The sequence below is a fragment of the Canis lupus genome, chromosome 16, assembly GCF_003254725.2.
Source record: "Canis lupus dingo isolate Sandy chromosome 16, ASM325472v2, whole genome shotgun sequence".
NCBI classification, from domain to species: domain Eukaryota; kingdom Metazoa; phylum Chordata; class Mammalia; order Carnivora; family Canidae; genus Canis; species Canis lupus.
The window spans coordinates 32038808-32327165 of NC_064258.1; the positions used below are offsets into that span (position 1 = coordinate 32038808).

Genomic DNA, 288358 nt, shown 5'->3' on the forward strand with positions numbered 1-288358 from the left:
ACCTCCCTCCCTGCCTTTGCACAGGCTGGCACTTCTTTCTGGGATCACCACCCCCCCTTTTCTTCTCTCTCTACTCAAGCTTAAGAGACATATCAAATATCACGTCCTTTGTTGGACCACCCCAGCTCTCCCACACCATCATCTCCAGCTTCTTCAGTCCTGTCAGAGTACAGAATACAATGCCCTTCCCACACTGTCTTATCTCTCTGCTTATTCCCTCCAGTAAGCCAGGAACTTCATGAGTGCACAGCACAGTGTCTTGGTCAATTTTGAATCCTTAGTGCCAACCCACTGTCTATCTTACAAGAGGTACTCTCAAGCATTTCACTAGATAAAAGTCAGAGCAGGTGCTATTAAGCTGTGAGGTTCCTGGTAGCGGTGATGAAATGGAAAGGCCAAATTATGCCTAGCATGGTTCATTATTCCATACAGACTCCTGAGGGGACAAATGCTCTTTTTATCTTCATCTTTCCCTCATATGCCAAACCAACAAAAGGGCACATGTGAAGAAGAGATGGCAGTCGGTGAGTAAATCAAAATAAGGAAATAATGAACTGGCAGCATTTAACTCAGCAAGCATTCCCTGAGGATCCGCCCTGCCAGGTGTACTAGGGCCCGGGGTTATATGGTCCCTATCTTCAAACACCTCACGATCCATCGCAAGACTCAGGCAAATAAGCCACATGAGATGGTATAGGGGTGGAGTGGGCAATAGAGACATGTGTACAGATGTTTAAAGGCAGTGAAGGGGCGCCTGGGTGGCTCAGTTGGTTGAGCAACTGACTCTTGATTTCAGCTCAGGTCATGATCTCGGGGTCGTGGAATCGAGCCCCCAGTCAGACTCTGCACTCAGTGGGGAGTCTGCTGGAGATTCACTCTCTCCCTCTGCCTCTGCCCCTCCTCTCTCAAATAAATAAAGAAATCTTTTTTTCTAAAAAGGCGATGAAGGTACCACTCCACACCAATTAAGATGGCTCTTAAAAAAAAAAACAACTGTGGGTGACAAATTAGAACTCTTGTGCATTGCCAGCGGGAATGTGAATGGTGTAGCCACTATGGAAAGCAGTTTGATGACCCCTCAAAAAGCTCAATAATGGGGGACTGGGGTGGCTCATTTGGTTAAGCCTCCAATTCTTTTTTTTTTTTAATTTTTATTTATTTATGATAGTCACACAGAGAGAGAGAGAGAGGCAGAGACATAGGCAGAGGGAGAAGCAGGCTCCATGCACCGGGAGCCTGACGTGGGATTCGATCCCGGGTCTCCAAGATCGCGCCCTGGGCCAAAGGCAGGCGCCAAACCGCTGCGCCACCCAGGGATCCCTAAGCCTCCAATTCTTGATTTTTGACTCAAGTCATGATCTCAGAGTCATGAGATCAAACCCTGTGTAATGGCTTTCTTTGCTCAGTGTCGATTCTGCTGGAGATTCTCTCTCTCCCTCTCCCTCTGCCCCTCCCCACCCCTGCTCACACTTTCTAAAATAAATAAATAAATAAATAAGTTCAACATAGATTTATCACATTGAAAGTAAGGGCTCAAAAAAATACTGTACACTAATGCTCATAGCAGCATTATTGATAACAGTTAAGAGATAGGAAACAAGTCTCCGTCAAAAAAATGAATGGATAAACACATGCACAATCTCACACACTGGAATATTATTCAGCCTTAAAAAGGAAGGAAATTCTGATACATGCTACAACATAACTGAACTATGACGTAATGCTAAGCAAAACAAGCCAGACACAAAAGGACGAATACTATATGAATCTACTTATATGATGTACCCAGGATAGATAAATTCATAAAGACAGAAAGAATAATGGGGACAACCGGGGACTAAAGGCAGCAGGTGGGGAGTGGAGGAGAGGCGTTTAGTATTTACTAGATGCAGAGGCACTGTATGAGATGATGAAAAAGTTCTAAAGAGAGATGGTAGTGATAGTTGCACAACGTTGTGAATGAATGTACCTAATGCTGCTGAACTTACTTAAAAATAGTTAAGATGGTCAAGTTTATATCATATACATTTTACCACAATAAAAAAAGAAAAAAGCAATGAAGGAAAATGTTCATTCTGTATAAGAATGGGATTTAGGGGGCAGCCCAGGTGGTTCAGTGGTTTAGCGCCACCTTTGGCCCAGGGCATGATCCTGGAGACCGGGGATCAAGTCCCATGTCGGGCTCCCTGCATGGATGCTGCTTCTCCCTCTGCCTGTGTCTCTGCCTCTCTCTGTGTGTTTGTCTCATGAATAAATAAATAAAATCTTTTTTAAAAAATGGGATTTAGGAAGGCCCTGATAACAACAGTTATTGAGAAGTCACGATGTGTGAACCAGGCTCTGAAGGGTGAATAGGAGTTCATTGACCAGGAGTCAGAAGTCTGATTTTAAGGGCTAGAGCTATCACTTACTTTATGTGGTTTCCTTTCATCGTCTGTAAAGGTGAGAAAAGACCTACTGTATGCCTGTGGTGAGGATCTCATGAGAGAACATGTGTGAAACAGTCTACGCAAGGATTCTCTGCTATAAAGCCACTGATCGCAAAGGACAGGAAGTATAATCGTGGCAGGCAGGACCTTGACGTGTACATGATATCAGGATCGGCCCGCTGAGGCTGATTCCTAAAGTCTAAATGCCATAAGCACTCCCTGTCCATGCAGGATGAAGTTCAGAATGATATAAAGACAGACAAGAACCAAAGGTTAAAGAGCAAGGCTTTGAAAGTATGTTATTTTAATGCATGAATGTTACCCAGCCATTAAAATTGAGAAACAAGAAGAGAGAAAGAAGAAATGTGAGAAAACATTTAGAATTCTGCTCCTTCACCTAATGTATGATAAACGGCATACATCTGATTTATAACAGGATAAATAGATCCCAGAACAAGAGCTGGAAGTCAATATGCAAACGTGAAAATGGTACTCGGTAGAGATCAGGGGCTATGGGTCACATATGCCTGGTCTTTTAATTTTGTTTTATTGTTTGGGGAGGGAGACCAATAAGAATAAGAGAAAAATTATCATACTCCCTTTTTAAATGTTTATCACCTGGTTTCTTTGCAGGCTACGCGCCACCAGTCCTTGTCCCCACCAACTTTCAAGAGGCTCGGCCGCAAGGGAGGCGGGTGGCTGTGCCTTTAAGCCCTGGGGGCCTAGAGGGTAGCATTTGCTTCCAGCAATGACAGAAGCTTGCAGAGAACAACTGGAAGATGCTCCAAGGCCCCTTCAGGGTAAAGAGCGGCCTCCTTCTATAGATTTGTGACTCCAGGGCTCCAGAGGACACTGAGGGCACAGCAAGAGCCATCAAATGGTGTTTGGCCTTGGGCTCTGATTCAAAGGCCACGGCTTCCCAGGCTCTCACACTTCCCATTCTGAAAGAAAAGGCACCGACTCCAGATGCTTGCGGCCCTGCTTTGCACTTGCTCAGATGAGGCTGAATCAGCGCAAGGGCATCATTTCTCCGAGCAGGATTGCCTGGCGGCCTCTCCCGTCAGAAACGGCCCATAAACTACTTCGGCGGCTCAGCTCATAACTAGATCAAGCAGAGAAAGTAGGAATGGCAGGTTGATTTGATGCCCTTGCACTATCTCTCCAGTCTATCAACCTGCAGAACCAACAAGTATTAGCACCCCTGACATACATCAGAAGCCGTAGCCTATAAACAGGAGAAAGGGACTCCCAGAGACATCTCAATTTCGCTCTGCAGGTAGAAGGCCACTCTCAGAGAGAGAGGAAAATTGACCCTGTAGCTCCATGGACTGCTGCTCCCTTTAGCTGAAGTGTAAGATTCTTCCAGAATCCTGGCCTCAGCTCCCAAGGTCCTACATACAGGTTGCTGATGCACACGGGTGCCTGGCTAAGCAGGAGAGGGGACCTGACCTCCAGCACATGGCCCACTCACCCAGTCACGTCCCTAGCACGGGGACAGCTGGCTCGAAGAAGCACGCCTTCTCTCCCAGAACAAGGCACACCTTCTCTCAGAGCAGTTTGTCAGGTGGGTTCTGTTTGGTTTTGCTTTTTTTTTTTCCAATTCACAGAAAGCAGCGAATGTGCTAGCAGCGGTCCTACCTGAGCAAAAAAGGGAAAACCATCCTGCATGAGGTCTATGTGTCCTGTCTCTGAAAAGCACAGAAATCTGCCTAAAAACTATACATCAACTGTCCAGTTAGAAAAGCCTAGCATTTCCTTTTATTCTCTTATGAAATTTCTTTAGATGCCAACAAACTACCCCAGGCTTCACCTAGCCAGATTTTCCTTTTCCATCCGACAGTCGATAATGCTTCTATTTGCAAGACATTCAGGAGTTTGTCACAGTTTCCACTGCATTTGACTCCTGACAAATGCCAGCCCCTACTTTCTTCTCTCTGACCCTCTGACTCCGATCCTTCTTCATTGGCCACCCTCTCTCAAAGCTTCATCCCTGCCCTGCCTAGCACCTTCCTCCATCCCTAGTGATCCTTTGAGAATAATGTCATGGATTTTAAGCAGGCTCTCTGTCTGAATTCAAAATTTTAGGACCATGTTATAGAGCCCTGCAACTATATGGTAATTCAGGAATGCACCTAACGCGATTAGTTACATAGAAATAAAAATCCAGTTTCTGGAAGAAGCCGTAGCCTTCATTGATGCAGTTTTTTAAGAGAGAAAATGAAGGAACCAGGACTAGAAATGTTAAGTGACTTACTCAAAATCACACACGTGCTTGTGACAAAAATAGGAAGAGAGTAGAGCCCATGCAATCTGCCCCTCCTCAAGACTTGCATTTATTCATCTACCGAAGAGCAAGCAAGCTTCTGTAGAGAGAAAGTGTCTCTGATATTCTCAAGAGAGGCAATACCCAACAGATGGTGATAATGAAGGTGTTGTGCTTTCATGCATGGCTGGTAGCATAGGGCCCTCAGGGGGCCTCTGCTGGGAAACACAGCAAGGTAGGAGGCATTGAAGGTGGATATAAGAGTTCACTGGCTAGGTTCAAATGCCTCCTCGGCCATTCTCCAGCTTTGTGACATGGAGTACGCGCTTCAGTTTCCTGATCTGTAAAATGGGAACCAAGATTAAATGAGACAACCTATGGAAGAAATGTTTAACATGGAACCGGCATATAATTAGAAGAGGTCCTTCTGCCTTCAATGAATAACCTCCCAAGACCTATCTACTTTATAAACATGCCATGCCCAGGTGGGTCATGCTAATGTGAGAGTCTAGGATTCCGTCTGATTTTCATGACCCCTGGTGTCACGTAGCACATTCACAATCCTCCTAGAGGAAAACATGCACCCAGCACAGTCAGTAAATACAAAAACTGCTTAGTCAAGTTCATTTTAAAACCACATGGTAATTCCCTAGTAATTCTGGGTTAATTGCATATTAATTACCATCTTGTTATAGCATCAATGAGCCATACATTTGATGTGGAAACCTGCAGCAGACATCAAAGGCTAAAATGGACTTTCTCTGCGGCAGGAAATGATCCCTGATCACTCCGTATCACCAAGGCTTTTCAGAAAAACTTTCTAGGTTCCTGCTTCTTTAAAAAGCTCAGTAATAATCCAAAGTACCCTCCAAACTTAAGTTTCCTCAAGCATGGGTATGTAAAGAGCTCCCAGTAACATCTGCCACCGGTGACTGACTTCTCCCCCTAGATCCACTGGATCAAAGTCTTCTGAGAGGGCAAGCCCCAACCTACTGACCTCTTCTGGGGTGATGGTTTAATTGGCTACAAGTGTCTTAGGATGTTCGTAAGGTCCTTGCCTCCACCTCCTTGCTGGGCCTTTAGAAGCTGACTTCACCACGTTTCCTGCATTGAAATATGATCCCCCAAATAAGTCACATGAGCCCAGCTGAATTTCTTGGTAGAGGAATTATGTATAACAAGACGGTTGGCAAGGTTATATCACTCCATGAAAGCTGTAATTTCCCTGCAATTGATTTCCTAAAGATAACTCACTGTTTGCGTGCAGTGAAAGCTAATTTAACAAGAAAGATGAGTCTCTTCAGAACACCTTGATTGGCAATTGTGATAAATTCCTATAATTACTATTGACTCGGAGGCGGATTCTCATTTGTTAAGATGTTGCTGTAACGACAGGCCGGTGATGGTTTTAGAGGAAATTGGGACACCACACACTGCTCCCATCTTCCCAAAAGAAACTTGAGGGATCAACATAGTTGCAGATGTTTCAGAAAGCCCATGAAGACCCTACTGACTCTCAGAGAGACCTCTACATCCTCCTTGGTGTGTCCATGTGGACTAAATATTCCCAGAGTAACCATCACTCAGAGATCCAGGGAGTCAGGCTCATCCTCCTCGCAAAAAAACAAAGTTGGGTCTGGATCAATAGTTGCAGAGTAGAAGCAACAAAATCTCAGTATTCATGTTAAAAATTGAATAACACTAGGAAATTGGTTAAATCAATTAGTATAAATCCAAATGATAAAATATTATACAGCCATTAATATGACTTTATGGAGAGTCAAAGACACAGGGAAATGACTGCAGGATGTTTTTTAGTATAAGAGGTAGGAAGCAAAATTCTATGTACAGTTGGGGTTCAGGTGTGTAAGCAATACACACTAAAAAAATAAGAAGGAATGTGTCCTAGAATGTTGACAGTGACAGGTACTAGATCTCTAGGTAGTGGGATAAACAAACCAATAATGAAAGAATAAAAAGAAAGAAATTCTAATTTTTTTTTCTGAAATTCTACTTTTCAAAAAGTCCACACCTGGGGCACCTGGGTAGCTCAGTTAGTTAAATGACTGACTCTTAATTTCGGCTCAGGTCGTGATCTCAGGGTTGTGAGATCAAGCCGTGCATCAGGCTCTGCACTCAGGGAGGAGTCCGCTTGAGATCCTCTCTTCTCCTCCCTCTGCCCCACCTCACATGCTCTCTTTCTCTCTCCGTCTCTCTCTCTCTCTCTCATAAAGAAATAAATCTTTAAAAAACCAAATTAAAAAATTAAAACACTATACCTATGATAAAGGGTTATCCGTGATACTGATTTGGGTTGGCTTACTTACAGGAGTCAAATTATAGGTATATCTAGTTCCCAAGTAAAAAACAGTTCTTTACTATTTGGGAATATTGTCCAGGGCCGTCTCAACTATCACCAATCAGTCCATCAGCACCATAAATTTGTTCTTTGTGTTTCTACATGACACATACAAAAACTAAACAAGAACTACTTGCCTTCTAGGATTTTACAAGCTAGGATAGTCTATTCTGACATAAAGCATAGATCTTCTATATAATTTGCCATGTAAATATAAGGCACTACCAGTATTGATCATCATTTTATATTAATCATCAATATTCCTGAGTTCTCTCTTGTCATTAACTCATTCAATCCATTTAATTATTCCAGGAGACACAAAGGATTATTATCCTCACAAAGGTAATGAAATGATGGCTCAAAGATATGGAGTAATTTGCATGAGGTCACAAAGCAAAATAATCATTTAAATCCAAGTCTTCTGTCTCAAACGCTAAGACTCTTCCTACCATACCACATTTATGGTAAAATTTTACAAATGAGGAATATTTAATAAATTAGAAACTGTTTACTAAATATCCATACTACTCAAAGCAATCTATAGATTCAATACAATCCCTATCAAAATCCCAATAGGGCACTTTTTTTCAGAACTAGAACCATTCTAAAATTCATAAGAAATCTCAAGGGACTCTGAATAGTCAAAATAATCTTCAAAAAGAAGAACTAAATTGCAGGCCTCACACTTCCTGATTTCAAAACATATTGTAAGGCTACAATCATTAAAATGAAATGGTACGGGGATGCCTGGGTAGCTCAGTCGATTGAGCGTCTGACTCTTGATTTCAGCTCAGGTTGTGATCTCAAGGATCCTGGGATCAAGCCCCACATCAGGCTCCCTACTCAGCGGGAATCCTGCTTGTCTATCTCTCCTTCTGCCTCTCCCTATGTTCTCTCTCTCTCTCTCTTAAATAAATATATAAATCTTTTAAAAAGAGAGAGAGAGATGAAATGGTACAGGCATAAAGACAGACATATATACCAGTGGAATAGAACAAAGAGCCCAGAAACACATCTTTGCATATATGGCAAAATGATTTTCAACAAGGATGCCAAAACTACACAATGGGGAAAGGACAGTCTCTTCAATAAATAGGGCTCAGAAGACTGGACATACCATGCAAATGAATGAAGTTGGACTCTTCACTTACGCTATACACAAAAAATTAATTCAAAAAAGACTGAAGATATAAACATAAGACCTAAAATTATAAAACAAAAAGAAAACATTGGGGGGAAGCTTCTAGACACTTGGACATGACACCAAAAGCACAGGCCACGAAAACTAAAAGAGACAAATGGGACCACATCAAACCTAAAAACTTCTGCACACCAAAGGAAACAATCGACAGAGTAAAAAGGCAACTTATAAAATGAAAAATATATATATTTGCAAATCACATATCTAATGGGATTAGTATCTAGACTATCTAAGGAACTTTCACAACTCAACTACTAAAAACCAACTAACCCAATTTAAAACTGAACAGAGGGCTTACATAGACAGTTCTCCAGAGAAGATCTAAGAATGGTCAACACACATATGAAAAGATGTTTAACATCACTAATCATAAGAGAAATACAAACCAAAACCATAATGAGAGGGGCACCTGGGGGGCTCAGTCGGTTAAGGGTCCGACTCGATTTTGGCACCTCAGAGTCATGAGATTGAGCTCGACATCAACCCAGCATGTGTGAGCCTGCTTAAGATTCTCTCTGTCCCTTTCCCAATCTCTCTACCATCCCACTCTCTCTTAAAAATATATATATTTTTTAAAACAATGAGATATCACTTTACACCCATTAGGATGATTACTATCAAAAGAACACAAAATAACAAGTGTTGACAAGGATGCAGAAAAATTGGAAAACTATATTTTTGGTAGGAATGTAAAATGGCACAGTCATTCTGGGAAATAACATGGAAGCTCCTCAAAAAATTAAAATTAGGGATCCCTGGGTGGCGCAGCGGTTTAGCACCGGCCTTTGGCCCGGGGCGCAATCCTGGAGACCCGGGATCGAATCCCACATCGGGTTCCCGGTGCATGGAGCCTGCTTCTCCCTCTGCCTATGTCTCTGCCTCTCTCTCTCTGTGTGTGTGTCTGACTATCATAAGTAAATAAAAATTTAAAAAAAATTAAAATTAAATTAGCATATGATCCAGCAATCCCACTCCTGGGTATATATCCAAACAAATTCAAAGTAGGATTTCAAAGGGATATCTACACACCCATGTTCATCTCAGCATTATTCACAATGAGCAAGAGGTAGAAGCAACCCAAATTAACAGATGAATAAAGAAAACATAGTATATACACATGATAGAATATTACATAGCCTTTAAAAAGAAAGGAGTCCTGTTGCATGCTACAATATGAATGAACTTCCAGGACATCGTGCTAAGCAAAATAAGCCAGCAGCAGTAGTACAAATACTGTATGATTGCATTCACACGAAGAATCTAACGTAGTCAGAATCATAGAAAGTAGAAAAATGGTTGCCTAAGCCTGACGCAGAGCAAAGGAGTAGAATTACTGTGTAATGAGTAAAGAGTTTCAGTGTCCCAGGGTGAAAGAGTTATAGAGATTTGTTGCACCATGATGAGTACATTTAACTCTACTGGATGTACACTTAAAAATGGTTACAATGGGTAAATTTTATGTGGTTTCTGCCACAGTAAAAAAATGTTTGCATATCATTAACTCTCTTAATCAAGAGCTTTTGGCATTTCAAATGGATTTTTTTTTAATTCATCGTTAGAAACATTAAAAAATACAAGCAAATGCTACTTTGTTTCCTGGTCCAACAAATATGATTTCAATTTGTTAAGAGCCTCAAATAAAATTTTAATTAACTACAAACTGGATTCACTGCATAATGACAAAATATGATTTTTTTGTTGTTGCTCTTGGACAAGTTTCTTTCTTAATTTTTAACCGTGGTACAAAGAGTGACACAAAATTGACCATCTTTTCCATTTTGGGTGTACAGTTTTTTTTATTTTTATTTTTTTTTAAGATTTTATTTATTCATGAGAAACACAGAGAGGAGAGAGAGATGCAGAGACACAGGCAGAGGGAGAAGCAGGCTCCATGCAGGGAGCCCGACGTGGGACTTGATCCCCGGTCTCCAGGATCAGGCCCTGGGCTGAAGGCGGCGCTAAACCGCTGAGCCACCTGGGCTGCCCTTGAGTGTAGAGTTTAATGGTGGTAATACAGTCACATTGGTGAACCACAAATCTCCAGAAATTTTTCATCTTAGAAAACTAAAAAAAAAAAAAAAAAAAAAAATTCTGTATCCACTAAACAACTCCCCATTTCTTCCCTTCCTTAGCCCCTGGCAACCACCATTCTACCTTCCACTTCTATGAATTTGATGGCTCTAGACACCTCCTGGAAGTGGCATCAGACAACATTTGTATAAATGACACAGTACATTTTTTTTAATATGTGAAAGCCTGCCTTGCATCAACTTTTGAGGACCTCACACAGTCAGCATTCTGAGGAATACCAAACCAAAACCCCATTCAGAAACCAAAAAATAACCAAGATTATCATTTCCTGAAAACTTTCCAGAGGTTAATCTCTCTGCCTCAGTTTCCGCATCTATACAATAGAGATAATAATAGCATCTTCCCCAGAGCATCCTGTTAAGAATGAGATGTATTAATAAACAGGAGGGATTTGGAGCAGTGGCTGGCATAGAGTAAGCCCTCAATGAATATTAAATATCACTATGTTCATCTATCCTGTCAGTATTGGGGAATACACCATAATTAAGATGCAAAGGCTACTCTCAAGGAGCTCACAGTCTAAGAATTTATATGTTTTGCAGAAACTCAGAGCATGGTAGAAATTTTGTCAATTATGATCATTTAATAAGGCATTATTCACTAGAGAGACTCAGGAAAATAACATAGACGCAAGAATAACTTCTCTAGCTGCAAACCAAGAGCACAGGACCTCAGCCAACACAATGAATATTTCCAGACCATAATCTCGCCAAGATGTAGCCACTAATATTATTTTGTAAATACAATTAAAAGCAGTAGATCTATTTTCACTGCGGGCAAGAATTAAATTCTTACCTCTGGCTTTGAATTAACCATGCAGTAACTTAAAACACTGCTCTCTTCTTTGTCTGCTCTAGAGACATGTGGAAAATGGAAAATGATTGTAATAGCAATAAGAGTAGTCTTTCTCTTCTTAATGAAATTCTAAAGAGCTACAGTCTCCTGTAATGCAAACAAGCGTTTCTGCCTTGGCAGATTCATCACCCAGACTCGGCCAAGCGTGGCCGGGAGGGGAGCGTGGCCCGCAATGATGCCACCTGCTGGCTACGCGGGAAATTGCTTCCCTCCCAGAGAACGAATGTGAAAATGCACCTGGTGACACAGGTGAGCTGCTGGGTTTGGGTCAACAGCTCTTACTCCGGGAGCCCAGCACATGACCGAAATAGGTTGCTCCTCTGCCATCTAACTCACCTGGCTCTTTTGCTAACCGACCCCTTGCTTAAGTTATTTAGCTTACTGACCCCAGGAGGTTGAGCGCCTGCCTTCAGCCCAGGGCCTGATCCTGGAGTCCCAAGATCGAGTCCTGCTTCAGGCTCCATGCACGAGGCCTGCTTCTCCCTCTGCTTGTGTCTCTGCCTCTCTCTGGCAGAGACAAAGAACAAAATCATTTATTTATTCATGAGAGGCGCTCAACCGCTGAGCCACCTAGGCGTCCCTAAATAAATAAAATCTTAAAAAATAAATAAAAAACTTGCCCCATTATACAGCAATTTGGCTTTCTGGTTTCTTGCTTTCACTCAAAATGGATTACTTAACATGGAAACACTGTAGCATCAGAATTTTTAATGATGAGCCCCGAGTCTCAGGACAGCCTGTGTGCGAGAGAGCTCGTGGTAACAAGTCTATGGCAGATCTCTGTTTCTTCTGGGAACATAAATAAGTACCTATCACATAGGTCTTCTCAAGTTCTGTATATGTACGTACCTAGCCATATTGACTAGGAGACTTTTTTTTTTTTACGTATTTATTTGAAAGAGAGGGAGTGGGGGGAAGGGCCGAGGGCGCCAGAAGGAGAGAACCTCAAGCACACTCCATCCTGAGTACAGTGCCCCACAGGGGGCGGGATATCACAACCTGAGCCAAAATCAAGAATCAGACACTTAATGGACTGAGCCACCCAGGTGCCCCTAGGAGAGTTTTTTTAAAAAAATATGTAGACATAAAAAATATTCAGCTGAATGTAGACCTGTCCAGATTCTCTATTGTACCTGAAATGTACACGCACGGACCTGAGTACAATTAAGGGAAAGAAAGGTGGAGCAGATTTCAGAAAATTTATGACATAACCAAAGTTGATCTTCAGCACTCTGTTTCTCTTTTGGAGATGTATTTTCCCTTTTCTCCTGCTTTCCATACCCACAAACTTTTGATGAGCATTAGTTGTCCAAATCATCCTTTGAGATCCTCAGTGAAGCTCATTAGGAAAAACCTGGACCTCTCAGGCTCAGGACCTTTCCTGATTCCTCCTCCACCATCACCCCATCAAAACATTCTATTCATTTCTATTCCTGAACGATCTGCTGATTTCTGCCAAATCACCAAAACCAAGAGTCGAGTTATTGTGGGTAATTATTTAATATATGAACTACCCTCCAATGTTTGCTCACTTAATTAAAGCCATGAATAACTGGCAGGACAGAGCCAGTAGGGGAGGGTAGGTAGATGGATCAGACAAGTGAAACTTTCAATGACAAGGCTTTAAGTCATAGAATATAGATAGCAGCCAGCTGCTCTAACTACGTCTATGAAATCCCAAACACACATAGATACACACATCTCTTTATGCCATATATGCATACACACCCCCACCTCCACACCTGCGAAAACTCCGAGGAAAGAAAGTGCCATCTACCTGTAAACACAAGCATCTTAAGTGTCTCTAGACACCATTCGCACAAGAGAAGAGAAGCAATACCTGCCCCAGAGTTCACACGTTCTTTCCATGACACCATAGCCACCTTACACCCACACAGTGACTCAGGTAGCAGAATGGGAAGACTTTAGGGAAAACATGAATCATCCGTGGCATGCAACATCAGGTGACTGCCTTCATCATCTTGGGTTAATGTTCCATAGCTTTTTCGCTGAAGTTCTACACTGAAAGCAGGAGGTTGTCCCTAGATCTCAACATGCCCCTTTTAAAAGACTTATCCCACCTGGTGGAAGCATGGAAGCAACCCCTATAAGAAAAGAAATCCAAACTGTAATGGAAAACTGTGTGGCAAGACCCTGTGCCAGGTGATTTTTCTTACACTTCTGGCAGAAGTCGATTACAAGGTATCTCTTATGAAAATTATATTATAGCATATAATTCTGGAATTTGCTTTCCTAAACTCAGAGACTGATATTATTGGCATATCAGTGTTCAATATTTTCCCCTCGTAAGTAACCATTCACTCACCAACTTGGAATAGGTAAGAATAGGATTCCTATAAGGTTGGTTATACAGTTAAAATAAAATCGTGTGCTCTGAGCTTTAACCAGGGAGTCTCCCAGAAGTAAGGATCACTCTGCATACAGAAGTACCTCTGACAACAACAGCATGAACAAGGAAAATGGAAAATCCAAGGTGCGGATCTAGGCAATAATCTGTAACATTATTTACTCGCTATTCACATTCTCTGGTTTTGCTGCTGAGTTCAATGGGAGCAGGAGAATCAATTTCAATATGTATATTGCATTTATTATAATCTGCATTTCATGTGGGGAAGCAGAGAGAAGAGAACGAGATTCTTAACTTCAAAACACTTAGGCTTGGTATGGTAATTCATTTCCCCAGTTCCCACCAGGCTAAAATGTGCAATTCCAGATTCATACTTCCAGTCATGGTAAAGGTTGACTCATAGCACCCACCAGAGAAATCACAGCCCTCTGATAACATTTCTCCTTCAGGGGTGCCCTATATTTTTAAATTCAGTCTTGACAAGAAATGTCATTGAAGCCAAAGGCTACAAAACCTAATTAACAGCATAATGAGAGCCCTTGAAGAGAATTGGAAGATTGAATAGGAGCTTTGGGAAGACAAAGTATCCAACCAGATATTCCATCTTGTTGGATTTGAGGAAAAGCAGAGCAAACATTCACATACAACATAGAAAACGTAAGTCATCTGTAGATTTCATCTGTATCTTGTAGGCATAACATTGAGTTCCGTCTAAGGACATCTACTAAGAATGGCAAAGAACTTCCACGTAACACTGAAAACTTTAACAGTCCCAAGGATCCTTGACTCATACTTCTGATCCTATAAATATTTGTTACAGGAAACTACATTTGTTAAAATGTTTGCTCTAGTAAACTGTTGGATCACTAAGGTTGTGAACTGGTTTTGTCACGGAGGGCTTATTTTTTAACCACCTACCTTAGGACACTGCACTCATTTCTATGACTTCACTGTCTTATTACTTCATTTGCAAATAAGCGAATCAGCATGCCTTGTTCCTCAAACAGCACTGCCTTCTTTATTTTTTTAGACATTTTCCCTTGTAGCCCTTCTTGAGCAAATCTATGTATTCTAAAAGTTTCACCTCTCAAATGGAATTTAAATTATTTCTATTTTTTTCATTTTTTATATTTATTATTGTTTTCATCATGGCCTATATTACTGCCTTGGTATATTTTCCTCTAGTCATTAAACTAATGAAAAGATATCACTCATCCAAAAAGACTGAGTAAATCAAAAAGTACTTGTTGAGCACTGAGAATACCCTGTCTGAACCTTTGTAATGATAAAAATAAATATGTTTAATTTTTGACTTCTGTGCCAAGAGTTAATCTAATCATACCCTTCAACTCCTGGCACACTATCATAATTATCTACAAAAGGATCCCCTTTTTAGTTTATATTTACTTTTATTACATCCCCCACATAGCAAACATTCTAAAGTATCTATCTGAATGAAATCTAGCAAAAAATAGATTGTTGTTCTATGTACGTGTATTTACAAAGATGGTATGTGTTCTAAGTCTTACTGCATCTGTTCCTTTCTTCACTCAGCACCTGGTTTTAAATTCTATCTATCCATGCCTGGGTGGCTCAGTGGTTGAGCATCTGCCTTTGGCTGAGGTCGTGATCCTAGGGTTCTGGGATCGAGTCTCACATCGGGTTCCCCTCAGCCTGCTTCTCCCTCTGCCTGTGTTTCTGCCTCTCTATCTGTGTCCCTTATGAATAAATTTTTAAAAATCTTTAAAAATTAATTAAGTTCTATCCATGTTGATTTACATATATCAACACTGTATAATACTTGGTTTCAACACTATATAATACTTGGTTTAAAGACCAAGAAAAACTTTAAAGTGAGGGGTTAGGACTTGTCCATAGTGATGTGTTTAGACTCCCCCCAAATCTAAGTCTGGGAAAACACTGCCCCAGACTGGTGCATGGGGAGGTGAAGGGGCGGGCATAGTTATGTGGTGGGTTAGAATTCACCCTTTCTCTGCTGAACCGCTTCTAGATAGGTGTGTCTCATCTGGGAAGATTAGTAAGTTAGGCCTCTAACTGATTTCAAAGTGGTGAGTAAGGCTGTAGATGACAACGAAGCCATAAAACTGGCCTAAGCAGAAGGGGCATTTGATTACTCATCTCGCTGGAAACTGCCAGGGTGAAGAAGGCTGGAGGTCGTGTCCTCAGGAATAAGCTTCTCTCCATCTCTCAGCTTCCTTGGCAGGTTTCATGTGGTAATTTCTGGCAACTGCAAGGTAAGATCTATTCAAACTGAAGTTCAGCAGGAAGGGAAAAAAAGCTCTTTTTTACAGTTCCTGCATAAAGCCTAGGACTATGATTGGTTCAGAGTGAGATTACCAAATCACAGTGGCACAGAAATGAAGTCTGCCAGTTGGCCAAATGTTGGTCATATGTACTTATTGACTAGCCACTAGACTAGGGAATTGGTGGGGATCATCTAGCTTTGGCTACATAATTCACTCCTGATCTAGGAGGGGATCCCACCCAAACCATGTGTCCTCAGAATAGAAGAGGGTTGTATTCCCAAGAATAAAGGGGGAAATGTGGGATAATACTGCATTTTAAAAAAAAAGAAAGAGGAATGTATTCAAGACCACCAAACCAATTACTTCACAAAAACTGAATAGTGGGTAGAGGATGAAATTTCTCCTAAGTAGAATAATGTCATTCAAAGCCACAGTTAGACAATCACCATGAGGTCTCTGGGCTTAATGCTTTATTCTAACACTCCAATAATTATCATAATGATAATCAGCATTTTAGTAATTACCATAATGATATGGAATAGATTATTTTGTGATACATTTTCTCATTTTATGTATATTAGTCTTGACAACTCATTTTTACTTTAAACTTTTTCATAACTACTTTTTGGTCCCTCACAAAGGCTGACAGTCATATTCCTCTTTTCCTTAACATATTAATTTTTTGGCTCAATAATTAGAAAGAAAATACATGAATCACTTCTAACACTATAAACAACAGTATATTTTGGGTCTTAAAAGCCTAACTATGAAAGTAAGACTATATGTCTGAGGAGGATACATAACAATGTTTTGGGATGAGAAGAACATTTAAACAAAACCTTTTCATTACATCAAAAAGAGGATTTATTTTCAATAAAACATACCACAGGCAAAGTTTACAGACAGAGGAAGGATTGAGAGAAGATATTTGCAATGTCAAAAACTGACAAGGGAATATTTTCCAGAATATACAAAGAACTTCTGCGATTCAACAAGAAAATACCATAAACACTGATGAAAGAGATAGGCAAAGCACACGGAAGGGGTGTTCACAGTTCACAGGAGAAGGCAAATAAGAGATGTTAACAGAGACATGCAATTTAGAAAAGTAATGTACCCCTCCATCATTGCTGAACAAGTGAAAACTTGAAAGCAGTTTTCAAACCTTGGTGGTCAGGTGGGATATGAGTACAAGCACATCCTGCCAGTGAAGGTACAGACGAACATCACTACTCAAAAGAGCAACCAGGAAGTACCTAATAAGTCACACATTTACCCTGTGATCTAGCAAGTCTGTTTGGGGGTATGTATACCCAAATAAAATTTCAAGTCCATCAGGGGATATGGGTGAGGATGTTTGTGCACTGTTGTTTGGGGAGGTGGTATACCTCTTCCCAGTCTCCTCTCCCTTTTTGAAAATGGTGAAAAAGCCATTGCCAAAAAGAACATTAAATAAAAAGGAATCAGAAAAGGGCAAAGAAAGGGAAGTCAAAGGGAGAAATTTAGCTCTACTAGCAAAGGCTTCATTAGGCTCTCAACAAAGAGCAGCTCAATTTCTTTCTTATTGACATTAATGAGTTTGATGTGAGTCCAACATAAAAGCCAGGCAAATCTGCTTGCTCTTACTGGGGTCCTAGTATCTCTGCAGCTGCTTGCAAATTGCTTAATTCCACAAAAGGTCATCTTTCTTGATTGGTTTTCATTCCTTTCTATGTCCAACCAATCAAGCGCAGGCCAAGCAGATGGCTCTGTGCCGGTCTTGATGGGCCAGGTCAGCAGCTGCAGCCTCACCCCAGAATTTGCCCACCCTCCCCATCATGGACATCCTTCTTCTAGCAACAGCTCCTTAACTAGCAACCACAGGGGCCCAATGGATATTTCCTGAATGGAAAAAGGTTACTGAATAAACTCTGTGCATAACCCGGTGGTAGAGGCTGGGAATGAAACAAAGAAATGTGACTCAAAGAATAAAATGAAAACAGCTTACACAATTTTACAAAACAACAAACAAGGTCAGTAGCAGGGCTGGGGTTCAAACTCCCATTTTTATATCCAGAGTCCTTTATGCCAGGAACATGATGTCTGTCAGGGATGGAAAGAGGACAAGAAAAGAGGAATCTAGTGAAGAAAGACAGCCTGGGGAGGAACAATTAAACATAGGATGACCTGTTGGTTTTCTTCCATGTGGCAAGCATCACACCACAACGACCACGTTATATTTGAGCTTACTCAATCCTTACAATCAGAAAGGTAGCCATTACTAACTCTGCATTCATTGGTAAGATTGCAAACTTCAAAGAAGCAAACAGTTGTCTGAAGGTTGTCTGAGCTAGAATTAAAACATAGTCCCATCCAATTTCAAAACCCAAATGCCTTGGGGCACCTGGGTGGCTCAGTTGATTAAACATCTGCCTTCAGCTCAGATCATGATCTTGGGGTCCCAGGATCAAGCCCCAAGTCAGGCTCCTTGCTCAGTGGGGAGTCTGCTTCTCTCTCCCTCTGCCCCTCTCCCCTGCTTGTGCTCACTCTCTCTCTCTCTCTTCCCTTTCTCAAATAAACAGATAAAATCTTTAAAACAACAAAAAATCCATATGCCTTCAATGCCAAGCTAGACCATCCCTTCCCACTCAAGTACACCTATGTGTTATATACGTTGCATGATAAAGGCCTGACATTGTGCCCATTCGCTACTACATTTTTTAAATTTTAGACATGTTGCTGTCAATATGACTTAATCATGGAGAAACAGAGATTTATTTAGCATCTACTTTATTCTGAACATGCATTCAGTAATTCAACAAACATTTATTAAGAACCAGGCAGTCTGTGATGTCTTAGAGAAGCTAAGACAAGTAAGACCTGGTCCATTCCCTCAGGAGCTTGGAGATCACTGGGGAAAAACAGATAGAAAAATCAGTAATTACAAAAATCATGTGCTTACTACCCTTCGGTTTTCTTAACCTCTTAAGCCTCTGCTTTATATCCTAGCATATTGATAGAATAATAGTGTCCACCAAATCAAGTTGTTGTGAGGATACAATGAGAAATCTGCATTCAGTACTTTACGAAGTGATATATGGTAGGGAGACCAGTAAACGTTACGGTTAATATCAACAGCACCTTAAAAGGTGGAAATTATGAACTAAAGGAAGTAAGAATGAAGAAAGATGAATCTACTGAAGCTGAAGACAGATGGTATGTGAAGAATAAGAAAGAGGAATTAAAGATGATTCCAGATCTCTGGGTTTGGCAGTCAGGGCTGGGGAAGAATGGTGACTGTAGAGGTCGCTAATAGGCTGCATATTATCTGTTCTCCCCATCTTGTGTGGTAAGAGAACTTCAGCTTTATTCAGGGTGACAACAAATACCATTAACATTCATGGATCCCAGTCTCCCATACAGCCTTAGCTGACCTTCCTTATTTCTTCCTGCTGCCTAGACTCCCACACAATGGCAGGACTTGCTGCTGGCAGCTGACTTGGACCATGAGGTGACCCTGAAGACAGAGAACATGTTGTTCTGCAATATTGGGGTAGAAAGATAGAAGTCGCCCAGATGGGTGATAGCTAAGAAGCTATCGAACCACCCTTGATTGGCCTAGCTGTGCATTTTTTTCTCATGAGATCCCAATGTCTATTTTAATGCACTGTTATTTGGGGTTTTTTATTTTTTGATCCTAATCTAATACAGGGTGGACGCTAATATAGGGGGAATAGTGATGTTGTTCCCCAAGAGACACTATAAGAGGAGACACTTTGGTCTGGTAAAGGTGAAAGATGACTTCAGTTTAAGACAAGGCCTTTTTAAAGTGTCTATGGCAGCAAATAGAAGCCAAATGTTCATTGAGCACTCATAGCCAAAGAGCTCTAGATAAAGACTTTGAATGGGAGTGAGGATATGCCACCCTAAAATATGCCACTTAGGCATCAGATGTATTTTGAGCTGAAGGCAGCTGAAAATCTACAGACACAGGGAGAGTTCTCTGGCCCCTCTTATCTGTCTGAAGGCAGGGCATACATTTCCCTTGTGAAGTGTCCCTCTCTCCCATACCACGATAAAGGAGAACTACTCATCACTGGAGATGGAGAGAACTTTGTACAAATGAACCTTCCTACAATTATCCTTATCTTCCAATAGCTACTCGCACCCCCACCTCAGCCTTTGCATCTCCTAGCCAATTCCCCTTGATTTATCATCCCCAGAAGCCTAAACCCCCTCTCCTTTGTTAAAAATGGTACATAAGCCCCCAAGTCTAACTAACTGTGTTTGAGTTTCATTTTCCATGAACCCCCATGCAAAAAAAAATCAATTTTTTACATGTGGCATTTCTATATCTAATAATAGTACATTGAAATATAGAACACCATTGCTAACATAAATGAGTTAAGCCTTAGCAGCTCCAGTTGGTAATACGTTCTAAGGTTAATTAATGAATATACATTTAGTTTGCCACAAGACATGAGACAATCAGCCTTTTTCTGACAAATTCTAACTACATCAAGTTAATTAAACTTATAATTAGCTGGAATTCAGCTTTAAGTCCAGGGCATCACACATTTGCCACCTCCAAGAAAATGATATTTTCACTGCGATTGGTTTCAAGATTTCGTTTTTTTAATAAAGAAAAAAATCAGCTGAAGATTTTTAAATTTCTAATTCCTGTTTTAATTTCGAATTCTGGCCACTTGAAGACTGTAGATACACAGTCTAGTCAAATAATATTAATGGCATCATACAAATATTTGGTTAAATTTGGAAGAGCAAATTTATTATACATGAGCATCTACTCCCGTCCATGGCAGATATGACTAACTGATCTTGGCTCTATTTCTCACTTATCCAGGACACAGTATATCAACTAATTTGCTCCAAATGGTTACTCTCAATAAAATAGAGCTCATTTAGGAAAGGAAGCTTACTGATTATTGAGGCCCTAGAAGAACCACAAGAAGGATGAAAAGGAAAATACTTGTAAAAGAACTGGGAGAAAAAGAACAGGGAGAATAATAGCAATTTTAAAGGAAAAATGGAAAGAGAATCACCTCATTAACATAATTTAAGTTGGCCAATAGGGCTGATAGTCTCGTATCTTCAAGTAAATCCTATCATTAGATACTCATTCTTTTCAAAGCAATTCCTCTTACTCAACAGGGAAGGACATAAAAATATCAAAAACACAACATCAGGGGATCCCTGGGTGGCTCAGCGGTTTAGCACCTGCCTTTGGCCCAGGGCGCGATCCTGGAGTCCTGGGATCGAGTCCCACATCAGGCTCCTGGCATGGAGCCTGCTTCTCCCTCTGCCTGTGTCTCTGCCTATGTCTATATAAATAAATAAAATATTAAAAAAAAACATATACCAGTCATTAACAATTTTATCATTTATTTTTTTATTTTATTGAGGTATAAATGACATACATTATATTCAGTGCAACAGAATTCAATATTTGTCTATATTCACAGAGGCTAATGGTGTCTCAACAAAGAGAACAGAACAGACTCTGACCTCTCAGTTACCCACTGGCAGCCCAAAGCCTGGCATCTTGTACCATAAACACACCGTCAAGATAATGTTTGATCCCCTCAGCTGATCCCCTGCTGAGCCTGTCACAATAAACTGGGGAATCTGGGCCTCAGCTGAACCAGGGGACAAAAAGCCGAAGCATTTAAACAATGCGATGCCAATTTTCCTTTCCTGTACATTTGTTTATTTAAAAAATAGTGTAGGAAATGAATAAAATGGTACCTAAAAAGTAAATTTAAAAAAAAAGTGTATATTGTAAAGTGACACCTACATAAGTCTAATTAACATCTGTCACCATACATATAGAATTTCTTCTCTTGTGATAAGAACTTTAAAAGTCCACAGTCTTAGTGACTTTCAAATATGCAATATAGGATTATTACAGTCATTGTGCTATATATTAAATCCTAGTTATATAAAATTATGATTTATTTTGTAACAGGAAGTTTGCACCTCAGGACTCCCTTCACCCATTTTGCTCACCCCCCATCCCTGCCTCTGGCAACCACTAATCTGTTCTTTTTATCTATGAGCTCGGGATTTTGTTTTGTTTTAGATTCCATATACAGGTGAGAGAATACTACTTTTGTCTTGGTCTGTCTGGCTTCACTTAGCATCATATCAGGGTCCATCCATGTTGTCACAACTAGCAAGATTGCATTCTTTTCTATGGCTGAATACTATTCCATTGTGTGGTGTGGGTGGGTGGGTGCGTGTGCATGTGTGTGTGCATGAGTTCTTGCCACATTCTCTTTATTGATCCACTGATGGACCCTTAGGCCGTTTCCATATCCATATCTTGACTATTATAAATAATGCTATAATGAACATGATGGTGCAAAGATCTTTTGAAGTTAGTGTTTTCATTTTCTTCAGATAAATACCCAGAAGTGGAATTGCTGGATCGTAAGGTAGTTCTATTTTTAATTTTTTGAGGCACCTTCACAGTTTTCCACAGTGACTGTACCAGTTTACATTCCCACCAACAGTGCAGGATTCCCTTTCCTCCACAATTTTCTTCTCTAACACTTGTTAATTGTCTTTTTTTATAGCAGCTATTCTAGTAGGTGTGAGGTGATATCTCATTATGGTGAAGTGATAATTTCAATATTTTTCTTTCTTGTATGTCATCCCTTAATATTTCCCTATCAATGGCCCAGGCCCCCCCATTAATAAAAATAATGTGCCTTTTCTCCTGTTTATCTGTCTTTTGTTAGTTAAATCCGCAGACTCCTTGACCCTAAACCCAGGAGTGCAAGGAAACTCATTTCCTCCCTAACTTCTTTCATCATAATGCAGAAGTCATGAAAAAACAATGAGGAATCAGGGAAAGGTCATAAAGTAAGAAAAAAATAGAACTCTGGAGAATTCAGTATTTCCATGACAGCAAAGGAAGAGAAGCCACTAAAGTGATATGAGGAATGACAGAGAAAGGACAAGAAAATGTGGAGAGTGGGCTCATGTAATTCAGGGGAGGTAAGGGTTACGGTGAGCGGCATCGGACACTACAGAGGTCTCCAGTTAGATGCAACTGAAAAGCATCCCTAGGATTTAACAAAATACAACTGGAAACATCATCCTAATTGTTTCGACAGCGATGGGAAAGCTGAAAACAATCTGCAGGCAGACGAATGAAGGGAAGATGAGGAAGGGGTATTATTGCTCCCTACTGCCATTGTAACAAATTACCACGAATTTACTGACTTGAACCAACATAAGCTTATCCTCCCATAGCTTGTACGTCAAAAGCCAAGAAGGCAGCTGCAGGTCTCAGGAGACTAAATCAAAGTGTGGGCTGGCTGGGCTCTTATCTGGAGGCTCCAGAGGGGAAAGTTACTCTTTCAGGTTGTTGGCAGAATTTGGTTCATGTGGTTGTTGCACTGAGTTTCCCACTTCCTTGGGGGCTGCCAGCCAGGGACTGGCCCCAGCTTCTAGGGGCTGCCTACATTCCGTGGCTCCATCTTTAAAGCCAAGAATAGCTGGTTAAATCTTGGTCACACTTTGAATCTCCCTGACCTCTCCTCCTGGTTCATCCCTCCTATCTTTTCTGCTCATAACAGCTCCAGTGATCACAGCTGGTCCACTGAGATAATCGAGGTTAATCCCTCTACGTTAAATTCAGCTGATTGGTAAGCTAATTCTATCTGCAAAGCCCCTTCACAGAAGTATCTAGACTGGTGTCTGATTAAGAAGCCAAGGGATAGGAATCTTGGGGTAAATATCGTGAGAATGTTGGCTACCACAAGTGTTAACAATGAGTATATCCACTCTTTCCAGAATTGGCCTACATATATTCAGGAGGCAGACTGGTGTCAAGGAGAAGTTTTTTGGGCTTGGTATAAAATAAGACTAGCACATGCATATCCAGAAGATAAAGAAAATAAGAACATTTTGAAAATAAAGGAGAAAAAAGTGAAAAATTGAACCACCTCTGAGGAGGTAGACAGATTTGGGACCCAAGTCACAGGTGGAAGCAATGAGGCTTCTGTTGAATGTTACAGGTGGAAAGAAGGGAAGGGTAGGAAATGTGTAAGTGTCAAGAAGTGGCTGTAGTAGCAAGTCATTAAGGTAGTTCTGTTAACCCTTATTATCTACTCTAAAGCAGCTCTCAAAGTACTGTACCTGGACCAACAGCATCAACATCACCAGAGAACTTATGAGAAAAATAAATCCTAAGATCCTACCCCACACCTACTTAATCAAAAACTCATGGAGTGGGAACCAGAAATCTGTGTTTCACAAGCCCTCCAGGTGATCAAGATACAGCTCCAGTTTGAGAACCACTCTAACAGTCAAAGACCAGATCTTGCCTGAGACTGAGAAGGAAGGGGCACCGTAGAACTTGTAAAGAGAATGTAAAGGTTGGAAAGAGCTGTGGCAAGAAAAAGAGAGAAGACTGAGAACATATGGAGACCACTATCCTGCCAAACTCCTGGTACCAAATTCCAGTCCTGGGTGTAAAGACAGAGTGGGAGATCCAATAGGCTTTTGACCAAAAAAAAAAAAAAAAAAAAAAAAGAAAGGAAAGAAAAAGAAAAAGAAATAAAAATAAAATAGGGTAATATAACCACTTGCAATAGGAAATTACTGGCAATATATAGGAACAACGGAAGTAATTGATGAATAGAGAGGCATGCTGGCCAGAGGAAAGAGCACTGCTCTTAGAGTCAACATTATATGGATTTGTGCCCTAGCTCAGCCACAGAGAGCCTGGGGAATTGAAGAAATTGACTAATCTCCCTGAGCCTGTTTCCTCAGCATGGGGACAGAAATACAGCAGAGGTGTGGAAATCTCACCCGTGTTAAATATAGCACCCGGAAATTCTTAGCACAGAACCTGGCACGCAGATGAGAGTGGTTATTGTTCATTGGGGTATCTGTCAGATTCTGTCATATTAATAGATGAATGCCCTATCATGTTCTTCAATCCTATTACCTTGCTTGGTTTCCTCCAGCTGGGCTGGACTCCACATGCCTTCTCATTTCAAGACCTAAATCAATGGAGCAGCTCTGCAGATAGGCTAGATGCTCATGACAGAGAGCAGGGTGCAAAAATGTGATCACAGGAACAGCAGTGGCCTTGAAAGCTTCTGTCTGGCATGGTGTGTGTTAGAACCATCCACACTCCACTGGCCAACTCAGGTCAGAAGGCCAAGACCAAAGCCAGTCAAGTGGGCCTGTGAACTCTGCTCAGGGAAACATGGCAGGGGTGAGAAAGAATAAATAATTGGAACAAATATATTATCATAATGACTCTGAGTAATAGAAATTGGGTGAGGCTGGACTGTTGGGGATAAAGCTCTAAGGCAAAAGCCAAGGGGGTGCTCAGAAGGCAACCCAACTCTCACCATGATGGGAAAGGCTTTTTCACATTCTGAAAACTCAATGACTTTTGCAACATGCATGGTTGTCATCTCTGACCACACAGTCAGTGTAGGAGTTTGCTAGGGCTCCTGTAACACGGTGCCACAACTGGGTAGCTTAGACAGCAACATAGTCTCGACAAGCGTGGAGACTAGAAATCCTGTCAGCAGAGTTAGTTCCTTCTCAGGGCGGAGGGAAGGAGTTTTTCTAGATCTTGCTCCTTGGCTTGTAGACGGCCATCTTTTTTATTATTATTATTATTATTATTATTATTATTATTAAGGGACCACCCTTCTCCACAATGACTACTTCTTAACTAAAAACAACTGCAACAACCCCATTTCCAAAAAAAAGGTTATATCCTGAGCTTCTGGGGTTGGGCTTCAATAGAAGAATTTGGAGGAACATAATTCGACCTATAAGAGGTAACATTCAAACCTTTAAGAGACCTGCCTTGTTTCTAAGTGACAGCAAGAAACTGGATTGTGGCTCTCCTAGTCCATGGCTTTTTTTCTTTTTCTTTTTATTTTTTTAAGTCTTCGTGCCCAACATGGAACTCACAACCCTGAGATCAAGCCCTGAGCTGAGATCGATAGACACTCAACCGGCTGAGCCACCCAGGCACCTCCACCACCACCACCACCACCACCGCCCCCTGTCTTTCTTGCTGAGAGAGGAACACCAAGTAGTGAGTTTTAACCACTCACAACAGAGAGCCACGAACTGGCTCCCTTTAGCACATTAAACCGGGTATGGACGTCCTCACCCACAGTCAGACCAGGGCACACCGCATGGGTGGAAGAGACAACTTGTGTAGAGACACACATATCCCTGGGGACTCTTGGCCGAGTCAAACTGCTTGCCTATGCTGCATACTCCGTGTGCACCCAAGCTCCTTCACACTGGGACCAAACAGACTCGGTGCTGCCTGTTTGGGATGACCCAGCACCCGGCGGGCCAGCTGTCCTGCAGAGGCCGGTGGCACTCATGCGGGTTGCCGCCAGCAGGGAAGGCCCTTGCTTCCAGGCACCTCCCATGATCTCACCAGCACGGTGTCTCCCTCCGGCCTTTCTTCCTCTCACAGGAGCCACACTCTACCTGGCACTGCGAAGAGCAAGGCCTCTTCTTCCTCCTCCCCGCCTCTCTCATCGAGTCTCTCATCCCTAGAGAGCTTACTCCTTTCAATAGGCAGACGCTGCTAGGTGTCCTTTCCTAAATTAGCATTGTTCACTTAGGTAGGATTTACTGTCTCCCTACCTCTGTCTCTGTTTCTCTCCCACCCTTTTGATTCTTCTTTTTTCTTTAATATTTTATTTATTTATTCATGAGAGACAGAGAGAGAGAGAGAGGCAGAGACAGGCAGAGGGAGAAGCAGGCCCCCCCACAGGGAGCCAGAGGGGGGGGGAACTCGATCCCTGAATTCCAGGATCACACCCTGAGGGGAAAGCAGAGCTTCAACCACTGAGCCATCTAGGCGTCCCCCACCCTTTTCTTTTTCGTTTTCTTTGAAAGCTCTTGCCCTGCTCCCATGCGCACCCCCCCACCGCCCTCCTCCTTACCTGCACCCCGGTTCACCCACCCCTTAACTGATAAAGGATGAGCTCGGCAGCTCCGAAAAGGAGGGGGCGGCTGCTGCCGCACCTGCTCCTCTGCTCGCATCCAAGGTCACCAGCTGGTAGCGACGGACACCCCGGTGACATTCCCAGCCCGGGCTCCAGGCCGAGCTGCAGTACACACACCTCCCCCAGTCCCTTTCTCTTTCCTCGCAAGGCCCCGGGCAGTCCCTGGGACGGACAAGGTCAGGCTGGGTCAGCGCAGAAGTGGTTAACTAGGGAATGACCACAGGCTTTGGGTGGGTTGTTTTTTTTTTAAGATTTTATTTATTTATTTATTCATGAGAGACTCAGAAAGAGAGGCAGACACAGGCAGAGGGAGAAGCGGGCTCCCTGTGGGGGAGCCCAATGTAGGACTCGATCCCAGGATCACAACCTGAGCCAAAGGCAGGTGCTCAACCACTGAGCCACCCAGGGGTCCCAACCACAGGTTCTATTCAAGTTCCGGACAGCAGAACTAAGCTCCCAGCCCAGTGATGTTCCTCAGGACCCACAGCCTAGTGCAATATTAAGATAGCACCTCTAACCAAACCTCAGAAAGTTCCTCCCACAGAGCCTGAAGAGCATATTAAAATTTAATAGGGGGCTGGGGGAAGGGCTGGGGAGGGGACGCTACGACGACAGGCCCACCTGCATTTCTCGCCCTCCTCTGAATCCTCCTCCAGGTGACCCTGAGTCAAGCCATCAAGGTTCCTCTGTCAGGGGTATCTATCCCCTGACATATCTGGAAGGTCAGTGTTGTCTTCAGTACTCCCCCCACACCTTCTCTGCTCAAAATCATCTTAGGAGCAGAGACAACACGCCTAAACTCCAGGCAGACGTGAACTGCCCCCTAGACCCATCTGTGTCGGAGTCCTGTGGAATCACAGCACCAGGTGTCCCAGACTAAACTGCCTCCGATCCCCCACAGCCATCACACCAGCTTCCACCTGCCCAGCTACAAGCTCCCGCTCCTGCTCCCCCACACCTCACACTCACACCCAGTGGACCCCCCTCATAAACGCTGTGTACTGGGTCCCTTCTCCACCCACCACCTTTACCAGGCTCTCCTCATTGCCCATTAAATAGGATCATGAGGCAGTGGACAGGACATTTGAACTAGGGAGACCTGTGCTCAGAGCTGAATCCTTCTGCTAATCTGCCCAGTGGATCAGAGCAAGGTAATGAACTTGTTAGCCTTAGTGTCCTCACATTTAAAATAGGATCTAATAATGCCTTTGCAAGAGGGTGGGAGGATGTAATGAGGCCATCTATGTAAAGAAATGTTTATCAATCTACTTGACTTCTGAATTCTGTTCCAGTGCCCTTGACATTATACTCTAAATGAATAGTATCCCTGGGGGGGTGGGGAATAGCCACTCTGTGGCCTTGCCCCTTAAACAATAAAATGGAATCTCAAACTTTATAAAGGCATTTCACCATTTTACTTAATCTTCGATATTTAAGTGATTTTATGTACAAAGAATATTATTTTAGCTCTGTATCTCTTGAAAGATTATATAACAAAGTTTATTTAAAAACAGTCATTGGGATGCCTGGGTGGCTCAGCAGTTTAGCACCTGCCTTCGGCTCAGGGTGTGATCCTGGAGTCCCGGCATCGAGTCCCACATCGGGCTCCCTGCATGGAGGCTGCTTCTCTCTCTGCCTGTGTTTCTGCCTCTCTCTGTGTGTGTCTCTCATGAATAAATAAGTAAAATCTTAAAAAATAAAATAAATTTAAAAAAAAAAACAGTCATTATAGGGGCACCTGGGTGGCTCAGTTGGTGAAGGATCTGCCATTGGCTCGGGTCATGATCTCAGGGTCCTGGGACTGAGCCTTGAATCAGGCTCCCTGCACAACAGAGAATCTGCTTCTCCCTTTCCCCCTGCTTATGCTCTATCAAATAAATAAATCTTTAATAAAAACAGTCTTAATAGTATATATTCATTTATTCAATAAATATGAATTGAGGTTGTAATGTGTGCCAAGTATTATTCTAATTCATAAGGGTGCATCTGAACTTATTTCACCAGTGATGTGTTTATTTTAAATTACACATAAAAAATATTTTTCTTGGGGTACCTGAGTGGTTCAGTGGTTAAGTAAGTGTCTGCCTTTGGCTCAGGTCATGATCCCAAGGTCCTGGGATCAACTCCCGCATCAGGCTCCCTGCAGGAAACCTGCTTCTCCCTCTGTTTATGTCTCTGCCTCTCTCGTGGTGTCTCTCATCAATAAATAAATAAAATCCTTAAAATATATTTTTTTCTTGACTAATTCCAAATTGATACCATATCACATGATTTGAAGACTGAATTTATATCAAAATTTGTATTCAAATCAACCTTATGTTAAGCCATCAAAATTAGGCAAAACTGCCTTCACCGCCTCTAAAATGCTGCATTTGTTTTGCATTAAAATATGAAGGGGTTTAATATTTGTACATTTTATTTCTAATTGACAAGATGTGAGAAGGTGTGATATTTGCAAGTACTTTGCAAATAACACATTTTGGGTATGGATAGCATTTACTCCCATTTAATGAAGAGGAAAACTAGGATATAAGCACCACTATATTTTCTCCTCCTAACCTATATTTTAGTCCAAAGACACTCAACATGTCACTAAAACATTTGATCAGCAAAAGATAACTCAAACTGATGACAAAGATCTACTTGAAGGAAAAAAAGACAAAAAGATCTACTTAAAGGGAATTGGCAGAAATGTTTTCAGTTCCCACTCCTAACTTGCTATATTTTAAAATCCAACTTCCTAACAGTTCCCTTCTCCAACCAATGCCATGCGATGGGAATAAATAATCACTGACAGAGTAAAAATCACAAGTACATAAAGCTCGCCAGAGTAGCTACTGCTATTCAGCTGAGGGTAACCCATCGGCCACGTGGGGGAATCACAAGGCATCTTTAAAACACATCTAGAAGATCTCATGCTGTTTCGTTTCTAAGATAGACATAAATACTATTGTGTGTACTTGTTCAGAGACCTTGGAGTCTACTACTGCTGTCTGTAGTGATGTGGCGACTCTGCAACACTTCTGCAAACCACATACCTGGGAGCATTTCACAGGTGGTAGCTCTCACTGTGGCCTAGGAAATCACCCTTTCCATCCATTCTAAAAATCTGTGATACTAATTCTCCTGCTTAAAACCTTTTATTAGCTCCCCAGAGGTTTGGGGATGAACTCCAAGTCCCTTTGCAGAAAACATAGGTCACCAGACACGACCAAGTGTCGCCTTTCCATCCATTCTTTTTGTAGACCCCATTCTATCCTGCACATCTCTACTTTTGGGGGTAGAGAGTCCCAGTCTCTGCTGGGAAGTGTTCCCTCTGAAGTTCGAAGTTCACTTTTACCAGGAACCTCCCTTGACCCCAATAGGCTGTCTTTCCTCCTCCATCCCTCTCCTCTGCCCCCATGAGCGCTTCCTGTTCCAAAATCATCCACAACACCACTAGAGGGAACCTGGGTGGCTCGGTCAGTGAAACGTCTGCCTTTGGCTCAGGTCAAGATCCCAGGGTCCTGGGTGGACCTCTCCCTCCCCCTGCTCATTTTTTCTATGTCTCTCTCAAATAAATAGTTAAAAAAAAAAAACCTAGAATTCTTGCCTTAACATTTAAGGTAACGGAGAGCTCCTGAAAGATGCCTCTCTTCTCACCTGGATTATGGAGCTAAGGCTGGAACAGCCAACACCAGAATCTCGAAGGCTAAGAATCACAGAGATTGTTCTTGCTACCTGCCAGCAGTGGGGGGGTCCAGCTGGGGTTCCACCCCTCATCTTCTGGGGTCTAAGTCAGAGGAACAGTCTCCATCTGGGTTGTACTTACCTCTTGGCAGAAGGAGAGGAGCCGGAGAGCTGGAGAAATATTCTGATGGTTGCTGAAGAGTCTAATGGGAATTGGCAGTAGACACAGCCCTTTTCAATCATACTGGCCAAATCAAACCATATGGCTACGCCTCATACAGGTGAGGTGGGGAAGTACACTTCTCCCAAGGCAGGCACAGTAAATCTCACAATAGGTAGAGCTGTATACTCCTCTTACGGGGACAGAGAAAATAACCCAGAACAATAATGCGATCTGCTACAGGCCAATAGCTTTCCTCCTCCATCTCCACTAGTACAAATGAAATCCGTGTATGGTTGTGCTGTGCTGGGGAGGCCTGAGTAAGCAGTAGCTCCAGATTTCCCATCTTCTTCTGCTGGGCCCCCAAGAACTTAGATCTTGTTTCTCCAGTCCCTCTCCAAAACTGGTTTTATTTTACAGGATCCTCTTCCCTACTTCTCCCAATGCTTAATGTGCAAAAGAATTCACTTTCCCTTCTTGCTCCTTCTTAACAGTTCATACCAAAATGACACACAAGCCCTTCTCCCATTCTTGTTAAGCATTCTTGAAAGCAAACAGAGCAGTGACAAATGACCAGCTGTGGGAAACCAGTGGGGTTCACTGTTTCCAGAGGTCCCCAGTCATAAACTGACTGCTTTCTCAGAAGACAGGCAGAAGCATCAAATACTATCTGAAGATGGACTTCCCTACCCTCTTCAATCTCTCACTCTCCCTATCCCCAACCCAAAGGCCTAAAACAAAAAAAGCAGTTGGATTGGGTGAGAAGCCAATAAAATACAAGCAGCAGGTTTCCCTAAGCCACTGTAAAAAATTACCACAAATTTGGTAGCTTCAGAGCATAGTTAAATACCTATTCTTTCATGGTGTTAGAGGCCACAGCCTGAAATCATTAGTAGGAGGCCCAAATCAAAGCATCAGCAGGGCCACACTCCTTCTAGAAGCTCTAGGGGACATTCGTTGCTTGCCCCTCCCAGCTTCTAGAGACCCCTAGCATTCTTGGACTTGAGGCCACAGCATTCCAGTCTCTGCCTCCGTGGTCACGTTGCCTCATCTCCTTCTGCCTGGTTCAACTCTCCCTCTGGCTCCCTCTTAAGATGCATATAATGGCATGTTGGGCCCAGCCAGATAATCCAGGATAAATCTCCCCATGTTGAGATCCTTAACTTAATCACATCTGCAAAGATCCTTTTTCCATCTAAGGTAACGTTCACAGGTTCCAGAGATTAGATATGAAATCTTTGGGGGGAGACCATCTTCCACCTACCACCAGGGCCCTCGGATATGTAGGTTCTTCCCCATACCTGGGAGAGTGGGTTGCCAGGGCTGGCTTGGCACCTGGTACTTGCTGGGCCAGAAGCTTGAAGGGAAACTGAGAAGGGTCACTGCCAATGAGGGTTCGTGAGCCAAAAGGAGATTTTCTGAACAATCAACCATCGAAAGAAGAACAAGATGGCCCATCTCCAGCATGTTCTTACATGGGGAAAACCTGAAATCATTAAATCTAAAACTTGTGTCTATCTATCTGTGCACAAAATAGAATTATGAAGAGAAAAAAAAAAAAGATCAGCCATGAAGAACTCCCTGGGACCACCTATACTAGAGGAAACTCTGAATTCATTTTCCATCCATACTGTAGAAAATATAGCATCATTCTTGCCACATAAAGGGGTGATTCATGGAGCAAGAGCCAAAACCTGTGAAAACATTTCCAGTCTGTTGTTTAAATTCATAAACATATTATCTAGATTTTGGATCTGTGAGTCGTTTCAGTTACAACTTTGTGACAAGCTGGGCTTGGTCGGGATTCTTGTTCTCAGGATGGCCCATAACACATGGGCTCCCAGTTATCCCACCAAACCCTAGCTGAGAGGCAGCTGTGAAGGCATTCAGCTGCTGGAAACTTAAGTTTCTTTTTTTTTTTTTTTTTAAGATTGTATTTATTTACTCATGAGAGACACAGAGGGAGAGGCAGAGACACAGGCAGAGGAAGAAGTAGGCTCCCTTCAGGGAACCCAATGGGAGACTTAACCCCAGGACCCTGGGATGACAGCCTGAGCCAAAGGCAGACGCTCAATCACTAGCCACCCAGGCGTCCTGAAAGTTAAGTTTCAAATCCTTGAGTTGATCAAGAGAGATCAGGTGCTGGTCGGGTGTGAGTTGATCAAGCTGAAGCCCTCTCTAAAGCCCATGGCCCTTCACAGGGGGTCAGAAAGTGTGGACAGCAGAGGGAAGAGGGCTCAGAAGGGGAGCTTCTATGAGCTCTCTGACACTCTGCTCAATGCAAGCAGCCTACCTGTGAAAAATGACAAATATCCAGAATATTTCCCTGAGGGCTGGAAGCTGGTTAGACCAACACTGGGTGCTTTGGATCAGAAAATGAAGGGAAGTTGAGAGAGAACCTTATGAAGGAAAGAGACAAGCAGAGTCTCTCCAGCTGCCTCCATCGTCAGGAATCCTGCTACATCTGCACGATGTTTCAAAAGCACAAAGCCATCAGCCAAGAGCTGTGTGAATACTGCCTGAAAGGAGCTACACAGATTCACGCCTGATTGCTAAGTGGAGAACATATGATCATGAGAACATGAGTTGCCTGCGGTGTATTCAGGGTCTGGGATGCCAACCCCAGAAGCAATTGCCCGTCCTGCGTTTGCCAAAGGGGGCAGGAGGCAGGCAGGATGGTGGGGCATGTGCTTTGTGGCTGGGGGGGCTGAGCTGTTCTCCTCAATGTCCCTGTGGCTGGATTCCTGCTCTGCCCTGGATTGTGAGTTTGATCGTGGCCAGGGCCACGCAAAGGCTCCACCCTCCTGAAAGAGATCTGTGGTGAGGACACCAGATCTGTCATGGGTGCTCTGTGTCCTGAGCCCAATGTGATCCTCTCCCTCCCCTTTTCCTGGGTTTCTCCCAACACACACACCTGGCCCTTCCCAGCAGAAGCAGTGGGCCTCTGCTGCCTCTGAGCCAGATCTAGAATTTCAAAACATTTGGAACCTTGATCTCCATCCCACCTAAAAGACAAACGGACACTCTCTCCATATACTCGAGAGACTCCTTACTGTCCGCAAACCCAAAGTCCTAAACATAAAAAATGAAAAAATAAATGAATAAACAGTCACCAGAAAGCTAACACTGACTCCTCCCACCTTAGCATCCTGACTATGCATGAGGACTAATCATGGGACTTTGAGCAACTGTCAAGCAGCCTGTGCTTTCAGATTCTTTCCACTAGGTGGCATAAGCTGAGCCTTTGAAAAAAATAAAAATCAAAGATTTTGCATAAGTGACTATTTCCTTCCAAGTACAAATAGGAATTTTGCTTTCTAGGAATGGGAGGCTAAGCTCAGGAAAAAGAAAATTGAATTCAGATCCAAGATTATGGAAGACTTTTTTTTTTTCCCAGACTTCTGCCTTCTGCTTTCTCTCTGGAACTATCACTGATGAATGAGAACAGAGATTTCCCCCTGACCTTTCTGCTTAATAAGTGGTTAAGCTTTTCAGTGATGAGTCACCTGTGTTCCTCAAGTGCGGGTAGAGGGAACTACTGTCTTTTACCAATAAAGGTTACCTGCTTTTCATGAGCCCCAAATATTCATGCTTAAAAACAGTCTTGCCCAAAACCTTGACTTACACCTTATCATGTAAAAATAGCATAAAGATTGCCTTGTAGGGGTGGCTTGGTGGATCAGTAGGTTAAGTATCTGCCTCTGGCTCAGATCATGATCTCAGGGTCCTGGGTTGTAGCCCCACATCAGGCTCCCTGCTCAGCGGGGAGTCTGCTTCTCCCTCTCCCTCTCCCCTCCCCACCACTCATGCTTGCTTGCTGTCTCTCAAAAATAATATCTTTTTTTTTTTAAGATTTTTATGTATTTATTCACGAGAGACAGAGAGAGGCAGATACACATGCAGAGGGAAAATCAGGCACCATGCAGGGGGCCCGATGTGGGACTCGATCCCAGGACTCCAGGATCTTGCCCTGGGCCGAAGGCAGGCGCTAAACTGCTGAGCCACCCAGGGATCCCCTAAAATCTTTAAAAAGAAAAAAATAATTGCTTCATAGTATAAGATGCTTAACAACCTACAAAGTAAGAAGGCACCCTGGAGTCAAAAGCCCTGAATTTCCTTGGTACACCTGGCTGGCTCAGTTGGTAGAGCATAGACTCTTGATCTCAGGGTCATGAGTTTGGGACCCACACTGGGTGCAGAGGCTACTCAAAAAAAGTAAATTAAAAAGTAAATAAAGGTAAAGCTTTAATCTATATATTTTTTAAAAGTCCTGAATTTCCATGCTGGCTCCAACTTTTTAAACTGTGAAACTGGTCAAGTCACAATGCTAAGATTCTCAGTTTCAATGTCCAGAAAATGGTGATAATTGTTTGAAAACTAAGTGATCAAATGTGTATGAAATCTTAAGGCCTGAAATGCCCAATATCACTAGTCATTAGGAAAATACAAATCAAAATCACAATAAGGTACTACTTGATAACCCACCAGGATAGCTATTATCAAAAAAATAATAAATGTTGATGAGGATATGGAGAAATTGGAACCTTTGTGCATGGCTGGTAGGAACCTAAAATCATGCAGCTGCTGTGTAAAACACTCTGGCAGTTCCTCAAAAGCTAAACATAGAATTCTCATGTGATCCAGTATTCCGCGCCTAGGTATGTACTCAAAGGCATTGAAAGCAGGAATTCAAACGGATGTTTGTACACTAATGTTCATAACAGCATTATTCACAATAGCCAAACAGCAGAAACAACCCTAGAGCCCACCAACAGATGAATGGATAAACAAAATGTGGTGCATCCACACAATGAAATAGTATTCAGCCATTAAGAGAAATGAAGTCCTGACACATTACACCATAAATGAACCTTGAAAACATTATGCTCCATAAAATAAACCAGACATAAAAGGACAAATACCATATTATTCCATTGCATGAGGTGCAGAGAATGGGCAAATTCATAGAGACAGAGTAGATTAGAAATTACCATGAGCTGGGAGATGGGGAGGTTGAAGGTCATTGCTTTAATGATTACAGAGTTTCTGTTTGGGGTAACAAACAAGATTTGGAAATAGATCCTGGTGGAGGTTGCACACCATGGTGAATATAATTAATACCACCGAGTTTTACACTTTAAAAAATTAGTTAAAATGGTAAATTTTTTAATGTATATTTTGCCAAAATAAGGAAACACAAAATAATAATAATAGGTGGATTTAGAGCAATTTAGTTATTCAAAATCAAGAAAGATTTGGGGATGGCATTTTTCTAAGTGACTATATTTGGTGATTAAATTTCCTCTTACACACACACACACTCACATGCACACACATACACACACACACAGTCCGAAGGCCTGGCACATAACTCATTCAAATCACATTTGTATTCAGCTTGTGTGTGTCGAGTTTGTTCTGGCCCGTTTCATCCTCCCGGCAATCCTGCGAGGCACCCAAGAACCACAGCCAAAAAACCTGCTGTCCCTACACAGTATTATTCCAGAACCCCTTCTAGGTATAGACTCTTTCTTAGTCTTAAGGCAGAGAGGACAAGAGCAGAACATGACACAGTGAAGGCAAAGACATAATATTCAGTGAGTGCTTTGTATACCAGGTGTTTTACATGGGTTCTTCATCTTGAAGCCCAGATTGTACCTCTGCATTTTCCCAGATCTCTCCTTCGGAATCACATTCTCTATATCTGACATTTTCAAGCCTTGCTAAGACATTTCCACAATCTGCTCTAATATAACAGTTATATCTGGGTGTGTCACATTTAGCATATCACGAAAGTTTGTATTGATTTGCCTGTTTTCTCCCCTAAGTTGAGAGGTCCATAAGAATAGGGACTGTTTGTATACTCAGAACCACACTCAGAACCTGGCACAGGACAATTGTTATATATGATAGGCACTCAGCAAACATCGGTTCAATGGCTATGATAGGTATTATTTCCCGATATTTTAGAGATGAGGAACCCGGGGCTAAGGAGGTTTGGAAATGCGTCCAAAGACATGGAGCCGGCAAGCAAAGCACCTAGACTTGAGCCCTGGTCCTTGCAGCCTGTACCAGAAGCAAATCCCTCCACCAAAGTACGTGAGAATTTGAATTAATCAAGGACTATTCAGAATGCTCCACTGGAATCCTCAGTTCTTTTTTTATTTGACCATAATGGTCCATCAAAACTCCCCCTCTCTACCCTTCAAAAATTCTTACAACTCGGGGATCCCTGGGTGGCTCAGGGGTTTGACCTCTGCCTTTGGCCTGGGGCGTGATCCTGGAGTCACAGGATCGAGTCCCTCGTCAGGCTCCCTGCATGGAGCCTGCTTCTCCCTCTACCTGTGTCTCTGCCGCTCTCTCTCTCTCTCTCTCTCTCTCTGTGTGTGTGTGTGTGTCTCATGAATAAATAAATAAAATCTTTTTAAAAATTTCTTACAACTCATATTTACAAACATAAATCAAAGGCAGGAGTTGCATTGATGAGGCAGAGAGGGCAAGGGGCAGGCAAGGGAAGTAGAAAAAAAATAAACGGCATCTCCTTTTCCTGTGGTTTTTTTTTTCCTCTTTCAATTGAATATGTTTTGAGGGCCCTGATGTCAAATAACAAGGCTGACAAATTTGCTGAAAACCTTCCCTTTTAGCTGATATAGAAGAGCCAATACAATGGACTGGTTGGGTTGCCCATCTACTTACTCTATGCCTGAAGCTCTTTAGGAGCTTTGGGGTCCCTGTAGAAGCCACAGTTCCATTTCAGGATAAGGGCATTTTCATAAGAACTGGATGACTTGTCATGAACTGGATGACAGTAGTGCCTGCCAGAAAGCAGCCTTGTTTCAGTGTAAGGAGCCCAAGGTAATCCCAGCTGTGCCCATTATGCTATCTATTGCTGTGTAACAACTACTCCCGCAATGAAAGCTTAAAGGAGTGAACTTTTATTATCTCTGTGGGTCAGGAATTCAAGTGACTTAGCCGGATGGCTCTGGCACAGGGTATCTCAAGAGGTTGCAGTCAGGAAGTTGGCTGGCACCAGAGGATCCACTCCTCAGATGGCTCCCTCCCCTGAGCTCTTTGCTGTCCTTTGGCAGAGGCCTCAGATGCTTGTCATTTGAGTATCTCCATAGGGTTGCTGGAATAGCCTATGATTCTGACACCAATCCCAATATGTGGGTTCTTTCCCCATGCAAGCAATTCTCCAAGACCAGTTGAGTGTCCCACAATTCAGTTCAGTTTTGACACTACCTATATGCAGATTGTGTCCGATCTCACAGGTTAAGGACTCAGTCTCACTAGACTGTCCCACTTCAGACATAGTCAGAAGTGCAGGCAGTCACCTCTGTTTCTGACTGACCAGCTAGCTATAAATCAGAGGTTCCCAAAACCCCATCCTGAGGTTTCAATGAATTTGCTAGAACAGCTCGCAGAACTCAGGAAACTGTTCACTCTCTAGATTCCTGGTTTATTACAAAGGCTATTAAAGGATGCAAACCAACAGCCAGATGAAGAGATTCAAGACAAGGTATGTGGGAAGATATGCGTGATTTCTGAGCATGGCACTCTCTTTGCATCTCTGTGTGGTCAACAACCTGGAGGCTCTCCAATCCCCATACTTATGTATTTACATGTTTTTATGGAGAATTCATTACACAGGTATGATTGATTACATCATTGGCCATTGGTGACTGACCTCATCTCCAGCCCCTGCCTCCTCTCTAAAGGTCAAAGGGGGTGGGACTTAAACTTCCACCTCCCAATTACATGATTGGCTCCCCCCACAACTAATCCCCATCCTTAAGTGACCTAGAGGTTTTCCAAATGAGACCTCTTTCACATAACAAGACACCTTTTTATTACTCTCATCATGTGAGAAATCACAAAGGTTTTAGGCATTCTGCGCCTAAACATAAGGACAAAGACCAAATATGCATTTCTTATTATAAAGCACAATATCACCCTCACATGGCAGCTGGTTTCTCCAAAGCAAGTTATCCAAGAGAGCACAAGAAGGAAGCTGCAGTGCCTTTTATGACTAGTCTCCCAAGTCACATGCCATCACTTCCACAACATTCGATTCATTAAAAATCAGTAAGTACAATGCACACTCAAGGGGAGGAGAATTGGGCACCACTTTTTAAAAGAAGAAATATTGGGGCACCTGGCTGGCTCTGTCAGTGGAGCATGTGGCTCTTGATCTTGGGGTCATGAGTTCAAGTCCCATGTGGGGTGCAAAAATTAATTCAAAATTTTAAAAATATATTTAAGAATAAAAATAAATAAAAGGAGAAATACCAAAACAAGTAATGGATATATTTTATGACACCACCTCTGTCAACTTAAGAGAGCATTCATTTAAAAACACAAACCTCTGGGGTGCCTGGGTGGCTCAGTCAGTTAAGTGTCCGCCTTTGGCTCAGGTCATGGTCCCAGGGTCCTGGGATCAAGCCCCACATTGGGCTCCCTCCTCAGTGGGGAGTCTGTGTCTCCTGCTACTCCTCTCCCCTGCTCCTGTGCTCTTTCTCTCTCTCTCACCCTCTCTCTCTCAAATAAATAAAATCTTAAAAACAGAAACAAGCAAAACAACAACAACACAAACCTCTTCCTCCCACTCAGGAGATCTTACCTCTCCCAATTAAGTGACCCAAGCTGTCCCAGGTCCTGAGACATTCTCACATATCAGGAATTAATGATTTTCTTGATTCTAACACCCATTTATGAATGGTGTGAGCCCTTGCTCAGTCTAAAGTGTCAGTCGTTCACTATTGAGTACAATATTTACCAAACACTCTCTATTTCCCAAGTACTGAGCAGCTAGAGGTGAATGCAAAGACAAAAGACAGTGTCCCTGGTTCAAATGGCTCCAAGTTGAACTCAGATGAGAAGTAAGTAACCACTTGTCACAAGGCGATGGTAAAGTATTATGACAAAACGATGGTTCTGGGGCTCTAAGAACACACAAAGGAGATAACTACACTGGACTAGAGAGTGAGGAGAGGAAAAGAAACGCCTGCCAGATAAGATAATCTTAGAGATGAGTTTTAAATGATGAGTCACTATAGCCATGTTAAAAAGAAGGGGCGGGGAGGGAAAACTCACCAAGAGATCCTTGACTTGCATGATGAGGCAATGACAATGAGAAAGAACACAGACTGAATATTTTAGAGTGCATGGTTCCTTAGGGCTGGTATACGATCGGATTGAGTGGGAAGTAAGAAATGAGTTCAACAGGCTGCCAAGCTGAGCTTGGATTTTTCTCTGAAGCCAGCTGGGAGCCATGGAACTACTTTAATCAGTGTGGGCAAAAATGAAACATGCACTTAAAAAGGTCCCTACTCAGGGCACCTAGGTGGCTCAGTCGGTTAAGGTCTGCCTTTCACTCAAGTCATGATCTCAGGGTCCTGGGATAGAGTCCCATGTGGGGCTCCCTGCTCAGGAGGGCATCTTCTTCTCTCTCTGCCCCTCCCCTTGCTCCTACTCTCTCACATGGGTGCATTCTCTCTCTCTCTCTCTCTCTCAAATAAGTAAATAAAATATTTTTAAAAAATAAGTAAAATAAAAAGGTCCCTACTCAGCAATTTAGAAATATATTTGAAGTAAATTCAAAATGGAGAGTAGAAGGCCAGTCTGGAGGCTGATAGTGTAGTCGAAGAAAGAGATGAGCAGGACCAACCCAAGGACACAATGACAGTGGGGCAGAGGGGTGACCTCAAAGATGAAGGATAGAGAACGGACGTATTTGGTGACCTGTTGAATAAGGTGAGCACAGGGAAGGAACCAAGGGAGCCTGAGTTTAGGTCTTAGGATTATGCCCTGGACGAAGGGGATCCACTTTGCTAATAAAACAGGAAATAGAGGACTAGAGAGAAGAATGAAATCAATGCAGCTTAGAGAACATTGGGTTTGAGTACTTATAGGATAAAGCCCTTCCATTAGTTTGGGCTTACTGGGCGGAGAGTAGTTTGAGTTAATAGAAAACTAAATTATAGTTAGTTCTCAGAGCAGCCAAGTAGAGCAAGCAACTCTTGATCTCACAGTGGTGAGTTCCAGTCCCATGTTGGGTGTGGAGCCTACTTGAAAAAAAAATGAAAAAAAGAAAACTAAGGTATTGACTTTTATATGAAAAATTATAATTGTGTTGTGTTTTGCTTTATTTTTTTATTAATTTGCCTTTTTGGGGATGCCTGGGTGGCTCAGTGGTTGAACATCTGCCTTTGGCTCAGGTTATGATCCTGGGATCGGGTCCCACATTGGGCGCCTTGCAGGGAACCTGCTTCTCCTTCTGTCTGTGTCTCTGCCTCTTTCTGTGTCTCTCATGAAGAAAGAAATTTTTTTAAAAAATTTTTAATTTGCCTTTTTTTAAATAATCTCCACCCCCAAAGAGCACTCCAAATCACAACCTTGAGCTCAAGAGTCACATGTTCTACCGACTGAGCCAGCCTAGTTCTCCTTGCTGTGTCTTGTCTTGATCTTACCTATCTCCTATTTGACCTGCCTTATTGAATCTTTTTTTGTGAACATGTAAGAATTCTATCATTGTGGATTTAAATGGTTATTTCCAAATGCTCAAAGGTACTGAGAAATTTCATTTGCTGCACATTTTTTAATGTCCCTTTCTAATTGGTTACACTGTGATATATTCACACGGTGAAGTACTGTGTAGCCATTTAAAATGGTTTGTATTTAAAAATATTTAATGAATGGTGAAATCATTGAAAGTTCTCCTAAGTGAAAGAGGGCAGGTTACAAAATAGTACATACAATCTGATTCTAATTTTCATAAGAATATGTGTGCATCTATATACATAGGGAAAAAATGGAAGGCAAAACAGCAAAATATCATTCTGCCTATCTGAGTGTTGAGAATTTGAAATGATTTTTTTATTTTCTTGTTGTGCCTTTATGCATTTGCCAAAATCAAAACAATGAATATTTAATGTCCCGGGGTTTAAAAATTCATATTGTTTCCAAATGCTTTGCCTTATAAATTTATTCCACACCCACAGTGGCAAATCTTAAAACTGAAAATAAATTCCACAAATCAGCAGAAGTTATCTCTGGATCGTGCGGCCAACAGCAATAGATTTTCCTTATACATTTTTGCACTTTTCCCCCATAATGGAAAGGTTTATAATTAGAAATAGGTTTCTAGGAGGAAATACATTTCTTTCCTTCCTCTGGCCCATAAAAGTTCACTATCAGGAAAGAACCTGATGTTACTCATTTGCACCTCAGTGAGAAGCTTCCCCTTAGGTTCTCTAATTAGAAGGATGTCTGCCTTCTACCAGGGCAGGGGTCCAGTGGCTCAGCCCACCTACTGCTCCACCGGCCTTTCACAAGGAGTTACGGCCTCATAGGAGATCCCTTCTTCATGCTTTCTCCTGCTCCCCTCAGGGACTGAGAGCCCTGTGTCCACAATTTCCTCCTTAGGTCATATTTCTGTCCTAGTTTTGCTCTTCGGTGTTCAGTGTAAGATTCCATGGCTAGGAAAGCACATTGACTGCATGGAGCTACTTATAAGAAAAACCAGAGCAACCTCCAGTGGCTGAAGAGGTGAATTCCTCCTAGAACTCTTTTCTTTTTTTCTTTTTTTTAAAGATTTATTTATTCAGGAGAGACACAGAGAGAGAGAGAGAGGCAGAGACACAGGCAGAGGGAGAAGCGGGCTCCCTGTGGGGGGCCTGATGAGGGACTCCATCCCAGGACTCCAGGATCAGGACCTGAGCCAAAGGCAGATGCCCAACCACTGAGCCACCCAGGCATCCCTCTTTTTTCTGACTCTTGGCCACAAGCCCCTTCTTTTTGCTTTTTTTCTTTTTTCTTCCAGTTCACTCACTCCTTTACAGCAAGGCCTGGATTTTCTGAGGCAACGCAGTTACAAATGTCTTGTGCCCTGATCCCCTGATGGACCCTCATGCTTTTGTCAGCTCGAGCATGCTGATTCTTGGTTCAGGAAATGTGGTCACCAGAGATGACCTCCCTGGGAGCCTCGCAAGGGCCACAGGCCGCATAGAGATGAGAATTCCCCATCCCTCTACAGGTGAGGAGGTGAGGCTCCAGGAGATGAAGTGGTTTGCCACAGGCAGTGAAAATGGCCCCGAGCCAATACACAAGCCCTGCGTTCCTTTATTTACTCCTGCTTTCCTGTGCTCTGCAATTCCCTTACTAGACACAGAACCTTTCATTCCATCTTTGGAAAGAAGTCCTAGATGCCAGCTGAACTTGAAGGAAATGACTCATTGTGAACAGCTGAGTTTCCTAGATAGCTAAGGGCTTTCTTCCCTATCACCCATTTCCACTCCTTCCTCCTCTCTATCCCCCTTCCTCTCCTCTGTTTCCCTCGATTACTTTTAAACTCTTTGGAATAGTCATATATCTGGCTACCTCTAAATGTGAGCTAGAGCCTCCACCCTATCCACAGGGCTACAGCCACGGCCCAAGTTCCCTAGCAGAGCACACGGCATGAGTCATAGCAAGCTGGTTGGTAGGAAGGGGAGAAAAATTGGATCTACATTTTTCTAGAGCACAAGGGAGGCACCAAGCTTTCAGTATTGCCTTCAAATCCAGCACAATATATTGCAAAGTTTCTTGCCTTGGAAATAAAAGAGCTGAATGTGTGACAACACAAGAATATCATGATAAATCTAATTATAGGGGCACCTGTGTAGGTCAGTGATTGAGTGTCTGCCTTTGGCTCAGGGTATGATCCTGGGGTCCTGGGATCAAGTCCCACCTCAGGCTACCTGCAGGGAGCCTGCTTCTCCCTCTGCCTGTGTCTGTGCCTCTCTCTCTGTGCCTCTCATGAATAAATAAATAATTTTTAAAAATAAAATAAAATAAACCTAATTATAGCTAATATATATTTAGTGCTTACCACGTGCCAACACTGTGCTAATTGCTTTGCATATATGCATTCTTTGATCAATATCAAGGCACTCAGTCATGGTGCAGTGGTGTGAAACAGCAACGTTTGAGAGACTATTGAAGAATGGGGACATTTGCCTCTAAACTTTTTAATTCTTGGATTTGTTTTCCTTTTTCTGAGTCTCCCATTGCTATTAGGTTGCTAAATATTATTGTTCTGGATTTCTGATTTGCTTTCTTCAATCTCCTACAAATTTAGAAGGATAAGCCAATCATGCTGGAATTCTATCCAGTAAAAGGTAAGTATGGTTGATAAGGGCACATAAGTTAAATATAGTAACAATAATGCATGTGTGGTACCCAGATAGAAATATACTTAATATATCTGTTTCATTCATTTTAGGTGCCAGAACCTTTATTTTAACTTTTTATGCTGAAATAATTTCCAACTTACAGAAAAGTTACAAGAACAGTGCAAGGAACTTCCATATACTTTTCACCAACCTTTCACTGACTCTGGCTGGAAGGATCTCAGTGAGTTCACGGGGTACAATTTCTCAGGATCACTAGTAAAGAATGTCGTCATTCTAAGTATTGCTTAGTCTGTCATACATTTAATCTCCTAATTTTTCTTCCTGCCTTAAGTGATTAAGATTTAGCTAAATTAATTTTGCTACCTATTTTGAACCTGAAATCAGAAGTATGGAAAGCCCTAGAGGTATTAAAGCCATTGACCTGATGACCTACAGAAGTTAAACTATTTCAGACTGAAGAAAATTAATCCTGGCTTGTAGCTACACTATTTATTTATTCATTACAAGTATTTATTGCTAGGAACATTTTGTAATGGATATAACACTGTCAGAAGGCCTTTCTATCTACTCTTGTCCTCTAATATGGAAGCACATCTGACTTCATCAAGGATGGAGGGTATTCTGATAAAGCAAAAAATAGAGAGAAATTAAAAGTTTTCTTAAATATTTCTTTCTGCAGCCAAATTATTCATCACTGAAGTTTTTGTTTTGTTTTGTTTTTAGTGATCTTATTTTCTAATGCCTGGAATCTATGTTGCTAAAATGAATTTTAAAAGACTGACGGGGCGGGGGAAGGTGCCTGCGTGGCTCAGTAATTGACCATCTGCCTTTGGCTCAGGGGGAGATCCTGGGGTCCTGGGATGGAGTCTCACATTGGGCTCCCTGTGGGGAGCCTGCTTCTCTCTCTGCCTATGTCTCTGCCCCTCTCTGTGTGTCTCTCATGAATAAATAAATAAAATCTATTTAAAAAAAAGAAGAAGACTGAAAGGTAAGGACTGTGTATTTCAATGGTACAGACTTTCACTGCATAAGCTAATGCTGAATTAAACACCAAGCTGATTTGAGTTAAATGTTGAATATACATTAAATACCAGGAGAGTTCGACCACTGGTTAGAAAAATGTCAAGATGATCTTCCTCATGGTTTCTCTAAACCATACTCCCCTTCATGCAACCCAAAACCCACATACTTCTTAAATTTGTATTTATTTAGTCACTCATTCATTCAACATTTGTATGGTAGGGTATCTTTCCTCTTAAGACAAAAACAAAAACAGTGCTGCCACCATAAATGATGATTTGAGCACATCCTGAAATCTTATCACTCCTACTCAGCTCAAACATATAAATCCGTTTAATGTAAAATTATACCTGAAAAGTATATGGCCATTTCTAAAGTGTTATAATATGAAGTAGACATACCACCTAGGAAGTGTCCTTGTCAAAAACATTTAAGACCAAAAAACAAATAGGGATGCCTGGGTGGCTCAGCAGTTGAGCGTCTGCCTTTGACTCAGGGTGTGGTTTCTGGTTCCAAGATCAAGTCCTGCATCAGGCTCCTTGCGAGAAGCCTGCTTCTCCTTCTGTTTATGTCTCTGCCTCTCTCTGTGTTTTCCATAAATAAATAAATAAAATCTTAAAAAAATAAAAGACTGAAAACAAACATTCAAGACTAATCACAGATTTATTTATTTATTTATTTATTTATTTATTTATTTATTTATTTTAGTAATCTCTACACCCCACATAAAGCTCTAATAATGACTGGAAGTTCAAGAGTCACACGCTCTACAGAATGAGGTAGCCAGATGCCCAAGACTGATCACAGCTTTTGACATAACTCTAAGTTACAAAAAGTACAGGGGTAAAAGAAAAATTTAAATAATACTATGAAGAAATAGTCAAACAAGTTCAGTACATGGGATATTTTTTAAGACAATGGCCTGGTATGTCTAATAATAAGCCAGTGTAATGGAGGGGAAATGTGGTAGAGGGATTATATTCTAAGTTCAAAAGTCATAACAACCATACATAATTCATGATAGTTGGTTAAGCCATAGTTGAAAAAAATGAGCTATACAAATTTCTCCTTAATTGGAAAAAATTGAGCTTACATATTAAAGTATGTTGAAAAATTATTGTCAATTCACTTAGGTTTCACAATGGCACTGTGGGTATATATGAGAATATGCTTATTTTTTTTAAGATTTTATTTATTCATGAGAGACACACTGAGAGAGAGGCAGAGACACAGGCAGAGAGAGAAGCAGGCTCCATGCAGGAAGCCCAATGTGGAACTAGATGCTGGGACTCCAGGATCACACCCTGAGCCGAAGGCAGACGCTCAAACACTGAGCCACCCAGGCACCAGAGATTGTCATTATTTTTAAGAGGTACTGCTAAAGTATTTGGGGTGTAAGCATGCTGGAGTTCACAAATTAATTTATATTTATATTTATAAAACAACAGAAAATTATGTGTGTATGCATAATATATATATAAGCAGGGAATTAGAAATAAATCACATACATATTTACATAAACATATGTTTGCATGTACACAAACAGAGAGAAAAAGCAAATGTGACAAAACGTTAACAACTGTTAAATCTAAATGGTGGATAGTATTCATTCCACTATATTTTTAAATTCTCTTTAAGATTGAAATTTTGTATCATAACATGTTGATGAGAAAAACACATAGCAAAAGGAAAGATAACCTCTACACACCAGCAATGGGAAGAGTGGTAAGAGGGGGCTGAAGCCACGGGTCCCATAGTGGGGCAAACACCAGGCAGAGACCACACGGGCTGAGTGTTCAATGTCTGAGCAGAAACAAGAGTTGTCCCCACACGTCCACCAGCTGCTGCACAGAAATAGTGGACAGTCAGGAGCTGGGAGGAATAATCATCCAACAAAAAGAGCAAGAAATCTGATGCTTGTGGAGATTGAAACAAACATCCTCAGAACTTTGGAGGTTGAACTGAATGTTCTCAGAAGCTTGGTATATGATTGGGATCCCTCAAATAGCAGTGAAGATCCAGACTAATCACACCCCCAATACTAATGGCCCATCAGTATCCCCAAGCTCAGACTGGAAAATGAACACAAGGGAGAACAATGAGAACCAAAATTGTCTTTTTTTTAAGATTTATTTATTTATTTATTCATAAGAGACAGAGAGAGAGAGGCAGAGACATAGGCAAATGGAGAAGCAGGTTCCCTGTTTTCCAATTCTGGAAATTGATCCTAGGACCCCAGGATCACCAGCTGAGCCAAAGGCAGATGCCCAACCACTGAGCCACCAGGAGTCCCAAGAATCAAAACTGTCTACACCCACATAGTTCGGTGTCTTCATTAACACAACTTTGGTATTCCCTTGTATTCATTAGCATAATTTTGCTAACCCAAGTGACTCTTATCTAAGAAAGAAAAAATTGCAAATAAATAGTTCACTGTAGGAACTTATCAAAAGACCCAGCAATTCAAGAAAGCATCAACAGACAGTTTATATGCCAAGACGCTTTGAATGCCTTGTCCCAAAACCTTCACCTTGCTGTTTCCACAAGTCCTAAACTCTTTTATTTAAGATTTCATTTATTTATTTATTTGAGAGAGAGAGAGAGAGAGCATGAGAAAGTGAGCACGGGGTGGGGAGGGGCAGAGGGAGAAGCAGATTCCCCACTGAGCAGGGAGCCGATAGGGGACTCGATCCCAGGACCCTGAGGTCATGATCTGAGCTGAAGGCAGACAGGTAACTGACTGAGCCACCCAGTCGCCCCATGAAAATTCTAAACTCTTATTATCATGATAATTGCCCAATTCTAATCAAGTCCCTGATTGAAAGACCTGCCTTAAACCAGAGTTCAAAATCTCAGTAAATCAGGACTTGTAGAGAAGCTATCTGTGAAGTTGGCATTCTCTCTCCCTCTAATAAGCAGTAAATACAGTTTTGTGTTACCAAGAGGTTACTTGGGTACTATTTGGGAAGCCAGCATTCTATAGGGACAAAGAGAAAATTCCATAGCCAACAAAGGAAAAAGGCAGCATACAATAAAGTAATGGCAAGGACACTGAAAAAAAAAAACAAAAAAAAAAAGACTTCTCATCAGCAAAAATAAACGCTGGAAGACAATGAAGTAATATCTTTGATGTGCTGAGGAAACATAATTGGAACTGAAATTTCTAAAGTCAGGCAAAATATCATTTACAAGTCAAGGCAAATTAGAAAAATTTTTTTGACACTCAAGCACTTAGAAATTACTACTAATAGATCCGTACAAAAAGAAATACTAAATTAGAAAAAAATGAACCTAGAAGGGATGAAAAGGATAAAGAAGCAAGAGTATGCAAAAGAATTGTTAAAATATGCTGGTAAGTCTAAATAAATACTGAATGTGAAAAAAATTACAATATCAATCATTTTGTGTGTTTTCAAAAACCAGCTGGCATTCCCAGTTAAAGACAGCATATTAAAAGCAAGCATTTGATTCTGCTTCTTCCTGAAACCCCACAAAAATTACAGTCAAAGGATTTTTTTTTTCAAACATAAAACCCACCAGAATGAAAAGAACAGGAAATATTTCAGTAGCAACAAAATGTTGGGTGCTGAGAAGCAGAAGGCATGTCAGTTGGGGAATACTGGTGATCAATCTGATTTCACCACAGAGCGCCCAAAAGGCCAGGCAACTGGCAACACCAGCTCTCCCTAGGGTTAAGTCTGAAGATGGACTAAACCCACACACTTCCCTGGAAGTCTGTTTAAGAGAAACTCCACAGATGTCCTCTCACTGCAGTCAAGCAACTGCTCCTTCTCTATCCTAGCGTGAGACTGGAGGCTTATTCTCTGAAGAGATAAAACACAGGGTCTCTGGACTGGGGGACTATCAGGCATAGTTGAGCATGCTGGTATCCTACTAAAAACAGGAGGGAAAAAGAAAAAAAAGAAAAAAATTAAAAAAAAAAAAACAAAAAAACAGGAGGATGCCCAGAAAACCGGGCTTCCAGAGGCGAAAGGAATTCCTTGTATGAGAATAAGAGCAATCCCAGGGTAACAGCTCAACTCTAGAGTAGAGAGCAACCTGTCTGGAATGGGACAAGTCAGAAAGTTCCAGGAAAGACTTATGGGGGGGTGGGGGGAGGGAAACAGAGGCAGGGAATGACACTGAGAAAGTAATTGATATGCTTGCCAAGAGGAGATTCAGGCAACTGGGGTAAAGTATGGGGCTGAATTAGTGAGACATTCCTGAAAATTAAGCATACAAATAACTATTAATTGGAAGGAAAATAGTTACACAAGAGGGGTACCTGGGTGGCTCCATGGTTGAGCATCTGCCTTTGGCTCAGGGTGTGATCCTGGGGTCCTGGGATCGAGTCCCACATCGGGCTCCCTGCATGGAGCCTGCTTCTCCCTCTGCCTGTGCCTCTGCCTCTCTCTGCGTGTCTCTCATGAATAAATAAATAAAATCCTTTAAAAAAAATAAATATAAACATTTAAAAAACAAAGTACAAAGTTTATGCAAGAAAGGAAAAGTAATAGCAAACAAACAACATGGTTCAACTGTGAATCACAGTTCTATGGTTTTAACATCTTAAACATTGACTACTTATAAACAAAATTACGACATAGCTGTTTAAAAAATATATAGAAAGGGGAAGTTTACACATACCTTGTGGGGGATGGAATAAAGAGAAAAGAAAAAAAAATCTCAGTGTTCATCTCAAGAAATCAATAGGTAATGCCTAAAACTGAAAACTCAAAAAAAAAAAAAAACCCAGCAATATAAATATATTACTGAGAAATAAAATGAAAGAAATACCCAGTGTTTTTCAATACGTTTGCTTCCAGAAAGCAGGGAGCGGGAAAAGATCACGGAGAAGGAGGAAGACAGGGCTCTAGGCAGAAGGGTGCTACTGTTTTGCAAGTATTGCACAAAGTATCGATCTTTATGCATGTTACAGGACTGATGACCATAAAAACTAAGAAATTTTTCTAAAGCTGGATTCAAAATACTGGATAGTAATAACAAAGAATATGGGAGAAAAAGTATTTCCAAAGGAAATTGAAATAAAAATCCTCTTGCAGAGGGTAAAAGGACCAATTAAATGTAGGCTTTGTTTAAATAAAGTTGACAGAGCTCAGTAAAGAGAATTCAAAACACTAGACAAACCCAACCCAAGAAAGGAAAAAAGAAAAAAGAGAAGCCTCGATAAATTAAAAAAAAAACCCACAAAGTAAGATGGCAGAAATTACTTTAAATAGATCAGTCATCACAATAAACTTAAAAAGAGAATCACTATTAAAATACAGGTTGTAAAAAAAAATAAATATAAAATAAAATAAAATAAATAAAATAAAATAAATAAATAAAATAAAATAAAATAAATAAATAAAATAAAATAAATAAAATACAGATTGTGGGGACGCCAGGGTGGCTCAGTCAGTTTAGTGGCCAACTCTTGATTTCAGCTCAGGTCATGATCTTAGGTTGGTGAGATGGATCTTGCCTTGGCTTGGAGCTCAGTGGGGAGTCTACTTGAGATTGTAACCCTCTCCCTCTGCCCTTCCCCCTACCTGAGTTTTCTCTCTCTCTCTCTCTCCCTCTCTCTCAAATAAGTAAATAAATCTTTTTTAAAAAAATAAACCAGGGGATCCTGGGTGGCTTGGTGGTTTGGCGCCTGCCTTTGGCCCAGGGCGTGATCCTGGAGTCCCAGGATTGAATCCCATATCAGGCTCCCTGCATGGAGTCTGCTTCTCCCTCTGCCTGTGTCTGCCTCTCTCTCTCTGTCTCTCATAAATAAATAAATAAAATCTTTAAAAAAATAAAAATAAAATACAGATTGATTTTTTAAACCTAGTTATAAACAGTTTATAAGAGGTACACTTAAAATAAAAAATATATATACATGTATTATTCCAGACAGAGATTGTGTTTAAAAAGTCTTAGAGAGACAACCTATCAACTAAAAAAAAAAAGTTATAAATGATTTTTTTAAAGCTGTGAATTTTATGTAACTAATAACATAATTCGGTACTATCCCAAGCAAAAATGGACAGAATTAGGCAAAGGAATTAACATGCCCATAAACCTGGGAGATTTTAATCCATCTCTCAAAAGTTAGTAAATCAAGATAAAAAAATAAGGACTTAGAAAATCCTTTAGAAAACCTTACATAGGAGGAAAATAAAGATAGAAACTTGCATTCCAAAATAGAGATTAAATATCCTGTTCAAGCATGTGCAGGACATTTGCTAAAATTGGCCACATAGAAAGCCACTAAGGAAATCTCAACCAATTTCATAGAACTGACATTTAAAATTAATTCATAAGAATCCAGAAATGGGCCCTCAACTCTATGGTCAACTAATATTTGACAAAGCAGAAAAGACTATCCACTGGAAAAAAGGACAATCTCTTCAATAAATGGTTCTGGGAAAATTGGACAGCCATGTACAGAAGAATGGAACTAGACCCTTCTCTTACACCAGACACAGAGATAAACTCAAAATGGATGAAAGATCTAAATGTGAGACAAGATTCCATCAAAATCCTAGAGGAGAACACAGGCAACACCCTTTTTTAATAATAATAAATTTATTTTTTATTGGTGTTCAATTTGCCAACATACAGAATAGCACCCAGTGCTCATCCTGTCAAGTGCCCCCCTCAGTGCCTGTCACCCATTCACCCCCACCCCCCGCCCTCCTCCCCTTCCACCACCCCTAGTTCATTTCCTAGAGTTAGCAGTCTTTACGTTCTGTCTCCCTTTCTGATATTTCCCACACATTTCTTCTCCCTTCCCTTATATTCCCTTTCACTATTATTTATATTCCCCAAATGAATGAGACCATATAATGTTGTCCTTCTCTGATTGACTGATTTCACTCAGCATAATACCCTCCATTCCATCCATGTCAAAGAAAATGGTGGGTATTTGTGGTTTCTAATGGCTGAGGAATATTCCATTGTATACATAGACCACATCTTCTTTATCCATTCATCTTTCGATGGACACCGAGGCTCCTTCCACAGTTTGGCTATCGTGGCCATTGCTGCTATAAACATCGGGGTGCAGGTGTCCCTGCGTTTCATTGCATCTGAATCTTTGGGGTAAATTCCCAACAGTGCAATTGCTGGGTCGTAGGGCAGGTCTATTTTTAACTCTTTGAGGAACCTCCACACAGTTTTCCAGAGTGGCTGCACCAGTTCACATTCCCACCAACAGTGTAAAAGGGTTCCCTTTTCTCCGCATCCTCTCCAACATTTGTTGTTTCCTGCCTTGTTAATGTTCCCCATTCTCACTGGTGTGAGGTGGTATCTCATTGTGGTTTTGATTTGTATTTCCCTGATGGCCAGTGATGCGGAGCATTTTCTCATGTGCTTGTTGGCCATGTGTATGTCTTCCTCTGTGAGATTTCTCTTCATGTCTTTTGTCCATTTCATGATTGGATTGTTTGTTTCTTTGGTGTTGAGTTTAATAAGCTCTTTATAGATCTTGGAAACTAGCCCTTTATCTGATAGGTCATTTGCAAATATCTTCTCCCATTCTGTAGGTTGTCTTTTAGTTTTGTTGACTGTATCCTTTGCTGTGCAAAAGCTTCTTATCTTGATGAAGTCCCAGTAGTTCATTTTTGCTTTTGTTTCTTTTGCCTTCGTGGATGCATCTTGCAAGAAGTTACTGTGGCCGAGTTCAAAAAGGGTGTTGCCTGTGTTCTCCTCTAGGATTTTGATGGAATCTTGTCTCACATTTAGATCTTTCATCCATTTTGAGTTTATCTTTGTGTATGGTGAAAGAGAGTGGCCTAGTTTCATTCTTCTGCATGTGGATGTCCAATTTTCCCAGCACCATTTATTGAAGAGACTGTCTTTCTTCCAATGAATAGTCTTTCCTCCTTTATCGAATATTAGTTGACCATAAAGTTCAGGGTCCACTTCTGGGTTCTCTATTCTGTTCCATTGATCTATGCGTCTGTTTTTGTGCCAGTACCACACTGTCTTGATGACCACAGCTTTGTAGTACAACCTGAAATGTGGCATTGTGATGCCCCCAGATATGGTTTTCTGTTTTAAAATTCCCCTGGCTATTCGGGGTCTTTTCTGATTCCACACAAAACTTAAAATAATTTGTTCTAACTCTCTGAAGAAAGTCCATGGTATTTTGATAGGGATTGCATTAAACGTGTATATTGTCCTGGGTAACATTGACATTTTCACAATATTAATTCTGCCAATCCATGAGCATGGAATATTTTTCCATCTCTTTGTTCCTCAATTTCTTTCAGAAGTGTTCTATAGTTTTTAGGGTATAGATCCTTTACCTCTTTGGTTAGGTTTATTCCTAGGTATCTTATGCTTTTGGGTGCAATTGTAAATGGGTTGACTCCTTAATTTCTCTTTCTTCAGTCTCATTGTTAGTGTATAGAAATGCCACTGACTTCTGGGCATTGATTTTTGTATCCTGCCACACTGCCAAATTGCTGTATGAGTTCTAGCAATCTTGGGGTGGAGTCTTTTGCGTTTTCTATGTAGAGTATCATGTCATCGGCGAAGAGGGAGAGTTTGACTTCTTCTTTGCCAATTTGAATGCCTTTAATGTCTTTTTGGGCAACACCCTTTTTGAACTTGGCCACAGCAACTTCTTGCAAGATACATCTATGAAGGCAAGGGAAACAAAAGCAAAAATGAACTATTGGGAATTCATCAGGATAAAAAGCTTCTTCACAGCAAAAGAAACAGTCAACAAAACTAAAAGACAACCTACAGGATGGGAGAAGATATTTGCAAATGACCCATCAGTTAAAGGGCTAGTATTCAAGATCTATAAAGTACTTATTAAACTCAACAGCAAAGAAACAAACAATCCAATTATGAAATGGGCAAGAGACATGAACAGAAATTTCACCAAAGAAGACATAGACATGGCCCACAAGCACATGAGGAAATGCTCCACATCCCTGGCCATCCGGGAAATACAAATCAAAACCACAACGAGATACCACCTCACACCAGTGAGAATGGTGAAAATGAGCAAGACAGGAAACCACAAATGTTGGAGAGGATGTGGAGAAAGGGGATCCCTCTTGCACTGTTGGTGGGAATGTGACCTGGTGCAGCCACTCTGGAAAACTGTGTGGAGGTTCCTCAAAGAGTTAAAAATAGAACTGCCCTATGATCCAGCAATTGTACTGCTGGGGATTTACCCCAAAGATGCAGATGCAGTGAAACAGCAGGACACCTGCACCCCAAAGTTTATAGCAGCAAAGTCCACAGTAGCCAAACTGTAGAAGGAGGCTCGGTATCCATGGAAAGATGAATGGTTAAAGAAGCTGTGGTCTATGTATACAATGGAATATTCCTCAGCCATTAGAAATGACAAATACCCATCAATTGCTTCGACGTGGATGGAACTGGAGGGTATTATGCTGAGTGAAGTAAGTCAGTCGGAGAAGGACAAACATTATATGGTCTCATTCATTTGGGGAATATAAAAAATGGTGAAAGGGAATCAAGGGGAAAGGAGAGAAAATGAGTGGGAAATATCAGAGAAGGTGATGGAACATGAGAGACTCCTAACTCTGGGAAACAAACAAGGGGTGGTGGAAAGGGAGGTGGGCAGGGGGATGGGGTGACTGGGTGACAGGCACTGAGGGGGGCACTTGATGGGATGAGCACTGGGTGTTATGCTATATATATGTTGGCAAATTGAACTCCAATAAAAAATAATTTAAAAATAAAATGAATTCATATACACTAGAAAAATTGGGAAATGTAGATATTTTAAAGCACAAGGTAAAAATTTTCTGTCATCCCACTCTAGCTAGAGCTGCCCTCTTTAAAAATTCGGCATAGTTCCCTTTCAGTCTTTTTCAAAATGTGTATTTATACCCACTTTTCTTTTTCTTTCCTTTTTTTTAAAGAGGGATTTGCTGCATATTCCTTTTGTATTTTGTTTTATTTGCACGTAGCGTCCTGGCTTATTTCTGCTATAAGGACACTAGCCTCTGTAGAGTTTATTTTCATTCCAAAGGCAGGCTAATGGAAGGAATATCGGCTCGTTGCGATAATGTGTGGCTCTTAGAAGAAAGTGAATATTCCGAGCGGTACAAAGTGTTCATCCTTAGGTAAACCAGAAGGAACGTGGCTACAGAATGCATTGCAGGAGAGATGAAGAGCAAGGCATGAGAGTTCAGCAAAAGCCGGATTGTCCCTCGACCCACCAATTCAGAGGCTCCTCCACCCCCAATTCACAACTAGCAAGAGCCCGCGGAGGGAAGGGCCCACCAGTCCCACCTGCCGACCTGGGGGAGAGGAGGTGCTACCGAGGGCCCGAGGAGGAAGCCCTGGGACAGGCCCTGGGGGATGGGGATTTGGGGGAATAAATCACAATCAGCACGGGGCATCCCGAAGGACCGGGAGGCTTCCGCTCCGCCTCCCCTCACCACAGGCCCATCGCTAAATAGTCACCACGGTCTGTCTTCTGCTCCTGGACCCTTGAGGGGGAAATGCTGTTTGAACCCGCGGCAGAGGTGGGGGAGGACGAGCCCGGGGCTGCTGCTCGTGCCTGTCTGCGGGGGGAGCCGGGCACCGCGGCCCCCGCTCCGGCCCAGCTCCTCCCGCCTCCCGCCGCCCGCGCACCCTGGACCCTGCCACCGGCGAGCCACACCCCCAGGGGACAAGGACTCAAGGTCTGGGAATGCCTGCCGTCCTGGAATTTCTGCCCAAAGCCTGCCACACAGTAGGACTTGGTGCATTTTAACTATTGCTGTTCTTTATCTTCAGGTATGCCTACTTGGCACAGGCTTTGGTTTAAAAGAGTCCTGGTTTAAATCCATGCCCAAATCCCACTTATTAGCTACTTGGCTGCTGCAGAGTGGATTTACCACCACTCTACACCTGTTCCCTCAACTGTAAGATGGAATTAATACCTACCTTATGGGATTAAATTAGCTAATGTATGTAAAGCATTTAGCATAGTGCCCAGCCTGTGGTTAATGGTAGGGGTTAGGCTTACCATTTAACACATGGTTGTTGGTGTTTCTTGGGGTTTTTCTCCCCATTCTACTTCTTCTCCCTCTCTCTCTTATTTAAATATTTTGTGGGGAGAGAGGCATTTCTTTTGATACCACCTGGAAATCTATTCCTATTTTTTAGTAACCTCATTTTTTCAAGTCTTAGTTCATCCCAGTATAGTGAGTGTATCCATTCATGCCTTCTAGTATGGAGAGCAGAGATGTAAAGAAGTACAGAAAGAAGTGAAGTTAGGGATGTCTGGATGGCCAGCTGTTGAGCATCTGCCTTCAGCTCAGGGCATGATCCTAGGGTCCTGAGATTGAGTCCCACGGGGAGTCTGCTTCTCCCTCTACCTGTATCTCTGCCTCTCTCTCTCTCTCTCTCTCTCTCTCTATCTCTCATGAATAAATAAATAAATAATCTTTTAAAAAAAGAAATATAGCTCATGGTTCCTTTGATAGATATCTGTATCAACACAAATGAGGAAGAGACAATAGAAAGTAGATCGAGAAAGGTTTTATAAAGGAAGTGACTCTTCAGCTTCATCTTGCAATACAAACATCTGGAATCAGAGAGCCCTGTGTTTGGACCTGTGCTCTGCCATTGACTAGCTGTGGATAAATTAACTTATCTGGCCAAGCATCAGTCTCCTCATGGACTCAGTGAGGATAATAACACCCACCTAAAAGTTGCGTGGGATTAAATGAGTTGATAAATGTGAAAGCCCAAGGAATTGACAGTTAATAAATTATTAATACATGCTGCTTCTACTAGCTTCCAACCCTCTCCTGTCCTACCTTCTGCATTTCTTTCTCTCTATGAACCATTTCCTCTATCCTCCCTCCACCTCTCATCCTTAGTTTAGTTTGGTGTCACCTGGAAACATAATAAACCTCTTAGCCACAAAGAAAAATATAAAGCCACCTGAGTTGTGGTTTGTTCCTGGTAATAATGGTCCTCGTAAAGATAGTGATCCATGGACAACGTCTGTGATTACCCATAAACATCTGCCCGTGTCACCCATAGCATGCTTTAAAGCATATTTTTTCCAGATTTTTGAGAAAATGAAATGCAGGGTTGAAATGGAAGTCTTCCCAAAGATTAAGATCAAGCTCACCTGCAACATCTTCTTCTCACCCTACCAACCCTAAGGATCCTATTACTTAAAATGAGGTTAGTCTAATAATACGTGCTCTTTCACGATTTGACTTGTGGCCATTTTTTACTGACTTTTCTTGGAATGACAAATTTCAAATTTCAAATTTCCCCAGCCAGTCCTTTGTTTTCAGTGATGAGGATTTCATTTCTTCAAGTAAACCACCATGCCAAGAAGGCATGGAAAGGAATTGAGTTTGCTTCTCTGGAGAGGAAAAGGCTAGGAGGGAAATTACCCCTTGCCGGCAGCCTGTGATGGAAACTCCTCTTTAGCACAGAACTGACCTGAAGATTATGTCACTTTGGCCAGTAAGTACTTTCTTTAACCAGAGATCAAAGCCTCGCCTACTGCCCCTGCTGGGACCCTAGTCAATCCTGATTTCAGCTACGGTTGCTAAGGTCTTCTCATCTGAAACCAGGTCCAGCCTGACCTTGTCAACTTCCTGCCTCCCTGCCGCAGACAGCTCTCCTAGAGTCCACATCTGCCTGGTTTTCAACAGCATCATCTGATGAGGTTCATTCCCCAGGCCACGTTCCCCATCACAGGATGGACTAGAGACTGGGGACAGTAGTGCCACCCTTGCCTTGGGAGTGTTGACCATCCCGGAACTGACAAGGCGTGGAAAAGCAGGTAAACCTCAACATCACTAAAAGGCAACACAAGTGAAGAGGTAGGGACACGCGTTACGCATTCCTGCCAGAGTCAGGGGGGAAAGGTGCTCGCGAGGAGCCAAGCTGGTGCAACTGGCTTCTCTGTGGTGTGGGGTCACTGGTTTGTTTTTTGTTTTTTTAAGATTTTACTTACTCATTCATGAGACACACACACAGAGAGAGAGAGAGAGAGAGGCAGAGGCACAGGAGGAGGGAGAAGCAGGCTCCACGCAGGGAGCCCGACGTGGGACTCGATCCCGGGTCTCCAGGGTCAGGCCCGGGCCGAAGGCGGCGCTAAACCGCTGGGCCGCCCGGGCTGCCCGGGTCACTGGTTCGTAGCACTTAAGGACATGAACTTGGGGTCAAACTGCCAGGGCCTGGAACTGCGCGCCGCCCCTAACGAGCGAGCGGCCCGGGCAAATGACTTCTCCTTCGTCCCCGGGCCTCGGTCTCCTCCTGTCCTGCTACCTGTGTCGCAGACCTGCGGTGACGATGAACCGAGTTAAGCGAAGTGGAACACGTGGTGCTCCGCAAACCCTAATACGGGTGTGGCCCAGGGTCACTGAACGCGGAGTTCCTGGTCGTAAGAAGGGGCAGGCGGGTCGGCGCGGCCCGGGCACCTCCGGGCACCTCCGGGCACCTCCGGGCACCTCCCCGGCGCAGGACGCCCGGCCGTGGCGCGGCTCCGAGCTCAGCCGCCCGCCGGGCGTGCACGCGGGGCGGGGCGGGGCGGGGCGGGGCCGAGAACCGCCGCGCGCCGACCCCCGCCCCCCGCCCCGGCCGCCTGGGCCCGCTGCGCGCCGCGCCTCGCTGCCCCCGACACGCACACGCGCGGCCGTGAACCCCGCTTCGACGTGCGTGTCGTGGCTTAAAAATAGCGGCTAATCCGTCAGCCGGTGTCGCGGCGGCGGGCGGGGGCGGCGGCGGCGGCGGCGGCGGCGGGAGGAGAGTCATGGCCGCGGGGCCCGCGGCGCCTGCGATCGGCCTCCGGGACTGAGCCCCCGGCCGCGGCCGCGCCGAGGTACGGGGGCTGCGGGGGGCGCGGGGCGCTGGGGCCCGAGGCGCGCCGCCCCGGGGCGGGGGAGGGGCGGGGGAGGGGGAGGCCCCGGGGAGGGGGCCCCGCGGGGGGGGGGCGGGGCGCGGAGCTGAGCTCCCGGGGCTCCCCCGCACCCCCGCACCCCCCGCACCCTCAGCGCCGGCCGCGGCCACAGCCACGAACCTGTTACAGCCGCCCCGGGCGGGCCGGGGGGGAGGGGAGGGGAGGGGAGGGGAGGGGAGGGCGGCCCGGACGGCGAGGGGGGGGGGCGGCGTTGGGGAGCCCGACCGCGGCGGGTGGGACTGCAGGGGTGTACCCCGGGGACGGAGGGGGGCTGGCTCCTCCAGCCCCGGGGGACAGAGTCTCACCGAGCTCCTTCCCACACCTGGGTTCCTCCCCGCTCCCTTTCTACCGCTTGGCATCACACCGGCAGCAGAACCTATTTCGAGAAACCACTGTTGGGGAATAAAGTGATGATGGTGTCTTTAGGCCCCGAGGAACACAAGGCAGATGATGATGATGGTGGTGGCGGCGGCGATGGTGGCCATGGAGGCTGTAGTGCTCTGTGTCCGTGCCCCTCCTGCCCCAGCCTTTGCCAAGATCTCCCCGAACACCCTACGATCCAGGCTCCCCTTAGCAGGCCTGATCCTAACGCCCCTGCTCCCTGAGGCCTGTACAAGCACGGTCTCCCCTGGTCTGGGGAAAGGAGAGCCCGGACCCTGGCTCACAGCAGGGATGGGTGGCAGAGTGTGTGCAGGTCAAAGATGGCCTCTGGCTACTGGACTTTTGGTTGAGGCGCCTGGGGCAGAAGACCAGGAAGGGAGTGGAAGGGGAATCCTTGGGACCAGCCCATCCTGGTCGTGGGAGGGGGAGAGGGAAGGAGAGAGGGACTCTTGCCTGAAGGACCCAGGACAAGTCTCACAGGCTGGCACCTCCCAGCTGTGCAGCTCTGCCCAGGCTCCCACTATCAGAAGGGCCAGCTGTCCCCGGAGAGTCGGAGGCACACCCGCTACCCTCACCGCCAACCCCATGCCCTGCATAGGCTCACGGGACTCCAACAGTAAGACAGACGGCAATTTCAGCCTCTGAGCCTGACAGGACCCCTCATCCTTTCCTTTCCTTGGACCCCAGCCTCCGCCTCTCCCCCACACACCCAGACACATTAGTCCAGCCCTGCTTGACTCAGAAATCCTCACATTGGAGATGAGGTTTGATCAATAATTTCTGTGTGCTGATGAAAGGAGAGTGGTTTGGCTGTTGTGCATATAGATTGGCACCTTCTTCCTCTAGTGTGTGCATCCGGCAAGTATTTTTCAAAAACTTACGCTTCATCTTTATTGCTATTCCCCACTCACCTCAGCCCACAACATGCACTTCCCATAGTGGGCTCAACTCTAAGGCAGTGGTGGGGCAGGAATGGGTTAAAGCAGCCCATGTCTCTGTCGCTGAGGAGACAGGCTTGGCATATGTCATGGCCCCAGCTGCTGTCTTCTTGCTAATTCTCCCTGGATGGATCCAGAGCCACCCCCCATTCCCATCCCAGCTCCCTGGGCTCTCTGCCTGTAGCCCCAGACAGATGAGACCCAGATTCAGGCTGGCAAGAGTTCCCGCAATGGGCACTGCCACCCAAATATCAAATGTGTGTGTGTGTGTGTGTTGGGAGTGGGGGTGGAGTGGTGGAGCAGAAAGCCAGCAGCTGGGCAGCTCCTTCTCCCGTAAACAAGGACATGTGACTCCCACCTCCTTGCCTGGCTGAGCCAAAGAGCAGAGAGGAGCTGCTGCAGCTTGAAGGAAAGAGTAATTGTGGAGTCGCCCCCTGCTAGGGCCAGACTTAACCTTCCCTCCCTTGAGAAGCTTCTCCCCAGGGCCCAGCCCAGTTGGCAAGAAGGGAAGCAGCTGCTCAGGACCCACTCAGGTGTGTCTCCCTTCCATTCCTCCTCCAGCAACAGCTACCTGGAGACTAAGCCATCATCAGCGCAGCCACCCCTGCAGCTGGCACGGTTTCCAGCACCTCTACGATGTGCCCTGGTAACTGGCTCTGGGCCTCCATGACTTTTATGGCCCGCTTCTCCCGGAGCAGTTCAAGGTCTCCTGTTCGCACTAGAGGGGCCCTGGAAGAGATACCAGCTGTTCAACATCCCTTCCTCAATGTCTTTGAGTTGGAGAGGCTCCTCTACACAGGCAAGACAGCCTGTAACCATGCCGATGAGGTCTGGCCAGGCCTCTACCTCGGAGACCAGTATGTACCTGGCAGCGTGTGCGTCATGGCTGCGTGTGTGTGTGTGTGTGTGTGTGTGTATGTGTGTGTGTGTACACATGCAAGATGAAAGGAGAAGGGTGGCAGGCAGGCACTGAGTCGTGTTGTTGAATCCAGGTTGAGGATGGAGGGGCAGGGGTGCTTGGGCAGCGAGTGGAGGCTGCAGAGTTTGAGGGAGTTCGGGCGAGTTTGGGCAAGATTATCAATATACCCAACTCTGGACAGGAAGTCTCTGTTCAGGTAATAATGTCACTCACTTAGCAAAATTAATTATCGAGTGCCAGTGCCATGTGGCAGACATAATAGATGATGTCTCTGACCTTCCATCTCTTGTGCTGTGATGCTGAAAAAAGGCAGCCACTGGGAGCCAGGAAGTGGGTAGTAAGCCGAAAGGTTGACCAGGCAAAGCCACAGTGCGTGCAGAGGTTCTGCAGGATGGGGGCCATGGAGAGAAGAGCATCCAGAGAGGAGTTCTCTCACCTCTCTCTCTCTCAAGGGCTTTACAGTCTACAAGGAGTTTTTATTTTAGCTCTTAATCTTTACAACAGCCTTGTGAGGTAGGCCCCACTACCCCCAGGTTACAGATGGCAAAACTGAAGCGTGGAGAAGTTGTGACTGGCCCAAGGTCACACAGGTCATAAGTAGCAGGGCCAGGACTTGGAGGTTGAAGCTCAGGGCTCCTCGTACTTGAGGAGCTTGCACTGGACGGGGCGTTGGCCCCAAGGCAAGGCCAGGCTGCCTGAGAGGCGTCCGCGCCTAGGCCGATGGGCATGGGCCAGAGGAACACCTGAAGGTGACATCATGAAACAGGGTCAGTGTGAGCATGGGATGAACTGGGAGAATTGCCTCCTTCTGCAAAGCACAGGTCCGGTCAGTCCTTCCCACAGACCCAGTAAAATCCCGCTGCCTGGGAGGACTCTCAGTAGTTTATTATGGCTGTCGTCCACCCACCCCATTAGTCTTCTCTTCCTCAACCAGAACGTCCCCAGCACCCTCCACCCTCACTCACGGATGAGACTCCAGGTTGTTGCCCACCTTGGTTTCCCCTCTGGGTTGTCAGTAAGTGGAGGCATGGAGGCAATGACGCTAGCTAGGCGGCAGACGGGGTGGAGACCTGGGCCTCTGGCCCCAGAGCTTAGCTCCCCCACCCTCCCTCTGACCTCTCCTCGATGCAGGGACATAGCCAACAACCGCCGTGAGCTCCGCCGCCTGGGCATCACCCACGTCCTCAATGCCTCACACAGCAGGTGGCGGGGTACGCCCGAGGTCTACCAGGGGCTGGGCATCCGCTACCTGGGGGTCGAGGCCCACGACTCGCCAGCCTTTGACATGAGCATCCACTTCCAGACAGCTGCCGATTTCATCCACCGGGCGCTGAGCCAGCCAGGAGGTAGGAGGGGACAGCTAGGGGAAGAAGGTAGGGGGACAGGGATGACCGACATCGGGTTAGGGAAAAACCCGGGTGTTCAAGTATGGAGAGATTTGAATGACATGACACATGACAGGATGCTCAGGATATGAGAGTAAGGAAAGAAAAATACCCGCAACTATTTGTAAAAGGCAGTGCATGCATGAGAAGGAAAGGAAGTAATCCAAAGCGCTAACGGAACGGCAATGCTAAGGCACCTGGGAACTGTCATCGGACCCCCTCTCTGTGCTAGACTCAGTTTTACCTGAGTGACGAGTGTCGACCTGGACAGTGTCAACCCTTTGCAGGCTTCCGGACGCTGAGCCACTGCATGTTGTCCATCCTCTCCTGTCTAGGCCACCCGGGGTTCTGCATACTGCCCACCCCTAGGGGCACCCCAGCCTGTCTCCAGGCACACCTGCTCACGTGTCTTCCTCCTCACCTGGCCCCGTAGCCCTCTCCCTAGCTGCCTCCAACCCACAAAGCGTCCCACTGCTGCCTCACGTGTCTGTCCCCCCAGGGAAGATCCTGGTGCACTGCGCCGTGGGAGTGAGCCGATCCGCCACACTGGTCCTGGCCTACCTCATGCTCTACCACCACCTCACCCTCGTGGAGGCCATCAAGAAAGTCAAGGACCACCGAGGCATCATCCCCAACCGGGGCTTCCTGAGGCAGCTCCTGGCCCTGGACCGCAGGCTGCGGCAGGGTCTGGAGGCCTGAGGGCGGAGGAAGGCGCTCAGGCCAGGTGCACCTGTCCCTGGCTCCCGGCTGCAGAGAGGAGGCCCAGGGATCCCATCCTCTCCTGTGGGCAGGGGAGCAAGAGGGCTGCGGCTCCCACCGCTGTTGCTGTTGGTCGGGAGGGGATGGGGAGTGAGGTTGGGCGGTGTGCTGGGCACCCAGGGAGGAGCTGACCGGGAAAGGAAGCTGCCAAGCTGTAGGTAGATTCAGACACCCTGGGCTCCAGCCAGGCTGCTCCCGTGACCCAGAGCCCCCTCCCCCGCCCATTGTGCCCAAGTGTTCCCCTCGCTCACTTATCAAAACAAAAACGCCATCTCTGTCCTGTGCCTGTGCGGAGAGTCAGGGATGCTGCAAGCACGAACGTGATGGTGGAGATATGTGTGTCGATGGTGGCGGAGAGACAGACGGTAAAGAGAGAGTGTGAAAAGCTGTGAAACCAGAGGGAGACACTCACCCAGACTTGTTACTCCAAGCGCAGGAAGAGGAGGTGTGGGAGGATTGGCGCTGTGCCCGCGGGCGCTGGTCGCGGCCAGAAGCTGCAGAGGTGCAGGCCTGGGAGTCTAGATGCTCGCTGGCTTCCTGGCTGCAGGTGTCTTGGGGGGAAATAAAGATGCTGGACAAGACAAGATCCTGGTGAAGTCGTTGACAGCTTGTAGGGCCTTCCCCACCTGCCTCCTGGAAACCCCCGGCTTTCTGGGGGCTTTTCAGCAACAGTTCCTGACTCCCTCCTAGTGGTCCTAAACCCCCAGTAGTTGTCAGGGGGCCGGCGCTGCTTTCTCTCAAGTTCACTTTCACTCCTGGCCACAAGCGCAGTCTTGGTGTGTTATTTCCCGCTGTGTCCACGCGGGGGAAGCAGAGGACCAGAGACACCAGGCATGCAGCCGCTTCGTGGAGCTGCTGGGAAGGCACAGCCTCCATCTGCCAAGCTTAAAATAGATCTCTGTTCCCAAGCTCAGGTGTGGAAGAAAGACAGCTTTATTTTCAAGAAATTTGCCAACTTCTATGTCAAGTCCCCATCATGATGGGCTAGCCGAATATTAATCTTAAATCAACCCCAGCCCTAAATCCTATATTCAGGGGTCTGGACTTTGCCTGGTACCCAGAAGTTGGAGGAGAAAGAAAGAGAGGTGATGTAATTGCTTCCTCTTGTAATCTTTCCAGGTTTGCCTCATGAGAATGTAATGCAGTCTCCTTAGTCAACTTAGTGAAAATTTAGACTCACTAACCAGAGAGAACCATCTTGGTTTTTCTGTTATCCCAGCTGGGAAGTGCCAGCCACCACATCCCTCCTTTAAAAAAAAAAAAAAGAAAGAAAGAAAGAAAGAAAAGAAAAAGAAAAAGACATGTTCCTAGAATGGAAAATCTGCATGACTAGGAGTAGGGGACAGAAGAGAATGTGGAAACTACAGGGAAAAGAAGTCATTTAATATACCTAAAGAGTGTATCTTACCCCAAAGTATAGAAACTCAGAATCTCAAAGCTGGAAGGTGCCTTCCTAGATGATCCATTTCCACCCTCCAACAAGGCATAAATAAATCAGCTTTTTAAAATACCTTTGATGCTGTTCATCAAGCACCTCCTTGGACACCGTTGATGGTAAGGAACCAGTACATAACTTCCATACTATTTTACCAGCTCTGAATATGAGAAAGCTCTAATACCACGCATGCATCATGCAGTCTGGTTACAGTAGTAGCGACATGAGGCCAAAAGATGCGCCAGCCTGGGCTCCCTGGCTATTAGGGCCTTCGGGTAAGTCACTTGGCAAACCCTTCTCCACCTGTCAGGTGCGATAGTCCTGTCTGCTTCCCCAGTGTTACACTGGGCATTTAATCAGATATGCAAGTATGAGGCTCAGAGCACAGGCAGTATTTAGTAAGTGTTCTTTCTCTTGCTCCATGCCTCCCCTGGTTTGAAGCCAGCTTCTCCTGGCTCTCTGTGTCCTCTTACTTTCCGCCTAGCAGCTCTGCTTGTCTCCAAGAGTCTGAGTTTGTCATGTTTCAAGTTTCCCCCTCAGCCTTGCCAATAGAGGCGTCTCTTTCTGTTTGTGGCAACCAGCACTAGTCTCGGTGCTTCAAGCTAGACCGGCAAAATCTAGTACCCAGGACCTTAAGTTTCTATTACCATTGAGGGTCAAATTTATCTAAGGGGTAGAATGAGGCCGTCATTAGAAATGTGGATTCTAATTAAAATGCATCAATTCCCTATCAGAACCATGGGCAGGAGGATTTAAGAATAAGATCAAATAACCCAGAAGTAACTCAGGCTTTAGACAAACAGACCCTAAGCATGATCTGACCAGTACAGAGTACCCCGTGGACCTGGCACCACCTTTGTTCCAGTCCAGTACATATATCTGTCACTATTGATGTAACCTGCAGCATCTTCTAACTTCTAGTTGAGAAGTAAAGCGACTAAAGTATATTTGGCCAAAGATTATCTTCACAGAGCAGGTGAGTGTGAGCCCCACGTTGGGTGGAGATATTGCTTAAATAAATTAAAATACAGCTGTATGAATGCAGGCTGAATGTGCCTCAAGTAAATCCCCTAAAACTGTTTCAAGCTGAGTCACTTGAGAATTTATTTCTAACTTCTAGTCAGGAAGTATAGCGACTAAAGTATATTTGGTCAAAGATTATCCTCTCAGAGCAGGTTACATATTTGTACTATTTAACAAAGCCATGTGATGGCTGTGCTGAGGCAGTCTTTTGCCTCTATAGATATTAAGATATCAACCCATTTAATCCTCATGAAAACCCTGTGAAAGTTGTCATTGGCATCTCTTGACAGGGAAGCTGAGGCGAAAGAACTTTCCCCAGGACACAGAGGTGGCCAGTGGAAGGATTCAGACCCGGTGCTCTGGCTTCAGAGCCTGAGTAGAATCACCCTGCTGCTATGCCTTTCGTCCCTAACTCCACCATTTCACATTATAAGTGTGCCTGTGTGTGTGTGTGTGTGTGTGTTCCAGGGAGAGATGAGGGGGTGCCTCACAACCTGGTCATTACACAGATAGAATCAGTGCTGTCCTCCCAAGGGGCTGGGGGTGACAGCTGTCACAGGCTGGTCTTCCTCCCATCTGCCAAAACCAATGTTCAAAGTCCAGTCTCTCTCTTCCTCTTCTTGGGGGCAGTTGACCGCTTGAACCTAAGCAAAGGACAGGAATAAATGAGCTCTTGTCAGATGCAGCCTGTGCTTTCAGCCGGCTGGGCCCGGCCCCTCGGGGGCTGTGGCCCACGTCAGTCTTGTCATTCTGTCCTGCTCCTGCCCCTGCCGCCTCCAGCCCTGGCCTGGGTGATGTTGACTCAAACCTTTGTGGCAAGACGGGGAGCTTTTGCTGCCTCTGGGGAGAGGGAGGAATGTTTGTCCGGTCCTCACCCTGTAACTAATCCCAGCTGAGAAGCTCCACAGGGAGAGGCGCTAAGGGAGAACGGCCGCTTCTGAGCCACAAGGCAGCAGATGGAAGGAACCAGAGAGGCAGCTGGGCTTTAACATTGGCTGGAGAGGGCCAGGCCTGGCTGTACAGAACGGCCCTGCTGGAATAATGGCTTGGAGAGAGGACAGCTTACGGGGACAGTGAGACTGGTTATAAAGAAAGCTAGGGGTACCTGGGTGGCTCCATGGTTGAGCATCTGCCTTTGGCTCAAGGTATGATCCTGGGGTCCTGGGATCGAGTCCCACATCAGGCTCCATGCATGGAGCCTGCTTCTCCCTCTGCCTGTGTCTCTGCCTCTCTCTGTGTGTCTCTCATGAATAAATAAATAAAATCTTGAAAGAAAGAAAGAAAGAAAGAAAGAAAGAAAGAAAGAAAGAAAGAAAGAAAGAAAGAAAAGAAAAAAAGAAAAAAGAAAAGAAGAGAAAGAAAGAAAATATTATCCCAAACTCCTAGTTACCAGAGGGGAGGGAGGTGGCGGGATGAGTGAAATAGGTGAAGGAGACTAAGAATGCACTTGTCCTGATGTATAGAATCGTTGGATCACTCTATTGTACACCTGCAACTAATATAACACTGTATGTGGAATTGACATTTAAAAAAATAATAAAGAAAACAAGAAAGAAACAGAAAAGAAAGTTCCTGTTTATCTTAGCTTTCTCTCCCCTGAGCTTTTTTCTTTTTGAAGAAGGAGCCAATGATCCAAAAGTTTAGGGAAGAGTCCTGTTCATACCCTAATCCCTGGCGCCTGGGAAAATGTTATGTCATGTAGCAAAAGGGATTTTGCAGAGGTGATGAAACTACAACTTTGTAGGGTGCCTGGCTGGCTCTATTGGCGGAGCATGCAACTCTTGATCTTGGGCTCAGGAGTTTGAGCCCCACGTCGGGTGGAGGCATTGCTTAGATAAATTTAAAAAAAACAAAACAAAACCCATTTTAAAGTTTGTACTTGCATGGGGAAATAACACTGGATTCTCTGGTGGGCCCAATTACATGAACCCTGAAAAGCAGAGAAACTTTTCCCACTATGATGAGAGATTTGATGTGAGGGCTGAGCCCCCATGGTTGGCTTAGAAGACAGGGAAGGGGGCCATGAACGAGGAAAGCAATGCCGGTGGCTTCTAGAAGCAGGGAAGAAGCAAGAAAATGAATTATCCCCTCTTCCTCCAGCCCTGCTGACAGGGCTTGATTTTGGCCCCGTGAGGCCCGTGTCAGACTTCTGATCTACAACCTGTAAGATAAATAAATTCACAGTGTTTAAGCCATTCAGTTTGTGTTGATTTGTTACGACTGCAATGGGAAACGAGTACAAGCCCCTGGACGCTCCGTAAAGACCTTTCCCTGTGTACATCTAGCCACTGGTTTAGAATGCTGAGACTAATCTCCAACAGGGTTGTTTTTGTTTTTTGGGTTTTTTTTGTTTTTTGTTTTTCACTGGGAGCTGGTGACACGCTGCAGAGGGAGAAAGACTCACTCGGGAAGGGCTGTCGTCGAGGGCCAGCAAAGCAGAGGGTGTTCCGTGTTGTACGCAGCGTGTCAATGCCTGGGAAATGTTCCACAAAATTTTAATTTCTAGTTTCTCTTACAAAGTTGAAAGGGACAGTGAGGCTACGTCTCCACATGACAGTGGAGATGAGGTACCGCCTGCTGTCCAGCCCATCATTACCCGTCACCGTGTAGGTTCTTACACGGGGCCTGCTTCACTCCGTAAGATCATCTGCCAACAGCCCCTGTGGTAAAACCAACCCCACGGTGGCCTAACATCTCACCCAGAAATATAAGATGTTCCTTATCCTAAGAAGCCCAGAGGGGTCCACGTGCCTCATTTTTTCCCCAACCCCCACCTCAACCCCAGCCGTTCTTGGAATGTTCTGTTCGTGGGCAGTGGTCACTGGCCTTGGACATGGCCTGCGATTGTTCCCTTGATTTGGCGGATGCTTAAGCCCCTCTGCCCGATTCTCGTTTAGCATCAAGAGGAGGTGGCGAGCACAGCCAGTCTCTCAGGAAGGAATTTTGGAAGCCCGTGGAAACAAGTGGAGAGTGACCTCAGCAAGCAGGGAGAGGCTTTCCCTGAAGCAGTTGGTATTTTGGAGAATAGTGAGATTAATTTGGGGAGGGTCCAATCAGAGGGGAGAGGGCTCTCCCTGCTGGTCTCGGGAACTGGATCAGGGCTGGGCAAGTCCACACCCACCACTTATAACCTTGACAGAACCTGGGCTCCCAGTCGAGGCCATGGCAGCCCAGAAGAGGACAAGGCCAGAGGGGTAGTAGAAATATTAACCCGGGAGGAAGACAGAGTCCGCTTCAACAATCTCCACATCCCCACCTGTGGGACCAAACACAAGGCTACGCTGTCCTGGCAACTTAGAACACTCCTTCCTAGCTCTGAGGCACGTTGGCCCCTGGCCCTGGGATGGGAGGACCCGCGTTTGCATTAGGAGAAAGGAGAGAGATGTCATAAAGTCAGGAAAGGAGTCAAAGAAGTGAGGAGAGGCCAGATGCCCAGAGCAAAGGCTCTTTTAGTGTCCTCTGCCAACAAATGCAGGTACAGCTAACTCCCAGCTGCCAAGCAAGACAAGGCTGTGATCCAGCCCAGCTCAGGACACACAGGTGAATGATCACAACCTCAAAAATACCAGAACTGGAAGGAATCCAGGAGCACTTCTCACTCGGTGATTTTCTGACTGTGCCTCACACAGTCCTCGGATTTCAAATAGCTTTTCACAGGGCCACCCATGTGGCGCAATTAAGTACAGGGAGAGACACCCCTTGGTGATTCAAACAGAGCGGATCTGTTTTTATTTCTTTTATGCATGCAGCTTTTGTTTTAAAATATTGTTTCATAGAAAGATTCTGCTGGGGCACCTGGGTGGCTCAGTCTGTTAGGTGTGGCCTGAGTCTGACCTTTGGCTTAAATAACGATCCAAGGGTCTTGGGATGAAGCCTCATGTGCTCAGGCTCCCTGCTTGGTGGGGAGTCTGCTTCTCCCTCTCCCCTGTTTGTGCTCCCTCCCTCTCCAATAAATAAATAAAATCTGTAAGCATAATAAAATAAAAAGATTCTGCTCAAAAAAACAAAAAGTTTTGGAATCTACCAATCTTGTCTGATTCTTCGCCTCTTAAATGAGAAGGAGAGGAAACTAACAGGAAGTTTCAGGGAAGGGACCAACACCAGGACTGGGGGGGGGCGAGGGCGGGGAACGCTCATCATCCACTAGATTCCATTCCATTCTACACTTCTTCCTGTTACTAATAGAACCACCCTGAGCTTCAACAGGACTCATGACCATCCACCTGGAGACTCCATTTCCCAGCCTCCTTTGCAGGTAGGTAGAACCATGAGACTAAGTTCTCACCAATGGAACAAGAGTAATGTTCTATTTTTTACACAGAAGATACTGTCCCCCCCCCCCCCCAACTCTTTCATACGCTCCCTTGGGGTTGAAACATAAATATGTAACTAGAAAGCCAGCTTCTGATATCAGGATGAAAAGGAACACATCTCAGGATGAAGCCAAGTAGCAAGAGAGAAGAACCCGGGTCTCCAGATGACTTTGGGAAGCAGTGCTTCCTCCATGCCTTCCACCTCCTTTTCTTGGAATATTTACAAGACAGAAATAAACTAGATTTTTTTTGAGCCTCTGCATTTTTATGTCTCTTTGGTACAATAGCTGTATTATTTAACTATTGCTAAACAGCACATTACCCCAAAACTCAGTGGCTTAAAACAACAAAAATTTATTGTCTCATAGTTTCTGTGGGTCAGGAATTCGATGTGAATTAACTGTGTGGTTTTTTGTCTCAGGATTTCTCGTGTGGTTGCAGCCAGGGTGTTGGCAGGCGCTGCAGTCATCTGAGGTTTGACCAAAGCAAAAGTATCTCCTTCCAGCTCATTCACATGGCTGTTAACAGAGACCTCCAGAGACCTCCCTGCTAACAGAGACCTTCCTCACCACATGGCTTTTCCGTAGCTGTGTGCCTCTGAAGGAAACTGCTGTGCATTTTTATGACCCAGTGTCCAAGGTCAAGAATTATCACCTCTGCTTCATTCTACTTGTTAGAAGGTCCACAAGCCCAGTGCAATCTCCAGGGAATAGGAACCAGGCTCCACCTCTTCAGGAGAGGAGTCTCAATTTGTAGACATGTTTTCAAAACCACCCCAGTAATCCAGCCCACATCCTAATTAATACACTAGATATACTGGCCCTTTGGTCTAGTGCTGCTTCTGAGCCATGATACTTCATGATGCAGTTTGACGATAATACGAATGAACATTCACTGGGGGCTTTTATTTTATTTTATTTTTTTTTTTTTTGCTTGCCTGTCACATGCCAAGCATCTATCACATAGTATTCCTCATATGATCCTCTGTGGTAGATTCTACAACTTGCCCTAATTCTCCAGGTAAGGACATGGACATTTAGCAGTCAATACCAGGCCAGGTTCCAGAGCCTTCACTCTTAACCATTGTACCAGTGTTGAGGAAAGGGCATGTTTGGTGGAGAGAGACGTGAATTTGGTTGGAAATCTGTTATTAACATTTAAGAGTTCTGTGATTTTTCCTAAGACTTAACCTTCTTGGGCTTCCATTTTGTCCCATAGGCAAGTAGGAAACAATCGTATGTGGAGGTGAAGAATACAGGAAAATACAAGAAGCAATGGGCACAGAACTTGGCATCTAGTGGGTGGTCAGTCAGAGGTGTCACTCTTCTCCCAACTACTTTATTATCTCATCTCCACTCATGCAGGAGATGGTTCAGTTGTGGCCTAGAGCACTGGCTTCATTCCAGAAATCCAGAGACACAGCAGGATTATGTATAATTCCTGGGAAAAACAGGACCCTAAACTCACTAGCTTCTGTTTCCTTCCAGCCTCCTTTGATACTTAAGAACATCAGAGGGGATGGCTCATGTGGTTAAGTGTCTGACTCTTGATTTTGGCTTAGGTAGTGATCTCAGGGTCTTGAGATCGAGCCCCATGACAGGCTCCACGCTGAGAATTTCTGCTTGAGATTTTCTCTCTTCCTCTCCTTCTGCCCCTCCCCAAATCTAATAAAAAGAGAGAGAGAGAGAATCAAGGAATGTTTACAAGATACTTAAGAATGAAACCCTGGCATCATCCCAGAATGGACCCAGCCTATGGAGAGAGAAAAGAAGATTTGCCTCTTCAGTCATACCAATGGATTTTTCTCCTATTGGATTTCCCATCTGAGTCAGAAGCTGAGGGATGAGGTGAGGAAATTGCTGCTTCACTTTCCTGGGGAACCAAGGAAATTATGAATACATTTCATCAAGAGTCGTATCAATCTCTGAAGAGCATCCTGGTACTGAGACATCTAGCGTATCTAGACAGAGGAAGGCCAGCTCTTTTAAGAACAGAATGAGTGAAGGACCTCATTTGCCCAAACAATGAACATCTCTCAACTCCTTCAAAGAATCACATGATCCTCCATGCAAACTTCTCTTAAGAAATAAAACATTTTGGAAAAATGTTGTGACAATTTAATTTTGACGTATGGTATATTTAGTTGGGCTTAATTATCAGGTTTTTTTAAAGGATTTTATTTTTATTTATTTATTTGAGAGAGAGCTGGGGGAGGGGTAGAGGAAGAGGCAGAGAATGCCAAGCAGACTTCTCACTGAGCTTGGAGCCCAATGTGGGGTTTGATCTCCCCCCTTCTCATGATCCTTAACCTGAGCCAAAATCACGAGTCAGACACCCAACTGACTGAGCCACCCAGGTGCCCTTTCACAATCACTTTCTAATTATCACCATGGTTAGCATTCTCTTCCATATCTTAGGGCTGGACTTGGAGGATCATAGGAGACTTGGGCAGTCCAGTGGCTCAGCAGGTTAGCGCCGCCTTCAGCCCAGGGCATGATCCTGGAGACCCAGGATTGACTCCCACGTCGGGCTCCCTACAGGGAGCCCACTCCTCCCTCTGCCTGTGTCTTAGCCTCTCTCTCTCTCTCTCTCTCTCCCTCTCTCTCTCTCTCTCTCTCTCTGTGTGTGTGTGTGTGTCTCATGAATAAATAAATAAAATCTAAAAAAAAAAAAAAAAGAAGAAGAAGAAGACAGACTTACCGATGGTAAAATGGGATCATCAATTCTCCTGGTCCCATGCTCCTCCACAGATTTACCTGTCTCTCCAGAAAGTGGTTCTCTAGTGCTTGCAAGGGCCTTAAAATGAGGAGGGCCCTGGGGTGTCTAAGAGAATGTTAGGGTAGGGTTGTACTAATGAAGAGAACCCCTGACTCCTTAGAAGTTTTCCTGGAGTCTTGGTATTACCTTTCCCTCTTTCTATGGAAGATTTAGAAACACAATTCTACTTCAGATTTCTCAAGTAACTTTGAATATATAATCCATCATCTTTATGGTTCTGTCTTCCTGACTCACAAGAGGCTGGGGCTCTGAATTATCATCTGGATGAGGGAGCGGGGGTAAGTTACCTAAATTGTATTGACGCAATGTGGGAAATCAGCTTGTCTTTGGTAAGATCTTTGGTCTAGGAAATGCTGAGAGACCCTACCAATCTTTTCAAGGATACACAAGACCAAAGCCCTTGGGCCTGCGTCTCCTCCAATCTAAGCCATCATCTGAGGCCCACCACTGTGCCTCTGAATGGCCAGGAAGGATGAGGCTGAGGGACTGAGAAGGGAGGATTGGGCTTGCCAAATTACAGTCCTTTAAAGTGCCTGAGGAGAGCTTACAGATGTTTAAAATATCAGGCTTAGGAAATAAATTGTTATAGAACATTCTGTCTGATGACCGAATTCATGGTCCTTGTAGGTGTGACTGGAGATGTTCACTCTCCTGATTGACCAGCTCTATTCCCATGAGAACTCCTGCTGTTCCTACCCTCAAGGTATCTTCCCACCTTGGGGCTCTCTTTAGTTTAAGGAAGATGGAAGAGAGGAAGGATTTCTCACTTCTGTCAATTTTTCCTTCAAAGTTGGAAATTTTGTGCCCTTAGAGGCACCTAGCGCCCAGCAGGAACTTAATGCAATCAGGCTCACCTACCAACACCTTTCCCTTGAGTCAATGTATAGAAAGCATTATTGCATAATAATTATACCCATGTTTAAATCCTCAACACTGGGATCCCTGGGTGGCGCAGTGGTTTGGCGCCTGCCTTTGGCCCAGGGCGCGATCCTGGAGACCTGGGATCGAATCCCACATCGGGCTCCCGGTGCATGGAGCCTGCTTCTCCCTCTGCCTATGTCTCTGCCTCTGTGTGTGTGTGTGACTATCATAAATAAATAAAAATTAAAAAAAAATAAATCCTCAACACTGTTTCTAGAACGCGGTTTAAGAAATGTATGGTAATTTATACACATGCACACACATACATCTATTCTTAAAAAATTAGTTATTGAACCAGACACTTAGAACCACAAAAGCGGCTCGTGTCCTTAAAAAATTTCTTCTAAGGAAGGCTCATGAAAGGTTCAAACTTAGGAAATCATGGAATTATCCTTATAATCTCACGATATACTACAAAGTACACGAAGTGTTGAAAGAGATGCAGAGATGGGGATGATGACAATGGTGAGCCACAGAAGAAGTGTATTGTGAGCTGAATCTTGCCAAGTTGTGTCAGTTACAGAAAGGAAAGGCACTTAAACATAAGTCATACTGTGTACAAAATCACAGTCAAGAAAGAATATCTATCCTGTGTTCAAGGGATGTCAACAACAAAAGCTTTGGAGCTAACCAGGAATATGTGAGGAAGAAGAGTGTATCTGGCACTAGGAAAACAGGCAAAGGCCACACTGAAACAGTCTGCTATAATTTGACTTTATCCAGTAAATAACAGGGACCAATAAAGCGAGATAAGTAAGCGATCAGATTTATGTTTCAGTAATGTAAAATGCTGGCCCAGCAGAGAGGCTGGATTTTGAGTAAGATCAGAGCATTCTTTCTCTTAGCATAATTGCAAGGGAATTTGGCAGCGGAGGGGTGGGGGAAGGTGGAGACAAGGCATTCTGGGGCCCACCCTTTAACTACTGAATCAGAATCTCTGAGCTGGAGGCCTGGGAGTCTGCATATGTAACATCTCTAATAGAAGTGATTCACGTGGGCTCTAAGTCTGAGGCCTACACTAGGGTCAGGCCGGTTGGTTAGGAAGCTTTTGCGATTGCCCAATAAGAGGTGTAATGAGCCGGATCTGTCCATGATTCAGATCCTCAAGGCCAGCTCATAGAGAAAAGCAATTGTTTTAAGACAATTATGTAATTAAGTGCTAAACTAGTCGTTGCCTACCGCGACGTGATCTGAGCCAAGTTATTTAATACCTTACGCACCATGCTTTTAAATAACAAAGCGCTCATATGCATAATCGTGTTTGAGTGTCACAAATTCCCAAGAGTTAGGGAAAGTGTTTACCACTTTCAATTAACAGATTAAGCTTAACTGGAAGATGAGATTGAGTCATTTTTATCTGTTTGCTTCCTTGTTTACTGTCTGTCTCCTCAGGCACTGAAAATCGCAGGACAGTAGAACCCCGCTGACTCCCACGACCTTGATGGGTCTCTGGTGCCACAGCGCTCGGTACAAAAATAGGCGCACGGCCAATACACTCTGAGTAAATGAGAGACAAAAAAGACAAGACGAGACGGACGAGCGATGCAACATCAGATAAAAGGAAAGTGTTTTGGACGGGGGGTTAGATTCAGCCTTTCTCCCCACTGCCACTTATTTCAACACCTCTGTGGTGCTGGTGGCCGAAGCCACTGCCCTTGGGGTATTATTGCCAATGTCGACTTCTGGGTTTGTTTCTGCTGCTCAGGAGGGCGGCGCCCTGCGAAGTCTACCTTAAACTTAACCTTCGGGCCTTGGTTCCTTGTTTGTTCCACGGGGCTCTGACCAGAACATGAAAGGAGCTCCTTCCAGATCTCTCGCCGTCTTCACCCTCCTGCTCCAGCTCCCCCTTTTCGCAGCGAGCAAAGGGACGTGCGAGGCGCCTCCCGGGACCGAGTCCTGGCGCACGGAGCAGGGACCTAACCTAACTCCTCCCGCACCGGCCTCTCCGAGAGCTGCGGGAAGGCTCAGCAGTGCCCGCCCCGGAGGCGGGAAACAGCGTGGCTCTCACCGTGCGGTGCCCCAGGCCCTCGGCGGGGCTCAGGTTCGCGAGGGCCGGGAGGCCGAGCGGGAGGCGCGGGGCGCAGGGATGCTCTCCCCGGGGCGGGGCGGGGCGGGGCGGGGCGGGGGCCGCGCCGAATCCCCGGGGCCCGCAGGGAGGCTCCCATTGGCCGGAGGGCGGGTGACGGGCGCGGGGCGGGGCGTCCCGGGGGCGGGGGGGCGGGGAGGGCGCGGGAGGGGGCGTGCGCGGCCCGTGTCAGCTTCGGAGTCCCGGCGGCTCACCTTGGCGCCGAGGGTCGCGAGCCCGGCTTCCCGCCGACGCTCCTCCCTGCCCTGCCCTGCGGGCCGGCCCCTGCCCTGCAGCGCCCCGCGCGCCCCAGCCGGGGGCCCCGCAGCCGTTCCTCCGTGCTGCGCCGAGCCGGGGCACTTTGATCTGTTTGCTCCCGTCCCCCCCCTTTGTTGCTCTAAGACCACCCCAGCCCGGACCCCACCCCGGCGGGCGCCGGACTTCTCCGCGGACTGCAGCGGACCCGACCGCCGGGGCGCCCCGCCGCCCGCCTTCGTCCCGGGGGAAGCCAGCGAGAGCTCATTGATGCACCCATTCCAGTGGTGTAACGGTGAGTCCCGGGCGCGAGGGCGGGCGCGCCGGGCTGCGGAGCCGAGGGGGCGCCGGGACGCTTCTCGCGCGTCCCGTCTCCCGAGAAACTTAGCTCGGGAGGAAGAGCGGGAGCCGCGTGTGGTCCGCAGCCCGGCGCGCCCGGCCGGCTCAGCTGCGGGCCCCGGTGGGCCTGGGGACGGGCGGGGGGCGGGCGAGCCGCGGGGTTCGCGGCCTTTGTGTGGCGGCCCCGCTCCCCTGCCCCCTTCCCTTGCCTTTGTGCGCTCAAACTCTGGTCTTTGTTGTGGTTGTCGGAGGAGAATTACATCGGCGCTCGGGCTGGGATCTCCTAGAGGGAGCTCAAGTTCCCGGCCTGGAACTTTGCAGCCTATTTTAAATATGTGTACGGCGCGGCGTGCGGGCCGGGCGCGGGGGCGGCCTCCTCGGCTCTTTGTTGGCCTCTCCCCGGCTGCCGGGGGCCTGGTGCGTGCGGGGGCGCCCGGGCAGGGAGCGCGGCTCTACGGGCCGGGTAGAGCCCGGCGGACGTCTCGGCGCCCGCGCACCCCCGGGTGCAGGGCTCCCCGGTCCCAAGGCCGGACCCACCGTCCCAGCCCCGGGCTCCGGCGGGGGCCGCACCTCCGGACGCGGCGACCCCTCCGCCCCGCCCCCTGCGGCCTCCTGGCCTGGAGTGATGCTAAATGCATCTCACCTGAGGCTTCTTTGGCGTTTCAGGTGATACAGGTTGGGCGTGGGTCTGACTCCACCCAAGCCACTCGAAAGGAGGGCCTTTCGGAGCCGGTCAGTGGAAAGGCACTGGTTGGTCTGGGGTACTGAAACCTTCCGGGGCTTCGGCGTCCTGACCCCGTTGTTCCGAGCCTTGGAGTTTCTGGAGAAGTGGGGCGGAGGGTGTGCAGCTGGCCTTATCCTTATCTGAGTATGGTAGGCTGGCTAGTTACGAAAAGAAAGAAAGAAAGAAGAAAAAAAAAAAAGTCTTCTTGAGAGCAGACCCCTGCCAGATCTTGGATTAATTATTTCAAGCGGCTTTTGTTTTAAGGCAGGGTTGGGAGAGCATGTGTATGAGCGTCCCCCATCCCCCTCTTCCCCTTGCTGGTAGGATCTAATTTCCTGAAAATGAACCAAGCTGTGCGTGATAGGCGGGCATGGAGGGACAGGGGGGCGGAGGATGGGGGGTGAGGAAGGACCGTGCATCCCAGCATCTGGGAAAGATTCCCGTTGGCTGGGAAGGGGAAGCCTTTCCCAGACCCACTGGTCTTTCTCGGCCAGCCTTTCACTTGACGTCATTCCAGCCCCCAGCCTTCGCACCACCAAGATGAGACATTCAGATGTCAAGACTTTCATAGGTCAGCTGAGACAATGGAACAGAGGCTTCAGAAGAACCCAGGTGGCGGGCCCTTTTTTCTGGCACTCCTATTTCATATGGGGTTTGTAGACCAGCAGAGGACTTGCTTTTTCTTGTCACTTCTTAAAGTGACTGATAGATCCTGTTCTTTGACTCCATTGAGGAAGCAGTCCCTTCCCCCATCCCTTTGTGTGTGTGTGTGTGTATGTGTGTGCATGAGGGGAAATATCTGGAGTCTCTCTTTCCAGAGGTTGGTATTCTTCCTGCCCTTACAAGTTTTGGAGGAAAAATGGCTTCTACTACAGCTTTTGGCCAATATGTATCTTTACCATTTATTGTTAATTATAAGAAAATGTATCCTCTCCTCTTGTCTGTGAAGCTCTTCTCACCTACATCCCTTTATCACATAATGTCCCAAGCTCACTGACTCAATCCTGGAACCCCAGGGCAAGTCTCTGCCAGAAGAGGTAAGATGATCAAGGTAAATGGATCAGAGGACCACTGAGGCCAGCATGCCCACAGAGTGCAAATACATCTCTACAGTGGCCACCGCCCTGCAGTTTCCTAGGACCGGAAACCAATGAGGTTTTCTGGGACCCTAAAGATAACCAGGATCCAGCTCATAAATGTGCATGGGGAGCCCAGGCAGATTGGCGTTAGACCCTCTTACGGCATCAAATGTTGCTGAGGTAGGGAGCCTCGAAGCAAGGGCTTCCTGTTGCACATAGCAAGGTTAGGAACTAATTATTTAATCTTCAACAAAGTCTTTCAGGACAAGAACTACTTCTGGTTTTTTGTTTTCTCACAATGTCTACGTCAGTAGCATAAATCAGGCCCTCAATAATACTTGTGGGTTGACTGGTCATTCATTAGCTGAGGGCAGTTTCTGGGCAATTTTCCCAAATATCACTCTCCTTACTTTGAAGTGGGAGTTTTTGCCAAGGGTACCAGGTTGTCTTGAAACTCAGGAGTTATTTATCTGTTAACTAGTTAATTGAAAAGAAGCCAAACACAAGACGGGGCACTGGAGAATATACACAAGTCCAAGTCTGCTGTCCTCAGACTTATGAGCATTTGAGCTTGTTAGGACTATCTGATTTCAGGATTCTAGTCCCATCTCTACTGCCATTCCTCCCTTTGTACGGTGAAAGGCTTTGTGTTGTCTTTGTCCCTACAGAGTAAAATCATCCAGTCGTTTTTTTGCTTTTTTTTATATTCAGTGTCATGGTACTTGTCATATAGTCCATATTTGAGTTAAAATAAGTTGATGCTTGGAAGAGTTGGGCAATGTAAGACAGTTACTGAGTGTGCAAGAGTCAGAACATGTGGTACAGGCTGTGAGCACTGTAAAATTCAGGGAAGAGAGGGTCACTGGGGTGTCATGAGGACCAGGATTGGTGAACTTCTAGAAGGGAAGAGGGAGTTTCAGGCAGGGAAAAGTTGCATGAACAAAGGTATGGAGGCAGGTGAAGGACAGGTTGGACAAGAAATAGTGAGACTGGTCCATGTTGGGTGATGCTGGAAGACAGTGAAGATGCAGGGTGTGTGTGTTTAGGAGGACCTGAAGCTCCTCATGAGCTTGGGGAAATATGTGATGGACTAAATTAGAGGGACCAGATATCTGAGGTGTTTAGGATAGAGACTTGGAATAGAGTTAGGCCCAACACCTGAAAGAGGTTTGAAGGGATGCTCAGGATATGGTCACCAGATTGATCTAGGGGATGACAAGGCATGACATGTAGGATGTCAAAATTGACTTCCAGTCCTTTAAACCAGTCTTCTGCTGCTGAGTTGTGATAGCACTGGAAATTATAAGCTAGAGTTCTGGAGTATATTTATGGGTTCTGGCTTCTAACCAAGATGTCAGGCCAGTGTTTAAAACCCATGTTGAAGACTTGAGCACAGAGGTCTTTGGATAGGAGCCTTCTTAGCTGCTTGATGTTAGCTTATTTAATGATCCTTTTCTCCCCCTGTTGAAGGATAAGTTAAATTGGTAGCATGAGAAAGTGCTTGGGGTATAGCAGGTTTATGGCAGATCCTAGTTTTCTTGTCTCCACGCTTGCTGATATCCAAGAATTTTATTATGCTTGTCTTTGGATCACTATAATATTTTGTCCTGGTTGCAGGAGAGAACATTCTACCCGGCTTATTGTTTATGTTCCATATATATATATTTTTTTCTTACTTTAAACATTACAGGAAATTTACTAATTCTCAAAAATGAGTACTCCCAAAATAGAGGGGCTCCAGGATAGGTTAATCCAGCCATAACTAACATAATGTTTTCTCCTCTTTCCCTGTCCCCTCTGCCACCCTCAGCCATTGGCTTTATGTTGAACTGCTTTGTGGTCTGGCTGTAACGTGGCTGTCACCATTCCAGTTGTCTCAGAAAGTTGGGAATCTTCCCTCATCCAGCAGAACTTCTTTGTTTGGCCAGAGCCCTGTTACCTACCTACCTCCACACCCAAGCCCTACCAAGGGGAAGGTGACTAGGATGATTAGTAGGCTAATCGGGATTTACCGGAGTCACGGGAAAAGGGGAAGCGTCTAGGGGCAAGCGTCTAGGGGCGGGTCAGTGCTTCCCACGCCCGGGCATGCCTAGGAATCTGCCAAGGACCTTGTTAAAAAATGTAGATTCGGATTCATTTTGTTCAGGGTGGGCCTGAGATTTTGCATTTGTAACAACCTTCCCGGGGATGCCAGTGCCACTTTGGAGCCACACATTGAGGCTTTGAGTAGACAAGGGAAAAGTGGCCAAAGCAAACTGCACCCCCCACCACCACTTTCTGGAACACTGGCCCAGGCTTGGGGGGAACAGTTTCTATTCTGGTCCTAGTGCAGCTTGTCTCCTGGACCAGGTGGCTTTGTGACAAATGACCTTTGCACAACCACACCTTGCAATTTACAAAGCTGCTTTCTTTTTCCAACTTTGGTCCTCTGTTTTCCCCTTGTTTTTAAATAACAAAGGGAGGCTTAGATAGGTAACTCCTTAAAGGTTACATCTCTAGGGAGAGGCAGGGTTGCCACCCAAATACCCATTTTCTCACCTAAGGCCTTCATTTTGCTGCTGCTCTCTATGAGCTTCTGGCTGATGGGATCAAGTCTTCCCTTGGCCGAATCGTTGATCCCCCTGGGTGGGGGATGCAGTGTTAAGTACTAGGTGTAGTATCCCATTTCATGGGTGACTTATTTACCCAAGATCACACGGCTGGTCAGTGTTAGAGCTAGGATATAGAGTTAAGCCCCTGCATCAAAGAGGTGTGGGAGCCCAGAGCCTGCCATTTCTCTCTGCATCCTGGCTGACCACTGAGTACATCAGCCACAGTGTAAACTTCCAACTATAACGTTTTTCCTCTCCCTTTCTTTGCAGGGTGTTTCTGTGGCCTGGGACTGGTTAGTACCAACAAGTCCTGCTCAATGCCACCCATCAGTTTCCAGGACCTTCCCCTCAACATCTACATGGTCATCTTCGGCACGGGCATCTTTGTCTTCATGCTCAGCCTCATCTTCTGCTGCTATTTTATCAGGTGGGTGGCACAGTGGGTGACCCGGGGCAGGCAGTCAGGGAGAAGGAAGCCAGGTGTGGGGTGAGCCAAGTGAGACTCCCTCGGCAGAGTCACTGGCTTCCCACTGGGGCCCCTGCTTTGAGGACATAGCTTAGCCTGCCCTTCACTGGGCCCCTGAGGCCTGCTGTTTCTATTTTCATCCGCCTAGCAAATTGTCCCAGAGCATATAAGGTCACCATTGGTTGAGCTGCATCACACCTCTGGCCAGTTATTCAAAAGGTGGTCTAGGATTACTGTCTGACCAAGTCCTATCGTGAGTCGTCCGTTCAGTGTCTCCACTCCCCCGCTCACAACCTCTGGGTAGCAGGGATAGGTGGGCATCAGTTACACCAGTGGCATGTTCCCCTGCCCTCCTGGGAAATCCTGTTGTCAGCCCTCCAGATGCTAATATTAGCAAGCTGATGTCTGGAGAGCCGGTTGTTTATTCCGCCTTGTAAGCTCTTTTGATAGTGGCGGTGGGGGTGGGGGACACCAAAAAAACCCTAAAACATCACTTGTTACTGCGTAGAGAGATCCAGGGAAGGACCTGAGCATGGCAGGGCTAGCCAGGCTCCAGGATGAGCTGTTTCTTCACCTCCTGTTGAAAGACGTGGGAACTGGTGGCTGGTTTTCTACCAAAAATTTGGGGCATGACTGGTATTTTGAGTGGAAATTAGTGTTTCTGACCAGGGCCTGCTCTTGGTATTAATAGTTCCTCATTGTAGGGGACCAGTCCTGCAGACTGGAGAGCATTGAGCACCCCTGAGTAGGGCACCCTAGGGATTCTTAGGGCCATTTCGATAACAACTCCCTCCCGTCCCCTCCCCTCCGCCACACACTTGACCAAATGCTGGCATAGCTGTCAGCTGGAGTCTCATCATTAATCATTTAAATTAGGATGAAGGAACTGAAGGTGTTCTGGCTCCCTGCTGAGATATCTTGGTGGGTCTGAGTGCTTCACCTGGAAGGAGGCTAGGGGGAGGAGACACTCCTCCAGATTCCTGAGGCTAGAAGAACTTCCTCCAAAAAAGGGGAAGTGCCTTGGGTGCCCCTGTCAGCTACTTTGGGCCTCTTCTTTCTCAGAATTTTAGAAAGTGCCTGGGACTAGAGTTTTCACTTAAAAGTTTATGCAGAGAAGATTGTTGTTTATTTTTCCCTCTTGTACAGCTGAGCCTAAAATTTGCATAGATAGGAGTCTGGGGCAATTTTTCTAGTAGCTCTCCATCCCCCAGTTCCCTTTCCCCAACCCTATATTTTCTTCCTCAAATTTTCTTTCTTCTTGACCACCCCCACCCCCATATCCCCCCCACCAAGCAATTCAGGCAGTTCCCCAGAGACTGAAGATGGAGACATACCAAATACCAAAGGTTTCTGTCTGCTTCTGGGGGAGGAGTCTGCAGAAGCAGCTTCATGTCTGGTCTGTGCACCCAAGCTGCAAAGGGGTTGAGTAAAGAAAAATCTGGAAAAAAGCACTCTGCAGGATGTGGGTGACTGGGGTTCATTCCCTAATTCTGCCACTAATAGGTGTGACCCTGGGTTTTAGCTGCTGTTTACCAAGTGCCTTCTGTGTGCCACATTGTGGTTGGTGTTTTATGAACCACCCCCACTTCCCCGCCCCGGCCTCCAGCACATGTATTGTCCACGTAGTAAGTGAGGAAATTCATGCTCAAGCAGTTAAGGGTTTGCCCAAGGTCTTATGTCGAGGAAGAGCCAGAGGTGTGCTAGTCTGGTGGTCATTAGCTAGAGCCCTTCAGATTCCATACATTTGCCTTCTCTTGATTCTCACTCCTTGAACGGGGGGTGGAGGAACAGCTAGGACACTCGCTCACCACCCCCCTGCAGCCCAAGATCAGGGTTCCACAGAAAGACAGGCTGGGGAGCTAGGTAGGGTGGATTTATTTTTGTCTGGCTGGAGGCAAAGAACAGAGCAGTAACCACATGATCCCCAAAGCTTTCCTGACTGCGGGGCCACTTGGTGCCACCTGTCCCTTATGCAGTAATCGGCCCCTTCCGTCACCCCACCTTCTGTTCTGCAGCCTGCCCAAAACCAGTTAACCCTGGAGCTTCATGGTTCCAGAGGCTCGCTGGTGTGCGGCAGCCTGTGGGTGTCTATATATAGAAAGATACACAAGCGCAGAAGCCACTTCCTCTCCCTGCTTCTCAGTTTCCTCCAGGGCCAAAATAGGCCCATGACCCCCTGCTCTCCACCTGGCGAGCTCATTGGCCAACACCAGCCTCCCCTCTCCGGCTCGCCCTCACTCATTCTTCCCCGTTCCCCAAGAGCTGACCTCTGGCCCTACACAGGATGGAGGGGCCGGAGAGGTACAAACAGGCAGGAAAGGAACAATTATTTTCAGGACCTGGTTGCATTGTTTGCGCCAAAAGGGAAAAGAAGCAAGGGAGAGCCCACTGGCAGTGGCTAGAAATGGTCTCATTGAAATCAGAGTATTTTTAGTAGCTTTGCTCACCCGACAGCTGAGATGGCCACCTGTCCAAAGTTGCTGGCACCACATCCTCTGCCGGGATGGCCCAGGGTATTGGTTTGCCTTTTGCTTTATTTCCCTTGCAAACTCTTTGGGCCCCATTTTATCACAATGTATACCTTCCTGTTCCAGAAATCTACACTGTAGGGTGGAAGGGGTGGTTGTAAGCCTTTCACTGTGCTGCTGGTACAGGGAGGGCTACAGCCCGGCTTCTGGAGGGTGTTCAGCTCCGACCATTAGGTAGGTGGAGCCAGGCAGACAAAGGGGATGAGGGTGGGCAAGGGGGCATTCCGCACATCCTATGATACAACAAGCAGAAAGGCACAGCACAGACCACTAGCTTAGAGCCACATTGCAGGTGAGGCTGTCGAGACCCCAAAAAATGTGTGACCTCCCCTCCTTCTCTGGGTTAAAAAAGCAGGCCCCTTACCACTTCCTCCTTTGCTCTCATACACGGCTGCCAACAACAGCAGCAGTTCTCCCTCAGAAGGCGGCTGTGAGCACTTTGATCATGAGAACACTTTCTTCCTTCCCCAGCTTAATTCTGTGTCAGCCAGGTAACAGTTCATGTAAGCTTTGGATGCATTCTTGCCTGCCCCTCTGGTTTGGAGGCGGGGACAGAAAGGCATGCATGTGAAAGGCTTTTGTGCACTATGAGTTCCCTGTAAAGCTGAGGTCTGGACAGTGGGAGTGCCTGTTAGGCCTTGGTTCAACCCTCCAATGACCGGAAACTCTCCAGTGGATGTGCTGCCCTCGGCCTTCGCGCCACGGTGAGGGAGTCCACCTGGACTGGAATGCCCTTTTTTTTTTCTTAAGATTTTATTTTTAAGTAATCTCTGCACCCATCTTGGGGCTCAAACTCACAACCCTGAGATCAAGAGTCACATTTTCCACTGACTGAGCCAACCAGGCACCTGGGGACTGGAGGGTTTTTTTTTTTTTTTTTTTTTTTTAAGATTTTGTTTATTTTTAGAGAAAAAGAAAGAGTGGAGGGGGAGGAAGGAGGAAAGAATCCCAAGCAGACTCTGCACTGAGCAGAGAGCCCAACAAGGGGGTTCGATGTCACCACCCTAAGATGACCTGATCCGAAACCAAGAGTCGGGCACTCCACTGACAGAGCCACCCAGGTGCCCCTAGACTGGAAATCTTAAGAAGTTCTGGTTACACAGCCTTGCCAGGCCCCAGACTTCTATTAAGAACAATGGAGGTGGCTGGCAGCCAGATCCGGATCCGCTCCCTGATTGTGCTCTGGGGCACGGCTCTGCTCTGGCCTGAGTTCTACACCTTCCCCAGCTCTGGTAGCAAGTCAGCTTGTCCACAGTGTCCATGGTGCGAGCATCTTCTCTCCTTTTGGTTGAGGCTTATGATTTGAGACTCTCTTCTTCTAACTCAGATCAGCAATCATCTTCTGCAAAAGGACAGACATTTGGGGCTTTGCAAGTCACGCAATTGCTATCTTGATTACCCACTCTATTGTACAAAAGCAGCCGTACACAATTTGGAAACTATGAGCCTCGCTGTGCTCTAATAAAATTTTGTGGACACTGAAATAGGAGTTTCATATATTTTTCACATGACGTGAAATATTCTTTTGATGTCTACTTTTTCACCACTTCAGCATACAAATCAGTTTTAGCACACAATCCCTATAAAACCAGTGATCAGCTGGCTTTGGCCATAGTGTGCCACACCTGTTGTAACTTGGTGGGCTTCTGATGTTTTCTTCCAATAACCCAGGTCTTTGGTAGGAGTGACTGGTGGAGAGGGAGCCCCATCTGGCTCCCAAGTATAGGAGGACACAGAACTACCTGCTTAATTTGGAAGATTTCTCTCACTGCAAATAAAACAGCAATGATGATGATAATGCATAATCATGGCCTTGCCATTAGTTGTGGCCCTGCTGATGAATGTTTCCCAAGTGGTCTGGTATCATTCTTAGGACTGTATGCACCTAATAGGGGAAACAGGCTGCCACCGTATGCGTTAAAGAGCTCAGGCTCTAAAATCTTTGATTTTGGTAGACTTTGATTCAAATCTGCCTCTGCTGCCAACTAGCTGTGAGGTTTGGGCAAGTTACTTAACTTCTTTGGACTTCGTTTCCTTCCTCAGTAAAAAGGAAAGTTTCTCTCAAAGTCTGTGCATATGCTATTTTTTTTAAAGGAGATTTATTTATTCATGAGAGACACAGAGAGGCAGAGACCTAGGCAGAGGGAGAAGTAGGCTCCCTGTGGGGAGCACTGTGTGGGACTCAATCCCAGGACCCCAGGATCATGCCCTGCCCTGAGCTGGAGGCAGACACCCAACCCCTGAGCCACCCAGGCGCCCCTGTGCATATGTTAGTGCAGGGATGGACACATAGCAAGTCCTCCATAACTACTGTGTCATTGCCATTAACAGCGCCCTGTGTTTTGGCTATGGAGAGTTAGGTTGTGTGCAGGCCACCAGCTTGAAACCGAAAGGAAGTAAACCAAAGGAGGGATCATCTGTGTTCGCCCAGTGTTGTGAAGGGGAAAGTGCGCTTTTGTTCTGCAGGAGGAAGAGCCCCCAGGGGCAACAGGCTTATTTATCCTGCCCCCCCCCCCCCCCCCCGGCTTAATGGCAATATCCATTTTTTTAAGTATATCTATCTTCGGGACACCTGGGTGGCTCAGTGGATGAGCGCCTGCCTTCAGCCCAGGGTGTGATCCTGGAGTCCTGGGATTGAGTCCCACGTCGAACTCCCTGCATGGAGCCTGCTTCTTTCTTTGCCTGGGTCTCTGCCTCTCTCTCTCTCTCTCTCTCTCTCTCTCTCTCTCTCTCTCTCTCTCTCATAAATCCTTAAAAAAAAAAAAAGAAAGAATATCTACCTTCTTCTGTATGGTCAGTAAGCAGATTGTTGATCCATAGAGTCAGGGAGCTCCAAGGCACTGATGTCCTGGGAAATAGCAGGGAGGATGAATGAACAATTCTGATTCCGGAATTCCTCAGTCTGTGGGACCTGATGGTGAGTTCTGAGGCTGTTGGGCCTGAGAAAGAGTCTGAGTCCTTAATCTGCTCTGGGTGACCTGCGTAGGTCCAGGCCATCCTCCGTGGCATCTATGGGATAAGAGAGCCCTGTGGTCAGCAGCCTCCCCAGCCCCAGAAGAATGGCCCACGCAGCCCGCCTGCCTCTCTTACTCTGAATGGCTCCGTTTGTACCAAGGCGTAGTAACCTCTTCTCTCCCCTTTCTCTCATTCTCCCCCAGCAAACTCCGGAACCAGGCACAGAGTGAACGATACGGCTATAAGGAGGTAAGGTGCTGTCCCTTTCCCTAAGACGTCCTCTCCTGCCACTTGCCCTGCTAGAGGGAGGGCAGGCTGCAAGCAAGCTGAAGCAGTCCTGGCCTGGCACCCGCTTGGCCTCACCTCTGGCTTCCTGTGAGGCTAAGGCTCTGTACTATTCTCACCTCTTGCTTGTCGAGGGCTGTGTCCGAAGCCCTTTCCCTTCATCAGAGGGAGAGGAAGACACTCCTGTGCAGGGCTGGGGACTCCCTTCCTTGGTGGCTAGCACCCGGCCCCTGTGGTTGGCCCCTTCTGACACCATGCCTCTCTTTCTTCCCAGGTGGTACTTAAAGGAGATGCCAAGAAACTGCAATTATATGGGGTAAGCGTACTAGGACAGCATGCAGGAGGGCCCCACTGGCAAGGCAAAACAGCCTGTCCTCCAGCTCTCAGCCTGGGCCTTTTGGGAATGTTAGGCACCGTCTTCCTATCTCCTTAGGTCAGATAAATGTGACTTGTTCCAGTAGCTAATCAGTATGGAATTCATGATGTCTGCAACAGGCGCAGGCTGGAAACAGATCACAAAAGGGTTGGTGTAAGTGGTGACCTGGCCCTAGGAGGGCTGCCATGCATAATGTTTAAGGGGAGGAAGGACACACCACCCATGCCATAGACATGCCACAGAGTCCAGCTGCCCTTCCTTTTACCCACAGGCACGCACTCTGTCCTAGCAGACTGCGTCTGACAGGTGTATCCATCCCTGTGGTTTTCCCTGTCTCCCCTTCAGTCCTCTCCCCAGCTGATATAGCAAGTCCTTGGGTCTCCTCACACAGATGCTTCAGAAGACCATTTCCTCTTCCTTTCCTACTTGCGCCCATGAGATCAATCATTTTCTTTCTGAAGGCTTCTGCCCATAACCACAGACACTTGAACACAGGGTGTTTGTGGTTGTCTGGGAGCTGGGAGGATCTGCAGGTATTGCTAGACACAAGATGGCCTAGGAATGCCTCCTTTAACCATTTTTTAAATTTAATTATTTTTTAAAAGATTTTATTTGTGTGTCTGTCATCAATAAATAGAGGCACAGACATAGGCAGAGAGAGAGAAGCAGGCTCCTACCCACGGAGCCCAGTGTGGGACTCGATCCCAGGACCCCAGGATCACACCCTGAGCCAAAGGCAGATGGTCAACAATTGAGCCACCCAGGCATCCCCCTACCCTTTTTAAAAATTTTTTTATTTTTTATTTTTTTTAAGATTTGATTTATTTACTCATGAGAGAGCAAGAGAGAGAGACAGAGAGAAGCAGGCTCCATGCAGGGAGCCTGATAATGGGACTCGATCCTGGGTCTCCAGGATCAGGCCCTGGGCTGAAGGCGGCACTAAACCCCTGAGCCACCTGGCCTGCCTACCCTTTTCTTTTAAATAAATATTTTATCATTTGAGAGGGAGAGAGAGAGCATGAGTGGAGGGGAGAGGCAGAAGGACAAGCTGACTTTCCACTGAGTGGGGATCCCGCCTGACTCTGGGCTCAGAGCTCAATCCCAGGACCCTGAGATCATGACCCGGAGCTAAAGGGAGATGCTTAACCTACCCAGCCACCCACGTGCCCCTCATCCCTCCTTGTGATGCCTGCTCTTATATCTCAGCAAATTCCAGTGTTCCCTGAGCCCTCCTTGAGAGGAAGAGTTCAGCTCTGAGGGGGTTAATGTATAATGACATAAAGCCAGATTTTATTAAAGACTATTAACCAAACACCATACCCCATCCCTATCTCTAGTTATTGATACATGCCTCCTTGCCAAATACACTAGGCAAGAAAGGATTAAAAAATATTCTAGGGGCACCTCGGTGGCCCAGTGGTTGAGTGTCTGCCTTTGGCTCAGGTTGTGTTCCCGGGGTCCTGGGATTGAGTCCTGCATCGCGCTCCCCGCAGGGAGCCTGCTTCTCTGACTAGATGTCTGCCTCTCTCTGTGTCTCTCATGAATAAATAAAATGTTTTTTAAAAAGCAGTTCTTCTAGGATAGTACTGGTCAATGGAAATTTCTGTTATGATAGAAATGTTATATATCTGCACGTATGGGAGCTGCTATATCCACGTTGCAGCTACTGAGGCCTTGAAATCTAACAAGTGCAAATGAGGAACTCAACTTTTAATTTCACCTTCTTTTGATCAGTGGAAACATCATGTGTGGTTAATGGTTACCCTCTGACTCAAATTTCAGTGGCTGATGCGGAAACCAGGCTTAGCCTAGCTTAGTTTTCTTGGGAGGGGATGAGCTGATGGTGATGATGATGGTTCTTCCCCAGTCTCCTCTCATGCTGCCCCTTTCTTCCCACAGCAGACCTGTGCAGTCTGTCTGGAAGACTTCAAGGGGAAGGATGAGCTAGGTGTGCTCCCATGCCAACATGCCTTTCACCGGAAGTAAGTGTCCAATGTGGGGAGTTTCCAGGGATGCCTTTTGAAAGAAATAAGCAGGGAGCATCTCCTAGAACCTGTAATCCTTACCCCCTCCCATCTACCCCTTGCCAGTGATGCGCCACATCCTGTCTGGACACAGGCAAGCCAGAGGGATTAGACAGGGGCAAGGACAGATGTTCTTGTTCTGAGAAGCAGCTGGGCCCTATGAGAGGCCAATGGAACAGGCTGGGTGTCTTCTTAAGGCAAAAACAGGTCATCTTCTGCCCACAGGTGTCTGGTGAAGTGGCTGGAAGTACGCTGTGTCTGCCCTATGTGTAACAAACCCATTGCTGGGCCCTCAGAGGCCACACAGAGCATCGGGATCCTATTGGATGAGCTGGTGTGAGTGCTGCCTCTGCACCAAGGCCTGGAGAAGACCTCTTGCTTCATGGGTGCCTGGTCCTTCTGCACAGCTACAGAGAACTAAACTGTTGGGTAGTGGTTGACGTGCTTACCTGAAGGGGCAGTAATGCAGGGCTGGTCTCCCACCATCAGGGTAAGGCCAGAGTTGTCCCACCTTTCTGCCTCCTGAAGCCTTCTTTCCTGCTACTCAGAACTAATGGTGTCACCCATCAAAAAAACACTGTATCCTGGTACTGGCCTGTCTACCTGCCTGTCCCTGCTGGGGAAGCCAATCTGCTCTTCTCTGACTGAGAACCTGGAGTTACCCCTGGAGGATTCCCCTTAGGAGGACAGGCTGCCCTGACCTAGAAGAAGGGACAAGATGGGCCATGTCCCACCTGTAACCTCCCTCCCCTCTTCACTCCTTGTATAGGAAGGTGGGAAGGGGAGGTAGGAAGGTTGGTCTGTCAAGGAACCATCAAGGAACCAAGTGCCTCCAGTGGAAGGGAGGGAAGGCTCTATAGGAAGTCAGGAAGAGCAGGGACATGGGAAAAGGAAAGTCAATGTTTACATGGGGCCTTTGTGACTGCAGGGTCATGGAGGGCACGTGCTTTCCACTCCCTGCTGGAGTCTGAGGTGCTATCCGTTCACTCTCTTCCTCAGTTAATCTCCAAGCTTCCTATTCCGTCTTGGAGTTTGAGTGCCCACCCCCTAGAGGAAGGGCTTGTTCTATATTCAGATGAATTCCTAGAGGCTTTTTTCTAAAGGAGCAAGGGGCCTGGGGTTAGGGGTGTCTGAAGGTTAGGGCAGCAACAGGTACCTTCTTCCCCTTTGTAAATAGTATTTTTATACTTTCTCCTCACCATCTCAGGCTTTATATGTGGGAGCCCCTGAATGGAGGGAGGGGGGGTGTCCTCGCCCCCACCTGGAGCAGGTGAGGGTGGGGCAAAGGTATGTATTTAAAGAAAATTAAATTTAATAACAAGTTTCTCTAACTTTTTGCTTGTGGTTGTGGCCTATGTCTCTGGGGCACTTTTCTGCCATCAGAGGAAAGAGTTCTCTTACTGCTGCTTCTCACTTCCCCATGCGCAGAGCATCCTAAATCTTGAAAAGAAAAATTGCTATCAGGTTATTATGTGTATGACCTAGGACTAACAGCAGTGTACTTTTTAAAGATTTTATTTATTTATGAGAGACACACAGAGAGGCAGAGACACAGGCAGACAGAGAAGCAGCCTCCCTACAGGGAGGGAGCCCGATGCGGGACTCGATTCCAGACCCCAGGATCGCGCCCTGAGCTGAAGGCAGATGCTCAACCGCTGAGCCACCCAGGCGTCCCAAGTCTTCCATTCCAACTCAAAGTCACCCCGCTGGGGCCCTTACCATTCTCACTAGGGCTTTTTATGCCTGCCTGATTTTGCCATGCCCACCCATCCCCGACCAACAGCCTGTGGCTTCCAGTCTACCACCCTCTGCTTCCTGGGTGTCAGAATAACATGGATGCCCTTGACCGTATCACTCAGTACAGGTGAATCTTTTTCTGTCAAAGCCATAGGCACAGATTCAGAGCAACGGATGGGATCAAACTGGAGACAAGAAGGTCAAATGATTAGTCATCTGGGCTGATACCTAACCAATGCCATTCATGGGAAGAAAATCAGGCTGCTTACCATGCCCCAGACCATAGACCATCAACAGCACTGGATTCCTATTGGTTCTACTTTTTAAAAAATCACGCCTATTCAATTCTTCCTTTAATAAATTACATACTCTGTAAACGGAGGTATGGGAGGGAATATGGCCAGTGTCACCTTTATGCTTTGAAGTGGCTTTATGCTTTATTCATGAGAGACACCCACAGAGAGAGAAAGAGAGGCAGGCTCCACGCAGAGAGCCCATTGTGGGACTCGATTCCAGGACTGTAGGATCACGTGAAGTGGCTTCTGCTTCTGTCCCTATATGACAGTCTTAACAACAAACCAGGGAATGCTCTGCAGAAGGGGAAACTTCTAGCACCAGGAGTACAAGAAAGACATCTTTGGTGTCTCCTACTGCTCTTCAGTCTTCATCGCTCTCCACTGCTGCTATACCTCAGCATATTTTTCTTATCTTCTCTCCTCTTTTGTTCCTTTTTTTCTCCCTCTTTTTTCTTCATCTTAGCCTATTCTCAGATACTACTGAGAGCACCAAAGCCACTGCAGAACCCTCCTGGATGGGCCATGATTGTCACGAGTGGTTCAAAAGATACACCAATCACTAAGAGTTTTTACCCAGATGATGGTGTGAGCTCCCCTGGGGGCCAGCTCTGGATTTCTAAATATTTTAATATTTGTAGCTGCTCATTAGGTCTCAAGAAGGTGGCTGAAATCCTCCAAGACAGGAAGGGAATCCATGATGGCTTTAAAGGCATGATGCAATATGAAAGGGGCCAATAAATCTAAACCCAGCAGAAAGGAAAACCAGGTTTGCTTCAGTTGAGAAAAGCTGATTTGGAAGCAATTGGATGTCAAGTTGGGCATAAGTCAAGAAAAATCCAGACAAATTCAGGGTGCAATAGTGTGACTATACCCAGCCAGGGATTCATCCTCTCTGCCTCCTTCAGTATTCTTCAGTATTGTCCAAATCTCTGCGGCATAATTTTATTCAGATTTTTTACATCTGCAGGAAAAGCTCTGAAAAGCCCTGTGATGAAGGAACTGGAGTATTATAAGTCTGGATGGATAAAGACAAAGGGGCAAGCAATTTAGTGGTGGTTCTCAATATTACTTTGTAAGCATGAACCTTCGTCACAAACTCAGTCACTCCAGAAATAGTTTTCTTGCCTTTGACCCTGAGCCACCAACTTTCTCATCTTCTGTGCACACTGTCTGCCTTATTCTCCAAATTATTCATGAGACTTCGAGTCTTCCACAGATGACTCCTTTCCCTCCATCCTCTGTACACACTATGAAACAACTGATCTATTCTCTGGACCCCAGAGACCCCACATTCATCATCCCTGGTGCCCAGTCTGCAGTATGGGAAGCTTGCTGAGGTCTTAAGTGTCCAGCTCATCCAAGATCCCACACAGCTTCTTCCACAGACACCCTGTTGGGCCGCTATCTGGGAGCTAAGGTGACCATCTGCATTAACCTTGGGATCCACTACCACTTTCCTTTTCAGGTTGAAGAATTAGGTATTCCATAATGAACATCTTGTTGTATTTGTAATGTATTTTTCAAAGCATTTAAAAGCAAACTTCAGATTCTAGCACACTTCTTATATTAAATTTTACAGTTAGCTTCTCTGTTTGCAAGTGAACTGAGAATGACCAGAAATCTGCCTTGAATGTGAAGACATGTACTTGCTGATAGATTTTGAAGGGAAGCTCTGACATCAGGGTGGTTTTAGAAATTACTCAGATATGAAATCATTTAATATTTAAAATGAGGTGAGTAAAGCATTTTTTTTTTTTTATTGCTTCTGGTAACTTAACCTTGCTCAATTTTATGCTGGTGTCAAGGAAAAAAGGAGGGGGAAAGAGAAATGCATGGAGAGTGTAGGACATCCTCTTTACTGCACATATTAACATTTCTTGCACAATTACCCATGGAATATTCTCATTTTGGACTTTTTCCACACCCTAAATTTAGCAAGCTAGAATTATCTTTTAAATACCACTTTAAGCAACCTTTTTGAAAAGAAGAATGCCAAACGGGGAAATCTGCATTTCTTTGTGGTTAGAACGAAATGGCCTCAGTTTAATTATTCTGCAAAGCAGTAGATTACTCCTTTATTATATGCTGAAGATACAGTAAAGACAGTAATGTAGCAAATTCATTACAGGTCTGAAGATTAGAAATTTATCCATTCAGATTGAGAAACAGGCAATACATTTACAGACATCTCTGCTTTGCATTTTCTGGTAACAGCACATTGAATTGAATCATTACTTTAAATATGTCAGGCAGGTTTCATGATTTAAGGGAATTCTATGTTTGAGTCCTTTTAGGTCTAAAAAGTCTTTAAAATGAGGTCTAAGGACTTTTTCATTTCTTAATTTCTGCACTTTGAAAAACTAAAATCTTCATATAAAATCGTTTTTTCGGGCAGCCCCGGTGGTGTAGCGGTTTGGCGCCGCCTGCGGCCTGGGGTGTGATCCTGGAGACCTGGGATTGAGTCCAGCATCGGGCTCCTGCATGGAGCCTGCTTCTCCCTCTGCCTCTCTCTTTCTCTCTCTGTCTCTATGAATAAATAAATAAAATCTTAAAAAAAATAATAAAATAAAATAAAATCGGTTTTTCTTAAAGTGAGACATACCTTTAGAACACAACAGAATTTCCCTAAGCCTGGTTTACAAAGAAATGCATGAAGCTAGCACAAATGTAGAGAGAGAAGTTTTGAATGAAAAAAGTTTCAAATGAATGGTTTTTGTTCATAATTATTAGTTCTACACTGTAGAGAGGGCTCAGTATTTGAGAAGAGGTTTACCGTGAGGAACTGTGGCTTTTTAGATCAGGGGTCCCTTCCTTGCTGCTCCTTCTTTTGAGGCTAATTTGTGCAATGGAATAAACTAAAAATGTGTTTTAAACCCAGCTGTCTCCACTTAGCTGGGAGACCTGGCCATATTCCTTAAGCTAGGTCTCCCCTTTCTCCTCTATAAAATGGAGCTAATGGTAACTGCCTCCAGAGTGTGGTTAAGAAAAGGACATAAGGGGCACCTGGATGGCTATGGCTCAGTGGTGGAGCATCTGCCTTTGGCTCAGGGTGTGATCCCCGGGTCCTGGGATCCGGTCCCCGCCCCCCGCAGCGGGCTCCCCAAAGGGAGCCTGCTTCTCCCTCTGCCTATGTGTCTGCCTCTCTCTGTGTCTCTCATGAATAAATAACTTTAAAAAGCTTGAAAGAGAGGGACAAAGATCAAGAGTCAAATGTTCCTTAACAATCAAATAAGAGATGTATCAAAGTGGCTGCTGATTCTGGCAATGAGGGAGCTAAGTGTGGCCCGAAAGGAGTTTTGCTGGAGTGGGGGGAGGGGTTGCCTGTGTTGAAAAGTGAATGAGGGGCAGCCCCGGTGGCTCAGCGGTTTAGCGCCGCCTTCAGCCCAGGGCGTGATTCTGGGGACCCCGGATCGAGTCCCACGTCAGGTTCCCTGTATGGAGCCTGCTTCTCCCTCTGCCTGTGTCTCTGCATCTATCTGTGTGTGTCTCTCATGAATAAATAAATAAAATCTTTAAAGAAAAAAAAAGTGAATGAGAAGAAAGAAGCCATTTCTAAAAAAACTGAAAACAGACAAAAAATGAATCTAGCAGATCAATTGGTCATAGAGCCATAAACAAAAGAAGTAAACCTTTCAGGTGGCTTGACACATAGCATTTGATTATAACTATTCACCAGTATAGCCTAAAGATGAAAAAGAACGGCAAAGAAAACTACAATCATGTTCAATAATCTTTAGTGATAACACTTCTACTTTGATACCTTTATGTGTACAATTGGGACAAAGTAAAAAAGTAATTGTTAATATTGTGAGAAAAGATTTTTCAGGGAAAGAAGTGTCTCATACTTTAAAAGTATAAGCCTGATAACTTCACTTGGAAATATCAATATAAATTCATGATTTATTTTCTTTTTCTAAAGAACACATATTTCCTAGATGTGACTGCTGAGCCTGGAAACCTAAAAAACAAAAACAAAAAACAAAAAACCTCAGGAGGAATGGCATCCCACTGTTCGGATTATAGCCTTTAAATAGCATTTCCCCTTAGAAGGAGCCAGGCTCCTGAATGGTTGATTCAATCTTGCCATTCTAGAAAGCAAGGAAGAAATCCAAGACTACTGGTCATGTCAGAAAGACACAGGAGCCAAAATGAAAAGACTCTCATTGGACTTGAAAATGTGTGTGGGGAGGTGGGAGGGGGCAGGGAGGGACAAGGAGTATATAGGAAATCTGTGTCTTTCAATATTTAGTGTGAACCTAAAACTGCTCTAAAAATTAGACTGCATTTAAAAAAATTTTTTTGAAGACTCCTTTTGGCAAGAAGCACCTAGGCGGCTCAGTCGGTTGTGTCCAACTCTTGATTTCAGCTCAGGTCATGATTTCAGGATAATGAGATGGAGACTTCAGAGGAGCCCCAAGTCCTGCTTCCTGCTCAGCAGGGAGACTGCTTGTCTCTCTCCCCCTCTCCCTCTGCCCCTCCACTCACTCATGCAAGTGTGCAAGCATATGCTCTCTCTCTCTCTCTCTAAAATAAGGAAATCTTGTTTTTTAAGCTTCCCTTTAGTAAGAGGACAAACTGAGTATGAAAAGAATGACAATGGACTAAAATTCAGCAGATCTATAAAATTCCTTGATCAGAGGAAACTAACAAAACAGCAAAATAGCTTTTCACTGAAGGCTACTAAACTTCTAAAACTTGGTAAATAAAGGGAAGAATTAAGCATTTACCCTGCTTTTCCTGTACAGACTGTATTGAAGTGTCAGGGGAAAAACTGTGAGGAACTTTGTATCAGACAGATCTCTCATCAATAAAAGAGAAATCACATGTCTCAAGTGATATAATCCCAAGCGCAGGGCCCTGCCCCCCTCAGCTGATCCAGCATTTAAACCTGCCTCTAGATCTGACGCTCTTTATAGGAAATAGGGAAGATAGAGGGGAAAATTCAGTGACAACAAGAAGCAGCAATCTGCCAAATCCAGAGCTTCAGTCCTTTTATAAGACAAATGGCCTTGTTTCTTCAATGGCATTTTCAAAAAACAGGGGAGTTATGATAGTTTTCAAAAGAGAGAGAACCAGGAGCAATCTTCCCATAATAAAATTCTAAGCAAATGATATAGGTGGGGAGTGAGAGACAACATGGGGAGGGGGTTATTTTGTTTTCGGTTTTAAGACATTTTGCTGGATCACCTCAGTGGTTGAGCATCTGCCTTTGGCTCAAGTCGTGATCCTGGGGTCCTGGGATTGAGTCCCGCATAGGGCTCCTGGCGGGGAGCCTGCTTCTCTCTATGCCTATATCTCTGTTTCTCTGTGTCTCATGAATAAGTAAAATCTTTAAAAAAAAAAAAAAAAGACATTTTGCTGAGCAGAGAAACAGGGTCCTCACCGCAGCAAGGAGAACATGTGGAACAGAGTGAGCCGTTTGGGAATGATTAGGAAGGGAATGCTGCTGGAATGAGGTCCTCAAAGAAACACAGTGAGCAGGATCCCAGCCCCTGTGGAAAGAACAGCCCCTGGGTAAGCTGTTCTTAGATCATACACCGTCTTAATAAAAAACACATGTAGTAATATTAAGCTGATGGCTCGGATCTGAAAAAGCAGCTAAGCGAACCTAGACGTCTTAGGAGGGAGAAAGGTATATTGGAGATGCGGTGGATTTATGTGGCCCAGTGAAAGCTGACTTGTTGAATCCAGTTTCCGACATGGCTCAGACTTTCATTATTCTGGTGGATAGTCCATGTTTACAAGAGCCTTTTGTTTACAGCTCTCTACGCTGTTTCAAAGAATTCTGGTTCATTAAAAGCCATTTGGTGCTGACCCTACAGATCTTCTGAACATGTGAGCCTTCCAAATAATTAGCATACTCTTCCCCCCACACCAGCCTCCATTATGGTCAAAATTTTTTTTAGCCTCCCAGGCAAAAGGATATAGTGGTCACCTCCTTCTCCACAGGCATTCAGGGGTTGTAAATATTGTACTCTCATTTTTCCATTTGGCCCGTAATCAGAACAGTGGCTCTGCTGCAAGCAGTAATTACCTTCCAGTGTGTTCCCAATCCTATTATTAACCACGCCAAGACCACGTGAACCCTGAAAGACCAAGCTACAAAGCTGTCATGCCCAGAACACATCAGATTTTACTCCTCGGAGAATGAAAGGGAGCAAACATTTGTTTTTTGTTTTTTACTTTCTCTCCTTTTCATTTCTCCTGAGGAAGAAGTCTTCACCTCACATCATCTATCATATGGTCCTGGAAAAACTGAGAGGTACGGCTAAATGGTCAGCCACCAAATCTCTGGAATTTATTGCATTCTTCCATTTCTCCTTAAAGGAAAGTTATAAATTGCATGTCTTTGTACATGAGCACATCTATACATCATTTTACGCAGGTACGCAGGTCACACATGTGCTTTGTAAAAAGGTGCTTAGCAAAGCAAAAGCTCCAACAGCTTCCTCTCTTGCTCCTTTTCCCCACAGGATGGCCCAAGGCCATCTACAGGGAGAGGCCGGGATGCATCCTCCGGTGTTTTCTCCTTTCTCGGTGTTCTTCGAAGCACACATAGGCATGTATCTACTTCTAAAGGCATGCATTTTTTCAAGCACTGTCTTATAAATGCGCAGTCATGGCATCTCTTTGCATTGTGTGTGTTCACCATCGCACAACACCTTGTGGACACTCCCTCCCAGTCCCCTGCCTTAGATCCACTTCATTCTTTCAGTAAACGTCGGGAGAATTCCTCAGCCTGGAGATGCCATGGATGAGCCTTCACTTCGCGCTCGGGTTTTCACCCAAAGGACCTACCTGTGTATCCTGTGGTCTTGAAGAACCCAGAGCCCTCCCCTCCACAGGGCCATGTGTATTCGATAGACTCTCAGGGGCACAGCTGCCAGGGAATTCATTTATTCTCTTAAGAGGTGTTGCCAGATTGCTTTTCAAAAACTGGAGGGAAAGAGTCAAGGAGAGGACAGCAAATGTGGATAAAATGCTTACTCTGAAATTAAATTGTGTGGATTGGCTGGGGGGCCAGGTGCTGTGTAATGACCAGTCCAGTTATATTATTATTAGTTGTTCTAAAGACTATAGCCTCCCCAGGTGATGGTCTGGGCCTCCGTGGAGGGGGCCATTCATGAGGTGTGTGGTAAAAGGGACCCTCCACAATTGTGCACCTGGGGTTTCAGAAAGGAAGATGAAGCAGTGAAGAGCACAGGCTTTGGGGGTAAGTGGACCTTGCTTCAAATCCCCACGTTACCCCTTTCCATTGTGGCACCTTGGGCAGGTTACCCAACTTCTCAGCTTCAATACCCTCATCTGCAGAATGAGAAATGGTGCCAGCCTCAGAGGCTGGCTGTGAGGGGGAAAGTCTGGAAGGCCCTACCTGAGCAGAGTACCTGACACCTGCCTGACTGCAGGAGACACTGTTTCTCAAACGCCTTCATTAGGGCTTCTTCCCACAACGCCCTCCCAGTGCCCCAGTGCCCCAGCTGATGGAAGCCCACCAAAGCAGAGATTGTGTCTGATTCATCTTTGCATTTTTACATATTCAGGGAGTATTTTAAAGTGAATCCCAGATGTCCTGTCATGTCAACTGTTAATACTTGTGTGTACTTTTTCTTTCTTTCTTTTTTTTTTTTAAAAGAGTTTATTTATTCATGAGAGACATAGAGAGGCAGAGACACAGGCAGAGGGAGAAGCAGGCTCCCTGTGGGGAACCTGATGTGGGACTAGATCCCAGGACCCCGGGATCACACCCTGAGCTGAAAGCACACACTCAACCACTGAGCCACCAGGTGTCCCTTGTGTGTACTTCTGATAGTTCTCAAAGTGTAATCTGGAGACCCCTGAAGGTTTTCCTCTCAGGGGGTCTCCCGGGTCAAGATTATCATAATATGAATAGAATGCTTGTTTTTTTCATTCTCATTCTCTCATGGATGTACAGTGGAGTTTTCGGGCACAGACTGAAAGCAGCAGCAGATCTGAGAATCCAGCTTTTTTTTTTTTAAATTTATTTATTTATTCATGAGAGACACACAGGCAGAGACACAGGCAGAGGGAGAAGCAGGCTCCATGCAGGGAGCCCGACGTGGGACTCGATCCTGGGTCTTCAGGATTATGCCCAGGGCCAAAGGCAGGTGCTAAACCGCTGAGCCACCCAGGAATCCCAGAATCCAGCTATCTTAAACTAAACCAATATGACACATAGTTGCAAATTTTTACAAATCTTTTCACAAAAATTTAACACAATGCCACACTTTTATTTTTCTGTCTTGGATTATATACTTATTTTTCACAAAAATAACTTTGAAAATGTTTATTTAAACATGTATATTTATCTTGTTTTATTTTAATTTTAAAATATTTTATTGATTTATTTGACAGAGAAAGCACAAAGCGGGGGGGGGGGGCGGCAGGGGAGGGGGATCAGGCTCCCTGCTCAGCAGGGACCCCAGGACTTGGGATCACAACCTGAGCTGAAGGCAGATGCTTAACCGACTGAACTACTCAGGAGCCCCTGTTGTTGCGGTCTTAAAAGAATCAAATGGATATTTAAAAAATTTATCAGTTTTAATTTCTACTATAAAAAAATCTTTTTCACATAAAGAAAATCTCTTGGGAGGGGTCCTCAATATTTTGGTAGTGTTTTGATTGAGATTTAATTCACAGACCACAGGATTCACCTCTTTAAAGTATATAATCCAGTAGGTTGTAGTAGACTTACAAGATTGGCCAACTGTCTCCACTAGCTAATTCCAGAACATTCTTATCACCCTAAAAAAGAAACTCCATATCCATCACCCATCATTTTCATTCCCCCCCCCCCCCATCCCCTTTCTGACTCTGACTTATTTCTTCTGGACATTTGAAATACTTGGAACCTTTTGTGTCTGGCTTACTTAGCATAAAGTCTTTAAGACTCATCCACACTGTAGCATGTGCCAGAACTTCATTACTTTTTCTACCTGGTATTCCCCTGTATGTAAATGCCACATTTCATTTATTCGTTCATCAGTTTATGGACTTTTGGATTTTCTCCTTTTTGGCTGTTGTGAATAATGATACTATGAACATTTGTGTCCAAGTTTTTGTATAAATACACATTTTTAGTGCTCTTGGCTCGATACCTAGGAACAGAATTCCTGAGTCTAACTCTGTGTTATTCTATGCTTAACTTTTTTGAGAAACTGTCAAACTGTTTTCCACAGCAGCTGCAGCATTTTACATTTCAGCCACCAATATATAGGCGTTCCAGTTCTCCACAGCTTTTCCAAAATTTGTTATTTTCACCATTCTTGATGCTAGACATCTCCCAAGGATTGGGAGTATGGCTCGGTAATTTTTAGAAGTGTAAAGAGTTTTGAGACTAAAAGTTTTAAGAATTGCCTTTCTGACATACAGCTTAAAAAAATAAACAGCATTGTCAATGTAAAAATTAATAATTCCACACAGTTGTGCAACACCAGTTTGAGTTTACTGGGACAGACCCAATCTATACCACTGTACCCTTTAATTTTCAACATGCCCTGTTTAGATGACAAATTATATGGACACCCTAATAACGAGTCTAATGTTCAGATTTCTGTCAATTGCCTTCAATATGTCTTTTTCCAGTGTATTGAGAACAAGATCCCACACTGCATTTGGTTGAGGTGGCTTTAAAAACTTTTCATCTCAGGGATCTCTGGGTGGCTCAGCGGTTTAGCGCCGCCTCCAGCTCGGGGTATGATCCTGGAGTCCCCTGATCGAGTCCCACATCGGGCTCCCTGCATGGAGCCTGCTTCTCTGTCTGCCTTTGTCTCTGCCTCTCTTTGTGTGTCTCTCTTGAATAAATAAAATCTCTGAAAAAAATGGTCTTATAAAAAAAAACTTTTCATCTCTATCAGAACTCCTCATACTCCATTTCTTTCATGCTCATTATTTATTGAAGAAACTGGGTGATTTGTAGAACTTCCTACATCCTTACTCAGCTGATTAAACCATCGTAGTCTCTTTTCATCTGTTTCTTTGTCCTCCATGCTTCTTGCCATTTGGTAGTTAGATCCAGAAGTCTGATTAGGTGAGGTTTGTGCAAGAATATTTCATAGATGCTGTGTACTTCCTATTGCATTGTAACAGGAGGCATGTGGTATGGCTCACTCAGTGATGTGAAGATAAATCCGTGGGTTCAGGGGCAGCTGGGTGGTTCAGTGGTTGAGCGTCTGCCTTTGGCTCAGGTCGTGATCGGGGGGTCCTGAGATTGAGTCCCACATCGGGCTCCCTGTGGGGAGCCTGCTTCTCCCTCTGCCTATGTCTCTGCCTCTCTTTCTGTCTCTCATAAATTAATTTTTAAAAAATTCTCTGGGTTCAGGATTTTTAGCTTCATCCAACCATTATAAGTTTCCCATCAATGTACTTTTTAAGAATTTTTAAGTAATCTCTGTGCCCAACATGGAGTTTGAAGTCCCCACCCTGAGATCAGGAGTCTTATGTTGTACCCACTCACTGAGCCAGTCAGGTGCCCCCCCACCTCACACTTTTAATAACATGGTTATTGCTGCCATGTCCCAGGGCTTCTTTAGGAGTTGTGAAGACTGACTTTTTAATTCCAACTATTTTGTTGCATTTATTATCCTTACAAACTATTTGGGTAACCTGAAATTATAGCAGAATAAATGTTTGATTTTTTCCTCTTCTTTACCAATTTTCTAAACAAATAGTTCCTTAGATGATACACGAATAAACGATGAAGGATTTTAAAAAAGTATTACTATGCATTCATGGATTTGTATATATTTGATGTTTCAATCAGTCATTCTTTTTTTTTTAAGACTTTATTTATTCATGAGAGACACAGGCAGAGGGAGAAGCAATATAGGGAACCCGATGTGGGACTCAATCCCAGGACCCCAGCATCACACTCCAAGCCAAAGGCAGATGCTCAAATGCTGAGCCACCCAGACGCCTCCAGAATCAGTCATTATTCTTTCTTATGCCCAAACTGTTCCATCTTTAGCCAAAGGATGCCCCTTTATCTTTGCTCTTGGCTCTTTTGACATAACTTCAGTAGTATTTGATAGCTACCTTACTTTTTGGCATAACAGAATGTCACAGGCTCATCTTACACAATCCCTCCCCAGTTCTGAAATCGGTCATTTCCTAAAAGGGTCCTGTTCCTTTTAGTGGGCAATGGCATTTCGATGATCAGTTTGGACACTAGGGTTGTTCATAGCCAATGGATTACCTTTGCTTCTTGTCTTTTTCAGTGGACACAGCTAACATATGCAAAGAAACAAAATTTAATCATGATTCATATTACCATTGCCAATTCAAATTTTCCATTATTTACACGACTTATCCCTGGCACCATTGGTTTGATAGTTGTATCTCTTCGTCTCTCACTGAAGACCTTGGTATCTAACGATACTAATTCAATTACTTATTTACTCTTTTATTTACACATATGTGTAAAATACACATGCATGATGGGATGCCCGGGTGGCTCAGTGGTTGGGCATCTGCCTTTGGCTCAGGCATGATCCCGCAGTCCTGGGATCGAGTCCTACATCAGGCTCCCTACATGGAGCCTGCTTCTCCGTCTGCCTTTGTCTCTGCCTCTCTTTCTCTGTGTCTTTCATGAATAAATAAATAAAGTCGTAAAAAAAAAAAAAACCAACAAATGCATGCAACAGCATAAAAACCCCCCAACAATATCAGTATTATTACTAACATACTATTATTACATGCAGTTTGATTTCTTTGCCAATCTTTTTTCTTTTTTAATCCTGAAGATGTGTCACTAAGGATGTACAGTCAAAATAATGAGTTTTAAAGTCAGTTACTTATTTTTCCAGGTAGTTATGTCAGTAACTCCTGATACTTTAATTTTTTTTCTTTTGAGGATGAAAATGTTTTATTTTTTTCTTTTTCTTTAAATTTTTATTTATTTATGATAGTCACAGAGAGAGAGAGAGAGAGAGGCAGAGGGAGAAGCAGGCTCCATGCACAGGGAGCCCGACGTGGGATTCGATCCCGGGTCTCCAGGATCGCGCCCTGGGCCAAAGGCAGGCGCTAAACCGCTGCGCCACCCAGGGATCCCTATTTTTTTCTTTAAAAAAAATAATCATGGAAACCGAAAGTTTACTTTGATTCCAAAGTCCAACTAAAAAAACGCAGTATATGAAGATAAGTCTAGCTTCCACTCCCATTTTTTCTCTCTGGTTTTTTCCTTATATGTAACATTTTTATTGGTTTGTGACTTATAATTCCACTGCCTCTTCTTGCAAATGTAAACAAACACACACATCTTTCTTAGAAGGGCAACATATATGTGCCCCCAGCCTTGCTTTTCCCACTTAATGCATCCTGGAGGGACGCCTGAGTGGCTCAGTGGTTGAGCATCTGCCTTCGGGGTGGTGTCCTGGGATGAGTCCCGCATGGGGGCCCCCACAGGGAGCCTGCTTCTTCCTCTGCCTAAGTCTCTGCCTCTCCCTGTCTCTCACAAATAAATATTTTTAAAAACGCATCCTGGAGTTCTGTGACCTTCCACAGAGATGGCCTTCATTCTTTTGTAAAGCTGCACAGAACTGCATTGTGCGATGTACCGTGGTTTATTCAGCCAGTCTTCTGTGGATAGCCTTGCGGGTGCCACAAACGTCTCTTGCACGGCTAAGGCTAAATCGTGCCAGGCACTGGGCGTAAAGACATGGTCTGGCCTCGGGGAACTCAGAGCGCAGCGGGGAGCCCTCTGCAGTACAAGCGCTTGCTCACAAGGGAGTGAGATCGCAGATCCACTGGGCACAAAGGCTGCGAGGAGCAGGGAAGACGGGCTCACACACAGGAGGGCACAATCACAGTCTGTGGGCTGGCATCTTGCTCCCCACACCCACTGTAGTGTGGGAGAAGCCCCTCCGGAGGAACTCCTGTGTTTTTAATCGAGGTTTGAAATTGCTTAGAAAATCATGAGTGCCACCAATTGGCCAGAGAAGGCAAGGCCAGATGGAGGAGGCCGAGAGGCAGGTGCCCTCAAAAGAGGAAATGGAAACTAATACCGCTCTAAGCTGCGGACGCATACTTCGCTCCTTTATTTTTCATAACAATCCTAAGAAGTAAAAAAAAAAAAAAAAAAACAATCCTAAGAAGTAGGGACTATCATTCCTCGCACGTCACCGTTAAAGACGTTAGGGCGCAGAGGGGCACCTGGGTGGCTCGGCGGCTGAGCGGCTGCCGCGGGCCCAGGGTGTGGGCGTGATCCCGGGGTCCTGGGATCGAGTCCCGCATCGGGCCCCCTGCGGGGAGCCTGCCCCTCTCTGTGCCTCTCAGGAGTCGATGAATAAAGTCTTTTTAAAAAAGAGCATAGAAGCACAGAGAGATTGGGAACTGCTCTCCAAGGGCGCCCTACACGGGGCACACAGCGAGCGAACAAGGGGGGGAGCAAGGGACGCGGAGGGAGGTGGCCCGCAAGCAGCGCCCTCTGCCACGGGGGACGGGGGTGCACCAAGTCTTCTCCGGCCACACAGTCACCCCCTGGGGAGGAGACCGCACCGTGGAGCCCCGGCCCCCAGCGCCCGGGGCGGGAAATCCCTGCAGAGCGCTCTCTGACCGGAGGGGGCGCAGCGTCCCCAGGCCCGCCCAGACATTGGACTGAGCACCAGCCGCAGCTGCGGGGCTCCCCCTACCCCCCGAGGGTCCCCCCTTCCCGGCCACCCCCAGCAGCCCAGCCGGCCCCACGCCCACGTCTTCGCGCTCCCGCCCTCGCTTTGGCACCGGTGAGGTCCGCGCGGGGACTGTGCAGGAGGTCACGGGCGAGGGCACCACCGCCCTCCGCTGGGGGACCCTGGGCCACCGGACAGAACTCCACTCCCGGGGACCCGCGGCGCGGCGAGGCAAGGCGACCGGCCGCGGCCACACACGCGCTCGGACAGGCTCCTCCCCCAGCCCGGCCGCTGGAACCCGCCGCGACTCCCCGCTCGCTCGGACCCCGCCCCCGAGGGCGCTGCCCCTCCTCCGCCCTGGGCCAGCCCCCACGGGCCCCGCCCCCGCGCGACGCCGGCCTCCCGCAGCCCGCGGGCCTCCCGAGCGAGAGCTTCGCCCGGCACCCAGACCCAGGCGGGGAAGGCCGCGCAGCCGCCCGCCCACACCGGAGGCCGACGACGGCCTGACGTTCTGAGGTACGGGAAGAGCGAAAAAGATCCTCCGAGTTCACGTCAGACGGGTAATGTGCCGCGTCGTAACAAGGTTGGAGGGAGGCACATGTCACACAACGGCGTGAACACCCAATCATCACGCTTATGAACTACAAAAGGATCGCGCGGCTGCGCGCGGTAAGGAAACCCGAGTATGTACCACACACTTTTTGAAGAGGGTGACAGACTTAGTCCTTACACGTTCAGTCTTAACAGTAAAATTCTGCATGCTTTTAAGGTATCTTCGATACGCGTCGTGTGTTTCTACCTTAATAAGTGAAGAAGATATAGAACTAGCGAGAGGATGCGTCTATGCAAATTTTTCTCCCAGACTCCACCTTTCTTGGAGGGGAACCTGGATCTCCGTTGCTTTACGACAGCGGGTCGTGAAATGACGAAGTGTTGCCTGGGCACTGGCGGAAGCTAGCCTGGTGCCTTGCGGCGGCGAGGCGAGCTGGGTCCGGATCCTGATGCGTACGCGGTGCGGGCGGGTTGTGAGGCGCCCGTGGAGGTGTTTGCGTCTCGCCTTAGGGCTTTATTTCTTAGACCTTTAGGGTTGTTTCGTTTCGTTCTGTTTTTAATCTTCAGAAAGGCAAGGGTAAGTCATCTACCGTTGGGAGTCTGAGAGGCTCCGTTCCCTTCCTTCCCTGCATCTTTTCCTTTGCACGGACTGGCCTCTTGTGCAGGTTAGCCTCGCGACCCCGCGCCCGCCCGCCGACGTCTTGCCGTCTTACTTGGTTTTCTAGGTGTTCCTCGGGAGAATTCCAGCCTCCGGGTGGGTGATCTTTGTTGTCGGGCGGGCCGCACCAGCCTCCCATCTCGGCTCCCCGGAGGAGGCCAGCTCGTCGCTGCCGCGGGCTGAGCCATGGAGCCCGAGAGCCCGCGGGAACCGCCCCCGCAGGAAGGCTCCTGCCCGCCGGGAGAGCGGCCTCCCTCCGCCCTCGGGCAGTCCTTGTCTCAGATCGTGCACCGTCTCACCAGCCAGGAGCCGCGACGCGGCAAGGCCAGGAGTGCGGCGCTTGAGGACCTGAGCGCCCTGATAGAAGCCACAGAGTGTGACGAGCTATTGGAGGGGGGCGGCACGTGGCGCCGCGGAATGCCCGAGGTGCTGGGGCAGGTGGCAAGAGCCCTGGAGAAGTATGCAGCCCCGCCCAGGGAGCAGGAGGGCAGACGTCGTGCGGACTGCGAGGTGGCCGAGAAAGCGGCCGCGGTTGGGCTACTATTCCTTAAACTACTGGGGAGAATGGAGGCGGCCAAGTCTTCGTTGGTTGGCCCTACGTGGACTGCAGGCCTGCGTCACTCGGCCGCACCCATCTATGTTTTCGCGCTCACACACAGTCTGGAGCACCCGTGGACCAGCCCGAGGTCCCGTGAGGTTGCTGGAGAGGTGCTCTCCGTACTCCTTCGGGTTACTCCGTGTGCGTCCGTGGCAGGGTTTCTGCACGGAGAACATGAAGACGAGAAAGGGAGATTTACGGCAGTAATGGAGCTTCTCAAACGCGATTTGAATAAGTGAGTATTCTTGCCAAAGGACCACGACCTCTGGGCTTCAGCCTAACATCTTAGAATGTTTAGGGCTCGGAGGACCTGAGTTCCTCCAACGATAAGGTAAAGGGTGGTGTGATATTAGCAGATCTCTTAACGCCCGGGAGGGTTGTGATTTGCTATAAATGGCATTATTAGATTTTGGCGAATTCGACATTAGAGCCCAGGCCTTCAGGCCCCCACTTCCTAGCGCTCTTTCTAGCCCTCCGGAGTTCTGTCCCATGTCTTTACACTCAAGTTTCTTAAGTTAGGTGACGATGGGGATTTGGAGAGGATTTAAACGTAGGGTTTGATTTTAAACTTAGGGATCCTGAAACTCATCACTTAGGTGTTAGATACGGTCGATTAGATCTGGAAGCCAGTTTGGGATGAAAGAAAGCCCTTTAGATTGCTCTCAGCTAAAGTGTTCTTTGTGAGTTCCACTTGATACTTTGTATATTTGTAACAGGAGATGAGGAGAGAAAAATGTACACAACTGTCACTTTACCAGGAGCCTGGAGTTTTGAGGTGACCTGGCACTTCATTTTATTGCTTCTGAGTCGGACCATGTCAGAGAGCCTCTTTGAACCTGTTTCTTTTTTTTTATTTTGTAATGAAAAGATATTATCTCCTCTTATACAGTTATTCTGAAGGTTGAGTAAAGTGTAATGAAAAACCCTCTTAATAAGCTGTAAATTGCTTTTCTTCAGATATTGATTCACTTGCTCCCCCCCTTTTTAAAAAAAGATTTTATTTATCTATTCTTGAGAGACAGAGATGCAGGCAGAGGGAGAAGCAGGCTCCATGCAGGGAGCCCAACGTGGGACTCCATCCCAGGTCTCCAGGATCAGGCCCTGTGCTGAAGGCGGCACTAAACCGCCGGGCCACCGGGGCTGCCCCACTTGCTCCCTTGTTATAGTGACTAGTACTGAAGGCATTTCCTTTACTCCCCTCTCCCTTCTTAACAAATCTTCGCTGTAACCACCCACCCCATCACCGCAGATTCTTTACAAGCTCGGATTGTAAACAGCTCCTTCTCACTAGATAAGCTTTAGGCCCAGAGCCCTGGGTGATTGTTCAATGTACTTAGTGTCAGGTTACTTTTTGTTTGTTTGTTTTTGTTCTTTTGGTGCAAGTTCTGTAAGTTATTTTGATCTAAATCTTAAACTGTATAATATCAAGAATTTTGTGTGCTATATTCTTTACAAGGACAAGAAAATATTCTTTCACTTGAAGAGGTTGATTTGCTTTGCTAGTTAACATGTCACTACTTAATGTGGTTTCACATTTCCATTTAGGGAATCCTGGAAGAATAACCCTGCCACCAAACATGTTTTTTCATGGAGTCTACAACAGGTCACCCGACCCTGGCTTAGCCAACATCTGGAAACGGTACTTCCCCCATCACTGCTCATCTCAGATGACTATCAAACCGAGAACAAAATCCTGGGTGTACGCTGCCTCCATCACATTGTGCTTAATGTGGTAAGCAACCTCTCATCTGTGTTGATGGAACAGATTGAGTCACCAGCATAACACTATTTTAGTGTTGCCTTTTTATACCTCTTATTAGCTTCCTGTTACGCTGTTATGTGACAAAAATCACTTATGTATATTTTTTTCTTTATATTTTCCTTCTGCCAACCTAGTAGATTGTACCTCTTAAGTAACGTATGTAGGACACCTGGGCCATTATCCTGCATGTCAAACTGAATAATCAGACCTTGATTAACAGTTGATTTTCAAGGAGCAAAAAAAATCAGAAACTGAAAAGGATTATGCTCAGTGTGCAAGCTATTATATTACTCAAGGAAACTTTTTTTTTAAAACTGTGTATAATGGAGCTTTAAAAATACACATAGAAGTAGAGAGGGGCATAATGAATCTTATGGTATAATTGTGTATCCATAGTTTCAAAAATTATCAACAATTTGGCAACCTTGGGAAACTTAATTGGGTAATTTTTCTGCTTGCAGCCAGCTGCTGATTTGCTCCAGTATAACAGAGCCCAGGTCGTATATCATGCCCTTTTCAACCACCTGTACACACCAGAGTACAACCTCATTCAGGTAATTTTAAGTTTTGTTTATAACTGCGAATCTAAGTTCTCAAACTTGAGTAGAAGGTGGTATTATGTGAATAAGGATAGTTGAGACACATTTTCCTCTCTTGGAAAGTGAGGGTGATGACCAAGTCATTGCCAACTTGAAAATAAAGTAGCAAATGACTAGTGAAAATGTCTTAATACTAAGCGGGCATTCACATTTCTGAGTCTCCACAGTAAAGCTAGTGTTTGGTCTTCATCTAGGCCAGTTCTCTATCACTTGAGAAAAGCGTTGTCTGAAAAGTTCTATTTTTTTTAAAATTTTTAAAATTTATTTATTATAGTCACACAGAGAGAGAGAGGGGCAGAGACATAGGCAGAGGGAGAAGCAGGCTCCATGCACCGGGAGCCCGACGTGGGACTCGATCCCGGGTCTCCAGGATCGCGCCCTGGGCCAAAGGCAGGCGCCAAACCGCTGCGCCACCCAGGGATCCCTGAAAAGTTCTATTTTTATGAAATGTCCTTCTCTGTTGCTTTGTATCAACACACTCTTGAAACTCCTTTTATGTTGGATATTACAGTGCTTTCACCCGAGAGATACTGAATACCTACTGTCTGAGGAACCATGTGGGTTCCAAGAGTGAATGGATCAGACAGGGTTTCTGGCTTTAAGAAACCCTTTAGGAAGACATGTAAATAAATGAGTATTTGGGGCACCTGGGTGGCTCAGTTGGCTGACTGCCTTTGGCTCAAGTCATGATCCCGGGGTCCTGGAATCCAGGCCTGTCTCAGGCTCAGGCTCCCTGCTCGGTGGGTAGTCTGCTTCTCCCTCTCCCCCAGTCCCTCCCTCTCCCCTTGTGCTCTCTGGTGCGTGCTCTCTCAAATAAATAATTAAAAATAAATGGACTCAACTTAAAAAAAATAAATGAGTATTTCTACATGTCTACAGCACAGTGTGAAATATCTATTAAGAGGTTTGTGTAGAGTGCAGTGGGTGTCCAGCAAAAGGTGGCTAACCAATTTGGTGGTGGTGGGATGGTTTTAGGAGAATTTGGGAAGGAGGTGATCTTGGAAGGATGAACAGTTCTTTAGTAACAGAAAGAACATTCTGAAGACAGAAGAAACAAGTTATATAAAATCAGAGGTAGAAATAACCTTTTTTATGCCTGTCTTCCCTTCTTCTCTCCCCCCTGCCACATTTCTTTTATCAATTTAGGTATTAAGCTGAGAATCCAGGTACTGACAGCCAAAAAGTTTAGGACTCTTTAGATGATGGCTTTAAAACAAAACTAAGAGAAAAAGCAAAGATCCCAGGAGAGCTAGAAGGGAGTGCCTAGACATTGAAACCTCACAGAAGGTGGTCAAACTGGACACAAAGACCATCTCAGACTCTATGGAGGAGTTTTATTGTGAGAACATGTATATAAAGTTGCTAGCCCAATCAGTGAGTGTGAATGCAAATGAACAGGTCTTTTTTATTACTACCTCCCAGGCTGTGCTCCTGTGTCTGCTGGATTTATTCCCCATCCTGGAGAAAGCCCTGCAATGGAAGGGAGGTGCAGCTCGGCCCACCACACACTGTGATGAGGTGCTGCAGTTGATTCTGACCCACATGGAGCCAGAGCACCGCCTTCTCCTACGCAGGACCTATGCCCGAACCCTCCCGGCGTTTGTGAAGAGGTGAGTACCTGGGCCACTGGTCTGGCCTGGCCTACTCTTCAGGTTCATCTCCTCGATGCACATTTCTCTTTGCTTTTTAGGTTGGGGATTCTAACTGTCCGGCACTTAAAGAGACTGGAGCGAATCATCATTGGTTATCTGGAGGTTTATGATGGACCCGAGGAAGAGGCTAGATTGAAGATACTGGAAACCCTAAAACTTCTCATGCAATATGCATGGCCCAGGTAAAACTGCCAAGCAGGCAGGTATGCCCAGAACAATTTTTATCAAGATAAAAACTTTCAGAAAGGCTAATAAGTTGAAGTTAATAGGCTGGGCTTAACTGATGGTAAGCTAGGATCTGGAACTAAATGACAGAAAATTCTAATTGACAGTGAGGTCCCAGAACCCAAGCTTATTTCTCTCTTTAACTTTTAGGCCTAAGACTGTAACAGTTAAGGGACTGTGGACCATTTCCTCTTCTCTGGCCCAAAGTATAAGTCCCTGGTAAGGGGAGATTCTACTTCTCCCTTTCCAGGAGGGATTATTTCCTTACAATAGAACCACACTTCTGGAGGGGAGTAGGGTATTCCTAGGCAGGCCAGAGTGTTCACGGGTACACACTGTGCTGCAGAAAACAGGGTCTCGAAGTGACTAAATCTGGTGTCTGGTGTCTAGTTCTGCTTCTGGCTCCCTGGTTGTTGAGTCATTTCCCTCAGTTCCTTCATTTAGGAAGGGAGGGCTTTACAACTTTGATGGCCTTTTGAAATCTTTGTTAATATCCTGATTTAGATAGAGTATGAACATAACTTTTTCTTGATTCCAGAGTTCCCTGTAGACTTGTGGTCTTATTGAAGGCGCTCCTGAAACTGATATGTGATGTAGCAAGGGATCCAAACCTTACACCTGAGCCTGTAAAGAGCGCCTTACTAGAGGAGGCCACCGAGTGCCTGATTCTCCTGAACCACTGTTCTCAAGGACAGGTGAAGGTGAGTCTGCAACCTGGGTCTTGAGCAGTTCCTCTGACTACAGTTCACATGCCTCACCTACTCTGTGGGAAAAAACACAGGGTTCAGGGCTCCACTTTGGAGACCGCTAGCCCCCAATAAAGGGTGATTAACATCTCATTCTTCTTTTAAAGCTACTCAGCACTATTTAGACCAAAAAGCAAGAGGATCAGGAGAGGTCTCTGGGGTGAGGGTAGAAAATGGGCAAAAGATTGAGTTTATTAAAAAAGTCTGTTTCAGTCTCTGAATTTTTTTTAAATGATGAAATAATGAACTACAAGCCACCAAAAAATAACAACACAGGTAGAGTGATTCAGATCCCAGAAGTGTTTCCAGTTTTTCTGGGCAACTATATTTTTACATACTCTTACTTATTCACATGGAGATTTTTCCTTTAGTTTCATATTCCACAAAGTTAACTTCTCAAAACCAGAGCATATCATAGCTATATGTGTGTATTTATAGACATTTAATAAACCACTGCCTCATTTCTCTTTAGAAATTTTCAATTTAAAGTTAAAAAACAGCATAAAAATATTTAGAAATAGTTTGGTTTTTTTTTATCAGTTTATTCAAATTACTTCGTGTTGGCTCTTTCATCTCAGGCAGTTTTCACGAGCTGGATCCAATCTGATTTGCATTGGCTGGTATTAACGGGCTTCTTACCAGCCATCTTCACCAGCCAGCAGGACATTTCCATGCACACCGACACAGTACACCTGTTCCACAGACTGCTCTCTAATCTCATTTTTTTTTTCTTTTGAGTGTGGTACCAAGAAAGAAATACCAAAGTAAAAGAAAAAGTATCAATTAAAAATAAAACCCAAAGTCTATTTGGTTTCATGTTTCAGGATCTCCTGGTTAAAATTCTCCAAAGCTGTGAAGACAGCAAGGTGGTGAACTGTATCCGAAAAGTGCAGCAGGTTTCTGAAGGCACATCCTACAATGGAACCTAAAACTGGAAGGCTTTTTCTTCTTGTTCCTACTGTGTAAATGGAATTATTTAAGAAAAAAGGTATTTTCACACTAAACATTGTAGCTTAGACCTTTTTGTTTTAGTCCCTTCCATAGAAGTAGGGAAAGGGGAACAAGGCAAAAAAATGAAGATATTTCTAAATAAAGTTGGGGGGGGGAGGATGCCAAGGAAACGGGTGGATAGCATTTAAAACTTAGAAATATTTACACCCACAAATTCATCTGTTAAGCTTCTTGGGCTCAAGCTGTTACTTCAAAGCATATGCCAACGCTATAAAAATACTGTGTTCACAACTCAAGGCCTCCTCCGCTCCCTCCCAGATTTCTTGCCCCACAGAAGTAGCATAAATATTAAAAACACAAATATTGTGTTGAATACCATATGAAAGAGCAAAAACTGGAGGTGTTTACATGTTCATGGTACAAGAAAGAGGATGATGAAAATGTTCAGTCCTGCTTATAAATGTCTCAAGTCACATAGTTTTGGCCTTGGCCACAGGCTCTGTCTCCTGCTCATACTCTATCTCTACATAGGCTCGTTTTCTCTGCAAGTGTCCTTTCAAGGGTGTTTTGCCTTTATGTTTTGCATTAAGGACCTTTTCTTCTTCCTCACTGGAGGATTTATCATCCTGATCTTCGTCACTGCTGGCATCCAATTTATCCATATCCTGATAATGGGGATGGAAAAAAAAGAAAATTCTAGATTCATCCTCAAACTCCTCTCATTGTCTTCTCAATTTAGAACCAGAGAATTTATCTGGCTCTGTATTCAGAAACCTTCTTTTTCCTGAAGGCCAAGGACAATTTTTCTGCCCATTAATCTCACCTCAAAATCACTTATGTCACTTTCATCCACCTCATCGTCTTCCACAAATTCTCTTTTTCCCACATCCTAAAATAAAAATTGGTACGTTCAAAATACAGAATGAAAATTCAGCTTATGCTTCTTGATGAGTAAGTGTATAAATAACAGATTCATAGTCTACTTACTAGGCTCAACCAAAATCTACTTATTTCTAAGTTTTAATACTTCTACATTAAAAACATTTTAGGGTTATCAATTTCTTTTAATGAGGTAAAACATCCTTATTATAGGGCTTTACAAACAATTCTGTACATTTAATTAAACCTATTAATTTCAAATACTGAAAAGGGTTACTACTAGGAAAAAGTACCATCTGTATGCCTATGTGAGCATACCATGTGATTAAGCAACTACCTGCTAAATCTGATCTTTTCCTAAAAAATACTATAACTCAAGTACCTCCCCTGTATTAATAGTGAAATGAAATCCTGTATAAATTTCAGTAAGTTCCTTAAAAAAAAAAAAAAAAAAAAAAGAATTTCAGTAAGTTCCTTTAGCTGATGAAGATTCTTCATTTGTCTCCTTGCAAGAAAAATTTCAGAATCCCAGTAAATACGATTAAATTGTCAGTGTGTAAACAGCTTATTGGCTGAACAGAGCTAACCTCATGATAAAGAAAAACGACCAAAGAATTTTTGGTTAGGGGAATGAAATGATATTGTCTCCCAAGTTCATGTAAAGAGATCTAGTTTTACAAGACTACTGTTTGATGAAGCAAAACAAACAAACAAGGCTTACTTCTTCATCTTCATCTTTTTCCTCAGAATCTGAAGAGTCACTCTCTGCCTCCTGCTGTTCCAGGGCTTTATCAAAGGCATGAATGGGGAAGTTGTAGATGTCGCCATACTGAAGAACACAGATACACACCAGCTTTAATGACCTCTCAATCGTACGTGTGAAATCCACTGTCCAATAAGCATATTATTTTTTCCCCAGTGATTAAATGAGAGTACTTGATTTGATAAGTAGTAGTATTTCTGTATTAATATCAAGCCTAGAGCTGACACTATCTTAAAAGCCCATTTTAAATAACCACTGGTTAAAATCAAGTAGCTTCCATGAAGAGTCACTTGAAACTTAGTTTATAAAACCCATGGCTTGGAACAAATGTAAATTCGCTGACAGAAAGAAGTAATAAGGAAAGTTTTATTCATTTTTGTCTTGTAAATGACATTAATTTCTATTTTTTTTAAAAGATTTTATTTATTCATGAGACACAGAGGCAGAGACAGGCAGAGGGAGAAGCAGGCTCCATGTAGGGAACCCAACATGGGACTCGATCCTGGGTCTCCAGGATCATACCCTGGGCTGAAGGTGGCGCTAAACCGCTGAGCCACCCAGGCTGCCCAACATTAGTTTTTAAAGTGAATTAAAATCCCATTTTAAAAAGTCTTAGGAAAAAAAAAAAAAAGTCTTAGAAGATTAGGGTGCAGGAGGATCAAAACTGCATGCCTTTTATACAGAGATCTGGAACTGTTGTACTGGGGACACAAGTTGGCAATATGGTGCAAAGGGAAAGGTCTCTTACACTAAATGGAGCATCAAGGGTGACCAGAGCACTTTATAGGTTTGTGTCAATGAACTAAAGTGGGGAAGCCAGAGCCTGTATATGTTTTATTTCAGGAACAAAAATCAAAGTAAAGATCTTTCCAGCATTTTTGAAAATAAAACACATTTCCCACTAGTTCCTAGCATATTACTGATCTAAAAAATAAAGTTTACATCCCAAAGTTCTTAGCTTTCTTACCGTATCTTGTTTCAATCTCTCCAGCAATTCCTTTTCAATAGCATTATCCAGCTGTGCAGCTATTAATGCCTTTTCCTGTAACGAAAAATTTGAGTAAACCCATTTATTTCATATTGATACTCATTTTTCAGCCTAGAAGAAACCGTGAGGTTTTTATTTTAAAAAACTACTTTCCCCCTACTCTTGCTATCACTAGAACTTGTGCCTCTCCAGCCAGATATATTTCTGCTTTCTCTCCCAAACCTTGAGAACCTTTTAATTTTTAAAAACTCCAATTGTTTTATAAATAGCATTCTAAATGAAGTTCTAACAAAGCCTTTCATAGATGCACAAAGCATGTAGCTCTACATACATTTAAGTGTCTTAGAAAATGAGCAATTCTGAACTAGATTTTAAAAGCTGAGAAAGGAAAATAGAGACCTTTACTCATACTTCTTCTAAAACCGTGTTAGATTCCATGTGACGGAAAAATAGATTAAAAATTTCTTCCTCCAGTGATCACATCCAAAATGATATATGGAATCAACCTGGACCACCCAAAACCAAAACATAAGAATCTAATCTAAATCTACTTTCTAGCCCAAGACTGCATTCATTTAATAGTGAAGATCATAAAAGATTCTAAAGTCTTACATACTGAAAGTTTGAATAACAGTGTACAAGATAAATCACAGGGAGACTGGGGACACATGATCAGTTAAAAGGCTATCATGCTGTTTTGCACTGTTCTCTAAATTAGGTGCTTGCACCTCAAGGGCAATCCACTGAGATGCAGGCAGAAAATAGTGAAAATTGTTATATATTTCTTCTTTAAAAATTAAATGTTATATTTGAAAAATACTACACAGAGTCTGTAAGTGTGGATCTCACTACTTTATTCAGATGATTACAGCATTTGGCAGTTAATGTTTGCTTAAGTGGATTTATAGAGGCTACTGAATAGTTTGCAATACCATAGGAATGGTTATAAAAGTATGCTATTTAGTGGTTTAGTACTTAAAAAGAGTTGTACGACTTAAAGAATCATGCATTTTTCACAAGAAAAATGTTCCAAATTTTCCAAGATGACAAAGGACTGTCAGTAGTATGTAACAACACAAGTTTAAAAAAATACTCCATTCTTTCAAGAGAAAAGTATTTTAAGAGTTTACAATGTTTTTTGAAAAAAAATTTATTCTGTGAATAGAATGTCTTAAAAAGAAAAGTGTGATTACACCTAAAAAGTAACATTGTGAAAACATGCGTCTCCCGTAAAAGCAGCAATCAGACACTCAAAATATTCTGGAACCACAATTTTCCAACCCATTTAAAGATCTTCCAAATCTACATTTTTCAGAAGGCTTCAAATTTATTTGCTAAAAGCAGAAAAACTTAATTTCCTCTGAAAGGCTTGTAAGACCACCTGTTTAGCTATCAGGGAAAAAGCATACTCACTACCTGTATCTGAATAAAAACCTCTGCATAACTGCTGATGAAGGATGAAAAATGAAGAGCCACTACTTAATGCAAACAATCAACAATGTACTTCTTCATGTATCTCTGAGGAATCTATCAGTTATGAGAGCAGTCAAAAAGAATTCCTTCTCAGCAAAGACCTAGACCTTCGTTTCATCAATAATAGATATGTCAGTTATAATACACCTATTAGTGCAAGTACACATGAATAGTAAGTAACATAAAAAATATGCTGGGCAGTATATGTTCAAAAATTCCTTTGGTGAGTAAGGGATCACAACAGTTTGTGGAGACCAATGCTGTAATAGATTTGAAGTCTGGAACTCTATGTGATTAATAGGAACAAAGGCACTAAATTATTAAAGCTACTTCTTGATAGGACATGACAAATGATCAGGGAAATGTATGTTGGCAGAAGGGAAGTATGCACAACAGACACCTAGAATAAATGCAAATCCGAACTTGTAGGAAAGCTAATTCCAGGGTCTTGAAAAGCAAAAGAAAAGTCAACTTGAATGAGGTACCAGTGAGATGGACAGGCAGACAGCTCTATTGACAAAGGCTGGAGTTTTCCAACTAGATTTTCCATGGTATTCCCAACACTACTGATTAATCTGGTAACAAAGCTGCCCAGTTTACTTCAAAGAAACAACCCCAATCAATTCCTTATAAGCAATTTTAAAATCAAAAAAACTCAATTTACTGGCCTAATGTGACCTGAAATAACATAAGGCTACTTAAAAAGCTTTTGAAATTCCATGTAGTCTGAACCTTCTTATATTTCACTAGAGAGCTACTAGTGTATCTGATTAGAATGCTCAAACCCTGAGGACCCAAATAAAATTACTAATGAAAGAGGAGAAATAACAACCAACACCACAGAAATACAAACAATGTAACAGAATATTATGAAAATCTATATGCCAACATTTGGACAACTTAGTTCAAATGGATACATTTCTAGAAACATATAACCTACCAAAACTAAAGCAGGAGAAAACAAAATTTGAATAGACCAATAGCCAGCAATGAAATTGAATGAGTAATCAAAATGCTCCCCAAAAACAAAAGTCCAAGAACTTCCACGGCTTCCAAGGCTTCATAGGCTTGTTCTACCAAACATTTAAAGGTTAATACCCATTCTTCTCAAACTATTCCAAAAACACAAGAGGAAGGAAAATTTCCAAATTCATTCTATGAGGTCAGTATTACCTTAATACCAAAACCAGATATAGACACTACAAAAAAAGAGAACTAGAGGCCAATCTCATGAATATAGATGTAAAAATCCTCAACAAAGTATCAGCAAACTGAATCTAACTATATTTAAAAAAATTACATACCATGATCAAGTGGGATTTATTCTGAGCACGCAAGGGTAGAGTAGTTCAATACTGACAAAACAACATGATACATCACATCATTCAGAGAAAGGATAAAGACCATATAATTATTTCAATACATACAGAATAAGAATTTGACAAAGTACAACATCCATTCTTGATAAGAAACCTTCTGCAAAGTAGGTCTAGAGGGAACATACCTCAACATATATGAAAAACCTACAGCAAACATCTTCCTCAATGGGGAAAACCTGAGGGTTTTCCCCCTAAGATCAGGAACAAGGCAAGGATGTCCACACCACTTTCATTCAACATAGTACTGGAAGTCCTAGTCACAGCAATTAGACAACACAAAGAAATGAAAGACATCCAATGGGTAAGGAAGAAGCAAAATTCTTACTCTATGCAGATGACATGATAATATATATAGAAAACCCTAAAGACTCCACCAGAAAACTGCTAGAATTGATAAATGGATTCAGAAAAGTTGCAAAATCAATGTGCAGAAACCTGCTTCATTCGTAAATAATTAAGCAGCAGAAAGTGAAATAAAACAATCCCATTTTCAACTGCATCAAAAACAAAATATCAAGGATAAACTTAACCAAAGAGGTGAAAGACCTGAATTCTGTAAACTACAAAACAGTGATGAAAGAAATTCAAGATGATTCAAAAAAGTGGAAAGACATTCCATGCTCATGGAAGAGCAAATACTGTTAAAATGCCCATAGTTCCCAAAGCAAGCTACACATTAAATGCAATCTCTATCAAAATACCAAGAGCATTTTTCATAGAACTAGAACAAACAATCCTAAAATCTGTAGGGAACCACAAATGACCTCGAGTAGGTAAAACAATCTTGAAAAAGAAAAACAAAACTGGAGGTATCCTGATTTCAAGTTCTACTACTAAGCGGTAGTAATTAAAACAGTATAGTACTAGCATAAAAATAGGTATAAATCAATGGAATAGAACAGAAAACCTAGAAATAAATTCACAATTACATGGTCAATTAATCTTTGACAAGGGAGGAATGAATATACAATGGGAAAAAGCCCAATAAATAATGTTGAGAAAACTGGACAGCCACTGGCAAAAGAATGAAATTGGACTTTCTTTCACCAAACACAAAAATAAATGCAAAATGGATTAAAGACCTAAATATGAGACCCCAAACCATAAAAATCCTTGAAGAGAACACAGGCAGTAATCTGACACTGCCCATAGCAACATTTTTCTAGCTATGTCTCCTGAGGCAATGGAAATAAAAACAAACTACTGAGACTATAACAAAAAAGAAAGTTTCTGTACAACAAAGGAAACAACTGACAAAACTAAAAGGCAACATACAAAATGGGAGAAAGTATTTGCAAATGATATATCTGATAAAGGATTATTATCTAAGAACTGATATAACTCAACTCCCAAAACACAAATAATCCAATGTAAAAATGGGGAGAAGGCATGAACAGACATTTCTTCAAAGAAGACATCTAGATGCCACAAGACACATGAAAAGATGCTCAAAATCACTCATCATCAGGGAAATATAAATCAAAACTACAATGAGGTATCACTTCATACCTGTCAGAATGGCTAAAATCAGTAACAGACGAAAACAAACGTGGGTGAGAATGTGAAACAAATGAAACCCTCTTGCATTGTTGGTGACAATGCAAACTGGTGCAGCCACTTCAGAAAACAGTATGAAGATGCCTCAGAAAGTTAAAAATAGAACTACCCTAACTACCCTAAGAGCCAGGCATTGCACTATTGGCTATTTACCCAAAAAAATAACAAAACACTAATCAAAAGTATACACGCACCCCTCTGTTTATTGCAGCATTATTTACAATAGCCAAAATATGTCCATTGATTGATAAATGGATACAGAAGTGGTGTGTGTGTGTGTGTATATATATTTATATATATATATAATTATTCAGCCATTAAAAAAACAAAAACAAAAACACGAAATCTTGCCATTTGCAAGGACATGGATAGAGCTAGAATGTAACCTGCTATGTGAAGTAAGTCAGAGAAAGACAAATACCATAGGATTTCACTCATATGTGGAATTTAAGAAACAAAGAACAGAAAAAAAAAATACAAATCAGGAAACAAACTCTTAACTATAGAAAACTGTTACCAGAGTGGTGCTTAGTGGGGAGACGGGAAATAGAGGATGGGAATTAGAGTTTTTACCGTGGGGTACAAAAAAAAAAGGATGCTCAAACCCTCCTGAATGTAGTATGCAACGTATAAGATCGGCAACAAACCGAAGTTCTGACTTCTGAAACATTTAACATCAAGAATTTCAGACAAGGGATTTCTCTGTTCTCCATTATATACATGCCCAAGAACCCTTATTTTAATCTGCTCTGAAAGTCATAATCTTAAAAAAGAGTATCTGATATCTTATACAACTAATACTACTATGCATTAGGGAACCATTACTCAAGGCCCCAACAGTTCATAGACAATGGTGACTGACTCTTTCTCATGATCCTTACCTACACAACCCCAACCTCAATGGAAATACAAAAGCTATGAGTCCCAGAATGGTAAGTTACCTCTCTTCTTTTCTCCCTCCGCTCCACCTTCTTACTCAAGGGAACAAGTTTCCTCCTATGGAAAATAAGAATTATCAGAAAACCCAACTGCACATTCTGTGTGTTCCTTTTAAAAAAAAAAATGAGAAGAAAGAAGGATTGGAGTTGATTTTGCAGGGCTTAGCTCAATATAGCCAAGACTATATACTTGACCATTTCCTAGGTATTTAATGCTACAAAAAGTCAGACATTTTTACACATATTTTAATGTGTATTTTACTTTTTGTTTTCTTAAGGCATTCTGAGACTTCTGAGGGCATTCACTATGCTAAGATTAATGCTTCAGATAACAAAGAAAAGGAATTTTCTGTAGAAGACTGCCATCTTTAGCTTTCTTTGCAGGTCCCAATGAAAAAGTATTAGGACCCATCACTCCTTAGGAAGGTATTCAATTAATTTTGTGGATTTCATAACATTTTTAAAAATTAGTTTTCAGTGAACCCAGAGTAAAGTTCTTAAATTTTATTTATTCACATTTTTAAGGTCATTGTCAATACCCTAATTTTAGGATTCTGTCAGGGAGAAAATTTCCTGAAGCTGCTTTTTAGACAGGGAGGAGATCATCAAGTTCTGCTCTACTGCTTTTTTAAGTCCTGGAACATCAAAGGGCACAATTTTAACCAGAGGTAAACTTTCTTCTTGTCAGCATCTCATAAAAGGTTACCCAATATTGGATTTAATAAGAAGCATTACTAAAGGTTTCATAATCTCTCATCTTCCTAATGTGACCCAAGGAAAAAAACTTAAGAAAATAAATATAATAAATGAATGATCGCTTACTTACTGTCGCTTTAGTGTAAGTTTTCTAATTCGAATTAGGTACTGGGTGATCTTGGTGAATCTTTGCTTACACTTGTGTCGAATGAAACGGGGCCAGTAAATTAGATTTTCATCTATTTGTTCCAGTGCTCTCTCATAGTTTTTATGAAGCCGGACCTATCAAACAGAAAAAGAAAGCTTAAAGAGTAAGGGTAAATGACCGGGTCTCCACTCCTATGATACCCATATGCCCTAACGAGGTTGGCTTCAAAACTTTAATACAGGGGCACCTGTGTTGCTCAGTAGGTGAAGCATTTGACTCTTGATTTTGGCCCAAGTCATGATCTCAGGGTCCTGGGATCGAGCCCTGTGTCAGGCTCTGTGCTCAGTGAGGAGTCTGCTTCTCCCTCTGCCTCCCACCTTGTTCTCTCTCTCACAAACAAGTAAACCTTAATTAAAAGTTTACTCCAGCTATGGTCAAAGAAAAGAGAAAAATATGGGCATTTTGCTACTGATTAAGGTCATTGTGATTTTATGTCCTAAGTCTTACCCGTTCCCAGAGACGCCTAGGAAAAGCTGCTCGCTCTATAACCTTCATATACAAGTAGCACTGTCCTGCAAGATAAAGTAAATACCATTAATATTATTTACAGAGAGACTAAAGAACGTCCTTTTAAAGCTGTTGACTAGTTCTCATGGAAGTTAAAACTAAGGAGTCACCTTTCTCCTCTTTGATAGTGGCATACTGACTGTTTGCCAGGGGACAAGACGACCGGTTACATAGTCCAGTCAGGCTGTATTCATTTCTGCAAAAACTTTGAGTCTTAGTTCTAGAACAGGAGGAAAAGAGCAAAAGTTGTAAGATGGGTTACCAGGAGGGCAACTGAAGGAATCTTTGCCCACCTTGCAAATCTAGACTCACCTTATTTTGAAAGAACAAAACTGCTTATTTCCTAATGTATCCCAGATAACCTGCAAGACAAAGTAAAATCCATTTCAATTGTTCTGACTCAACAGATGAGAGTATTAACTCAAGAAAACACCCTGGGCAATGCCCTGGTTACTGAAGAAGTCTCCTTGGGTCTTTGAAGAATGAGAAGAGGAAGAAATGCTTTGTAAAAGTCTCATTTTTCTTTTTATGCAGATTCTTGTAGAAAAAAATACAAATTGGCAATAATCATACCCCATTACCCACAGATTTACAATTTTGTAAATGTTTTCAATTTTCTTCTATGAACGTACATTCCACCAATCACTATGCCTATATTTTTAACAAAAATGAAATGTTATATATATTTTGTAACTTTCATTTATTACTTAATATGTTCATTATCCACTGTAAAAGGCTGCAGAGTACTAGATTGGGGATATAGATAGTATAACTTGGTCTCATCTGGGCAAAAAAAATAATCTACTGCTATCTTCTACTAACTAATGTGTTCCTTACTCTTTCAGCATTGATTGTAGATTTATATTAATACACTAACTCCCTAAGTCATGAGCAGAAGAGGCACTCAAGTGTTAGTTGAATAAAGGAAGGGATAGTCCTTAAACAGTTTTATCTACTTAGGGAGAAGGAAATGTAAACAAAGCAGCAGTCTAAGTGCCACAAAAGAAGTTTTAAGAGCTTTTGAGTGGGCTGCCCTGAGGAACTGGGAAAGGCTTTAAAGAAGTCAAAGCCTAAAACGTAAATAAAGGTAAACACATAAAATAACATTTTGGGAATTTTATAGTATGTGTGTTTGGTGGGGGATGACAAGAAGGTTAAGAAGAAATGAAACTCGGACAATAGCTCATTCTGCCTTTAAGTAGGTGACTCCCAAATTGACAACTGGTCAAACTTCTCTCCTGGGCAGACTTGTATTTACAACCAACTGCCAACCTGAAATCTCTACCAGGATGTCAGAAAGGTGTCTCCCACATTAACATATCCATAGGAAGGTCTCGGTTCCACACCTCTCAACTTATCTCCACAAAGGAAACCACCAATGAACTATTCAAATCCAAAAACCCTTTGATTTTTCCCTTTCCCTCTTCATTGAGGGGATCATGTAGTCTTTTTGGTCACACAGAAAATACGGACCTCAGATCCACCCACTTCTTTTCTTCTCTGCCATCACTACGTTGGTGGAAACTACTTTCATCATACTCTAGTCTCCCCTGCTTTCATTCTTTCTCTCCTTCAAATAACTAGACAACTTTCCCCAAAATGTCAGAGGTCGTTTCCCATCAGCAGCCCTAGCAACACTCCTTAGAAGCCTCTACATGACCTTGTCCTGCAAGCAAACCCAACTTCATTACCTCTGTTCCCTCAATCCCTAAGGCTAACATCGGTATTCTTTAATATATTCCATCTCTCTTACGTCCAGATCTTTGCACTTCACTGTTCTTACTGCACGGATTCCCCCCCCCCCCCCCTTTTCTGCCCCAAAGCCCCTCAATGAGGGTTCATTCTCCTGTTTCAGATCTCAGCTCAAATATCTTCTATTCAGGGAAACCTTCAGCTGTGTCTGAAGTGGTCTCTAATCACTCCCTGCTTCACCAGCCTAGTTAGGTCCCTCTCTCACACAATCAGCACGCAGTACAACGGCTTTCGGTTCGGTCCCGTGTTTACCCACCGTCTGCCTTCTCCACTAGAGCGCTGCAGGAAAGCAGAGGTCTTCTGTCAGGCTTATTAAAAACTAATAAAAATCTCCAGTGATTACCACAGTACCTGGCACACCGTAAGCACTTTTGTATTTCTCATACACATAACTAAATAAATGAGGATCGAGGATGCTTCCGAAAATTATGACTTGGGCAGGCGGACAATGGAACAGATGTAAAGAAAGACCAAAAGCGGGAAAGGCAGATTTAAAGGCAACACACACGTGGAAGAAAGGGATCCTTACACCTGAGGTCTCAACGCGGCCGTACCCCCCCCCCCCCCGCCCCCAGCCGCCCGTCCCACGTCCAGGGACCCGAGAGGCCAAGCGCTCCCTGGCTGGGCAGCACGGCCGGGCCCAGACGACCCCGAGGGCCGAAGCGCCCGTGCTGCGGGCCCCCACCCCGCTCGGGCCGCCGGCGGGAGAGCCGGGCACACACGTGAGAGCCCCACGTTCGGAAAGCGGCGTCCCGGGCCTCGGATCTGGAGCCACACGAGGCTAACGCGCCAGCTCAGCATGTGGCTCCTGAGTCCTAAAGCAGGAGAACGCGGGTGGCAGGCACGCGGGAGACTCACATCATCGGACTGCATGGCGCCGGCGGCTCAGCGTGCGAAGCCCGGCCAGGTCTCCGCGGCAGCCATGCTCCTTCCGGAAAACCCCCTCCGGAAGCCGAGTCTCGCCTATCGCGAGAGTGCGCACGGGTCGGGCGTGCACAGCGCCCCGCGGTGGCGTGACTCACGCCTGCACCGCCGCCGGCCCCGCGCAGGAGTCGGCCGAGCCGTGGCGCGCGGAGGCCGAGGGCCGTGGGCGCGCCCTGCTCCAGAGCGCGGTCTATGTGCGCCCCTGCGGGGTGCCCTGGCCGCCGACCCCCGCCCCGGCCGGAGCGCGCCGTGGGGGGGGAGGGGGCAGCGCCGTCCCCGGCCGGAGCGCCGCCTAGCGGCAGGAGCTGCGCTGGGTCTACTCCGTGGCCCGCGCTCCGCAGCTGCTTCGCCAGGGAGACCCCCGCTCCCGCCCTCACTTCCCCTCGCTTAAACCCCGCCAACCGTTTGCTGTGGCATTGGGTCTTGACCTTTGAAATTCATGGATTTAGATAATAATAAAATACGAAAAAAATGGGAAGGCTAGCAGGTTTTCCCCAATTTTATTTTGAGGGGAAAAAGAAAACCTTTATTAGCTCACACTGTTTTTCTAAAGACCAGTTCGATGCCGAAAGAATAAAAAAAAGGCACACTCTCAGAATAACGGTGGGCACTTAATTTGCATATCACATTATAATAATTATATCATCAGTAATGTCATTTTGCTGCATGCAGGTGGAAACCACTCTGCTGGAGGTATGCCTGGGTGGCTCCCTCAGGCCTTGGCCTTGATTTGACTCAGGTTATTAGGGTCCCGGGATCCAGGCCCTACTTGGGCTCCTTGATCAGTGGAGAGTCTGCTTGAGGATTGCTCTTTTTCTCTCCCTCTGCCCCTCCCCTCTGCTGTCTCTCTCGAAAAAGAAGGAAGGAGAGAAAAGACAATACCCTGCTGGAAACCATTTATTTGGCAGTGGTTTTTGAAGCCAAATTCAGGTTATAAAAGCCAATTGCGGGGCACCTGGGTGGCTCAGTGGTTGAGCATCTACCTTTGGCTCAGGTTGTGATCTCTGGGTCCTGGGATCGAGTCTCTGCAGGGAGCCTGCTTTTCCCTCTACCTATGTCTCTGCCTCAATCTGTGTGTCTCTCATGAATAAATAAATAAAAATCTTTTTAAAACAACACTAAAAACCAATTGCTATTTACTAAGTATCCTTGAGCAAGTCACCCTTTAGCAAACTATCCCATTTGAAAAATGGAGGTAAATGAGGACCAGAGGTGTGTTAAATGCATAGTTTACATTGCTTCATAAAAATTTTTGATTGTTCTCACTCACCTACTTGGTTTCCCTGGTTTAAAGACCTAGAGGGCAGTCATATCACACACACACACATGCTCTTTTATGTTAATAAAATCAAGTTTAAAATAATGTGGGAGAGGAGTGCCTGGTTGGCTCAATAGTGTGGTCAGCCCTACCCTGGATGCAGAGATTACTTAAAAAAATAAATGGAGGAAGCTTCTTAAGAAATAATAATAATGTGGTAGACTCCAAAAGCTAGACAGTACTCACCAGGTATACCACACTGCACTCCCCAAACTGTTTTAAGAAGGGAAAGTGATACATTTTTCAGTTTGATTTAGAACACCACTTCCCTGCTCACCACCAACAGGTAAATCCAATGAATAACTTTTTATTTTTTTAAAAAGATTTTACTTATTTATTTGGGAGAAAGAGAGAGAGACAGATATATTGACAGAAAGCACAAGTGGGGAGGAGAGGGAGAAGCAGGCTTCCCGTTGAGCAGGGAGCCTGAGGGGCTCAATCCCTGGACCTCGGGATCATGACCTGAGCCGAAGGCAGATGCCTAACCAGACCCAGGTGTCCCTGAATAATTTTTAAAACTGATTTATAATTGACATATATTAGTTTCAGTAGTACAAAATAATGATTTATATCTGTATATTGCAAGAGGATTACCACAGTAAGTCTAGTTATCCTGTCACTATAGAATTAACAATTTTTTTCTAACAAGAATGTTAAAGATCTACTTTCTTAGCAACTTTCAAATATGAAATACATACTTTTATTTTTATTTTTAACTATAATCACCATGTGCACATTATATCCCTATGACTTTTTTAAAAGAGATTTTATTTATTTATTCATGAGAGATATAGAAAGGCAGAGACATAGGCAGAGGCAGAAGCAAGCTCCTTGCAGGGAGCCTAATGTGGGACTCTATCCCAGGACCCTGGGATCACTGCCTTGAGCCAAAGGCAGATGCTCAACCACTGAGCCACCCAGGCGTCCCTTTGACTTGTTTTTGTTTTTTTAAGATTTTATTTATTTATTCATGAGAGACACAGAGAGAGAGAGAGAGAGGGAGAGAGAGAGAGAGGCAGGCAGAGACACAAGGCAGAGGGAGCAGCAGGCTCCATGCAGGGAGCCTGACAAGGGACTCCATCCCGGGACTCCAGGATCATGCCCTGGGCTGAAGGTGGCACTAAACCACTGAGTCACCTGGGTTGCCTGCTATGACTTGTTTTTTAAAAGTTTGTTTGTTTGTTTATTTATTTATTTATTTATTTATTTGAGAGAGAGAGAGAGAGGGTGCAAGTGGGGGCAGGGGAAGAGAGAGAGAGAATCTCAAGCAGATGCAGTGCTGAGCAAGGAGCCAAGGGCTTAATCTCAGGACCCTGAGATCATGACCTGAGCTGAAATCAAGAGTTGGATGCTTAACAGACTGAGCCTCCTAGGCGCCCCCCCCCCCCCATGATATTTTTGTAACTACAGGTTTGTACCTTTTGACTGCTTTCACTCATTTCTCCCCTCCCCCAAACATTCTGTTCTCTGCTTCTATGAGCTCTGTTGCCTTTCTGTTTTAGTTTTTTATTATTTTTAAGATTTATTTATTTGGGGGGGAGGGAGAGAATCTTCAAGCAGATTCCCCACTGAGCATGGAGCCCAATGCAGTGCTTAGTGTGGGCTTTCTATCTTATGACCTATGAGATCATGACTTGAGCAGAAACCAAGATTCAGACACGTAATTGATTAAACCACCCTGGGCCCTTGTTTTTGTTTTTAAGATTTCACATGTAAGTGAGATCATATGATATTTGTCCCTCTCGGCCTTATTTCATTTTGCATAATCCCCTGTAGGTCTATTCCCATTGTCACAAATGGCAAGATTTCATTTTTAAATAATGACTGAATAATATTCCATTTTCATTTCTTCATATATACTTCCTTTTACTAATATATATATATATATATTCTTATTCACTCATCAATTGATAGATATTTAGGTTCTTACCATATCCTTGGGTATTGTAAATAATGCTGCAATGAATGTGGGGATGCATACCATTAACCCTTCAACAACATGGGTTTGAATTGTGAGAATCCACTTATATATGCTTTTTCAATAAATATAGTACTATAAGTGTACTTTCCTCAGGATTTTTAACATTTTTTCTAGTTTAGTTTATAGTAAGAATACAATATATAATACATATACCACATATGTATTGAGGAGGGCTGGCATGCCCCTTGTTCAAGGGTCAACTATATATCTTTTTTGAGTTAGCATTTCATTTTCTTCAGATAAATACTAAGAAGTGGAATTACTGGATCACATGGCAGTTTTATTTTTTAAGTTTTTGAGGAAACTTCATACTGTTTTCAATAGTGGCTGCACCAGTTTGCATTCCCACCAGCAGTGCACAGTGGGTCTTTTTTCTCTACATCCTGACCAACACCTGTCATTTTGTGTCTTTTTGATACTGGCCTTTCTTACTGGTGTGAGGTGATTGTGAGGTGATTGTGGTTTCAGTTTTTATCTCCCTAGTGGTTAGTGACGTTGAACATTTTTTCATGTGTCCAATTTTTTTCATGTTGGCCACTTGGATATCTTAAAATATGTTCTTTTTTAAAAAAATTGTATTTATCTGTTCATGAGAGACACACAGAAAGGGGGAGAGAGAGAGAGAGAGAGAGAGAGAGAGAGAGAGGCAGAGGCACAGGCGGAGGGAGAAGCAGGCTCCATGCACGGAGCCTGACATGGGACTCAATCCCAAATCTCCAGGATCAGGCCCTGGGCTAAAGGCGGCGCTAAACCTCTGAGCCACCTGGGCTGCCGGGCCATTTGGATATCTTTTTTGCAAAACTGTCTATTCAGGTACTCTACCCACTTTTTATGTATTTATTATTTATTTTTTAAAAATATTTTTAAAATTTATATATGGTAGAGAGAGGCAGAGACACAGGCAGAGGGAGAAGCAGGCTCCCTGCAAGGAGCCCAACACAGGACTCAATCCCAGGACCCCGGGATCACGACCCAAGCCGAAGGCAGACACTCAACCACTGAGCCACCCAGGTGTCCCTCTCTGCCGACTTTTTAATTGGATTGTTATTTTGGTATTGAGTTGTGTCAGTTCTTTATATATTTTGTATATTAATCCCTTATTGGCATATCATTTGCAAATATCTTCTACATTCACTAGGTTGGCTTTTTGCTTCATTGATGGTTTCCTCTGCTATTAAAAGCTTTTTATTTTGACGTGGTCCCAATTGTTTATTTTCTGCTTTTGTTTCCCTTGCCTCAGGAGACATACCCATAAATATATGTTGCTAAGGGCAATGTCCAAGAGATTGCTGCTTATGTTTTCTTTCAGGAGTTTTATGGTTTTGGGTCTCATATTTAGGTCTTTAATCCATTTTGAGTTTATTTTTGTGTATAGTGTAAGAAAGTGGTCCAGTTTCATTGTTTTGTAGGTAGCTGTCCAGTTTTCCTAACACCATTTATTGTAACAACTTTCATTCATGGGCTCTCTATCCTGTTCCATTCACCTATGTGGCTATTTTTTTTAAATTTATTTATGATAGTCACACAGAGAGAGAGAGAGAGGCAGAGACACAGGCAGAGGGAGAAGCAGGCTCCATGCACCGGGAGCCCGACGTGGGATTCGATCCCAGGTCTTCCGGATGGTGCCCTGGGCCAAAGGCAGGCGCCAAACCGCTGCGCCACCCAGGGATCCCCTATGTGGCTATTTTTATGCTACTACCATACTGTTTTGATTACTCTAGCTTTTATATCTCGAAATCTGGGATTGTAATACCTCTAGTTTTGCTCTTCTCAAGATTACTTTGGCTATTCCAGATCTTTTGTGGTTCCATGCTAATTTTGGGATGGGCAGATGTGTAGTAGTATATAAGTGTTGTGTTAATCTGCATTTCTCTGATGACAAAAGTAGTTAAGCATTTTTTCACATACTTACTGGCTTCAGAGTCTTCCTTGATAAGTCTTGGTAGGTCTTTAGTTCCTTCCTCCCCAGAGGAGATTTTTTTTTAAAGATTTTATTTATTTATTTGAGATACAGAGAAAGAAAGTGAGAGAGAAAGAGGGAGCACAAGCAGGGTGAGGGGTAGAGGGAGAAGCAGACTCCACACTGAGTAGGGAGCCTGATGCAGGACTGGATCCCAGAACTCTAGGATCACCACCTGAGCCCAAAGGCAGATGCTTAACGACTGAGCCCCCCAGGGGAGATTTTTATTAGGTCACTGTTTTGATTCTTTCTTATTGAATTATAGGCATTCTTGGCTACATCCTGGATATAAATTCTTTCTTAGATAAGTCTACGGCAAATATCTTTTACTCTGGATTGTCTTCCTTTCTACCAATAGTGTCTATGATGAACAGAATTTGCCTTCTGTGATGATAACCAATTTATCAAGCTTTTCCTTTGTTTTCGGTGTTTCTTGAAATTGATAATATTATTAAGCAGTTTCTGTGGAGAAGTTAATTGAGGTGCTTGGCACTGGAACTGAACTCTCAGGGCCAGGGGCACTGTGAGGCAGGCCTAGGGCCGCGATGACTCTAGGTTCCTGCAAGGGTGCCCCGCACTCAGCATGGCCCAGTCAGGTCTCCTACTTTGAGCCCCGGACGCCTCACTTGCCTCACCCTAGCCCTGGCTCGGCCAAGGTCTTGCGTTACCTCCCTACGTTTATCACCTCCCTGCAGGCTGGGTTCTAAATCTAATCCTAGTTGCGTTCTCCGAATTTGGAGTTGGGTTCTCCGATTTTGGAATTCAGTCGCCTGCTGGACATTTTCACGGGCAAATGGCCATCCTGCTCCGTCTACCTAGCGGGGGACCTGATTAAAGGCACCCGGGTCTCTGCTCGCTTACCGTGTTCTCGGCTTTCCTGCACAGGTGACTCGGGAGTGGCCTCGTGCTAGCCGAGTCCGAGAAGCGTCCCACGACCCACTCAGGAGACTGGCAGGAGCGTCCCGGGAGCTCGGCGCAGCCGGCCTGGCCCCAGCGAGGGGAGGCCCGCGGGCTCCCGGGAACCCCGGCCCCCGGCTCCCAGGCCGGCACCGGGGAAAACCCGGATGGAGGATCGCGGGCCCGGGCGGGCGGGCCGTCAGCCCCCCCTTCCCAAGCTCCTCTCCGAGTCTTCGGCCCAGCTCGGGCAGGGCGCGAACTGAAAGTGCAAGTCGGCGGGGCTGCGGGCCGCGGAGCCGGCCTCCTCCCCGAGGCCGAGGTGAGTGGGAGGCGCCGCGTCCCGTCGGGCGGCCCCGGGCCGGGCAGCCGGGCAGCCCCCGCGCGCTCCGCGTCCCCGCCGCTGTGCCCGAGCGAGCGTGTCGGAGGGAAAGACGGGCTTGTGCGCCGGGAAGGGAGCCGGGTCCGTTTCGGGAAGCCCCAGGCGGCGCTCTCGGGGCCGCTGCCCGCGAGGGAAACCTCCTCGGGGCTGAAAAGCGCAGGCGGGAGGCCGGGGCCGCGCAGGAGCCGGGGAGGCGCGGGGGGGCGCGGGGGGGCGCGGGCGACCCGGCAGGTCAGGCCGCTCCCCTCCGCCGCCCCCGCGCCGCCCGCCGGCCCCGGAGCCGAGCCCCGCCCCGGGGGCTGCGGGTTGCTCCCCCGCCCACGTTCACGGGGAATCACTTGTTGCTGGAGTTGTGTGCTCACGTGGGAGCGGTTCTGACCGCCCAGCCAGAGGAGCGTCGCGGATTGAAAGGAGAAAAATGCCCTGGGGTGTGTGTGTGTGTCCCTGGAGTGTGTGTGTTGGGGTGTACGTGGATGGGTGTGGAGAGCCCCCAGAAGGGCCGGCTTTGGTTATCCATCCGCAATCCATTTCTTCCCTATCCTTGTACCCCATTAGCGCCTCCAGAATAAAACGCATTTTGTAGAAGACGGAGAGATAACACAGATGTCATTTTCATTTCCCGGGCATCTTTTTTTTTTTTTTTTTTCTTTTTTTTAAGATTTTGTTTATTTATTCATGAGAGACCCAGAGAGAGAGAGAGGCAGAGACACAAGCAGAGGGAGCAGCAGGCTCCGTGCTGGGAGCTCGATGGGGCGGGAGTGGGGGGTGGAGGGACTGACTCATCCCAGGACCCTGGGATCACGCCCTGGGCTGAAGGCAGATGCTCAACCCCTGAGCCACCCAGATATCCCCTCCTGGGAATCTTTTAATGATTCTTTACTATGTAACAAGTGTCATGCAAAATGACTGTTTTCCTTAGCATCACAGCTCCAACAGACTGCCCCCCGGTCACGGCCTCAGCTCCCTCAGATGCGTTGCGGTGACTTGGCTGGTTGACTTCGTTTGCGGAGTGTGCGGGCTCTGGCCTCCTCCAGTGTTCTGTATGGCAAGTTGGTCTTCACGACCTCGTTGACCTCGTTTTCTTTGTACGCCCTTCCTTCCCTCACCTTGAGACAACCCAGGAGCTCATGACCAATCTTGGGCTTGCTAGTGATGTCACCCTACAACTAGGGCATTGTTTCTGTACACCCCGTGGTCCCTCAGAGGGAGGGCTCTCAGGTGGGTCATGGCTATCGCATTGAATAAGCATCCCCGGGTATTTGCACACTAAAGTGGCAGAGTCACCAATCTAGAAGCACTCAATTTCAGAACTTTCTCATTCCGTCTGCAAGCCACAGGCAATGTCCTGGCGTCAGACGTTCCTTAAGGTCTGCTCCGTTTTTGAAACTGCCGTAGTAACTCTTCCTTTGCTGGCTTCCTGCTAGATGGCAGTGTGTAACAGTGAATTAAATACACAGCCTTAACTATTACTGTGATTATGGCTTATATTTTATTATTCATTTTAAAGAAGTGTATATCCTACAAACAGTATATTTTTAAAAATTCAAACTAGCGTTAAATTTAGAAAATAAAGAACAATGACATAGTCTGGACAAATAATAATATTATTCATATATGTGACTATTGCTCAAATGCGGACATTTCCAACCCATGTTTAAGTGCTTTCTAAATGTGGAATATAGAGTGTTGATTTCAGTGGAAATGCAGTACCTAATTCAATTACCAGCACTTCCCAATGAACATTATTAGTGTTACTGAACATGGGTTGTTAAACATTAAAAAAAAGTCTTTATCTACAATGTTTTTCAGATATTCTTTGAGAATAAAATTTGAGTTTTCAAAAGTTAATGCTGAATTACTATAACAGAGAATGAAGATGAAGTAATCCTAAGCTTGTTATATAGAAATATTTCTTTATATTTACAGAAATCTTAGTTTATCATGACTCAAATTGTCTTGGTCATGGTCTCTTTACTTGATCAGTCTTTCTTCTATGGAGAGTTTTTGCTCCTGGACACTATTTGTGGGATCAGAGAGCTTCATTTTGGGATGAGACCTCAGGAGATCACCTGGTTCAGCCCTTTGTCTTTGGACATGTGAAGTCTTAGCCTTACTGTGTTGATATTATTTAACCAGTGCCTCATTCATGATTAGGTAAATGATGAAAGGAAGATAAAGGATTTTTTTTTTCAGATGAAGGATTTTAATTCAAATCTTTTGCCAGGTAGGAAGGTTGTTACATTATAACCAATAAACCCTTCTTGGAGAAAGAACAGTTACTAAGAAGATCTTAAAGGAAAAAGATGAGAAGGTATTGCTCTTCAGGAGCTGGCTAAATTCTTAAATTCTTAGTGCAGGACAAGATCTTCAATATTGTGCCCTCACCTCCATTAAAAAAAATATTCTTTTTGAATGCTTTTATTTGGGGCTTCATATCAGTCTTTTCTGGGTGTTTTTTTTTTTTTTTTTTTTGGTCTGGGTATGTTTTAATTTAGTTTCTATGTTAAGTAGACCCACTAAATGAGATTGTATTAATTAATACTGCATAATCTGAATGCTTCAGCATGGCCAGAATTTAAGAGTTTAAGAATGGCATCATCTTAAGTTCTATAAGGGAGATGTGAAGGTCTCAGGCTGCAAATTCTATTCCCCTCCCCACCGTTAATCACCAGCCTTGCCTCATGAGATGGCTAGTATTCCTTTATCTCCTTATTCTTTATCTGTCTCACCTGAAAGGTGTGCTTGGTGGAAGAGCATGACCTTCCCAGATAGAAATCTGCAATCTGCAAATCTAAGCACTCTAGTAAAAATAAATGCTTAGCAAGATATGAAGTCTATTTAAAAAGGAGGAAAACGAACACCAATAAATAAAGAAAGAAAATTGGAGGGGGCATATGGGTTGCTCAGTGGTTGAGCATCTGCCTTCAGCTCAGGTCGTGATCCTGGGGTCCTGGAATCCAGTCCCCGAATCCGTCGCCTCGCAGGAAGTCTGCTTCTCCCTCTGCCTATGTCTCTGCCTCTCTCTCTGTGTCTCTCATGAATAAATAAATAAAAATTCTTAAAAAAATGAAAAAGAAAATTGTAGGAACATGGAAACTGGAACTACCATGCCATGTTCACCAGGTACCCAAGCAACAGGCACAGACACCAAGGAAGTCTGCAAGTTAACAGAGTACGTCAACTTTTTAACATTCAACAATTGTGTTATATGCATCCAATAAAATGACTTTAGAAAATTTCCTGAACTCTCCCAGCCTCCTGCATTCTTTCCACTGCTGTGATAGAAACAAGCACAATGATAGGGACCTACATCTCCCAACTTGGCATTGGAAGGGGTAAGGCTTGCCAGCACAGGTGGCCTGGACCGTCTAGGAGAATGGCTAGGATAGTGAAAGAGATGTGGTTATAGGTAGGGACTAGAGCACACAACAGGAAGCTACATTCCAGGAATAGTCAGAACAAAAGGTATGTTGTGGTGGAAGCTGGAGAAGTAGGGCAGAGTCCAGGGAGTCTTGTTTTCTAAGCTAATGCATTTGATCTTTATCTTGAAATCTGTGGGAAGCCACTGATGGATTTTAATCAGAGGAAAGAGATCCAGTTTACATTCCAGAAACAACTACAGTCAAATGGAGAGTGCCAGGGGTCAGACTGGTAGGAACACCAGTTGTCAGGGTTTTGAAGAAACCAAATAGGAATGAAAGAGGAGTGTTGGGGCGCCTGGGTGGCTCAGTCGGTTAAGCGGATAAGCGTCTGCTTTTGGCTCAGCTTATGATCCAGGGTCCTGGGATTGAGCCCCACGTCAGGGCTCCCGGCTCAGCTCTGCTGTTCCCCCTGTTTGTACACACTTTCTCTCTCAAATAAATAAATAAAATATATATTTTAAAATCTAAATTCAATTTGCCAACACATAATACCCAGTGCTCATCTCGTGTTAAATAAAATCTTAAAAAAAAAAAAAAAAAAAGAGGAGTATTGCAGAGGACAAGTAGTTGAAGGGACTGATTAAAAACACCTGGAGAGTTGTCCAAAGGCCCGTAGACCTTCCCACCAGCCTACCATGATCTGTCTTTCTCAGGACAGCCATGTTTGAGGGATATTGTGAGGATTTATACATTATAAAATGAAAACATATTTTGAAAGAGTCAAACCTACTTGAGAAATTACACCTTAGTGGGTATAATCTAAGCCTGGTAATTAGATACATTCCTTTTAAAGACTCTCCCTGGTATAACCTTAAGCTCTATTTAGACAGTCGGTTGCTTTTTAACTCAACTGACACACCAATTTCTAGAGGAGAGATGATCAAAGGAGCCTTCTAAGAGCTCCCAGCATCTGCTGCTCGCCTCTTTCCCCCTGCCACGGGGACAGGGAGGAAAGATAGAGACACACAATTTGTCTGGCTCAGAACACCTTGCACATCTCCTAGGGTTGGTTACCTTCTCACTTTATCCTCAAAGATGCAGGGTAGAAATCATCTCCTGAGTCCCATTTCTGAGACCCTTACCCTGTACTTTGGACTGGCACTGCAAGGCTGAAATTGGAAGCTGGCATCCTTAGACTGCTAATTTGCCTTAAGATCTCTCCTCTGTCTGTTTTAATTCAAAACAAAATGGAGAAATTTGAAATTCTTTTAGGGTGAAGGTACTGCCGGTTTTGATAGACTAGTGCTTGCAGGAGTGTGAGGTAGTCACGCTGAGCTTCAGACTCCACTCTGGGCAGCAGATGGCCAGCCCCAGGCAGTGCACACAAGCTGAAAACTGCATTTCAGGAGCTCAGCTCCAGGGTCAAGAAGGTTGGTTAGCGAGCGTCCGTTTCAGATGTTACCTACCATGGTTGTCTGAACAAACACACATTGCTTCACCAGGCAAGGAGGGTTCTGGGGCATCCTCCTGGTGGATTCTGAGATTCACCTTGCAGGAGGTGATGAAACAGGAGGGAGCTGCTTTCCTCCTGGAGTCCCATTGCATGGTGCTTACTGACTTTCACCACGCTCTCCAAGCCCATCTGTCCCACCAGTGGGGGGACTGGTTACTGGATGACAGGCTCCTGGGTAATTGATACCATATATTAGATTGATGTGCTTCAACGTCTGGCTGGTTGCTGCATGCTATAAATTGTAATACCATCTATACTAACTGGCTCTATTCTCTAGGATGGTGGTGGGTATTTAACCACAGCTGGGTCCCTGAGACCTCATTATACCCCTGGCTTTGGGAGTATAAGCTAAATCAAGATTCTTTGGATGAAAGGGAATTTGTAACCTTAAATTATTCTGTTGTAAGCCATGGAAAGACTTAAAAAGGCCCTACTTAGGACAGACTCTAGGAGAGCATTGTGGTAGCTGTAAAAATATCCCAAACTCTGTCTTCCCATTCTCTTCCTATCTTTTGTTTTCCTTTATTACTGACCCTAACAAGAGGTCACTGTTTCCCTCACCTCTTTCCTTTCCTGGGTGCCTGGAGACAGGTGACCTGATCTCTAGACCCACTTTAACCTTTCAAAATTACGATCTTGGGCCTATCACTTAAACTTACAGAGGCTCAGTTTCCTTATTTGTGGGAACCAAGAATAAAACCTACCTTGCTTACTTTACAAAGTGGTTTTCCATAAGATTGAGTGGAATGATATATGTTAAAATCTTCTGAAGATGATAGAGTTTTATACCCACTTAAGGTGGTAATATTTCATTACCTAATGCAGAGTACATTAATTATGTCTATAATAAATTGCCTGTGCATATAAAACAGAAATTGGATTGCCTTCCTGTTATGCAAGGCAAAGAAATAATGACAGGTAACGTTTAGTTTTTACTGTGAAGAAACCGAAGCTTAGATTTAGTAACTTGTCCAAACTTGTATTATGTATAAATGGCAGAGCTAGGATTGAAACCCTACGTGCTATCTCCACATTTTAGGTAGTTAATAGCTACTAGCATCAACTGAGTAGACGGGAAGACACTTTTCAGGTTCTTAGAGATTTTTGTTACTTTTTTCTCTGGTATACTGGCTGATGGAGGGTGATTGTATACAGTTTTTTTTCCACTCTGATTAAGATGAATAATCTGTGTTAGTATTATTGGGTGGGAATTTCATAGTCTTAGTGTTAAAAAATATAAAAGGATGCATGAACCTTGGAGTGTGACTAGTTTCTGGTTGTAGTACTTATCGAAATTGTAGTGTTGGATAAGTGACATTATTCAAATTTGGTTTTCTCATCCCTAAAAATGAGGACAATTGCTCCTTCATAGAGTTGTGGGAGGGTCGAATGATCTCATGCATGCTGAGCACTTAGGAAGGGCCTTGCTTACAATAGGTCACTCAACAAATATTAGCGATCTACTTTTCTTTGGCAAAGTGGATGTTTCTCTTTCTGAAGTTCCGGTTTATTGGGCAGCAACATACTTTATATGAATTGAGCTTCAGTTTACACTTAAAAGTATAATTAAAAATTGTAATTAATAATTAAAAATAAGATAGCAAAAGGTTTATTGGACATCTATGCACCACACTCTGAAATAAGTCTTCTAGTATTCTTATCTCATATAAAGCTCAGTAACTTCCTGATTAGGCACCCTTGTTGTCTACGTTTTGGAAATTGAGATATTGAGAGGCTAGGTTAAACCAGCTGGGGAGTTGAGATTTGCATCCTAGAGGGCTGACTCGAGAGCCTTTCCTCTTAGTCACTGTGGATTGCAGGAGTTCCGTGGGTAAAAGAGGAAAAACACAGCATCAGTGATTTCTGAAAGCAAGAGTCATTTTGTTGCTTGAGGAACTTATCCTGGACTTAGGGAGTAAATCAAGGTAGATGCACTAGAGGGAAGTACACCTATAAGGCCAATGTTTTTAACCAGAATTCTATATCATTTATATACTTCTTTTTTTAAATTAATTAATTTGACAGAGAGCACAAGCAGGGGGAGCAGCAGGTAGAGGGGGAGGAAGAAGCAGGGTCCCCACCAAGCAGGGAGCCTGATGTGGGGGCTTGATCCCAGGACCCCGAGATCATGACCTGAACAGAAGGCAGATGTTTAACTGACTGAGCCATCCAGGTGCCCTCATTTTTATATTTCTAATTATATCTTTATATCTGGGAGATGTTCAATCAGATCTCAGAACCAGGTTTTGGAGTCCTGTAAAGCTGACTCAGGAATGTTGATCCTTGCTGTATTCTGAAACTCCACTGGGTCATTTGACCAAGACATTTGACTGCACAGAACCCTGGGAATAAAAGGCATTCTTAGGAACTCTTTAGTTCATCTTTAAACTTTTTGAAAAGATCATACATTCCAGACAGATGGAAATCTTATTTCAGAACTTACAGAGAATCATATTGCTCACACAACCCACTGCTTTGTTACACTTGCCATAAAAGACTGAACAAATACATCAATAATCAGAATTCCTTATGTTGTGGCTGAAGTTGTTTTCCTTAGGGAAAGTTTGGGTCAGTTGATCATGATCTATTTTCAAACCAAGCCTGAAACTTTTATTTAGTATCTTCCTAATTTTTACAGGAGTGGGTGGATAATCTTGGTAATTTTTTTCAGTTTTGAGAGAGAGAGAGAGAGAGCATGCATGGGGGAGGTAAAGGGAGAGAGAGAATCTTAAGCAGGCTCCCTGCTGAGCGCAGAGCCCAACCCAGAGCTTGGTCTCACAACCCTGAGATCATGACCTCAGCTGAAACCAAGCTAGACGCTTAACCAACTGAGCCACCCAGGAGCCCCAATTGTGGTAATTTCTATTCCACTTTTCTACTCCTTTGAAACCTAGGAAGTGATTCCATGTAAGTGATTTGTGGATGATGGCAGAGAAAATTAAGTGGAAACAGAAATTTAGATTCAGGACCTAATTGTGGACCTGTCATAGTCTTCTCATGTGCTGTGTGACCTTGACCAAGTCACTTTCCCTCTCTGGTTTTGGTTTCATTATCTAGGAGTAAAGTATGTAGGCTCTCAAAGGTTCCTTTTAGTTTTAAAATGTCGGCTGTCTATGTGACAACCCTGAAAGACCACATTTATTAAATCTTCTGCATTATGGCTAAAAGATTATTCATTTGTTACAGAATTTTTTGACGCCTTCTGGTTTGAAGAATCTCCAGCTGCTCTGATGATAGCTTAAGACGACTGCATGCTGTTTCCTCTCGATGCCAAGCCAGACCCGCGCAGAACCTCGGATCTCAATCCTTCATGGAGACCAGGTCCCAGCAGGAATGACAGTGGAAGAAATTGGCACCCAGATGGTTCCTCTGCGTGAAGTTGTCTTGGGCTGTGGGCCGACTCGAGAACACCTGGTAACCAGGCTCGCCCTCTGTCAGTCACCCAGGGCCGGGCAGCATGGTGTGGATTCAGAGGAGGAGGCTTTTGGCTTCTTGCCTATGCATCACAGCCACAGTCTTTCTGCTTGTCACACTCCAGGTAGCAAGAATTTGGGTTGCTTAGTGTTGATTCCTGACCCATTCCACCCTTCCCACCCTCAACTCCGGCTCCCCTTCTCTTCAAGTACTTTACTTTTGGCTTAATCTCTCAGGATCGGGGATTTTCTGTCTACGGCAGGGGAAGTACTTTTTTTTTGTTAATAGATGAAACTGAGGTTTTAGTGAGTGGGTATATTAGGTAGAAACAAAATCAATGAGATGGGGAGTCCACTTGTGACTCTTGTAGGGCCCTGGTTCTAAGAGCACAGAAAGTAGAGCTCTGTCCGTCTTGCTGGGTCAAATATAGATGGCTTGCTCAAAGTCCCCTTTCACGATGACTTCTGAAAGATGGCATTCTTGAAGAAGCCCTGTGTATTTTCTAAGAATAAGATGGTCTGTTCTGCAGAAAACCAGCATCCGCGTTAATACATTTGTCATTCTTGACATATGCTCCTTGACCACAGACTGAATGTGAATGTTGGAACTGCAGCATTTTTTAGTCTTCCCATTTATTTCATTTATTTTTAAATTTTTAAAAAATATTTTATTTATTTATTCATGAGAGACAAGAGAGGCAGAGACACAGGCAGAAGGAGAAGCAGGCTCCATGCAAGGAGCCCGACACAGGACTAGATCCCGGGTCTCCAGGATCATGCCCTGGGCCGAAGGCAGTGCTAAACCACTGAGCCACCTGGGCTGCCCTATTTAAAAAACATTTTTTTTAAGATTTTATTTATTTATTCATGAGAGACACACACAGAGAGACAGAGACATAGACAATGGGAGAAGCAGGCTCCCTATGGGGAGCCTGATGTAGGACTCGATCCCAGGACCCCGGGATCAGGACCTGAGCCAAAGGCAGATGCTCAACCATTGAGCCACCCAGGTGCCCCCACTCCCTGCCATCTATCTCATTTAGTTGGTGATTCTGAAGTTCATTGACTGATTTCAAATTAAAGTAAAAATGACACAGTGCTAGAAAAAGTATAGGTATGAATTCAGATATAGTTTGGATGCGTTCAAACACCAGCTGTCCATTCTGAATTCCAAAAGACTTTTAAAGATTATTTGTGGATATAGGCAGGTCACATGTGGGGCTGATGGAAACAGAGGTATCCTCTGGGCTTTTTCTTATTTTATTTCTTTAATTATTAATTTTATTTATTTTTAATTAAATTCAATTAGTTAACATATAGTTTATTATTAGTTTCAGAGGGGGAGGGGGTCTGTGATTCATCTGTAATACTTCGTGCTCATTCCATCACATGTCCTCCTGAATACCCGTCACCCAGGTACCCCATCCCATCCCCTGGGCTTTTACTTCTTGATTAAGATTGAATGAGGTAATGCATATAAAAAGACTTTGGCAGACAGTCTGGCGCTGGACTTCCAGATCAGGATTCTGGTCAGAGGTAATACTTGACTCCTTCCTTGTCTGTCTTGTGGGTGTCCACAACCTGCTTGTACAGGAGCAGCTGGAGTTCTCTACTTTCTGCAGGAAGCTTTGAGAGCTTTGATCTTACCAGACAATTACCTTGGCACTTCCTTGGGTTATGAGGAATGGCTGTGTCTGAGCTAAGAGTGTTTCTGTTGATGTCAGAAGACATTGCCAAGTTTTTGGTATGCATGTCATTTCTAAGCTCCCAGAGTATGAGGGGCAGTATGATCACTGAAGCTAAACTCTCATCTGGATCTTGATTCATTTTGCCACCAGTAGTATGGTTTGGGCTGTTTCCTTGTCCACAAGGATGCATTAAATGCTTCAGTGATCAGAGTTTCAGCAGTGTTATATGTTTTTTTTAACACTGTACATGAGAAACTATAATGCCCATACATTTAGAACCATTCCTCTTTCTGGTGGTTTGTTGCCAAGTAGGTACGGTAAAAGAAGGATCCAATAAAAAAAAAAAATCATGCTAGGGCTGCTATAATAGGTGCCACAGATTGAGTGGCTTAAGCAACAGAGGTATATTTTCTCACAGTTCTGGAGGCTAAAGTACAAGATCAAGGTGTCAGCAAGCAGAGTTGTCTCTTCTGAGGCCTCTCTCCTTGGACTTGTGGATGGATGGCTCTTTCCCTGTGTCCTCACCTGGTCTTCTCTCTGTACTTGTGTGTGTCCTAATGTCCTCTTTTGATAAGGGTATCAGTCCTATTGGATTTGGGTTTACTCTGATGACCCCATGTTAACTTAATGACCTCTTTAAAGACCCTATCACCTAGTGTAACTCAGTCTCATTCAGAGGTAGTGGGGGTTAGCACTACAACAAATGAATTTTGGAGGGAATACAGTTCAGCCCAAAGCAGATCTGATAGCATAATTCCTAAATAATCTAACCCTGAAAATGTTATGCTGACCTTCAGCTAAGCTGAAGCATTGTGGTTCCCTGGAGGAAACTGTTCATCTGAAACATTATTTTCCACTTGCGTTTGTATGTACTGTTTGCAAATATATATATATATATATATATATATATATATATATATCTTTAGTTTCTTAATTATTTTTTAAAATATATTTTCAATTTTTTTTAAGATTTATTTATTTATTCATGATAGATGTAGAGAGAGAAAGAGAGAGGCACAGGCATAGGAGGAGAGAGAAGCAGGTTCCATGCTGGGAGCCCGACGTGGGACTCGATCCCGGGACTCCAGGATCACGCCCTGGGCCAAAGGCAGGTGCCAAACTGCTGAGCCACCCAGGGATCCCCTAGTTTCTTAATTTTATTTACTTTTTAGTTGCATAATATTTCATGAATACAGTATGGAATATTTTATTTTATTTTTTTTATTTTTATTTTTTTTTAATTTTTTATTTATTTACGATAGTCACACAGAGAGAGAGAGAGAGAGAGAGAGGCAGAGACACAGGCAGAGGGAGGAGCAGGCTCCATGCACCGGGAGCCCGATGTGGGATTCGATCCCGGGTCTCCAGGATCGCGCCCTGGGCCAAAGACAGGCGCTAAACCGCTGCGCCACCCAGGGATCCCTAGTATGGAATATTTTAAAGCAAATCCAGGACTTTGTATTATTTACCTGGATTTACTTTAAAATGATGCTCTAACATATGGGATCTTTTGAAAGTTTAGTATATCCAAATCACTGTGATTGCACCCAACAAAATAAACAGTAATTAATCCATACCATCCATATACTAGGCCATGTTAAAATTTTCCCAGTTATCTCAAAGAGGTCTTTTGTTGGTTTGAAGCTGGAATACACAAATCCTGCACACTGCATTAAGCTGGTATGTCTCAAATTTTGTGTTTTATTTTGTTCTTTCTAGTATAAAAGTTTCCTCTGTCCCACCACCTTTCATTCCACGTCCTGGGCTCGTTGAAAACACTGGGTCATTTGTCCTTTTGAATTGCCCAGATTTTGGATTGGCTGATTTTATCCTCATAGTTTTGTTGAATAGGTTTCTCTCTCTCACCTATTTCCTATCACCTGGTGGTGATATCTGAGGCTAAATTTTTTTTTTAAAGCTCTTTGGCAGAAAAATATCTCTACCTAAAGCAATCCCTATTAGTTGGAAATGAATTTATACTTCACATAGTAGACCTTGATTGGAAATGTGGAGCAAAATCTCCTTCGAAGTTTTATCCGTGGTTTTCTCAAAGTCTCTTTTTAAAGTTGTTGGTGTGGGATCCAGGAAATTTAACAAAAATTCCCTACCCCTGGACAAGCAGAGCAGGACTGACTCCTTTTTGTGCTGCACCTGCCTTGTGCAGACCTGTTTAGGGCACTGCCCCACCCTAGTCAAGCCCAGGGCACGCCCTAATCGGAAATCGGCTCAGTGATAGGCCAGTTCAAATGGATACTTTAGGGTAAAATGTAATTCAATCGGCCACCTGCGTGTGGACCAACATGACTGTGCAACTCTCTGCGTATCCCATTGACCACTGGCCCCTATAAAGCTGCTACGCCTCTTAGTGTCGGGGTCCAAGTCCCTGCTCTGCTGTGTCCTGTACACTTGGACCCAAGCTCGAGCTTGTAAATAAACCCTCTTGTGTTTGCATCGGTGTGGGCTCCTCGGTGGTTTCTCAGATTCGCAATCTCGGGCACAACAGTTGGTTGTATATTTGCAGGAGGAGGTGGAGTGAAAAGATCCAGAGTTTTTGACTATAAGTCCACTCCATTCCATCAAGCCGCTGGGGAGTAGCCACATTCTGTTATCATGAACATGCTGACACGGTGCCTGAGAGGCTCAGTGGTTGAGCGTCTGCCTTTGGCTCAGGTGGTGATCCTGGGGTCCTGGGAACGAGTCCTACATCAGGCTCTCTGCAGGGAGCCTGCTTCTTCCTCTGCCTGTGTCTCTGCCTCTCTCTTTGTGTCTCTCAGGAATAAATAAATAAAATCTTTAAAAAAAAAAAAACATGCTGACAAAGCTGTTGGCAGGGGCTAGACTTAGATTTTAGTGATTGTTTTACTGTCAAAATGCTGACTTTCGTGTCATAGATGATTCATGGTTTTTTAAAAGCTAATATAATTTCTTGCTATTTTTGGAGTACTACTTGGCTGTCACCAGTGGTTTTTGATTTTTTTTTTTTTGGCCTTGGATCCCTCAGAGAATCTAGTGAACATTATGGACCTTTGCCAGGGAGTTGCAGGCTCTATCAGTGGGCAGTGGCCCTTTTTTTGACACTGGGGCAGCAGGCGCAGAAAGAAGGTATCACCGAGGCTACTGAGAATGGGGCCTGGGGCCACACAGATGTTCTCTGCTGGCTGGGGAAGGAGTTAATACGTTAAAATGTGCCTTCTTTTCACTGCTTTCTTTGGTGCATAGTCTGGCTACTTAACGTTTCAATTATGTATGGAATGGACCAGTTCCTACTTTTAGACTGCTTTCTCTAACATATTTTTATAATGCCATATCAATATCAAACCTTAACGTTTGATGACAAGGCAGCACTGTTGGAGAACAACTGCCCCTCTATTTCTACTCTGCCCCCCTGCCCTCTAGATGCCTGTTACTGATGGCCTGGCTATTCAGTAACCCAGACCATCCCGAATAAATAAACATGGTTTTATTTATTTATTTTTTTAATAAACATGGTTTTACATGGAAGGGAGCCCAGTACTCATGGTATACTTCACTTGATGCCATAGTGGAAATTATTAGAAACATAAGACCTGTGTTAAGACTCATTTAACTGTAATAAAAAGAAACCAATTGGTAATTTATCACTCATTCTCCTTAGAATGTAATCTTGAGTAATAGCCAGATAATGCCCTGACTCTCATGGGTTTCATTAAATGATCAAACTAAAGGCACCTGGGTGGCTCAGGGCACCTGCCTCTGGCTCAGGTCATGATCCCGGGGTCCTGGGATCAAGTCCCAATGGGGCTCCCCACAGGGAGTCTGCTTCTCCCTCTGCCTATGTCTCTGCCTCTCTCTCCGTGTCTCTCATGAATAAATAAATAAAATATTTTTAAAAAGACCAAACTATTTCCAGATACTATATACACCTGTGAAATGGAACAATGTAGCTGGCATGTGTTTCGTAGAATTAGGCATCTTTCCTGGTAGATGTTTTGTCCACACACACCCTAATCTCTGGAATTTGTGGATATGTAAATTTACATGGCAAAAGAAACCTTGCAGATGGGATTAAGATAATACACTCTGAGATGAAGAAATTATCCAGAATTATCAGTGTGGGGCCGATGTCATCACGTGAGTCCTTAAAAGCTAAGAGTCTTCCCTGGCTGTGTTCAGACAGAGATTGGACAACAGAATAAGCATCAAAGAGAGATAACATTGCTGGCTTTGAGAATGCGGAAGGGGCAGGAGCCAAGAATGGTGGATGGCTCTAAGAGATAGAAAAGCAAGAAAATGGGTTCTCCAGAGCTTCCAGAGAAGAATTTAGCCCTGCTGACACCTTGCTTTTAGCCTAGTGAGACCGGGTTAGACTTCTTACCTCCAGAACCATGCAATAATAAATGTGTTCTTTCTTTCTTTCTTTCTTTCTTTCTTTCTTTCTTTCTTTCTTTCTTTCTTTCTTTCTTTCTTTCTTTCTTTGATTTATTTATCCACTTCAGAGAGACAGCAGGGGGGTGGGGCAGAAGGAGAGAGACTCTCAGGCTGACTCCCCACTGAACACAGACCCCAGTGCAGGGCCGCATCGCAAGACAACATCACAACCTGAGTGGAAATCAGGAGTCAGATGCTCAACAGAGTGAGCCACACAGACACCCCTATAAATGTGGTATTTTCAATTGCTGATTTTGTGGAAATTTGTTGTAAGAAGCAATAGAAAACTAATATGAGGCTCCAACCTCAAGATGAATGGGAGACATGCAAGAGGAAATGAAACAGTCCGACTCTGTAATCCTTGTCTTTTCTCTCAGGTCGTGGTTGAACTGGGAAAATTTGAAAGGAAGAAGTTTAAAAATTCTGATTTGCGAGCTGGACATGCAAAAATGGAAGAGGAGCCTGTACATCTCTATCCACTCCCTGGGAAAGAAGCACTGATCTTGAAGCGGAAGAACCAACTGGAAACTGATAGCTATCCCATCATGCTCTGGTGGTCCCCCTTGACTGGGGAAACTGGAAGGTTAGGCCAGTGCGGAGCAGATGAGTGTTTCTTCACCATCAACCGGACCTACCTACATCATCCCATGACCAAAGCATTCCTCTTCTATGGTAAGTAGGGCTTTTGTTTTTATCCCTTTGCTTGCTGACATCATCTTCCAAAGCTAACTTATTTTTACCTCCCCAAGAAGAGATGGTGGTGTTCCCTTTGAAAACACTGTGACATGCCCGATTCTCTTTGCATTTGCTCTGTGTAAGGCCTGAGGATTTAGCAGATACAATAAATAAATAAGCTTGAACAACACAGAGGTGGTTGGCTGGCTGCTTGGTAATTGTGGAAGAGGAGAGATTTCCTCTTGCCTTTTCACAGTTGGATGCTGTGCTTTACTGGATTTAGTATTCAGAGAATTGGATATTGATTCTGTTGCTGATATCAATTCAGAATGTCACCTGTGATAATAGGAGATTTTGATGACCATGACAGATGAATGTTTAATAGGACATTAACTAAGCACAGTGTTCTTTATTTCATTAGTCAGATTCATCAGCCAATGTTTTGCATTGGCTTTCAAGAGTAAGTTGGTATTCATCACTTCTGAGGCTGATTGTATGTCCTGCTGGGACCGAGGATGACCAAACCCAGCAAGGGGAAGTTAGCAAGATTTCACAGTGGCAGGAAATACAGAGCTCCTGGGTGCTGAGTGGTGGGGGCAAGGGGGTACAGATGAGCAGACTCGACCAAATATAGCCAAAGTTGATCAGTTAGGAAGTCAATGAAAGCAAATCTGCTTCAGAGTGGTGTGACTGTGTCTCTGTATTTGTGTGTGAGAGAGAGAGAGAAGGAGGGAGACTTGACACTCTTCCTTTAGAGATTGGGCTGGGATCTCTGCCTGCAAGAGAGTCTGGTTTCCGCTTGTTGGAGGTGAGAAGCAGCCATCACATCACTGCTGTACCTCCTTGCCAAGTGTAGCCATTGATTTTATTTTTTAATTTTTATTTTTTGTTTATTTATTTACTGAAGTTCAATTTGCCAGCATATAGTATAACACCCAGTGCTCATCCCGTCAAGTGCCCCCCTCAGTGCCCGTCACACAGTTACCCCATACCCCCACCCACCTCCCATTCCACTACTCCTTGTTCTTTTCCCAGAGTTGGGAGTCTCTCATGTTCCATCACCCTCTCTGATATTTCCCACTCATTTTCTCTCCTTTCCCCTATAATCCTTTTCACTATTTTTTATATTCCTCAAATGAATGAAACCATATGATGTTTGTCCTTCTCCGATTGACTTACTTCACTCTGCATAATACCCTCCAGTTCTATCCACGTTGAAGCAAATGGTGGGTATTCATTGTTTCTAATGTAGCCATTGATTTTAATAGTGAGACATTTCTTAGACTATCTGATGCTACTCCAGGGCAAACAGGCTGTGGGGGACATGTCACCTTAGCATATGGCATGGCTCACTGTGATGACACAATGACGTAAACACTGAATACTAATCTATCCAACATGGTACAGCTTTTGGGGAAGGCTATGGGGGTCAGAAATTGAGTGGGGTGGGCAGGGATGTGGAAGGAGAGTTAAATATTCTTCTTCCACAGTAAGAATCCATATATACTGTCTAAAACTGAAAAGTCAAGAAGTAAAATCTAAGCGTATTATTTGGGAATGCTGGAGGTCTATGTGCATGTACAACATGTTAAAAGGTTTTGTTTAAAAGGCCGCTACTGTGATATGACCACTCTGGGTAATGACCTGGCAATATCCAGTAGATGTAAATTCATACCAAATCATCCCACACTGCTAGGAAAGAAGTCTCACACATGCACATGGATTGTTTATAGTAGCGTTGTTTGTCCTAAGTATGGTTTTTTTTTTTTTTTTAAATTTTTTTTATTTATTTATTTATGATAGTCACAGAGAGAGAGAGAGAGAGAGGCAGAGACATAGGCAGAGGGAGAAGCAGGCTCCATGCACCGGGAGCCTGATGTGGGATTCGATCCCGGGTCTCCAGGATCGCGCCCTGGGCCAAAGGCAGGCGCCAAACCGCTGCACCACCCAGGGATCCCCTAAGTATGGTTTTTAAAATAACCTATATGTCCAACACAAGAAAATCAGTCAAATGAAGTGCAATATACATAAATTCAGTGTGACACTATGCTACAGTGAAAATGAGTATTCTGGAGCTATGAGCCTCCAACATTGATAGACTTCAGAAACCATATAAGAGGAAAAGCAAGTTAGAGGGATAAGACAGAAAGGTAACATATCATGTCTCCCGGAGATTCTTGACCTGCTCCATTCTAGAGTGGTTCCCTTTTTGCTGGGTACACAGGTGCTGTCCGGGCTCCCCATTGTTCTGTGGACTTCCTGTGCCTTACTCTTGTGTTGGCTTCCTTGTTTCTTTAAAAAAAAAAAGATTTATTTATTAGAGAGATAGAGGACATGGGGTGGGGGGTAGAAAGAGAGAGAGAATCCCCAGCAGACTCCCCACTGAGTGGGGAGCTTGACATGGGGCTTGATTTCAGGACCCCAAGACCAGGGCCTAAGCGGAAATCAAGAGTCAGACTCTTAACTGACTGAGCCACCTAGAGGCTCCATCTGTTTCTTTTATGTCTCATTTTTCTCTCTCTTGGTTTATATTTTTGCTTCAGTGTGGTCTGAGAAAGGTCTATGGAAGATAAGTCTTCAGAGACTTTGTACGTATGATAATGTGTTCATCTTACCCTTAACCTTCACTCATGGTTTGGCTCAGCATAGAATTCTAGGTTGGAAACTCTTTTCTTTCTGAATTTGAAAGACGTTTCCCCACTGTTTCCTAGCTTCTAGTGTTATTGTTGGGGACTCCAAAGCTATTTTTATTCCCCCCACTTTGTATTCTGCTCCCGTATCCCTGCTCTGGAAAAATATAGAATATTCTTTTTCATCAGTTTGGAAATTTAGTGATAGGTGCTTTGGTGTCAGCCTATTTCCTTTTATTGAGGTAGGTACTGAAATATTAGGTTGCTAGGAAGCCTATGAAGCAGTTTTTAGCTTAGCGACGTTTCCAGAACTCACAGATCTTCAGGTTCATGTACTTAATTTTATCAGCACACTAAGACTCGATTCTTCTCTCAGGGATGGACTTACCTCTAACCAAATTCCCAGAAGACTGATGCGTTCAACTGGAATTCTTCTGGTTTGAGTTTCATATCTCTGGGTTTGTTACTCTCCAGCTCCTGAAACCATCAGTGACTCTCATTAAGAGCTAAATATGTGCCATTTTTATTACCCTGGCATTTAGGACTCTCTGATCTGAACCCAATCTGTCTTCTAAACTTAACCACTGTGATTCTATCAACAAAATCTTATGTTCAAAAATCAAACCGCAATAGTCCCCATTTTAGGCAGAAGCCACAAATGCACTAATTTAGTGCCACTGTTTATTCAGTTTCTGAGTCCTACATTGTCCTTTTTATATTTGTCCTGTCAAATAATCTACAGAATACCTACCATGTGTTTGGCAAAATGGATGAATAATGTGTCTAATATCAGACAGATTATTATCTTAAGACAAAGACATTACCTTACCGTAATGCAATTCTAAATGGCATCTATACCATGAGAAATGCCAGTAAATCTTGTGGGATTTCAAAGAAGGGAGAGAGAACATATGATTGGAGGAGTCAGGAAAGGCTTTGTAAGACCTCCTTCATAAAACAGGAGAAATCTGAAATGTTGAGAGATAATGGAATTGGATTGTGCTTAGATTGGAAGACATTTCAGGATGAGGGACAGCATGAATGTGGGCAAAGAAGTAGAAAGTTATGGGTGATATCTGAGGTATGGCAAAGCTATAGCATAGTTTTGGGTAAGAGAGAGATGGAGATTGAATGATATATTGGGACCAGAACATGGAGAACCTTGATTGTTGGCTTAAGATTTTGTATCGAGTTGGAGAATGGCATCAGGAAGCCCCCAAAGGTTGAATGGCCTTTTAAACATCAACTCAGATATAACAGCTGTGAGCCATTCTGGATTCCCTTCCATCAAATGCAGCCTCCACTGTGTGCCAGGCACAATGCCAGTCATGAGGAATAAAGAAGATAAATATGATAACTATGGCATTTTTTAAAAGATTTTGTTTATTTATTCATGAGAGACACAGAGAGAGGCAGAGACATAGGCAGCGGGAGAAGCAGACCCCAAGGAGCAGAGAAGCCTGATGCGAGGCTCGATCCCAGGACCCTGAGATCATGACCTGAGCTAAAGACAGATGCTTAACCGACTGAACTACCCAGATGCCCCTTGGCTTTGCTCTGTATTACTTCTCTTCCTTCATGGAGTGTAAAGTTCTTGATGCTAGGGCAGCATCAGTCCATTTTTATACGTCCACCCCTTATATCTAGCACCTTCTATGTGACAGGTGCTCAGGAAGTATTCATAAAAACCTCAAGTTAGAAAGGATGTGGGAGTCTAACCTTCTCTTCATCAAGGTTGACAAGACTGAAACTCTGGAAAGTGAGAGACACAAAGGAAACAAGCAAACTCAAAAGAAGACAGCACCCCTTTCTGTCTGAGGACTCCAAGTTCTAATTAAGTAGGTCAGTTCCAACTAACTGCACATGGGATTCTGCTGTGGCAGGATTGGAAAAAAAAAAAAAAGGCAGGGAAAATGATTCAGGTGTCAAAAGCTGACCTAATTCAGTGAAATGGAAACTCGGAGGATTATATAACCTTGAAGCTATTGTAAACCAGAGTATTTTTGAGTTTGCTTGTTTCCTTTGTAGCCTACTTTCTCGTTTTCTTCTTCCTAGATATGAGTCATTTGCTTAATACGAACACAGTGAAGACTGTGTCTGGTTTGAGCCATTTGAGAAACGCGAGGCTTCAGCTTCATTAACAGTTCTCTGAAACGAAAATATAGCAGGCACAAGCGAATAAAGTAGTTTTTTTTAAGCCAAAAGTCCATGGGTCGGGACGCCTGGGTGGCTCCGTGATTGAGCATCTACCTTCAGCTCAGGGCATGATCCCGGGGTCCTGGGATCCTGGGGGTCCTGGTCTCTGCCCCTCTCTCTCTGTGTCTCTCATGAATAAATCAGTAAAATCTTTTTTAAAAGTCCATGGGTCACAGAAGTTTTAGACACTGTCACTGTTGTGATTTCATACAAAACTCTGTGTTTTTAGACCGTTGTCCAGAAAGATGTCTCTCCTGGAGGAGGGGTTGGAGTCACCCTTGACGAAAATGGGCTTAGGCAAAGCAGGCAACTATTTATGTTTTAGGTGAGCTTCTAAATAGAAGTTTTAGTAAACATAGGCACACGTGGAGAGAAAGGAAACAAGGAGGCTCCTGAAATATTTCACCTCCTGAGGAATATGGGAATGAGCACACCTTGCTGAAGTCTGGAGGTTCTGAAGAGGAAGGACATCACGTTGGCCCTCCTCAGGATGCCTGCAGTCCACCCTCTGGGGTTGAGTGTGGACTGTGTGCCGGGGGCTCTAGTACCTCCACCCTAGGTACAGGCCCCTGGCTCTCCCTACCGCTTTCTTGAGTGCGATCTCATTGCCTTCTCACAACAGCCTCGTAGGTGGGAATTCTATCTATTTTTGATGAAGAGGGAAGTAAAGCATGGAGTGAAGAGGCTTGTCTTCGGTTACCTGTGTGGGTGGTGAGGAATCAAAACTTTCTCCTAACAGAAAAGCATGAGATAATATAGTCCACGTTCTCTCTCCAACCTCGGAGAAGACTTAGAGTAAAGGAATCATCAGAAATGGGTTGCATCATTTCGGAAGACTTCTTTAAGATCCAGTGTTTCAAGGTAGGTCTTTAGCCGAGTTGTGGAGAGCCCCAGACAGGGAAGTATCATGAGCAAGGCAATGGAAATCAGCATTCTAGCTCACTCTGTGCCCAGCACATTAACGAACAAGGTGTTCTGGTATCGAAAAAGCCTCCTGGGGCCCCAGGTGGCTCAGTGGTTGAGTATCTGCCTTTGGCTCAGGACCCCCCTTGATCCCTGGGGTCCTGGGATCAAGTCCTGGGAGCCTGCTTCTCCCTCTGTCTATGTCTCTGCCTCTCTGTGTCTCTCATGAGTAAATAAATAAATTTTTTTAGAAAATAAAAAAAGAAAAAGTAAAGGCCTCCTGAGTGAGAAATGGAGATGGCTTCTATTATAAGCCATCTACAGCTTACTAGGTCTCAGAGTGTTGTAATGAAATACATTTAGGTTGAATGCTAGCAAACATAGTAGACGCTTTCTTTGTTTCAAAGGGCACTTTTGGATTTCTCGGTATCTCAGTGTGATGACCCCTAATTAAAAAGAGAGGGATGTAGGAGTGGCAGCCCAGCTCGGCGGGTAGGGCCTTTGAATTGGTCCTCTGGTGCAATCCTTGTCCCTTGATGTCTACTCATTTTTTTTCAGTTCACCAAGTGTTAATCAGGCTATAATGAAGAGCGATCTAAAGAGGATACTCATGCTTATACCGAAAAGCCGGTTTATTACTGTATATCTTCACAGTCATAGGAGTCCTGCTGTTCATTTTTCAGGGTTTCTCCACCCAGTGATCAAGTTAGCCAGAAAATGATGATGCTTGGTGAGCTTAGAATTATAGGAAACATTTGAATGGTCTTGAGGGACAAGGGAGATAGCCTGATTGGCTTCCTCGGTCCCTAACAGAGTGTAGTAACGATTATTGCCATTTTCAGTGCCCACTCTGCCAGGCACCAGATACTCTCTGTGTGTTCTCTTATTTAAAATCACTACACTGTGCAGTAGCCTAGGCATTATTACCATTTTAGACACGAGGAAACAGGCTCAGAGAATGTGACATGCCTAAGATCACACAGATGGAAAGTACCTAGTCGTGTACCCAAACCTGAATATTTGATTGTGCAACTCCTACTCTGTTTATTAATCTTTTGCTACACCATCTACACCAGAAGCCGTGAGTGCGCGTGCCTGATCCAGCATCTTTCTCCTCTGGGAATGCTAGATCATCAGTGAACTCTGTTACCAGTCACCTCTTCATCTCCCAGGTTTCATGCAAAAGTTTACTCTTTTGTTTATTCATTCTCTGTGAGACATTTTGTCCATTCATTCATTCACGGCCTTCGTGATGACCAAGCATGAGCTCTGGAATGAGAGCAACACACCTGTGTTTCTCACTGTCCTTTAAAACCATACTTATGGGGTTAATTTTTTCTTTCTTTTTTAAAAAATATTTTATTTATTTATTAATGAAAGACACACACACACACACACACACACACACACACACACACAGAGAGAGAGAGAGGCAGAGGGAGAAGCAGGCTCCATGCAGGGAGCCCGACGCAGGAATTGATCCTGGAACTCTAGGATCACGCCCTGGGCCAAAGGCAGGCGCTAAACCGCTGAGCCACCCAGGGATCCCAATTTTTTCTTTCTTTTAAAAAACACTTTATTTAAATTCAGTTTGCCAACATACAGTATAGCATCCAGTGCTCACCCCATCAAGTGCCCTCCTCAGTGCCCGTCACCCAGTTACCTCATCCCTCACCCGCCTCCCCTTCTGCAACCCTCTGTTTGTTTCCCAGAGTTAGGAGTCTCTCATGGTTTGTCTCCCTCTCTAATTTTTCAGGGAGTTAATTTTCACCATCCCCTAACTGGGAACTCTGGCAGATTCTCCAGCCTTTGTGCTCCCTCATAGGACATGAACAGTTTTAGGTTGCAAGTGTAGTTTCAAACTTAGTCAGTGGCATGTTCAGTCCTGGGTAGACTATCTGAACTCTGAATTCACCTAGTGTGACATTTGTTGTGTTCTCTAGCTTGGAACTCTTTTCATGCCTTGAGCCCACTGCCCTGAGAAAGGCTCTTGTGTTCTTTCTGCTCTTTATTTGCTCCATCACTGGCTGCTTTTTGGAACCTGGTGGAGTTGCAGTGAGGAGAGGAGAGAATTAGGGAGATAGGACATTTCTTACTTGGCTGTGTGTGGCTTCATATCTTCTGAACCAGGCAGATGGTTAGAGCTGGTGTCCTTGAGTGAGTCGGGTGGGAGATAAAGAACACTTTTTCTATTCTGGGGCATTTTCATGGCATTTGGAGTGTGCCTGTTGGACTTTTACAGTTTCCCTTCTCAGGAAGCTGAGTCTCTACTCTGCGTAGTCAGCTTCCCAGATCCTGGCAGAACAACTCCAGCTTCTTTTTGCTGAGGCCTCTTTTGTTCCTTGTAGGGCTCCAGGAACCTGCCTACCTGCTTCCCATGTGTGTCAAGGAAAGTGCTTACCAGCCTCTTGACTTGACTAGCTTTGGGTTCATGGGCAGGTCACATCCCCTCATCCTCTAGATTTTCCTAGTGAGATGGGTTGGGGGAGCCCAATCATGGCCCACAGTCCTCCTGCACCTCCACAGGCATGAGGTCTTCTGTCTCTGTCTCTCAGGTACAAGATCATATTGCATATTTCAGAGTTCTCCAGATAGCGCTGGAGAAGCAGGGGGTTCAGAGCATGGCACAAGTGCTCACCATGGGGACGCTTCAATAATGTCCCCGCAGGCACTTCTCTCTCATCCCTTTCTGTATTCTTGACCTTGTCGTGAAATCCAAAAATCATAAAACGAGTTCTCCTTCATTCCAGGCATAAATTCAGCGAGTGAGGGCAAGTATGGGTTCTGTCTCATAATGACTTTGAATCTTGGTATGTGTCCTGTTGGTTCTATCCCAACAGTAAGCTGTACAGGGTTTCTGCAGAGTGGCACCATTTGCGAGGCCCCTTGCCATGTGCTGGAGAAGCATGGAAAACAAACAAGTTTGGTCTCACATGATTCTATCACAGTTGATGGGCTGACAGCCTCGATAGATTTCCTCACATGGCTATCCCCACTTCATGAGACACATCCATGAACCATGCTCCAGGGTAGAGAGTTCTGCTGATCTCATCCACCACCTGTTAGTTCTTACTAATTTTTGTCTCTGGTGGTTGATCTTCTCTTGGGCCTTGTGCATTGAATTAGTGGGTAATTGTTTTTGTTTTTATTTTTTTGGAAGATTTTATTTATTTATTCATTAGAGACACACAGAGGGAGAGAGGCAGAGACATAGGCAGAGGGAGAAGCAGATTCCATGCAGGGAGCCCGACTGGGACTCGATCCTGGGACTCCAGGATCACACCCTGGGCTGAAGGCAGATGCAGACGCTCAACCGCTGAGCCACCCAGGCATCCCAGTAATTGTTTTTAATAGCATCCCAGATTAAGACTTCTGTAGGAGATGGGAAAGAAATTGGACTTAGTTGGACTTAATTGTGTGGGCAGTAATGAGGTTGAACATGAAAAGAAGCTCATAATAACTAGGTGATTATATACAATATATGTACATATGTATATGTGTTTATATCTGTCTGCATATATATATCTTTGCTGTAATAAAACTTCTCATTTTTTTAAAGATTTTATTTATTTTGAGAAAGAGAGTGCACACATGAGCAGAGGGAGAGGCAGAAAGAGAGGGGGAGAGAGAATCTTAAGCAGACTCCCTGCTGATCATAGAGCTTGTCATAGGGCTCGATCTCATTACCCTGAGTTCATGACCTAAGCTGAAACCAAGAGTTGGGAGCTCACCCTACTGAACCCCCCCAGGCACCCCAAACCTCTTATTTTAAATAGACATTTCATTTTTAGTTACATAATTATTTGTGTGGTACTTTACAGAGGGCAGAGGCAGTGGCACGGCTCTGCTCAGACCCCCAGCAACATCTCATCCGGTTAGAGTTCCAGGTCCTTACTGTGGCCTCTGAGACTACAGGCTCTGCCCTACTCGTTTCTTCAGGCTCCCCATGCTCTCTCCTCTCTACCCCAAGCTGCTCGCAGCACCTCCCCACATGCAAGAAGCCTTGCCAGCCTCAGAACCTGTCACTTGTTCTCTCTCTCTCTGCGCTTCCCTGGCTTGTTCCTTCCCATGTCGGGTGTCTGTGAGTGATGCTTTTCCCCAAAGAGGCCTCTATCCTCACCTCCTCCTGAAGCAGTGCTCCCCTCCCACGCCAGTCTCCGGTGCTATAAGCCCTGGTCCAGCTTTATTTTCTCTTCACAGCACTGGTTACCCCCAAATTTTGCTTACTCATCTGGAGCCAGTTATCAGTTGTCTCCCCCCGCTAGAATCTAAATTCAGGAAGACCAGGACTTTTGCTTTGTTCCCTGCTGTCATCCCACAACCTAGAACAGTGCCTGGCCCCTAGCAGGCTTTAGGGAACATTGTTGAGCAAATAAGCAAGTGAAACTGGCCTGATCTCCTCATGTAGAGATGGGGAAGAAATGAGAATGCTAGTTTTTTGTTTTTTTGTTTTTTTGTTTTTTTTTACATTTTTATTTATTTATGATAGTCACAGAGAGAGAGAGAGAGAGAGAGAGAGGCAGAGACACAGGCGGAGGGAGAAGCAGGCTCCATGTACCGGGAGCCTGACGTGGGATTCGATCCCGGATCTCCAGGATCGTGCCCTGGGCCAAAGGCAGGCGCCAAACCTCTGCACCACCCAGGGATCCCTGTTTTTGTTTTTTTAAGATTTATCCATTTATTTTAGAGAGAGAGAGAGAGAGAGAACGCGCGCGCGCACATGCACACACAGGAAGGAGGAAAGGGGCAGAGGGAGAGAATCCTCAAGCAGACTCCCCACCGAGGGCAGAACCAGACCTGAGCAGAATCCAAGAGTCCTGCTCAACCACTTGAGCTACTCAGGTGCCCCAGAGAACTTTGGGATTTTCATCTTCATTGGGTCTTGAGATGTTCTATAACTTATCCACGTGCCTGACATATTTTTTTTGAATATGGTCTTTAGACCCAACGATTAACAGGCTGTTTTATTTAAATAATATTTTATCAAAATTTGTTGTGTGCACAGTTGAATTAGATTTTCTGCTACAAGACGTATTTCGAAGAAAGCGTGAGGGGTTTTTTTAGAGTCTAGAAGCAATCACTTTCAGCTCTTTTTGCTATTTTTTTAAACAACATGTTACTTCCTAATTTTGTAATCAGGGGTGGGGAAGTGGGGAAGAACATTCACCCTGGCTCCCTGCAGACCTGGACACACAGCATGGATGCCACACGCCTGGCACTGTGCTGCAGAAAGCCAGCGTGGTCACTGGGGGGACAGTTGTGCTGTAGCTTTTATTGCATCAGTTGGGTATGATTGATTCTTACTTTAACTAGATAAGATCTGGCAGCCAGCGTTAATAACAGGGGAATAGCTGTCATGAGAACAGAGGCATCCAGTTTTAGTAATGCCCAGTGTTCAGGTGTTGAGGTCGTTGGTTGGAAAGTAAGAGACAAAATCTCAGCTAATACTTGGGCTCTTTCAGTGGGAGTTGTGGTAGGTTTGGGGTTTTTTGTTTTGTTTTGTTTTGTTTTTCCTGATAGTTCATGTAATATAATGTGTGGGTCATTCTTTCACCTCATGTCGGATTTGTTTGCATCTCTAGAAAGTTGTCTTCGTGTAGTGCTGGAATGGTGGAGAACCAAGCAAACCCAAATTCTCTGCCACTGAGATTTCTAAAACTTGAGAGTTTATGACCTTACTTATTTTGCTGTAAATGGGTAGTTTCGAAACCCAGCTCACCCTAGCGTCATGAGTGAACAAACAAACAGAACCCTCTCTCCCTGGGGTTCATGTTAACATATTCAGAATCTCTTGTGCTGAAGACTTGTAATCTGCCAGGTATGTTGTCAGTTTGTCCACATGGGAGATTGGCTTAAGAAGCATTTTGCAGGGCTTTAGGAAGGTGTGGGAAGAGTCGGCCAGAGAGTTGGAAACAAAAGAAAACACATTTTCAAGAAAGAAAATGTAACGATAACACACTGGTTTGGCCTAGCAGTAAAGAACATTTATACCTGTAATAATGAAAGCACTGGATATATACTTAATCAAAAATGGATGAGATGAGTGAGGGGATGGGTTAAGTAGGTGATGAGGATGAAGGAGTGCACTTGTGATGAGCACCCGGTGATGGATGGAAATGTTGAATCACTGTATGGTACACCTGAAACTAGCATTACACTACATGTTAACTGACTGGAATTTGAATAAAAACTTTTAAAAAAATGGCTGAGGAGGGAAGACAAATATGTGGGGGAAGGTGGTCTAGGCGAGTTCAATCTACATTTTCCATAGTGGGAAGACAATATTATCTAAAACTGAAAAACCAAGAAATAGCATATTAGGCATGTTACTTAGATGTTTTTGAAGTGTGAATACAGAACAAACACCTGAAGGTATTGGAGTGGTGACTTCTGGCATGTGGAAAGGGGGTATGGGTGTGGGGCAGGACACTGCTCTCTGGTATTAATGGCCCAATAAAAGGCCAATTTCACTTTTAAAGCTATATGCAGATATTAATTTGGTATAAATAAAAATTTAATTAACAAAGATATTTTGTCTTAGGAGATATACTTAAGTGCAAGGACAGTAAGAACAGTTATTATAAATTACCCAATTCTTAGACTTTCTCGCTTTATCAGGATACCTTTGGGAAGAGTGTTAATTATGTAAAGACATTAATATATCTAGCTAAGGTATTCACTTCCTTCCATGAAAAATTGCATATTAATATCACTTGATGTTCAGTCTCTCCACATAAAAAGATAAATCAACTGAATTATGCTAGATTTAGTTTGGTGTAAGGACAAAGGCTTTAGTGAGCCTCATAATGTTTTAGTTTTAAGGGTTGTCAGGCAGGACTGGAATTCTCTTGGCCTTGTTTCTGACCCAGCCTCCTTTTTTATTTAACCCTCTCTGTTCTTTTGATAGCATGTAGTTATATAAAGATTAAAGGAAGAGCAAAATAGCTGAAAATCTGAAAGCATTTCTCAGGTTAACCTCATGAATCGCGAATGAAGCACAGAAGTAACCAGTGCCAGAAATCTAGCACTTTCCCTCTGGCTGGCATGAGGAGGCAGCGGACGGATTTCATTACTGCAGCTTCAGCAATTTGGGCCAATGGATGGGTTGGCACAGATCCAGTTCTGGGCAGATTCTCTGACACCCAGAAACCCTCTGAGACAAGCTGGCAGCTCCCGTCTTCAGAGAAGACAACTGCAGTGCTCATAGGCATCCAAAATAAAACTGTGCAGCTTTCATTGATGTGTTTTTGCTCTTAAAATTAAAGAACAAGGGGCTCTTGGTTGGCTCAGTTGGTTTAGCTTCTGCCTTCGGCTCAGGTCCTGGTCTTTGGGTCCTGGGATCGAGCCCTGTGTCAGGACCCCTCCTCAGTGGGGAGTCTGCTTCTCTCTCTCTCTCTCTCTCTCTCTCTCTCTCTCTCTCCCTCTCTCTCTCTCTCTCCCTCTGCCCCTCCTCCCTACTTGTTCTCTCTCTCAAATAAATAATACAAAAATTGAAAAGCAAAACAAAACACTTAAACGGAAGAGAGTACAACAGACCCTTTGTTTTCACCAATTTTGCATTCACATTTTGGTCCATCCCATCTAGATAGTTCTAGGGTGCAGATTGAGTGGTCTGGCCCTTGAGAGATGCTAGGGTGCTAGGGAGCATCACATACCTGGATAAGAACAACCAGCATCCATCTCTCAACTGGCTTTATGTCATATACTTGTTGCATATGCTGGAGTTCTCTTGAAATATTAAAAACTTTTGTATTAGTGAAAAAGTGACCTCTCTGAAGGAAGTAAGCTAATAGTATTGATAATGAAAGTGAAGACAAAGCAAATTTTTTTAAAGATTATATTTATTCATGAGAGACACAGAAAGAGGCAGAGACATAGGGAGAGAGAGAAGCAGGCTCCCTGTGGGAAGCCAGGTGCAGGACTCGATCCCAGGACCCCGGGATCATGACCTGAGCCAAAGGCAGCTGCTCAACTACTGAGCCACCCAGGTGCCCCTAAAATGAAGTGTTTTAAGAAGCAATGGTTATCCAGCAGAAGATAGCTGTCTAAAGAGATCAAAGAGTAAAACATTGGACTAATTTATAGTTTGGATCTGTGTAAATAATTCACTTAATTCCATGTTTTGAGGACATTGTATGCTACTGTATTTGTGGTTTGGGGGAACTTGAGAATGTCTCGGGATGTATGCCCTGCTGGTGTCAGGGTCTCCTCCTCATTCATTTATACAACTGACATCTAAGAAACGTTTATTATACTTGTAGCCCTGTGCTGGGTGCCAGGGTTACAGCGTTAAACACAGCAGGCTCTGCCCCGTGGAGCTTACGAAATATGTAAATAGGATGCTACCAGCTACGGATGAGCATTTTGGTTTTATTTTTTTATTTTAGAGATTTTATTTATTTATGAGAGAGAGAGAGAGAGAGAGAGAGAGAGACAGGCAAAAGGAGAAGGAAGCTCCATGCAGGGAGCCTGACGTGGGACTCGATCCCAGGTTTCCAGAATCACGCCCTGGGCTGAAGGCAGTGCTAAACCGCTGAGCCATCTGGGCTGCCCGCATCTTGGCTTTAGACAGAATAACTGGGGAGGCCTCTATGAGGACATAACATTTGAGCCTGAGACTTGAAAGCTGGGAGGAGACAAACCTGTGTACGAATTGGAGGGAATTCATTTCAGGTCGAGGGAGCAGCTGGTGCGTAGGAAGAGTGGGAAGGAGTTTGATGGCGAGGAGGGTCAGAAGGAAGGTTGGTGTGGCAGGAACACCGGGGATGCAAAGAAGAGTGTAGGAGATGAGATTTGAGTGGCAGATAGAGGCCTGGTGATAAAGGACTCCATAAGACCATCTGAGCACAATGGGAAAATATCATAAGATTTCAAGCAGAATTGCTATGATATGATTTTTGTTCTGTTCTGTTCTGATTTTTGTTTTAAAAAGATCCCCGATGGCTTCTCCATGGAGAACGGATTGGAACATGAAGGTGGAAAGGAGACACAGTTTCCATTAAAGAAGTGGACATGATGGTGCTTTGGATTGGGATGGGAGGTAGCAGAGAAAAAAATGGGTGGCTTTGAGATGTGATCTGAAGATAGAATGGATGACTTGATGTCTCAGTGGTAGCTACTTTCCTACATACAGGTGTCCAAAGAGAAAAACTAACTGTGCTTATTCATTTAACTCCTTGGCCTTTCAGACGCTTAGTTCAACCTCACGTTATCAATTTACCACGACCATGATGCATAAACAACATAAATACAGCTATTCATTCCCTTCCTGATGGGTTAAAACAATATGTCATAAATTATTGATCACTAAATATTTTGCTTCCACAGGCACATAAATATTTAATCCTCAAGGTTATTGACATGTGCATATTTTACTTTCCTGAGTACAAACATCTAAATTTGATACCCAGATCCTTGGTAACTATATTTTTGTACGTGAGGAGCCATGTGCAACCGGTAATCCTCTAATTTCACTGCCAAAAAGTGTTAGCATTTGTTTACTGATAAAGCCTCTCCTGTTTAGTCAGAAAAACCAACAGATAAACATCCGTTTTATATGGGTCATCCCCCACTCTACCCACCCCTGACATCCCGGCCCCCACTCCTCCATCAGTCTTTTGAATCATCTGGAAAAGTTAAAAGGAAAATACAGCATTTTGTTTCTCATTCTAGACCAAATCAACATCTCTGGCAATGAGGACCAGGAATCTGTGTTCTTTATCAAACTTCCCAAGAAGTAATGATGTAGCTAGTCTTGGGGAGGTGGGGGGTATCGGGCACAGCTCTGAGAAGTTCTCTGCGGTGGCTTCCGCCACTAATGTTTTATGACTTAATATAAAATCTCTAAGTTCTATCATGAGAATTTATAGATGCATCCTTGGTTTTATATCTTGTTGTTGCTTATGTATGCCTATGATTTATTTTATGCTTGGTCTTTGGTAACAGAATATCCAATTATAACATTATGCCTTTGGGAAAATAAAATCCTCTTTAAGACATCTGCCTTGTGACAGTTTCCAAGAATGTCTCATGTTGAAATTGGAAAACTGTTCATAATTGGACATGTGAATTTTGATGATTCTTTCACAGGAATTATGCAATTAGGGTATTCTTTTTGCCACATGGGCACAATTTGGTCTTTCAGGAGCACTTGGTTGTTCGACTAATATAGCATCTGGTGATGTCTGAAAGTGTCAGAACCAGGGGCTTCTGCTTAGAGTAAGAGTCTTATTACTAAGCTGATGCTGAGCAAATGCTTGGATCCAGGAGGGATGAGACAAATTCTTTTTCTACTGTCTTTACCCAGCAGCACTCAGACCCAGAATGCACCCTCTCTGGGGGAGACTTGCACATGTTGTCTTAAAACTGTACAAATATGGAAACCAAGAGGGCTTCAGGGTTACTTAACAAAGTTGTCTGCTGCAGTGCACCTGTGCCCAGATGCCTTTCAAACAGTCCCATTAGATTCCTCTCTAGTCAGAGACTGTAAAGGTCCTGGCTTTTCAGTTCTTGATATATGATTGGCTGGGGTGGCTCATATTCTCTTTATTCTCAAGGCAACTAAACTCTGGTTTTTATTTTCATACATGACATTACGTGGTCTGTAAGCTTGCTAGCTCAGTTGTCCCACAGTTTGAAGGCAAATGCTCACACTCTCATTTCCAAAATGGCCCATTTTCAACCTCTAGATACAGTTTTCCAAATATTCTCTGGTTTGGGTCACCAGTATATGGAGAGCAATTGAAAGCATAGAGATGAGGGGCATCTGGGTGGCTTAGTGGTTGAGTGTCTGCCTTTGGCTCAGGTTGTGATCCCAGGATCCTGGGATTGAGCTCCATAGGGAGCCTGCTTCTCCCTCTGCCTATGTCTCTGTCTCTGTTGCTGTGTCTCTCATGAATAAATAAATAAAATATAAAAAAAAGTAGAGATGAAATTAGCATTTTTGATTTTTCGTAGCAGCCAGTTTACTTCTGCTTTTGCTAATCCCATCACTGTGATCCCTTGAGCCAATGCTCTGTCTTCATATTGACATTGGGCAGCTGGACACCATGCTGCTCATACAAGTGGGTGACTTTGTCAGTCACAGTATTGAAATGGTGGTTGGTAACAGTGGTGGTGGTGTAGAGGGTGGTGAGTTTTTGGCACATGGAAAGATTTGCTCAGCTTAAATATGAATTGGGTTATTTCTTTTTCATTGTAGTTAATAAGGTCAAGTGTTTTTCCCCCAAATTGCATGAGAAACTGTGGTATAATGGAAAGACCAGGGGTCAGACAGTGAGTTGGAGCAAGGCTGACTTGTTAGATGTGTGACATTAGCACTGTCTCCAAACCTCATTAAGTTTCTTTTTTCATTTATAATATGAGGATAATTCCAATTTCTGTAGAATGTTTAAGTTTTGAGATAATTCATGTAAAGTGCAAAACATTGCCAGAGGCATTTGTCAATGCTTAATAAGTAATGACAGAGAGTTATTAATACTGATAGTATAATGATTAGGTTCATAATATTCCTTTATTATCCTTTTAACATCCATGGGATCTGTGGTGATGTCCCCTTTTCCATTTCTTTTTTCTTTTCTTTTTTTTTTTGGTAGGCAGCAAAGCTTATTGAGTGATAGTAAAGTGATGATAGTACAAAGCTCCCAGAGACAGAGGGGACCCGAGAGAGTTGCCACCAGAGATACCTTTTTCATTTCTGATAAATAATCTGTATATTCTCTCTGCCTTTTTCTTAGTTTAGCTAGAGGCTTATTGATTTTACTGATATTTTCAAAGAACCAGTTTTGTTTCCATTTATTTTTCTCTTTTAGTTTCATTTTTTCAAGTTCATTGATTTCTGCTCTAATTTTTATTATTTCTTTACTTCTGCTTTTTATGGATTGAATTTCCTCTTCTTTCTGTAGTTTCCTAAAGTGGAGATTTATGTTATTGATTTTAGATCTTTCTTCTTTTCGAATATATGCATTCTACACCATAAATTTTCCTCTAAGCACCACTTTCTCTGTATCCCACAAATTTTGAGGAGTTGTATTTCCATTTTCATGTAGTTCAAAAAATTTTAAAGTTCTCATGAGGTTTTTCTTTGATGTGTTACTTAGAAGTGTGATGTTTAGATATTTTCCAGTTACCTTTCTGTTCTTGAGTTCTAGTATAATCACATTGTGGTCTGAGAGCAGACATTATATGATCGATCTTTCTTTCTTTCTTCTTTCTTCTTCCTTTCTTTTCTTTCTTTCTTTCTTTCTTTCTTTCTTTCTTTCTTTCTTTCTTTCTTTCTTTTTCTTTCTTTCATGTGTTTTATGGCTGGAATGTGGTCTGTCTTGAGAATGTTCCATGTGAACTTGAGTGTGTATTCTGCTAGTGTTGGATGCAGTAGGGCATGGACATTAGTTCTATCCAGTTGGTGATTGGTGTTCTTCAGCTCTAGTATGTTGGCTGATTTTCTGGCTGCCAGATCTGTCCATTTCCAACAGAAGGGTATTGAAGTCTCCAACTGTAATAGTGGATTCCTCGTATCCTCCTTGCGATTCTTTCAGTTTTTGCTTCCTGTAGTTTGACAGTCTTTTGATAAGTGTATACATGTTGAAGATTGCGATCATGTTTATATTCAGATGAGCTAATGTAAAGTTAAGGAACAATGATAATAAGTTGATAATAGAATTAAAAGTAGACAAAGGCTCTTGGGTGGCTCTGTCAGGTAAACATCCGACTCTTGTCTCAGCTCAGGTCTTGATCTAAGGGTTGGGAGTTCAAGCCCCACGTTGGGTTCCATGCTGGGCATGGAGCTTATTCCAAAACAAACAAAACAAAACAAAACAAAACAAAACAAAACAAAAAACAAAAAAAAAAACCCAATAAAAATAAATAAAAGTAAAAGTAGGCTAACAGAGTTGGCTTGGAGATAAAGAAGTTTTCTTACCTTTTGAGTAGATTACTATCTTCCTTTCTGGTCCAAGGCCTTTTCCTCTTTGAGGAGGGCAGAATTGTTACAGAAGAAAAGCTTCAGCCTTGTATGTAACTTCAATGTTCAACTTTTCTTATTTCCTGTTACTTCCTTCCCTTTCTGAAGTCAGACTGCTCTCTTGAGGATTTTCTACATTGTTTTAGTTCCCACTTTAACATAATGAGAACTAAGACCAGAATACTCAGCTGTGAGACTTCTCCTGAGAAGGTACCCCTTCCAGTTGTGAAGCCTTGCTTCTCTGGGAGAAGGAAAGGGAGAAAGCCTTGTGTCTTCTAGCCCTCGGTATTGTGGGACATGAACAAAGAGGGAAAAGTAAAGGGAGGTAGATGCCAATATTTTGTATTTGCCCTCGTCAACCCCAGATCCTGCCTTTGGGTCACATTTTGGAGTGGAGACATTAGAAACACCTTGATAAGTTGAGGAAAACACAAAGACGGGCGGGTCCTGAGCTACAACATGGGGTCCAGCATAGTTAATTGGTCAGACTGGCATGACCAGGTAGGGGCTTCTGGTCTATTCTTCAAAGCTTGTGTGTTCTTGTATTGGATGCTTAGCATCAAGGTGCAGAACGTCCACTGGCCAGGCAAGAGGTGAACCCTGGGCTGAGTGCTGGTAGAGCTTACTCACAGAATCCAATCCCAAACAGTTGTACACCTTGCTTTGCCCAGGACAGCCCTCCGGAGCTGGCATCCTCTCCAGTTAATGCCCTCTGCCACTCTTTTTAAAAAAGATTTTATTTATTTATTCATGCAAGACACACAGAGAGAGGCAGAGACCCAGGCAGAAGGAGAAGCAGGCTCCCTGCAGGAAACCCGACATGGAACTCGATCCCGGGTCTCCAGGTTCAGGACCTGGGCTGAAGGTGGCGCTAAACCGCTGAGCCACCCGGGCTGCCCCGCTCTCTGCCACTCTTAAAAGTATCCCAATTGTACCAGAACCAATGTGTTCAGACAGTCATACCCCTGTGAGCAGTGAGTGGGCCTGAGCCTTCAGCGGAGCACCCCAGGCCCTGGCAGGGCCCCCCAGGACCAGACCATACACCTTGCAGATCCTGGCCTCAGCTGCAGAAGCTGCAGGATGTCACTTCTGAGGTCAGAGAAGTTGGAGGATGCCACACAGTCCCAGTACATACTCCCCATTGTCACACGGGTCCTGGAAAAGAGGTGGAGAAACCAGACAGACATTTTTACTGAGAGAATGAATAGCACGTAAGAGGACCATTTGTAGGTTTTGCATGAAATTGCATTGCATTATTTGTTTTCCTTTTATGTCCACCAGATGGGGATTCAGGAGAAGCACTGGATTAGTTACACAGAAGATACATTTCATTTCCTCTCTGAAACATCTGAATTGCACTTAATACAAGTAAATTTTGCAACCCAGTCACTGAACCATGAATTACCTTTTCCTACAGCTTCTTCCTATCTTTGCAGGACTTTCTTTTCCAAGATCTCTCAAGCTGCTAAGACAAGATACCTGTCAGCCTTATAGTTAGCGGTTGAAACTTTTCTAAGAATATTTAGCGTCAAACTGGAATAGATAGCCCCCACCTTTTCACTGTGTCACATTTTCCTACTCATTCTGGACTCGCCACAGAAATAGACAGTGCTTCATATGTGCTCACAGCTCACCTTATGTCTGCAATCCCTTTAAATGATCTTCAGGGATACATTGTAATATTTATAATTGGGAAATGCTTATAGGTAGTATGTGTGTGTGTTTAGCTTTTATTTTTATTTATTTCAAGATTTTATTTTTTTATTCATGAGAGACACACGGAGGCAGAGACATAGGCAGAAGGAGGAGGCTTCCCATGGGGAGCCTGATGCAGGACTTGATCCCAGGACCTTGCGATCATGACCTGAGCTGAGGCCAGATGCTCAACCACTGAGCCACCCAAGTACCCCTGTTTTTAACTTTTAAATTAAAACATGAAATTTATACATTTCACTAACCTTAAAATGAATATTGTTATTGTTTGTTTTTTTGGAGAGAAAGAGCGAGCGGGCAGGGAGAGAGAGAATCTTTTTTTTTTTTTAATTTTATTTATCCATTCATGAAAGACACACAGAGAGAGGCAGAGACACAGGCAGAGAGAAGCAGACTCCATGCAGGGAGCCCGATGTGGGACTTGATCCCGGGACCCCAGGATCACACCTTGGGCCAAAGGCAGGTTCTAAACTGCTGAGCCACCCAGGGATGCCCTGAGAGAGAGAATCTTAAGCAAGATCCAGGACTGGCATAGAGCCCAACACAGGGCTTGATCTCACAGCCCTGATATCATGACCTGAGCTGAAATCAAGAGTCAAATGTAACTTCTGTGTAACTGACCGAGCCACCCATGTGCCCCATCTTAAGCCATATTAAGATTATTGATTAGCTTTATAAATCCATAAATTTCTACATAGTGTTTTTAAAAAAAATATTTCATTTTATTTATTTATTGATGAGAGACACACAGAGAGAGACAGAGACACAGGCAGAGGTAGAAGCAGGCTCTTCACAGGGAGCCCAATGCAGTACTCGATCCCAGGACCCCAGGATCATGACCTGAGCCAAAGGCAAATGCTCAACCACTGAGCCACCCAGGTGCCCGAATGTGGTTATTCTTTATGTAGAGTCTGCATTGGAGACCTACAGAGAGCATAGACCTGGCTGGCACTCAGTTACCATGATCACTGATGTGATTTTCTGAAATGGTGAGTAGCTCTTGGTAAATACTAAAGAGCAGGCTGCTTTTCCCTTAATTTACATGGTTCTTACATTCCTGGAAAGTTCCACGTAAAATGGAAACTAGGCAAGAAATACCAGCCCTGGTGTTTATACAGAAGCTGAAGATAATTAAAAACGGGTTGTTCATTTTCATGACATGTGGGACACAGGACCTTTCTTCTCTGTGAACGGTGCTGTGCTTTTTAAGGTGTCTAGCATTTTGGGTCCCCTCCCATCGAGTGGCAGTAGCACTCCCAAATCACCATGAGTCCTCATCTCCTCACCCTGGAAAATTCCAAAAATGCCACTGGGGGTCCTCCTCAGTAGTTGAGAACGACTGCCCTACAGAGTCTCCTCCTTGACCCACGCTGCAGCCCATATGAAGATAGCACCTGCCCTTATGTCTTTACTCAGGACCTCTCTTCTGACCTTTATAGCTAAATACCCCATCATCTGCTTGGTACTTGTTTTACGGGTCCCAAAGTCGCCTCCAAACTCAGGAAATGGCTTCAGTGTCTGTTTATGCAGGTCAGGAGTCTAGGTCTTCTCCCCCTTACCCTCCATGGGTATCCCAGTCATCCTAAAATTCTTTTGATTATATTTCCTAAATACTGAAAATATTTTCTAAATGTTTTTGTTTTGTTTTTTGAATCTCTCCACTCTCCTAGGCTCTACGTTAACATTTTACTCTCAGCTGCCATAACCTCTTTTGTGGCCACCTTATCTGGTTACCTCTTATGTGGCCACCACAGCGTCCACTGCCTCATGCAGCTGCTTCCACTCAGCCTCATCTCTGCTTCCTCCGCTGACACTGATTGCCCGTAGTCCCTTGTAGTTCCTATGCTCCCTCCTACCAGAACACAGGCTGCCTTCCTTCTGGAATGTTCCTCTTCCTTCTTCATTCTGTTTATTCCAGCCAGAGTTCAATCCCAGCCATGTCGCTACCTCCAGAAAGCCTTCCTCGACCTCTCTGACAGGGTCAAGTCCCTTATCATAGGCACTCACTGCATTATATAACACATGTTTGAGTTCTGGCATTACCTTTATTTCTACGATTAATAGAATAATCATTTGATTATTAATTATATTTAATTATAAATGATCGATAATTGATAATCATAAATTAATCAATAAAGTTGATTAATGCTGGCCTTTTTCATTGACCTGTAAGCTTCTTGAGAACAGGGGCATTTTCTGATTTTGCTCTACCTACCACAGCGCCCCGCATGCATGCAGTAGGCCCTCAATTAAACGCTGAGCATCCCTGAAACTTGAAAAGAGGTTTGGTTTGCTTTGGTTTGGTTTTTGGCCAGAGCGCGCCTGTTCCATTTTGTGACGAGAGGGGGCAGCAGAGGGCCGCCAGAGGAGAGGTTTTCAAAAAAATCCAGGTGTCAGACTGGCTGTTTAATCAGGAGTGGGAGGAAAAGGAGAGAAACACGCTCAAGTGGGAACAGAGAAGCAAAAGAACAGGTTTTGCAGAAGGAAAACAGAGCCAGAGAGGGGAATGTGCAGTTAGGTAGAGGGGGCTGGGGGGGGATGTCTGGTGTGACGGGGGCAGCAGTCTTTGGCCTGGCACAGTGCTTCTCCCCAGGCCTGCTGGGGGTGGGAAGACTCCCTCCTGAACACCCCAGAAGCCATCGTGATGCAGCGATGCAGCCGGGGAGCGAAAGACGGGGGGAGCCAGTTTCTTTTGCAGCCACAGCTTAGGTTGGAGGCACAGGGCTCTGCAGGTGGTGACAGTTCTTTCCCTCAAGTGGGGTTTGGGACTGGCCTGGCCGGAGGGGCCTGGGGCAGGGAGGAAGGGGCAGACACTCACATTTCCCCAGCAGCCTCGGTGTCACAGGCACCAAACACTCTGGTAAGGTCAGGATTTTCCTCATCGGAAAGATGAGGGTGCTGTGGCTCAGAGGGTTACAAGAACGGGCTCCAAGCCCTACTCATGTAGCTAAACTAAGTTTTCAGCCCTAACTCCCTTGGCTCAGAAACCCGTGTTCTTCCTCAGACACTCTTGGGCCTTATTAAAGATTTTAGGGATCCCTGGGTGGCGCAGCGGTTTGGCGCCTGCCTTTGGCCCGGGACGCGATCCTGGAGACCCGGGATCGAGTCCCACGTCGGGCTCCCGGTGCATGGAGCCTGCTTCTCCCTCTGCCTGTGTCTCTGCCTCTCTCTCTCTGTGCCTATCATAAATAAATAAAAATTAAAAAAAAAAAATTTAAAGATTTTAGTAATGACTGCTTTTTCAATTTGCTGTTTCTAAAGAGAAGTATATACCCTTTCTGATCATGTGTCATACTGGTTAGATTCAAAACTTACCCTCGGGCATCTGGGTGGCTCAGTCGGTTAAGTGTCTGTCTTCAGCTCCAGTCCTGATCCCAGGGTCCTGGGCCTGAGCAGGAATGTGCTTCTCTGTCTCCTCCATGTCTCATGCTCTCTCTTGCTCTCTATTTTTCTCTCAAATTAATAAATAAAATCTTAAAGAAAAAAAAAACTCTAGAAACTGTTAGCTCTTTCATGGACGTGGTGGCTCTAGGGAAATGAAATCTACCATAAATATAAAATATATCGCATCTTCAATTGGCAGTTTATAATCTCTAATTGCTAACAAAGACTCAGAATTTGAAAAGTGCAAGTTTTCTATGGCCTGTTTGTTAGGATCAAAAATTGCAAGAATTGTCCGCCTGATTTTATATTGAAGGATACAAACTAATTCTGAGGTTCTCAGGAAGGGAATGCTCATGGAGGAAGTAGGATCCCTGCTCACACATCATGAGCCCCAATTAAAAGGACCTCAGAGCTAGTTCAGGAATTTCTCACCTGAAATATGACTACTAGAGAAGGAAAATTCGGGTGGAAGTTTCTAAGAGAGCACTTCTCAGCAGAAAACAGGCCACATTATCATAGATGTGGATGCCAGCATGAGTTGAGAACTGCCCCCCAGTCCAAGCTTGTCTCTTTGGGATTAGCAAAGCAAGGGTGGTACCGCAGGATGGAAGAGTAACCCTGGAGGGGGACGGGGTCGAAGCCAGGGGATCATGGAGCTGTCTCCCTGTTACTTAGTAGCAGAGGAAAAACATCTTGGAACTGAACGTGAGTCAACATTTTGGTAGGGAGAAATGTGTGATTTTATCAAATAGTAAATAATACTTAAGAAGAAAATACATTCTTCTCATTGCAAAGAAAGGAGTGTGGTGAAAGTGGATTTTTTTTTTTTTTCAGGAGGGGATGGAAGGCATTGAGGTGGACCTTTTGTCTTACATTCTATCATCTGCATTGCCTTGTCCATATCCCTTAAATAATTTGGTTCAACCAGTTGTTAGTAACAATGATCACTTTCTTGTGCTACTTTGTCATTTCACATTGTCCATAAACAGCAAGATGAATTCTGAAACCAGTCACTCGCCAGACTTAATGTTTTTTTGAGCATCTATGTGTCCAGCTTCTGTCCAGCAGGATGTTTGACTTTGTAGGCATATACCCTCAGGGAATCATGGAGATGGCACACAAATGGGTTCTTTTCCTCAACAGAACAAACAGTTGTTTAGAACTTAGAACACATTTCCCTCCTTAGTCATAACCAGGTTCCAAGGCCCTTCCATCAAAATCTTTTGAATCCATAGTGAAGCCAAAGTATAAAACTAATAATCCAAGGCTGAATTCTTGGACATCAAACTGAGAGCCTGACTACCTAGAGAGGCTACAAGGAACAAGAAGAGAGAATGTGACATTTGAAGACGAAAGTGCATTTCTAGTTTACAAAACGAAAGATGCTTTTCCATACGGTGACACTAGAGGGCAGTATATACAGTGAAATCTCAAAGGAGCAGGCCTCTGAATTCTTACCATTTCCAGTTATGCTTTTTTTTTTTTATGTTCAAATATCTCTCCTTAATTCTGTTCATTTCATTACATCAACAAAGGGAGAAAAACACTGAAATTCTATGCCATCATAACAAAAAAAATCTTAAGAGGATGAAAAATTTTGTGAATGTCATTTTTTATGAAGTCATGGTTAAACTTAGCTTAAAATATCAAGTAGTATCGCAAGGTTTTTTGTTTTTGTCTTTTTAAATTTGGATTTAAAAATAATCCTCTTTCTCTGTCCTCTATACCTTTCTTTCCTGTAGCTTCTTCTGGAATTCTTTTTTTTTTTTTTTTTTTTTTTTTTTTAAGATTTCATTTATTTATTCATGAGAGACACACACAGAGAGAGGCAGACACAGGCAGAGGGAGAAGCAGGCTCCATGCAGGGAGCCCGACATAGGACTCCATCCCGAGTCTCCAGGATCATGCCCTGGGCTGAAGGCAGGCGTTAACCCCTGAGCAACCCAGGGATCCCCTTCTTCTGGAATTCTAAATAATACCTGCTCACTTGTATTTCTGGAGACAAATGGTTATGAGGTTCTATTTCATAAATTACCCCAGACATTCATATTTACTCTCTTCTCCTGAATCTATCTAACATAGTAGAATTTTATTTCATAAGAAATCATTGTTTTAAAGGACACCTGGGTGGCTCAGTCAGTTAAGCATCTGCCTTTGGCTCAGGTCATGATCTCAGGGTCCTGGGATCGAGCCCTGAGTCAGGCTCCCTGGTCAGCCAAGGAGTCTACTTCTCCCTCTCCCTCCACCCCTCCTCACTCCTTGTGTGCGAGCTCGCTCTCTCTGTCTTTCTCCTGCGAGCTCACTCTCTCTCTGTCAAAGAAATATTTTTAAATATCTTACTTAAGAAATTATTGTTTACTGTATAATTGTTATAATTGCAAGTTTTCATCATGGCACTTTCACCCAGCTTCCACCACCATCAGCCTTGTCTCCTTTGTGTTTGATTATCTCTCCATTCTTTCTCCCTCTCCTAATTGTCTGAAATAATTTTAAAAATCATATCAGCTTGCCAGCATTGTTTACATTATCGTGAGTATGAAATACTGCTCTACATAGGGCCAGTGATTATATTTCCTTTTCTGATACCTGAGCTAATAGTTGTCTTTAAAAATTGCCTAGTTTTTATTAATGACTTACCATTAACTTTATTTTAGCAGTATTCCATCAGCTGTACCCAATACCTGTGTAAGGATATGGCACTTTTATGTGTAGGTGTATAAAATACATTTAGGTACATGAATAAAGTTTAAGGAAGTGGTCTGATGGATCAAGTAACCTATCGGTTTTATATCTCCCGCAGGGGACATTGGTTTGGCTGCCCCCTCTTGCTTTATTTTTTATTTTTATTTTTAAAAGATTTTACTTATTTATTCATGAGAGGCACAGAGACAGAGGCAGAGACATAGGCAGAGGGAGAAGCAGGCTCCCTGTGGGGAGCCCAATGTGGGACTCGATTCCAGGACCCCAGGATCACGACTTGAGCCGAAGGCAGATGCTCAACCACTGAGCCAGCCAGGCAGCCCTGATGCCCACTTTCTATTTCCTAAGGCAAGTACAAGGGTGGTTTGGGATTGGAGGCCTGACATCTTCCCTCCAAATTCTGAAACATTTGCTCCATTGTCTTCTAGAAGTCTGATGTCCTTCTGATTCCTGCTCTTTTGTTAGTGACCCTTGTGACCAGTCACGCAGGCCAGTTTGATGAGGGGACCAGGTGGCCGAGTTAAGTACAGCTTTATGTCTTTGAGGGGAAGCTGCCATAAATACAAACGAAAGAATACTGGCATCTGGAGTTGGCTTCATCTTTATCTCAGGTTATTACTCTTTGTGTCTGGTAGTATTTTGCCTGCCATTCCTTTACAAATAACCAGTTTTCTGTAAATTTTGCTGATGTGACTTGGTGTGGGGACCTTTTCTCTCATGGGACGGGCACTTTGTACCCTCTCAGCCTGGAGGCTTATGTCATTTGGTTCTGAAAACGTATCTCATTTTATTCATCACATCATCTTCTCTGATCTCCATTTTTGAAACTGCCATGAAGTAGACATTGGGTCTCCTAGATTTTGTATGTGTTATTTTTTTTCTCTTTTCTCTCCCTATCTCTTCTGCTTCCGGGAGATTTCTGTTTTATGTTCCAACTACCCCATTACGCTGAAAGGTTTTGTTATATTGGTTTTAATTTAATTTTTTTCTTTCCCTGTCTTTGTTTTCTGGATGCACTAATGTGACATAACTAACTACTCTTGTGGCAGTAGATGTGGGCCTTCTCTCAGGAGCTGCTTGGTTTCTGAAAGGAAGTGTTTGGGTAACGTAAAAGGTGACTGTCCACATTCTGGAAGCTGGTAGAAGTACATCCCCACTGCCCATTTTCCTCAAACTCTCCTGTTTATAGCTCTGGATGCCACTCTGCCCTCTCGTGTGCCTGACATGACCAAGTATGGACACTTTCATTTCAACAATATGGAGAGAATGAGTCTGCAGTGGCCTGGCTGGGGGTGTGTTGATCACAGGCTGCATGTGAGAGAGAGGGAGCCTGGACCTCTGCTGCTCCAGAATTAGATTCTTCAGTTATCTTGTCTTTTTGTCTTTTCATCTACCTCCCACCTTCTCCAGTCCCTTTGGCTTCCCAGTCAGCTCCCCCTACCCCTGCACCCCCACACCCTCCTCCAGGGTCCACTTGCTCCGCATTTCAATCCCTCACCTGGTTCAGCCTTTTCTCCTAATTTTTAGTCCTTGTAGGTTTGAATCTTTTGTTTGTTTGTTTCTGGTTATTTTAGTGAGATTTGAAGATGGGGAAGAGGTGACTTTGTGTTTAGCCAAGTAGGAGAGTGTTCACCACAGGGAGCCAGGCCCTGAGCTCCGTTTTGCTAACCCTGCCTGTGAGTTGAGGTGTTGCTAAAGAAATAATCATTCAAGGTGCCTTGGTGGCCTTCGGTTAAGTGTCCGACTCTTGATTCGGCTCAGGTCATGATCTCGGGGTCGTGCTGTGTTGGGCTCTGTGCTCACTGGGAAGTCTGCTTGAGATTCTCTCTCTCCTTCTGCCTTTATCTCTCAAATAAATAAATCTTAAAAAAAGATTATTAATGACACTTTCACTAATGGTGGTAAGGAAGACTTGATTTAAGGGAGGACACACTTTATTCAAGGTGTGGGGACCATGGCAATGGGGTCTTGCAGTATGAGAGAGATTGGGCTCAACTCCAGATATAGCATGAGCGAGTGGGAATGTATAGCTGCGGAGCAGGTGGGATGTCCATGGAGGGAAATGACCAGCATGAAACAGTAGGGTGGGGAGGTTCTGGCTCAGCCGACCTAACAGGATTCTTGCTGAGGGCCCGCCAGGATGACCACACCACCTGGGGAATGGTGGCAGATGAGGAACCCAGTCAGACATCAAAGATGATCCATCTAGAGGATCCTGGCTGAGGGGTTCTTGCTGAAACCAGGTGATGCAGGGACAAACCCAAAAGCACAGAGGTCAGGGCCTGGTTTACAAAGAGCTCAGTAGAACACAATTAGAGTGTGGTCAAGGAGAGACTCTTTTATTTTTTTATTTTATTTTATTTTATTTTATTTATTTATTTATTTATTTATTTATTTATTTATTTATTTATTTATTTTCCAATCTGTGTTTTATTACTGAAATACACTGTCCTACCCGCACCACCCCACACTAAAAATCTTACCTAGATTCCCCATCATCCCCTCCAGCCCCCCAGCCAGCCCTGTAGAAGCGCTTCAGGATTCTTTGCCCACTGGCCATTTTGAAGTGTGTCCTTTGGGTAGCCACGTGAAAACCAGCTGGTGTCTTTGTGGAGAAAATGGAGAGGAGAGACGGAGCCTCAGGAGGGACTTATTTGAGGGCCTTGGCCACTTGCTCATAAGCCAGCTCGATCTCCTCATCATCAAACTCTTCCCGAGCATAGGCATTACGCAAGTACCGATGCGCTCCGCAGAACACCTCTGGGATGGAGAATCCCCTGTATTTCTTACACACCACCTGTACTATGTGGAGTTTTGGCAAGAGGTTGCAGTCAGCCAGAGTGAGCTCATTGCCATCCAGAAACTTCCTCTGTGAGATGCCCTCATCCTCAGCACTGGTCTCATCCACTTCTTCTGGGAGGGGGGATGTCAAGTAATTGTCTAAAACTTTCAGGGCTTTCAGGAGCCCCTTCTCCAGATTATCATTGAGTGCCGGGTTTGAATTCTTGATGTAAGCAGAAAATTTGGCAAATATGTTCAGCCCAGCCGTGTTGGATTCAGGGTTCAGAGCTGCCAGCTTGGGGTACCTGGGAGGGCACAGCACTGCCTCCAGAAACTCCTCAATCTTGTTGGTGTCTGTGTGCACTTCAGTGCCGTACAGAAGGAATGGGAGCTGCCCTCCTGGGCACAGCTTCTGTACTGTCTTGGTCCGCCTCTTGGTGTCAACAGTGGTTACGTTGAAGGTTACTCCTTTGAGCCAGAGTACCATGAACAGTCTCTGGAGAAGGGGCAGTTTCCAATCTTGGCCCCATCACTGCTGGCCTTCACGAACAGTTCAACCTGAGGTTGTTCTTCAGCCATGGTTGTGATGGGGACCAAGGAGAGACTCTTTTATTGTCCAAGTCAACTTTGGGGGAATTGTTTTTTAAAAGTAAAGAGAGAAAGAAATAAGGCAAGGTGTTGTATGGGAATAAAGAAGGAAGAATACAGTTAAACTAAGGAAGATTTGTTTAATTCTATTTTGATTAAGAGCTACAGAGCTTATGCCCTTTGAAGGAAAGATAATGTCAGGTTATTCCATTTAGCTGATTTTAGAGGGTGCAATCTCCTTATGGTATATATACATTGATGGCCTGGGTTACATTGATTGAGTCCGTGTATTAGATTGACGACATTGATTCTGTGTATGAGAACAGGCTTTTTGTGGATGCATGATGCATGGTTCTGGCGGAGGGTACCGATGCCTTCATCCAGCATCACTGGGGCCTCGCTCACTGCAGCCCTCCCTGCCTTGTTTGATGCAATTAGTATGTGTGCCCAAGTGAGCAGGGAAGCACAGAGGTCGTGGTGGAGAAGACAGACATTTGATAGCTTTCCAAAATGGGAGTAAAACTCATGGCCTAGCAAGCTCTGCCGCCACCAGGCCGATGCCTGTGAATCAGGCCCAGGAACTTTCCATCCTGTCTCCCCCCCCACCCCCCCACCCACCCCCCGCTGTGTGATTGGACGGAGTTGTCTGACTCACCCTGCGGCTCTAGTTATACAATCGTTGCTGAGGATCAGTCTTTGACGCCTTTTTAAATTCTCATCCTGGCTTACTCTTTATTCCCAGGGCTTCACTTCTGTTTTCTTTGGCTCTGTATTTAATGTCTCTGAAGACATTTTGAGGCCTTATTCAAACAAGTAACATGGTAATCTTCATTTCAAAGGTTGTAAGTTTCACTACTGGTGATGATTTTACTGTCCCACTTCTTTAGACTAAAGATCTTTGGGGGGGGGGCACTTGGGTGGCTCAGTTGGTTAAGTGTCTGCCTTCGGCTCAGGTCATGATCTTGGAGTCCTCGGATCAAGCCCCACATGGGGCTCCCTGCTTAGGAAGGAGTCTGCTTCTCCCTCTCCCTCTCACTCTGCCCTTGCTCCTTGCTCATGCTTTCTGCCTCTCTCTCAAATAAACAAAATCTTTAAAAAAAGAAAAGATCTTGAAAATGCATATTAAGTAAGGATGGGCTTTAAATACAATACATTGGGGCAGCCCGGTGGCTCAGCGGTTTAGCTCATCCTTCAGCCAAGGGCCTGATCCTGGAGACCTGGGGTCGAGTCCCACATTGGGCTCCCTGCATGGAGCCTTCTTCTCCCTCTGCTTCTCTCTCTCTCTCTCTTTCTCTGTGTGTGTCTCATTAATAAATAAATAAAGTCTTTTAAAAAAATACAATGCATTGCTATTTAGTCAATCTACATAAATCAACTCCGTCAAAGTGGGATGTGTGATGTGCACAAGGTTTTTGACTTCTGTTGTCCAACTAGTGAATGAGAACTTAGGAATTGTCACATGTCTGTTCTGAGCTCAGAGGTTGAAAGCCCTGGCAAGTATAATGAAGAGGTTTTCAGATTCAGAGCTCTCTGTTGCTACTCAGTGACATGCACATGTGCTTTATTTAGAGCCAGTCCTGAGATGGTGTTCCAGATTACTCTCTCTTCATGTGGTGTATTGTTTTATTTATTTTTATTTTTATTTTTTAAAGATTTTATTTATTTATTCAGGAGAGACACACAGAGAGAGGTAGAGACACAGGCAGAGGGAGAAGCAGGCTCCACACAGGGAGCCCGACGTGGGACTCGATCCCGGGTCTCCAGGATCACACCCCGGGCTGCAGATGGCGCCAAACCGCTGCGCCACCGGGGCTGCCCTGGTGTATTGTTTTAAATCCAAAATGAAGATTTTTCTTTAAAGATTCCTTTTCTTATTAACTAATGGTATTGTGCAATTTTTCATTTTGAGAAAGAGAGAGAGCGCGCCCTTCAGTAAAGTTGAAACCAGCACATCCTCTTCAGCATATCTACTAGGGAACAGATTAATAGAAAATAAAAATATTACTCTGTGGTTCATTTTGGCCCTACTCCAGCCATGCTGTAGATTAAAACTACTTCAGCATTTCCCTGTCTCGCTCCTTCATCCTGATTCTGTGTTATTCTATCTTAATTTTCTTATGTACCTTGGATCAGTGGATGTGCTATTTTTCTCATTACGTCATTCGCCAATTCTAATCCTCTAATTCCTTTCATGCAAGCTCCGAGGTATCTCTGTGGTGCCATTATTTTTCCTGAGCACTAGCTCCAAGTTACTGTGGGAGGATTTATTTTCAAGCCTTGGCATCTGAATGGCCTGGACCATAATACCCAGCGGCGAGCCCCCGCTCATTATTAGACTGGGGGCCTGGCAGTATGGTGGGAAGCCAGAGTGCAACAGCTATTCCGGGTGGTCATCAGTAACAGGCAGGCTGCTGAAGGATCTGGTTTGGGCAGACGGCACTGCATCAGGTCCGTGCATGCCAGCTCAGCTTTCGAGTTGCAGAAGAAAGAATTGGCTCTGATGCTTCACTGGGCCAGGATCTCAGCTATGTACTGGACTTCATCACATACCATCAGATGGGAGAGTCAACCCAATAACTTTCCATTTCCCAATCGGGAAATAATTCTGGGAAGATGTTTGGCTCTGTTGGTGCAGTGCAAGAGCTGCTTTACTGGGCTAACAGGAACCAGCAGACGTTTGGCAAATGGAAATGTACAGGCATGCATACACCCAAACGCTCATGAGTCTTAGTCTTTGCCAAATATGTACCCAGTGGGAGATCCTGGATTTTCACTTGAGAAATTTCCAGCGTTAAGTTCATGGACACTTCCCTATAGGCCTTCTAAAGACTGGACCACTCTCCCTCTCACAGTAACTGCTAGTAGGCAGTACCTCCCCTCCTGTGAGTGCGACACGCCTGCCTGTCTCAGACCTGCTAAGCAGTAGAGCAGATTCCGTCATTTCCCGCCTCAGATGCCAACTATTTGCAGTGCATACCAATCCTCTGGGCAGTGTTAGAATCACAGAAGGGGCAGGAAACTGAGAAGTGATAGTTTCCTTGGATCAGGGCAAGAAAACACTCAAAAAATAAAATATTCAAGGACTATTTCCCAAAGAAGGGTCACTTAATGATGCATTGAAGGACATCTGTTTGGGACCTCTGGTCCCCTCCCGGGTACTTTCATCCTGGAAGTCGGTGCCTCTGTTCTTTAGTATCTAGCCAACCCTCAGACATTTCCTTAAAGTAAGTAAATAAGGCACCAAGGTCAAAACGGAGACTACCTCCTGAACCAAAGCCACTTCACACGTTCTTATTAGATTAGGTTCCCACTGCTGGGATTATCTCTGTACTAGAAGCTGTTTATGCTGGGCTGCTCTGTTGCATTATTTAGAGGCGCTGAAATCCGCACCGCCTCCCTCTCTGCTGACTGTCCTTCTGGTCTTCTGGTCATTTGATGAGTTTACAGTTGTAACAAGAATAAAACATCGTAAGATGGAAGAACGTTAGGGATGCTTTTCTTTTGATATTTCTAGAGAAGGAATCCGTACAGTTTCTTGCGATGGATGGCTGCACACATTCCAAGTGAGTTTTGAATATTTCCCGTGAAGGAGCGAGGTGATGTGCTGTGCCCTTAGGATGCTCCAAGTGTTTGCTGAACGTCACCGCAGCACTTGATCTGCTCCATGCCCCTGAAATCCCTCCAATAGCATCCCTAAAACATAGTGCTCCAGTCAGTTCTGCGTCTTTTGGGTGATGGAATATCTATTGTTATTATTTTTTTAAAGATTGATTTATTTATTTTAGAGAGAGCGAGAGAGCACACAAGTGGGAGGGACAGAGGGAGAGGGAGACAGAATCCGAGCAGACCCTCTGCTGAGCGCAGAGCCCGAAGCAGGACTCCATCCCACGACCCTGAGAGCACGACTTGAGCCAAAACCAGAGTCGGACACTTAACCAACTGAGCCACCCAGGTGCCCCTCACTCTTATTTTTAAAACCAACTCCTGAAAGGTGAAGTTTGCGTATCATAAGTGCACACATCTTAAGTCAGCAGTTGGTGAGTTTTGACACATGTAGGAATGGAGATATAGAGCATCCACTCCTCCCAGGAGGTTCCCTGATGCCTCTGTTAGGCAGCGTCCCCCTTGCTCCTCGCACCTCCCCCTGACCCGGGAGACCACTGACTTGATTTCTGTCACCATAGGTTCGTTTTGCTAGTTTAGGGGCTTTATATATTGAATTGTCCACCAAGTACACTCTTTTGTCTGGCTTCTGTCACCCCGCATATTTTTGAGATTTCTCTCTTTTCTAATCAAGAAGAAATGAAACTCTGATTTTTAGCCTCCATCGTACATGACAAGGAATAAGACTTGGTTGGGCATAATTCATGCCTCTTCTGCCCAGGTGGAGGCTATAGAGGGTCTGGGCATTGTTTTCTTTGATAGGAGTGTGGCCCTGAGGTGGGGGGACCAACTGTCCCACGTTGGCCTGGACTCAAGGAGTTCCTCGAATACAGGATTTTCAGTGGTAAGACCAGACGGGTCCCAGGCAAATTGGGACAAGTTTGTCACCCTAGCCCCCTCTTGTAGGTACTCTAAAGCACTAGTGGTATGAGCTTCTAAACAATAGAGAAAGGGCATGAAAAATGGACACTTTATGTTTCTTCACCTTGAGGCTGTCAGTGACAAGGAGCCCACCTCGGGTGGGGAGGTGTTCCTTCTGGGAGCAGTCCGGCTGTGGGGTGGCTGAGGTTTGCAGCAGTTGGAATCAGTTGATTTCAACTAATGATTTTTTTTTTAATATTTTGGTTACCTAATTTATTAAGGATATATTATGTTTTATGAATATCCTCCTTTCCAGAATACTGTTTAAAGAGCTCTGACACTTAAAAGTTTAAATGTAATCAAGATTACAAAGTATGTATTTGAAAGCACCAAGATTAGCTAGTAATTATTATTGTGTCAAGGTGCATGGTTTGATAGACTCCGGCTTGATTATTTTGATGCACTTAATTTTAAAACTTGAGCCAATTTTTCTTTTTTTAAAGATTTTATTTATTTATTCATGAGAGAGAGACACACACACACACAGAGGCAGAGACATAGGCAGAGGGAAAAGCAGGCTCCCTGTGGGGAGCTGGATATGGGGACTCTATCCCAGGACCCCCAGGATCAGGACCTGAGGCAAAGACAGATGCTCAACCACTGAACCACATAGGCATCCCGTCCAACCAGTTTTTCTTTTTTTTAGATTTTATTTATTTATTCATTCATGAAAGACCCAGAGAGAGAGAGGCAGAGACAGGCAGAGGGAGAAGCAGGCCCCATGCTGGGAGCCCAACGCGGGACTTGATCCTGGGACTCTAGGACCACGCCCGGGCTGAAGGCAGGCGCTAAACCGCTGAGCCACCCCAGGGATCCCCCCAACCAATTTTTCAGCTGAACTGCAATGTATTACTCTAAACTCGCTTCTCTGAGGACGTGTGCTAATGTCTCATTTACATCTGAAATAGTTCATTAGCTGGGTGTTAGCAAAACATATTCACCTGTTGACGTTTAAGTAAATTATAATCTGCTAGCTTTCCTTTTGGGGTGGATGACATGCCTGGCAGTTAACTGTGTTATATAATTTTCCACATAAATTCTGAAATATGATACTCTTACGAGCCTACAGGATTCCAAGGGCAATATTTTCTAAGTAGCAGTGGGGATGTTATGGCAGTTTGGGAGTATATTTGTGAGCTTTTACATATCATACAAAGTCTGTGAAGTTTTTTTATGCTTCTTCTCAGAGAGGTGTCTTGTTTATTCCTTTAATCTTTAAAAATTACACAAGTAAAGGTGCCTGGGTGGTTCAGTCAAGTAAGCATCTGCCCTCGGCTCAGGTCATGATCCCAGAATGCTGGGATCAAGCCCCATGTTTGGGCTGAGCAGGAGAGTCTGCTTCTCTCTCTCCCTCTGCCTCAGCCCTCCACGTATGCTCTCTCTCTCTTTCTCTCTCTCTCAAATAAATACATAAATCTTTAAAAAATGCATAAAAATTACACAAGTAATACATGAATATATCACTAAAAACAGTAAAGAAGTGAAAAATGAAATTTTACCTTTACTTTCTCAGTCTCTGTCCCAGTCAGATTATTGTCTATCATTCCAGAAATTGATGTGTAATTGAATTTAACCTGTAGTTTTTTTTTTTTTTTTAAGATTTTATTTATTTATCCATGAAAGACACACAGAGAAAGGCAGAGACATAGGCAGAGGGAGAAACAGGCTTCCTGCAGGGAAGTCCCAAGTCCCAATATGGGACTTGATTCCGGGACTCCGGGTCAGCTGAAGGCAGATGCTCAACCACTGAGCCCCAGGCATCTCTGTTTTTTTTTTTTTTTTTCCTGCATTGAATCATACCATAGATATATATAGGTTTTCCCTCCAAAACATACGTTTAAATTTTTTTTTCAGGTTAGAATATAAAGCGATGTTGAATGAAGGTATCTAAATTCATTTAATCATCCCTTGTCCATGGTTATTTAAGTATTGCTATTTTTTTTGTCATGTTACTACAACTTACTTGTATGTCTCTGCTCGTATGTGCTGTTATTTCTCCAAAGATCTAAGAATGGATTTGCTGTGTCAATGGATAAATTAAATTAAAATTTTGGTACCAACTGCCAGATTGGCCTCAAAAAGGTTGTACCATTGCTCCTCAAAGTTTGAATTCTTTTTACATGTAAAAACTTTGAAACAAAACAGAAAAGGATAATTAAATTTTGCAAGCTCAAACAGCAAGTTGGAAATTTGCTCTGCTTTTAATAAAATCTTATTTATTGCTTACTTATACATTTGATTTGTATAAAACTTCTCAAAAAACTTGCCACTCAGTTGTTGATTTAACAGCCAGTTATAATTTCATGGACTTTGTATGAGCTCAGATTTAGAATGAATTTTCATGTTTTCCCATTACTGACCACTGAGAGATTTCCGTATCATGAACACTGATGGAAATGTGGTCCTCATGGAATGGTCAAGATGTTATTACCTCCACCTGCAAGGTCTTCCACACCAAAGCTCGGGTTAAAAGCCTAGTTCTTTTTTTTTTTTTTTTTTTTTTTTAAGATTTTATTAATTTATTCATGAGAGACAGAGAGAGAATGGCAGAGACACAGGCAGAAAGAGAAGCAGGCTCCATGCAGGGAGCCCGACGTGGAACTAGATCCCATGTCTCCAGGATCAGGCCCTGGGCCAAAGACGGCGCTAAACCGCTGAGCCACCAGGGCTGCCCAAGAGCAGTTCCTTGATATACCTTTTTCCATTTTTAGAAGCCACTAATTCCTTCTCAAATCATCAACTCTGTGAAGAAGAAAAAAAAAAAGTTTGTGCTAAGAATTAATAACCAAAGTGCCAAAGTGTTGCTAAGACTTCACATAACTTTTCTATGAGGTGGTAGTATCACTAACTAATTCTCCATGAGCTGTAATCATAAGTAAGTAAAATAAAATTGCTATACTTATCCAAATAAATGAGGCAGGAGAGTGTTACTGAGATGATGTAGGGGCTTTCTCATCAATTCACTTCATCCGTTTCTCCCTAACTTAATATGTCCCATTATGTTTACAGAAACCTATTGACCTCATTGAGTGGAGATAAAGTCATGAGATCAAACTGCTAGGAATGAGAACTGAAATTCCCAGGTTGTGATAGGACTGAAAAAATTTGCAGATAACACCTGTATGAAGGGCTTTCAATGCTTTAACTTTAAGACTTTTTTAGAGTTCTTGAGTGTTCCACATTTGAGCTCTATCCCTTTGGTACAAACTTCCTGTTAGCACCAATTTCTACTTTTACTTCGTGTTCTTTCTTTACCTCTCTCTTATTGCCAGAGAAGCTAAGGCCTGATTTCTGCCAAATAAGATCTGAAAATGCATTTGTTTAATTTCCAAATATCTTGGAGTATTTACTACATCTCAGGCATTATGTTAGGTTCTGCAGACAAAGATTAACAAGACACGGGTCCTGAAAGATCTCCCTGTCTGGTGGAAGGCGAGGCGGGTGCACACATAATTGCAGCTGAGAACAGTGAATGCTGTCGTTCAGGTCCAGACCAAAAGTCACAAGATAACTGAATGGGGGACAATGAACATGAGGAGGTGGGCAACTTGGAAAGCTTTTCTTTCAAAAGTCTTCACCTCTAGAAGTCCATTGGCTATAGCAATGGAGCCTGTTTTAGGAAAAGAGCAGGAAAGTTCTTATCAAACTACACCGCATCTCAATACGCCAGCATACAGACTTCCCAAACGTCAGGTCACAGACCAATGCCAATGCCATCCAACTGCTTGAGGCTAGAAATATCAACAACCTGATTAAAAATAGCTTAGCAATCAAGGCATTAATTTATTCAATTAGGATAGGTGGGCCTGTTTTGTGTAGTAGTTCAACATATCACAGAAGACATCCTTCCACTCTGTCATTTTCCCACACGGTCATCTGATGGCTATGGCAGCCCAGAGCTCTGGACCTCACCTGCCTGAGCACGTCCAACCACCCCCAAGCTTTGGATGCTGCTATCCGGCTCCGAGCCACTCTGTTTGTACTCTTTCTTACATCTGCTCACTTCCTGGCTACCTGCTCACATGCATTGCAGCTGTGGAGGGCAGAGATCACTGGGCCATGAGGTAAGGCGCCTTGCCTCTAAGGCTTCCCTTGTTAGGCTTAGTTTCTGATTTTTGGGGCCCATTCTGTTCTTTGAGTCATGGTTTCTACAGGATATGGCATTTGGGGACAAATCTCATATTTGAGTATGGGCAATAAAGCATAAATTAGTATCACTATAAAGTCTTTTTTTTTTTTACATCAGTAGTGATTGTACTCAAGTGTTGTAATACGTATGTTCTTTTTTGAATCTTTCACACACTGACACACGCACATTAATAAACTCAAAACACCCCGATGTTAAACACTGCTTTTCTTTGGGAATATAGGTAATGTTTCTTCTCCTCTTCCATCTCCCCTCTACTCTGCTCATTCTTTTATTGTTTACTTATTTATTTTTGTAAAGATTTTATTTATTTGAGAGAGAGTGAGCATGAGAGAGAGAGAGAGAGAGGCAGAGACAGAGGGAGAAGCAGACTCTGCTCCATGGGGAGCCCACTGTGGGGCTTGATCCCGGGACTCTGGGAAGGCAGATATTTAACTGACTGAGACACCCAGGCACCCGTGGCACAAGTAGAATTTTTCATATAGTGCATATATTTCCTAGAAGTTTGATGAAAAAATTTAAATGAAATAAAAATTATAGGAAAATGTTTATGTCCTTTCCTTTATGCATTTACTGTTTTACCCTTTATGACTGCAATAGGAGAGATAGGTAGATCTTACTTATTTATAGTATTAAACCTGGGCCTATAGAATATAATTAATACATCATATTATTAAGGACTCCTAATGTAGATCTAAAATTCTTGACCACGTTTGTTGTGTTGTGGTTTCTGTAATGACATGTACATTAGAAAATCAAGCTGGGAGTATCAGGCATGATGATCTTTGGAGGGCAAGGCTTTCTTCTGCACTGTTTCTCTCTTGAGGACGGAGAGACTCTACGATGATTAAATGGAGTGGGACACTGGAAGTCTTGAGAATAAGGAGAGTTTATTTCTCCAGGTCCTAGCTTCCCACTAAGTTGAATGTGGCCCAAAGGCTAAGTGGAATAAAGTTATTTGGCAGTCCCATATGTACCAGGCGGATAGACTTGCTTTGGAAAAAGCACTCAGTAGTAGTCTCAATCACTGATTTCAGAGGATGTTATTAGCTTGGAGATTGATTGCTGTATTGAAGATTGATTTATGTAAAATGTCCCTCCAGCAGAGAGTCTAAGGACAGACTCACAGATGGTGTGCACTGAAGTCTTAGCTGCTGGTGAAGATGTCAGAGTATCAAGTGCCTTAGGAAGAAGTGCACCCAACTTACGAAAATAGCTGTTTCACGACCCAATTTTCAGAGTTCAGCCTCTGTCCCATAAAGTGGAACAATGGGGAGAATACTGAAGTGACTAAGTACATACAGTAAATGGAATAATACTATGTGGTCATTAAAAAGAACTGGGCAACTCTGCATTCACTGACGTTGAAATAGCTCCGTGGTAGTTTCATGGTTATTGCTGGGTTCACGTAGTATGTACAGTATGTTTTCATCTATGTAAAAAAAAATTTACTTAGTTCTAAAAAGCACTTTTCCTGTTCAAATTTTAACATCTCTAAAATCACCATGCATTTTGTAGTTAGCCCCCCTTTAATCACCGTCAGCAAAAGCAGGAATGCAGTTGTGACAGCCCTCGTGGCCATGAACTAGGACCAATTGAGGAAAGAATATAGACCAAGTTAATGTCTGAAAACTTTCTTTCTTCTTCTTCTTCTTTTTCTTCTTTGAGAGGGAGAGAGAGGAGGGAGGGAGAAGGAGAGAGAGCCTCTTAAGCAGGCTCCATGCCCAGCTTAGAGCCCAACTCAGACCTTGATCTCATGATCCTTAGATCATTAACTGAGCCAAAATCAAGAGTAGGATGCTTAACTGACTGAGGCACCCAGGTAACTCTGTCTGAAAACTTTCTTTGACTGACACCTTCTGATAATGCCAAGAAAGCACTGGCATCAAAACGTGGGGGTGGTGTCAGTGGTTTGGAAGAAAATCCCAGAGATGATGGTGCTGCATACTTTTAAGCAATGCTGTTTGGCTCACAGCCTTAATGGTGCAGACTGAAACATTGTGTAGAAAACCACAAAGATCAAAGATTCAAAAATGATTCAAAGAGTTGGACTGTGAATCTAAAGACATTTTAGCTATTTTAACTAATTTAACTTATATCTTTCTAAGTATTCCCAAGAGTGATAAATGACAAAAATCTATAAGCAAATCTAAAAGAACTCTTTTAATAAGTATACATAAAAATTCAAGATCGTAGTTTAATTGGAAATACTTTTCTTAGTGATACCAAAAATAATGGTACATCTTACCATTTATTTTTCCTAGATATAGTTAAATGTAGTATTTACCTTCCTTCCCTCTCTCCCTTCTTAACTTCCTTCCTTCCTTTTTTCCTTCCATCCATGCATTTTTTTTTAAAAAAATGCAAAAGAAACGCAGAATACATAAGAAACTGTTAATAGAGGGAAGGGACCCAGGTTTCTTGTTCATGGAGAGAGAGACACTTCTATATACTCTTCTGTTTGCTTTCTTTTAGTCTTTATCAAAGCTATACACACCCCAAGTTTAAATAGCAAGTGGTTTGTTCCTCAGGTGACTACTCAAGACTTGTATCCGATGACTTCTTTGGTGTGTTATCTCCAGATCTCTAAATAGTATGGTGGCATTACTATTTAATGGTTTTTCAGTATGAGGCATTATCTACTAACTCTGTCTTGGAAGATGAGGGTTTATGCTTTTACCCTTTCCTACTCAAGCACTCATCTTTTTTTTTTTAAATTAATTTTTAAAATTGTATTTAAATTCTGTTTGCCAACATACAGTATAGCATCCAGTGCTCATTCCATCAAGTGCCCTCCTTAGTGCCTGTCACCCAGTGACCCCATCCCCCCACCCACCTCCCTTCCACAACACTTTGCTTGTTTCCCAGAGTTAGGAGTCTCTCGTGGTTTGTCACACTGTTTTCCAGAGTGGCTGCACCAGCTTGCATTCCCATCAACTGCAAGACGGTTCCCCTTTCTCCACATCTTCGCCAACATTTATTGTTTCCTGTCTTGTTAATTTTAGCCATTCTCACCTGTGTAAAGTGGTATCTCACTGTAGTTTTGATTTGTATTTCCCTGATGACAAGTGATGTAGAGCATTTTTCACGTGCTTGTTGGCCATGTGTAGGTCTTCTTTGGAGAAATGTCTGTTCATGTCTTCTGCCCATTTCTTGACTGGATTGTTTGTTTTATGGGTGTTGAGCTTGGTAAGTTCTTTATAGATCTTGGCTACTAGCCCTTTATCTGATTTGTCATTTGCAAATACCTTTTCCCATTCTGTAGGTTGCCTTTTAGTTTTGCTGTTTCTTTTCTGTGCAGATGCTTTTTATCTTGATGAAGTCCTAGTAGTTCATTATTGCTTTTGTTTCCCTTGCCTTCATAGATGTGTCTAGCAAGAAGTTGCTGTAGCTGAGGTCAAGGAGGTTGCTGCCTGTGTTCTCTAGGATTTTGATGAATTCTTGTCTCACATTTAGATCCTTCAGTGATTTTGAGTTTATCTTTGTGTATGGTATAAGACAATGGTCCAGTTTTATTCTTCTGCACGTAGCTGTCCAATTTTCCCAGCACCATTTATTGAAGAGACTGTCTTTTTTCCATTGGATATTCTTTCCTGCTTTGTTGAAGATTACTTTGCCATTTCTGGGTTCTCTATTCTGTTGCATTGATCTATGTGTCTGTTTTTGTGCCAGTACCACACTGTCTTGATGATCACAGTTTTTTGTTTTTTGTTTTAGATTTTATTATTTATTCATGAGAGACACACAGAGAGGCAGAGACATAGGCACAGTGAGAAGTGGGCTCCCTGCAGGAAGCCTGATGTGGGACTTAATCCCAGGACCCCGGGATCATGGACCTGAGCCAAAGGCAGATGCTCAACCACTGAGCCACTCAGGTGCCCTGACGATCACAGCTTTGTAATACAACTGGAAGTCAGGCATTGTGGTGTCCCCAGCTTTGGTTTTCTTTGTCAACATTCCTCTATTCAGGGTCTTTTCTTGTTCCATACAAATCTTAGTATTATTCCAACTCTGTGAAGAAAGTTCATGGTATTTTGATGAGGATTGCACTGAGTGAAGCACTCACCCTTCTTGTATCTCTGCTATCCACTTATATTACTGTTTTTGATAGATCAGGATTCACTCTACATTTTTACGGCTATGCAAATGATATTCGTGGATGAACCAGCTAGTTCACTGATTATTTGTTTGCCCTGAGTTAATAATCGAGTCTTATTTATTTCTTTAATTGCTTGTTTTTTAATGTATTGATGATAAGCAGTTCAGCCCCAAACTCTGACCAGTCAGAAATAATTATTCTATTCTTTCTCCTGCCAGGGCTATTTGCATTTCTGTTATTCTACTTTGAATTTCAGCTAATGGCTTAACATTTACATTCATAATCATCAACTCCCTGGAGCTTATTTTGCTCATCTTTGAAGCCTCAGAGTTCCCAGTTTAATGCTTTCCAAATAGTAGAACTCATTAAATCTTGCTTTTTAGGAGTGGCTATGCATCCCTGAGTCAGTGGTTATGTCTCCTGTCTCCAGGTATGTTGGCTGCAATAGAATCAGGTGAGACCCAGAGATGCCCAGATGAGGCTTTTAATAACGAAGAATAAATTCTTCACATACCTTGAGAGAGATCACAAACCCTAATCCACGGTTATATAGCCTTGCCATGAAAGTGTGAAGTAGGGGTGCAGCACAACATTCTAGGACTCTCTGAAGTGGCTTTGTCAACAAGCCCTGGGTGACCTTGCAGCTCTGTCTGGGGAGGCAGGGGAGGAGGTCAGTGCTTTAGACTGCACTGCAGACTGTCACTCCTGCTCTGGTTCCTTCTTCCTCTTCTCATTCGCTCTAATTATTACCAAGCAGGAACTGGAATTCCCTCTTTTGTTTAGGTTTAGATGCTGTCAGAGGTGCCTTCATTTGCTGTTTAGCTCATTGCAGACAGCAGTAGCAGGGAGGTAGCAATTGTAAATAGCTATCTCAAACACTGGAAGTCGTTTGAGCTTCATGAAGCAAGTGATTTAATCCGACGCAGGAAATGAGAACACACTCTGTGAGGCCACTGTGAGTTTGGCCCAGGCCTAGGCGATTAGCAATACATGCGATTTATGAGCCATCGCCAGCCACTACCATGGTGTTTTGCCCATTGTTTCTTGAGCTTTAATGTCTTTTAGCTACAGAGATTTTCATTTCCAATGGCTTGAGGGCTCCTTGGTAAGATCTTTTAGCAACAGGAAAGTCTTCATCTCTTTCTTACATTGAAGGTCGAAAAACACAGCAGATAGGATTTGGAGTTTATGACAAAACTTAGCATTTGGTTAAATGGGAGTTTTACTGGAGGTCTTTGCCTCTACCTCATCCGTCTTCATAGCTACATTGGTCACCAGTGTTCTGTATGTTATAGTTGGCAACTTGGAGGAGGCATTTACAACAAAGCACCTGCACGAGCCATGTACTTTTGGTTTCAAATAATTTGATGGTTCCTCTCATCAAGGGAGCCTCATTTTTGGATTTTATATGTCCCCTTCTTAAACAAGAGTCTTGCATTTTTTTTCTTCTCCTGCCCCATTCTCACCAGATGGACTCAGAGAGAAATAAATAGAGAGGGAGAACTAGAAGCCTGGCATGGTGATAACAAGGGGCTAAGAATCGTGAAGAAACATAGTTTTTTTTAGGAAATCCAAGGAGTTGCAAGAGAAAACCTGCAACAGAACTTGAAATAATAAGTTGCCATCAGATGGAGGTCTCAAGGTTTTGAAGTGGAGTTCTGTATTAATCATAGTTTGATGGGGAAACAGAAATTGTTCTAGGTGTTTCAGACAATGGTAATTGATTTTGGGGACTGGCGACAAAGGCTTTCTAGAGCTAGTGGAGCAAAAAAGGGAGGGCAAGATATGCAGGATGAATCACGGGAGACAGCAACTGTCCCTGGGCTGGGGAATCACAAGGGGAGATCCGTTTACCCAGAGTGCAGGACAGCCAGTCTCTGAGGCCCCAGCATTGGAAGTGAGCGGTAACCTGTGAGCTGGCACTCCCAGGTCATTGCCACAGCCGCTGTGGCTGCCACCACAGTCTACATGGGTAGTGTCTCCATTGTAGCTGATGGGGTCACATTCCCAGGGGCTGCTGCTCACTGTGCCATGGGAGAAGCCTTTAGAAAGAGGCTCCTTCTTGTCCTCCCACTTCCTAGTCCCCCTACAGTGCTCCCATAGGCAGGGCCTAAATGCAAGCTAGTTGGCAAGGGATCCCGAGAAACAAAGTTTGCAGGCTCTCTGCCCCCTTCAGTGCAGAGCTGAACACGCAAAGAGAGGAATGGAGCAAAGAAACTAACAAGCCAGTGACTAACATAACCTCCTTTTAGAAAAAAGAGTTCAGATCCCTCTGTGGTTTCTGTGTTCTGGTTCCCCTTTGTAGCTGGGAGTACTGTAATCTTGGGCAAAAACCATTGTACTACAAAGCCTAGTGTTTTAATTCCCAAGGAAATGTGTGGTTCATTGGGGGACATTGGTCTATCTGGAAGAAACTAATCTCTGCTGTAAATTCTCAGCTTTCATGGGGTGCCTTGGTTAAGTGTCTCACTCTAGATTTCTGCTCAGGTCATGATCTCACAGTTGTGGGCTCAAGCCCCACTCAGGGCTCCATGCTCGGTGGGCAGTCTGCTTGTCCCTCTCCCTCTCCCCCTCCCCCAACTTGGGCATGCTCTCTCTCCCTCTCTAAAAATAAATAAGTAGAATCCATAAGTTCTCTTCTTTCATGATGGACTTATATAAAGCATGGACTCATGGTCCATGGTGGAAATTTTAAAAATTTTAAAAAGGGTAAAATCTTTCATGTGCACGATATTTTGTTCCCCCATAGTAATTTGTAATTGCTATGTTTCAAGTCACTCCAGGGAAAAAATGCACATAAAAAGCAACTTTGTTTACATACAGTGTTGGTTTAACATGCACAAGTTTTATAGATTGCTCAGATCTCTGGACCATGTGCTCTGAGTGGTATCTCCTTTATACATTCTGGAGTTGTGTGTTGGAGTTAAGAAAATTTCAAACTGGGATCCCTGGGTGGCGCAGCGGTTTGGCGCCTGCCTTTGGCCCAGGGCGCGATCCTGGAGACCCGGGATCGAATCCCACATCGGGCTCCCTGCATGGAGCCTGCTTCTCCCTCTGCCTGTGTCTCTGCCTCTCTCTCTCTCTCTGTGAGACTATCATAAATAGAAAAAAAAAAAAAAAAAAAAAAGAAAATTTCAAACTGCTGTGACATAAAATTTCTGTAAGTTTATACTCGGCTCATTGAAGTACGTGTGCCATGTCCCAAAGATTGTGGTTAACCAACCCTGTGATGTATTTTCAAAGGGAAAAAGCAAAGAAAATGTTATACTCAAAGGTGGAGCACCTAGCTTACTCTAAGAGGCTGAAACCAACTTTGGTGGTGATGTCAGTGGGAAAAAAGAAGACACTAAAAGGATTGCTTTAGGGGAAGATGGATGGTATAGTCAGGGCATGGAATTTGTGATTTTTTCTGGGCTATCCAAGTGAATACTTCTAGCATGCTATTAGATATCTGGTTGAAGCTCAGGGGAACATCTGGATAGAGTATAAATTTGGGATCTATCAGTAAGTAGGTTTGCCTAAAACCTGAGTGTGGATGGGACAACAGTCATGTTGGCATATTTTAGAAAAAATCAATGAAAAGGAATCATTTTGGGGGAATGTGCTTAAAGGAAGTAATCATCCCCCCTGCCCCTCCCTTCTCCTGCCCAACCATATTGGATGTCATCATTCATAGATTTTAAATCTGAATTTATGTCCTTGCCCTTGCTATGCTGGAGCGTGAATTCTAACCTCCAAGCAACTGTGATTGGGCAGGATGATTGGCAACATAAATTTGGATGATGGGCTCTTAGACTCAGCCAAGAGGGATCAACTCTGTCTTCCTCCAGCCATGCCGCTTCACACATGGTGAAGAGTCCATTGACTAAGGTCAGATGCTCGCCTGTGGCCACAGAGCCCTTGCCTCTCCCTTAGACATCACACTCCAAGTACCAGGACCCCAGAACTCCCTGCCCCAAAGGCCAAAGTGGAGCCCACTTCCAGCACCTATAGTGACCACTGCTCTGGTTTATCCTCCCAAGCTGCTAGTACCCATGAGCTTCAAGGTTGGCCAGGGGATGACTGCAAAGGTATAGAAAGTAAAAGAGAAGTTTTACACTTGATACTTGTTAAGGTAGATTTTATTTGAGCTACTGTAGTAGAGGAGAGAGACTTCAGTCTAGAAGTGAACTCAACTCTGCATACGGTAAAGAAAGCTGCGGATGTCTAGCCAACAACAGAGTGAGGGGGTCAGTGAATGGAAGGTTACTAAGAGAATAGCAGGGGTAGGAAGATGTTTGCTAAACTGGCTTTAGGATTCATGCTAGAGGCAGGCCAAGGACTTAGACATCAGGTGTGGGGGATGAGGGACTTGGTCAGATATCACAAGAGGCAGGGGATTATCAGCAAACTAATGTGGTGGGGGTCTTTGCTGAATCTGGGCTCTGCAGGCCAAGGGCAGGGCAGCTGGCCATGGTTGAGGCATAGTGAGAGGAGGGCTCAGAGGAGCCTGGTTAAATTTGGGCAGAGAAGGAGTTTTTGTCAGGACACAACTTGAACCTGTGGGTTGAGGTGGCTATGTCCATATGATAGGGTCCCTCAATGTGTAGCACAGAGCCAAGGTGGAAGGAAGAGGGGGCCTCTTCCCAGCATTCTAAGATGGGAAGCTGAGCAACCTGAGATTTCTCAGTTTGAACTTGGCCTTCCAGCTGTAGATCCCTTTGCAAGATTCTAAAGGCTGATGCCAGCAGGAATGGGGCAGAGCTAGTATGGCGGGAATTCTCAGCTGAGGAACTCAGGAGCTTTAGAAGGTGCCTGGTTGGTGGGAGCAGGGAGGGGCAAGACCCAGGACAGGCCAGGAGAGAACTTCCACCCTCCTGTGGAGGAAGAAGGGAAAATCGTGTTTCCCCTGGGGTGGTGCTGAGTGAGTGGAAGGGAAGATTTGGGGGGTGAGGTGAGGCTGTCAGCAAGTGAAGAAGAACCTCGCCCTTCTCTTTTCACCCTCTACCAGGCCCCAACGAGAATCAGGACTTAGGACAGAATACTATATGTTCTCCACATTTGGTGTGAACTGTGGTTTTGCACATTTAAAAAAAAATCCATGAATATATATATGTTAAGGCCTAAGAATAAAACGTTCAACGCTTGTTAGATTGATTTACGGCGGTTGAATGTTGAGGCATATGGTGCTCGGGACTCTGTACTCTTGCCTCAGGCCCATCACTGCCAGGAAGGGGCTGCAGAGTTACTGACTGGCCCAGAGCACAGGCCCAGCAAGGGGGCGTGAGAAATGTCCAGGCCTGGGGCGGGAGGCAGGAGGAACGGATGCCTAACTGAATAGGTCTAGTTAAGAGAGGGCTACATGATATATAATTGATTAAGGGGCAGGTGAAAGGACTCATGAAGACAGATGGTAGGAGAAGAGGGGAGAATGCAGACCTCAAAATTAGTATGAGAGCTTTTTGAGTCCAGTGGCCTGCCCAGAGATCCCAATGTGGCTGGAACCAGGCCATCTGCAGATGTGCGTGTATGGCATGCACCTCTACTGCCTTTGGTTAGAATTTAGCCCGGGGTCATCAGGGTATTTCCCAGGTCCCAGCATCATTCCTTCACATTTTTTTAGTTAACCCTCAGAATCTTAGAATAAATGACCTACTTGATGGGGTTGTGTGAGGAAGTCAAGAAAATTCATGTGAAATGGGCTTTCCAAATTGCAGTGAATCATGCAAATTCTGGATGGTAATATACAGCCTAAATTGTTTCTACCCCAAAGTTTTAGTTTCCTCTATTGGGATATTCATGGTGGGGCTGCATTTTGTGGGGCACTCAGTTTTATGGGCAGCGTTCTTTTTAAAAACGGATTACCTCTGGAGGACATTTTGGGGTGGGGGGCATTTTTCTTTTCCTGATTAAGGCATGTGTCTTCCCAAGCAGGCTGGGTTTAAGCTGTGTAATATTTTGGCAGATGTGCCTGGGAGCTTCAGGAGCAGGTCATTCAAAAGAATTAGCATTGTAGTCGGGCCAGTGGTCTTTCTGGTCTTTTAGCATTAGCGGGTCTGAAAATTCTGGTTTCCAGCAGGAGGTTTTAGTTCCAGATAAATGACTCAAACTTTGTTAGTAGAGTGGGGTTAATAATACATGTTGCCTACTGTTTTCACCAGTCTTGATGGGAATAATAAAAAAAGAATATATGCCCTTGCAGGAGAAAAGAAGCACATAAACATATCATAAAATATTGTCATCCTTCTGCTTGTTTGCCACTTCAAAGTCAGTCTCTGTAGTTAGCAATCTGGCATCATTTGCCAGCATTAATTTTATTCCATTTGTATTCCAAGTTGCAATTCCCTTTGCAATGCACTTTAGTGCTTTAGATCTATTTGTCAGCTGTTATTTAAAGGAACAAATGAATTTGTCAAAATTCTGTAAATACAAAATAACCCAGAGAAATGAAAGTTTGAATCCAAAGCTGTTAAATGTAAGAGCCAGTGAAGTTGACTGTGTAAAACTAGTGAGCTAACTAATCACCTGCAAGTTAGTCCCATTTTTATGGATTTACTGTAGCTGAATTGACTTGTATTTCTTCATTGTTCCAACTCTTGTGACAATGGGAAGTGCCCTGGAGTTGGAAAGAGTGAAATAACTCAGTTGTTTCCTGAGCCATATATAGAAACTGTTCGGTATTGTCATTCATATTCTAGACTATGATCTCTTCAGTGAAATGCAGTTGACCCTTAAACAATGCAGGGGTTGGGGTACCAATCCCCTCATACAGCTAAAAATCTGTGTCTAACTTTGGCCTCCCCCCAAAACTTAACTACTAAATCCTACTATTCACTGGAAGCCTTACTGATAATATAAACAGTTGGTTAACACATATTTTGTATTATATACTGTAGTCTTACAACAAAGTTGGCTAGAAAAAATGTTATAAGAGAAACATAAAAGAAAATGCATTTACTGTATTGTACTGTATTTGTTGAAAAAAATCCACATGTGAGTGGACTCACAAAGTTCAGGTCTGTGTTGTTGTTGAAGGTCAACTGTATTTTAGGTCTGTTATGGTTCTAATTTCAGTATTCTTGAGTGTTGACAATCTGTAGGTGTAGGGGAGGAACTCACTGGGCAAAATGCCGTATTTTTTTTAAAATCTTTTCCAGAGAATTTTAGTTTGGAAGAATCTGATTTTTTTAAAAAACTATTTCAATGTGATTTTGTGTGTATCTGTGTGTGTCGTGCATGTATCTTAGGGAAGTAGCTAGGAAATACTTTTTAAGGTAACAATGGGAAATGCTTCTGGAAAGTTAGGTCCTTTTAACTTGGCCTCTCTGTGAAAGAGGCATCCCCCTACTTTTAAAGAGGGCCCCACTTCTACAAACTAAACAGAATTCAGATGGATATACTAGAACCTCACACTCTCATTTTTAAAAAGCTGTATTCTTTTTTAAAGCCTGAGTATAAATAAATGTTTCTTGCTTAGATTCTGCAGGCTTTTTTTACTACTACAGATTGAATATGCAAGGGAACCCATGCTCTCGTCCCCTTCCTTCCAACATTGAGGTTCCAGTAGCAACGTGGCTAAAGGTATAATGAGCCGGTAAGCCCTCATCTCCTAGTTATAATGAATGAAGAGTTCATAGCTTGTAATTTGTACCAGTTTCAAGTCCCATTCATATTATCAATAGGATCTGAGTGGACCTAGAAACTGGCCACGGAAAGGTCTAGATCTAGCCATTTTTAGTGCATATTACACTTTGCTGATGTGGACAGGTAGAGATGAAACTCAGGCTCTCTCCATTCTCTGAAGCACAGGTGGCAGGTGGTGTGTCTTACTGCTTCCCTGCTCTGCATTTGGGATCTTTGCTGAAACATACCCAGGGTAAGGTAAATAAACAATCACCCATGCGCCACATAGCAGCAGCAGATAGCCATTGGTGTCTGACTAACTCTCTCAAGATACCTGTGCCCCTCTCTCCCTGTCAATTCTAGACCCACTTTTGTTTTAATCATACCCCTCCAATCTCAATTTTCCATCTTAATCCCTACCTCTGACTCCTGTGGATTGGACTCTAGCTCTTCCTCTTCCCAGGCAAATGGCCTGGATTCTTCTTCTGCTTTAGTGGACGTTTACATTCTAACTCAAGTGAATGGGTTCTCATTCCATCGTTGGCCAGTTGACCAGCAACCACTTCATGTGATAAATTGCCTTTCTCCTCAAATTCACTTCTCTTTCACGTCTTAAGGTTTGTCTGTTAACCTTTGCTGACCACCTAACTCTACAGGCCATTGCATTTCCGGTGTGTAGATGAGCATTCTTTTTGATGCTAAAGGTCAAATATTGCAAATGCTAAGTAAACGAATACATATACATTTTTATATGTTAGTCTTTCATTCCTGATTGTTGAGAATAAAAGCCTGGTATCTAGACCATTATACTTTCTTCAGCAGTTTCTGTGTGCTCAGTATATGTCCTCCAAAATAATCTTATTTGATCTTTAATTGTTTAAAAGCCTTTCTTGATGAATTGATTTCTCATTGAAGTACTGTTGGCACCAAAGGGTATATATTTATTTGCGGAAGTGTGCACCGGCATTAAATAATTAATTGTTACGAATTCTACCAGAGAATATGTTTTTATTCTGCTGGAAGCATTTATTTGGGCCTTTTTTCCCCCAGTGAATGATGGAAGGGGAATTTGTTTTTTGCCATTTCCTTATGCTTAAAAACTCAAGTAGGGGCTACAAAATCATCAGTGTCAGGAACACTTTAGAAATTCTGCGTTATGTATTGCAGTATTATCTTAATCCTTTCTCAGTTATAGAAATAACTTCTTCCTGATTGAGTCTCCATCCACGCTGTCAGGAAACAGCGGCTCACCACATCCATCACTTCTGTCTGCACATGATCGTGTTTCAAAGGTTTCCCAATTAATCCTGTGGAAGCCAGAATCACTCATAATTATAATCCTGTTATGCCTTCTTTATTTCTTGATGTGCTTGTTAATTCATGTCCATCCTGCAGCGGTCTGTAGCATAGTGCTATTATCAGCTGTTTTGTCTTTAAAAGCCTCTTGTCTACCATTGTGACTAAGATTGATTCACTGCACTTTGTTGAGATCGATCATTTTGGATGAAAAAAAATCTATCCTGTATATTTATTATGGCGACTTTTTCATGATTTCACTTTTTTTTCAGTTCATCAATCTGCCAAGTTGGTTGCTTTCCCCTCTTTGGCTTCCTTTCTCTTGCTCTTTTCTTTTTTAAGAATTGTCTATTTATTTCTCATGCCCTCTCTTAGACAACACCTGTGGGAAGAAAAGCCAATTGCCAGAGGCGGTGGAATAAATTCTCCCTTTATTTATTTTTTAAAAGATATTATGTATTTATTTGAGACAGAGAGAGAGAGAGAGAGAGAGAGAGCACAAGTGGAGATGGGGAGGGGCAGAGGCAGAAGGAGAAGTCGACTCCCCACTAAGAAGAACACAAGGGCCAAACCCAGGACCCTGGAATCAAGTCCTGAGCCACCCAGGCATCCCGAAATTCTCCCTTTAGAACCAGGCTAGACACTACTCCCATTTCTCTTTTCATAAAATCAGAAAGATTGTCCCTTTCCTTGGTGCTCCTCTCCCTGAGCATTTTTTAGAGTGAAAGCATCATGACTGAATCCCAGGCAAAACGGTCACATGCTTCTTTGTGGCCTCAGACTTCTCTGTATTCTAATCTTACCAGGTGGATTCCAAGCTGAACACTAAAATTCTCTTGCACACACTAATATTTTCTTTTCTTCTTCTAGGCACTGACTTTAATATAGATAGCTTACCTCTGCCTCGGAAAGCCCACCACGACTGGGCCCTTTTTCATGAAGAGTCTCCGAAAAACAATTATAAGCTCTTTCACAAGCCAGTCATCACCTTGTTCAACTACACAGCCACCTTCAGCCGGCATTCCCACTTGCCACTGACCACCCAGTACTTGGAGGGTGTAGAAGTCCTGAAGTCACTCCGATACCTAGTCCCTTTGCGGTCCAAAAACAACCTTCGAAGAAGACTTGCTCCACTGGTATACATCCAGTCAGACTGTGACCCGCCATCAGACAGGGACAGCTATGTTCGAGAGCTGATGACTTATATCGAGGTCGATTCCTACGGTGAGTGTTTACGAAACAAAGATCTCCCTCAGCAGCTGAAAAATCCAGCCTCTATGGATGCCGATGGCTTTTATAGGATCATTGCACAGTATAAGTTTATCCTGGCCTTTGAGAATGCAGTGTGTGACGACTACATCACCGAGAAGTTCTGGAGACCTCTGAAACTGGGGGTGGTCCCTGTGTATTATGGGTCCCCCAGCATTGCGGACTGGCTCCCAAGTAACAGAAGTGCTATTCTCGTATCAGAATTTGCTCACCCTAGAGAATTGGCAAATTACATCAGACAACTGGATCATGACGACAGGATGTACGAGGCCTACATAGAATGGAAGCTGAAGGGTGAGGTCTCCAATCAGCGACTTCTCACAGCACTCAGGGAACGGAAATGGGGAGTGCAGGATGTCCACCAGGACAACTACATCGATGCGTTTGAGTGTATGGTGTGCACCAAGGTGTGGGATAACATCCGGCTTCAGGAAAAGGTGAGGAAATCGAGATTTGGCAAAGAGGTGCTAAGAGGGCCCTCCTGATGGTGTCTGCCATTTTGTATCCTTCTGTCCCGGCCACTTCATTCCCATTAGGGAGGCCAGGCACAGCAGGGAGGTGAGTATTTCATTACTCTCCTTTGAGGATTGTCATGAAGTTTATGAATCATTTCCTTCCCAAAGACCTTCACGTCCCCTTGATTGTTTCTTCTGGAGGATGTCATGCTGCAGATGCTTGCTGGGTAGTGATAGAAATAGGCTGCAGAGGAAGGAAGAAAGCCAAAAAAATTTAAAAATTAAAAAAATTGGATATTCTATATCTCATCCACAAAAGTCCTTCAATTTTTCCATCACTTCTCTGGTTTCTGCCAGACCTTACATGCTTGCCTCATAGGTGCTGCTTTGAAACTTTTCATTTCATGTATGCAATCAATTAACATCTCTTTCTCTCTCTATCTCTCCTTTTCTCTCTCTCTCTCTCCTTCCCTCCCTCCCTGCCTCTCATTCTTGCTCTTTCTTTCTGGCACACACATGCTTATCAATATAGAGAAAATGTTCAAATGATGATGGATAATCCTCAAAAGATTTGTTTTTCTTAAATTATTCTATAGAAATTTCTGGAGTCCCTGGATGGTTCAGTTGGTTAAGCGTCTGACTCGATCTCTGCTCAGATCTTGATCTCAGGGTCATGAGTTCAAGCTCCGTGTTGGAACCTACTTAAAAAAAAATTAAAAAGAAAAGAAATTTCTTAGTACTATCTCCAAATTTCTTGATGCTCTTAACATTTGGTTATTTGATTATTTTACTTATTTTTACAAGGAATGGTCCCACTTAGTATATAACTAGATTTGTTAAAAGGTAATTTACTGAAAGAAAAAGAAAGATTAGTTTTAATTACTTGTGAAATTTAAAAAGAAATGAGATTGGCCACATATACTACTTGGTTATCACCCATTGTTCCCTTACCTGCTCCCATATACACGTAACATTTATCTGAATACTCTGAAGCCAATTTTTGTTAAATATTGAAATGTTTATTTTGGTTAGCATATTAATTTCAGACATAAACCTACACAGTATATGGAATTATTTTTGTGTATTGCATGTATACTATATAAGGCTTTCATATGCTATGTACGTATTTAGATCATTTAAAAATATTTGCAAGATTATTTTCCTCATTTTAATTATTATAGAAATTTAAGTTATTTTATCTGGTTTTGTATAACAAATTTTTACTCTTAAAATCATTTATTGTGAGTGAAGTTTATTGGTCAGCAACACAAACACTAAATATTACATCATTTTTCTCACATCCTGATTTCCAGCGACTTCCTTTTTCACCTAATTTATAAGGTCACATTACAAAAACCAAAATCCACACACTGCAAAAAACATGAAAGTAGAGACCACGTGAATTGCCCATGCTATCCCAATGATTTATTCTAAAAGTCTAACAAAGCAGAAAACAGAACTTCTGAAGGTGATGCTTTGCCCTGCACTACCTATCACAATCCTTACCAAGCTTGGAGATTGTAGTTATGGAAAACCAGAGAACTACACATTCCAACTGCTTCTGCATCTCACAGATGCCCTATTGGAGTGATTACTGGGGATTCAAAAAGAGTGTGCAATGACACTGGTAGATAGGTTTTAAAAAAATCATAGGAGAATACATCTATTCCTGCATTTCCAACAGAAATAGCTAACTATGGTGTTTCAGAGTGCCAGAAGGCAGTGTAATTGAATGTCCTTCTCCTTGGGGTCTTCGAAGAAAAAGAGATGGAGTAGCTTGTCCTCTGGCGTGCTCTTATTCTTCCCAGAGGGGTGGTCAGTGAAGATGATTAAAAGGCTTTACTTGCATTTCAATGGTTGTGCTGTAATTCCTAAATGCTAATGTGCTCATTGAAAAGCAGAACAAAATATACCATGAAAGTAAATTAAAGGGTATTAGACCAGTTCTTTTCACTTGCATTTATTCATTTGTTCTACAAGATTGGTTACAGCTTACATATGGCATGCCTTAAAGTAAGTTATTTATATGTTTCTTCACTTTTTCTCTTTCAGCCAAAGAAAAGCAAAAAGAAATAATTGGATTTCCTCTAACTCTGATTATTTTTTATCTTGTGCTTGGTAATAATTCAATCATTGTATTTGTGTGTAGAAAATACTATAAGGATGTCAAATGCATTTCCGTTTCCTCTACTCTGCTCCTCTGCTGCTCCCCTCCACACAGACCTAGTGAATTATCTATTGCTGTGTAAACAATATTGTCACAGACTTAGTGCCTTCAACAACACACATTTGTCATCTCAAGTCTCTGTGGGTTAGCTCATGGCTTAGGCGGGTCCCCTGGAAGCCTGCAATCAAAGTATCAGTCAGGGCTGTGTGTTCATTGGGAGGCTCAGTTGGGGAAAGTTCTGCTTCTAAACTCACATGCTTTTGGCAGATTCAGTCTCTTGTGCCTGTGGGACTTTCAATGTCTTGATGGCTGGAGGCTGGGGGTGCCCTTCATCTTTTAGAGGCCATTCACAGTTCCTAGTCATATGGGCTTTCCCAGCATGGCTGCTTGCTTCCTCAAAGCCAGCAAGGGAGTGAGGAGTCCAGCAAGACCAGTGCTACCACCTGTGTGTATATAATCATGGACACATAATCACATACATTCTTTCACATTTGCCCTATTTTATTGATTAGAAGCAAGTGACAAATAACATGGACACATGAGTGGAAAGGGTTACAAGGGCATGGATACCAGGAGGCAGGATTCCTGGGGGCCATCTGCAGTCTGTCCACCACACCTGTTGAATCTGAGTTGGCTTGTATGCTGTGTTGTATGCATTATTTATGTAAGGGAAAGTCTTTGAATACTGAATTAATTAGTCAGTTAAAAACAATTAGTGGTAAGTGATCCTGTCCTCAAAAAGGCTATAATATAGGTACAACATGGAATCATCACAGATATAACTTTACAGAATTGGGATAAACTTTAAAAAAATAGCTTTGAGATATAATTGATGTACAATGAGCTGCACATATTTAAAGTGTATAGTTTGATTAATTATGACATTTACCTGTGAAACCATCACCACAATCAAGATGACAGACATTTCCAACCTCTTCAAGAGTTTCTTCTTGGCCCTTTTTAATCCATCTGCTTTGATCTCCTACCTCAGGCAACCACAACTCTGCTTTGTGTCACTTTTGACAAAGAAGCTAAGTCAGTTTTTTAGAACTCCATATAAATGGATCATATAATGATTCTCTTTTGTGCCTGGCATCTTTCACTCTATATGGTAATGTTGATATTTATCCACAGCACCATGTATAGCAATAGTTTCTCTTTATTGTTGAAGTTTGCACATACCAAAATGTCCTTATCCATTTACCTGTTGATGGACATTTGAGTTGTTTCCAGTTTCTGGCTGTTACAATAAAGCTGCTATGAACATTCATGTACAAGTCTTGGTACCGACATAGGCTTTCAAGTCTCTTCTGTAAGTACCTAAGAGCAGAATGGTTATGTCATATGGTAGATGTATGTTTAACATTTTAAGAAATTACCAAACTATTTTCCAGAGTTGCTCTATCTTACATTCCCACCAACATTGTATGAGAGTTCTATTCATTAACAGTTGGTGTGGTCAGTCTTTTAGTTTTTGCTATTATGGCGAGTGCATAGTGGTATCTTACTAACATCAATACCTTTTCTGGTGATATGTCTCTTCAAATCTTTGCTCATTTAAACAAATTGAGTTGTCTTATTAATCTTGAGTTGTAAGAATCCTTTATATAACAAGGACTTTCTTCCAGTTTTGGGGTTGTTTTTCCATTTTTTTTAACAGTATCTTTTGAAATGTAAAGTTTTTAATTTTGATGAAGTCCAGCTCATCACTTTTTTCTCTTATCGTTTGTGGGTTTTTTGTCCTATTTAAAAATCTTTGTCTAACCCAAGGTGACTAAGATATGCTTCTTCCTGTTTTATTCTAGAAATTTTGTCCAGCAAGACACTTAGGTCTATAGTCCGCTTAGAGTTAATTTTTGTAATGCAGCATAGTATAAGAGTTGAGATTTGTTTATTTAGGTATCCAATAGTATTGACACCATTTGTTGGAAAGATTATTTTTTCCTGATTGAATTACCTTGTTTTTTTTTTTTTTTTTTTTTTTCAGAACTCAATTAGCTGTATATTTGGGTTAATTTCTAGACTGATAAATATGCATATATTTAATTACTACAGCTTCATAATAAGTCTTGAAATCAGATAGTGTCAATCTTTCAATTCGGTTCTTTTTCAAAATTGTTTTCACCATTTTAGGTTTTATGCTCTTCCATATAAATTTTAGAGTCAGTTTGCCAATTTATATGAGAAGGCTTGATAGTATTTGCATTGCGATTGTGTTGAGCGTATGTATTAATTTGGAGAGAACTGACAATATTGAGACATTTAATCCAGAGGAATGATGTATCTTATACATTTATTTAGGTGCTCTTTAATTTATCTAGATATTACTTTGTAGTTCTTTGTGTACAGGTTTTAACTCTTTGGTCAAATTTGTCCCTAAGTAGTTCACATTTTTTGATACTATAGTAAAAGCTATTTTTTTAAAAACTTTATTTTCTGATCATTTGTTGCTAGTAAATAGAAGTAAAATCGATTTTGTATGTTGACTTCATCGACTGCAACTTTGTTAGTTACACTGATTAATTCTATATCTTTTAAACAGATTTCTTAGGATTTTTTTTACATAAATGATCATATTATTTTAAAAAAAAGATGATTCTACTCTGACTTCCGATCTCTATTTGCCTTTTATTCTTTCTCTTTTTCCTCCTTACTGCACTAAGACCTTTATTATAATTTTGAATAGTGCTGCTGGGACCATATGTCTTCACCTTGTTCCCTGTCATAAAAAGAAAACTTTATCATGGTTTATGACATTATCTGTAGGATTTTGGTTGACGCCCTTTATCAAATTGAGAAAGTTTCCTTCTATTCTTACTTAGATGAGAATTTTTATCATAAGTGGATTTGGAATTTGTTAAATGGTTTACTACATCCATTGAGATGATCATATGATTTTTCTTTTTTAGTTTATTTAATAGTGAGTTACAGTGATGATTTTTGGAGGTTAAACTGACCTTGTTTTCTTGAGATAAACTTCACTGGTTATAACACATTATCCTTCTCATTTATTGTTGGATTTGAATTGCTAAAGTTTTTGTTAGGAATTTTTGCATCCATGTTCATGAGGTATACTGTTCCATATTTTTCTCCTATGCCTTGGCTAGTTTTCATATGTGGTAATGCTGGTCTCATGCTCCCTTTTCTTGTGTTTTCTGAGAGGTTGTGTAGAATTGGTATTATTTTTTCCTTACATATTTTCTTTTTTAAGATTTTATTTATTTATTCATGAGAGACACAGAGAGAGGCAGAGACACAGGCAGAGGGAGAAGCAGGCTCCATGCTTTTGTGTGTGTGTGTGTGTGTGTGTGTGTGAAGGTTTTTAAGTATAAATTGAATTGTTTTTAATAGATATAAAACTATTCCTGTTACTCATTGCATTTTGAGTGAACTTTTGGTAGATTGTGTCTTCTAAGGATTTTTCTTTTCATTTTATCCAACTTGTGAAATTGACCAGCATACCATTATTAGTATTCCTTTATCCTTTTAATGTCTGTAGTCTATATGTCCCCTCTGTCATGTCTGTTATTAATTTATGTCTTTTCTTTTTTTCCATGACTAATCCAAATAGAGGTTTATCCATTTCATTGATCTATTCAAATAATTTTAGCTATTGATTTCTCTGATTATTTTTTTATTTCTTTATATCCTAATGATTTCTGTTCTCTATTATTTTAATTATTTTTAATTTGGGCTTAATTTTCTCTCTTTCAAATTTATGGTAGAAACTTGGGCCATTGATTTTAAAGCTTTATACTTTCATAATATACATGTTTAATGCTATAAGTTTCCCTCTAATCCCTGCTTGATCTACCTGCTACAAATTTAGGTTATCATGTTAATGTTAATTCGGTTTAAAATATTTTCAGTCTTCTGTTCTGCTCCAAATCTTCCTCCTGGGCAACTGATGGAGGTCCCTGGGAAAGGGCCCTTTTTTTTTTTTAAGATTTTTGAAAAATTTATTTGTTCATGAGAGACACACAGAGAGAGGAAGAAACATAGGCAAAGGGAGAAGCAGGCACCCCATGGGGAAGCCCAATGCCAGACTCGATCCCAGGACTCTGGGATCATACTCTGAGCCGAAGGCAGGCACTCAACTACTGAGCTAACCCAGGCATCCCGGGAAAGAGCTTTTGAGTGGCTTTGAACTCTTCTTTTGTGTCTGGGGCTTCTATGTATTCCAAACTGTCACTGTAGTCCATACTTCACCTTTAAGAATTTGTTAAAAATTTAACTGATTTCTTATTACCTATTTGTATGAGAGGTAGGTAATAAGAAATCTTTCTCCTGTATTCTGTCAAAGGTTGAACAGATTATGTATCCATCTCTTAGAACATCTTGTTATTATGGAATTCAGTTTACTTGGTTGCTGTGTGGTTTCAGTTCCCTGATGGGCTCAAGAGTAGTTATGAATTTATAGATTGTTTCACGTTGTCCTTATTGTTAGAATGGGAGCTATGTTCTCTTTGGAAGCAAAGTATTTGTTAATCATATGTTAGAAATAGCTTGTTTTTCTGCCCAGAACCCCAGCTGGAAAGTCAATTTGGGATGCTGAAATTTAGTTACTTCTAAAATGTCATAACTATTTCATCAAACACACTCCCTTCAGGTCATACTGTGAAATATTTCTACAAGAACACTAACTTATAAGAGTCCATTTCATAAAATTCTTTTCTTTGTAATAATATCACCTCAGATGCAACTTTGTTCTACACTTTTGAATGGACTCTTTTGTGAGCAGGCAAGGAAACAGTATTATTACAGGCTTTCTTATATAAACAGTTATGCAAGGTCAGGGTTGGGAAGGCCATCCAACGGTAAGTGGTCAATATGGCTACCAGCTGACTGGTGATTCAAGGATAATGAACAACTCATTTGCTAATGATCTTGGAACATTTCTGGTGTTGGTGATTTCATTATTTTTTAAGGTAGTCCATTTAATCTTTTGTTATTTTTGACAGTTATATTTTTCTTTGTTTTGAACCCACACTTTCCCTTCTATAGTCCATTCTTAGCTACTTGTTTCTCACTCTTTAATTCATTGGGCTATATAGCCTTGCATCTGGACCTATTAGTCAATAAATGTGAGCAGTGGCTTCTCAAAAGTTGTTTCATGGTAATCATTTTGAGTCCTTTTTACTTGATTCTGTTCTACTCTTCCTCCAAATACAGTCTCTACTTAGCCATGAACTCTGGCTAAAGTAACCCCAATTTTGAGCCTACTTCTGGTCTTTTGAAAAAAAATTGGTATTATTTTATATTGGTGTTTAGACCTCCCAGATTTTAAGTCTTAGCATTTCCTAATAGTGGTTTGCTATTTGGATTTGTGTTCTGGTTCTCTGTGCTCAGTGTTGTCTTGGTAAAGAAACTGCTCTAATTCCAGACCTTTGAAGCCAAGCTCCATGATCATTTGTCAGCGGTCCCCAAGAGCAGGGAGGATTTGGGCTACTGTATCCTTGGCCCTCTTCCAAACACATTAATTCCATCTTCTACTTAGAGTCCCTTCAGATGCTTGAAAGCTTTATATGCATTCTAGATCATCTCTTTTACAGGCTGCACCCTAGTATCTTCTAATATGCTTCCTAGCATAGTAGAGGTTCAACAAAGAGAATGTGTTGATCCAACCATAGGTAGGTACCCAAATTGTTACATTTCCAAATTGATTTTTCTACTCTGCTTTCTAAATTTCTGATGGATGAAGATTCTAATTAATACAAATTCAACACATTATAAACCCTACTATCTTCACATTAAAAATTTTAGAAAAAGATACCTATGGACACAGCTTAAACTATTAAATAGTTCTGCAAAGTTAAAAAAGAGAGCAGTCTTTTACTTTCCCCCTTCCTTTCTCCCCAGTAGCACTCTGTTACCACCACAATCACTATTTTGATATTTACTCATTGTTTCTAAAGAACATGCTTATACACTCACTTTCTTTTGATGTTCAGTGTTTATGTGATCATGACTATGTACCTGCTATTCTGAAATGAACCATGTAGTGTACTGTGATTTGTATCCCTGGCCTGGACAAGCTTCTTTTTTCCTTCTTGTTTGCCTCTTGCTGGATTATTTTTCTATGTACGTATCACTCATTCAATCCTTGTTGATTGTTTAACTCTCCTTTGAAGATGTTCAGAAGTACCAGGAATCTACATTTCATCTTGTTGGAGAAATAGCTCACAGAGCCTTCTGACCCTCCTCAGTGTGTGGGCTGCCCTCTACCAGCTCATGGAGCACGAGTCAGAGCTCTCTTCCCCAGCACTTGGGGATTTTCCTTTCTTATCTTTTTCTGACACATCTCTTTTATGTTTTTCTCCCTTTTCCTTAGTTTGCTTTTTTGTTTGATCCTACCCTCGTACACCTTTCCGAGAAGGGATATGTGAGGATGTCTAAAATGACTTCATTCTACTCGAACATTTAAGCAATAGCTTAGCTGAGTGTAAACTATCCATTTTTCTTAGAATTTGGAGGCATTTTGCATCACCTTTTAAAAGACTTTTAATTTTGAAATGATTTTAGATTGACAGTAGAGTTACAAAGATAGTACAGAGTTCCTGTACACTCTGTATCTGGCTTGCCCTGTTGTTAACATTGTACATCACCATGGTACATTTGTCAATACTTCAGAAATTAGTGTTGGCCCACTGCTATTAACTGACCTGCAGACTTTTGTCATATTTCACCAGTTTTTCCACTAACATCCTTTTGTTATCCTTTGTTCCAGGATCAAATCCAAGATATCATGTCGAAATTAGCTCTCATGTCTCCTTAGTCTCCACCAAACTATGATCAGTTGTTCAGTTTTGTGATTTTTAAGAGCTTTGAAACTGTGGAGGAGCACTGGTCAGTATTTTTGTAGACCGGCCCTCCATGGATTTGTCTGATGTCGTCTCATGTTAAAATGCTGGTTACAGATTTGAGGGACTATCACTGCAGTGGTGAAAGAACCCTTCATACCATATCAGGGGATACACCATATCAAAGTGAACTATTACTGGCAATGTTAACTTTGATCACTTGGTTAAGGTGGTATCTGCTAGGTTTTTCTCTGTGAGTTTACTAGTTTTCCCTTGCCATTAGGCAAGTCACTAAGTCCACGCCGTGCTCAAAGGGAGAGAAATTAAGTTCCACCTCCTTGGGAGAGAAATGCCAGACAATTTGTGGACCTCAGTCAAAACCACTGTGATAACAAATAAATATTTGAAGGGGGAGGTATTTTGAGCTATGCAAGTATTCTTTTTCTCCTTAAAGTTTTCCCCACTAATGTTAGCAATCATCAGTTATCTCACCATTGCTTTTTAACTTCCAGTGTTACTGTCGGTAGAGCCTAACAGCTGGTCCTCAGAATTAGACTTTTCCTTGCAAGGAGGTTGTAGCATCTCTTCCTTCTTTCCTGTGTCCTGGAATTTCATAAAAATGTTTGGCAAGAGACTATTTGTATTGCCACGGTGTGAAGATATCTGCTTTAAAGGAAAAGTATATATTGGGTTCTGTTATTTTGAGATAGGAACACAGGACTTGTACTTTCTTATATTTTTAATTCTTCTTTCCTTTCTCTCACACAGGGCTTACCACCCAAGAGATGGAAGGCAGACGTTAGCCATCTGAGTTGCCCGGAGCCTGCCGTGTTTGCTTTCTCACCTCTGGCTCCACGTTGGAGCTCTTTGCGGGAGATGTGGATTCCAAGCTTTGAGCAATCCAAGAAAGAAGCCCAGGCACTGAGGTGGCTGGTTGATAGGAATAAAAATTTTTCAGCTCAAGAGTTTTGGGCCCTAGTATTCAAGGACTAATTTCTAAAAGTATCAGAATGATATAGACTAGAGATATCTTGAGGTATATTTTCTAGGTTGCCTTAATATATGAATATCATAGCTACTTTGTTGACTATCCCTTAGGATAAGGATTAAGTGCCACAGTACTCATAATGAGTGCTCTCAGATCATGGCTGTGAATTACCCTTAGGGGTCACCTCTATATTTTTTATACTAAAAAAGTAAATATTTCTTATGGACACTGGTCACCTTCAGTTTACATATCTGTACTGATGTACCTGCTGCCTTTTGTGGAAATTCAGCTAATGTGGAGCGAGTACTCCCCTCACTCAAGGGAGGCAGAGGGTGGAGCTGTGGAATCTTGATACTCACCTCACTGTCTGCAGTTTATTAGTAATTTGGCAAGCCCAGTGTCCTGATGCTGAGCATGAACATGAAATGCATTAGAACTTGGCAATGAGAGATTCCATCTGTTGGTTTTCAGGGACGAATGAGTAATAAAAGCTGTGTGAATTTTATCCGCTTTTTCTCTTCGAGTCAGAAGAACGTATACATCTACCTTCTGCTTACTCTTACTACCTCTCTTCCTTCTTTTCATCTTGCCCTGCATCCTGTCCCACTTTCCTCCCAAAGTGGAATGTCTTATGAAGATGTGCCTCCTCCTTGTGTGTTTTGAAAGGTGAGATGTTCTCAATTGTCCCTCATACTGCAGAGCAGAATAATAATCGTATGTTCCAGGCTGGATACCCTGTACTTTTCGATCAATATAAGAGTGGAAGTGAGTGCCCTCAGGAACTCCAGTTGTTTTGAAAGTGATTTTTCCTTTCCTTTATTTTTTTTTTTTTAAGATTTTATTTATTTATTCAAGAGAGACAGAGAGAGAGAGAGAGAGGCAGAGACACAGGCAGAGGGAGAAGCAGGCTCCATGCAGGGAGCCTGACGTGGTACTCGATCCTGGATCTCCAGGATCACGTCCCGGGCCAAAGGCGGCGCTGAACCACTGGGCCACCAGGGCTGCCTTCTTTTCTTTTCTTTTTTCTTTACTTTTCTTTTCTTTTCTTTTCTTTTCTTTTTCTTTTTCTTTTTTTTTCTTTTTTCTTTTCTTTTTTCTTTAAAAGATTTTATGTATTTATTCATGAGAGACACAGAGAAAAAGGGAGAGACATAGGCAGAGGGAGAAGCAAGCTCCCTACTGTGGGACTCCATCCCAGGACTCCAGGATCATGCCCTGAGCCAAAGGCAGATGCTCAACCACTGAGCCACTCAGGTGCCCCTGATTTGTCTTTTCTTAGGATGATATACAGCCTGTAATAGTGGTCAGCCCACTCTAGTTGGTGAGCATTCCCTGTCATTTCTGATCCTGTCAGAGAGAAGGTTTGGCCGTCTTGTTGAGAGCATCCACTGGAGCTCCATGGAAGAACAGCAGAAGAGAGTGGCTCACATTTTCTTCCCATGTGAGGGGGGGAGGCTTTTAGAGGATACTAAAACCTCTTGCCACCAGACGAGTCATGTCTTTGGTGCTGTTTATTGTGGAAAGATGTAAGCACCAAAGGACAGGGAGAGTCCTTAATTCTCATGTCCCCCCTTTACCCAGGCCAGTGGCTTTATGTGCCAGCATGAGCAATATCTTTCATGGGTAGTGCTCTCTCTGGCTGTGCTGGAGGAATGAGGATAGAAACCAGCACCTTCTCTTAGAAGCCTGAAAGGTCACATTGCTGGGTGGGAGAAGGTTCTATGACTGGGTTTTTCTCAATCCCAGCACTGCCATTAAGTGAATGTGATTTGGTACCAATCTCTGAACCTCCCTGAACTTTAGTTTTTATACCTAAGAAGAAGTGATTGGGCTGGTCATTGTTCTTTTCTGTGTAATGTTCTTTATCAAAATTAAGAAGTTTGATTTTGTAGATGTTTTTACTTAGGCAGTTCACAAGTCATTTAGAACCACTGCATAGTTTTCAAAGGAAGAAAGCTCTTTGGAGGGAGAAGTATACTTCTTGGGTAGTATTAGGAATAGAAAGTAGGTTATCTCTGCCATTTTTTTCTGATATTATCCAAAAGGAAAGCATTGGAAAGAGGTATTGCTTGTTACAGACCAGATTTTAAATTGTATATTGAGTGATTTTTGTTGTTGTACTCTTCAGAGAAAGCCCAGGATGTGCATCTGGTAAGGTATTATCCGAAATCTCCAGTTGTCCATAAATGCCTTAAAACAGATACCCAGTGCTCATATGCTGCACGTATGTTTTAAACCTCAACATTGCATGTAGTTTTGTTCTCTCTTGGTTCTTCATCAAGACTCCATAGATAAAACTCTCCCTAAACTTTTCTCAAGTACGTACCCCTGAACACATTTAGTGAAATGAAATAATCGGTCATTTAATGTGGAATAAACATCTTGTGGGAGAAGAGGTCGGAAGAGAGGGAGTTCCATAAGATTGAAAATGTTTCAACGAAAATAAATTAGGAATTTTTTTGGGACTCTATGAGTATCTGTAGATTTGAGACTTTATCATTATTATTACTTTTTTGTTTAACACATGCATCTTCTATAATAGGATTTTCATTAATAAGATGGTACCTGCATGTACGATAATTGCTATCATGGAGTGAGGGGCATGGCCCCACTGTAGCAGGATTCTTATCTTCAAATAGGGAGCTGTGTGTTTTTGGGTTCCTTGTCAGTGACATTGTATTTGTTGATCCCATGAGACCACACCTTTCTTTTGACTTTACTGTCTCCATTTGTGAACTCTGATTAACAGAGTCCTGTCTCACAGGGCGACTATGAGGAATGGCTCATGGCTGTGAAGGTAGATAGAAACCTTTTCAGAAATGTTGAAGGAAGTGCTCACTAATGCTAGTCAGCAGTCTTCACATCTTCATCTGAAAATGAGGTAACTTTGACCTTTGACCATGGAGCAATTTTAAAATTTCAGAACCTGATTGTGGACTGGCTAATTTGTTGCTGTAAAGAACTAGAGTGTAGTAACTAGAGTATCAATTGAATTGTTGTCATTATTAGTACAGATTGAATACATATAGTGTCGTACCCACTACTAGGAAGTAGAAGACATAAGCAAAAATGAACATCATTGCTCTGAGTCACACACTGTAAATTACACAAAAGAGAGCAAGCCTAATCTCTATAGAACACTGTACAAATCCAAGCACAGTGCAGATCTGAAGTTGCAATGTCCAGCATAATACTGTGCATTTAAAAAAATCATTAGTGTCACTCGTAATTCCTGCTAAAGATGACATGGCATTAGGGGAATCCAATGTAGAGTTAATTTTCAGTGAGTGATATTATCTAAAGCATCATGGATACAACTCTACATAAATGACATTTGTCTTTCTTGGAATCTTCAAAATATAAATGTAGAAGTTCACAGGCTGAGAATAATGGTGGTTAGTTTGTATTTCAAATAACTTTGCAATCCCGAATGTTCTGTAAAGAACTTTCTTACCCTTCTTTAGGGAATTTCTTTGCTTTGTTTTCACTTTTGTTGTTGTTGTTAGTGATACTGTTTTTACTGCATAATTCTAATATCAACGTATATCTTTAATTTCTTCTGGTTACAGAAATAAAAATGCTTACAAAACTTGGAAAATTGAATTATGAATATATCATCTAAAGATGATATCTTGGGGGCACCTGGGTGGCTCCATCGGTTAAGTGTCTGATTCTTGATTTTATCTCAGCTCATGATATCAAGGTCATGGGATTAAACCCCAATTTGGGCTCTGCACTCAGCAGGGAGTCTGGTGGAGATTCTCCTTCTCCCTCTCTCTCCGCCCCTCCCACTCATGCTCTCTCTCTCTCTCTCTCTCAAATAAATTAATAAATCTTTAAACAAAAAGAAAGATGGTAACTTGGCCAAGTTATTTGGCTGTTCTAAGATTCAGTTTGCTCACCAGGAAAAGCTTATTAAGTGTCCAACTGCTCTATGAGGTTGTGAAGTGTAAAAAGCCAGTATTCAGACTTCATTCCATAAATGCTAGCTGTAGCTCTTACGGCTCTCTGTGGTTGTCACCCTTTGTTTGTGATGACCTTGATTGAGATTTACACAGAACAAAGGAATGGCTAATCATAGTACCAGCAATGATGGTACCCTTATAAATGGTACTAAATAAACTAAATGTTCTCGATTTAGTTATCTGATACATATTGCTATGAGATAGGCATTGTGCTTTGCATGTTAGCAGATGCAAATCAGACATGGGAGAGGGCTATGAAGGGTTCTGGGTAAGGCTTTGTGATATTATGATTGTATTAAAGCCAGGGACCTAGGAATGCTCAAATTGTACTGTCTCTCCCCTTCATGGGATTTCTGATGGAGTTTTACACAAAGCTCCTAATAGAGTAATGGAAATCAAACAACTTTTTAGAGTAGCTGTGCAAACCCAGCTAATCCCAGTGCAGTGATCTCTGGCAAAGGCTTTTCAATTTTGCCATTCTCAATCTTGGGAGGAGCCTAGTGTGCCCATAACAGGAGAGAGGAAAGGGGTGACCAGGTCAGGAGGTCCTGCTCCTTCTAAGTAATACATTTTACTTGTTAACTGAAAAGAAAAAAAAAAAAAAAGAAAAAGAAAAAGAGAAGCCTGCTCAGGACTTCTGCTGGGAGACAAGCCCCATTTTACTCTTTATATTTACTGATGCAAGAATATGAGTGCAATGCGTGGGAGCCCACCTTTAAGTCATAGTAACCTCACTGGCTAATAAAATATGGCCTATCAATATCTTGAGCCTAACCCATTAAATTAGCGACCCCATTGGTGCTGGTGGTGCATATTATTAAGGAGATGGACACGAGGCAGGGGTGTGGGGAGGAGCAGGAGTGACCTTCCATGATTTTTGTCTTCTCAACTCATTGGGCTTAACAGCCAAGCTGTGGTCAGTTGGAGATGGAGCTGTTTCCCTAAGGGGTGTGACCAGTCATGATACACAGAGACTCCTTTCACCTTCCTGAGGTTTCTTCCCAGATATTTATCCTTGCTCCTTTGGGTCCCCCTGGAACCACTGACATGAGCAGTTGAGCGATTGTCTCTGAATCTTCTGAAATGAATCAAAATTGCACACCGATTAATACCTCCAAGCATGTTTTGAGCATTAGGTCAAAATTTGATTTATCATGCGAACCATGGATCACATCATCCAACCTAGTTCACCAGAGGAGGTTGTACAACCAGCCCAAATAGTCTATTATGGATATTTTGAATTTTACTATCACAGACTGCTTAATTTAAAAAAACCTGATTGAGTAGGTAAATAAACTTAAAGACCATCAGGGTGGGTAGGGGGTTGTTATTAAGGGTTTTGAGGCAGGGGCATTATCTTTCCCAGGAGCCTGTGAAAGCAGCCTAACATAACTTACTTCTTACAGAGTAAACATGACTATGGGCACTCATCTAGTGAATCATACGGGAAAAAAAGCAGGTTTTATTTTAAAATGTCCTTGATGAAGCAATAAAAATGATTGATTTTATTAAACCTTGATCTTTTGAGTACATGTCTTTTTAATATTCTGTGTGACAAAATGGGGAGTGTACATAAGTCACTTCTACGTACCAAAGCACAACAGAAATTGCAAGGAAAAACACTTGTGTGATTGAGTTGTGAGCTAATCTAGCAGCTTTTTCATGTAATATCATTTTTACTCAAAAGAGCACCTAGCAAACTATGGATATTCAGGCTTAAATTTTTGTCAGTCATTTCCATGAAAACAAAGTGAGATGTGACAGCACTTTACGAAAACTGGTAGAAGCTGTTGCCCATGATAACATTTCAGCTTTTGAATAAACACGTTTTGGAAAACTAATTTCTACCACTTTGAGCTTGACAGCTTCCTGATACTTAGAAACTTTCCTGATGCAATTGGTGGTGATATTAGCAACTGCTGCTTTTGACATTGAAAGAAAACAGAGAAGATGATGTGTAAGAGCATTTTTAGTTTATTAGTTTGTTTTTATAATTCAAAGAAAGGAAAAGAGGGTATCAAATACTGGAGAGAGAGCAATTTTTTACAAATTAAAATAATTTTTTTAGTTGAAGAGTTCCATAAGTGAAAATGGAATTTCTAGTGGGAGATTTTTTTAAATTATTGATTACCTCCTGGAAAATTAAGGTAAGATAAAAAGTAATGAGAGCTTTTCTTGAAGGAAAAGTAGCCTTTGTTTTTTAATTGGGAAGTAAAAAAAATATATTAAGGAACAAGAAAAATATTTTTAAAACATGTCAAAAATAACATTATTTGGATGACTCAGAATGTCAGGCTGCCTGGATTTTATTAATGTACTTAATAAATTTTTATTGAGTACTTTATGTGCCGGGAATTATTCTGGACCATGGGATACAGCAGTGAATGGAACTGACAAAGTTACCATAGGGGTACCAGCTGACATTCTGATTCTAGTAGGGGAATGAAAATGGAAATGCGTTAGTAGAATATATACCACTTCCTGGAAGCTTTATTACTTTATTTTATAAAAGCCCCATGGGATGGAATTTACCTCCTGACTTCCTACCACCACATTTGAAACATGAGATGTAATATAAATGGATTATATTGATAGAGTGTATTAAACGTGCGATATTGACAAGATATGTTAAAAGTACTAAGAGTTCAAATTTAAAATAAGTTGGTATCCTTTTTCTATTCTTTTCATTTTTTGCTCCCTGGTTTTATTCTTGTCCCTCAGAAGAGGAGGCATTTCTTCTGTCTACATTGGGTGATTTCTGATAAGAACTCTTGACTTGGGGGTTAGCAAGAAAGATGGTGGATCCACTGGGCAAGCAGATCTTCTCTGTCTAAACTGCATCTGTTCATCTTAAGTCCAGGGGCTGGGGCCAGTTAGCATTTACTTAGTCATAGTGCCTGGAAGAGTTTTATCTTACAAGCTGTATTCAGTCATCATGTGTATAGTTCACACACCATTAATAAGAAGACTTGTTTCACCACTGAAATAATATTATCTGCTGGTCTGAGAGAACACAGGTCACTTTGATGAGCATCTTTAAGCAGTGAAGTATAACCACAGGTGTCTTCTATTTCCTGTTTTCATGGTCTAAAATCCCAGCCTCACTGTGTAGTCAGCCTGGGGGTGATGGAACAGGAACAATGAAAAGGAAGCCTCTGTGATGTCCCCTCCTTGTTTTTTGTTTGTTTGTTGATTTTTGCTGTAGTTCTAGGGACACCATTGAAAATACTTTTTGGTAATTTTTATCCAGAAAGATGATGCCACTTTCTATGCCTTTCAGCAGCATATATATTCTGGAAAGACTGTGACAATAGGTTGATGGCTTTATGATTTATTGTCCAAACTGGGATACTTTTGAGAGTGTAAGGGGGAGCTATTAATTAAGCCAGGACAATCAACATGCCACATCATGGCAAGTTGTGGTCATCTTGGCATAGAGAATGTAGGTGGCAACAGGGCATTTTAGCATCACTGTGTTCCAAAACACTCTCAGAGCATGGGGTGCTCGGATGAGGAAATCGTTTCTAGTATTTTTTTAAGGGTGGGCTCTGCTGGATACTGTCCTGTGTAATGGCACTTAGTTGTTAACAATAACCATTTGAGGTAGAAAGTTTCCTCTCCTGCTTTTTAATATAAAATACAATAAAACTCCAGTTAACCATGGTGAGACAACATTTTAAACATGTTTAAACTGACAGAGGCCATTGTTTAACCTTTGCCAATAGCTTCTTTAGTGGTAGAGATCTCCATGTCTCCTGAGTAGAGGAGATCTGTGCTCCAGCAAGAACCGTTTGATCATTTGGTTTACATGCAGCAAGGTAAGGTGATTGGGTCCCCTTTATTCTGGAGGAAGGAACGAAATTGTGTGCTTGGAAAAGGTAGCAACTTCAAATACCTTAGTTATGGAAAAATAAAAAAACACTTCTAGGAAGAAGTGGAAATTTGAATAGAATAGGCACTGTGGACTCTCAAAAATCACTGAGACTTGGAGACTCTCATCTTATAGAACTTGTTTTCCCATACATCTTATTTTGACAAAGTTTTAGAACTGTAGAAGAGTGGTAAGAATAATATAATTAATATTTGACATTTCTTCAGTTAGATTCACCAGCTCATATATTTTGCCACATTTGCTTTACCTCTTTTTCTTTTAATTTTTTGCCTTTTGAAAGTACTTTGTGAACTAAAAGTCGTCCAAACTGGTAAGGAAGAAGTAAAACATTCACTATCTGCACATGACATGAAAACACTAAAGGCTCTTCCAAAATAACTACCTGAATTGATAAATGAATTCGATAGTCACAGGATACAAAGCCAATGTCCAGAAATCTGTTGAATTTGTATACACTAATGAAGCAATAGAAAGAATATAATCTTAAGTAGAAAGTAGAAAGAATGGGAAACAATCCCATTTACAATTTCACTAAAAATAATAAGATACCTAGCAATGCAGCTTGTCATCCAAAGAGGTGAAAGACCTCTACTCTGCAAATTATACAACATTGATGAAAGAAATTGAGGATGACACAAAGCAATGGAAGAAAATTCCATGCTCATGGATTGGAAGAACAAATATTATTAAAATATCTATACTACCTAAAGCAATCTACAGATTTAATGCAATCCCTATCAAAATACCAACAGCATTTTTCACAGAACTAGAATTAAAAATCCTAAAATTTATATGGAATTCAAAAGACTCTGAGTTGCCAAAGCAATTTTGAAGAAGAATAGCAAAACTGGAGGTATCACAATTCCAGACTTCGAGTCATATTACAGAACTATAGTAATCAAAACAGTATGGTCCTGGCACAAAAATAGACACATAGATCAATGGAAAAGAGAAGAAACCCAGAAATAAACTCACAAATATATGACCCGTTAGTCTTCAACAAAGTAGGAAATATAACTACCTCATGATCCAGTGATTGAGTTACAGGGTAATTACCCCCAAAATACAAAAACACTAATTCAAAGGGTTATATGCACCTCAATGTTCATAGCAGCATTATTTACAACAGCCAAACTATGGAGGTAGCCCAAGTGTATATCGATGAATGGACAGATACAGAAGATGCAATATATATATATATATATATATATATATATATATATATATATACACACACACACACACACACACACAATGGAATATTATTCAGCCATAAAAATGAAATCTTGCCATTTGCAATGACATGGATGGAGTGAGAGAGTATAATTCTAAGTGAAATAATTCAGTCAAAAAAAGACAAATACCATATGATTTCACTCATTTAGATTTTAGAATCAAAACAAATGAGTAAGGAGGGGGAATAGAGAGAGAGAGAGAGAGAGAGAGACAACCCAAGTACCAAATTACTGAGAACAAACTGATAGCAGACGGGAGGTGGATAAGGAGACAGTAAAATAGGTGGTGGGGATTAAGGAGTGCACTTTTTTTAAAAAAAGATTTTATTTATTCATGAGAGACACAGAGAGAGAAAGGCAGAGACACAGGCAGTGGGAAAAGCAAGCTCCCTGTGGAGAGCCCGATGCAGAACTTGATCCTGAGACTGGGATCACGTCCTGAGCCAAAGGCAGATGCTCAACTGCTGAGCCACCCAGGTGTCCCAAGGAGTGCAGTTGTGATGAACACCAGCATAGAATTCTTGAATCACTATATTGCACACCTGAAACTAGTTTTATACTGTATGTTAACTGCACCAGAATTACATTTTTTTTTTAAAAAAGAAAATAAATTGCAAACATAACCCCCTACTTTCAATGAAGGACATTCTTCTAAACAACCACAGTCCCATGATCAAATCCAGGAAATCAAACACTGATACAATAATATTATTTAATACACAGTTCACATTCCCAGTTTCCCAGCTGCACAAATGATGAGTTATTACAGCTGTTTCTTTTTGCTATTCAATCCAAGATCCAATTGAGAATCATATATGGTCTTTCTTATATATCTTTAATCTCTTTTAACCAAGAAGAGTTGTCTTGTTTGACCTTGTTTTGTTTTGCTTTGCTTTTGGCCATTTGTGACATTGACATTTTTGAAGGGTCAGGATCATTTGTCTTATAGAATCTTCTGCAATCTGGATCTATCTGATTGCTTTCTCATGATTAGATTTATGGACTCCTTCTCTTTTGAAGTTTGACATCATTAGAACATCTCTGATGCACTGAAGAGACCCTAACTAAGGCCCCCTATCAGAGAAGACACCAATACCTCCCTCCCCACGTAGAGATTCCCTATTTGAGAAAAGGGGATCTGGGGCAGTGACTCAAGCTTGACACCCAGGTCTAGAGGATGGTTAGTGTTTTGTAGCGAGGGGTGTGTGTGTGCATGAGCGTGCGTGCATGTTCACACACACACGCGTGCAGGCCCATGTGTATGATGAATATCTGAGGTTCAGAGAATGAAGAAATAGAGGAGGGAGAAGATAAGAAAACTAACAAGATATTTACTTATTTTTAGTTATTTTTAAGTTTTTATTTAAAGAGAGGGAGTGAGCAAGAGAGAGAAGGAATAGGGGTAGAGGCAGAGGGAGAAAGAAAAGCAGAGTCCTTGCTAAGCAAGGAGCCTGACATAGGGCTCGGTCCCAGGACTCTGGGATCATGAGCTGAACTGAGGGCAGATGCTTAAGTGACTGAGCCACTGAGGCGCCCCAACTAATAAGGTATTTAAAGAGAAAAATATATATGGTAACAAGAGCAATCATGGTGGAAGAGAATGGAGCCTTATAGTGTACAAATTAATTTTTCCAGTTTTTTCTCTTTAAGACCATTATAAATAAGAACAACTCCTTGGGATAATAGCCCCTTAAAATTCCAAGATTTATTAAATTAATTAGAAAAGGAGATAAGGGCAGCCCCGGTGGCCCGGCGGTTTAGCGCCGCCTGCAGCCCGGGGTGTGATCCTGGAGACCTAGGATCGAGTCCCATATCGGGCTTCCTGCAGGGAGCATGCTTCTCCCTCTGCCTGTGTCTCTGCCTCTCTCTTTGCTCTCTCTGAATGAATAAATAAATAAATCTTTAAAAAAAAAAAAAAAGAAAGAAAAGGAGATAAAATTCTTCCTGAGATAGAAAGATGAAACTCGCATTTAAAAGATACATGATTTTATTTTATTACCTAAGATAGTGAAGCAGGAGATATCATACTATACATAGCTTATCCAATGCCATATAAATAATAAATGACAGAACTAAATTTCAAACCCAAAATTATTTTGTTTGCTCATGTTCTCTCTATCATACTCCATTTCCCCAGTGGGATGGATAGGTTGTTGTGATTCTTTGCAGTACCCTGGAAAAAAAATAAATGTCTTTCCTGCTGGTATGGAAAAAATCCAGTTGTACCTTGATAGACTTTAAAATAAATATGAAATTCTTTATTAGTGAAAAGGAGCCTGTGTCCACACTTACAGGTCAATTTGTTTCTTTTTTTTTAAGATTATTTTTTAGAGAGAGAGCACACTCGTGCATGTGCAGGGTGGGAGAGGCAGAGAGAGAGGGAAAGAGACTCTCAAGCAGACCCCCTGCTGAGCCCAGAGCTTGATGCCACAACCTTGAGATCAGGACCTGAGCCAAAATCAAGAGACTGTCACTTAACAAACTGAGCCACCCAGGCACCCTGCAAGCCCATCTATCTCTTCTTCAAAAACTTTCATGTGGGATCCCTGGGTGGCGCAGCGCTTTGGCGCCTGCCTTTGGTCCAGGGCGCGATCCTGGAGACCTGGGATCGAATCCCACATCGGGCTCCCAGGGCATGGAGCCTGCTTCTCCCTCTGCCTGTGTCTCTGCCTCTCTCTCTCTCTCTCTCTCTGTGACTATCATAAATAAATAAAAATTAAAAAAAAAACTTTCATGTGACTTTGGAATTATAGTTTGTTTTGAAGGTAATAAACACTTGGGAAAGTCCATGGCAGCTGTGTTCACCCTGAAAGACACTCCCATCTTTGGGAAGGCCTAGATTTGGTGGCATGTCACCCATCTTGTTTACAGGGTGCTCTGTACTTGTGTATATGCACATCTGTCCACTTCCCTATTGTGAGCGCTGGCAGACTGAAGCTTACAGAGGACCATGAAGTAATGATGACATATTTGTGCAAACAATGGAAACTCAGAAACAATGATGTTGGCGGTTTTGGAAGTGATACTGTAGTAAAGCATGATTACAGTTATGGAAAACCAGCTTTAACATTCAAAGTACACAGCATAAAATGTCATTTTCTGTGTCCTACTATTATGCCACAACCCCCCTACAAGGCCCAGATCTAAGACATGAAGATACTACTCACTGATCAAGTCTGGGATTCTTTCTGATTTGATACTTTTCCAAAGTTTCCTCCAGTTTTTTGCAGCTATAGAGGATAATGTAGCTCTCCAAAAGTCATATACTGCCCTCTCTTTTGAAGATGCAACACCTCCAGATAAACTTTATAATAAGAGGCTCTTACATTTTCAAAATGTTAGAGACAGTGGCAATGACAAGGGGCAGAGGTATGGGCAATGAAGGGACAAATACACTTTGCGAGGAGATGGAAAACAGTGTTAGGTTGGTGAGGCCAGGTTATACGAGGAGGCTGATGTGCACGGCCATAGTTCCAGAAAAAAGACTCACTGTGGGTTTTCTTACAGAGGCCAATATCTCAGTTTCAGTTTCAGGAAATCCCAAAACAGGAAATAAGATGTTGCAAGCGTTGGGCTTTGGGGACAGACTCATGAGACAGAGAACTTTCAACAACCTTAAAATTGCTCAGTGACTTCTTGGCTTGAGAGGACATGTAGCCGAGCCAAGGTGAAGCCACCCTTCCTCCCTCCATCTGCAGCTGGCTCAAGTGCCCATGGTCTTCATCAACACAATCACATTCCTCAGCTGTGGGCGGGAACTCCCCTCAAGTCACACAATCCCTTAGCAATCTAAGGGTCATTCGTAAAGGGCATGGAAAACAAGGAGAAAACACCCCCAATCTGTGTGGAATAGAAAGAATCTGTTTTGGTAGGAATGGGAAAGGGACTGGGGTCAAGCTCAAGGTTTAAACAGTCTGATCTCAGCATTGGCAGCCTCTACAATGACCTTGGGAAAGACCTTGCGTCAACGGAGTCAGAACCTCCAGACAAAATATGTTGAGTTCAGCCAATTCAGTTTGAATGTTTGTGTTTATTTATGTATTTATTTATTTATGAGAGACACCCAGAGAGAGGCAGAGACATAGGCAGAGGGAGAAGCAGGGTTCCTGCAGGGAGCTGGATGCAGGACTTGCTCCCAGGACCTGGGGATAACGACCTGAGCCAAAGGCAGATGCTCAACCACTGAGCAACCCAGGTGCCCAACATGTTTCTGAGAGTTGCCTGTTTGCCATCCTATAGGGACAGTCTTCACTGCACTGGGCTTAAATGGGACTCGGAAAGGAGAGCCCTCCCCATCCCCAATCCCACCTTTCCCAGCACCCCACAGATTATGGGGGAACATTGGATAGTGCAGATATACTGAACTATTGTATGACTCACATATCACCTAGAATACGGTGGAGTTGGATCTAGATGAATTTGGGGTGACTAGAGGGTGACACTAGAGACTGGGAACCTGATTTACAAATCTTTTAAAATGTTCTTCTCCTCATGTGTGCTTGATGCTTCCCAATTAGGCAGAGAACTTGGTGTCAGGCTGTGCACAGCGTCTCCCATGTTTACACATGTCACGCATTTCTTCAGGGCAGTGCCCAGTGGGATTATTGATTAATCTGAGGTAGTCATTAATTGTTTGATGTCTGCTATATAGAAAGACTGGATGGTCTCAGGGCAAATATAATTTGAGAATAGGCAGGGGTAAGTGATGGCTTAGCTCTCCTCTCATCTCCCACTGACTCCAGACATTCAAAGTGAGCTTGGCAATTATCTAAGAAAGAAAGGAGTGACATGTGGTTTTTCCCAACGGGAGATTTCATTGTCCACTTGGGTCCCTTTGTTTACTGCATCTTAAAGAAACCATGACAACCATATTTGTCTCTATTTCCTTTCCCCACGATGCTTCTGTTTCCATCTGTTCGATATTCACCAATGAAGTCAACTTTCCATCGCTTATTTTTTTTCATTATAAGTGGAAGCATGCTTATGTGAGTTCTTTTTTTTTTTTTAAGGAAAAGAAAATAAAAATTGAAAGGTGGTGCTGGACTTGATAAATTGTTAAGTACCTTCTCTACGCTTCCTCTTTCCTAATTTTCACTAGCATGTGACACGTTCATTTATTTGACTTGCCAGAAAGCACTGGCGCAATGTACAGAGATGTGCCATGCCAGGAAAACAAAGTAAAATAACCTCCCAGCCCCCCGCTTTGTAGGTGTATGGTTGTGGGATGAAAAATACCTCCTCTATTTTAGTCATAGTGGTGTACATCTACATCTAAACTTGTCCTTTCTACTAACAAAATCCCAGGCAATGGCAGCCAGGAACACCTCTCTCCTTCCTCAGAAATTGGTTTTGTCTTCTTTTTAAGGCTTTTACAGCTTATAGGGTCATATGTGGCTCTTTGATGGGTGGGGAACACAGAAAGTAATAACTGAGAGAAAGAAATACAGGGGCCGACTTATTGGAACACCAAAGGGACTTCTTTTGTGCCACAGGGTGAACTTTAACAATTGTAAAAGTCCCCCTTTTACAATTGCATAGTCCAAGACAGAACCATCCCAGGCTCGAGACTCCTGGCTGTGTCTAGCTTTGCCTTTGCTATTAACAACCTTTGTGACCTTGAGCAAAGCATTTTATCTCATTATGAACTCCAATTCCTTCATATGTAAAGTGAAGTAGTATTAGATGACATATAAGCCTCCAAAGAGCCTTCAGTGATACTGTTCTGTTTCATGGCTAAACCGTAACACTGACTAATCTTGCTAGTTTTCCCCTCATACCCCTTATATACAATTCTAACTTTAGCCCTCTTCAAATCTCACTCTATAGCTTCTCTCATCTATCCTGTCCACTTCACATTCACAACTATCATTAATATACTGACTTAAAACTTTAAAAAATTTTCTGCATAACTGTGTAAAATATAGTGCACCCATTTCAAGGTCAATGAGTTATTTTCAATATATAGATAGCTGTGTATCCACCACCACAATCAAGATACAGAACATTTATATCGCCATAGTAAATCCCCTAGTTCTCCTTTGCATTTGGTCCTCCCCCCATTCCTGGCCCTACAACATCACTAATCTGCTTTCTGACACCCAACTTTTTTCTTCCTTAAAGCCGTGCTTCTAATCATGATCAAATATGCATGTTCAGCTTCCGCTGGGAAATGTGACTTAGATGCATCACAGGGCCCTTGACCTTTCCAAAATGGAAATCAAGATCTTTCCCCATAAATCTGTCTAATCACCAAAATTATACATCTGAGAATCAGCTATATTCCTCCCTTGGCTTCTCTTTCTGATTTAGTCCATCCCATTTGTAAACTACTCCCTTAATGTATTCACATCTATGCCTTCCTTCTGTCACATTTCCGGTTAAGACCTCACCACCCACAGTCTAGTCCCACCAAGTTCAGAAGCTTCATGGTTCTCTTCCAAGGTCATACCCTGCATCCTTCTAACACCTGGCTCAGATGACCTTTGTACAACCTTTCCCCAACATATTTATATGGTGTGAACTTTATATTCCACTCACTTTAGGGCCTGTCTCTCAAGAAAACTTTTCTCTTGCAAATCAGATATTCCCTAACTTAATATCCTTTAATAGCCACTCATCCCTTTTGGGATGAAGACTCTGGTATAACCATTACCTGACTTTCCAGGCTCACCTTTTACTCCCCACTGTCATTACCATGCCCTGTGCTCTGCTAAAGCAAACTAATTATATGTTGCCTGAACATTCCACGTTTTCTTCATACTTATGCATTTTTGTATACACTGTTTTATTTCCTTTGCCTGGAATATCAGCTTGATGAATTCCCATTTATCCTTCAAGACTCAGTCCAAATTATTTCCTTGGTGAAGCCTTCTTTAATACTCTCAAAGGCTATTAGTTACACTCTCCTCTTTCATTACACATTGCATATTTCTCCTTTATAAGCACCAAGATTATTCTTTAATGTGCAGAAGAAGGGGGTAGTACAACCCATTCCCTGGAGTCATCTTACCAGGCTGATGGGTTGAGCTCATGTGAACATACTCACATGTGTGCATCTACACACACCGATAGGGAATGAGGAAGATTTTTTTTTTAAGATTGAATTATTTATTTCAGAGAGAGAGAGAGAGAGAGAACATGAGTAGGGGGAGAGAAAAAGGGGAAACAGATTCCCTGCTGAGCACAGAGCCCAACATAGGGCTCTACTTCCCCACTGGGAGATCACAACCTGAGCTGAATCCAAGAGTCAGATGCTTAACCTCCTGAGCCAACTAGATGCCTCAAGGAAGAACACTTGATAGTCTTTGACTTTTGGTTCAAGTTCTACGTTCTAGCTCAGGAAGAGTTTTAATGAGGAGTTGTAGCTTTGTGAGTGACTTTTCTCCACATTCATTAGGTTTTTCTCCAGTTTCTTTGACTGGTCTGGGACTTGGTATGTGCATTGTCTTCTACCCCCCCCGCTCAGGGTCCTCCTGCTTCCTCTCTGCAGGTATATGTCCAGAGCACTGTGTCAAGTCCTCTGCTGGATGCCACCCAAGGTGGAGAGAAAGAGGCATCACCAATGTTCTGGGTTATGTATATGTAGCATCTGCAATCCCATAGGCATGGTCTGCCAATTGTCTTGCTAAAATATCATCTGTCTCCTGTTACCCTCTCTTACCCTAATCTGTGGGCTCCTGACATCATGAGGAGAAAATCGAGATGAGAAAAATCTCTCCTGCAATGTCTGTAACAGGACTTCTTATATTGTAATTTTTATGATCTATTCACATGTTTGCCTCTTACAGGCTGAGTTTCCTGGAGACCAGATACTGTTTTTTTTCTCTAGTGTCCAGCAAAATCAAGGACTAAATGAATCTTATGATGAACTTGAATCCTGCTTATATTTCTGTTAATGAATTTACGTTAAATAGAATGTTCTACATTAACAAATATCTGCATGTGAGTAAATGAAAATGTTTGAATATCTCTAACTATGTTTGAATTTGAAATCTTTCTATTTAAAGTTAGCAACAAGCATAGGAAATATTTTCATGGGCTGATACCTCTAATTCAATGCATTCTATTTTAAAAATAGAAATTAAAGCCAAGCATGGATAATTAAATTGCCAAGTCTTATGGCTGATGGTAGACATCTCTCTTTCTCTCTCTCTCTCTCTCTCTCTCTCTGACCATATATATATATATGGTCAAGCAGTATTTGAAGAACTTAGGGTACATTGAAAGAAAAGAAAATAAACAATCAGAGAAAATGCAACCAAGCAATATACACTTTTTTTCTTTAGCCTGTTCAAAAGAGGAAGCTAAGTGTCAGATCAGAGTGCTGATTGCAGAGATCAAGGTAGGACTGCTTGTTTTCCTCAGAAAACAAGTGTAAGAGCCGGGATGGGTTCTTTTGTTTTTTCTGTGCAGGTGACAGGCCTAGGAGAAGGAACACCTGGAAATCAGCTGGCTTTTGATAAATGTTTGTTGAAAAATAGATTGTGTTGTTAAGTGTCAGAAAGTCCATTGGAGATAACTATGCCTTCAAAATGCCTATAAGTGTACTGTAATTTCAGATCTTTATGGAGAGATCATACTCCCTTGTTGGGCTAAAATATCTTGGAAATTTTCTCTGACTAACCTACCTCATGATGGCTCTTTGCTTGCTTTGAGTAACTGTAACCCTTACATGGGCTGTCTAATATTCTCTCTGTTTGTAGGATGTATGACTACATGATACCTTAGGGTAATTCCCAAATTGCATTTAACCTACTAGATTATCTCGTCTTAGGGCTTCATGTCCTTTCTTTACATTCTCTATAGCTCAATATATATCTACTATGTTCTAAACATTTTTACATATGGCTATGAGGTGATTTGAGTGTCAAAACAACTTTGTAAAGTGAAAATATTGTTTTGATTTTTGCAGGTGGGAAAACAGATGTAGAGTGTCAAGGAATTTATACAAATTTGCATAGCAAGTAAGTGGAAAAGTCCAGATTTAGATCAAAGTTCATGATCATTCCTCAGTATACTCTTTTAAAGAAACAGAATTATTCCCCAAAACATACTGAGCAGTCCTTTAGCTGACAAAATAAAATAAACAGGCAGTGGTTTTTTTTTGGTCATGGAATTGGTATCTTTCATGTTATCTGAATATTATGTCTATTCCATGTTGGTCATTCATGGAGTGTGTAATCCAAAGTACTGCTTTGAACTAGTGCTTAATAGATAGAGATGGGTTTGTTGGCTGACATGAACCAAATCCTCAGATGTTAGACCATGATGGTCATCTGTTGATCTAGTTTAGTCAAAACAATAAGGTAAATATACCAGAAAGGAAATGTAACTCACAAGTAAGGATGTGAGTGCCTCTCACAGAGTTTTCTCTTTTCCTTTCCCTTGCACTGAGGGGTGGGCTATCATTTTTTAAAAATATAATAAATACCAAGTTCTATGACTGCTAATTATTATCATCTTTCCTCTTTTCGTTCTGCACTGCTCCCCCCTGCCATCTTGATGACATCTCCTTCAGGCACTCACAAATTTCATCCTTTGAAAATGGAATATAAAAACCTATTAAAATACATTACATATGGCAATTAATTGCCAGAAGAAAACCTCCCAGAACCTTGATCTCAGACCTATCTTTTAAATGATGTAAATCTAATTTATCTTACTCTTAAGCTTCTTTGAATTTTAGTGTCTCAATCACCCTATGGGAGCATTGGTCCCTTCTTCGGGGTAATTTAATAAAAAGATGGAATTTTCCCGTATACATTTTTAATTGCATCTCTTTAGAGAAAATAGGTTGATATCAGAAGAGTCTTCTTTCCTGAACCAATTGCAAATGTGTTTTTAATACAAACTTTATCAGTCCATAAGAAATCTACTGAAGCAACAAAATGCTCAGGAAAAATAGTCCCTGTTGGCTAAGTCATAAGTCCCAATTGCATTAGGCAATTTCACATTAAATCGTTATTTTGATGCTTTTTAGTATTCAGTCCTTTTTATTCCTGGGACTCATAAGGGGGTGTCACAGTTATCAAAATGTCATAAAACAAGGCCATAAATGGAATTATCTTTGGTTACAAAGTGACTTATCCATGTATGAAGGTAAGCTGTAAGGTAAATTGCTAACTTTTACTGAGCAAGGGATTTGCAGATTGTCTCTGGGGTAATTTAGAAACTGCTATCTTGGGTTGTTTTCTGTCCTTTTGACTTGTGTCTATACTCTCTAAAGCTCCTTAGATTTTAGTTGGAACATCCACTCCCGTGGCTCTGAAGCAGAGCTAATCTGCTTTTCTGCATCACAACCTTCCTCTGTGTTTTTGTTTTGCCTCAGCAAGTGAAGGGAAAGGATCAGGGCATTAATCTCTCACTCCATTAGAAGGATGCATTTCCACTTTCATCCAATTAGCTGCTGTAATTTGAAGCTTTGGGGGCCTGCTGATAAGGTGGGCGGCTGGCAACAGCAAGGCCCACAGAAAGCTTTCAGAGGCACACAGTGAGCTGTTATCACGAGTTTCACTGAAAAGATCAAGTATCAGGCCTGCTCACCCCAGCCTGATCCTCAAATCCTTATATATTCATTAACCGTCGATATGTGGTTACTTGGGGAGGTTACACGAGGCTTCACACAGAGGTTCTGTAAGGTCTGAAGGCACATGGAATCAAAGCAGCCAGTAATGAGTCCAAATTTCTAGCATCGCTTGTTCTCAGGGGTCAAAGGTTTAAGCAGCTGTCTTCTTTCCCTCTTTTAAAATATGACAGTATCCTGGAGCTTTTAATCTGACTCCTTTCATTCATTTTTACTGATCTCTTTGATATTAACAGGGCAAAGGAACTAATAGGGACAATGGAACGTGTTATTTCTGGAAGTCTGAAGAGACTCCTGTAAATTCCCAGCACAGTGAGGTGGTGATTTGTATAGGCAAAAGGACCTGGAGGTCCTAACACCCCATTTTTATGGCTCTCAACCACTTCTTGCAATAGGAGTGTTCTTCACTCTAGAAACGATGTACTTAAATGATGCCAGATAGTTTCTGAAAACTTTAGCCTGATCATGAAGATGATGCACATGAAAGGGATCCTGCTCTAAATTTTGGGGTTGGACATTTTCTCTTCTAGAATGATCTCCCATTTTTCTTGGGACAATTCCAGCATCAAACTGTGAGCAAATAACTGCACAAGAAAAATTCTTTCCACAAAGAGAAAACTCATGCACTTGGAATATCTAATTAATTATTTCTGAGAGCAAGGATGGACTTGGCAAAATGGAGAGGTATATTAATAAACTTGGGGTCTGGATCTCTCTTATTTTACTTCTGTAGATTCCTCATCAGTAAAATAGAAGGGTTGTATACTTGAAAATTGCTAATACCTCTTCTGGTTTTTGTATTCTATGGCTGGTGAGGCAGCATATTTCAATTTAGGATTGACAAATATTAAGCTTGTATATTGCCATTCTTGGTGGTTATATTGATTGCACATACCTCTAATTAATTGTGAAAACTATTCCTGCTGACCTTGGAATTCCAAGGCCTTAAGATTCTTCTCAACACAGAGCTTCAAGCAGCCATTGTCCATCAGATGTATACAAAACTTAAATGCCATTCCAGATATAATGAACAGAGATATGTGACAAGACAAAGGAATGGACAGAGATCTGGCTTTGTGTCTGGTTTTACACTTCTGTGTAACCCTTGAGAAGTCAATTAAACATTTTAAAATTAAATTTGATATAGCTTTTGCATGAAAATAAGTTTTCATTTCTGTGGAATAAGTACCCAGAAGTGCAATTACTGGGTCATATGGTAGTTGCATGTTTCATTTTCCAAGAATTTTTCAGAGTGGGTGCAACATTACCACCAAATACATATGAGCCATCCATTTTTTTTTCCTGCATCTTCACCAGCATTTAGTGTTCTATTTTAAATTTTAACTATCCTGATAGGTGTGTAGTCACATCTCATGGTGGCTTTATTTTTATTTATTTATTTGTTTGTTTATTTGTTTATTATTTATTTATTTATAAAGGTTTTGTTTATTTATTCATGAAAGACACAGAGAGAGAGGCAGAGACATAGGCAGAGGGAGAACCAGGCTTCTTGCGGAGAGCTCTATGTGGGACTCAATCCTGGGACCCGGGAACCATGCCCTGAGCCAAAGGCAGAAGCTCAACCACTGAGCCACCCAGGTGTCCTTCATGAAGGTTATAATTTGCATTTCCCTAATGGCTAATAAAGGTGAAGATCTTGTCATAGTCTTTTTTGCCTTCTGTATATTTTCTATGAAATGTCTCTTCATGTCTTTAGCCCATATTCTATTTGGAGTCCCCCTCCCTTTTTTTAAAGATTGTACTTATTTGAGAGGGTATGCACACACACAAGCAGGGGGAGGGGTAGAAGGAGAGGAAGAAGCAGATTCCATGCTGAGCAAGGAGCCCTGGGATCATGACCTGAGCCTAGGCAGATGCTTAACCAACGGAGTCACCCAGGTGCCCCAGTTTTGTTTTGTTTTTTTCCTTTTTTACTATTGAATTTTGATAGTTGTTTACATATTCTAGATACTTGTCCTTCGTTGGATAAGTAGTTTGCCAAAATTTTCTCCTACTCTGTAGCATGTCTTTTCATCCTTTTAACAGGGGCTTTGCAAAGCAAAAGTTTTTTATTTTGAATTTATCATTTTATGACTTTATTTTTATTTATTTGAAAAACACATTTTTAAAAGTGAAGCATAGCTGACATACAATATTATATGAATTTTAGGTGTATAATATAGTGATTTGATATTTATGTACATTTCTAAATAATCATAAGTAGTTACCATCTGTCACAATGCAAAGTTATTACAACATTATTGACTCTATTACTTATGCTATAGTTTATATCCTTGCGACTTATTTCTTTTATAACTGGAAGTTTGTACCTCTTAATTCCTTCACCTATTTCAACATCTCCCTCCCTGTCCCCTCTGGCAACCACCAATTTGTTCTTTGTATTTGGGAATCCGTTTCTGTTTTATTTTGTTGGTTCATTTGGTTTTTGTTTTTTGTTTTTTTTAAAGATCTTTTATTATTTTTAAGAAATTTCAACACCCAACATGGGATTCAAACTTGCAACCTGGAGATCAAGAGTCATATGTTCTACTGACTGAGCCAACCAGGAGCCCCTGTGTTGTCTCCTTAGATTCTCTGTATAAGTGAAATCATACGGTATTTGCCCTACTGACATTTCACTTAGCATCATGCCCTCTCGGTCCATCCATGTTGTCACAAATGGCAAGATTTCATTTCTTATGGCTGATATATATATATATATATATATATATATATATATATATATATATCATTCACATCTTCTTTATCCATTCATCATCAATGGAAACTTAGGTTGCTTCCATATCTTGTCTATTGTACAAGCAAACCTCAGAAATACCGTGGGTTTGGTTCCAGACTATTGCAATAAAGTGAATATCACAATAAAGTGAGTCAAATGAATTTTTTTGTTTCCCAGTGCATATCAAAGTTATGTTTACACTATACTCCGGTCTATTAAATGTGCAAGAGAATTATGTCTAAAAAACAATGTAATATATCTTAATTAAAAAATATTTTATTGCTAAAAAGTGCTAACCATCATCTGAGCTTTTGGTGAGTTAAAATCTTTTTGTTGGTGGAGTCTTGCCTTTATGCTAATGGCTGCTGACTGATTAGGGTGGTGGTGGCTGAAGGTTGGAGTGGCCGTGGTAATGTCTTAAAATAAGACAACAATGAAGGGTGCCACATCAATTGGCTTTTATGAACAATTTCTCTGTAGCATGTGATGTTGTCTGATAGCATGTTACCCAAAGTAGAACTTTCAAAATTAGAGGCATTCCTCTATAACCCTTCCACTGCTTTCTCAACTAAGTTTATGTGATATCCTAAATTCTTTGTTGTCATTTCAATAATCTTCACAGCATCTTCACCAGGAATGCATTCCAACCTCAAGAAACCATTTCTTTGCTCATCTATAAGATGCAACTCCTCGGGGCATCTGGGTGGCTCAGTTAAGGGCCTGACTTCAGCTCAGGTCATGATCTCAGGGTCCTGAGATTGAGCTCACATCAGGCTTCCTGCTCAGTAGGGAGTCTTCTTGTCCATCCGGCTGCCCCTCCCCCTGCTTGTGCTTGCTCTCTCTCTCTTACATAAATAATTAAGATCTTAAAAAAAAAAAAGATGCAATTCCTCATTCATGAAAATTTTTTCATGAGATTCCAAGAATTCAGTCTCATCTTTAGCCTCCACTTCTAATTCTAGTTCCCTTGCAGGTACTTCCTTCATGGAAGTCTTCAATTCCTCCAAGTCATCCACAAGGGTTGGAATCAACTTCTTTCTAACTCCTGTTATTGTTAATATTTTGACCTCTTCCCATGAATCACAAATGTTCTTAATTGACATCTAGAATGATGAACCCATTCCAGAACATATTCACTTTATGTTGCTCAGATTCATCACAGGAATCACTATGTGTGGCAGCTATAGTCTTACAAAAAGTATTTCTTAAATAATGAGACTTGAAAGTTGAAATTACTACTTGATCTATGGGCTACAGAATGGGTGTTAGATATATACCCAGAAGTGAAATTTCTGGATCATATGGTAATTTTATGTTTAATTTTTTGAGGAACCATAATACCATCTTCCATAATGGCTATAACCATTTTACATTCCTATCAGCAGTTCTCAAAGACCCCAATTTCTCCACTCCCTTAACTGATAGTTGTTTGTTTTTGAGAATAGTCATCCTAATGATGCGGAGTTATACTCATTGTGGTTTTGATTTGCATTTCCCTAATGATTGGTGATTTAACATCATTTCATGTGCTTCTATGTCATCTATATATCTTCTTTGAAGAAACATCTAAGTCCTTTATCAATTTTAAGGTTGAGTTGCTTGTTTTTTATTGTTAAGTTGTTGGACTTTTAAAAATAAATTCTGGATATTAATTCCTTATCACATATATGATTTGCATATATGATTTTCTTTCATTCTGTGAATTGCCCTTTCATTCTGTCAATAGTGTTTTTCAATGGTGTCCACCTTATCTATTTATTGTTGTTGCTTGTGCTTGGTGTCATAACGAAGAAGTTATTGCCAAATCCAATGTCATGAAGCTTTTTCCGTGTTTTATTCCAGGAGTTTTATAGTTTTGGGTCTTATATTTTAGTTGTTAATCCATTTGGAGTTAATTTTTAAATAAAATGTAAGTATACAATTTCATCCTTTTGCATGTGGATATCCAGTTTTCCCAGCACCATTTGTTGACAAGACTGTTCTTTCTCTATGGCATCCTTGTTGAAAATTATTTGACCATATATGAATGAGTTGAATGACTTTATTTTGGGGCTCTCACTTCTGTTCCATGGGTCTGTGTGTCTGTTTTCATACTAGTGCGACACTCTTGATTGGTGTAGCTTTGTAGTACGTTTTGAAGTCAGGTGGTATGAGAACTCCAACTTTGTTCTTTTTTCAAGATTGTTTTGGGTCCTTTGAGATTCCATATGAATTTTAGGATGGATTTTTCTATTTCTGTAAAAAGTATCACTTGAATTTCTATAGGTACTTTTTCTATAGGGATTCTATAAAACCTGTAGCTAGATTTGGGTAGTACTGATATCTTAATATTATTAAGTCTTCCAATCTGTGAACAGAGGATATATTTCTACTTATTTGTGTTTTCACTTTCTTTCAGCAGCGTTTTGTGGCTTTCAGTGCATAAGTCTTTCATCTCCTTTGTTAAATTTTTACTAAGTACTTTATTATTTTTGATATTTTAAATGGAGTTGTTTTCTTAGTTGCCTTCTTAAATTGTCCATTGTTAGTGTTTACAAGTAGAACTGATTTTTGCATGTTGATTTTGTATCTTGTGCCCTTACTAGATTTATTACTGAATTCTTTTTTTTTAAGATTTTATTTATTTATTCATGAGAGACACAGAGAGAGAGAGGCAGAGACACAGGCAGAGGGAGAAGCAGGCTCCATGCAGGGAGCTCAACGTGGGACTCGATCCCGGGTCTCCAGGATCACACCCTGGGCCGAAGGCAGGTGCCAAACCGCTGAGCCACCCAGGGATCCCCTATTACTGAATTCTAACAATTTTTCTATTTGTGAAATATTTAGGGTTCTCTACAATAAGGTCATGTTATCTTTGAACAGAGATAATTTTACTTCTTCCTTTCCAGTTTGGATGCCTTTGTTTCTTTTTCTTGTCTAACTACTCTAAAAAAACAACAACTAGAATTTCCAATGTTATGTTGAATAGAAGTGGCAAATGTGGGCACCCTTGTCTTGTTTCTTTTTTTTTTTAATTTTATTTATTTATTTATGATAGTCACACACACAGAGAGAGAGAGAGAGAGAGGCAGAGGGAGAAGCAGGCTCCATGTAGGGAGCCCGACGTGGGATTCGATCCCGTGTCTCCAGGATCGCGCCCTGAGCCAAAGGCAGGCACCAAACCGCTGCGCCACCCAGGGATCCCCCTTGTCTTGTTTCTGATCTTACAGAAATAGTTTTCAGTCCCTTGCCATTGAGTTTGATGTTAGCTGTGGATTTTTCATATGTGTTTTTTATTATGTTGAGGTGATTCCCTTCTAACAACACAACCTGCTGGGTGTGTTGTTTTTAATAATGAAAGGATGTTGAATTTTTTGCCTCAATTGAGATTTTTTTATCTTCATAATTCTGGTAAAGATATTATTTTGATTGATGTTTATATATTGAGTCATCTTTGTATTCCAGGAAAAAAATCACTTTTGGTCACAGTATATAATCCTTTCAATGTGGTGTTGCATTCTGTTTTCTAGTATTTTGTTGGGGATTTTTACATCAATATTCATCAGAGATACTGGCCTTTAGTTTTCTTTAAAAAATTTTTTTTTAAAGATTTTATTTATTTATTCATGAGAGAGAGACAGAGAGAGAGACAGAGAGGCAGAGACACAGGCAGAGGGAGAAGCAGGCTCCATGCAGGGAGCCCGATGTGGGACTTGATCCCAGGACTCCAAAATCACGCCCTGGGCTGAAGGCAGGCTCTAAACCGCTGAGCCACCCAGGGATCCCTAGTTTTCTTTTTTAAAAGATTATATTTATTTATTTGAGAGAGAGAGCACAAGCAGGAGGGAGGGGCAGCAGGAGAGGTAGAAACAGACTCCCCGACTGAGCAGAAAGCCTGATGCAGGGCTCAATCCCGGGACCCTGGGACCATGACCTGGGCCGAAGGCAGACGCTGAAATAACTGAGCTACCCAGGCACCCCTAGTTTTCTTTTCTTGTTGTATCTTTGTCTGGCTTGGTATCTGGGTAAGGCTCGCCTTAAAGAATCAGTCTGCAAGTGTTCCCTCCTCTTCAATTTTCAGAAGAGTTTAAAAAATGCTAGTCTTAATTAAAAAAAAAAAATATTTGGTAGAATTTACCAAAGAAGCCCTCTGGTCTAGGGCCTTTCTTTTCTTCTTGAGAGAAGAAAGAAATCCTCTTCTTAGTCATAAACTACTATGGGCTGAATTGTGTCCCTGTAAAAGTCATATGTTGAAGCCCTAACACCCAATACCTGGGAATATGACTGTATTTGAGAGATGGGCCTTTTGTGTAGTAATTAAGTTAAAATAGGGTTATCAGTGAGTAATATGACTGTTGTCTTTATAATAAGAGATTAGGGCACCCACAAATACACCACATGCATGTGTACACAAAGGAAAGAGCACGTGTGAGACCCACACTGTGAGAAAATACCTGGTCTATGATATTTTGTTACGGCAGCCCTAGCAAAGTAAGCCTTGGATCTGTTCAGATTTTCTATTTCTTCATGATTCAATGTTAGTAGGTTGTATTTCTGGGAATTCATCCATTTTATCTAGGATACCCAGTTTGTTGGTATATAATTGTTCATAGTACTCTCTTTTACTCCTTTTATTTCTGTAAAATTGATAATAATATCCTCTTTCATTTCTGATTTTAGTCTCTCTGGTTTTTGACTAGAGAGAAGTATTATTGTCTAACAGTATTATGTCTTGCTAGGCTATCCCTTTTCTGGTCCTTTGATATTTTCTAGTTGTCTGTTTCTTCAGCTCCAAGTCTGGTGTACATTAGGAAAAAAAGGTAGCCCATGGAACTCACCGTAGTGTCATTTCTTGGGTACCAAGTTCCCTAGTAGATCCACCTTCTCTCCATTTTTCAGTCTTTTTTCGTTTTTTAAGAGCTCCACACTTTGACTTCTTCAAAGTCTTTTAATGTTTTTTGTTTTAATAATGAGAAGGGTTTTTAGTTGTACTTTTCAGGAGTATGGGAAAGTACTTCAACTCCATCTTCCTGGATACAAAAGTCTCTGTTTTTATAGCCACTTGTGAAATATGAAGATTGGACTAGATTATGTCTAAAATCCCTCCCCAGCCTTTTAATTTTCAGACAGATTTTCCGATTTTAAAATGACTAAGTCTTAAGTAAGCAAACATAGTCATTCTTTCTTTTACGTGAAGAGAATATAGATTAGGACTCATTGCTCACATCAAGACACAGGCAGAGCCTTCATCATTCCACTCTGCCTTTGGAGAAACTTTAGATTGCCCTAAAGCTTTCCATAGGAAAAGCTTTTTTGTTTTTTGTTTTTTGCTTTTGTTTTTGTTAAGACTGGAGTTTAAGGGTTAACTTTTTCCTGTTCTCTCTCACTGTTGGCAAACATGCTTTGGGAGCTGAGTATTTTTGCTAGCCTTCTAACATTCTAGCTACCCTATTGCCAAACAGGGGCCTAACCACTGGCATCAAGGGTTCTGGAGAGAGCAGCCCTCTCCTGCCCCCCAGGAGTTTGTCTTCTCCACCTTCCTTTCCCCCTTGGCAACCCTGTCACTGCCTCAGCCCCTGCCTTTGTTTCTTCCATGTCCCGGCTAAGGTCCACTGTTGAGGAGGACAACTTGTTTAACTCTTGTCTCATATCAGTTGTTCAGCTATATTACATTGTGATTGCATGAATTCACCTACCAGTATTTGTTGACATGGTCAAGAGTTGGCATAGACCTTCTTTAGTTCTAATCTCTAGAGTATCCTCTCAGAGTTCTTTCTATGTTATCCTCAAACCTCCCCATCCCATAGTCCCAGTGGTGTGTTAGAGCTGGTGCTCACCGGCACATGGGAGCAAACTGTTACATTTTTAGGCATGTTGTGAGCTGGCTGTTAAAAACAGTCACTATTAAAAATTATGTTAACTCATAATAATTTCTTTGTTTTTGCTTTGGTTTTTATTTTGATCAGTGAAACAATGCTTCCTTATGCGTAATAAATGCATTTTAAAGCAAATTTCAAAAACATACTTTGTCGCTTTTTAATTCTCTTACTACAGTTTTTTATTACCTCTACTCATGCATTTATTTACATCTATTTTGCCTTTATGGCAGAAATACTACAGAATGGCATCCTACTGCGTGTGTTCCCAACTTCATAGGCAGTGATATCACACTGGTAGTTTGAAACAGGTCGTTGTAGGAGTATTATAACATGGAATTTGGAAAATGCCACAAATCAGGGCTGGATGTGGGTTTTTTTTTTTTAAGATTTTATTTATTTATTCATAAGAGACAGAGAGAGAGAGAGAGAGAGGCAGAGACACAGTCAAAGGGAGAAGCAGGCTCCATGCAGGAAGCCCGATGTGGGACTCGATCCCAGGACTCCAGGATCACGCCCTAGGCCGAAGGCCGGCGCCAAACTGGATCACCCAGGGATCCCCAAGGATTTATTGTTTTGTTTACTGTGTAGACTTAAGAAAACACTGGAGAAATGTTCCTAATGCAGATTAAACTCATGTCTGTAGTTGTTACATTATAAATAGTCCAAAAATTGAAAATGTCTTATCTTCAAAACTGTCATCCACCAAGAAGGGATCCTCATGTCATTGACAAGTGAGTGGAGTGCTAACATATGTTTATGTTGTCTCACTATTTTATTCATTAATGTAAACAAAAATATCAACCAGTGTTCACGCCAGAGCTACATTCATACCATCAATGATATGAATGGCTTTTTGCTAAATTGCATACTCAACAAGCATTTCTTCATAGGCTGTTTCTGTCAAAACATGGTTGGACTGCAATTATAGGTTAGCAACTGATACAGGCATGTGGTAAAAACAAGCAAAAAGATTCTGTGAGAATCAAATTATATATAGAATTCACAATAAAATCCATTGTAAATTTTATTATTTATAAATCACGTGCTGCACATCTTATATTTATATTTACATATATGCATTATATATGTGTGTGTGTATATATCTATATCTATATATACATTTTTTAACCTAGAGAGCCAGCTGTTAAACATTTATACTCATACCACTGTACAAATTCTATATTTTTTCAAAGGACTTCGGACATCTTATTTTAAAGTTCCTTTCACAGCCAGAAGCACATTAGGCCAAGTTATAAGTGAAAATTTTCTTCACTGGACTCAATTGTTCTCAAAGCCTCCATTGTAATCCATCAATTTTCCAGCAGGTGCCACTGTGGTGTAGGGTCACAATCTGAAGGGCTCCAGGTCTGAGCTTCCTTAGAGGGGTGTTGTTGGAGTTGGATTGCTTGTAGTTAAGTTACACAGGGAGTTATCTCCTAAAGTCTCTTTATGGAAATGTAAGTCACATCCAAGGTCTGTGAAAACAGGCATCACAGTAATGGAGGCATAATCTGCTAGTTCTGTTTGTTGGCTTGTTGTGTATTTTTAACTCAGCTGCTCTGTATATGTTCTGAAGACCTAATACTTCTGTTTATCTCTAGAACTACATGCAACCTCACTATTCAAAGTGTGGTTAGTGAACCAGCATCACAGGCATTCCCTGGGAGCACATTAGAAATGCAGATGCTCAGGCCTTCCCCAGACCTACTGAATAAGAATCTGCATTTTACTAAGGTCTCCAAGGGATCTCTGTGCACATTCAGGGGAGTCTGGAAGCACCAGTGTTAAGTGGCCCATATATTGACAGTTCCCACCAGGCTGAGAACAAGATAGAAAAATACCTTCCAGCCTCATTGGTCAAGACAATGAAGTCAGTGGGATAGAGAGGGACACTTCTCCAGGGAGATGTCTGATACTCGCCTTCGTGCATGTGTGGCTGCCTCACCTTTTTCCTTTTTTATTCTGGAAAGAACTTTCCTGGGTCTTTTCCCACATAACCTGACCCAGCTAACTTCTCCCATGTTATTTCTTGCCATATCCCTTTCATACTCTCTATTGCAGTCACACTAACTTACCTCCCAATGTGACCTTCTTAAAGCTCCAATCTGATAGTGTCACTCCACTGCCTACAGTGGCTTCTCCAGCTCTTGGAACACAGACCAGGGTCTCTGCCATGTTTTACAAGGGCTTCTAGGACTCAGTCCTGACTCGCTTGCCATCTTCCTCTCCAGACCCTCTCCAACGCTTAGCTCCAACGCTTGGCTCCACTGGGCGTTTTGCCCCAGATACACTCCACTCCCACACAATTTCGGCCCTTGGCCCACTCTGTTTCCTCTCCTTTGAACGTTCTACTCCAACTCATCTATTGCCAGACTGATACTTTCTTTAAAGAATTGGGGAAGTCTATTCTACCCACACTCCCCCAGATGCCTTCAAGTCCTGTATTATATGATCCTCTCCTACTTGCATTGTCATTTCATATGCTACTCATGTTTGCTATGACTCCTTTTCAGATGTCTCTTTTCTCTGGCAGACCCTTCTCTATGAAGGAGGGGAGTATGTCTACCCTGTGTATCCAAACAGCTTGCCAGGGCCTCCAACACCCTGCAAGATCTGGTCACCATCTTCCCCCACTTGTCCTTGATCTATCTTTCTTTCTTTCTTTCTTTCTTTCTTTCTTTCTTTCTTTCTTTCTTTCTTCTTTCTTTCTTTCTTTCTTCTTTCTTTCTTTCCTTTCTTTTTTAAGATTTTATTTATTTATTCATGAGAGACACAGACAGAGAGGCAGAGACACAGGCAGAGGGGGAAGCAGGCTCCCTGTAAGGACCTCCACATGGGGCTGGATCCCAGGACCCCAGGATCATGTCCTGAGCCAAAGGCAGAGGCTCAACTGTTAAGCCACTCAGGCATTCCAATGTCTCTGCTTTTACCACCTCCTGGCACTCTTACCGCCTCCCCTTCCCTTGTTCTCCAGTTCCTCAATATACCAAGCACTTCCTGCATGGGTCTTTGTACTGGCTGACCTTTTGGTTCCAGCCCTTTCTCACTGTTTTCAGGTCTTGGAGTCTTGTGGCTATACCCTAGCTATCCTTCTAGAGGCTGACTGAATGGGAGGCGTGGTCACTTGCTTTGGTTTCAGCCTTGTACCACATCTACCTTTTGGTAGATGATTTTGTGGTCTGCCGACACACACAAAATAGCTGACCCATCTTGTGTATATTTGACAAAGGTGTAACTCTGGGCCAAATTCCTTCCTTCTGGAACACCAGGTCACTAAGGTTCACTTCTACACAAGCTCAGACCTGAAGATGTAGAAGAGAATAGAGAAAAGGTCACCCTTACCTTTGGAAAATAAAGAACAAAGAAGACTTGGAAAGTGGGGGCAGTTAATGGTAGGGAGCATTGTTATTTTTTGGCCTCTCTGTCTAGGAGAAGTGGCTAAGGGCCCTTCCTTCTTCATTACTCACGAGTTTACAAAAATCATATTAGGGGAGAAGCTAAAATGAAGCCAAACAATCCAAGCTGTGCTTTCCCTTAGCGTGACAACAGAATCGTTGCTTAGAGAATAAATGTGTGTCTCCGTTCTTTCCTTCATTCAGCTCCCTGCTTACAGAACACTCACTCTACACAATGTCTTGCTTTTGGGCTCATAATCTTCTTTTTCTTAAGCCAACTACAACACTTAACCACTCCAAATCTTGATCCCCTGATGAATTCATCCTTCAAAGCTTTCAAGTCAAACTGTCTGCTCCTCCGGGAAACCTTCCATGATTCATTCCCTACGAAGAATTCCTCACTCTCCCTATGTTGATGTGTACAGTTTTATTCACACTATTTAGTTTAATATGTAGTTAATTCAATTGAACAAATATTTGCGAAGTGTCTAAAGTGTTCCGGGAAGTATGTGAGCTGTTGGAATTATAAATGTGAAAAAAACCACAGCACCTCCTCCCAAAGGGTTTGAAACTGGTCTGGGAAGTCCACTTTAGATGGACAAGAGAGAATGAAAGTCACAGACGGAGAGATGTGCAATGTCACAATGTGTCCGGGAAAGCAGTCCCTGGTTTGGAATGAACGGAGCACAGATTTGAGGAAGGGTTGGAAGAGGGAGCATGGTGGGAGATGGAGGGAGAATAGGCGACAACAATAATGTTAACGTTAATATTAATATTAACTACAGGGGCATCCAGGTGGCTCAGTCAGGCTAAGCGTCTGCCTTCAGCTCAGGTCATGATCTCAGGGTCGTGGGATTGAGCCTTGTGTCAACTCCCTGATCAGCGGACAGTTTACTCTCCCCCTCCCTCCCTAAGCACCCTAGCCCCCAGCTTGTGCTCTCTCTTTTACTCTCTTTCTCTCAAATGAATAAATTAGACCTTTAAAAAATATTAACTACAACTGCGTTTGTCAGGCACCAAGCCAAGTAGTTCACAGTAGCACAGAGATGTTAAGTAATCTGCACAACACCACACAGTTTGTTAGTAGTAAAGCCAGAATATGATGTGCAGTGTGAGAATGTGAATCTTTTTGTAGGTAAATTATCAGGCCCACAAGCATTTATTAGACACCTTTAATATATGAGATACCCTTCTAAGTTAACATGTTTGTCTGTCTTCCCTATTGGTTTGTGATTCCTCTGTGGGATGGAAATTATTATATTTATCCTTGTCAATCCCCTATACCGGAGAGATCTTGGAATGAGGCAGCCATAATGAAATTGTGGTTCCTTGACCCTTTGCATCCTCACCTTACAGAAAGCAGTGCCTTTCTCTCTAGGCTCAGAGCCCTCTGTCATCATCACTAAACCCCAGGGTCTTCCCTTCAGTGCTAAGTCTTTACTACTGAGGCAATTTATAAGGTAGAAATGATTGTTTTTCTTTTTTTACTTCCTTAGGTCATGCTTTTGCATAAGTGAATCTTTGGACAGAAAGCAACTCAAATGTTCTTTGAAGAGTAAAGACCCATTTATAAGAAATACCAAAGGCTTAGTGTTATATCGATGGCAGACTAGAAATGTTAAATCTTGCAAGAACACCTCATTATGAACACTCATAATTCTTGGCTGCCTACATTTACTTAAGAGTAAAATGGAAATGAGGGGGGTTGTAGCACTGGGGACTCCAAGTCACATCATGTGATGAACAGGACAATCAGCCTCAGGTTCCCTTTGCAGTGTCAAGCAGTTGTGTTATAGATATAATGGTTGTGGGTCCAGTAGCAGAATAAGAACAAGAAGTATTAAGGAAAGAAAGTTCCCAACTTTCCTGATTCTACATAAAGATAAGTGCCTTTTAATAGACTTTCTGGGAATTAGATGTTGTCTAAGAAAGTTCTACTGTTGTTTTGCTTTCTGAAAACCTGCTTCTAAAAATTACTTGTAGGCCTTCTAAGTGTCCTGTGTTTCGAATTTTCCTATGGATAAGTATGACTGATCGATAGCAATACATCTTCCCCACCATTTTCATTCTGAGATACTTACTTATTTCCAAATTTTTTCTCCACATGATTCCTAGAGATGAAAAAGGAAAGGAATTGACTGGCAAAAATAAGATAATTGACACAGAAATTTGAGATGTGGTACACTGCTGGAAAAGCACAGACAGATGTCAGCGTGTGCAATTGCTGGAGATTGTGTGCACAGCCTTATGGTCTTTGGAAAAGTCTAATATATTTTAATTTTCTGTCCAGTAGGCATTACACAAAATACCTAAATGTTAGGCAAAATATCAAAATTCTTAGTAAAATGTCAATGAGCAAGTTTAACAAAATAAATTTAAAAATTTAAAAGGGTTTTTACTGATGTATAGGTGCCTGCACAGCATCCCTTCCTCAGGGGAGTACCCCTCTCTTACTCCCCAAGTCTCTGTGGGTGCAGCTCTGCCATTTATCAGGTGACATTTTCTTTCTCTTGACAGATTTGGGTGTGGGTACACAATACAGAATAGCCAATCAGTGGTCTAGTCTCCCTGGCAATGGTAATTGGTTCATGTTTGGGCAAAGGACTCACCAGAGACAAAAGGTTGTGGCTTCTATTTCTTTGCCAAAAAGGCTGGGGAGGCAGATTTTTAGATCAGGCCTTAGCCAGTGCCTGAAGGTGAGCAAAACAGATAGGTAGCTCTGATGAGGGCTGCTTGCTCATGGATTGCCCCCTCCAAAGGATCTGTGCCCAGAGACCACTCTTATGGCCAACTCAACGTTCCCCTAAAGAACCACCTACGTGTGGAAGATTATGGCCGCAGCAGCAGGCTTCTTCTTCCCACCTCTCTCCCTTTGCACCCTATTCAGAGATTTCTGAATAAGTCAGTGGCTTTGTTGTGCTTACAGACAAAGGAGAAGAAAGCCCTCCCTGGATAACTTCTCAGGTTCCAACCACTTCATGCTTTCATAGTTGGGGTTAAGTGTGGGCACAACTAGGGGCCCAGAGGAAATCTTGTATCAGCTCTGAATCACTCTGAGTCTATGAGATGCCACTGGAGGGGCTGGCCCTTCTCAGGCAGGCTGCCCTGGAAATTCTGATTCACCAGGACACATTCAAGCTGTCTTGAATGAGTTTATCAGCTTCGGATCCACTTGAGAGATAAGAAAACAAAACTGCTACTCTTCCCAGAAAAGAGTTAAATTGTTAAATGAGAAGAGTGATTTATACTTTGGGCTGGCACCTTCAGCGTGCAGTTCAGACCGCCCTATTGAATGGTCTCTGCTTATTAACAGAAGGAGCAAAGAAAGAAAAATGGAGTTAATGTTACAATAGATACATGACAGAGCCTCTGGCTTCCAGGACCGGCTTGAAATGAATTAAAGCCAAATTATACCAACAAATCTGTCACGCTGCCCTGAAAACAGGAAGTCTAGGTTGGGCCAACAGGAATTAGTCACGGCACACACTGGCAAACCTACTAGACCAGGAATGAAAAATGTGCTTCGTCTGCAAAAATTTACTTTTGGAATTTGTACAGGGTTTTCCATTACCCACTTTCTTTTCTCCAAAGGCTAGTCATCAAATAATGCTTGGCTTACTCAGGCTTCTGCTGCACCATGAAGTGTATGTATCTGTAGGTGAAGTGGGATCCCAACTAGATGTGTACCTTGAGATAAGTGATCTCATCTCTCTGGACCTGCGTTTTATCTTCTGAGAAACAAAATGAGGTTGGCATCTCACGGTTCTGGGACTTTAATTTTTGGAGGGATTAGGAAATAATGTATTGGACATTTGTTGTACACCCAAAAGTGTTCAGTGCTATGCTGACAAATGGTGAAACAAAATGAAGATTCGGTCTTTTAAAGAATTTCCCATGCCTACAGGGAGATGTATGTTTAGAAAAATGTATTATAAAAACAGTGATAAGGCCAACAGAAGTGTATATATATATATATATATATATATATATATATATATATATATATTTATAGCACTTAAGAGTGTGTCAAAACTTTTTTTTCCCAGCCCCAGAATTGTAGCCAAGGCCTAAATCTGGACAAAGGCCCTACAAGCATCAGATTCCAAAGAAACTCTTGAGTTAGAGAGGCCAGCACTGCTTCCCTGGGGTTTTTTGGAGGGGCCAGAGTAATGCCGGCCCTACCTCTACCTACCCTTGTGGGGGAGAGGGGAACAGGGATGTAGACGTCTTGTCTGAGTGAACAGTGCAGTGTTCCAGGTGAAAGACTATTGTCTTCCAGCCCTAAAGCCAATAGAGTGTGGTTCTAACAGAATTTCTTGTAAAGATTGGAAGTAACTTCAAGAGATGGAAGTTGCCATCTCATTCCTTGGCTGAGTGTGTGCTGAACTGTCAGCCTTCTGGAAGCACCCTGATGCTCCTGTATACAGTGAATGTCTTAAGGGTTATTGGAGGAGTGTGCTGAAGTTCTAGGGCACAGACATACATGGTCTTTTTCAGTCCCAGAATCTCACATGTACACTGAGGTTTGCAGACATACTTAAACCAAGAGGCTTTAGATATAGAGATTTCTGAGGATGAAAGGCCTATTGAAATGGGCTGTCCTAAAAGGCTTAAACAGATCATAGTATCAGGTGGTTGGGAAAAAGATGGGGCCAGCTGTGTCTCATCCTGGTTTTTCATAGGCTGTAAAGGGTATAGGAGGGGATTCCAACAACCAGAGGACTTCAGAGTCCTGGTGGCTCTACGTGAAGAGTACCAGGTTTAATTGAGAAGTAGCACTGTAAGCTGGCCTAGTAAGCCTCTGTACCAAACAATACATTGTTGTACCTGGAGATGCAGCTGGGGTGTGTGGAGATGGTGGCACTCTTCTGGGAGAAGTCCTCAGTGATGGAGGGTGCTGGCGTAAAGCTAATCTTTTTCTAAGAATACCACCATGCCCGTGACTTAGAAGCCACCAGCACTGGGTGGAACTAGATTGAACCAGAGTGAGTCTGAGGAGAGTCCCTTACCATGCAAGGGGATTCTGCCTCCACTAACCCTTCTTCCTTCTCTCAACACCAGAGGAACATTAGGCTAGAAAAAGTGGAACAGGAATCTCTTGAATCAAATCAAGAGATTTTTTGGTATCTAACTGGTAATAAAAATTCACCGAATCTGCTTCATGTTGTTAAAGGAGCTACTGCCCAGTGGGGAAGAAGGAATCAAGGTAGCCTTGTTGAAGGTTTTTTACTGGTGTAAAACTATTATTTTTTTAATTTACTGGAGTAAAAACAAAACAGCTCCATATTTATACCCCAGTAAGCTGAGAAACTTTAAAAATTAAGTTAAAACATCATGATGGTGCGACTAAGTATGCTTGGGAACATTCAAGGACTCATCATCAACTGGAGGAGATGGGTTCCATTAACTTTAGGACAAATCATAACTGGTAGGTGAGAGAGGTACAGATAAGATGTGAGAGGGAAATGGAAGTGGACCAGATGAATTCTGGTTGGATGTGGACTGCTACTCCGATAAGGTGATATTTGAGTTGGAGGTGAGAAACTTGAGAGAAGGACAAAAAGGTGGGCTTTTTAGATCCAAGGACCAGAACAAAGAGACACAAATTGAAGCATGTGAGTAGTAGGTGATGGCTGAATGAGGAAGGGAGAGGAGGAGTGTGAGAACTGGAATAGAACTCAAGGCCTTCCCAATATGGCTCAGTCCTCCTTTTCAGCTTTTTTTTTTAAGATTTATTTTATTATTAATTTTTAAAGATTTTATATATTTACTCAAGTGAAAGAGAGAGAATGAGGAGGGGGAGAAGATAGGCATACTCTATGCTAAGCATGGAGCCCGAAGTGGAGCTTGATCTCATGACCCTGAGATCACCACCTGAACTGAAACCAAGAATCAGATGCTTAACCGACTCCTTTGCAGGTGCCCCCCTCCTTTTCAGCTTTAAGGATTATAGACTTCATACTTGCAGACAAATAAAAGCCATTGAATATGTTTGATAACATATTTTGGAATACTTTAATGATATGACTCTGGCAATATTACAGAGTCAGAGTCAGAGGACAAATTGATCAGAGAAAGCATGGGCATTCGCCATACTTCTCTACAGAAGCAACACGTGTCTGAGAGAGTGTGACAATGAGGAGGAAGACCAGACAGCAGCCTGGAATTATCTGAATGTGACTGGAAGGTGGTAAGAGCCTTGTGAGAAAGAGCAGTGCCGTGTGACTTCCACCTTGGCCTATTAACATAGGTGACCCTGCTGTGAATCATGGAATGGGAAAGAGATTTGTTGATGAGGAAAAATAATGATAATCGACTCTTAATAAGTATCCAGTATGTACTGGCACTTTTCTGAGTGGTTTATGCACACTGGGTCATTTAATCCTAACCACAACCTTAGGAATAGATACTATTTTACAGAAGAGATAAATTTGGTTTCATGCATGTCACATTGGAGGTGCTTATTTGACAATCAGATAGATGTACAGTACGGGTTTGGGAATCTCTTTCTTGAATTTAGGAGGTGCATTGTGACACTTGAGAGAATCCCATAGATAGTAATCCTTGCATCCTGAAAGCATATCCTTTTATAGCAGTGCGACAGACCCTGTGAAACTGGGAAATCCACCTCTAAAAGAACAGGGAGGAAAGGAATATGGCAGAGACAGCTAGCTGCTCACATAATCCATGTCTTCTTCGGGAGCACCCAGCTAGGTGACATTTCCCAGCCTCCCTTGCAGCTAGGTGTGGGTGACTTCTAGCCAGAGGAATGCAGGAGCAGAATCACTGTGGCAACCCTTCATATGGGTTTTCCCCTGCTCCTTTCCCCTTCCAGTTGATTGGGAATGGAGACATCCAGAGAGACTGTGGACATCATATGTATTTGACAAAGCCTCCATCAGCCTAGTTTTCTGAGTGACCATGTAGTGTCACTCAGAGACACTCACTGTCATCACCAGCCCTGATCACTTGAAATTGCCTGGGCTGCTAGGTGAGAAAGAAATATGTGTCTATTTGTACTTGAGTCATTACATATTCCAGAGTCTCCTTGTTACAGTGGTTACTACCCTAACCAAAGCAGAGGTGTGCAAAAGTGACTACGATACACTAAAGAGGGATGAGCACTTTACTATGCTGTAGCATTTTAAGTAAAATTCATGCTTCTTTCCCAAGGGAGCATATGCTTAGATTAGATTTGTAGAATAAGCCAATAAAGTGACTTCATTTTTAATAACATTCTCACAAAACTTAGTGAAGATCTAAGTTCCAGGGTGACTTTTTATAAAAAAAAACTGTTTTCCCCAAATCCATCCCCAGACTTCTGATTTGGTCTGCTTTGAAGTAGGTGCAAGCCTGCAATGAAACCTTACATCACATGCTGCAGGAACCAGCTCTTTGCTTACTTCAAGGCATCTGACTTGCACATGCTCTGCTCTGTACAATATATGAGGTTTCCCTTTCTTTGCAGGCACAGCACAAAGGGAAGGTCAATCAGCACATAATTGTAGGAACATTGCTGTGTTGAAAGCAGACTTCATTACCCTTTGTGAATGCTACCTGATATTGACTGAGGAATCATAAGGAGGAAAAAATTTAATGCGTCCTGCATATTTTGTAAAGCAATGTGCTGTGATTACCGTGAAGGATGTATTAGAACTCTGGTTGACAATGAAGCACTTTTCCAACAGCATTTTACACAGGAATATTGTAATAGGAATTACAGACACAAAGTACACTGTCCAAATCATCAGGACACACATTTTAGGCATATTCTAGGACCAGCTACTAAGACACGATTCAGACGCATGACTTACTGCAAATTACATCTCAATCTACTGCAACTTTTAACTCTCTGAGTTTGTGTGTGCATGTGCGCATGCACTACCTTGTGAGCAGAAGGCCCGCAGAGACTGGACAGGGAAATGAAATGCCTAAAGGGGCCACTAAATAGGCCTCACCCACTTGTAAAATCGGCATCCTCTGCATTAAGATAAGATTGGGTGGCAAAATGCTTAATTGTCATTTAAACAAAACAGAGCCTCACATATCAGGAAAATGCACCTTGGAAATAAAGACTTAAGTCACAGTGAGCTCCAAAGGAGAAAAGGAGGAACTTAATGCACCCCCATCATCAAGCATATCTGAGAGACAGCCAGTCTCGTAAATTTCACATCAACTTAGTTTGGCCTCTAAACCAAATCTGACTTAATGCTATTTGTAGATATAGATTGCTGTCTTTTTCATTACCGTTATCAAATGATGCATTTGCGGCTCAGCTCCGAGCTCCTTGACCCATTAAGTGGATTAGATTGCCTGTTGCCTTTGTCTTTTTGGCTTTTGCTTTATCCTCAAATATTCTACTCTCCTATACTACGTGTATAACATACACACATTATTATGTATGACATGCACAGACACATGCCTGCAATCCCAATTAGCCCGGCGACCCCAGCGCTTCTGTTTTTTAAGAGGGCTGTGTTCAAATCTCTTATCAGAGTCATCAATCCTTTCCCGTAGCAGCAGCAGCAGCAGCCGCAGCAGCTGAAATCCTCTGAGAAATGGAATGTCACAAGCCCAGCTCAGGGCTCCTTGTAGAGCTACACTCAGCAAATTGCAGATTATGCTCCCTATTAAGCTCCTGGCTGGGGCATCATGGTAGATTCCTTTTCAGGAGGAGCTTATGCCTGCCCCCACCCTGTCTCTGTCTCATGCATGATAATCACAAACCCATAAGGACTGCAGCAGTAAAAAAAGAAATGGCTCTGGAGAAGCCCTGATGGGGTTTTTACCATGAAAATAGATGCTCTTGTACATATGGGGAAAAGTCAAAGGCGGAAAAAATAAAAGAGGGAGACAAAGACCAAGGATTTGTTCCTGACTCTTGGAGCCAAAGTATACTTCTAGCAAAGTTTGCTGTAGACACAGTCAACTTCCATGATTGGCTGAATACTGAGGTTCTGCCACGTGTGATATATACTGCTGGGTACTGCGGATGCAGCTCTGAGCAAGACAGGTGCTCTCAGCAGCAGCTGGTTCAAGGGGACACATAGTTAAACAAGTAATCTTAGTAAAATATGGCAGCAATTTCTGTGATACATGTTCTTAAATGAGCATTCAGAAGGGGTTCCTACTGTGTTCTAAGGAAATGGGGGTTCTGAGCCCAGTTCCAATGTAGTGGTGGCACTGGGGGAGTTTCCCACACACTACCAAGCAATTATTGGACACCAGGTGAGTGCCCTACAATTCAACTCAATTCCCACACTATTTTTACCTAGAGAGAGAGCATCAAGAACCCACAGCATCAGTCCTATGAGACTACTCCCCCTTTTATCAGATGCCAATCACAAGTCCAGGTTGTCATCTGTGCTTCTGACTGATCGGGTCTAGATTGGGAGTTCCAAACCTCCTCCTTGGGTTTGATATATTTGCTAGAGGATTTCAAGGAGCACAGAGAAACATTTTACTTACTAGGTTACTGGTTTATTATTAACAGATATAACTCAGAACAGCCAGATGGAAGAGATGCATAGGGCAAGGTATGGGGAAGGGGCATGGGGTTCCATGCCATCCCTGGGCCCTGCCACTCCCCCAGCAGCTCTACACATTAACCAACCTGGGAACTTTCTGAAACTGTTTTTTGTTTGTTTGTTTATTTTTTATGGAGGCTTTGTTACATTGGCATGATTGATTAAATCACTGGACATTGGTGTTTTATTCAACCTCTAATTACTCTCCTTTCCCCAAAGGTCAGGGGGTAGGAATGAATGTTCTACCTTCTAACTGCATGGTTGACTATGGTGGCAACCAACCCCATCTTTAGGTATGGTCCCAAAGTCACGACATTAGTGTAACAAAAGCAACTCTATCCCTCTCATCAGGAAATTCCAAGGATTTCTGTGTCAGAAACAGGTCAAAGACCAAACATATACTTCTTTTTTTCTCCAGTTTTATTGAGAAATACGGATATACATCACTGTATATATTGTGAAATCATCACCACGTAGGTTCAGCTAACATCTATCTTCTCATACAGATACAATTAAAAAGAAAAGGAAGAAGAAAAGGATCAAGGAAAAAAGATTTTACTCCTTGTGATAAAAACTGTTAGGATTTATTCTCTTAACAATTTCCCTATATATCTTACAGCAGTGTTAGCTGTAGTCACCATGTTGTGCATTATATCTTTAGTACTTATTTATCTTATAACTGGAGGTCAAACCTTTTGACCACCTTTCTCCAATTTCTCATCCCCAACCTCCTTCTTCTGGTAACCACAAGTCTGATTTTTTTTTTTTCCTCTGAGTTTATTTTTTTGTTTGTTTGTTTTGCCTTATTTTTTTAGATTCCACATATGAGTGAGATCATACAGTATTTGTCTTTCTTTATCTGATTATTTCACTCAGCATAATGCCTTCAAGATCCACCATGTTGTCACAAATGGTAAGATTTCCTTGTTCTTTTTTTAATGGCCAAATAAAATTCCATTGTATACATATATATCACAACTTCTTTTTTTTTTTTTTTTATTTATGATAGCCACAGAGAGAGAGAGAGAGAGAGGCAGAGACATAGGCAGAGGGAGAAGCAGGCTCCATGCACCGGGAGCCTGACGTGGGATTCGATCCCGGGTCTCCAGGATCGCTCCCTGGGCCAAAGGCAGGCGCCAAACCGCTGCGCCACCCAGGGATCCCTATCACAACTTCTTTATTCATTCACGCATTGATAGACACTTAGGTTGTTTTCATACCTTGGCTGCCATAAATAATGCCTTCTGTCACAATCAGAGTCTCAATGGTCAAACCCCACAGATTCCCCTGCAATCCGTTTGGTAAGAGATTTGTAGGGGCTTCCACAAAGTGGCCCATATTACTGGAGGTGGTGCTTGCTGTTCCTTCTGGGTTCCCTTTTCCCACTAGAGGAATCAGAGGCTTAGGAGAGACCTCTCATGGTACTACACTGGCCTGGGGAAGGGTAATGTGATCAACATGTAGTGGCTTTTCTTACCCTTCTAATGCATGTGTCTTGGTCTCTGAGGTGCAGGAGGGGTGCTTCACCCTCATCTCTGTCTTAGAATTCTCCCAGTGCTGTCTTGTTCTTGAGTACCTGTCAGTTGTTCTTTGTGACAGTGAGTAAAGTCAGGAATGACCTATGCTGCCATCTTGATGATGTCACTCCTATATTGTGAATCATAATATTACATAGGGGAATCAAGGAAAGCTGCTTGAGAAACTGACATTTGGGCTGAGGCATGCAGAACAGAAAATCTATTTCCCGAGGAGACTTCCCTGTCTTTGGGTAAATAATAAGGGATACTTGTAGCTTGTCTCCAAAGTGGCCACTGTCAATTCCTTTCCTCCCTCACAGACTTGCATTTCTTCATTGAGAAGTGGAATCTGTTTCTTAAGAAATAATTAAAAAAAAAAATCTGGGCTAGTCTTAGTGACTTGGACAGATACTGTAATATTGCAAAAGAGATGTTATAGAAGTTTCAATAACATCTTTGGAGAAATCCAGTGACCAAGTAAGAAGTCCAGCTATCCTGAGGCCACCATGCAGTGAGATGCTATAGTGGTATGCAGATGTCTTAGAGGTGAGGTTGATATGTCATTGAGATGGAGATGAGAGAGAGAGAAGAGACCAGGTAGCATCATGGCTCTAGATATGTGTGTGAAGAAGCCATTTTGGAGGTGATTCACCATTCCCAGTTGCTCTAGCTTATGCCTAACATATGAGCTTATTGTTTCTATAGCTTCCTATCCTTGAGTCTAGGCTGATCCTGTCACTCATTTTTGGCCAATAATATGTGGTAGAACTGAACTGAGAAGCCTTGAATCTTTTGCCTGGGCCTCTTGTAATGCTTACTTGTCTTACTCTCCCTCTTGAAATCCAGGTGCCATGATATAGGAAGCCCAAACCCTAGGGAAGCCATGTGCAGGCACTCTGGCCACTCTGGCTTAAAGGCCCAGGTGAGCTTCTAGCTGAAAGCCAGCACCAACTGCCAGCCACATGAATGAGCCATGTTGGTCTTTAGCCTAGTCAAATCTCAGATGGCTACATAACCCATCTGATATGATAGATGCCAAGTGACAATTGTCTAATTCTAATTATCATTGACCATGATCTTATTTTGCTCTACGTCAACTTTGAGTGATATCTTCCTCTTAAATCATTTTGAGAAGTGAAGATATTGAAGTTGCAGTGTAAGGAGGGGTATAATTCTAACACTAGACCAAAAAAATGTACATCAAGCGCCTCTTCTATATGTGTTAGTAATCAAAGCATCAGTCAATCCACCAACAAATAAGTTAAATGACACTTTATATATGACATATATATGGCATAATCCCTATTCTTAGGTTCCCCAAGCATTTCCTAATAAAGTCTTTCTAGGCAATGGGTGGGAAAACACAAAGTCCTGAGCAGGAGGAAACTGTATAGTCTATCACAGTGTCTGGCACATGGTAGTTCTTTACTAATTCTGTGAATGAATCATGTGGGAACTCAGTGCCAAACACTGGTCACCAATTCAAGTCCAGGTGTGGCCTTACCTTCTGCAGCTCTTAAAGATGATACATGCCTCAAGGGCCTGCCTATAAGTCAGAAAGTTCTTCAAACAGTGTCAGGATCAGGGAGGTCAGGATTGAGAATATTTTATATATGTGTGTGTGGACACACATATATAATATAATTTATATAATTTATATAATTTATATAATTTATATAATTATATAATAATTTATATTATACATTTATACACAAATATAAACATGTATGTGTATATATAAATATAAATATAAAAAATATATATGTATAAAACCTTGTCTGCTTCTTGCTCTTCTTTCTTTTTGTGCAAGGTAATGTGTTAGACATTATAGGATTTATATAAATGTCTGTTTCTAGTCTCCTAGCCTGAAGTCTTGAGAGTACCCAAGATTCCGATTTACTCAATCCTCCCTTTTTTAAAAGGTTGAGAGAAATAGTATACTATGGAGTAGTTTAAACTTTAGAAGGAAAGATCTTCAATAAATACAAAACAGCACGAAGTAAAATAAGCCTAAGTACTTTACTGCACTATGGAATTCTTACATGGAAACTAAGACATAGAGAAATAGGGACTGTCCCCGAAAATAGGTAAAGGGGTGATTTATGCCCAGATCATCAAAAGATCCAGCTCCCCAACTCTTCTGATACTTTGCCTGGAATTTCACCATTAGAGGCATTTTGTTGGAATTAGCATTTAATTCATCAGATGTTCACAAATACATTATACAAAAGTAGTAATGTAACCATTGGGAAATCAGCAGAGTAATGTCATGAATACAAGGGAGGTGACTGAAGTGAGGATCAAGAATGGAGAGGTGAGGGGAGCCTGGGTGGCTCAGATGGTTAAGTGTCCACCTCTTGATTTTGACTTAAGTCATGATCTCAGGGTTGTGAGATTGAGCCGAGTTGGACTCCAACTAAGTGTGGAGCCTGCTTGGGATTCTTTCTCTCCCTCTTGCTCTGCCCCTTCCCCCTGCCTTCCATCTCTCTCTCTCTCTCTCTCAAAAAAGAAAAAAGAAAAAAGGAGCAGTGAGGCTGCAAGCATTGGGGTCTGTTGGGGAAAATGAAGATTCTACCTAGGAACTCCAGTCTGGGACGGTGGGTACTAGGGCAGCATGATGGGAAGAGGGAGAAGATATTGAGCATTTGCTACATATATTTGCTCCAAAGTTGCCTTCAAATGGAGAATCAGCCAGAATAATTACAGTGAATCCCTCAAGATAGGAATATAGGACAGGGGAATGGAATGGTGCAAGATACAGGGATAGAAAAGACTCACTGATCTACTTTAATCTGTATCACCATTTCTCACATTCACCAATGTGCCTAAGTTTTTATTTAATAAGATGTTTTTTAAAATTTGCTCGACTGTTTTATATTATTTTCATTTGCTGACCACAGCTGTAACCTCAGAGAGGAGATGCTTCCCCTTCATAGCCAGTTTTTTTGTGCTTTCCAATGTAGAAAAGACAGAAACTTGTCTTGCAAAGAGAATCTTAGAAAGCTCTCCTGACCCCACCCATCATTGCCACCAGCTTCATAGGAGTAGCAAAGCAGCTTCTCAAGACCCTCTCTAATCTCCGTAGTGACCCATTTCCCCCAATAAATAGTAGATTGGTGACAGGAGATTTAGGATGAACAGCCTGCCCTCCAAGCATCACTGCCACATTAGCACTGGCTTCTGCCTCCAGGTAGATCTGCGTGTTCTTGACATTTGGCAGACAGGAAAATAATCCACCTCCGTCTACATAATTAGACAGTATCAGGAAAACCCAAAGTTGCATGAAAACTAAGAACCTTGGGCGGCCCGGGTGGCTCAGCACCGCCTTCAGCCCATGGTGTGATCCTGGTGACCTGGGATCGAGTCCCACGTCAGGCTCCCTGCATGGAGCCTGCTTCTGGCTCTGCCTGTGTCTCTGCCTCTCTCTCTCTCTCTCTCTTTCTCTCATGAATAAATAAATAAAATCTTAAAAAAAAAAGAAAACTAGGAACCTCATCTCTATCTAACTATAGCACATATGTTACTTTAAAGAAAAAATAGGAGATGTCCCTGGACTTAAATGATTCACCATAAAAGCAGTGTTAAAGGAAAGAATTAAATATATTTCTTAGGATTTTGGCAGGTGGGGAGGGTTGCAGGGACAGGTTCTTAATTAGCTCAATGTAAAAAGGGAACTTATTCTTCAAATGCCAGAGATCTCATGGAATCCAAGATCAGGATTGGAGATGGGTCCCAGCAACAAATGGAACGAACAGCAAAACTCATCACAACCATCTCTATCTTTTCATTTATTCCTCTCAGTTTCTTGTTTTTCTTTCTTCAAATTGGCTGCCTCTATCTCTCCTGAATACAAGGTGGAAACGTAGTCATGGAGTACACAACTTTAAAGCATATGCTACAGGTAATGGAAGTCTACCAGCTTTAAGCTCCAGCCTTAAGTCCAAAAATGGTGGAAGAGCCTTTGATTGGCTTGCCTCAGGTCAGGGGTCATGGCCACAATCACCCTGGAGCTAGAGTCACACAGGATAGATGGGGTGTCCCTGAGGTAACTGTATGCATGATGACCATGAGGGTGGGAGTGAGGGAACAGGAGTTAAGCCACTAGAAAAACTAAAGAGCCAGGCAGGCAAACAATGTAGCCAATACAGAAACCTAAAGGCAGCACAGCAGACCATGACCATTATGAGACTACTTCTCTAAGAAATGCGTGCTCCCCAGTTCTGTTTAAGGATCCTTCCATTTAAAGGAACAGAGATACTTGTTTAATCATGACCGAGACTTCTCCTAACTCCTTACTGATGATACTGAAGTAGCAGATTTTTCTCTCTTACATCCCATACTTCATAGCCTCTCCTGCTCTCAGAATGACTCTTAGGGGGGGAATGACAACACTGTCCCCTTACCTTCAGATTTCCCCTTTCAACCATCATGGCTCTCTTGGCTTCTCATCTGTCATTCCCGTGATTGAGGGGAGACATGTGGGAGTAGGTGGCATAGAGAACCACCTTTGGTATCACCAAGTGTTGTAGATTTGCCGGGATGTTTCATTACCCATGGAGCCCACTCATTTAAGCAATTAGGGATTTGGGTCTTGGGCATTTCTAGGGATTAATGGCCAGTAGCAAAAACTCACTGCTTACAGTCTTGTCAAGGGCTGTTTATCAACTGGAAATGACCTGCTTTAAGGTGACTGATTATGTTTAGTTGGCAAATTAGATGAACAAGAGCATATATTCATTTTGAGTGAGTCAAGGAAGACAGTAGAGTGAAAAGTTTACTTGGGCAAGACTAGCTTCTCGGTTGGCCATTTGAAGCATTTGCCCTTGGTTTTAGACACAGAGGTCCTCTCTGTAAATGTTCTTTTCTTTTAGAGGACCATAAAATACTGAAATAAGAAAATGAGAAAAATATCTGCATCACTGTTGTGTAGGTATTTAATCCTAAAGCTCAGCAGAGATAAGAAGTTGTGTGATGCAGTGGAAAGAATAATAGTTCAAAAGCTGGGACCAGAATTCTAGACCTGACTGCCATTCCTTACCCTTGTGACCATGATAAAGTCATCTCACTTCTAAGTTTATTCATGTCCCAAATAAGGCATGTGGAAGCAGTGCTGTAGAAGGGACTCTAGCTCTGCCATTTTGTAAGTATAGCTATAGACTATCATCATCAAGTTACCTAGAGAAGATCTGATACAGTCAGCAATACGATGTTATACTTATTTAATGCCTTTTTTTTTCCTAAGGCAGTGAAGGAATTCCTTACGCACTGGTCATGTGGGCTATTCAGCGACTTTATTTTGGAGACTGAGTCAGTCGCCTGTGAAATGCCACACTTCCTGTTCTTGCCATTCCTGTTTCAGCACCTGATGTGCCCACCCTCTTAATGCTCTTCAACTGGTCTTGTTCATAGAAAGCCCTTACCACTAAGCCCATAAGCCCACCACACTGGGAAAGTTTTATTTCATGGCTGCCAGATTTGGAAGAGGGTTCTGAAAATGGGGTGGGCTGTTGACAAAAGGAATTGACCTTGGTTAAGGTATCAGAGTATGGAGCCTCAGCAAGCTCACAGAGCTGGAAGGGAAAGATGTGTCACTGGGACCTTCATGCTTAGGTCACAATGAAAACTGGATAGCCAGGACAAGGGAAAAATAGTTCCTTGTTGGAAAGGCAAGTCAGGACCTATGGTGTCATTGTGGCATTCAGATGATGAAATTCTCTTCTTCAGAGAACAATCTTTTCCCAACCAAAAATGCACAATGCATTTTGTGCATCCAAAGCCATAATTCTAATAGGCATTTTATGGAACAGCTATGAACACTTAACTCACCTGGATCCCACAGTAGCTCTGTGAAGCAATGAGAAAGTTGAGGCTTATCTAGGATAAATAATGTTCCCAAAGTCATGCAGCTGAACTCAGATACTCTTTCTTGACTGTCTGATTCCAGAAACTGTTATACCACACTGTTTATCTAGGGGGAAGCAGAGCAGGTAATTTGCCTCCAGACAATTGGGATTAAATGATGAATTTATGTATTTAATGGAAGCTAACACTTAAGTGGTGTTCACTGTGTGCCAGCGACTTTTTCTATGCTTTCCACATATGAACTGATTTAATGCTTACTATGTGCCTTGGACATAGTTACTATCACTAATTTCATTTTATGGAGTGAAAGGGAGCCACAGAGCAATTGAGTAACTAATCCAAGATTCCACAGCCAGCAATTGGTGGATTTTATATTTGTGCCTCTTTTGATGATTTGTCCCTGTTGATTTTGGAAGGCAAGAAATTAAAAAGAACATCTTGGAATTGGATGTAAGACAGTTTAACCTCCATACCACACAGTTTAATTTTCATAAGACAGGGCAGGCCAGTGAAAAGAGAATATGAGTTTTCTCTGTGATCCCACCTTCAGCTGAAGAGGCTGCAGGACAGGCACACAGCCTGCTCTCACTCTGAAACAGTGGGATTCACCTCTGGCAAGGGAAGCAAAGGACAGAAACATAAGCTGCCATCAATTGATTTCTTTTTAAACATTAGAGGGGAAAAAAATAGGCAGATGATAACTCAGCACTTTAAAGCTTTGCAGATTGGGATGGTGTTAATGAAATCTCTAGGAAAAAGTAGGCAGAGTTAGATGGAGCAGAAGAGGATATCTAGAGGTCATTACATGCTGTGAGTCCTGACTGTCACAGCTACTGCCCTAACTCGTTAAATTTTCCCCAAAGGTAATTAAATCAAGAGGAAGGAGACTCCACAGAGTTGAAAAAGCCTGGGGCTGAAGACATAACAATTTCTTAGCAATCTTACTGACTTTAGGTTCTATATGAATCAATAGGGCAATACGAGAAGAGTGGGCACAATTGTGTTTTCCTCATCAGATATAAAGTACACAGAATAGGGAATATCAGAGGTGATGGTCCCATTTTATTCTGTGTTGGTTAGAGCCCACCTGGAATAGAGTGTAGTAGGTTTGGGCATCATATTTAGAGACAGTGTAGCTGGGGCAGAGCCACCAGAATGCCTATAACCATTAGCCCCCCAAAGAAGGGAGGATTATGACTGGGGAAGGGCTAAGGTTGGAAAAGAAGCTGTCCCAGAGAGATGACAGAAAAGATGTGCATCTTGGGCACTGGGGGATGACACTTCCTAGAAAATCAAAAGGAAAAACCTACCACGATTCAGAAAAACAAACAGTTGTGCAACCAAGTACTCCTGTTTGTTGCATTTTGCTATAATAACCAGAAGTTGATTTTCCCTGACTACCCTTTTCCTTTGTTTTTTTTTTTTTCTTTTAAAGATTTTATTTGTTTATTTGACAGAGAGAGAGCATAAGCAGGGGGAGCAGCAAACTGCCAGAGAGGGAGAAGTGAGCTCTGCTCTGCAGGGAGCCTGATACAGGGCTAGGTCCCAGGACCCTGAGATCATGAGCTGAGGTGAAGGCAGACGCTTAACCAACTGAGCCACCCAAGTGCCCCCAACTACCCTTTTAAATTGGATTTCTGCCGCCCCTTTTTCTATCCATGTTCCTACTTGATTTTTCTCTGTAGTCTTTATCAACACGTGCCATGCTTTATTCATTTACTTATCTATGATCTCCCTCTATTAGCAGTTACATTCACAAGGACATTCATTGTCCATTTTCCCCTGCTGTATTTCCAGTGCCTACAATTGTGCCTGAGAGAATAGGTGCTCAGCAGATAGGAATTGAATGGATGAATAAACAAATGAATGAATGAATAAGGTAGCAGCAGCAGAAAAGTGAGATACTGAAGATACAGGATAGTACATATGTCTCACTACCCACCTGCTGGAAGCACAGATGACTCTGACCATGGGAGATTGTGATGCCTTGTCAGGTGGAGGCTGAATTTAGATGATCATTTCTAGACTGACAGTTTTATGAAATTTCAGGAATATGAAGGGTAAAGGTGAAAATAGCTTTCTGCGAATTTGATATACAGCATGGCTTCAGCTAATACCACAAACTGGACAAAACAAACTCTAAAATGATACCGAAAGTTTTCAACAGTGGAATAGCAAACAATCTGGGTGGAAAATGAGTTCTCCAGACTATTATAAATTTTTTTAGTTTTGGTGTCTTTCGTGCCAGGAGAGATTTTGAGAAACTTTATTTGGAACATGAAAACCCATGTAGCTGTTAGTAGAACTAACCCATCACAGCTGAAGGCTAAAGATAGAGAAAAGCAGGTGGTAGAGAAGATAAAGCTCATGTTCTCTGAAGGCTGTAGGGGAGAATCCTTCTTTTCTTCTCAGAGAGGTTGCCAGCAATCCTTGACCTTCTTGGGCCTCAAGATGCCTCAGTCCATCTCTGCCTCTGTCGTCACAGGGCTTTCTCCTGTGTGTCTTCTGCTTCTCTGTCCAAATTTCCCACTTCTTATAAGGATACCTGTCATTGGATCAGGGCCCACCTTAATCCAGTATGAGTTCTTAACCAGAGTATACCTACAAAGATCCTGCTTCCAGATAAGTTCACAGGTTCACAGGTTCTGGGCATTTTGGGGAAGGTGGGGGTAGAGAGCACAATTCTGCTCACAAGAGTATGGTGAAAACACGAAGTTGGGCATCTGAGGCCTGAATGAACCAATTTTACCTGGATGGTCAAACCTTGCCTCCCACCCTGCCTTTTAGGGATTGTGTGTGTGACACAAACAGGGATCCTCCTCCAACTCCTTTCTGTGTTCAGAAGTTGCAGGAGAGTACTCTATTCCACACTCTGACCTTGAAAGGAAAGTAAACATAAATGAAAATAAAAACAATTTAATTTCAAAGTTTTTGCTTGGGTCTTTGAGTAGCTAAAGTAAGGCTCCCCAAGGGCAGGTTTCTCTAATAATGAGATTGTAGCTAATATTATTGTTGCTTCCCTTTGGATGAGAAACTAATGATGGCATTCCCTTTTCTTTACCAGTGATTAGTTCAGATTTTAAGACAATTTGGGCCAATATGATTTATTTATTCTTCATTCATTCAACAGATATCTATCGTGTTTCTTTTTTTTCTTTTTAAGATTTTATTTATTTATTCATGAGAGACACACAGAGAGAGGCAGAGATATAGGCAGAGGGAGAAGCAGGATCCCTGCAGGGACCCCCTGTGGGACCCAATCCCAGGACCCTGGGATTATAACCTGAGCTGAAGGCAGATGCTCAACCACTGAGCCACCCAGGTGCCCCTACTGAGTTTCTGTTACTCGCCCGATACCTCTGAAATATGGCTAAAAATGCTCTATGCATAAGATGTGACCTTTGTTAGTGACTTCTGAAGTTTATCAATGTTAACAATGGTGTCTAAAAGAACATAGAGAAAAATAATCGTTTGTCTGGAAAATAGTAATATGCAAATAACTTTCAACTGGCATGCAGAAGGTCTTCACGGCTACTCTGAAAATGCTGAGGATGGGCAGCCCCGGTGGCTCAGCAGTTTAGCGCCACCTTCGGTCCAGGTCGGGATCCTGGAGACCCGGATCAAGTCCTATGGTGGCCTCCCTGCGTGGAGCCTCCTTCTCCATCTGCCTGTGTCTCTGCCTCTCTCTCTATGTCTCTCATGAATAAATAAGATCTTTAAAAAACAACAACCAAAAAGAAAATGCTGAGGATATAGTAGCAGATAAGGCAAGATAGAGAATAGGCTTGTTTGAAGTTTCCTCAAAGAAAAGCCAGGGTCACTCTCCCATTGGGAATGAACAAGGACATATTGCTGTCATATATAAGCTTGAGGGTATAAGCCCCAAGATAAACTAATGCTTTGTTCAACGGAACAGAAAGAGGGAAAGAGCTCAAATCTATTTGATTGTGGAGTAACTGAACTAACCAAATCTTATATTAGGGTATTCTGTATTAGAAAATAAATTATGAAAATAAACACTGGATTGGGTTTGGACTGAGTTCTGATTTCTTGCATGCTAAAGGTATCACTGCCATAGGCATTATTTCATTTGTCTTAATTTCTGCACAGTCTGAGAGTCATAGGAGAACAAAGGGGAGTATTCCCCTTTGCTTAACAATATTGTTTTTCACTATGGTTGTTTTAGGATATTTTAACCATTGTGTTTTGAAAAAGGAGACAGTTGGTGAGAAGGGCGTACATTTATGGACTGGGAAGCAAGGCTAGGAATTGAGTTCTGTGTTCAAGGAGACTGCATGTCAAATGCTTATCTTTTTTTTTTTTTTAAAGCTCTTTCTCTAAAGCACACAGCTTGAAAACGTCTTCCTTTTTTGTATAGTATGGTAGTTCCCACCTTATCTATGGGAAATATATTTCAAGATCCTCACTGGATGCCTGACACCTTGGATAGTACTATGGATAGTTTCAAATACACTGTTTTCCCCTGTATATACAGAGGACCAAAATATAATTTATAAATTAGGCACAGTAAGAGATTAACAATAATAGAACAATTACAACAATATACTATTAATAAGGGGCACCTGGGTGGCTCAGTGGTTGAGTGTCCGTCTTCGGCTCAGGTCGTAATCCCAAGGTCCTGGGATCGGGTTCCACATGGGGCTCCCCGCGGGAAGCCTGCTTCTCCCTCTGCCTCTCTCTGTGTATCTCTTATGAATAAATAGATAAAATCTTTTAAAAATACTGTAATAAAAGTTATGTAAATGTACTCTCTCTTAGAATATCTTACTGTCCTGCACTCATCCTTCTCCTTGTGATATGAGCTGACAAAAATGCCTATGCAATGAGACCAAGCGAAGTGAATGACAGGCTTGAGGTTACTGTTGACCATCTGACCATCTGTCAGGAGAGTCATCTGCTTGGACATTGGTTGACCGAGGATGACTAAAACCATGGAGAGAGAAATCAATAAGGAAAAGGTGGGGTGGGGGCCTGCTGCTGTAATCCTTTTCAGTTACCTTTAATTTAGTAAAATCTCAAGAGCCTTGAGCCATGTGGTGGAATCCTGGTGAGTGGGAAGAGGAGGCTGTAAGAAGTATAGCTTGCTCCCATCCATCACTGGCAAGTGCTCACGAGGAGATGGCACCCCAGGAGTTCCCGTTGGTGAGCAGAGGCTCATGATGAGTGGAGGTAACACAGCTGTTCATTCTTGGAGACCCATGAAGAGCAGAGTACTGTGGAAAAGCAACTGCAAGATGGAACTAGCTTAGAAAAGAAATGAAACAAGTGCACCTTCCCTAAGATATATTAGAGAGTATTCACCTTTGAGTGTGAGAGAAATGCTGACATTTGCATTATATTTACCAAGAATTTAAATAACAAAATTAATTGTAGCTCACACATCTTACATTACGAAAATAAGAATGTCCCTGTTAATTGGCACCGATCATTTTTTTGTTCTCTGTGCACTTTTCAGGACCTCCTGTTTGAGCAATTTACTAGATTGCATGCAAATATGTATTGCTTTGCAACGTGTGTAAGAGGCAGCTCTGCATTTATGTGAGTGTGAGTATTGAGCGCTATAAGCAAATGTTCAAAGCCTTTAAGAATTTATATTTTGAGAAGTTGACTCCTGCCTCCTATCCCACCCTCCATCTGCCCCCTTTTAAAACTGTCTCAGATCCCTTCCCCCAGTTATCACCAGCATGTGCTTCCAGATCTGGGATGTGCTGTCTCTTGTCTTTTTTATTTTGTTAAGTTTTAATTTAAATGTTTTCACTTTTCTGCCATCTGCTTTTTTACTCCCTTTCTTTTTCATTCCCATCTCTTCATTCCACACTTTTCTATTTATCCCTAATAAGAACAATATACACTTTAAGTAATAGACTTAGACTGGCATTGCCATTTTTTTGTTGCCAAAAGATACACAGAAGCAAATACCCACACACTAGAATTTTCATCAGGAGAATCTGTTGTTGGACAGGGATTATCGTAAGGAAGAAAGAAATATGGGGCCTTGCTTGGATTTATTTAGTTGTTTATTCTTTTTCACACCTTTATTCTTTTTCTTCTCCCTCTGCTTTCTTGCTTCTTGTTTCTTGATTCAGATATTGTTGCTCTTTCAGATTTTGTTCTATGTCTCTTAGTACCACTTTCTCAAAATATTTGGGTATTGCATTGGTTTGCTGGGACTGCTGTAACAAAGTACCAGACACTGAGTGGTTTAAACACAGAAATGTATTTTATTTTTTTAAAGATTTTATTTATTTATTCATGAGAGACACAGAGAGAGGCAGAGACACAGGTAGAGGGAGAAGCAGATCCTTGCAGAGAGCCTGATGTGGGACTCGATCCCAGAACCCCGGGATCATGACCTGAGCCAAAAGCAGACGCTCAGCCACGGAGCCACCCAGATGCCCCAGAACAGAAATGTATTGTTTCACAGCTCTAGAAGCTAGAAGTCCAAGATCAAGGGGTTGATGTTGTTGGTTCTGTCATGGAACAGGGAGAAATCTGTTCCATGCTTTTCTCCTAGTTTTTACCAGCTTTTCTGGCAATCGTTGTTGTTCTTTGGCTAGTAGACCCATGGCCCCCATGTCTACTGTTATTTTCACATGGTGTTCTCCCTGTGTGCATATCTGTGTCTACATTTCCCCTATTTTTTTCTAAAAAAATAAGGATATCGGGATGCCTGGGTGGCTCAGTCAGTTAAGTGTCTGACTCTTGGTTTGGGCTCAGGTCATGATCTCAGTAAGGGTTGTGAAATGGAGCCCACATCGGGCTCTGTACTCACTGCATAGTCTGCTTGTCTCTCTCCTTCTCTTCCTCCTTCTCTCTGTCTCTCACTCTCTCTTGCTTACTTGCTCTCTCAAATAAATAAATAAATAAAACTTCTTTAAAAAAATAAAATAAGGACATCAATTATATTGGATTAGGGCCCACTCTAATGATTTCATCTTAACTTGATCATATGCAAACATCCTATGCCCAAATAAGGTCACACTCTCAGGTACTACGGGTTAGGATATTGACATCTTTTGGAGGGGACACAATTCAACCCCTAACAAGTATCTTCTGATTGGTCATATAACCAGTCTTCCATGAGTACCCAAATACTGCTGAATATTGTGATTTCTTCTTTACATGTCAGCAATACATGGAAAGGATACATGTCAGGGATCTTTTAGGAACCACTGAACTCACAAATTCTATGTTTCTATTTGTCAGATATAGGACTCAGATCAAGTCTTGAATCTGATGGACAGACCCACATTAAAGTAATGTTTCTCAAGTGGTTACAGAATTTTGGTTTTGGGATAAAACTTCCCTCATTCCTTCCTATTTTTAATCCACTCAGGTATAGAGAAGGCATTAATCATATGCATATATCATGCAGAGTATTTAGAAGGAGAGTTGGGTCTTGAAGACTTCCCTTAATACTCAGCATTGTTTGTGAGTAGTCCTGATGTAAAGAAGGAAGCATTGCCTTAGGTAATCTCAATTTTCTCCTACTAAGTAGCTAGTTGGCTCCATTTACAAGTAGAACTTGGCTAAAATATTTTTATCCACAATCACCTAAAGGATAATATAATTTCAAAACTGTGATCAGAGTTCATGTGACAGATTTTAATTTACTTCCACTAGCTACTGACTAAGGGCCTGGGAAAAACTGAGGATGATACTTAAAATCTGATATGGAAATGTTGGAAGGGACAAGGACCCAAGGATGCATCAGTCACCTGACTTCACAAATTAGAGTCCTGAAATCTAGAGGCTGTAGTCATTAGAGTGCTCAGTGAAAGAGAAGACCTGGGTCCAGGTCTCTTGGCTCCCAGTCCAATCATCCTTTCAGAGGGAAATTCCAAAGGGATTTCTCTCAGCCTCTCTCATGCCTCCAACAAGCACTCATCTCAAAGATCTCAGGTGTTGTTCTTCTGGCAGAGAGATCAGAGGCTCTAAAAGGTTAGTGCTTAGTGGAGCCTCGTAGACCATCTAGTGTCTAGAATAGACTCTAGGCCAAACCCCTCATTTTATAGAGCCAGAAACTGGGATCCAGAGAGAGAAGCTGATTGGGTTCCTGCCATTAGCCATAGACAGAGCTGTGACTAAAACAGACGTCTCCTGGTGGAGCGCAGGAGAAATTCTTATAATCCCATTTATCTCCTTTGTTGGTTTACTAGCTATAACCCTTTGTTTTGCCTTAATATTTAGTCATTTATTTAAGGTTTATAGTATCTATATCTTATCACAGTCTGTGTTCGAGTCATATTATACCACCACTTCACACATAAGAATTTTCTTTCCAATGTGACAATCCCTATGCTATTATCACATTTTACTTACGTAAATGCTATAAACCCCCAAATACATTGCTATTATTCTGTTTGAATTGACAACTGTATTTTAAAGAGATTAATTAATAAGAAAAAGCACATATATTTATTCGTGGTCTTTCTGTTTCCTGTGATCTCATGTTTAGTGTGGATCCATATGCCCAGTTGGTATCATTTTCCTTCAGTGATACATTTTTTTCAGCTTTTATTTTTTAAAATATTTTATTTATTTATTCATGAGAGAGAGAGAGAGAGGCAGAGACATAGGCAGATGGAGAAGCAGGCTCCCTGTGGGGTACTCGATGCAGGACTCAATCCCAGGACCCCAGGATCACAACCTGAGCGAAAGGCAGATATGCTAAACCACTGAACCACCCAGGTGCTCCCATTTTTTTCAGCTTTTATAGGTCTGACGAAGTCTTTATTTCACCTTCATTTTTGAAATATAGTTATTGCTATGTTGACAAACTCTGGCTGTCTTGTTCTCTTCAATTAAAGGAGTCTGTTTAGCTCTTCCTGGGTCTCCCTCCTGGAGCTGCAGCTGGAAACTTTCTCAAGGCAGCAAGCTGGAATAACCAGAGGGCTCATCTCTTCTGTTTTTCACTTCTTAGAGATCACTGTCCTTTATTACCTGATACTCAGTGTCTTAAAAACCATTGTTTCATATAATTTGTCTGTTTTTTGGAGGGGGAGGGAGTGGTTTCAGATAGAAGAGTAAATTTGGGCCCTGCTAATCCATCTTAGCTCAGTGCAGAAGGCCAGAATGATAAATTTAATCTTAGAGAATTTGGAGGATTTCCCACTCCTTCAGGGTTTTCTCAAGGGTTGGGGCACTTCCTGTAGTACCCAGACATGGAGTATTGGCAGGAGCCCATCTGGTCCTTGACTACTGATTTCTGTAAGTGGCTGCTGCAACATCTTTTGTCTCCATGATCCTTCAGTTCTGATAGCTCTGCTGCTTCTGGGCTGTGCTGGATATTCAGGAGTCTTTGTGAATCTGTGCGGCCCTGCTATCCCTAGACCCAGCACCAAGTAGCCATCTTCTCTCTTCCTGCGTTCACCTTCCCAGGCCTTTGCTGGGGATGATGTGCATCTTCTTCTCCAAAGAATACATTGATTTCTTGGCTCTTACCACCTCTCTTTCTTCACCTCTTTCTCTTCCTGCCCTTGTCTCTCCTTAGCTTTGGGGAAATCTATTTCTTATCTGGAATGGCAGTAGACACTGGGGTCTTCTCTATAAGCAAATCCAAATTCCCCAAGAACTTGGGGCTTTGGGAACACAGAACACAGTGTCTCAGGCCATTTGTGCTTTGTGCCTCTCACATCCTTCTCTGTAGACAATGCAGAGAATTGATCATTTGCCTGAAGAGAGGAGCTAGGAAAAGGGGAAATGCCATGATAAAAAAGAACTTTTCCAAAGTAATTATATCAAAGTAATAAGAAGTATCTTCATTTTGCTGGGAAATTTACTTTTTGAACATATTCCATTTGTAGTGATTTAAAAGTAACAAAGTATTTTTTTTTAAGGAAGGGTGTGCTAAACAGAGGCTTAACTTCTTTAATCTTTTTTAGTATTACTATATTGGTATGGTAAATGTAAGCTAGATTTGGGATATATAATTACTTGGCTGTATTCAACCGTAATGTTCAGCATGGCACACAAAGCTGTTATTTTTAGCATCTTAAATAAAGATGTTTTCTCTTCTTAGCTCTTGCCTTCCTTGCCACATCCATTCAAATTAACCTTGATACATTATTGATGTATCCTCAATACTCAGTTTCTATACAGAATTTTTAACCAATAAATATTTTTTAAAAATCTAAGATGCTTTGGGACACCTAGGTGGCTCAGTGGTTTGGCATCTGCCTTCGGCTCAGGGCATGATCCTGGAGTGCCAGAATTGAGTCTCACATCGGGCTCCCAGCATGGAGCCTGCTTCTCTCTTTGCCTATGTCTCTGCCTCTCTCTTTCTTTGTCTCTCATAAATAAATAAATAAATAAATAAATAAATAAATAAATAAATATCTTTAATAAAAAAACTAAGATGCTAATTTCATAACCAGTGAACTTTGAGGTATTTAGCGTGGCCTGGCTTCCATATAGCTATGGGCACAGGATCTTAAAACAGCCCCATGCCTGTCTCTAGGACTAATTCTGACCTCAAAATAGGTTAAACTTATGGTCCTTGTGCACACACTGGGAGGTGAATTTCCAAGTGGCTTTTGGGTTGCCCTGACCTTGTGCTTCAAGCTCACAAACTAGGCTTTTGATGTGCTTTTGAGCCACAAACCCACTGAGTCCCAAACCTGGTGCTCAAACCCCTCTCCACAGCAGATCCTGTATTGGTCTTCTTCCAGGACTGGGTCATTGAATTCTGGCAGAAAGAATGGGCCTTTCTATCTTCAGATAGTCTTCTCCAGGGTTGATTGAGCACCCACACATCTAGATTTCTCTGTCTCCTATTCTCAGATCCCCTAGGTTGGAGCTCTATTTACTGAACACTATGGTAGTCAGAGGCCTTTTCTAGCATGCTTTCCCCTATGACACACACTGTTTAAAGCAATGTTGTTTCTTAAGGACTCCTATTGTAGCTTATATAGCAAATCCTTTGCCTTAATAAGCAGACCTATATAATCAGTGCCCAGTACCAAATATTTCAGCTGTGTGAGATATGTGTCCTCCCTGAATCTATTAGAAGGCAGTTGGAGAGACTCCTAACTCTGGGAAATGAACAAGGAGTGGTAGAAAGGGAGGTGGGCGGGGGTGGGGGTGACTGGGTGATGGGCACTGAGGGGGACACTTGATGGGATGAGCACTGGGTGTTATTCTATATGTTGGCAAATTGAACACCAATAAAATAAATAAATAAATAAATAAATAAATAAATAAATAAATAAATGAAGGTAGTTTGCCTTATGTCGCCACATTATAGCCTAGCCCAGAGTTAGATGTTATATGTGTATGTGTATTGCACACACCGGCATAGCTAGTTAGGGTAGCCCTGGAATTAGATGTGGAGTCTTTTATAGTCTCTCAGCTATACTGAGACCCCTTTTGGAAAATTGGGAGTCTTTTATAGTCTCTCAGCTATACTGAGACCCCTTTTGGAAAATTGGGTTTCTTCCAAAGGACTCTATTCCTTCACTTGAAAAAAAGAGAATTATAGCTGTCCTTTCAAGGGTGTTATGGACAGAAAAGACGGCTGTAAAAAGATATTCCTCAAACTGTTAAAATGGTTGCTTCTGAAGTGTGGAACTGTGTGTATATTGAGGGGAGATCATTTTCAATTTTATTATTCTATTTGGTTAAATTATACACAATAACAATTATTACTTTCATTATCATCATTGACATCATCATGGTAAGAAAGCAGAGAAAAATGAAATTGAAAGAATAAATCAGGCCAAAAGCTAGAGTCTCTTGCTTCCAAATGCTTGGGCAATTTTAAGGGCTCTCTGATATTTATTGTAGTAGAGCTGATTTCTGATCTTCTTTGGCAATATTTCAACTATGCAGTAGGTCCTCTATAGGAGTATCACTATACTGGGAAAAACAGACAGCTTAACAGAAAGAGGGCATTCTGTAAAGGACTGTAGAGTCTGAGTAGGAGAACATGGTCAGAATTGCTAGGCTGAGATCTGCCAGAAACAACAGCTTAGACCTTTTGATCAGAGGTCCTCCCATGAGCTGTTTAACTTCTCTATCCTCTTATGCTTCTGCTACTCCAAATCCTGTACCTTTCTGGTGGAATATCTGTCCATTCTAGGGAAGGACAACCACATGCTCTCAACATCCATTATGTATCATCCAAGTAGTTATATTACTACTCTCAAGATCAGCATGGGTCCTATGGTTGAAGGGGGCTTTCTCACCATCTGTAAGAATACTAGCTGCCATCTTCCATCTGTCATTACAGATTTCAGGGTGCTTGACTATAGGCACAGAGCCATCAACACTGGAATCATTAGACTTGTATTCAAATATTAGCTTTGCAACTTACAGGCTGAATATTCATGGGCAAGATATCAAATCAATCTATGCATCATTTTTCTTTACCTATAAAGTAGATATAATCATAGTCCCAACTCTATGTGATTTTTATGATCACTAAATGAGATTATGCATGTAAAGGATTTAGCAGAGTGACTGTCATATTGTAAATCCTCATGAAAAGTGAGTTTTTGCTGTTGTTGTCATTGTTGTTGTGTTCCTAAGGGACAAATATTTAGTGGCTGAATAAAAGGGTAGTAATATCCCTTATCTTCATTACTTCCTTATTAGAATACCCATATGGCCTATGGCTATACCCCCCTGAACATACCCTGTCTCTTCAGAATACCCATGTGTGGTGCTTTTTTCTCAGATTTGATGGTTTCTTGTTTAAGAAGATTTCTTGTTGTCTTTAAAGATAGGATTCTTTCAGAACTATGTCTCTTTAGTCTTCAAGGTGCTCTGTTTGGGGTATGAATTATGCCACTGGATATTTTCTCCACAGCTAGTGACCATCACACCAGAGTCAACTATGCCTTGCTGAACCATCACTCTTGCTGGCAGTTTTCCAACAATGGTGTTCTTCCCAGGCAAATAGAGCTTCCAGGTGCCACCTCTTTAGCAAACATTTCCCATTTTCATAATGGTTCAGGTTGAAAATTAAAGGAAATGATGAAATAACTTAGTCCAGAGAAATAATTTGTATGTCAAGGAACTATGTCATATATTTAGGATTTGTGAGTTGAGAATTTAATATGTACTGGGCACTGTACTGGAGGTTGGGTGTAGAGAGGTGAATGAAATAGTCATGATGTCTGCCCTTCATGGAGCTCACTGTTTGGGTGGATACGGGAATGAGGCCTGTAGGCCAATAAGTAGGTAAGCAAATGCATAAATATGTAATTATAAAATGAAGACATCTAACACAAGGAACAATGGAATAGGTCTCAAAGAAAGCCTATTTTAATCAGTAATATTTAACATGCAGGTATGAGGACAAGGAGATGCCACTAAAGAGCATTCCAGACAAAGAAAATGGCAAAACAATGGCTCCAAGCAGTGATCATCTCAGCTTGTCCTAAGAATTAAAAAGAGATAGTTTGTTAGAATGTAGTGAGGGGGAAAGCGTGAGTCAAGAAGGTAGACAGTATAAACAGTGGGCAACATCACACATGGTCTTGTGGGCTGCAGTATTGTGTGTGAGCATTTCCAAAAAAGAAATGATGAATAAATTAAAGGAAAGCCAAGGAGGAAGGAGGAAACATTCCTCTTCTTTTCCTTTTCCCTTTCTCTTTCTTCTTTCTTTCTCTTTTTCTCTTTCTCTTTCTCTTTCTCTTTCTCTTTCTCTTTCTCTTTCTCTTTCTCTTTCTCTTTCCTTCCTTCCTCCCTTCCTTCCTTTTCTAAATATTTGGCAAGTGTTTACTATCTGTTGGTATAATTCTAGTTACTGGAGGTACCGAGTTAAATGAAGAGATACAAACTTAGCTCTGGCATTTCAAACATTGTTTTCAGGAGGCTCTTGCTGTAGTCCAGCAGAGAGGGGCGGGGGCCAGATGAAGGAGTGGCAGTGAAGATGGACAGAAGTGGAAGAGTTTTAATCCCTCCTTTCATCAGTGCCAGTGTCTCACCTAGCTCCTGACTCGGGTATCATAGAAAACCATTCCTTTATCTCTCTTGCCTGACCTCTCCCCCACCTCACTGTCATCTGACTCCATGTCTCATTTCCAGAAAATGATGATGATGAGAAAAGCAAAAGAAAGAGCCTGAAAGTACAAATCAATATATGAATTAGAACATGAATCAAATGAACAGAAGGAAATGTTTGGGGAGAATGAATGATGGCAAAATACCAGCATAAATGTGCCCACTGCAAGAAGAATGGATCATGTCTTGGGGAAAGGATGGGTTAACCTGGTCCATTTGGAGAAATTGGTATAGAATTTTATAAACTCAAGTTCTCAATCAATTTTCTGGTCCTGATACTGAGTGAGAGCTGAATCTTGGGGCCTTTACCCTAGTCTTTTTTTTTTTTTTTTTTTTTGAGGGAGAGAGAGCTCTAGGGGAGGAGCAGAGGGAGAGACACAAGCAGACTCCACACTCAGTGCCAAACCCAAAGTGGGGTTCCGCCTCACGACCCTGAGATCACGACCTGAGCCTAAGTCAAGAGTCGGTCCCTAACCAACTGAACCACCCAGGTGCTGTTACCTTAGTTAGCTTTTTCTTTTTTAAAGATTTTATTTATTTATTTGAGAGATAAAGAGAGAGCACAAGCAGGAGGAGGGGCAGAGAGAGAGGGAGAAGCAGACGGCCTGATGAGCAGGGAGCCAGAAGTGGGGCTGGATCCTAGGACCCTGGGATCATGGCTTAACTGACTGGGCCACTCAGGCACCCCTCCTCTACCTTAGTTTTAAAGAAAATAGTATGCATTTTAATAAGCCATTGTAACCTAAAATCTAGGTTTTAGAAAGACAGAAAAGGGGCATTTCCCCATAGATTTCTCTGTTACAGCTACTAGTGGCTCTTGAGCATTTAATATTATGTCTAATCTGGTTTGACATGTTCTATATGTGTAAAATACTCATTGGATTTTGATGACTTAGTACAAAAACAAGAATATAAAATCTCTTGTTTAAAATCTTTATATTAAAAAAATCTTTATATTGATTATATGTTGAAATATTTTAGAAATTGGGGTAAGTAAAATATGAAAATTATCTGTTCCCATTTGCCATTTTAAAATATGAATACTAAATTTTTAAATTGTATACGCAGCTCCCATTATGTTTCTCTTGGATAGTATTGTTTTAGATAATAATAGTAACTAACACATTGGCATCCAGTGTGTTCCAGATAATGTTCTTTTTTTGGAAAAATTTTAAAAATTTAGTAGCCAAACTTTATTTTTATTTATTTTTATTTTATTTATTTATTTATTAAAGATTATTTATTTATTTATTCAGAGAGAGAGAGAGAGAGAGGCAGAGAGACACAGGCAGAGGGAGAAGCAGGCTCCATGCAGGGAGCCCAACGCGGGACTCGATCCTGGGTCTCCAGGATCACACTCTGGGCTGCAGGAGGTGCCAAACCGCTGTGCCATCGGGGCTGCCCCAAACTTTTATTTTTAAATCAGTTTAAGGTTACAGAAAAATTGAGCAGAAAGTACAGATAGTTCTCATATACCACCACCTCCATTCTCTTATTATTAATATCACACATTGGTGTGGTACATTTGTTACAATTGATGAACCAATATTGATACATAATTACTCACTAAAGTCCATAGTTTACATTAGGGCTACTTTTCATGTTATTCAATACTACAGGTCTTAATAAAAGCATAATGTCATGCAACATCTATGAGAGTATCTTATAGAACACTTTCACTACCCTGAAAATTCCCTGCTCTCCACTCATTCATTCTCATACTATACCCCAAATCCTGACAGTGACTGATCATTTTATTGTCTCTATCATTTTGGCTTACTGTTGTTGTTCCTCCTGGGACCTCACAGGATAAACAACCCCCACTGAGCCTCACAGTGGCCTCATAGGATAAACGGGTTAAGCAACCTTCACCAAACCCTGCACCAGGCTGGGGGCTGAGCAGCTCCCCCAAGTGCTAACACCTGAAAATCAGCACAGCAGGCCCCTCCCCCAGAAGATCAGCTAGATGGACAGGGGAAAAACAAATTATTGACCAAGCAGCCCTGGAAAGTTCCAGGGGAAGTCGAGGGATTTACAGTATACAGAATCACAGGATACTCCCCCTTGTTTTTTGTTTTTTGATTTGTTTGCTTCCCCCCGCCTTTTTTTCCCTCCTTTTTTGTTTTTTTTTTTCCTTCTTTCTCTTCTCTCTTTTTCTCCTTTTCCCAATGCAACCTGTTTTTGGCCACTCTGCACTGAGCAAAATGACTAGAAGAAAAACTCCCCTCAAAAGAAAGAATCAGAAACAGTCCTCTCTCCCACAGAGTTACAAAATTTGGATGACAATTCAATGTCAGAAAGCCAATTCAGAAGCACAATTATAAAGCTACTGGTGGCTCTAGAAAAAAGCATAAAGGACTATCATTTTGGCTTTTCCAGAATATCATATAGTTGCTATCAAATAGTATGGTGTTTTTTTAGATTGACCTCTCTCATTTAACAATATGCATTTAAGACTTTGCCATGTTTTTTCATTGTTTGATAGTTCATTTTCTTTTTTTAAAATTATATTCAATTAATTAACTTATAATGTGTTAGTTTCAGAGGTAGAGTTCAGTGATTTATCAGTCTTATATAACACCAGTGCTCATTACATCCCATGCCCTCTTTAATGTCCATCATCCAGCTACCCCAACCTCACCACCTAGCAACACTCAATTTGTTTCCCATGACTAAGAGTCTTCTATGGTTGTTTGTTCTAAGCATATTACATGTGATTTATAATTTTAATCCTCACAACAAATTTAAAGGTACATACTAAATAAAGATAGTCCCTCTTTTACAAATAAAGAAAATGAGGAATAGACAGATTAAGTAAGTACTCTATGCTCCTACAAGGGGATAGTGGCAGAACTGGGATTCAGACCCAGCCAGGCTGGCTCCTGAGCTCACATTCATTCACCCCATTACCCTACATCTTGGTGTTGAGTTGAGAGTCATTTCAGAATCTTACACAGAACAAAGAGGTTATAAGGAGGCCAACAAGGACTTCATGTTTTTGTGTACTAACTAGTAGTTCTAGGCTGTAATAAACAAAGATCCACTCAAGTTGCTTGAGTTGACAGGGACTTATTATAAGGATGGAGAAGTAAGCAAAGAGTCCTACCAATGTCAACATTAGGTTTCATGGGGAACTGGAAAGTTATTCAGGATATCACAGTGATTCCAGTGTAAGACACAACTCCCAGACTATCATTCTTGGGCTGTGGCTTCTCTCTGCCTCTGTCAGAATCTATTACTGACTCACTGTCTCATAACTTCTATTTACTTAAGACTACTACCTGCCTTTTCTTAACATACTTTTAATTTGCTTCTACACATCTTTGTTGTCTCTAAGATTTGCATTCTGAATTGCAGTCTGTAGGAAACCAGACTGGCTGGATTGGACATTTCCTAATGCAGACTGGTTCTAGCAAGCAGAATTTTCTGCCAGGCTCCCTCAGGTCACTGGCTCTCATTATGTTTAGCTATATTTGGGAAAGCAGCCATCATCAATTGGCTACAGACAGCATTACAAGATCATACGACCCATGTAATGATGTAATAACAGAGTTTATTGGTTATGTCACTAAGTTCACTTACCTCCATTCATTCATTCACTAAATATTCACTGAGTGTCTGCTATGTGCAAGTACCATTCACGAATTTTGGGATTCATCAGTGGAAAAATGGGCAAAGATCCCTGCTCTCATGGAGCTTATATTCTAGCTGAAGGAGACCAACAGTACCTAAGAAGCATAATAAGTAAAGTACAATGTTTGTTAGAATGTGATAAGGACTATGGAGAAGAAAGTAGCATAGGATAAAGACTGTTGCCAAAGGGGAAACAGCTTGCATTGTGTGATTAGGGAAGTCCTCAATGAGAAGGTGAGCTATGCACAAAGCCATGAAGGAGAGGAAATTAGCTAAGAAGGAACTGGAGGAAGAGTATTCAGGCAGGTGGAACAGTTAAAACAAAAGCCCAAAGCCTGGCATGTTTGAGGAAGAAGGAGGTTAGACTGGCTGGAGCAGAATGAGGAGGAGGAAGGAAGTAGGGGATGCAGTCAGAGAGGTCAGATCAGATTGCAGTTTGTATGCCTTTGCAAGGATTATGGCTTTTACTCCAGAGAAACAGGAACCATCATCATAGATTTTGGCAGAGGAGTGCCATGATCTGACCTACCTTCTAAGAATACTCTGGATGCTGGATTGCCAGTAGAATATCAGGAAGAAAGCATGAAAGTGGGGCTTCTGTTAGTAGATTATTGCAATATTCTAAACAAGAAATCGTGGCTATTTGTGCCTTGGTGATAGGAATAGAGGCAGTAAAAAGTGGCTAATTCTGGATATATTTTAAGCTAGAACCAAAGGATTTGCTCACAGATTGGATGTATGGCATGAAAGAAAGTTTCAAGTCAAAGATATAAGGTTTTGGATCCAAGCAATTGGTACAATGGAGTTACCATTGACAAAGATGAGGAAGGCTAGAGGTACAACAGATATTGGGACGTAGGAAAGATCACGTTCAGTTTGGCCACACTGAGTTTGGTATAAGTATAAGCAAGCATTCAAGTGTACATTCTGAGAAGCAGTCGGATAAGTGAGTTTGGCATTTGCAAGGGACTTCTGGGTTTATGATATATATTTGAGAGATTTTGGAATGTAAATAATCTTTAAGGCCATGAGACTCGATGAGCTCATCAAATGAGTAAAGGTACATAGAACACAGAAAAGGGCCATGGACTGAAACCTGGGGTATTTCAACATTAAGAGCTTGTTTAGAACAAAATCCCACAAAGGACGCAGAAGTCACTGGTGACTTAGAAGAAAAATGGAGAGTGTGGAATTCCTGGGAGCCAACTGAAGAGAATGGGTTAAGAAGGAAACAATGCGAAACTGTTAACAGCTGAAATGAAAAGACAGAACTGACCATTGGATTACCAATGTAGAGGTCATTTTTGCCTTGGAAAGGAGCAGTTTTTGTGGAGTGGGGTGGTGGTGGATGCTGACCAGGGTGGGTTTAAGAGATAAAGAGAAGAGAGAAATGAGAGATGGAAATATAGATAACTTTCAAGGGTATCTTCTACAAAAAGGGAGCAAAAGAATCTGGTGTAACTTGGTGGGGGAGGTAGAGTCACGAGGTTTTACTTTGTCTTCTCTTTTCTAAAGTGAGAGAAGGGCTTATGTGTTAGTATACTAATGGGAGTAATTCAGTGGAGAGTGAAAAATGATGATATAGAAGAGAAAGAAGAATTTAAGACAAGACCCAGAGCAGATGGCAGCAATGGGATCTGGGACCCAGGTGGAGGGTGTGATTTTAGATAGCAATTTAAGAAGTTGATCCATAATAGGTGAGATGGTGGGAGATAAGCCAGGAGTCTTTGAAAGGTTGCTTCTGAGTGGACTAGAGGAAGTAGGAGGTAATGTTGTGAGCTGACATTGAGGATAGTGGAGTTGTGGATTTTAGGAGATAAGAAAGGTTTGGGATAATCTAGGAAAATGGGAAAGTGAATGGATTCTAGACAGCAATGGGATTCTGTAGGCAGCAAAGCCAGACCTTTATGGACAATACATGACTGTTTCCTGTTTTTGTTTTTTGTTTTTGTTTTTGTTTTTTGGGGAATGAAATTTGCCATTTACATGGTTAAAATGAGTCAAGGATGGGGGCTGGGTGGTTCAGTCAGTTAAATGTCCAACTCTTGATTTCAGCCCAGGTTATGATCTCCGGGTTGTGAGATGGAGCCCCATGTCGGGCTCCGTGCTGAATATGGAGAACCTGCTTGAGATTATCTCTATCCTACAGCCCCTCCCCATTTGCACTTCTCTCTCTCTCTCTTAAAAAAAATAAGTCAAATGCTGGCCAGGTGGGGCTGTTGGCAAAGGAGAAGAAAAAAGATAGTTTTTCAAAAGCTGAGCCAGAGCTGGGCATCAGTGATTAAAATGAGCAGGTAATTCATCTCCTTTATTACATGTCTGGTAAACGCTTAACTAGCTCTGAAAGACAGAATGACATACAGCCATATCAAAATTTGGAGACCAGGAAAGATGTCATTCTGCAGGACTGAGCATCCTGGCTGTGGCCCGGTGGATTATAGAAATAGATGAACAGCTCCCTAACTTATTACAGTGTGAAATGAAAAAGCTCTCCAAGTGTTCCGCCTGCAGGTCTGTCACATTAAACTTTATTTCCAAGCTTGGAATCTCCATAGCCTCTAAATAAGAGAGGAAAAAAATTAAAAAGAAAACAGAGCCAGGGTGAAAAGTGATGAGGAGAGCATCGTGAGGATAGGATGTTTGCTGTCTGCCTTTCTTGGCAGTAAACCTGATAAACCAGAACCTCTCCACTACGATTTCCAGAGGGCTTGACTATGAATATAAGACTATCAGAGGACTGGATGTTATCAGAAAAACCCACTCTAATTCTCTCTAGAGAAAATAGATGTGATTATCAAATTCTGTTTACTTTTGGGACTTAGTGAAATCATACAGCAGGCTCCTGTAATGTAGTCTTTGGCATAATTCTGAAGCTGAATGCATCATTACATATCTCACACCTTAGTCTTTTAGATTTTTTTTAAAAAACCCATTTGTTAAAAGGAATGAAAATGGATGACTCAGGGAATAAGTTCTTTAGTCTCCTTACTCCTGCTCCTATAATCTGGTGTTTAGACCCAAAAATGAGAAACCAAGAACCCCTTCTGGGCTGTAAGGCTCTTCACCTAGGCCTGGCTCTTACCTGCTGAACACCCTGCTCTGTAGGGCTTAGAAGAGCATCTGATTTTCCTTCTTTCAGAGCAAAGTTACAGGCCAACCTACATGGATTGGAGATTGCATCTGTGTTATCTGCTCTAAATCAAAAGCAAGGAAACCGTCAGCTAATTAACAGAATAGAGTATTTACCAGTCAGGAACTTGTTAGTGACCTCAGATTTGATCTGCCCATCATACTGAGCCGATCAAAGGCCCAGTGAAACAAAGGGTAAAGTAGAAGGACATTCCATTCTTTAAACATTCTTATACTGCTGAGATTTATCAAAAACTCAAATTAGAAAGAAGGAGACACAAGGAAGATATATAGTTTCCTATTTTTAACCCCAAGTATCCACCTTTCACTTTAGCTGTTATTTATTGAGCACCCACTATGCACCAAGTACTGTTTCTTTAGTTCGATCTGGCTTTTAGGCAAGGGCTAATGAAAGGACCATCTATTTCATGTTGGTAGGTTTAACATGGTTTAGAGGATTGCCTTCCAGGACTGGAAAGAAATTGACAATTGACATTTAAACATTGATTAACATTCTCTACCCATAAATTGAACAGGTGGTGACAGAAAAAGCCACAAATCTTCCAGAATTACTTACCCAGGAACTAAAATTTCCACTATTAAGAAAAGAAAACGTCCACATACTTGAGCTAACTGTCCATGAATCCTTCTAAAGTGTAAATGTCTTTAGGAGAATAGATAACTCTGTTTTCACCATTTAGAGTTTGGTGATAGATGAGTTTCTCAGATAATTTGTTATTGTTCTGGAAAGTGAAGAGGGATCATGAAGGAGTGGAACTCTGCACTGCTAGGACACCATGGGTTGACTAAGGGGTGGCTTCACAGCAGAAGGGTTGGGGGAGTCACCTGGCTGCACTGAGGTTGCTTAGGTCAGAGAAAGAGCAAGTGAAAGCAATGAGGAAGTGTGTGAGTGGACAGATTTTATATGCCCTAATGATCAATTTTTGATTACTTAACAATTTTACCTAGGGCTATTCCTGGCCTCAAATCTGTTTAGTTCCTTCCAACAGACTTTAGGATTGTCAGAGCAACATTTAACACTTAGCTTAATGTTGTGTAAAGATCAGTGACTTGGGACCTTAGAAATCAGTGTCAAGTTCAAGCTTTATCTTTACTATTTAATCCCTACCTTTAGGTAAATCATTAACTTCATGAAGCCTCAGGTCCCGGCCTATCAAAAGAGACAGTACAACAAATCCTTGACATTGAAGCAGAATGCCTCATGAGCTTTCATAAATTATCACATTTGGAAATAATGTTCTATCATATCTTTACTTCTTAAATTTCAGCAAATTGGAATAAATACGTTTAATGGACAGATTTTCAATATTTAACTAATATATAATATAATTTGGTAAGTTTTGTTATACATATACACCTGTGAAGTCATCACTAGCACCACAACCAAGATAATAAATATATCCATTACCCTCCAAAGTTTTCTTTCTAATTTTGCCTCCCATCCTCAACCCCACCCACGTATCATTAAAATTTAAGTTACCCTTCAGATCAAAAGAGCCCATTTTGGCATCAAGTAGACAAGGTGCATCAGGATATGGATCGTGAGCAATTGGGCAAATTCACTGAGTTTTAAAGAACTTTGCCACATTACATTGTCATAGCACAAACAATGAAAATATATAACTGCAAAATTTAAAACTAACCTATGTGATATATTTTCAGTACTGCTTGTGACTGACTAAATCCAGACATGCTGAAGGCCTATCTATTATTCACTTCATGGGCTATTTTCAGGACAAATGGAATAATATACGTGAAAGTTCCTCATAAACTATCTGCTATACTTACAAAAGGTATAATTTTTATTGTGAAGGTCACTGTTATTCGCCTATGGCCCCAGAACTGCCATGCATATGAATCTTTTGATAGCACGCAGAGCTTATCTGGGTCCAGTATTAATTATTAATTAGACATCCTTGTAAGGGCTCTACAATATTTATTGATATGATGGGACCAGTTTGCAATGGCTTTGCAAAAACAAAACCAAAATGACCATGGATGAATCTTTTAAAGATTTTGGGACAGAGTATAGTGTGCAAAATCCATAATTTCTGCACTTATAATACCAGATGAGAATACATGGTAAACAAAATCAACCATGAACATTTCCCTAGTCTATTCTGTCTCTGTTAATCCTTAGGTAATACATGCTGACTTAAAAAAGCCTTCTGGCTCTATGATACCTGTGTGGAGAGATGGTGGGCTAAGGGCAATAGCATGAACTGAGTACAGTGAAGACATCATGAGTTTTATCAGCCTCAGTTAAATATCATCTAGGTATCTGTCAGTGTCTGTACTTTCATAGAGTAAAGTATTCTACATCTTGGGAGTAAGACAAAGTCCGTCTACAACATTAATTGTATTTCAAGGCTTTCTCCCCGATATAAGGAAGTAATACCTATGAAGTACAGAAATCCCTCCCTAACCCAGAGAGTTTGTATACTGAAACCTCTTGTAGTAGGATAAATCATGGTTGAAGAACCAAGGGGAAAAAAGATTGGGAGCCTGAAAATTTACCTGAGGGCAGATAGGAGAATGCCAAAGAACTTAAAACAGTAGTAAGATAGCTTAGCTTTAAAAATAGTAATAAGAGGGCAGCCCCGGTGGCCCAGAGGTTTAGTGCCGCCTTCAGCCCGGGGTGTGATCCTGGAGACCCAGGATCGAGTCCCACATCGGGCTCCCTGCACGGAGCCTGTTTCTCCCTCTGCTTGTGTCTCTGCCTCTCTCTCTGTGTCTCTCATGAATAAATAAAGTCTTAAAAAATAGTAATAACAAATACTGTACATTTCAATGAAGCTTTCACGTAGAGATGACTTTCCAAGAAGATGCAGGGGTGAGATAAGGGATGGTAGGTAAACTATAAAGGAATGAGGAGTCATCGGCACCTTCCTCCTCCATGTGCTGGATGTTCATACTCCAAAGTCTGTTCTGGAGGGTGAATTCCATACTTGTGGCATTAGCAGGAGCCCTGTGGCTCTCCACAAGTGGGAATGGTGCTGTATGAAGGGCTTTAGGCTCCTTGAGTGAACTTTCCCCTGCTTTGTGAAGCAAATGTATTGGGGCATGCTGAGTAGTCTTTCTTTTTTTAAAGGAGCTCTTTGCTCCTTGTTATCAGTTGAGGTCAATTCCTTAAACTCATTCCTTTTGGGTTTTGCTTTTACATGTGTTCAAAGAGGAGTCTTTAAGTGCTGGGTTTTAATCAATTGATTTCTTTGAAAGGTGTTTTTTCTTCAGAAGGTTTTTCCAGTATTCTCTGAGAAATACTGCCAGACTGCTTTGCTAGTCACTGGGAAGGGCTGAGTGATGGGCAGACATCTCTCTAATATGAGGGCTTCCTCCTCACTGTCTCTATATTGTTACTCAAAGTTAACAGGTTGAGGTGACAAAGGAGGGAATTTAAAGTCCCTTTGTCAGAAAGAGTCACTTCCAGTACTTATAATAATGGAGATTTTTCCCAGCATTTCCTATGTACCAAGCCCTCTTCTAAATGTTTTCATGCATTATCTCTCTCTCTCTTTTTAAAATATATATTTTTTTTATTTTAGAGACAGAGAGAGAGCACAGGGAGGAGCAGAGAGAGACACGGACAAGCAGACTCTGCACTGAGCACAGAGCCCGACATGGAGCTTGATCTCACCATCCTGAGATCATGACCTGCCAAAATCAAGAGTCAGATGCTTAACCGTCTGAGCCACCAGGGTGCCCCTTGCATTATCTTTTTTAATACTTATATCTTCTGAATGAGACTGTTATGATTTTCAATTTTACATATGAAGAAGGGAAATGGCAGAGGAGAAAAGTAACTTGCCCAGGATTATATGCTAAGTGGCAAGGCAGGAGTATGTAACCAGCACTGTGATTCCAGATACTTCATTCCTAACCCCTTTATCAGGCTTCCTTCTCAGGTATCATTTATTCAACACCTCTCCTTACCATCACACACCCAATCCTTTTTTTTTTTTTAATATTTTAGTCTCTATTATATATTTTTTAATTTTTATTTATTTATGATAGTCACAGAGAGAGAGAGAGAGAGAGAGAGAGAGAGGCAGAGACATAGGCAGAGGGAGAAGCAGGCTCCATGCACCGGGAGCCCGACGTGGGATTCGATCCCGCGTCTCTAGGATCGCGCCCTGGGCCAAAGGCAGGCTCTAAACCGCTGCCCCACCCAGGGATCCCCACACACCCAATCCTGATCTTACTCCCCAACCTTGCCTGGTAGCAACATCTCACAAAACTACCAAGGCACCATGAAGTATTACACAACGTTCCCTGTATTCATGAGAGAGCGCAAGAATAATCTATGGTCATGGAAGAGCAAGAGTAGAGGTGACAGCCCTATAGACCTATCTGGTTTCATAATATTCTTTCATAAAACAACTTTACATTGACTTAGAGTGACTTTTGTGAGATATTCCACAATTCAAGTGGTTGTAGAAAAAGCATACAGAAGTAAGTCAGCAAAAAAATCCTAAATTCCTTTAAATGAACTGCAGACTATTTTCTTCATCTGTTACTTTTAGGGACTGCCCCCATTTGTAACTGCTGATTATTTTAAGAGAAGGAGCACCAGTCAAATAATCTAATGTAGGATCTGCCACTTTTTGCAGTTGACCTTGGGCCCACTTAGCCCTGTCCAAGGTCACAGAGCAATAAGAATAATAGCTTTATTCTTGGCTTCACATCCCATCTGTCCTTGTTTTATTTCTTTTGTCTTACTTTTTTTTCTTACTAACCTTGTCGTACTTTACATTCCATACTAAGCCTCTGGAACCTATTCCTTAACAAGGTGAGTGAATAAATAAGCTTTCTGTTTCATAGCTCTCCTGGAGAGTAAATGAGATAATAAGAAAATGGTTTTGAAACAGTAAAATGCTATATAAGTGCAGTTTACTGTCATACTTCCCTTTCTGAATATCCCTTCAACTTATGCTTAACACATTTTCTTTCTGTGATAGTTGTTCGGGTTCTGGTAACCACCAATTTTCTGAGCATACATATTGTCTGCTGTATGATACAAATTATTTGGTTTTGTTTGTGTGTGTCCATGTGCATGTTTCCTTGACCTCCTCCATTATTATAGTGATTTTTTTCTAGGTGTTCTTCATTTCTTAGCCCCTAATCTTCTCCTTACTCTCTGGCTACAGAATCTGTAGGCCTATCATTTTGCTTTCATAAAAGGAGAAAGATAAGCACAGGTTGATGATACTTTAACCATTTTATCTCCTTTCATTTATAGGAAAGGAACCATTACTTATTTTCTATGATCAGAATATAATCAGATTTTCACCCTTTGGCAATTCAATATTGGGCATCATTCTGTCGATGGGTCCTTCACAGGAGAATGCACCTCCCTCAGTGCAATATTTTGAGAAAAGAAACTCACAGCACAACATAGGTTGAGAAAGTACACTCACTGGCACACTTTGCTCTTTATCATTCATGAATTTCCAGGGTGAAGTAGCATATTGTACCGTTTAAGTCTCAAAGGATATGAACAAAAGGGTAATTCCTTACACAGGCTAGGAAATTGAGATTATTCTATTATATCCTTTGTAGTAAAATGATGAAGAATGATGAAAATTTTTATAATTTTATTTTGTATTTTCTTAATAAACTTGAGCATTCTTCTTATACAGTATCCTAAGAACTTGAATGTGGGGAGAGATAGATACAAGTAAACAGTAATAAAACACAGTGTTAATGAAACAATGTACTTAAATTTAGTAAGAAAACCCAACTGAGGAGTTTCTAAATGAAATTGTAAACTATCTATGAATTTATCCCCTTGCAATGATTCAAACCTAATAAGAAAATATGCAAACGGGAAAGAACAATGCTGGGAAAATATTCAAGGTTGTGATCATGGATGTCCCCCCCAAATTACCTGAACTGCCCTACTAGTTGACAATTTCAAGACAGGGTCTGTGCCTTTTTGTCAAGACTGCAGTCAATATGTTGGCATAAATCTCTTTTTAATGGGATGATAGAAATCTGGTTCTTAAGGGTTTAAGAGGATTCACTTCTATCACGTGTTCATATTCACGTAGGTTAATTAATGTTTAGACAAAGCAAATCTCATTAATAGGATTGTTCCAGTCTGTGTAACAAGAGGACACTGAAGACGTGTAATGTAGAACACTGTGAAGTTTGAACAGCCTCACCAGAATGCATTGGTTTTGGGGGGTGTTCATTACAGAGAGGTATACTTGCTCCACCTTGCCCCCTCCCCCCTTTATATTCTCTTTCTTCTTAGATGGTCCTGTGAATGGCAAGGCTCACAGGCAGGAACTGAGGACACATCCACCACCAGTAGATGACATGCCAGAGGCACAATGGGAGCCTGCCCCTTCTGGTCTGTCCACCCTTTCAGGATGTCGGAGGATGACACCCGCAAAGGAGGCACGGACATAGGGTTTGGTTCATGTTGCCGCCAATTTGGTGGATCAAACTTGGTATGAACTGAGGAGGAAGAGAGGCACCCTTACAGAGGGCACAGAGTGGAACTGGAGGCCCTCCCTCCTACTGGCTCTGCGACCCTGCAGGAATTTGATCTTTGAATTCTCATTTCCTCCTCTATACAGTGCAGATACAAACGAAACTAACTCCTAGGGTTGCAGTGAGGAGTAATCGAAAGAATTAACTAAGACCCTTAGCGCCGTGGTAGGGAGCCTGGTATTCAGAAAAAAATCACAAATAGACGTTGTTGTTACTATTATTATTATTATTATTATTATTATATACTTTGACCATTCTGTCTTTTTTGCCTCTCTCGGTGTGAGGCCCTGCCCAGTGATGAACACTATCCCAGGGGTCTGACCTTTCTTGTTGGAGAGTGTGAGTCCAAGAGGGAGAAAAGGCTGGCTGGAGAGTCAAAACTTGGAAATGAATGAAGTCGGCTCCCTGCTTCCAGGGCCTCCCAGGGCTGGGGGCATCAGTCAGGCAAAGGGCTCTGTGCCTTTGGTGGGGCCTGGGGAAGAGCTCAAGGGGATGGGTCTCTTTCTGTTCAGTGATGTGATCCCAAATCTCTTGGGTGTTTCTCGGCAAGGACACAATTACCACCACCCCCCTTATCCAAAGTTCTTTGCTGAATTATATGCTATAACCATTATAATCATATTAAGTATTTTACTTGTGAGACTATGCTATTGTACATATTATAATAATAATAAATCTGGCTTAACGTTTATTATGCCCACAGGGTACCTAATGCCTTAGTAAACCTCTCCTCTTCTGTTGTACTTTCTGTTTTGTCCTTTTCTAATTTTTGAAGCATGGTGGCTATATCAAGGACTCCGGTATTTGTTAGAAATTTAATTTTTTTTAACGCATTCAGAAGATTACAACTGATGACACTTAGTGAATAATTTTTTTTCCCTGAAAATTCAATACTAGCCATGGAATTGAGTAATTGATAAAGATTGAGATATTCATAATAAATGCAGTAGAAACCTCTGGGCAGGGCGGGGGGGGGGGGGTAGGGTCTAAGTGAATTAATGATCGCTTCTTTTTTGCTCACTGCCTTCCCAAATGAAGAACTCCATTTCCCGTTTTGTAAAACATGAAACTGACCCCTAAGCCATTGGGATGTTCCAGGTTGGAACAGGAGTGAGCCCCTGAGCTGGGATGCAAGGGAGATTTAGTCTCTCCTGGGGCTGACTCACAGAAGAGCATTGGTATGCTAGAAAGGTGAACGATGCTGGTAAGAAGAGAATGACACAGGCATAAAAATGAGACCAAGGATGGGGGTGAGGAAGGGGGCGGGAAGCATCAAGACATCTTCCTAGTTCCTGGTTCTCATTTCTTTCTAAATCTGGCAGCATTCAAATCTGCTCTGAGGTTTTGTGATATACTGCTTAGTTCCTTTCTTTCTTCTTCTTCTTCTTTTTTTTTTTTTTTTTTTTGCTTAAGCTACCTTGAATTATTAATTTTATTTCTGTTATTTGCTTATTTGCTGGCAGAGCTGCCTTGATGACTTGAGTAAATATTCCAGGTAAACTTCCATGACCACTGGTGGGAGTGAGGGTAGGCTGTGTGGTGAACAGATCTCTGCTGCCCCCTTTCAGGCTTGTCCCACATGCCTTACACTCTGTGCTTCAAAACTGTGTTTCCCTTGAAGGGGCTCTGGAGAAGAAAATACTTTGACCTTGAGTTCCCCTAAGGAATCAGCCCTGAGCTATGTGAAACCTAAGAAAAACAACAGCTTTCTTTTCAAAATGTCAACATATCCTTGTGTTGTGAGAGCTGGAGGCTTGATTGTGCCTCTGGGGCTGACAGTTCTTTTGTTTTGGAAAAACATCCTACAGGTTTTGCAAAATTAAAGCCCAGATCCTCTGCTGGAAAGGGGAACAATGAGAAGCTGAATTGCTCTGCATTGTTATGTCAAAGGTTGTCTTCCTCAAGGGTACAATAGCATCTCTGAGATTATGTGTGAGAACAGGCTGGCTTGTGAGACAGGGGAAGGAAAAACTTGCTCTACTTTTTGTGCTTTTCCCTACTGCGGGTGGTGGCTGAGGCCAGAGCCTCTGACGCCAGCCTGCCTGGGCTGAAGCTCAGCTCTGCTACTGAATCAGTCAGAACCCAGTCAGGAGGCAGAACCACAACAGTTCCTTGAATAAGAGAATTTAATAGAAAGAATTATTAATGAGGCAATGAGGTGTTAACTAGGTGACTAAAAAGTATCACAGAGGTAGCAACTAAAAGCAGCAGCTATCACACCTAGGGCTGAAGGAACAAACAGGAGACACTGGAATAGTTAAAATTTAAGTTATTGAAGAAGGAGCCCCATGGAGATGAAGCACAGACTTCTGAGGAGTGGCCGCTGATTGGCTGGTGCTGGGGTGTCTGAGTTGGAAGGAGGGGCCCGTGGGACCCACGTCTCCCAAGAGGATGGTGCTGGTTGCCTAGTTCTGGTATCTTGGGAGGTGGGCAGAAGAAGGAGGTGTTTCTGTAAGATGCATGAGAGGGTGCATGGGCATGTTGTAGGTCCCCATGTCTTCACCCAGCTTTCAGCCAAAGCTTATTGTGTGGTGACAACCTGGTCTCACCTTTATTTTGTGAATTGATGGCTGAACCCATGTCCTGAGCTTAGGGCAACACATGATGGAGATCCAAAGTCATCTGAGAAGGCTGGTTTTGAGATGGCTAGAAGTAAACCGTAGAGGTGAGCTACTGAGAGCCACATGCAGACCACGCAGATAAGGGACAGATGGGATCCATTTGTGGAAAACAAAAGCATACCACAGGGACTCCCAGAAATATGGTGGGGAGAATTCGGTCAAATGGAAATGGGTGGAAGTGTGGTGTTTTTCTCCATTGGATGGGAACCCCCAAATGTAGGACGACAATCCCATTGAAGCC

At 42.6% G+C, this 288358-nt stretch overlaps 6 protein-coding genes, 4 long non-coding RNA genes and 1 other non-coding gene across 16 annotated transcripts; 6 read left to right on the top strand and 5 right to left on the bottom strand.

Moving 5' to 3' along the window:
* Positions 1 to 22666: 22666 nt before the first annotated feature.
* LOC112646072 (uncharacterized) lies at positions 22667 to 25701 on the top strand. 2 transcript variants are annotated; one of them, XR_003127489.3, is made up of 3 exons: positions 22667 to 22832; positions 23417 to 23485; positions 23959 to 25701. It is a non-coding gene; the product is annotated as an uncharacterized LOC112646072 (long non-coding RNA). The 2 variants fall into 2 exon arrangements; XR_003127453.3 differs by having other exon boundaries at positions 22674 to 22832; positions 23962 to 25701.
* A 17982-nt stretch (positions 25702 to 43683) lies between these two features.
* Positions 43684 to 44120, top strand: LOC125752656 (uncharacterized). The gene is made up of 2 exons (XR_007402683.1): positions 43684 to 43828; positions 43933 to 44120. It is a non-coding gene; the product is annotated as an uncharacterized LOC125752656 (long non-coding RNA).
* Positions 44121 to 58441: 14321 nt separating this feature from the next.
* DUSP26 (dual specificity phosphatase 26) lies at positions 58442 to 67792 on the top strand. Its single transcript, XM_025425652.3, has 4 exons — positions 58442 to 58679; positions 60638 to 60933; positions 62127 to 62341; positions 62880 to 67792. Exons 2-4 carry the CDS (start codon positions 60713 to 60715, stop codon positions 63077 to 63079), a joined length of 636 nt encoding a protein of 211 aa, XP_025281437.3. The 5' UTR covers positions 58442 to 58679; positions 60638 to 60712; the 3' UTR covers positions 63080 to 67792.
* Positions 67793 to 69940: 2148 nt separating this feature from the next.
* LOC125752619 (uncharacterized) lies at positions 69941 to 75686 on the bottom strand. Its single transcript, XR_007402578.1, has 3 exons — positions 72611 to 75686; positions 71703 to 71782; positions 69941 to 71574 (listed from the first exon to the last, which is right to left on the bottom strand). It is a non-coding gene; the product is annotated as an uncharacterized LOC125752619 (long non-coding RNA).
* Positions 75687 to 75876: 190 nt separating this feature from the next.
* On the top strand, positions 75877 to 90627 carry RNF122 (ring finger protein 122). Of its 2 annotated transcripts, none has more exons than XM_035700039.2 (6): positions 75877 to 76224; positions 80933 to 81089; positions 86815 to 86860; positions 87171 to 87212; positions 89175 to 89254; positions 89522 to 90627. In XM_035700039.2, the coding sequence occupies exons 1-6, from the start codon at positions 76200 to 76202 to the stop codon at positions 89634 to 89636; spliced, it is 465 nt and encodes a 154-aa protein (XP_035555932.1). In that variant the 5' UTR covers positions 75877 to 76199; the 3' UTR covers positions 89637 to 90627. The 2 variants fall into 2 exon arrangements, with proteins under 2 accessions (XP_035555932.1, XP_025281195.1); XM_025425410.3 differs by having other exon boundaries at positions 75882 to 76224; positions 89172 to 89254.
* On the bottom strand, positions 84845 to 86818 carry LOC125752620 (uncharacterized). Its single transcript, XR_007402579.1, has 2 exons — positions 86437 to 86818; positions 84845 to 84998 (listed from the first exon to the last, which is right to left on the bottom strand). It is a non-coding gene; the product is annotated as an uncharacterized LOC125752620 (long non-coding RNA).
* Positions 90628 to 105501: 14874 nt separating the features above from the next.
* Positions 105502 to 105604, bottom strand: LOC112664693 (small nucleolar RNA U13). Its single transcript, XR_003139898.3, has one exon. It is a non-coding gene; the product is annotated as a small nucleolar RNA U13 (small nucleolar RNA).
* Positions 105605 to 105932: 328 nt separating this feature from the next.
* On the top strand, positions 105933 to 115286 carry TTI2 (TELO2 interacting protein 2). Of its 3 annotated transcripts, XR_004805624.2 has the most exons (9): positions 105934 to 106080; positions 106229 to 106994; positions 108305 to 108491; positions 108983 to 109075; positions 110543 to 110730; positions 110811 to 110954; positions 111536 to 111698; positions 112568 to 112731; positions 114321 to 115286. XR_004805624.2 is itself a non-coding variant. In XM_025424742.3 (7 exons), exons 1-7 carry the CDS (start codon positions 106348 to 106350, stop codon positions 112670 to 112672), a joined length of 1527 nt encoding a protein of 508 aa, XP_025280527.3. In that variant the 5' UTR covers positions 105933 to 106347; the 3' UTR covers positions 112673 to 115286. The 3 variants fall into 3 exon arrangements, 1 of the variants encoding a protein (XP_025280527.3); XR_007402839.1 differs by having other exon boundaries at positions 105934 to 106994; XM_025424742.3 differs by having other exon boundaries at positions 105933 to 106994; positions 112568 to 115286.
* Positions 112021 to 124993, bottom strand: MAK16 (MAK16 homolog). Its single transcript, XM_025425195.3, has 10 exons — positions 124693 to 124993; positions 122395 to 122444; positions 122193 to 122302; positions 122023 to 122087; positions 121498 to 121649; positions 120675 to 120729; positions 115304 to 115378; positions 114295 to 114402; positions 113518 to 113583; positions 112021 to 113359 (listed from the first exon to the last, which is right to left on the bottom strand). Exons 1-10 carry the CDS (start codon positions 124705 to 124707, stop codon positions 113165 to 113167), a joined length of 891 nt encoding a protein of 296 aa, XP_025280980.1. The 5' UTR covers positions 124708 to 124993; the 3' UTR covers positions 112021 to 113164.
* A 5662-nt stretch (positions 124994 to 130655) lies between these two features.
* On the top strand, positions 130656 to 210119 carry FUT10 (fucosyltransferase 10). 2 transcript variants are annotated; one of them, XM_025424993.3, is made up of 5 exons: positions 130656 to 131233; positions 139355 to 139582; positions 146054 to 146348; positions 198806 to 199641; positions 209395 to 210119. In XM_025424993.3, the coding sequence occupies exons 2-5, from the start codon at positions 139436 to 139438 to the stop codon at positions 209617 to 209619; spliced, it is 1503 nt and encodes a 500-aa protein (XP_025280778.1). In that variant the 5' UTR covers positions 130656 to 131233; positions 139355 to 139435; the 3' UTR covers positions 209620 to 210119. The 2 variants fall into 2 exon arrangements, with proteins under 2 accessions (XP_025280778.1, XP_025280863.1); XM_025425078.3 differs by having other exon boundaries at positions 130660 to 131233; positions 139355 to 139706.
* On the bottom strand, positions 175302 to 176218 carry LOC112645604 (chloride intracellular channel protein 1-like). The gene is given in 2 exon segments (XM_035699729.2): positions 175302 to 176120; positions 176123 to 176218. Coding segments are annotated over 2 exon segments (708 nt in total). The 5' UTR covers positions 176199 to 176218; the 3' UTR covers positions 175302 to 175488.
* Positions 210120 to 288358: the final 78239 nt, after the last annotated feature.

Coding starts and splice junctions, on each gene's coding strand:
- MAK16 (XM_025425195.3), bottom strand. Junction 120,730..121,497: donor AAACTTACACTAAAGCGACA/GTAAGTAAGCGA, acceptor TATTTTCCATAG/GAGGAAACTTGTTCCCTTGA. Junction 115,379..120,674: donor GGAGGGAGAAAAGAAGAGAG/GTAACTTACCAT, acceptor TTTTCGTTACAG/GAAAAGGCATTAATAGCTGC.
- FUT10 (XM_025424993.3), top strand. CDS start 139,436: ATGCCAAGCCAGACCCGCGCAGAACCTCGGATCTCAATCCTTCATGGA. Junction 139,583..146,053: donor GGCCGACTCGAGAACACCTG/GTAACCAGGCTC, acceptor CTTTTCTCTCAG/GTCGTGGTTGAACTGGGAAA. Junction 146,349..198,805: donor CAAAGCATTCCTCTTCTATG/GTAAGTAGGGCT, acceptor TTCTTCTTCTAG/GCACTGACTTTAATATAGAT.
- DUSP26 (XM_025425652.3), top strand. CDS start 60,713: ATGTGCCCTGGTAACTGGCTCTGGGCCTCCATGACTTTTATGGCCCGC. Junction 60,934..62,126: donor GGCCTCTACCTCGGAGACCA/GTATGTACCTGG, acceptor TCCTCGATGCAG/GGACATAGCCAACAACCGCC. Junction 62,342..62,879: donor GGCGCTGAGCCAGCCAGGAG/GTAGGAGGGGAC, acceptor CTGTCCCCCCAG/GGAAGATCCTGGTGCACTGC.
- TTI2 (XM_025424742.3), top strand. CDS start 106,348: ATGGAGCCCGAGAGCCCGCGGGAACCGCCCCCGCAGGAAGGCTCCTGC. Junction 108,492..108,982: donor ATCACATTGTGCTTAATGTG/GTAAGCAACCTC, acceptor TTCTGCTTGCAG/CCAGCTGCTGATTTGCTCCA. Junction 111,699..112,567: donor GTTCTCAAGGACAGGTGAAG/GTGAGTCTGCAA, acceptor TTCATGTTTCAG/GATCTCCTGGTTAAAATTCT.
- RNF122 (XM_025425410.3), top strand. CDS start 76,200: ATGCACCCATTCCAGTGGTGTAACG. Junction 81,090..86,814: donor TTCTGCTGCTATTTTATCAG/GTGGGTGGCACA, acceptor ATTCTCCCCCAG/CAAACTCCGGAACCAGGCAC. Junction 89,255..89,521: donor CAACATGCCTTTCACCGGAA/GTAAGTGTCCAA, acceptor TTCTGCCCACAG/GTGTCTGGTGAAGTGGCTGG.